The 280,118-nt window shown below is 45.1% G+C and overlaps 21 protein-coding genes, 1 long non-coding RNA gene and 1 other non-coding gene across 41 annotated transcripts in view; 15 read left to right on the forward strand and 8 right to left on the reverse strand.

The window, feature by feature from the left end:
- Nucleotides 1–5,584: 5,584 nt before the first annotated feature.
- Nucleotides 5,585–5,667, forward strand: trnal-cag (transfer RNA leucine (anticodon CAG)). Its single transcript has one exon. It is a non-coding gene; the product is annotated as a tRNA-Leu (tRNA).
- Nucleotides 5,668–7,783: 2,116 nt separating this feature from the next.
- On the forward strand, nucleotides 7,784–15,901 carry pllp (plasmolipin). The gene is made up of 4 exons (XM_040163242.2): nucleotides 7,784–8,437; nucleotides 11,160–11,333; nucleotides 11,884–12,000; nucleotides 14,836–15,901. Exons 1-4 carry the CDS (start codon nucleotides 8,273–8,275, stop codon nucleotides 14,941–14,943), a joined length of 564 nt encoding a protein of 187 aa, XP_040019176.1. The 5' UTR covers nucleotides 7,784–8,272; the 3' UTR covers nucleotides 14,944–15,901.
- Nucleotides 15,902–15,990: 89 nt separating this feature from the next.
- arl2bp (ADP-ribosylation factor-like 2 binding protein) lies at nucleotides 15,991–20,443 on the reverse strand. 2 transcript variants are annotated; one of them, XM_040163241.2, is made up of 7 exons: nucleotides 20,222–20,443; nucleotides 19,762–19,834; nucleotides 19,299–19,360; nucleotides 18,880–18,986; nucleotides 18,560–18,645; nucleotides 18,209–18,305; nucleotides 15,991–16,776 (listed from the first exon to the last, which is right to left on the reverse strand). In XM_040163241.2, exons 1-7 carry the CDS (start codon nucleotides 20,238–20,240, stop codon nucleotides 16,666–16,668), a joined length of 555 nt encoding a protein of 184 aa, XP_040019175.1. In that variant the 5' UTR covers nucleotides 20,241–20,443; the 3' UTR covers nucleotides 15,991–16,665. The 2 variants fall into 2 exon arrangements, with proteins under 2 accessions (XP_040019175.1, XP_040019174.1); XM_040163240.2 differs by having other exon boundaries at nucleotides 19,762–19,837.
- A 225-nt stretch (nucleotides 20,444–20,668) lies between these two features.
- LOC120809402 (RING finger and SPRY domain-containing protein 1) lies at nucleotides 20,669–32,611 on the reverse strand. Its single transcript, XM_040163179.2, has 15 exons — nucleotides 32,083–32,611; nucleotides 31,034–31,648; nucleotides 29,716–29,768; nucleotides 28,392–28,504; nucleotides 27,717–27,843; nucleotides 27,363–27,421; nucleotides 26,816–26,882; nucleotides 25,218–25,349; nucleotides 24,996–25,111; nucleotides 24,645–24,788; nucleotides 24,439–24,550; nucleotides 24,097–24,199; nucleotides 23,803–23,955; nucleotides 22,963–23,067; nucleotides 20,669–22,748 (listed from the first exon to the last, which is right to left on the reverse strand). Exons 2-15 carry the CDS (start codon nucleotides 31,429–31,431, stop codon nucleotides 22,652–22,654), a joined length of 1,779 nt encoding a protein of 592 aa, XP_040019113.1. The 5' UTR covers nucleotides 31,432–31,648; nucleotides 32,083–32,611; the 3' UTR covers nucleotides 20,669–22,651.
- A 625-nt stretch (nucleotides 32,612–33,236) lies between these two features.
- Nucleotides 33,237–34,731, reverse strand: LOC144383663 (uncharacterized). The gene is made up of 2 exons (XR_013451083.1): nucleotides 34,314–34,731; nucleotides 33,237–33,950 (listed from the first exon to the last, which is right to left on the reverse strand). It is a non-coding gene; the product is annotated as an uncharacterized LOC144383663 (long non-coding RNA).
- Nucleotides 34,731–35,980, forward strand: anapc13 (anaphase promoting complex subunit 13). The gene is made up of 2 exons (XM_040163675.2): nucleotides 34,731–35,098; nucleotides 35,632–35,980. The coding sequence occupies exons 1-2, from the start codon at nucleotides 35,000–35,002 to the stop codon at nucleotides 35,755–35,757; spliced, it is 225 nt and encodes a 74-aa protein (XP_040019609.1). The 5' UTR covers nucleotides 34,731–34,999; the 3' UTR covers nucleotides 35,758–35,980.
- Nucleotides 35,809–40,601, reverse strand: LOC120809680 (lathosterol oxidase). Of its 5 annotated transcripts, none has more exons than XM_078082120.1 (6): nucleotides 40,464–40,601; nucleotides 38,363–38,580; nucleotides 38,054–38,207; nucleotides 37,844–37,944; nucleotides 37,064–37,192; nucleotides 35,809–36,810 (listed from the first exon to the last, which is right to left on the reverse strand). In XM_078082120.1, exons 1-6 carry the CDS (start codon nucleotides 40,594–40,596, stop codon nucleotides 36,541–36,543), a joined length of 1,005 nt encoding a protein of 334 aa, XP_077938246.1. In that variant the 5' UTR covers nucleotides 40,597–40,601; the 3' UTR covers nucleotides 35,809–36,540. The 5 variants fall into 5 exon arrangements, with proteins under 5 accessions (XP_077938246.1, XP_040019608.1, XP_077938248.1 ...); XM_040163674.2 differs by having other exon boundaries at nucleotides 38,075–38,207; nucleotides 40,464–40,600; XM_078082122.1 differs by lacking the exon at nucleotides 40,464–40,601 and adding an exon at nucleotides 39,696–39,807 and having other exon boundaries at nucleotides 38,075–38,207.
- Nucleotides 40,602–44,421: 3,820 nt separating this feature from the next.
- LOC120809466 (metallothionein B) lies at nucleotides 44,422–45,157 on the forward strand. Its single transcript, XM_040163286.2, has 3 exons — nucleotides 44,422–44,576; nucleotides 44,679–44,744; nucleotides 44,933–45,157. Exons 1-3 carry the CDS (start codon nucleotides 44,552–44,554, stop codon nucleotides 45,022–45,024), a joined length of 183 nt encoding a protein of 60 aa, XP_040019220.1. The 5' UTR covers nucleotides 44,422–44,551; the 3' UTR covers nucleotides 45,025–45,157.
- Nucleotides 45,158–45,483: 326 nt separating this feature from the next.
- Nucleotides 45,484–46,748, forward strand: steep1 (STING1 ER exit protein 1). Its single transcript, XM_040163285.2, has one exon. The coding sequence runs from the start codon at nucleotides 45,843–45,845 to the stop codon at nucleotides 46,518–46,520; it is 678 nt and encodes a 225-aa protein (XP_040019219.1). The 5' UTR covers nucleotides 45,484–45,842; the 3' UTR covers nucleotides 46,521–46,748.
- A 1,079-nt stretch (nucleotides 46,749–47,827) lies between these two features.
- LOC120809467 (metallothionein B) lies at nucleotides 47,828–49,022 on the forward strand. The gene is made up of 3 exons (XM_040163287.2): nucleotides 47,828–48,197; nucleotides 48,305–48,370; nucleotides 48,795–49,022. The coding sequence occupies exons 1-3, from the start codon at nucleotides 48,173–48,175 to the stop codon at nucleotides 48,884–48,886; spliced, it is 183 nt and encodes a 60-aa protein (XP_040019221.1). The 5' UTR covers nucleotides 47,828–48,172; the 3' UTR covers nucleotides 48,887–49,022.
- Nucleotides 49,023–50,930: 1,908 nt separating this feature from the next.
- On the forward strand, nucleotides 50,931–73,500 carry LOC120809063 (nuclear pore complex protein Nup93). 2 transcript variants are annotated; one of them, XM_040162621.2, is made up of 22 exons: nucleotides 50,931–51,198; nucleotides 52,547–52,729; nucleotides 53,060–53,177; nucleotides 60,400–60,462; nucleotides 61,886–62,014; nucleotides 62,704–62,778; nucleotides 63,590–63,682; nucleotides 63,818–63,957; nucleotides 64,053–64,185; nucleotides 64,432–64,589; nucleotides 64,686–64,851; nucleotides 64,991–65,084; nucleotides 68,948–69,139; nucleotides 69,244–69,370; nucleotides 69,543–69,615; nucleotides 69,935–69,979; nucleotides 71,345–71,461; nucleotides 71,602–71,720; nucleotides 71,801–71,918; nucleotides 72,567–72,650; nucleotides 72,724–72,852; nucleotides 73,115–73,500. In XM_040162621.2, the coding sequence occupies exons 2-22, from the start codon at nucleotides 52,551–52,553 to the stop codon at nucleotides 73,223–73,225; spliced, it is 2,463 nt and encodes an 820-aa protein (XP_040018555.2). In that variant the 5' UTR covers nucleotides 50,931–51,198; nucleotides 52,547–52,550; the 3' UTR covers nucleotides 73,226–73,500. The 2 variants fall into 2 exon arrangements, with proteins under 2 accessions (XP_040018555.2, XP_040018556.2); XM_040162622.2 differs by lacking the exons at nucleotides 50,931–51,198; nucleotides 52,547–52,729; nucleotides 53,060–53,177 and adding an exon at nucleotides 56,594–56,901.
- A 3,874-nt stretch (nucleotides 73,501–77,374) lies between these two features.
- Nucleotides 77,375–80,132, forward strand: LOC120809065 (uromodulin). The gene is made up of 10 exons (XM_040162625.2): nucleotides 77,375–77,525; nucleotides 77,684–77,735; nucleotides 77,843–77,950; nucleotides 78,289–78,497; nucleotides 78,603–78,757; nucleotides 78,952–79,066; nucleotides 79,144–79,271; nucleotides 79,379–79,559; nucleotides 79,718–79,823; nucleotides 79,965–80,132. Exons 1-10 carry the CDS (start codon nucleotides 77,505–77,507, stop codon nucleotides 80,084–80,086), a joined length of 1,197 nt encoding a protein of 398 aa, XP_040018559.2. The 5' UTR covers nucleotides 77,375–77,504; the 3' UTR covers nucleotides 80,087–80,132.
- A 4,902-nt stretch (nucleotides 80,133–85,034) lies between these two features.
- On the forward strand, nucleotides 85,035–97,899 carry LOC120809064 (matrix metalloproteinase-15). Its single transcript, XM_078082125.1, has 10 exons — nucleotides 85,035–85,690; nucleotides 87,488–87,636; nucleotides 89,267–89,389; nucleotides 89,466–89,788; nucleotides 90,420–90,581; nucleotides 92,367–92,782; nucleotides 92,964–93,102; nucleotides 93,974–94,124; nucleotides 94,271–94,386; nucleotides 95,215–97,899. The coding sequence occupies exons 1-10, from the start codon at nucleotides 85,571–85,573 to the stop codon at nucleotides 95,694–95,696; spliced, it is 2,181 nt and encodes a 726-aa protein (XP_077938251.1). The 5' UTR covers nucleotides 85,035–85,570; the 3' UTR covers nucleotides 95,697–97,899.
- Nucleotides 97,900–99,666: 1,767 nt separating this feature from the next.
- Nucleotides 99,667–121,071, forward strand: LOC120809379 (cyclic nucleotide-gated channel beta-1). 6 transcript variants are annotated; one of them, XM_040163127.2, is made up of 36 exons: nucleotides 99,667–100,105; nucleotides 101,485–101,622; nucleotides 101,710–101,815; nucleotides 102,148–102,167; nucleotides 102,245–102,344; nucleotides 102,819–102,843; nucleotides 103,066–103,150; nucleotides 103,370–103,476; nucleotides 103,616–103,679; nucleotides 104,031–104,106; nucleotides 104,265–104,289; nucleotides 106,036–106,300; nucleotides 107,327–107,479; nucleotides 107,595–107,642; nucleotides 109,708–109,745; nucleotides 110,042–110,259; nucleotides 110,757–110,787; nucleotides 112,558–112,741; nucleotides 112,918–112,932; nucleotides 114,142–114,177; nucleotides 114,498–114,596; nucleotides 114,722–114,876; nucleotides 115,147–115,323; nucleotides 115,830–116,038; nucleotides 116,261–116,311; nucleotides 116,428–116,514; nucleotides 116,797–116,861; nucleotides 117,188–117,310; nucleotides 117,418–117,559; nucleotides 117,728–117,887; nucleotides 117,975–118,072; nucleotides 118,205–118,288; nucleotides 118,388–118,506; nucleotides 118,775–118,921; nucleotides 119,084–119,279; nucleotides 119,368–121,071. In XM_040163127.2, exons 2-36 carry the CDS (start codon nucleotides 101,486–101,488, stop codon nucleotides 119,635–119,637), a joined length of 3,915 nt encoding a protein of 1,304 aa, XP_040019061.2. In that variant the 5' UTR covers nucleotides 99,667–100,105; nucleotide 101,485; the 3' UTR covers nucleotides 119,638–121,071. The 6 variants fall into 6 exon arrangements, with proteins under 6 accessions (XP_040019061.2, XP_077938252.1, XP_040019064.2 ...); XM_078082126.1 differs by having other exon boundaries at nucleotides 103,093–103,150; XM_040163130.2 differs by lacking the exon at nucleotides 117,188–117,310.
- A 249-nt stretch (nucleotides 121,072–121,320) lies between these two features.
- On the forward strand, nucleotides 121,321–128,605 carry fbxl9 (F-box and leucine rich repeat protein). Its single transcript, XM_040162352.2, has 11 exons — nucleotides 121,321–121,842; nucleotides 122,114–122,215; nucleotides 122,373–122,507; nucleotides 123,328–123,507; nucleotides 124,799–125,104; nucleotides 125,283–125,499; nucleotides 125,893–126,050; nucleotides 126,150–126,365; nucleotides 126,465–126,677; nucleotides 126,766–126,983; nucleotides 127,084–128,605. Exons 1-11 carry the CDS (start codon nucleotides 121,792–121,794, stop codon nucleotides 127,256–127,258), a joined length of 1,971 nt encoding a protein of 656 aa, XP_040018286.2. The 5' UTR covers nucleotides 121,321–121,791; the 3' UTR covers nucleotides 127,259–128,605.
- Nucleotides 128,606–129,245: 640 nt separating this feature from the next.
- On the reverse strand, nucleotides 129,246–143,797 carry LOC120808964 (engulfment and cell motility protein 3). The gene is made up of 21 exons (XM_040162350.2): nucleotides 143,007–143,797; nucleotides 139,826–139,926; nucleotides 138,557–138,597; nucleotides 138,378–138,450; nucleotides 137,696–137,746; nucleotides 137,426–137,595; nucleotides 137,189–137,288; nucleotides 136,943–137,094; nucleotides 136,415–136,493; nucleotides 135,675–135,725; nucleotides 135,469–135,591; nucleotides 135,033–135,155; nucleotides 134,814–134,918; nucleotides 134,556–134,664; nucleotides 134,328–134,464; nucleotides 131,248–131,411; nucleotides 131,051–131,163; nucleotides 130,853–130,957; nucleotides 130,660–130,739; nucleotides 130,486–130,566; nucleotides 129,246–130,385 (listed from the first exon to the last, which is right to left on the reverse strand). Exons 2-21 carry the CDS (start codon nucleotides 139,901–139,903, stop codon nucleotides 130,173–130,175), a joined length of 2,148 nt encoding a protein of 715 aa, XP_040018284.2. The 5' UTR covers nucleotides 139,904–139,926; nucleotides 143,007–143,797; the 3' UTR covers nucleotides 129,246–130,172.
- Nucleotides 143,798–144,306: 509 nt separating this feature from the next.
- LOC120808966 (transcription factor E2F4) lies at nucleotides 144,307–152,001 on the reverse strand. Its single transcript, XM_040162354.2, has 11 exons — nucleotides 151,525–152,001; nucleotides 150,070–150,179; nucleotides 148,974–149,135; nucleotides 148,328–148,371; nucleotides 148,186–148,250; nucleotides 147,789–147,977; nucleotides 147,551–147,638; nucleotides 147,235–147,381; nucleotides 146,556–146,603; nucleotides 146,429–146,473; nucleotides 144,307–146,289 (listed from the first exon to the last, which is right to left on the reverse strand). The coding sequence occupies exons 1-11, from the start codon at nucleotides 151,687–151,689 to the stop codon at nucleotides 146,174–146,176; spliced, it is 1,179 nt and encodes a 392-aa protein (XP_040018288.2). The 5' UTR covers nucleotides 151,690–152,001; the 3' UTR covers nucleotides 144,307–146,173.
- A 925-nt stretch (nucleotides 152,002–152,926) lies between these two features.
- On the forward strand, nucleotides 152,927–163,730 carry ferry3 (FERRY endosomal RAB5 effector complex subunit 3). Of its 2 annotated transcripts, XM_040163045.2 has the most exons (14): nucleotides 152,927–153,112; nucleotides 153,512–153,700; nucleotides 154,218–154,363; nucleotides 155,117–155,298; nucleotides 155,535–155,634; nucleotides 155,784–155,908; nucleotides 157,616–157,722; nucleotides 157,908–158,105; nucleotides 158,272–158,400; nucleotides 158,898–158,966; nucleotides 159,121–159,323; nucleotides 161,156–161,213; nucleotides 161,518–161,585; nucleotides 162,556–163,730. In XM_040163045.2, exons 2-14 carry the CDS (start codon nucleotides 153,520–153,522, stop codon nucleotides 162,646–162,648), a joined length of 1,659 nt encoding a protein of 552 aa, XP_040018979.2. In that variant the 5' UTR covers nucleotides 152,927–153,112; nucleotides 153,512–153,519; the 3' UTR covers nucleotides 162,649–163,730. The 2 variants fall into 2 exon arrangements, with proteins under 2 accessions (XP_040018979.2, XP_040018980.2); XM_040163046.2 differs by lacking the exon at nucleotides 159,121–159,323 and having other exon boundaries at nucleotides 152,997–153,112.
- Nucleotides 163,731–165,039: 1,309 nt separating this feature from the next.
- On the forward strand, nucleotides 165,040–187,629 carry LOC120809411 (solute carrier family 45 member 3). Of its 3 annotated transcripts, none has more exons than XM_040163198.2 (6): nucleotides 165,040–165,275; nucleotides 178,111–178,433; nucleotides 181,364–181,554; nucleotides 181,638–182,325; nucleotides 184,451–184,716; nucleotides 184,806–187,629. In XM_040163198.2, exons 2-6 carry the CDS (start codon nucleotides 178,286–178,288, stop codon nucleotides 185,220–185,222), a joined length of 1,710 nt encoding a protein of 569 aa, XP_040019132.2. In that variant the 5' UTR covers nucleotides 165,040–165,275; nucleotides 178,111–178,285; the 3' UTR covers nucleotides 185,223–187,629. The 3 variants fall into 3 exon arrangements, with proteins under 3 accessions (XP_040019132.2, XP_040019133.2, XP_040019134.2); XM_040163199.2 differs by having other exon boundaries at nucleotides 165,102–165,229; XM_040163200.2 differs by lacking the exon at nucleotides 165,040–165,275 and adding an exon at nucleotides 172,564–172,762.
- Nucleotides 187,630–190,031: 2,402 nt separating this feature from the next.
- On the forward strand, nucleotides 190,032–198,219 carry LOC120809458 (fibroblast growth factor 6). 2 transcript variants are annotated; one of them, XM_040163276.2, is made up of 3 exons: nucleotides 190,032–190,607; nucleotides 191,174–191,277; nucleotides 194,314–198,219. In XM_040163276.2, exons 1-3 carry the CDS (start codon nucleotides 190,259–190,261, stop codon nucleotides 194,488–194,490), a joined length of 630 nt encoding a protein of 209 aa, XP_040019210.1. In that variant the 5' UTR covers nucleotides 190,032–190,258; the 3' UTR covers nucleotides 194,491–198,219. The 2 variants fall into 2 exon arrangements, with proteins under 2 accessions (XP_040019210.1, XP_040019211.2); XM_040163277.2 differs by lacking the exon at nucleotides 194,314–198,219 and adding an exon at nucleotides 191,669–192,931.
- Nucleotides 198,220–200,876: 2,657 nt separating this feature from the next.
- LOC120809657 (fibroblast growth factor 23) lies at nucleotides 200,877–203,118 on the forward strand. The gene is made up of 3 exons (XM_040163630.2): nucleotides 200,877–201,560; nucleotides 201,941–202,044; nucleotides 202,148–203,118. The coding sequence occupies exons 1-3, from the start codon at nucleotides 201,347–201,349 to the stop codon at nucleotides 202,595–202,597; spliced, it is 768 nt and encodes a 255-aa protein (XP_040019564.2). The 5' UTR covers nucleotides 200,877–201,346; the 3' UTR covers nucleotides 202,598–203,118.
- Nucleotides 203,119–203,480: 362 nt separating this feature from the next.
- On the reverse strand, nucleotides 203,481–207,583 carry tigara (TP53 induced glycolysis regulatory phosphatase a). 2 transcript variants are annotated; one of them, XM_040163628.2, is made up of 6 exons: nucleotides 207,440–207,583; nucleotides 206,733–206,770; nucleotides 206,538–206,659; nucleotides 205,964–206,041; nucleotides 205,711–205,821; nucleotides 203,481–204,618 (listed from the first exon to the last, which is right to left on the reverse strand). In XM_040163628.2, exons 1-6 carry the CDS (start codon nucleotides 207,475–207,477, stop codon nucleotides 204,214–204,216), a joined length of 792 nt encoding a protein of 263 aa, XP_040019562.2. In that variant the 5' UTR covers nucleotides 207,478–207,583; the 3' UTR covers nucleotides 203,481–204,213. The 2 variants fall into 2 exon arrangements, with proteins under 2 accessions (XP_040019562.2, XP_040019563.2); XM_040163629.2 differs by lacking the exon at nucleotides 206,538–206,659 and having other exon boundaries at nucleotides 206,731–206,770.
- A 1,609-nt stretch (nucleotides 207,584–209,192) lies between these two features.
- Nucleotides 209,193–280,118, reverse strand: part of ccnd2a (cyclin D2, a) — a 123,045-nt gene continuing 52,119 nt past the window's right edge. Inside the window, exons 1-6 of one of the 3 annotated variants that reach the window (XM_040162195.2) lie at nucleotides 247,081–247,147; nucleotides 246,641–246,786; nucleotides 227,386–227,601; nucleotides 224,649–224,808; nucleotides 217,823–217,971; nucleotides 209,193–213,325 (exon numbers count right to left, since the gene is read on the reverse strand). In XM_040162195.2, the coding sequence (XP_040018129.2) occupies nucleotides 213,149–213,325; nucleotides 217,823–217,971; nucleotides 224,649–224,808; nucleotides 227,386–227,601; nucleotides 246,641–246,786; nucleotides 247,081–247,132 (900 nt within the window). In that variant the 5' untranslated portion in view covers nucleotides 247,133–247,147 and the 3' untranslated portion in view covers nucleotides 209,193–213,148. Of the gene's footprint in view, nucleotides 213,326–217,822; nucleotides 217,972–224,648; nucleotides 224,809–227,385; nucleotides 227,602–228,977; nucleotides 229,485–246,640; nucleotides 246,787–247,080; nucleotides 247,148–260,259; nucleotides 260,315–280,118 lie in introns of those variants that run through there. The other 2 variants (XM_040162197.2, XM_040162194.2) reach the window with 2 other exon arrangements.

Consider the following 280,118-nt stretch of genomic DNA (forward strand, 5'->3'; position numbering starts at 1 on the left):
ACGCTGACTGACTAAGAACTTCAACTAAAATACAGGGTTTGAAAACATATGAAGAATGAGTCTAAGGACAGACATATTACGCAAAAGCTTTTCGCAATGAATAGAAACATGTAATACTAGAAAATGCATTTCCTGCTGTTAATGCGTTGGAATGCAAAAAGCTGAAAGCTGAACCAAATTGTTTAAAATAGCTGAAAATACAGAAAGTTGAAAGGAATTTGAATACATTTGCTGAAATCATAGATATTAGAAAAGCTGAAATTAATTTGAAATTGCTGAAAATACAGAAATCGGAGAAGCTGAAAGGAATTTATAGATTTGCTGAAAAAGCCGAAATGAAAACAGCTGAAATAAATGTGAAATCTTGCAAAAAAATACAGAAATGAATATTGAAACATTGCTGTTAATAGAGGCATAAGAAAAGCAGAAATTATTTTAAAGAACTGCTGAAAATACAGGAAGTGGGGAAGCTGAATTTCAATAGATTTTCTAAAAACAGGAGCTTGAATGAATTTTAAAAAGTACAGAAATAACAAAAGCTGAGATGAATAAAAAGAGGTTTAAAATTGTTTGTAGTAATATTAGTAGTAGTATTAGTTATAGCTGTAATTGTGGTATTAGTAGTACTAACTGTAGAAGTAGGTTTAGTATCAATAGCAGTAGAAACAGTTGTAATACTAAGTAGAAACAGCTGTACTACTAATACTATTAGCCATAGTAGTATTTGTAATAACATTAGTAGTAGTTGTAGTATTAATAGCAGTAGAAATACTAGTATTATGGTAGTAGAAGTATCAGTTGTAGTACTAGTAATATTCGTGGTGGTTGTAGTAGTATTTGAAAGAGCAATAAGTATTTCAACGAAACCGCTTCATTCTAAGCTTCATGGTCACGGTACAGATAATCATTGAGGCTTTTATTTTGTAATGATGGAATTGGGTGAGGGGGGTTTGGGAGACAGAATGTTTGTTATTCAAACTAAGAAGTTTTTAATTAAAACTGAGTCATGTGACTCCACTAATGAGGTAATAGGAGCAGCTGTGAGTCACAGACAGAGATACTGCAGCCTGTGTGTGCGAGGCGCACCTGTACTCATTAACGAGCTGCTGCAGAGGGTAGAGACAGGACAGCGAGTTACACAGAATCCACACCTCAAACAAGTATTCACCAGCGCAAAACTATAACAGCTATCTAAAAAATACGACGTTTTTACGAGACCCAAGACTCTACCGAACGCAAGGATGCGTTTTTTTATGTCTGTCCGGTCATAAATACGGCTCCTGTCGCAGTTTACAAAACGTGTACCTTCTGGATTTTTTGAGAAATATGTCAGCAGATTTGTATTGGAGCCTATGGGGCTTTTGGCAGAGGTTGTGTCACGCTAACACTCAGGAATCCAAAACTAAAGAAGTCTGGGATTCCATGAACCCATTAATCCAATCAGCACAACCATGCTATCATTAATCCAAAGAAATGAAGCCTCAAAAGTGTATACTTTGGCTGCAAGGACAGAAGTTCCATATTTTTTTAACCAGATTCTGACGCTGCCCCACACTCTAGCCCTCGAGGTCTCACTCTAGCAGACAGAATACACTCATGTAAAAGTCAGAAACGGAGCGAAGAACTAGTGAAACATAATCAGTGATTATGAAAAAAGTATAATACATAACAAGCTGTTTTTTTCGTGAAATAGTTGAGACTTGTGTCAACATTTGAAAGTTTAAATGGTGTCTGTAGCTGAAAGAATGGCGGAGCTGAAAAATCTGAAAGTTGAAGTTTAAGAGGATTTGAAAACTATCTCCATTGGAAAACCATGTTAAAATATTGATTATTGATTTATATAAATTCAAGAGGTAGAAAGCTGAAAAGTCATAGCTGGAAAGCCGGAAAGGAGCTGAATATTTTAATATTTGAACAGTTTTAAAAAATAGGTGTGCCACGCTTGTGGAAACATACCCAAGAAGACTTGAGGCTGTAATTGCTGCCAAAGGTGCTTCAACAAAGTATTGAACAAAGGCTGTGAATACTTATGTACAGGTTATGTTTTTGTTAACAGATTTGGAAAAAAGTTCACCTTGTCATTATGGGTTGTGTGTAGAATGTTGAGGAAAATAATGAATTTAATCCATTTTGGAATAAGGCTGTAACATGTGTTGCGCTATGTGAAGCGCTGTGAATACTTTCCGGATGCACTGTAAATAGACAATTAAAAGACTCACACCATACATAAACTTTTAAACCTCAGGTGATCAACCCAACTTCATGTACTAAACTCCATTAGGATTATTTAAAATTCTAAAATCCATCATTTCTATTCATACATTTATTCCTTGATTATATTGTTTAAAGATCACTTTGTAAATTTACTTTCACTAGTCCCTCTTCTACTGGTAAAGGGGACATCATACCATTTTACTCAGGAACGGTTAGTTTCAGAGGACATCAGCTCTCCAGAGAGTGCGTGGCCCTTAAAAGGACCATTTGGGTTTTGGTAACAGAAGTCGGTGTTTATCCTCCGAAGCCGTACAGGGTGCGTCCCTGTCTCTTCAGGGCATAGACCACATCCATGGCGGTCACCGTCTTCCTCTTGGCGTGCTCGGTGTAGGTGACTGCATCGCGGATCACGTTCTCCAGGAAGACCTTCAGCACACCGCGGGTCTCCTCGTAGATCAGACCGGAGATGCGCTTCACTCCACCGCGGCGAGCCAGACGGCGGATAGCGGGCTTGGTGATTCCCTGGATGTTATCACGGAGGACTTTACGGTGACGCTTGGCGCCTCCTTTGCCGAGTCCTTTTCCTCCCTTTCCTCTTCCGCTCATGTTGCCAAGTTGGAATAATGCAAGATGAAGGAGAAGCGCGAGTTCACAAATATTTAAACCGGGTATGAGGACGTGATAGAGGACACAGGCGGAGCTTGAACATGGTGCTGTAGTGCCCCCTGCTGAACTAGACGGAATGATTGGAGCCCACACTTCTTTGTCACAAAAAACTGAAGAATACTGATGAACTTTGGTTCTTTTCTCATTTTGTATGGGTCTTCTGAAAATGTGACCAAATCTAATGGCTCAAAATGCTAAAGGGACTTGTAACCAAATATTAGCATTGCTTTAAGTATGTTTGAGCACAGCTGTATATACATAAATTAATTGTCTGGAAAGATTAAGAAAAGTAGTTTTATAAAAGCTCAAATATTGACTTTCTAAACATTTAAATGTACAACTTTTCTTACAGAAGAAGTATATTTGTAGAGTAGAAATATTTTCTTTTCATCAGAAGAGCAGTCAGAGATGTCCTGAACACACGTACATCAGTCATTGGAATTATTGAGAAAACAGCTTTGATAGGATTTCAAGGCCTGTCATATTAGCTTTCAGATCATACAAATATAGACTTTTACTTTTGAGAAATCCCTCCAGTAAAACTATTTTCTTTTCTGTACAAGAGTAGTCAGAGAGGTCCTGTTCACACATACTTCAGTCACAGTCTGAAATTTCCACTGAAAATAAAACTGGCTTGGGTCACATAGTTCACATTCTTGTGTGCGTCAGTTCGTGTGCGTGGGATAGAATTGTGCAGAAAGAGGATGTATTGCATTTCCCTTTAACGAACTGTCACTTTGGTGTGATTGGGGGAGGGCTGAGGTCAGTTTCCCCGTTTTCCCGAAACATGACAATCCCACCTTTTACCGGATGAACTTTCTAACAGGCAGATGTTTACTCAACCGAACCTTTGCTACTCTGTTTGATTTCAAAGTCCAATCTGTCACTTTTTGTACAGATAACCCAAATAATAGGTGCCTCCTCTGTGCAATTTGACTTCTTCATTCCTTACTTAAACTGATTTACTCAGTTTCCTTCTATCTTTGTTATCTTCTCCTAATCGACTCAACAACTATTTAGTTCTTCATATTGGAATTACAAATACCAGGGCCCTCAGTGGTACAAAAACAGTGTTCTTCGTGCTTTGTTTATCCATCTTGTTAAAAGGTATCTGATTTCCCCCCCCCAAAAAAAATGTCATGTTATGTTTGTTAATTCATTATTTCCCTATTTTAAGCCTATTATTTGTCAAAATAATATTTGAGGAAAACAATTATTTTAGACAAATTAATTGTAATGATAATTAAATGTATATTAATTGTGGGTTTGAGTTTGTATGACACATGCTTTTACTGGTATTCACTTGATGAGATGTTATTACTCTAACAGTGACGGAACGAGGCGATGGGATGTCTTTTTGCAACATAATTGAAAACTGTACACAGACAGTTAAAGATGGATAAAGTTAAAAATTGTGTAGCTAAATTTGACTTTAGTAGTTCACTCGTTGCGGTTTGAAGAATATGTGTTGCCTTCATCGACAGAGATTGAACGTACTTGTGAGAGAAGTGTCTTCTGCAAGGAACAAGCCTTTGATTGTGTGGTTTGGTTACATCCTCTCACCTCTCATCCAGCTTAACTTTGTCCAACGAACGGATTTCCTGATCCAGCAGAAGCCACCAAGTCTCTGCTGTCACACCGCTGTGACAATTCACACAAGCCAACTAGGCCTGAGGGACACGGGCATCTTCAACCCGTTCTCACATATTGCATATGTGTGTGAAGAGAAAGAGAGAGAGGGAAAGGCTTCTGATGTAATCTCCGATCCCCACATCTATTACTCTCCTAATGACCTTTAAGGATTCTAAAACAAATCTTTATTCATAAGATTCTTGTAGCAGACTCTCATCAAGGAGGTACACCACATAATCTCGTATACACACACACACAAACAGAACAGAAGCATAGACACAAACACACACTTTATATCGACACATTCACAGGAAACAGAACCCTAACTAACCAATCCCATATGAATTTTTCTCACAGCGTTTTAGGGCCTCCATTAGAAACGCATGGAAGTGTTGCTCTATCTTCATCTTTTGGAGATTTGATGATTCTGGTGATGATACATTTTGGGTGAAAACAGGTGGAGCAGATGAATGAAAATCTGTTGTATGGATGTGTTTTATTGAAACAAAGTCCTTGAGATGGAAGCCACAGAAACAACACCAGACAGAGCGGTTTCCACAATGTTGCCTCTGTCTTTGGACTTGACCTCTGTTCATTTAATTAACGTGAAAATAGAATTCAGGAGGTAGACAGCACCCCAGAAGTGGGAATTAAGTAATGCAAGATTCATGCAAAATTACTTAAACAAAATTAGTTATGCCTGAGAATGTATGGAGAGGAGTCTCAGAGTAAAGTAGACTGACAGCCTGTTTGTGTCCATTAAAACCTTGTTGCTTGAACAGACAGCACATAACAGAGATGTAACTACATATTCACTCAAATACAAGCAGGAAGTCTTTGGGTTATAAACTGACTGCGAAAAGAGCTCTGGCATTTTCTCTTTAGCTAAATGTTTTTTTCTAAAATGGCCGGTTGTCGATTTGCCTACAACTAAAGGCAGGAGGTCGAACTAGAGGTAACTACAGCTTTCTACAGCTAAACCACCAGCAGAGCGAGTATCGGAGCCGTTGTACCTAGTAACGTAACGCTTTGTTCTAGTTGTATAGTCGTTATCTATCATAATGATGTATATGTCAGGATGGCCGAGCGGTCTAAGGCGCTGCGTTCAGGTCGCAGTCTCCCCTGGAGGCGTGGGTTCGAATCCCACTTCTGACAATTTATTTTTCTTCATTTTGGTTGAAACAGCCGGTTGTATTTCGTGCGCGCACTAGAACCAAGAGCGTAGCTTTGCACGTGGTCGTAGGGACTAGTCACGACCGACCCTTGAGACCCGTTTTCCCCCACAAGTACGTTTTGTTCAATTTCAATTAGTTTTTAGAAAAAAAGCACAATATATTAGCTTAATCATTCATATTATTGATCTATTATATGTTCGTCAGCCAGGAGAGTAAAACATAAAACATGATTGCCTGAAGCGGCGGAGTCAGAAACGCTGCGTGAATCGTCCCTCGTAGAAAGAGAGCCGGTCTTCTGACCCGGTGAGCTACTCACAATAAAGCCTCATGTTAGTGTTTCGCTTGGTCTCACCATTGATGTTGTTGACCCTTTTGTGCTTTGTAGATGGGGAAACGCCACCAAAAAATAATAAAAGATTTCGGAAGATTATACGTTACGTCAGCCAGGAGAGCACAGGTCGTAGTTACTAATTACCCCACAGTGAGAACCTGCCACCTCATGGATCCACCATGTGGACAGAGCTGCCAACTTTTCAAAAAACCTTGGAGTGAGATTTTGTCGGGGGTGACCAAGATTTTGCCGCGCACGCAGCCACACACGTTGGTGGCTCATATCAGGAAATCGGAATTCATTTGGCGTAGTACCCATGTTGTACGCTGCATTCTGGTGGTTTGTGGGGCCCAACGTCGTTGAGAGGGGCGGCCTGCTGGAGATGGACAACATTGGTTACATTCTGAGAAGCAGAGACGTAGCTGATGGTCCACCCCCAGGACATTCTGGTTTAAGTAGATCTTATTTCATGCATTCTAGTGGATCTTTGGGTCGTATGCCTGAACTTATTCTGATTCATGTTTATCTGCTCATGACTTGTGGGGCCTTCTAGACTTGAGCTGAACATTCATCCAGAAAACTATTGCTGTGCCTCAATGACTGTCTATGTACCACAAAATAGCCTAATTAATAGACCTGTGTTTAAGATTTGACCAATTTAGGTTGATTGACATTTTGATTACAATGGTATTCAACTAACTCTTAACTGAAACCTCACCTATATTGTTAATAATTGTATTATTAAGAGCACTTAATGATTCATGTTCAGCAAAAAATGACAAGTTTAGTTAGGGAAAAATATTTTTCATTATCAAACAAAAAAGTGCAACAAATAAAGTGCTTAAACAGGAGCCTTTCAAAGCAAAACAATTTATACACATAATATAAATACACATAAATAAAATAACAAAAGATGAGGTATTAAGAAGGAGATCAGAAGCTGGTTAGTCATTTTTTATCAAGCATTGTTTATTAAGGCTTAATAAACAATGCTATGATGTTTTGAGCATGCAGTACACCAAGAGGTTAACAAGGTGCTCTCCTGCTGCTTGTTGTGACAGTTTACATTCACCACTCAAAATCACACAAACACAACTAATCAGTTCTTTCAAGATTTAAAGTTTAAGAGAGTGAGTACTTAATTGAACCACATGTCATTAACATACCTTAGTCTTTGCTCCTCCTCAGTTTCTCCCGCGGTTGTGTCTGTTTGAAAACCTTCTTCTGTTGCTAACTCCGGGACTCTTCGGGGTAAACAGGATGTCTATGCAGCGAATAGGTTCACAGATGCGCTCCTTAGCGCCGTCTATCGTCGGGGAGTTTGAAAACGAACGAACGCGCTTCGGCCCAAAATCAGAATTTATTTTTTGCCGTGAGAAATTGGTTGTGTGGCGTGAGTGCGTGTGAAAACATGCAAAAGCGTGTGTCACACGGCGAAACCGTGAGAGTTGGTAGATCTGTGTGGAGCAGAGTGGAGATCAGCATCAGGGCTTCGGGCGAGACGCTGAATCGTCCATTTTGGTAAAGATTTTATTAAATTGCTGTTTTTTTTATGGGTGTTTGGATTCCATTGCTCAGAAATCCATTACAGATGATTTATGTCTAGTACAGCTCCATAAAACCTGGACCAATTACATACACATTTCAGAATAAACAAATGCATTGCATGTACTTCTCATTAGGTTGTTTTGTTAATTAGGACATTATCTTGAAATGTATTCAGGAAACTCAGAAATCCAGTGCAGGTTGAGGAAGCATTAATGAATCATGTTGGCTGGGAGGTGCTAGGAGCAGGTGGAGAGCGAGAAGGAAGTGGAGAGACTAAAGCGGGATGACGAAATACGCACTATGTGTGTTTGTGCGTGTGCATGTGTGTGAGTGAGTCAGCGAGAGAGAGAAAGGTGTCCAGAGCCTCACATACCAGCACCATTAGACACCTGTCCGTGCAGGTGGAGGGAGTAACTGCTGGATATCGGAGCCCGGATGTTTCATTGCAGGACTCCTCTTCAACTCTTTTGACAATTCTTATTTTGACAAAATAAGATTTTGTACATACGTGTTTTTTTTTGTTTGTGTTTTGGACATAACGTTAATCTGAAGTCTTGCTGTTGCCATCAGTGCAATTTAGTCGATGGTTTCTAAATCCCAACGTTTAGGTATTTTTTTGGAGGAGTCACCTGGTCATCGCAGACGCTCATCTGGGGACTGAATCCCATCCATAAGGAGTTTGTTGGGTGCGTTGAGCTGCGTGATCATGGCGGACTTCCCGTCCAAGGTTACCACGGAAACCAGCTCCCCCAACTCCCGGAGCTCTCAGCCGGGGGGCAGCAGCCTCCGGGCGCTGGCCGCCGGCCTCGCCACCCCGCTGCATTCGTCCTTCATCCGAAGCATCCGGGCCGTCCTCATGATGGCTGAAATAGTATGTAACAGGCGCCAAAACTTTAAACTACTGGGTTTAATCAAAGTACAGCCTGTTGATGTTCTTTGTTTTCTTGTTAACCAATTCTTAACCAAACTCAAAAGAAACAATTTAGATGAGATTTCTTTCATAATCTTTAAATAATTTCCTCAAAAGGCTCGGCACTTTCAAGCAAATCTTTCTGTGTGTGTGTGTGGCTAATTGATGTGTTTGTATTGGTTTTTAGGTGATAATAAGGCTGTATGAATATATACTTTGGGTTTACAAGCAATGCGTCAAATGGCTTTAGGTATTGGTTCTTGTTGATTTTAAAGAATATGTACAGGGAATCAGAAGACTTGTCCTTCAACGGGCATTTTATTTTTATAGGTATATAAGTTTAATTTCAACGTCAGCCAACTAAACTCTACCAGTGGGCTTTCTGCTCTCGTATAACGGCAGCACCAATGTGTTGGCAGACCAATGTGTGCATATGGTGGAGGATCTGCAATATTTGTATATAGCTTTTTTTGGGTGTCACAGGAATTTAAATGTGTGCCAACAACCTGCAGTTGGTGAATCATGAATATCCTTGTGTGTCTACGAGCAGTTTAGACGCGTGACTGGGATCGGCCAATGCCTCTGCTGTTTCGCTTGGCGGTGAGCACACAGGGTCCTGTCTGCATAGGGGCATAACAATTGATAAGGCATTTGCCAGATTGGGCGGGACTGTTGTTGTTGTTGTTGTTGTTGCATTTGCTCTAAAGCAACATTTCTCTCCCAAATGACTCGTAAAAGGGACGTTGTTTCAGCCCAACTAGTGAAAATCAACAACCGTCTGGTGTGTGATGTGTTGCCAAATGCCAAAGAAGGAGTGAAGTAAGAAGAGTATTTCCAAAGGTTTCTTTTCACCTGTTTCTTGTTAGACACACAGCCCCCTCAAGCTAACCATGAACAGGTAAAACTAGATGATGATGAAACCAATCCCATAATTATACGATTATTATGACGCATGTGTGAGAGTGGCATGGTGATTTTCCATTTTCCTCTCCCACGATTAGGCAAAAAAAAAGACGAGTAGCAGGAAAAAACAACTCTTTTTATCTGGAGCGTGTGAATTTATAGAGGAGCCGGCTCCCTTTATCAAACTTCCACCTCTTCAATATTGATGAAGTAATATGCCTAATGCACTAAGTGGTATAAAATCCATCTGCATGATAAATATATACTTGAATTAGCTTCAGCATTTAACTTGAATTTTAAACGCACAATGAAAAGATGAAGACACAATTACACAACATTTCAGCTTCATATTAAAAGAGCTATGTCCATAATTAACATTCAGTGTTAAAGTAGTGCAATAAGTGGGACACACATGTTTAATTTAAGTTATTAAGTTGTGTTTTAACGGCCGGGCCGTGTGTTGATATTGATCATGTAATAGATACGCTGGTGATAAAATTGTGAGTTTCAGTCTGGACGTCGGGAACAGATCGCTTTGTAAAGGTCAACACCACAATGTGCGTTGTGTGTATCAGGTATGTAAAAAGGGAAACTTGATCTCTGCATACATAATAGACTCTTTCTTTCTCGTGGGACAGAAGCACACAGAGGCAAACAGCCCCGTGTGGTGTTTTGTCTGTTGGGCGTCTCTGTTGTAAACAACGTGATGCATTTTACGTTTGGAATTCAGATATAAATGTACTGTAAACTTTAAAGGCCGTGATCAACGATGCCGGCGTCATCAATCACACACTATACATCTCCATGAGACTTGGTCATCAGTTCAGCAGCCAAATAAAAAATCAATAATCATGGTCACTGGTGAGTATATCTAATTCATTTCCATTTGCTGCCAGAAAAGAAACATTTGCAAACAACAGTTAGTTTTCTAATATGTCGTAGACAGCGACAAAAGCTTTTCCCATGACATTGGAGGGTTTTTTCCACCAGAAAGCTCCTTCTGACACAGTTAGTGCTTCTATTCCAAAGGCCTCTCCGTTACTCTGGTGACTCTTTATACCCATCGGAACGCAGCAGATATCTTTTCCATTACTCAAGTGATGTTGCGCTTGTGAAGTTAATGCAAGACCGGTCTGCTGGTTACTTTTTGTGCTACCGGCATCAGATATGTTGTAAAGTAACAACAAACCACCTCTTGCTTGTGTGCACATCAAGTGCAGATAAATTATTCTGCACTGTGTTAGATTCTGACACTTTGAAACAATAAAAACTGTTTACAACGAGTAACTTTCCACCAGAGGTGGAAAATAACGAAACCCCAGGTGGGATTTGCTCATCATCGGCGGTTTGGCTATTATACAACCGTCTGATGCACGTTGCACAAAATGTAACCAGCGGATCTGCGTTGCGTAAACTCCCAAGTGTGTAACATTATTCCAGTAAGCGAGCGCAGCAGGAACGGATACCTGCGGCCCTTCAGTTGGCCGTAAAGAGGCCTCGAGTACATTTACTGTCATGGACTCTTAACTGGCCTCCAGCAATCCCGCCGACATTTACTGCTGTTACTGTTCACGTATTCATGCGTTTGCGCTGCATGGGACAATACGGCGTACAAAAAAAAGCCCACTCCTCCTCCTTCCTTTGTTGCCGATCCAGACGTATTACAGACAAACATATCCTGAACGTCTTTTAACGTCGGCACGTTTTGGTTGCCGTCGCACTTCGAAGCCTCTCTTCTCAGTTGTTCTGCCTTGTTTTTCTTTTTTCCTCACCTTTCCAGATCCTGGGGCTCATCCAGTGGTCGCTGATAGCCAGCGCGCCCTACACGCTGGTGGCAGCGTTCGGCTGGGTGATGTTTGTGGCCGTCACCCTGTGGATCCTCACCACCATCCTCTTCCTCTTGATCCTGTTTGGCGCCCAGCAAAAGCTGACCTTCGTCCCCTGGCCCATGACGGTAGGACGGGATGAGGGCAGAATTATAGCCTCGGAGAGTGTTATTCCAAGGAGGGCCTAAACTAAACAGTCTGCCTCATGACATGAAACGGTCATGGCTAAATAATCAACAATCCACATCTATGACAAATATTTGTTAAAGAGTAGACGCTTTCCTACATCAGAACAGTGAGAAGAGCTCCTGTAGAATCAGTCAGATATTAGTCCTTTCCACATGCAGACTGACCGATAAGGAGCTCTCTCTGCTGTCTCCTTGGTCCTGAAATTAGGACGTTTAGTCATGAAATCCATCTGATCCAAACCCTTCAAAAACAAGACGGAGGTGGATGGATTCAGACGGATGCAAACCTGCCAAGGACAATTGGAGGTTTGATCAGAAGAAAGGAAATGCCAGCAGAATTGGACCGTGATAGAGGTTATGAAAAGGAAAGGCCAGAGCAGTGGATTAGGAGGAAAGCTGTCTGGGGGGAAAAGACAGCAAACTGTTTGGGGACAACCAGGGAAAGACGCTTTCAGTAGAAGTGCGGCTCACGTTTCTCCACTTTTGCCAGGTGATGGTGTATCACAGCGCGGCCACGGTCCTCTATCTGAGCGCCTTCCTGGCCAACGCGGCGTCCGTGCAGCCCTGGCGCATCACCTATTTCTACAATCATATGGCAGCTGCCGCGGTAAGATGCCCGACACCGCCAACGCTGACTCTCACACAAAGACCTGATTGAATATGCAAGGGACACGCCTCCAAGATGGGACGGGGGTTTTCTTATTGCTCACGAGACTGCAGCATGTTGCGTGATTAAACACGCTTTTACGGCCAAGCCTTTGTACCAGAGCTGCCGCTGGCTCCTCCCCTCTGCAGTCAATGTTTAATCATCATATGGAGGTGTGTATGTGTGTGTGTGTGTGTGTGTGTGTGCGTGATTACCCGAGTCAGGAAGAATTTGGATATCCTTCATCTTGTGTTACAGTCTGTCAGGGTTGAGGGTGGAAGGCAGGACTCAAACGCAGACTTTTCCAAAACAAAAGACTTTAATAATCAAAAGGTCCAAAATCCAAAAGGCCAAGGGGCAAAAACACACAAGCATGAACCTACGGGGGCGAAAGACAAGAACAGGACATGCGTGGCAAAAGACAATGACGCGACAAGTGACACAGGAGACACACGGCTTAAATACACAAGGGAGGTGCAGGTGATTGGACACAGGTGGAAACTATTAGACAATCACAGGGGACAACGGGACAAGGCAGGAAGTGAAGTTACCCGGGGACACAAGTGGCAGAAAACTACAAAATATAACATGAAGTGAACCACACCGTGACAGTACCCCCCCCTTAAGGGCCGACTTCCAGGCGGCACACACTAGAGCGAAACAAGGGGTGGGGGGGGAGGGAAACCAGAGACAATGGTCGGGCCACCCAGGAAACTCTGGCGGGCGGCCCGGCGGGCGGCCAGGCGACCGGGGAGCCTCTGGGGGTCGGCCTGGCGGATAGGCACACTGCCGGGGAGCCTCCGGTGGTCGGCCCGGCGGACGGTCATTTGGCCGGCTCCGGAACGTCTCTGGCATGGCAGGCTCGGGGACACGGGAACCCTCCGGGGGGGTCGGCAGCGGCTCGAGTTCGGGGACACTGAACACGTCCGCAGCAGTCGGCGGCGGCTCCAGCTCGGGGACACGGAACACGTCCGCAGCAGTCGGCGGCGGCTCCAGCTCGGGGACACGGAACACGTCCGCAGCAGTCGGCGGCGGCTCCAGCTCGGGGACACGGAACACGTCCGCAGCAGTCGGCGGCGGCTCCAGCTCGGGGACACGGAACACGTCCGCAGCAGTCGGCGGCGGCTCCAGCTCGGGGACACGGAACACCTCCGCAGTCGTCGGCGGCTCGGGGACACGGAACACCTCCGCAGTCGTCGGCGGCTCGGGGACACGGAACACCTCCGCAGTCGTCGGCGGCTCGGGGACACGGAACACCTCCGCAGTCGTCGTCAGCTCAGCCCCCCCCATAACCCACCCCATAGCCCCCCCCTTAAGGGCCGGATCCCAGACGGCCCTCAAATTCCCAACGGGAGGGCGGGAGGGAGGGAATCTGAGTCTCGGAGCGGGGACTGGGGGCGTCGGGGCCATGATTCTCGGAGCGGGGACTGGGGGCGTCGGGGCCGAGAGTCTCGGAGCGGGGACTGGGGGCGTCGGGGCCGAGAGTCTCGGAGCGGGGACTGGGGGCGTCGGGGCCGAGAGTCTCGGAGCGGGGACTGGGGGCGTCGGGGCCGAGAGTCTCGGAGCGGGGACTGGCCGAGTCGGGGTCGGAGGACAGAGTCGGGGAACGGGAGAGCGCTGCGGCGGCCCAGCGGGAACGGGAGAGCGCTGCGGCGGCCCAGCGGGAACGGGAGAGCGCTGCGGCGGCCCAGCGGGAACGGGAGAGCGCTGCGGCGGCCCAGCGGGAACGGGAGAGCGCCGCGGCGGCCCAGCGGGAACGGGAGAGCGCTTCTTCCGCTTGCTCCTCCTTGGGTTAAGGAGGTCCCGGAGCTCGAGGCAGGCGAGCTGATAGCTCCTGGGACCAAAAACAAAATTCGTTTTCCGCTGCCAGAAGGGACTTCTTACGTCCAAGTAGTCCGGGCCGTAGTCTGGCAGCGGGTCTGCTGAGTCCCTTGGTCGCGTCATTCTGTCCGGGTTGAGGGTGGAAGGCAGGACTCAAACGCAGACTTTTCCAAAACAAAAGACTTTAATAATCAAAAGGTCCAAAATCCAAAAGGCCAAGGGGCAAAAACACACAAGCATGAACCTACGGGGGCGAAAGACAAGAACAGGACATGCGTGGCAAAAGACAATGACGCGACAAGTGACACAGGAGACACACGGCTTAAATACACAAGGGAGGTGCAGGTGATTGGACACTGGTGGAAACTATTAGACAATCACAGGGGACAACGGGACAAGGCAGGAAGTGAAGTTACCCGGGGACACAAGTGGCAGAAAACTACAAAATATAACATGAAGTGAACCACACCGTGACACAGTCGGCACCGACCCCCTTTTAGGTTTTAAATGCGTAAAAGAACCATTCTGTTTATTGAATCAATGCTTTTTTTACTTTGTCAGGAATCTATATTTTGACAAAACAGAACAAAATTATAAAATGCGCTGGTTCAAACGATGACCTTTGTGTTTTTAGGGTCTGTTGACGTGAGGTCAATTCAGTATAGAGGTGCTGACTTGTCACCAACTAACAAAAAAACAGAACAGAAAGCCAATGCAGAGGAAGGACAAGCTGCTCTATAGTATTTCCCAAAGGCTGAAGTCCATGCTGGTTTACAGCCACGGCAGTAGGCAGTAGTACCTGGCATGTTTGCAGTTAAGAAAACTTAGTCCGCTTTCCTAAATCTTCGGCTGTTGAAGATTTGAGAGACCGCTTCCTTAAGTCTTTTAAAAAGGTATAATTGAATGTCTTCTCCCCATTCAAATTCCCCTGAATGTCTCCCTTGTCTTTGTCTGGCTCTTTTCCCATGTGTTCAGTTCTTTGGTGCTGTGGTGACCATCGCCTACGGTGCAAGTGCTTTATTCTCTTATCTGGACTGGAAGGGAGACGGCGGGAACGCTGCCAACACCACGGTGCCGACCTAGGACTCGCACCTGGCCCGCTGATCTACTTCTGTTTTCCTTCCCTCACGATGCTGTGGTTTAATTTGGATATTCCTGCGTTGATTCGTATTACTGCTGACTGTGGTAACCCTAGTTGTGACCTTTTCTCAACCCCAGTATTAACAATAGCATTAACCTTAGACATCCTTATGAATGTGCAACTACCCCTTTAAGGTTCAGGTTACCAAAGAATATCATACAAGCGTGGATTGCAGAGTACATTCAGCTGTTTGTTCAAACTCGGAATGATACTCTGCCATTCTAACACATGTAAAATACACTGTACAACATATTTTATACAATGGCGTCCGTTATGATGACCTAAAAAAGCTTCAAGCGTGTCCTAGGTCAGTCATCGGTGGAAGGATAAGCAGTGTAAAACTTATTAAACACCCTGGTTAGAAGAATTTGACACCCTGTCCAAACTTTGGTTGTAAACATTTCCTCCCGTTTGTGAGATTTATCAAGGAGAAACATGAAGATCTGTAATCATTGGAGCTGCTGGTTTAGCATTTCTCGTTCACAGACAGCGGCCGTTGTTGCAGTGGTTTGGCTGGCTGAGTACCACAATGTCATAAAATGCTCGACTCCCACCCGGGCGTTCTGTGATGTTCATTTTGGGAAGTTGCTTTGACGTCCTATCGAGGCCGTGCAGACGGTGTGTAGAATATGGACTAAGCCAAAGTACTGATCACAGATAGAAAGACGCAGGACATTCGTTGTTCCATGTTTCAAATACTGTACTGAACGCTGTGGAAGAAAGCTGGTACCACAGTTCCCTTGATTTTATATGTTACACAAAAAGTACTTTTGTTCATGTGCCTTTATGAAATGTGTCGTTTTGTACCAACACTTTGAAACCTTGTAAAATCATGTGTTGACTGTTGGAGCTCAAGTCTGCACTTGTTTAAATAAAGCACTCCGTAATATCAATTTAAAATATCTACTAACAAATGTATTTGTATTTCAACAGTGAGTGTTTACAATTACTGCTGTCATGTTAAAACAAGTAGAAAATTCTTACCATTATACAGAAAACTATACTTTTTATTTTAAACTGCAGGCACACATCACGCAATCCCTTAATACATTCAAAATCACTTTCACAGGCACAAAACTCTATTCAATGAGTTTTCAAACTGAACAAATACTTTAAAACAGATCAGTTTTGCCATATTATTTTCTTATGACAAACAAATACCAGGAAAAGGGAGCAGATTGAAGCGTTCAATCATATAAAATGGTTTCCCCTGCTTACAAGGAGATGCGTTAACCAGTAGGATAAACATAACTACAAACAATCGAGTCCCAGAACTGGGTTTCTTCTCCCCAACGAGGCGGGAGGATCTAATAATAATAAACCTTTTTAAAACGCAAATGTAAATAATATGGTTTGTAATCTAAGAATGTCACCTGTCACCTGCAAATTCCAGTTTAAAAAATGTTCAAGTAGTCGTGTCCAAGGCAGCCAAAACATTCCCTCATCACTCTTCACACACACGCCATCCCAGTTAACACATAAAACACAGAGGAACTCAGAGGATTTTGGTCTTAGGGTGTCATGTTTGCAGAATGTTAATTTTTAGTTATGTGGAACGTATCCGCTCACCAATAGAGCACAAAACTACCGAAACCGTGACGACCAGCTAACCATAACTTCACGGAGGAACAACGTGTTACTAAACACAAAGAGAAGGAGGCAACTTAAATGTCCGGGAGCAGCGGCTCAGCGAGGCCGCTGTGTTTGGAACCAGGGTGGATCAGTGACGTCACCACCAGTCCTTGACTCAGGTCCAGACCTTGACCCTCCTTCATCTACAAACACACAGGTTCACGAAGTTGGTATCGAAGGAAACCATTACAAACAGGAGTTTTCACCAATGCAATAACCTGCAAAAAATAAGTCACGCTTCCAATGCGCTTGGAGAGAACGCGGCAATTCAAGGGCGTAACCATGGTTTAGATATTGGGGGGGGTCCAAATGAATACCACTCCCCATATTGTTTTTTTTGTTAAGTGCATGGTCCACAATTCTATATTTATATATGAAAATCCGCACATTTAAAACATAGTTTCGAGGACTACATTGATCATTTAAATTCACATCTAAAAGGAATAGTGTAATTTCTCTGTGACAGTGACTGCCCCTCCACTTTGTTTTGGTGAGTTGCTTACTATTTACTGAGCTTAAACACACCTACCAATTACAAGTATGCTTTTCCAGTAGTACTGTAGCAAATAGGATAGCTTACAATGGAAAAGGAAAACACACTTACTTAGCTACATACTTAAAATGACTGTCTATGTGCAATACTAAATTGCATTCAATTTCACATTAATTTCTCATCTGAAAAAAAAAAAAAACGCGTTAGCTCTGTTCTGCCGATTTTTGCTGCTTTGTCGAGAATTGCTACCGCCGCATAAATCGATGGCTCTGTCTATCGATTCATGCTACCCTATCACTTTATTGTTGACAAAAAAGAAATAGCTAACTGCCAATCACTCATTAATCTACATGTTATTACTACATGAAAAAAGATTGGGCAGTGTGTTTGCGCGCTGTGAGCCCCTCTGGAATCATGTGCGACACAGTAAGCTACATGCAACTATTCCAAATTTAACTTCAAGAGCTAAACCAATCTAAGCTATATGCTATTTATCTTAAATAAGCCAAAAGCGCGAAGAAAGGGGGTTTTGGTGGATGTTTCTCACTGTGTTTCTGCAAATGGAAAACGGACTACGGATAATACGACACAGTAGACGGAGGCAAGGATACACAGTCCATGTAATTATTTAATATTTAATTTCAAGAGAACGGTCATTGTACAATCTACATGCTCAATGTACTTTTTAACTTGGCCAAAAGAGGAAATAATCGGGATTTTGAGGATGTTACTCGCCGTTAACACGTCGTTCACCGACAGGGAAAATATTATGGGCGTGTCAAGGAAACTTGGAAAATCGACTCGGCGCAATGCGCACGTATGCGCAATACCACAAAGTAGCAGTTCTCGACAAGTAGCAGAAAATGATAGAACACCTATTGTACGGCCAATATATGTACATAGATATATTTTACATATTTTCTGCTGTATATTGGGGGGGACAGATTGGTACTATTTCAATATTGGGGGGGACACGACCCCCCACCCCCCAAAGAATGCGTGGTTACGTCTATGCGGCAATTCATCATATTTCTGTCGTTGAGATCTCGTTGGAGATTCTAAACAGTTGGCAGACAACTCACAGCTCTGTAGTCCAGAAACATCTCCTTAAAAGCCATGAAGTCAGTAAACGTCACTAGCATGTCGAAGATGTCGCCTGGCACCTCCTCTTTGTGTTGCCTACAGGTGGGAGAGAGTAACCGTGGGAATCCGATCACATTTGCTGTGTAAATTTGTTGCTTGCAAAATAATCATTTCTTAGGCGCAACAGGTGCATCAAACAAACTACTGTATGAGCGGCGTGGTTTGCGTTTGCTTTCAATGACACCGTGTGTGTCACCAATAGAACTGAAGTGATTTAGTTTGTTGTAGGAAGCAAACAACCGGAATAAAGAGAGGATATATTGGGGGAGAGCTGTGATGTCACATCTTACATGAGCGTCTCTACGAAAGTGTTCATGTTGAAGGCGGGGATCCTCTCCTTCAGCCGCTGCTCCAGGTTTCTCTCCAGCAATTCAACCTGCACAGCGGCCATGAATGTTAATACGAATACGGTCTTAGTTCACTTTCATGACTACTACACACTGTCTGTAAATCTTATTTTATAGTTATAGATACAGTGAGTATATGTTCACACAACTGAATAGAACTGTGTATAAGACTATGACAGGTTGTACAATTCAGATAATCGTCATATTCCTTGAAAAGAGGCATTGGAGTAACATCAGAAGGTTAGCGATGTTATAAAACTCACATATTCATTGAAGATGGGTGTGTAGCTGAGCTTGTTCTCGTCGGAGTCCTCGAACTCCAGGTAGTTTTGATCCATGAAGCTTTGCTGAAGCTGCTGGAACTTCTCCTCTAAAAGTATTTAAAATGTAAAACAACGCACACCTTCACTGTTAAGATGCGTATGTCCATGGCTGGTTTTGCTTTCTATCTTTTAAAAATCTGAAAATGTATTACCGTACCTAAATGAACAGAAAAAAAGAAGACTGACTGCTAAGTTTTCCTGCATTCAGTAGGTTTTTTCAATGGTTTTCAAAAGACTGCGAAGATGTGTTTTTTTCAACACAAGACTTTGACAATCGCTTCTTATAATGTAAGGTAACTGAAACATGTATCTTTCACAAAAGGTGAGATAGAAAAGTGCACTCTCATCACTTATCCTACCCATGATGATCTCCTCTATGCCGCCAATAACAGCATCAAAAGCTGCAGCTGAAACCGAGGAACTGAAGAAAGAAAACAAAAGATAAATGTCATATAGCTGAAAGGTAGAAGTGGGCATATTTATCTATACTAACTACATGCAGTGTACCACTATATTACAGGTCTGTATTAACGTAAGTCTGCTGTGTCTAGAGGACTATACAGGGCGCACTGCCCTCACACTCCTTTTGAGATTTGGAAATAAATGCTCTTAAGTGAAATAAGTGTAAAGCCCAAAATTAAACAAACGAATCAAATCTAAAGACAGCATATTGGTACACAAATATTCAATTATTGTTTGCCTTTGCATTTCTCTTAAAGCACAAGCATGTCTCTTACGAAGTAAAGTTAACAAAAAACTAACAATGTGAATTTTAAAGCTCTAAATGGAAAACGTTCGCAGAACCGAGATCTGGAAACTCACCAGGAAATAGCAAAGTTTTCTTCATCCGTGTCAAGCATTTCCTCGACGTCGTCTCCGTCTACACAGCGTTGGTCTGCTGAACAAATACAAGCAGGAGGTTACAGCGGGATTCACATTCACACGCCTTTGTGAATTACCGTTGGTTTAAAGCTGTATAAAACCCGCTAACCACGTTAGCAAATACCTTTTTTTATCGTTTTTTTACAACTCACGCGACATGTTGTCCAATAGCACATGTGCTTGTCTGGTTTTGTTCATAACTGAACGGTAACATTAACATTAGCTCCTAGGTGAGCTAGAGGCTAGTCAACGTTAGCTAACGTCACACACAGAACGTCATTAGCCTTGAATGAAAAACAACCAAACCAGTTTGTGTATTTGGCATCCTAGGAGCTAAAAGTATTACTTTACACCCTCAAACGATAAAGTAACAACAGTTAAAGGAATCGCGTGTACTTACTAACTTCCCCGATGTCCATGTGGATAAATATATCGTTTACGTGGTGTAAATAGCGACAGTAACGTTACCAAGGAAACGGCAAACGTAAGTACGCCACTGAGTGTCATCCGGCGGAACGATGCTTGGGCGCGTTGGTTCCTACCAACGGGATTATTGAAATGAGCCTGTTGACCCATTGTAACCATTCATGTTGTACAGGCATTCATTAAAGCTTTTATCAAAGATCTCAAAAATCCCTGTGGTTGTTTTTCTGGAATTATTCTAATATTCAGTGAGTTCATAAGATATTAGAATATCAGTTCAATACCTTCCTTAGTTGCTATTTGTTATTTCAAAAATGAATATCTGTGGCATTTTGTTTAGCCTCAGTTGTGTTGTTGTAACAGCCCTAAATTGGTGATAAACAAATTCTTACTTTGATTTGAGATATTTTGTCAGACAAAAAAGTAAATAACACATGGACACATTTATTACAAATAGCACAATCCAGCAAACAATAATTCTTCAATCACATCATTGGGAACTCTGGGGCCAAGTTCCTTTAAAGAGGTTTTACATACAATCAACAACATATTCTTTACAATCTTGAATTTCATGTTTAGCCAGAGAGACAAACATAGTTTATCTCACCTGCACGTACAGCATTAGACGCTCCAGGAAATACAAGATACCAAAGAGCGGCTGGAACAGTTCTTAGTCTCCTAACGAGAGGTGCGTTACCTTTTAGAGACCATTCCAGTCTGAAAGATTTTCACAGATCCAATTCATGCAATTTGGTGTAGTAGTATCAATTTATATATTATTTGACCAAAAGGAATTGTAGTTTATTCATTTGAAAACACCTGCAAAATACAAACCCCGAAACACTTAAAGTAAATGATGGACAGACAAGAGGTTCTTATAAAGCCCGAAGGAAACCGGTTTAGAAATGTCCAAACGAGAGCAGCAAGATGTAATTGTTATGTGATATAATGCACAAATAGGGTCACCACATTGGACTGGTTTGGACTAATTCTATATGCTGAGTTTGGTAGAAAGTCAAACATACGTGTTTTTTTTTCTGCTCTGAAGTTCAGGTAATTTTACAGTGTTGTGGGAAGTTTCTTTTTGTTAATTCTTGTCATGCATTTCACTGTCAAATCAGACTTAAACTGACAACATCGTGAAAAACGATCATGGGATATTTAAATAACATATTGGAGAAAAACAATTCACTTAAACATTCCACACTGGTTTTAAGCCATTTACTGATCTGCCGATACAACACTGTTAAACAAAACCGGTTATGCTTCTCGACCAAGTTTCCACATCAGCGTTCACCATCATTAAGAAAAAAAAAGAACCACATTGAGGATTGAAAACAATCCTAATAAAACACTATTATATGTCATAAAAAAAGCCCAACTCATGGTGGCACCGCATTAAAGGGTGTTGACAAGTTGTTAACACCAATCAAGTGATCCCAGACGTACTCTCAGTGAGGGAGAAGCATATGATTGAATTTCCTCCATCTTTAATCTTTAAATATTAAGTCTCATAATTGGGTGTCCTAAACATGTCATTTCATTTAGAGATCACATTTCTGTTAATTGCTATCAGTGTATGTATTTGGTGTCTTTGTTGCATACATGACCGAGAGTGAGGAAATTACATCTGAGAAGAGACAAGCACAAAAAGCAGCAGGGTCAAAAAGTCAGTTACTTATCGTACAGAAGAGTTAATTTCTAACATTTGTAAACCCAATCCGAACATTTAAATATTGAAAATTCCTTTCTGCATATCTAAAGATTTGAGATCATTGAGGACATGAGGACATTTTGCAACATGATGTTTGTCTCCCCCAATCAGTACGGACAGTGAAGCGGACCAAAAGGACGGATGCAGGTATGACCTTGAGAAACAAGAATGGAAGACGCTAGCTCAAGAACACCACAATTAGCATATCTACACCACAAAACATGAAAGTGAAAATGATCGCTAACAGTATCTGTACCTTGGGTCTAATAGTGAACGCCAGGCTGTGATCTTTTCGGTTACTCAGCCCTTTCACACCTGCAGATGTGCGCATGATGACGTTGGGATTAAATAGTAGTAGCCAGTGGGCTGAAAGCGCAGTGGGATCCTCGCATCATAGATACGATATGATTTTGCTCCTTATTTCTGAAATATAGAAAGTTAACAACTCTTGGCCCGTTTTCTGCAGTTCCTAGGGATCCAGCTGTGGTTTAAATACCCTTCCGCTCATCTCTTCATTTTCTTTGCTCCAACCCTCCACTGTTGCTTCCTCGTACCAGAAGTCACAGTTCTGGCATCACCACAGCCCGGCGGCACGGTGACCGTGGCCCCGCTGCGAGCGAGCGGATTGGAGAAAGAGGGCGGCGCTGTGGGGCCTCCGTGTCCGTCCTCGTTGGAGAAAGGGCAGGAGGATTGTCAGGAGACATGTGCAATGAGTCTGACGCGGTTCTGGATGTCCTGGCGGCACAGCGGGCACGTCTCTAACTGTAAGGCACACTCCATACACATACCACTGGAAGAGGAGTGGGGGGGGGCACGAAGGGAGATTTTAATAACCAACCATAGAACATCATACAGAAGAAAATGGACTTGGGTTTTCAGTTTAACAAAGACAAACTTCTCTCGTTGATATCGTTCTGACTATCTGTACCTACAATATTGTAATTTCAACAGTTAAAGACAGTGATGACTCAAGCAGCGTTTGCTGGCACCAGATGCACACGTACCCGTGGCCACAGGGCCGCAGCTCCGTGTCAGCCATGACGTCACAACACAGCGTGCAGCAGTTGTCCCGGATGCTAACCTGCTTCAGTAAGGCCAGGCGTCGGTGTCTGTGAAACAAACAAATAAAAACACACACACACACACACACACACACACACACACACACACACACACACACACACACACACACATTTACATTCTTTACACCCTCATCTTGTTACTTATTCCAGTTCTTTATCTAGTTTGTTCTCATTGTAGACGCAAGGAGCTGTTTCTTATATCAGTAATATGTGCGCCGCTTAGATCCAATGACAACAGGACTGTAATATTATAATAATTATCTTCTTTGTCCAAAATAAATGTTTTTACATCCTGTCCAAGTTCTGTGTAGGCATCGGATTGCAACAGAATTGAGTCTCTTTCGGCCAGTCAAATGAAATCAGATCATTTTCAGCTTCACAAAATATATTATTCAAGACAGGCGGGTAGACACTTCAAACGGGAAACACTTTGCCTTGTCAAATCCACGTGTAATAAGTGACATCAACAGTGCATTTAATCTTCGTGTTCCGCTGCCGGTGAGCCGCGGACGCTGGATCCCTGTCGCATTTTGCACATGTGACCGACTCCTGTCTCCTCCTTCAGGTCAACTTTTAAGTAGTTATTACATCTAGACTGAAGAGTCTTAAGAGCTGCTTTGATGGGTGCAACAAACTAGTCTAAAATACTGTCTGTACTCCGGAACAATCCCCAAAAGGTGTTGGACAGTGTGCAAGTGATTCACTAGTCGGGGAGACAGGAAGTTTATTGTAGACACCAAAGATCAGCTCATAATCCGTTACCTCGGTAGGATGATCTTTTCACCGGGCAGCAGTGAAGCGAAATCGTTGAAGGTGCTGAACTTGCCAGGCGGCGGGTGACGGAAAGGCTTTGCCCCAAAGTTGAACTCGCACTGCTGGTAAGACATGAAGCTGGCTGCTGCAAAGAAACCGGACCTGATGGACACAAGACGGGGAACGGTACATACACAGAGGGGGGGAGGGGGGGGCAGAAAGAGTATGAGGACGGACAGCTGGAAGCAGGAACAGGACAAAAAAAAAAAGAAGACAGGTGAAAAGAGGCGACTGTGGACTTACGTGGCTGAGGAGAAGACCTGTTTCTCCGGTGGCAGCTGATGTCCGTTCAGATAGAAAACCATTTGCTTCTTGCTGAGGTCCAACAGGAAGCCGATGGCATCTCCTAAACAGGCCGCACATGCAGAGCGATTAAGTCGCAGCACGCTGCCGTTACTATTATCCGATACTTTGTGTGGGAGAGACAACCACAAAAACACCCCCAGAGACACTAAAGCGACTTATAAAACCCAAAAATGTTATAATGTGTAAATGTGATGTTCCGTCTTTTCTAATATTCATTAACACAAACGTTCTTTGGAGTGAATGATTGAGGTAAAAAGTGTGTATGTGTGTGTTGCTTACCCTCCTTCCAGCAGGGGTGAGAGTGCGGTTTACTGCGAGCGTTGTACCAGATGAGCTGCCTGCAGCCATCATACGCACACGAGTATTCGTCGTCGCCTATCCCATAGCCCTCCTGTGAAAAACACACACAGCACTAATTTAGGCGAGCGCAGACAGGCAGCGGCCGCGGTGGGAGGCCGAGCAGTGCGAACGCTGTCGAGCCGTACGTGGTTGAGGAACTTGCTGTCCTTGGTGGCCCATCCGATTTGCATCACACCGGAAGTGATGACCGTCACCTCGTAGTACCAAACGCCCGAATCCACGCAGAATGTGCAGCGCACGCTCTCAAAGGACGAGGCATCGCACCGCGCCTGAGGAGGGGAGCAAAGGAGAGAACGTTCATGAAATAATTTAGATTTTGAATGAACACGTAAAAACATTCACATCCGGCTAATGGGTGTTAACTGTTAAACAAGGCAACAGTTGAGTGGATCGCTCACACACACACACACACACACACACACACACACACACACACACACACACACACACACACACACACACACACACACACACACCTCTAGTCCAGTGGGGCAGATCTTGAGGTACTCGCTGACATCATTGCTGTTGAGCATGGCGTTGATGTTGGTGAGGTTGACCTTCTCGTAGGTAAACTGACGACCCTCCTTTAGGACTGGACAAAAGAAACGTTCTCACATTTCCTTCTTGAGCGACTCACACACCCAAAACACAAATGGATACTTAAAAAGGCCCCGTCCAGCGTGACCCCTTGTACTCACACAGGTTGTCGAGGCTCCATTGTGAGCAGAATCCGACCTGCCTCTTGAGGTAGTCGGGATGCTCCGCCCACGACTCCAGCACGGCGAGTCGATTGCTGATGCACGACTTGGACACCGTCAGCTTGTTCTCACCTGCAGGGAGAGAAGAGGCAGCGGGTGTGTGTGTGTGTGTGTGTGTGTGTTAAAACCACCTTAAAAAATAATAAAACTTTGTAGAAAATGAGTTGCGATTACTCGATGAGTTGTAATCTAATCCAACAAGCTAACTGGCTACATGGATGTGAAGAGTTGTACCGTATTTTCCGCACAATAAAGGCGTACTTAAAAGCCTTTCATTTTCTCAAAAAACAACCCTGCGCCTTATAATCCGGAGCGCCTTCTATATGGATCAATTGGTTAATCGGTTGATCCATACTGGTTGTACACGGCGCTCAAGGCGCTCCGCCAAACATGCCAAAGCTCGGTCTACGACGGCGAGATGCTGCGCGGGCGCTCAAGCGCGTGAGAGATGGAGCTTGTTTCAGGGCGCGTCGGAGAAACAAAGCTGTCGTTCTTGCCGAGCACTTCATGAGATTAAAGAGCGAGAGACGGTGCCCTTTTCTCTACAGTAGCTGAACCATCTTAACGGGGAAATAAGTTATTCTAAAGGCTGGCGCATGCGTCTGCGTCGACGCACTCGTTTCCATTCATGGTTCTAAAAGTCTTGTGTGTGTTGCAGAGCAATTCACCACCAGAACAACAGGTGGAGTAACTTGTTTTTGTTAAAGACGACCTAGAGAGTTACGTCTTTGTGTGTGGAAGTCGATGGTTTGTTTATTATTTATCATAGACTTTATTGCCCCGTGCATCGCCACTGCTGCTTTTCATCAAGGACACATTTGTCCCGTATTTTCCTCCACAACTCGACCGGCAAACAAACGTTTCCGGAGATCTCCCTCCATGAATCGGGAAGCCGTCCACGCGTCCTTATAATCCGCCAATGACAGCTTGTATAAGTAGTCATATTTACGCATTTATTCAGACAAAAGTTCTTCAATCTGATTCATTCTCTCGTAAACATTCTTCGTTTTAATAATGGCGGTATTGTGCTCTGAACCTCGCAGCATCGATCGGACCCTGAGAGCACCGTCTCCACCTCCCCACATCCCCCCCGACGTCAAACGTTTGACTGCAGGATCTTGTGCACCTTATAATCCGGTGCACCCTATATATGAAAAATGTTCTAAAATAGGTCATTCATTGAAGGTGCGCTTTATAATCCGGTGCGCCGTATAGTGCGGAAAATACGGTAATTAAGAGCGTTAATATGGTTCAGCACACCGATGTTAAATTGACACGAATTAGCAATTTACACATTGGCTCGACTAAAAACTGATTAACAGCACATTCGTGTCTCTCCTGCACTGCGATATCTTTTCACATGCAACAGTGATCACACAGGGAAGCCGTGGAAAGCAGAAGTTGGGACGTGTTAATGTCGTTCCTTTGATAAGGGCACTCTAGTTCATCGGTTTTCTTTTACAAGCCACAAGATTTCAACTGACTCATCACGATTCCTCAACGTGAGCTGGCTCTTAAAATACAGCGGGTGAACTCACTGGTCTGGGAGAACTTCTCCAAAGCGATGAGGGCAAACAGCATGACCGTAGGGTGGGCTTCAGAGCTCTGGAGGAAGATTTACAGAAACGATCAACACGTTGCAACAGTTTCATTCGTGACACACGTCGTGATGACACCACGGTGGTTGAGAGTTTTGCGGCTGACGTGTCACATTGCTTCCAGGGTAAAGTCTACTAAGTCTACTAAGCGCGTAGGCCTGCGTGCATCTGTGAGCTCGTGACTCAGCGGCCGCTGACAGGAATGCATCTACAAAACATTGTCTCCTAACTCACTTTTCCTCCTTCTACCCCCCCCCCCCCCCCCCCCCTCAAATCCCTCTGATGACACTACTTCATGATAAAAGGACAGTGACAAAAAGGCAGAGGTGAAAGGCTTTGTTCTCAGGAGTAGCTGCAGGGTTTTTACAACTGCGTTGTGTTGCTTTTTGTTGGTCTGACTTCAACTCTGACATGGCACATTAGAGTGAGTGGAGGCATCGGCAGGAGTGATGACAAAGTGTGTGTGTGTGTGTACACGCGCACTCACGAGGCTCTCTAGTAGGTATTCAAGGGTTCCAGGGCTCAACAATCCAATACTCGCCGGGCCTGAAGAAGAAACGGAAAGAAATGGTGTTGAGGGTTAAATCTCTCAAGGAGACTCCTTCATGAATGGCTTTATTATTCAAAGATTATTTTGTGACTGAGCAAAGCCGGTCTAATCTGACTTCAAAACAAAACAGGAACTAGGAATACAAAATACACCAAGATATCCTTGATAGCAAAAGTAAAACCTAAATTGCAATCTTTGATTTGCAATGAGCCGGTAAGCAGCCGGGGGAAGCGCCGCTGACTCGAGGGTCTGGTTCTCTCGAAGTGTCCCGTGTGTAAATGTGGGATTTACCAGCCAGTTTCTCCGCCAGGCATCCCAGGACGGCCGTGGTGTTCCTGTGCTTCGCTGGGTTTAGAGCGTCCTGTCGCGCTACGGCCAAACTCAGACTCAACATGTCGGACAGTTTCTGGAGAGCATCCTGAGCAGAGCAGAGGGAGCGGTTACTCTGATGAAAGTCAGACTGACACACACACACACACACACACACACACACACACACACACACACACACACACACACACACACACACACACACACACACACACACACACACACACACACACACACACACACACACAACTGGAGGAGGTTCTTTGGACCAACAGCTGGAGAAAGTAAATCAAATCTACTTTATTAACAGAGACAAAGTGCTGCAGCAGAAAGTACCATCAGACAACATCACCCAACTGCAGAGCTGCAGTGTCAGCGCAGCCAGTGCTGATTATACGCATCCACAAGGACGTGTTTCAGGTTTGTATTTCACGCTCTTTAGAGCTGCTGGGTGTTTGAGGCTTCGCATTTTCAGTTTGACACCGTCAAAACTTGTTTTGTTAGGTGAAGCAGAATCATCTTTGAATACTGGAATGACTACAGTGTTCATGCCGTTTGGCTGACAGGTGACCTTGTGTTCAAAGCTAGCAGCCCAAATGACTCCTTCTGTGTCATACACAGTTATTAGCCACTAACCTTGGTGGGCAGGGGACACTCGTCCAACAGAAGTGTTATCACTGCGGGGCCAAGCGGATCGTCCAATGGGATGACTCGAATCAGCGACTGCACAACCTCCAGCCAGCCATCATCTGAGGGAGAAGAGAGAAAAATCATTAAAATGAGACTCAACGGATTAAAGTGATATGGGCCCTTCAAATTAAATTACATTACGTGGCAGTTAGCTGACGCTTTTATCCAAAGCGACTTACATTTTTAACCAATGTTTTTTTACATTTTGAGCAGTTAGGGGTCAGGTGTCTTGCTCAGGGAGACTTGAGGGACTCCACCATTATAACAGGAATATAACCAAAATTACTCCCCCCCCCCCCCCCCCCCCCCTGAAAAAAGGGGAAAAAAAAAAAAAAGATAAAACATTTTTATTCTAGTTGCTATTTTTCCCCAAAGGTGGAAGCCTCGGGCAAACACTGATAAGAGCACACAACAATCAGTACAGTTGGTCCCAATGACAACAGATTAGCCCCCACGATTATTATCAGCTGCATTATAAAAACTAAAACATCCCTTTCATGTCCGTTAGATCAGTGGTCCCCAACCACCGGTCCGTGGGCCGTTTGGTAGCGGGCCGCACCACGGAAAGCTTATATCTTTTTTTGTTCTGAAAAATCTTTTCTTTTGAAAATTGACCGGATTTTCTCGTAATTATGTGCGCTCGTCCCTCTGACATATTCCCCACGCGTCACCAGGCGTTTTTCTTCACGTTTACACGGTAGTTTCACCCACCAGCGAACACAGACAAGCAAGAGACTACCTTCTCTCGACCGGTCCGAGAAATATTGTCTGACATGAAAACGGTCCGTGAGGTAAAAAAGGATGGGGACCACTGCGTTAGATGACTCAATAGGATACTATGAAAGCCAACTGGGTGATGAATAATGTAGCATCAGGTCAAACAGAACGGGAGCGGCTTGCTGCCTTCAGGGTTTGGTGCCCGACAACCAGACGCCGCCAATCATCAAAATTCCTGGGTTTCTTCACCAGTCAGCTGAAATGATAAATCCCTCGGAAAATTTGAGAAAAAAAACTCAACTGTTCAGCTACAGTCCAGCAGATGGTTTCATTTCAATATGGAGACGACCATGAAATTGTTTAGACAAGTGTGATTATTGATGACAAAGGGAGCCAATGTTCCAACATTTTTCCCCCTTTATAAACCATTGATGCGTCCCGTTGCTTGCCCGTTGTTGTGTGTGTGTGTGTGTGTTAGCCTTTCACCTCCACAAAGTGCTGTCTAAGAAGTCCCTGCCGAGGGAGTAGCTGAGTGTTTGCCTTTGGCCCTTACCTGTTTCTGCCATCTCGTGCAGCGTGATCATGGAGTAGGGGGGCTCTTGGTCACTGAGGGAAAAAAAAAAAAAAAAAACAGTTTGAACAGAATGTGGTAACAGCCCGATTCTCATTCTCCTTCCACATAATTGCTCTCCATCACAATCTCTATTCATGCATGTTTAATACAGGGCTGGAAAAGTATTCAAAAGACAGGGGTTCAACGTACAGTATTTATGTAAGTTCTCTTTACGGACTTAATTATATTTATTTAGCTTAATTTTGCAAACATTTTTCGTGATCGTGTCCAATGTAATGGAACTAGCTCCCAAATGACGTGATTCCATAAGAGATGAAGTACTTGATTTACGGTCAATAAATCTCCCGGTCACTTGATAACCATTTAGGCTACAAAACAGAACAGTCATTGTTTTGCACCAAATTCAACACGGAGCACCTCAACCTTGAAATTCAGTAACTAATTGACCAAGATATCTCTTCCCTGAACACACAAACATTATCCTCCCCAATAGTTGGTTCTCAAAGCCACCCAAAACTGTGCTGATAAAAGAGCTGAAAATCTCAATGGGTCATGCTGAACAGCTTTTCTCTAAGGAGAAGGAAAGCTTATGGGAACAGGAGGATAAGGGGGGGAAAGGGGATTTCAGCACCTGTCCAGGCAACACAAATCTTACATCATTGCAGAGTTATTGCCACATCGAGAGGAAACTGACTTGCACAAAGGGCTTTAAGTAGTTCTACCTATTGAAGCCTCTGGAGGAGGAGCGAGGTGTTTCAGCCTGCTGGCAACAAGTCATCAATATACATAAAGTACACACGGACTGCTGCAGAGCACATTTCAACAGTAATTGAAATAAAAAGATAAGTCCGCAGTTTGGTTAATTTAATTTTCTTTGTTCGAGTGAAAGTTACTTTAGTCAGTTTGATCGAAGGCGTTTTAAGTCAAAGTCGTAGTCTTAAAATAAAAGTGGTTTCACCTCGTTGTAGGGGCCCTGCAGTAAAAGGACTAAAAAGGGGATATGAACTATATATGAAGATATGTTGTGAGACTGAACGACTTCTGTGGAGTCAGTGATGACGGCATTTTACGCCCAGTGCTCGAGTCGGTCATCATGTTCGTACGTCTCAAATCCTGAATATGACAAACCACGATCGAGAAGCTCTGCATGTTCCAAGCAAACGTCTGACAGAAATACGCTGGTTCGCCACGACTTCTTTCACAGAGCACTTATGTCTTACATGCCCATTTCATTATTGCTACTAAAGAATCTATAGAAATGGTTTTAAATGTCATCATTGCTTTTAATGAGACTTACTTGTCCACCAGCGTCCTGATGACAGCCAACGTGTCCAGCACGAGGCTGTCAACATTCTGCTTCTTGCGTCTCGGCTCGTGAGGCCCTCGGCCTCGGCGCGGCGGCCTGACCGGGTCCCTGGGTCTGCTGCTCAGCGCCTCTGCGGCGTCGCCGGCGCCTCCAACGCCCGTACCGTGATCCACCCGCCTTGCTTGTCCTCTGGTTGCCCTCGACGACCGATGGTTGTGGTCTTCCAAGTCGCTGTCCTCGCGGCACACGCAGCTGTTACCCATGGTGCAGGAGACCACACTGGCAAGTGTCTCCCAGAAGGGAGAGCGCGAGCTGGAGGAGGAAAGGAAGAGCAGCACCCTTGCAAGGCCTCTGCAAGCACAGAAAGTGATCCAGGTGGCTACTATCATATCATTTGGCAAGCTTGGTTTTTGGGCACTTCTGTCCCAGCGGGATGGGGCGGGTCAACGTGAATGGTCATACTGTTGCCAAGCACAGATGCGGGATTGGTTTGGGAGTAATATTTTAGCCAGTCAAATAGACGAGGAGGGATCTGATGATGCAGAGGGGAAAGCGTTGAACATCTTTGACAGCCCGAGGCTCAGGCCCGGTGCTCCTCCAGGTCTCCTGAGGCACAAACAAAACAAGGTTCAGTTTGTTAAAGTATACATAATCGTTTAGCAGCTGCTTGTTTTCTTCCAGCCGCAAAGCTTAAACAACTCGCTGAAAACACCGTATAGAACGGAATGGGAATCCTTGAAGAAAGCAAATAGTGGAAACTAGAAACAAAAATCCACATTTTAAGATTAAGAAGTCTCACAAGTGAAGTAGCAACTATCCTGCGTGTACTATTAACATTTCAGTCTATAGTCGTGCCGTGTTACTGAGACCTTTTAGCATTGTTGATATAATAGCTATTTGGAGTTAGCTCGCTAGCCAGCTAGCCACCCACCAAGCAGGCATCGTAACATAGCGGTTCCAAATGAAGACCCATTCTCACAAAGTCAGCATTTAGGTTGGTGACCTATAATGGTTCAATTTGATCCGAAACGCATACTTACGTTGCAACCACTTGAAAACCAGCAGCCTTCAAACTCAAGTCGATCCTGCGCTGTGTGTTGCTAACCAGCTAGCGGCTAGCCGGTGTACCTCCTCTGATCCTACCGTCAAACTACACACGAAGCTAACGCGAGTAGCACCGATCTACGCGTGGTACTCAAACGCCGGTTTGGTATAAAGGCACGTTTGAGTGACTAGTTAGTATTATTAAACACATATTTACTGCGCTCGCTGACAAGCGCCCTCATATGACGACCAGCAAACCCCCCTCACACACATTTTAACGAGCCTACACCGCTAGCGCCTGGCTAAGTTCCGTAGCGGTTGCAGCTAAAAGCTCCATCATCAGCTGTGGCTGCGGGGGAGGGTTTCTGTAGAAGACAACGTCAATGGACCACGGTTTCCCCTTTAGGGCTTTACGGCTGTCTCGGTCTTTCTTCTATTGTGCAAGAAGGGATACTCTAGATGTGGTTGTTTGGATGCGTGCGTGTGTGTGTGTGTGTGTGTGTGTTTTATTCATGTAACATATGTGACGTTATATTTAAAAGGAAAAATTAAAAAAATGACAACAAGTTCTAAATGTGACATCATATAAAAATGTGCAAAAGAAGGTTACACAGTACCGGTAATTACAGTCGACAACAGTAGCAAACAAATCAGCTTCTACATTTGTTTTATGAATGAAAATAAACCATAAATTAATTGAAGGCACCCAAATGGTAGGAGGCGACTTTCCGAGTGTCCCTGAACGCTCCCCAGCAGTCACAAGATCAAAACCCCCTCAGAATAGTACAAGGCATAAATAATAATTCACTTTTAAAGGGCACATGTTTAAATATACATATATGTATATATACCGATCATGCTCAACTGTCCTGTGGTTTAGTAGAAAAGGCCACAACCTGCTGATTTGTTTGATTTTTTTTTGTGCCTTGGTTTTGAGTTGGTCTGGTTTTGGATTGCATCAAGTTTTCTAAATCAAGGTTCATCATCATCAATGAGATGTGCTCGAATAATTCAATACGGAATAAATGTGGTTTTTTTTCTTTCAGTGGGGTTGTTTCTTAACTTTACAAAGAGGAAAGTTAAGGAGAGAACTATGAATTGTTCAAGGTGAAACGAAATTTGAAATGGTTAAAAAATACACGAGAATCTGTTTATCGGTCCTCCAAAAAGTATTTATTTATTTATTATTTATTTATTGAGCTCTCCCATATTTGGATGATGGTATGCTTAGTATTATCAATTCAAAGAAATAACTGGGTAAAGGCATCCACTGCATGCAGTGTCACAAATACAACCAGATACACCAGAATAAAATACAAGCTGTTTTATCTTTACATTCATGGACTAAACACTTAATTCACTAATATCCGTTGAAGAACAGCTGAAGTTAATATTGTCCCTGTCCGAATGAATAATGAATAACTTCATAAGCTCAGGCCTCATAACCTAATGGGGTAATAAAACGATGTTTGTTGTGCATGCATCGAGGCATTCTGTCATTCACTCAGTGACAACAAAACACAACTTTAAGAATCCCGCATTTATATGGTGTGATTCAAAGTGGTGCAGTCATGCACCCGACTGCGGTCCAGGGCGGTATTGAAAGAGTTGTCGCGATACATCCCGAACGTGAAAAGTTCCCTGGAGAACCGTTCGTTCTTGGGGTGGTACGTGCAGGGGCAGCACTCCGCGGTCGGGGGGCGCAGTCCGTACTCCCGGGAGGACGTCCGGTACAGCGGATGCTGCGGCTTCGCCCGCAGCGCCGCTGCACTCATCATGCAGGAGAAAACCGGGTTCCCGGGGTTCACGCACGGGTCTCTGCTCGCCGCCTCCTGCTCTTCAGAGGCCGACATCTTCGCGGTGGCTAAAAAAAGACAGCGGACATCAGAACACATCGACCGCCGCGTCTGTACCAGATTATATGAAGCCAAACGAGGGAAAACATTTAGTCTATAGAAAAACATGTGATGAGGCTTTAATATTTTAGAAGTGATTAGGAAATATTTGGATACAGTTTCCGACGGAATCTCCTTTGGTATACATTTGAAAAGTAGGCCACCTCCAAAGGAAAGCGTTGCCACAATAACCACTACAGGTTTCTCTCGATAAAACTAGACGCTAAACCAAAGTTATCGCTAGCAGATGTACTAATGTAGCATCAAAAGCCCTCCCTCCCTGAATGAAACGCTCAACTTCCCATTCTATTATCGGTTTAATTCATAGTTACCTCCAAATGCTGGTGTGTCCAACGATTATCTGACCGGAGCAAAGCACCAAGGAGACATGGTCGCCATGGAAACCACAAAACAAACTTACAGGTTGTGTTCATGCAACATTGGAAAACTGTTTTCTGACGTAATTAAATGATCGTACCCAGGGTCCGTTTAATAAAACGTCTTAAATCCTAAATTGTTTTACTTAATGTAGAATACAGGATGCTCGAATTAGTCGTAACATTGTTATGAATGTATTATGTTATTTTTTATCAACGTCACTATTTATTATGATAGTTTTATATTAATTGACTGTGACTTAATTGGCACTAACAGGGACTGTAGCGACGTAACGTTAATAGTTAATGGTCTATTTTCCCTCAACACTGAATGTATCATTGTCTACGTCATCACTAAGCGTCCTCCTGTTCATACAATTGCCGGTAACCGCTCTACTCAAACAGCTAACGTTAAGCTAGAAACTGAAATCCGCTTGCCGTTAACCGAAACGTACTCAAACTGACTTGTTTGCCGATTTAGTTGGACTGCGTGTTGTTCACTTATTTTAAGCTTGCTGTTATTTTTGTAAGAGTAGCAGTGGACTGTAACTGCGACCGCGGTTTGAAGCGAGTTGCTGTTAGCTAAAGGCTAACGTTAACGCTGCCAGAGGGGGAGACGCGACCCGGTGGCCCTTCAGAGGATGGATAGTGAAATCCAACGAGACGGGAGAGTCCTGGACCTCACGGATGATGCCTGGAGGGAAGACCGACTGCCGTATGAAGATGTCACCATCCCTCTGGTAAATGCTGGTACAAGCATATTGTCAATAGTTTCCCCACAGTCCCGAGCCGAAAGCGAAACAAATATTTGGTTTTCATTTAGATGACATGTGACTTGAAAAACGGGCACTGTGGTCCCCCTCGTGGAGGTCATGAATGGGCACAAGCAGCCTTAAACCAGATTTTAGGTACAGTATTATCAGGCATATGACACATGTGACATTTAACCTCAGAGGAGATCCAGTCAGAATGGCACCATGTGGCACTTGTTAGTCAGGCCTAACGTATGTTTTTTATAATAGATTGGGATGAGTCTTTGGCTCTGTATGTTTTCAAATGCGGACGTACTAGTTACTAATCAGATTTGTTGAGTACATGTGTCGTATTTCTGTCATTAATGAACAACCAAAAGCTATGTGACGGAAAACTATCCGGTTTCATTGCAAGTTAGGTCCATTTCCGGCTTTCCTCCTGCACCATCCTACAGTTAATATAAAGTAGAGTGTAGTGCTTCTATTTTTCACGGCATCGTTCTCCTCCTGTTCTATTTCAGACTGAATTGCCTGAGGCGGAGCAGGACAACGGAGGCTCCACAGAGTCTGTGAAGGAACAAGAGATGAAGTGGACAGATCTCGCCCTGCAGAGCTTGCACGAGAACACACCGAGCACTGGAAGCTGAAAGACCAATCAGCAATCCGACTACGACAGAAAAAGACACTGGATCCTGAGGCACATGTGACTGCTTTATGCATTGTATTGTGTCATTTGAATGATGTCCCAAGTAAGCTGAAATGAAAATGTACTTTTCTTGGCTATTGGGTTTATATTGTACTCCTCAATGTAAATCATCAATGTAAAATAACAACTTTATAATGACATGAATAGAAAAGAGTTACATTTGATATCCTTCAGTTTTTTCTGATTCTGTGCTAAATTCAGAAAGGTGGGAGGGGGTCAACGTTCAGGCATTTGCACAGGCTGTCTGTGCTCTGTGTAAAAAATGAACACAAATATTTATTAACAATACGTCCGTCAGCTTTCCATCATAAAAACATTGGCTTCATTTTATAAAGTGGTTTTCCTCTATCAGAGCATCAAGTTGGCCGTTTCTCGTTGGCATTCTCGAGAGTCTTTGAAAAGTTAAACTATTTTCTCAATGTTATTTCAGACCCATACAAAGTCATATAATCTCATCAGGGAAAGCGTTTACGTAAATGTTAGTTTGGCACTGTGCTACAGTCTTATTTTCCAGTCTAGTCAGTTCATTTATCCATTCGATGCAAAATGTATTTGAGGAAAATATAATTGCCTCCAAAACTATTTGGCAAATCTCTGATTAGAGTTGCTGGTTGCTGGTGGCTGGTTCTGTATTTGCTAGCGCCGCGTCTTACATCACGACGCAGGCTGAGGAATCTCTGTTGGAGCCTCGGTGTGGACGTTGAATCCCACTGTAGCTCCGTCATCACTGAGCGAGTGCAGCCTCTGCCATGAGCTTGCGGACGTGGTCGTGCGGCCCCTTCCCCAACAGGGCTGACGGGTGCCGGTAGGAGCCCCCCAGGCGATCCCAGAGCGTGAAGTATTGCCCATAGTTGTAGTTGAAGAAGAGGTGATGGTCTACGTGGTGAGCGGCACCGTTGATCAGACATATCAGGGGGCCGGGGATGCGGTAGTCTCCATCGTGTATGGAAATGGTCCAGATGTTGACAAAGACAAAGAGGGAGAGGTAGACCCCCTGTAAATATGTAAATGCAATTGTAAAAATAATTTACAGTTACATTTAGATCATGGTTATGTAGGTTTTGTAATTTAATGCTTTTTATTAACCTCCTTTTCTAAAAATTTGTCATAGAGCTGGACCTGGAATAATTTAAGTAATGTTTTAACATCGTAAATAATGCAGTGGAGCTTGTTTAGTCCTGATTTGGGGTACTGTAACTCTTCAGATGTAACTTGAATGTTTTGTATAGTGTCAGGCAGACCCCCACCTTGTGCAGGGGGAAGATGAAGGCGTAGACGTGATAGGGTAAGCTCTGCAGGAAGCCGTCCACCGGGTGGAAGGCATGGCTGGCAAATGGTGTAGGGATCTTGAATGTATGGTGCTGCTTGTGGAGGTGCTGAGGGATGGAAATACAATACAAAAAGATCCACAGCTAATTAGGGCCAGAATTATGATGGAAAACCAGCCTACTGTTACTTGTATTAACTCCAATCAAATATGTGACCCATCTAACAAGCAAAATTGATTCAGTGACTGATTTCACAAATATTTTGATGTAAAGCAGTTGTCCAAATATACACATTTAAGTAGTTTGGTATATAACATTACTTTAACCTTTACTAACCTTTGACAATGTCTTTTTTGGCGCAGCATTGACATCATTTTATGAAGTGTAACATGTCAGCAAACTGTCTTATGTACTTATGGAGTGTTATTTTCACCCTTCTTTTAGCTGCACCAGCATCTGAGGTAAACATCTGGCTCTTTAGCAGCTGGATTTTATAGAACTTATAGCTTCTAACTTTGATCGTTGGTCGTTAGCAAGTAGCATAATGTGGGGTTTTCACAGTTTTTTTAGCTGGAAACAGCTGCGGAAAACAAGCTGATATGAACAGTGAGACTTAACCAAAACACAAAAGGAAAGAAAAAGTGGAACTGCAGACAGGTTGATCAGTGGTTTCGGCACTTATCATCTTAAAAGTTCACTTTAATGTGGTTCATTGTTTTGGAGCAGCATTGATACGGCCATGATTATGACGGAGCTCACCTTGTAGATGTCCCTATGGTGCATGGAGCGGTGAATCCAGTAGATACACATGTCGGTAAAGAACAAGAAACCAGCAATGCTCAGAAACAACCCAGACCAGCCTGAAACAGAAAGAAAACTGTTTTAAAACCTGTTCCAAAAATACTTGATTGGCAATATCGACTGACCTTTAGTCAGTAAATTGTTGAACGGTGTTTCAATGTGTCTTACTGTGTATTACTGTTGTCTCACCCAGAGAAGATTCACTGATGTTGTCATAAAGTTTGCTGTGTCCGTGGATCTCGAGGAAGAAAAGGGCCACGGTGGGAAAGCTCATCCAGAAGATGGAGGTCGTTGAGAGTTTGATCTCTTTCCTTACCTGGTTCTGTCGATACATGACGCACAAAGTTTGGATCAGGGGAAAGTTTGGAAAAGTCTGATATTTTCTTAAATAATACTAAACAGCCAAAGTCACCAATAGTTAACAAAGCCCAATCCATTCCCCAACCCTTGAACCAGTCCGGCCACAGAACGACCTACCTTGATGAACTGTGGATGCTTCATGAGCTTATGGTCAAACACATAGCAGAAGCTAAGAGCTCCCAAGCCCAGGTAGATCAGCACTGCTCCCAGGTTGGTCAGCAGCCACAGGCTGAGGATCTGACGCAGAGCCCCGTGCTCAGGCCATGAGGCCGGATAAACGTACGGAGTGAAGATATAACTGTCAGCAATGTCCAGCACATGATCCATGGCACGGTCTGCGAAGAGAGCGAATGTGTGGTATAATCGATCGTGCTCTCAACCACCATGACGGCCTAAAACAGACCCTTATGAAAGAGACGTACCATGAAAGTTTTAGGAACAAGGCAAAGCTGAACAGAATTGAACCAAAAAATGTAAAGTGTCCTGAATGATATCAGGTATCGGGGTAAAACGTAAAGTTAGACCAGGAAAACCAAACAACTGATGAAAGAAGGCCGTCTGGGAGCATCGGGTCGGAGAGTTCCCGGTCAGCCATAACGATCCCCTGCTACCAGGTAGATGTGGACAACGTGACGGGCAGCTACGGGAGGCCGGGGTTGACGCAACAAAAAGATGAGTTTCAAGACAACAAAAATAAACCCATCATACTTGTAGAGAAGGCCACAGTCCCAACGCAAGCCACATCCACTCAGATCCTCAGTGTCCCCTTCTTTAAGACCTCTATCTAATGGATACGGCTTCCAACAACAGCACCTCTTCACCTTGGCTGCTTCTCATTGGATCAAAGTCCTGACCTGCAGCTTGTGATGAGACTGTTTAAACGGATCGACAAACTCTACTAAGACCCAATCAGGTCACTCAACAGGGATTTCCCCACATCTCAGATGTTGAATGATCATATGATGCAAATTACTGAGTGAAGCTGTAAAAAAATGAGTTAATAGTTTAGCCACGTACATCCATCTCTCTCCAAAGTAGACTCCCAAATGATGTGGTTCTTATGTCTCCACTTTAACTTTTGTTAAAGTATTTAATGTGTTGTATCCAATCCTATTAACTATGTTTGACCCTTCACCTCATATGTTTAATTTGAATACAAGATGATATAGTTTTGGTCAACCCGATCAGAAATGATCACAATTTACATGCATACATATGTTACCGGAACGAATTGGCAACGAGTACGGCAGCATATCAATGAATGCTGGTCAGCTTCACTCAAAACAAAGTATATCACACTCTCCAAAAGCATTTTCACCTTATCGGCAGCTTTAATAAAGTAAAAATGTTCTGACGTTAATCTCTATGGCCACTCAAGAGCCTCAAGGATTATTTGGTCAGGACTTTCAGAAGAGCACGTTGGCAAATTGGTTACTGCTGCTGAACTGACCTGCTTTAGGACGTCAGGAGTGTGTGAGCCTTCCTGCAATGGGATCCTCCTCACACACACACACACACACATACACACACACACACACTTGTGTGCAGCAGCATTTGATTTGCCACAGAAAGCATGTGATTTAATGTAGCAAATTGTTTACTGGAGAATGAGTTACACACTGCTGATGTGCACTCACCCTGCATTCCAGGAAGATTCTATTTTTTTCCTAGAATCTGGAAGAGATTTCGAGGGACACAGAAATAAGCGCCGGTCCCGGTGAAACAGGATCCCGACGTGCTCAGTGAATAACGAGGAGCTCAGTGCAACAGGACTCGGTCGTCCACTCAGATCTGCTCTTTGACTTTAGATGATCTTTCTAAGGTTGCTTGTAAAAGGTTGCTTTCAATTTGTTTATTTTCACTAGTCAGTGTGATTGCAACTAATGCTGTGTGCAGTTATTCGAATGAAACCAGTAAAACCAACTAATGTGCTTCATCGGGTGCATTTATGTTCACGTCCGTGTCATCAGAAACGGTATTACAGGAAATTCACCTAAATGTCAAACAACCCAGCATTTGCCTTAATGCTTTATGTGAGTCATCTTTGCAGTGCATGCCGCCAGCCCGTGCGGGTTTAGGTATTACATTTTTCCTGAACCGGCACCTGAACTCTGCCCTTTAAACAAGTACACACTCACACTCTGCATAAAAGTCCCACATGCATTCACACAGCAACCGTACGTGTGTCAGTTTGATCAAGAAAAGAAGATTTATTTACCTGTCTTGTAGCTTGTCACTTCCAACCTGTGACCCACTGAGGTACACACTGTCATTGAGCAAAAAATACAGGTGGAAGATGTGATCTCGACGGTTGCACCAGAGAATCTGAACAAGAAGGTGAATGATCTCATGCAAGGAGCTCCTCTTTCCTCTATACGCTTTCTGTTGACAATGTTACTTTTTTAGTTTGTTGACACTTATTTTACTTAACACGCAACCACACAGGTATCTCTATGTGGTATTGCTGTGTGACGTCCTTCACTTTCCCATTCAATAACTTCTAAATATTACAGTGCATTTAAAGGTTGTAATGTATATGCTCACTCTGACTGATTCCATCCATATGGCTTGGCCGAAAGAATTCTGCGGACAAATTAAATGCAGACTGTAGTGGCCATTTGTCCTTGTGACCAATAATCTACTGTGTTAAAGGGCCACTGATGCACCACCGTTTAGTTTATTTTACTGAGAGAAAGAGAGAGAGCGGATTGTCCAAGCAGGCTTTTCATTTTGTTTCGCATTTCTTACAAAAACAAGTCAACAAACACATGAAAAATGTAACCAGGGCTGCCTTTCCTACGCTGTTCACACTGCTCTACCTGCTGTCCTATACCTGGATATAGTACCTGGTTATTAAATAACCTCCAGCTGTCCACAGTATCACCCAAAAAATTAGTCATCCAATTAAACTTGTGTACTTAATAACAAAAAAATGATTAGACTAAATGTACTACAAAAACAGAAAAACTATCTTAATATTTCATTACGTTTAAGAATTAAACAATAATATTTAAGAATAAGTAACTAAATAATAATTGTAAATTAATAGACACAGACGATGCACCTTTTTTTAATTTGTATTGTGCACCTGAAAAAAAAATGGCTCAAACACCTAATGAGGGAATTTCATTCTTCACTGTCTCACAAATAAAACCTGTGTTCTATGAGGCAGCTGTCTCACTGCATCTTCGAGGTCGACACCAGAGATGGCTGCCGTGTCACAGAGGCTTGGCGCTCCCAGCTGGAGGGGAAGCGTACAACGGTTTGCATGACTTACGTTGACGAGATCCAGAGGACCTCAACCCTATGCAGCAGGACGCATTCATAGTGTAACAGTTACTGTAATTAGAGGTTACTATGATTATCAATCGCTATGCTGTTTTATCATTCCTTAACTCCCTGACCTTGGAGTTAAATGGTAAATGGACTGTACTTGTATAGCGCTTTTCTAGTCTTCCGACCACTCACAGCGCTTTTACACTACACGACATCATTCACCCATTCACACACTGATGACAGGAGAACCATACACAGTGACACCTGCCCATCAGTAACTAACATTCATACGCTTTAGTCGCAGCTACAGGAGCAATGTTGGGTTAAGTGTCTTGCCCAAGGACACATGGGACTGGGATCGAACCCACAACCCTCTGATTGGAGGACGACCGTGCTCCCCACGACTGTTAAAGTTAAAGTCGCTGGTTTTGGCTATACCTTCCTGTTTGCAGGGATTCAATCGCTGACCTTCTGCACCACCCAAGTTGGTCGGGATCAAACCTCCACCCCTGCCTGCTTGCCGACAGGGGAGAAAGAACTATCACGTGGCAGTTGCCAGTTTATTAGTGTTCTCTCTCTCTCCCACCATTTTAGTGATGGATACTATAGCCGCCTTTTTGTTTGGGTACACAGATCTTCCGTCATTTTGGTGATCAATACTTCAACCGTCAATCTGTTAGCGCTCTCCCCATCTTATTGACATTTATCATTTTGTTCATTTAAATGATTTAGCTTTAATAATTGTTCATAACAAAACATTTCCTGCCAGAGCCCAACTCTAACTTCATGAGGTAAGATAAGCTGAGGGCCATTGGGTTTGGAGACGGATGTTCTGTAATTAGTAGTCACGGATCACAGGGAAGTAATGCAGAACACCTTGAAAACTACTATATATAGTGTCGTAATGTAGTTGTGAGATTCTGTATTGCTGTAAAAGTTTCAACAAATAATCCAAATAGACGGAAATGTTATAGGCAAATAAACTACATGAACCTTAAATGTTAGGACTGAATATTTCTTTGAGTGTATATGTCTCCCTCTAGAGCTCTCTGATACAAACAGCACCTCTCTGTAAAGTGTGCACATTCCAACCAACATAGGATTCATGAAAAAGGTTTGAATGATACATAATATACCTTTGTGTTCACGTTATTACTAAGTGAGTCTTAACAGACTGAATGAAGGATCAGGGCTCCCTGAGCTTCATGGGCGTTTTTGTTTTGCATTTATTGTACTTCACTAATCACTTAGTCCAACATCCTGTTTAAATAGTTTGTTCTCATCAATCCAGGCAAGTCACTGTGACATCTGTAATTATGCCAGTTCCAACGAAATGACGGACTCACATTATGTTGTTGTATGTTTAAGTATAGTTTTCTCCTTATGCACCCCGGAAGTTACAAAATCACCACATGACATATTTTATATTTCCTTTGAAAATAGATGAATTCTCTCAAGTTGAGAACATGATTAAAACCCAAAAGTACATTTTTTAATGTTTGTGTTATATTTACATAATGTTTTTAAACATTTATCTATTCTTCCAAAGAAGCACGTTTCTCATAAGGCCATGTAGACTATAATTTGTGTGTTGTGGTTATTTTTTATTCATTGGCATGAACGTTGCACTAAGCTCTAAATCTGTGATTCACATCACTTGCTTCATCCCGCATTGTCATCTCATTGCTCACGCGTTCGGTGGAAAATCACAACAGGCGGAAAGTGGCGAGTGCAAAACAAGGGACAACGTTGCCTTCAGGCTCCCACTGCGAGCTCCTACATTCCCGAAAGCATTGAAGGTAACTAGTCACACCTGCGTCAATGTCTGCGAGCAAATCAAATGCAAAGAGTTAATTACGAAATGGTTGTGGTGGTTATTGATACAAACCCCATTGATCTTTTTGCAGTGCCTATAATTTGATGCGCTCTAACACTAAAATCTTGTGAGTGGCATATTTCCCACAGAACGATGTACTTAAACGCAGCATTTCGGCAACTGGTTATTTACACTGGTTTGCTCAGCGACAATGGGTGGAATTGCCGGGTGCAGAGCGGCTAAGGGGAACAGACCGTGTGCACAGACCGACTGAGACACATTGCGGATCCCTCCGACTCCACGGGGTCGATAGGACTGAATGAAACTGATGTGTTCACGTTGGATTGTTGAACGTCACAATGACAATGACAATTTCCAATATCGCGAATAACATCTATGTTCAATAGATTACTCATTTCAAGTAGGAACTGGTGTTGCATGTGCAATCATAAGAGGCACTAAATTCCCTTAAATAAGCCACTGTGTAACTCCTTATCGATTGGTACAAGTAGTTTGAAAAGGATTGTACCTAATAACAATACTTTTAAAAAGACTAACCGACTTGAATCGCGTCTAATTGCATTCCCTTTATCAGTTTTCATTTAATGAGTAAATCCATATTAGATGAGCTCATTTTAAATATATTTATCCGCATTTTTTTCCGGAAGTGCACACGCATGGTCTGTATCGGAAGTCTTGATTGCACCCGGGACGCAAATTCTCTTCTCTTCTTCCATTCCGAACACGCAACTTGGCATTTCATTTTGAAAATCCGTGCGCAAACTTGGAGGATGACTCCGCGTAACGCAACGTCCTTACGTTGATCAACAAGCCTGTAGACCACACACACACCGACCAACACAACTACACTAGTGGGAGACACACGTATTGTATGCCCCTGTGAAGGCTAACAGAAGAAAAATGCAAAAGAATAAATACTTGTTTACGTTTGTGTACTATTGCGTAATGTTCAGACATTACAACACATGGTCGTCTCCTCACGCGCCCCCGGTGGTGAAGAGTCGTGTGCACAACCCTCTTTGTAATTATTTACTACGTGCACGCGCGCGCTGCGTGACGCGCTCGGTCTGCACCCGGTTCTGTTGTCTCGGGACGCTATAAAAGCGCCGCCCGTCCTCTCGATCCACAACACAGACTCGTCTGATCCACCGACACAGCAGCGCGACACGAAGACACGCGACAGCACCTGAAGAATGGACCCGTGCGACTGCTCCAAGAGTGAGTGTCCGCTCAATGTTTCTCATCTTACTGTTCGACTGTTTTCCATCAGCAGACTGATTGATTGATTTGATTGATTGATTGATTTTGTTTGTTTTCCAGGTGGAACCTGCAACTGCGGAGGATCCTGCTCGTGCACAAACTGCTCCTGCACCACCTGCAAGAAAAGTGAGTCAAGCGAGCTCGTTACTTCGAGTACATTATTGGGATCTAACTCCCATCCAGGGTGACTGTATGAAGTGTGTTTTAACGTCCCTCCCCTAAAACAACCCAATTCCGTGTGTAATTGTGTAATTTCCCTGGAACTCATGTTGATCGATGAATTGCCTGATTGAATAATGCGTGACTTGTTCCAGGCTGCTGCCCCTGCTGCCCGACTGGCTGCACAAAATGCGCCTCTGGCTGCGTCTGCAAAGGGAAGACGTGCGACACCAGCTGCTGTCAGTGAGGAGCCTGCAGCATCAGCCCTCTTCTGACATGAGATGGCGGCAGTTTGAACAACATTAACTTGTTAATTGTGAATGTCTACAGATAACTGTTTCGTACTCGTTTTCAATGTTGAAATAAATATCTCTTCCTAACGTGGATGTGCTGTATTTGTTTAGCTTGTGTCGGTTTTAAACTTACAAAATGAACATGGGTATGAGTCCTCCCGTATGACTGAGGTGCTGCTGCAGTGCAAGGATCTGATCAAGGTCACACTGTGAGAAGCAGTAAACCAAGATTCTGTTTTTTTTTTTCATTAAACGAGGGCAAATTCCTTTCGGTTGGAAGGATGAGGCTTTGTTAAACTAAGGTCCTCACTGTGGCGAAATGGTGCTGTAAATTTGTATCAACTTTGTCAAATCTTACACATTGGTGCACGGAGGTTTGCCTGTAAAGCTGTTTTACTAGACATTTTAACCTATAGTATCCCAAGTCAAAGGGCATATTTTGCATAAGACTCGGGTCATTTTAAATTTAATCTTAAAACCCAAGTGAAGTCAACTCCTTTGGAGGCCTTTTTCACGCTTGCATAAATTCAATTCATAACTTACACGTATGTATCATCGTGTAGGTCAGAAATATAACACTGCATTTATATATTGGACTAAACCGCTATCAAGTAACGGCACCGCGGAACGATAAGCTTTTTTGTTGTTTCCGGACGGAACAGTAACGGGGACGGACACCGGAAGTCCTGCCGCAATTTCGACGAAGAAAACATTACAACCGGAGTTTCTTCTCAACACTAGCGACGGGAAAACCCCACTCAATTGAGCGAACATGCCGAAAGTCGTGTCCAGAAGTGTCGTCTGCTCGGACACCAGAGACCGAGAGGAGTACGACGACGGAGAAAAGCCCCTCCACGTCTACTACTGCCTGTGCGGGCAGATGGTGCTGGTGCTGGACTGCCAGCTGGAGAAGCTGCCCATGAGGCCCCGGGACCGAGCCAGGGTGATCGACGCGGGCAAACACGCCCACAAGTTCTGCAACGTGGAGCAGGACGAAAGCGCGTACCTCAAGCGGGCCGAGGGCATCGAGAGGCAGTACCGCAAGAAGTGCGGCAAGTGCGGCCTGCTGCTCTTCTACCAGCACCAGGCGAAGAACAGCCCGGCCACTTTCATCGTGGACGCGGCCGTGGTCAAGTTCGGGCAGGGCTTCGGCAACACCAGCGTGTACAGCCAGAAGCAGCCGGAGGCCCCCAAGAAAGTGCGGGTGATGATGACCAAGCGGACCAAGGACATGGGCAAGTTCAGCTCCGTCACTGTGTCCACCATCGACGAGGAGGAGGAGGAGATCGAGGCCAGGGAGGTGGCGGACTCGTACGCCCAAAACGCCAAGGTGATCGAGAAGCAGCTGGAGAGGAAGGGCATGAGCAAGAGGAGGCTGCAGGAGCTGGCCGAGCTGGAGGCCAAGAAGGCGAAGATGAAGGGCACCCTGATAGATAATCAGTTCAAGTAGAGGAGGCTCAGCAGAGGAGGGGGGGGGAAACACAGAGTTGTCCTCTGGAGACCGGCGTCCACAGTGGATATGATCTGTTAAGTGCTGGCTGGGAGTTTGTCAGCCAGCACTGCAGTTCATGGACAGGACAATATTTGGACATTTTTAATCTGGGACTGTTGATGTGGTTTCAAATGTTATTTTGTACAAAAATTAAAAGACCAGATTAAACCGTTTGGAATTGTTCAAGCATTGGTCCCGTGTGTAATATTTACTATGGTGTTTGGAGGAACAGGTAAAGGTTCAGGTGTTAAGAAATTCTATGTTCAAGGTGGCTGATCTGTAAAAACATTAAATATGCAGTGTTTAGAATGTCTTTAATATAAGTCACTGAATGATAAATACATTAAGGACAAAAACACTTAAGAAAAATTCTTTGAGTAATTCAAGAAGTGGCCAAATCCTCTCTGCATTGAATATCTCAGTGTTTTGAATCATTGGGAGGAGAATGTTATTGTGACACATCTGCAGACTTGTCTGAGGACAGATGTATTTCTGGCACAGAAGAAAAACAATTCTATAATTACACTATTTAAAACACAGAATGTGTTGCAGCCTTGTTGACTGGATTAGAAACTTGCATCACAGCCTTTAGTCACAGGAGACATTTGGGCTTTTCAGAAAGCACAGGTGTAACTATTGAAATGCTTATCCTCTGAATTTCATTCACCTTCAGTTTCCTGATGAACATCATCATGGTTTTTGGGTAATGCCCAAATAGCAAAGAGAAATCCTTAATGTTTTCACATCAACAGTAAAACAGCAGCAACATGTGGGCTATTAGGAAATTGTGAGGCTTCTTAAAGGTTTAGCATCAATTATTTTTTTTTAAAGATCTATACTTTCAGAAATAATCCTGCTAAATGCATATTTTTCTGTCGATATACTGGATTAAATGTACTTTTAATAATGTAATTTTTCTTAAAGTACATTTCATGTTTCCCCATTTGATCTTAAAACACGAATGCTTTGTTTTATATGTATGACGTGTATACATTACGTCATGGGGCCATTGGATGATCAGCGTCCTTCTACAACAACCAAATCATCCCGTAAACGTTTCGTTCTATGAAAGTAAACTGTTTTCTTCTACAAGCCCACATCAAACCATAAATGACCAAAGCAAAGCACCTCATGAATGTTGACTCATGGAGGCGGGCAGCTGATCAGAGGGCCCTAAAGGTGCAATCAGACTGATTGCTTCCAAAATGATCCCTGCAGTCCGCGGCATGGATCACCTGGATATCATTTAAGCGATCGGGTTGACAGGTGACCATAGTTTAGAAATCAAAGTAGTTTATTTTCTCATTAAGAGAAGGAATAATCCCGCTATTTGCTACCGCACATCTGCGGGGCGATTACGTAATGTTCAGACAACACGACACATCGTCGGCTCCTCACGCGCCCCTCAGTGCTATAGAGTCGTGTGCACAACCCGCTTTGTAATCATCTACTGCGTGCACGCGCGCTGCGTGACGCGCTCGGTCTGCACCCGGTTCTGTTGTCTCGGGACGCTATAAAACCGCCGCCCGTCCTCTCGATCCCACAACGCAGACTCGTCTGATCCACCGACACAGCAGCGCGACACGAAGACACGCGACAGCACCTGAAGAATGGACCCGTGCGACTGCTCCAAGAGTGAGTGTCCGCTCAATGTTTCTCATCTTACTGTTCGCTGTGGCTATTTGCCACCAGCAGACTGATTGATTGATTTGATTGATTGATTGATTTTGTTTGTTTTCCAGGTGGAACCTGCAACTGCGGAGGATCCTGCTCGTGCACAAACTGCTCGTGCACCACCTGCAAGAAAAGTGAGTCAAGCGAGCTCGTTACATCGAGTACATGGCGGGAGGTTATTATTGGACTTCACTATTTACTTTATGTACTTGTGTATCCTATCCTGTTGAACATTCTAGCGAATTTTTAAATGTTCTATTGCAACCCTTTTTTTTGTACTGAAGTGCTTATTCCAAATCACAGCCTTTTACTTTTAGTAGCCTGCATTCTGCAGATGTCCTGACAGTCTGCATGCTGGAGGCTTTCAATTGGGACACTATTGCCATGACTGTGCACTACAAAACTAACACTTAATCCATCCTTGTATTTCTAGCATACTGCACTATTTAAACATGCTACATTTCATATATACTTTTTGATTCATGCTTTGATCTGATTGTTATTGAAGATCAGTTGATCTAAAATTTGCCTGATTGAATAATGCATGACTTTTTCCAGGCTGCTGCCCCTGCTGCCCGACTGGCTGCACAAAATGCGCCTCTGGCTGCGTCTGCAAAGGGAAGACGTGTGACACCAGCTGCTGTCAGTGAGGAGACTGCAGCATCAGCCCTCTTCTGACATGAGATGGCGGCAGTTTGAACAACATTAACTTGTTAATTGGGAATGTCTACAGATAACTATGTTTCGTACTTTTCTTCGATGTTGAAATAAATATCTTATAACATGGATGTGCTGTATTTGTTTAGCTTGTGTCGGGGTTTTAAACTTACAAAATGAACATGGGTATGAGTCCTCCCGTATGACTGAGGTGCTGCTGCAGTGCAAAGTAATCTGATCAAGGTCACACTGTGAGAAGCAGTGTGGAAATTCCGATGTGCTGATGCCGTGTAAAGTCATCTGATCAAGTTGAGGTTGATTTCTCCAGTCTGGATTATACATAGCAAAGGTGACATTCCTTCACTTGGTGTAACGTCATGTTGAGGTAACTACGACTTGTTGGTTTTTTATTTATTTTTTTATCAGTGTCCGCAGAATTTATCGCCTTATCGTGAAACAAAGTACAAGCGCTGGTTGGACTATTTGTTCAGGATAGAGAGAACAAAACGGTCTAAAACCTGTAATTCTTAAGTGTGTGTGTGGAATTTTTATAGCAGGGCAAACCTTCATTCTCTATCCGGTTAATATATTGCAGCTGTCCACTTATGTGAACGTAAACCACAGGCTGAAGAACATGTAGGCTCTCTTGGCAAAGAACACTTTCTTAACTTGAAGGTAGATGCAACAATACCTGTACAAAGGTTCTAACTCATTAACATGGAAAAAGCCAGTTTTAATCTTGTGTGGGGCTTTCAAAGGTACAGGGCCTTTAGGACCTTAGGTCAAAGATGTGTTTAAACAAGTGAATATATGCAAGGCTGTGAGTCTTGTGTTTAGCTGAGAAAACGGTTGCATGTCCTTTGTTCTATGAAGTGCAGCACCGGCGCTTTGGCTCCACATGACTGCTGTTCTCACAAAGCAACAGCCTAGAAGCATCATTCGTCAATCATCTGGACTTTGTGATTCATGCTGCAGTCGGTGGATTGCTCTCATTTGACCACAGCAAGGGCTGAAGTAAATTAGTGTTATGAAAAAGCCGTTGTGCACGTGGAGGCCCATCACTTGTTCAGCATTAACATATCACTTTCATTCACAGGAGTGATGTAGCACGTGGAAGGCTGCATTGGGCATGTTTGAGGAAGAGTGACGATTCTTTACATTTGGGCTGCATGGAAGAGTAAATTCACCATTTTGCAGAGCTGTGTTGGTGTAAATCTTTAGCCCTCACAAAACAAGGGTTGGGATGAGGACACAAGAATCTTAATCTTCATATGTTTGCCAGCAGATCAGTTCAACTGAGACAAAGAAAGACTACTGTTGGAAAAACTACAAATAATGTGTGTCATGATATCAATAAGGCTGTACTACTCAAGGTTTTTGCTACCCTCAGCTGGCAGACATCTTGTCAGCTGAGATTAGGGGCGCTGGGACATTCTGTCATTACCCTCGTAAACAATCAGTCCTCTGTACGTACGTAATCATCCCCATGATTTGATGCCATACCTGCAGTATAAGTTCCTGCTCCAAAGATGAAAACCTTTGAGCAGGTTTGGCGCATGAGTTGTATGTGTGTCAACTCTGTCTCCTGTTTCCAAACATTAAATAACCTGTTTTGATGATTTTACACCGGTGTTGACTACTCATTTACCAACTTATATTACATGAAACTCCTATAATACAACGTGTTGTGCTTTAACCTGCATTTATACAAACCTTTTATTTCACATGTTCTGTTCAGCTCAAAGTAGAGGTGCCATGTTGACCTGAATAATTTGCCGTAGCTCTGATAGGTTGGATCCATGAGGAATCTATGTGCCGATTTTAGGGTTGTTAATTTTTCTCACAAAAAGACAGAACATGTACAATGGTTGAACGGTTCACGTGTTCGATTGTATTGCAAAAACACAGTTTGAATATCTCAACTTTGCCAAGTACATGTTTAGATAGTATTGTAATTAACATTAAAAAGGAAACAAACTAATAAAAGATGTTAATTTCAGGAGAAAGTTGTCTTAAACCACTTCACTGTTGAGTGCGCATGCAGTCTGTGGTCGGACTGTTTGTCCTCCCGCCCAGCTGGCAGAGCAACGCGGTTTATCACGTCTCGAAAAATGCAGAAGAAGAACAACATCCGGTCCAACTGTCGTCCAATCAGCATCGGCTCCAGAAGTGCCGGGGCAAATAATGCACTTGCATGCTTGTTGCACGTTAACGTTACTACTTCTGAGCAAAACTGAGTAAACTGTGAACACATTCACTCGAGGGACACAGACAGGACCGTATTTACGTCAGTTCCACACAGCAGGTATGAAGCGTGCCAGCCTGTAACGGCGTACGACCGAATTAAAATATTTTAAAAATCCAACCAGTTGTGAGCGTGCGAGAGAGCATTAGCCATGTAGCCTCTTGCTAGCTAACTATGTAGCGCCATCCGTTCTGACACAAAGCGAACTGGTGTAGCAAACCGTCGGGGCACGACGCTGTCGTCTTAGTTGTGACTACTCTGTGCTGCTGTTGTCAAGGCGAGTTTCTCTAACCGAAGTGTTAGCGAAGTGCTAGCCGAAGTGTTAGCATTGTGCTAACGCTAAACTTCTCAACAACCACCGCAGCGCGCGCAGCAGTTGTGATGTTGTTTATGTCAGCTGTCAAAAGGGGTTGTGGTATCGGTTTGTATCCGGGATAAACGGAGTATCTTCTGTTTGTTTTGGCGTGTCTCTACATCTGTTCTAGATGTTCCACATGTCATGGTTTACAGCAATGGTCAAGTTTGTGTATATGTAACATACTGGTTCAGTCATCGACCAGATTACTACAGGAAACCTTCGTATTGAAATAATCGAGTGTCGAGCAAACGTCATTCAAACTGAAATATTAATGTATTTGCATGACTTCTGTGTGTCAGGTGGTGAAGCACAGAATTGACCACAAGAGTGATGGGGACCAGATATATAGAGCAGCACCAAATAACGTGTCTTAATCAGGGACCCTTGTTGTAATGTGAATCAGTCCTTTTATTTCTGTGTGTCCATCTGCGTTTATATTTATTTTGTCTCAATTTACACAATTTCCTTGTTCACCGTAGGATCTGAAATCCAGCTGTGGTCATGGTTAAAGTGCTACCCTTTTCAGGTTGAACATGAAGCTGATTAGTTACAGTTAGTAACGTCACTTTTTCAGCCAATGAGTCCTTGAAATCTGCAACCAACAAACGGCAGCAGACACTTTGTAGCCTCCTTGCTGATGCTCTGCCAGGCCGTCTTTAGTTATGCCTTATTTTGGTTTAAGGGTTTTCTGCCTTAAGCCGTGTCTTCAGTTTTCCAATTTTAGGGGTCTGTCTGTTGTTGCATCTGTCCTAGCACACAAAATGTTTTTGGTTAATTCAGTATTCATTTAGGTAATTTTTGTTTGTTGTTGTTTTATGAATAGAACATTACGTTGTTTTATGAATAGAACAATAAACAAGGAAGAATATTCCTCCAGTATTCCTGTAAATGTTCAAAGTGTTGCTCAAAGTCAAGTAGTTCATGCCTAATCAAATATGCTGCAGCACAGAATTTAATCAAGAAAGAAAAGCTGAGTCCAACTGTTTTTCTCCCAGATTTATTTTGATTACTATAATGTCTGTCTTTACTCACACACTCTTCTCTCTTTAGAGGAATGGATGCAGAGGGTTTCGGGGAGCTTCTGCAGCAGGCAGAGCAGCTAGCTGCTGAGACAGAAGCAGTATCGGAGCTACCGCATGTCGAGAGGAACCTCCAGGAGATCCAGCAGGCAGGAGAGCGGCTTCGATCCCGCACCCTGACCCGCACCTCGCAAGATGCTGCCGACGTGAAAGCGTAAGGAATATGTCCAATGCACCTATTCATAGTGTTCACAAAACACATAGAGGATGTGATCTAATCCATCTGCTTCTGTAAAATAAAGTCATTTCATTTTACCACTCACCTTTTTTATTCCAATAATGGGTTGTAATTTTTATAAGCGGTGACATACTAAACCATTGGATATAATGCTCTCTTGATTGTGATTTGGAGTACTGCTATAATCCTATCAAAGCTTATTGTGACCTCTAGTGGTTGTCAAGCAAAACTACAGTCAATCTGTTGCTCAGTTTTATCCTTTCATTACATTAATGAATTCTCACCACCTCTCTTTCCTACTCTCAGGTCAATCCTCCTCGGTTCCAGAGGTTTAGACATCTTCCACATCTCTCAAAGGTTGGAAAGTCTTAGTGCAGCCACCACCTTTGAGCCCCTGGAACCCGTAAAAGACACTGACATACAGGTATGAACAGCCTCACAGGCCATGAGTCCAACTGGGTTCTCGCTTTGTGGTCTTATAACACCTGTGCTATAGCTTGTTTCGTCAAAGAGATACTCACCAAGGTGTAGGGCTTTTTGGTAGAATGCTTGGTTCAGATATCACAACAACAGAGAATAAGGAAGGAACCATCTTTGGCTCAGCTTGCATTGTTGGAACATTGGCTTGCGGGGAGATTGCGTTCGCAAGATTAAAAGGGAAGACAACGTGTTTTCAAGTCACGGTATTAATGTCAATTAGTTATAGATGATAAGATATGAAAGTTTGCAAACCTCAATGAGTACATTGTTCCCGGCTGAAAATAAGCTTCAGGGTTTATAGGCTTTTTTTGATTATATTTTTTTATATATTTCATGTAAGGTATTTCTGAGAGGCTTTTCCTTTCCATACGTGACACACGATACATGACTGTCACGGCTACGCTTTGATCGTGTTGATAAAGACTTTTCACATTTCTAGTAAAATGGAGTGGAAGTGTTTAAAGGGAAATAGAGTTGGATATTGGAAAGTAAAAAATATTCACAATGGTGTCACATAGATGGGAATTTACTCATTGCACATTTATCTTGGTCAGCCGGATGTACGCTGGCTTGGGTGGTTTTGACTGACTGATTGGAAGAGCACTTAGCGTCTGGCACCACACACACACACACACACAGACACAGAGACAGACAGACATTTACTCTCTACTCTTGATCTTTTGGCCTCATTGGTTTACAAGGACCGTACATTACCAAGTTTCGTTTTAGAAGAAATGCGTAATGTGTCTTTCAGTAGACTATTGCTCTGCTGTGTTACAGAAGGAAAAAAAAAATATGGCTCCATTCGAGCAAGTTATATATATTTTTTTAGATCGTTACATTGTATCTGAAACTCATCCTCTTCGGCTTCATGTAGCCAATAATACTTTATGGGACTGATTCCGAAACAAACATCGTTGCAGCGAACACCGTAAGAAGATCTAGTTCTGCTAAAACCACGGCCATTGACTAAATGCATAATGAGGCTTTAAAAGAAAAGCCTCGTCACCTTTCATCAGCCTTTCAGTGTCGAAATAAACCTTTTCCCCCTGACAATACGTTTCACCGTGGTTTAAGAGTATTCTGATGTCAAACTTTGTACTGGACTAATGTACACTGATATGTAGTTTCAATATTTTATGTTAAAACAACTTGAAACACCACAAATGACGTCCTAAAAAAAGACAATGGACATCTTATCGGGACAGTGTATAAAAAATATACAAAATGAAGTTCCAGTAGAAATATTTGGAATGTGTTCTGTTACGAACGGTTTCTACTTCGCTGGTCACTCAGCATCTGACTGGAGGACCAAAACAGAGGTGAGTGGACATTTAATAAGCCGGCTACTGATACTTTGGGCATTTGTTTTTCTAATTAAGATCGTAAGGTGATAAGCAAGCAGTCCATGCCTAGTGGCAAATTGTAACCAATTGCGACTCTAATCTCACTAAGTCGCACAACACAAGCAGCTTGTGTTGATTTGTTGTTCTTATCGACACCGAGCAGCAATGCAGCCCACTGTGATTCCTCCTTCACACTTCCACTTTACAGCCCGCTAGGAGAGTTTTAGTCACGTCAAGTAGCCAACTACACAGAGCAGAGATATTACAAGGCAACTCGCTACGGGATTGATGTTTAACTCCTTGGTCAAAACAAGTTCTGATTCTAAATCTGAAAAGGAACAGGCACAACTTTCAGAGACTGTGTTCTAGTGAATGTTAGCCATCCAATAAAATGCAAATGCTGTCTCATTCTAAATAATACCATGTGAAAGGAGGTAACTAGATTAAAGGGAGAAAAAAAAAGATTTGGACGAACGTTCCCAGACATCTATGATCATTACACACCTACATCTCCTACTGCGCCATCGGGGACAAGCAGCACATTACTGTGGGTCATTTATGATTTTGACAAGAAAACATAGAGAAAAAGACACACGTCTCCGGTGTAACCTGTCAGTCCAACAGTGCTATTGGACTTTGGGATCATTTGCATTGACTGTGATTATATTCACAGATTTGTGTTCGTTATGTATGGTTCAAGGCCATGCATGTGTAAACATGGAGTTAGATGGATGCACACTAGGTTCCAGCAGCGGTTGTCTGCACCACCTAGTAAACGGTTTATATCCTTCCTGAAACCTTGTTTGATGCTCTAGCAGGTTTGGCATTCGCGTCGTATGTTCTCCGTGTCTGTCGTCGTCATGGTCGATGTCGTCTTAGATGGAATTTGGCAATCTTGGGTATTTGTTTTATGCGTCATTAAATATTGTGTACAATGTTAAACAAAGCAGGATGACTAACATATGAAGAGGCTGAAACCGAGGGAAAAGAGGAGGTAACCAGGGGTCAAATGAAAAACACATAAACCGTCGAAGTGGAAGGCTCAGCAGAGCTGGTAGAGAAATGGCGGCCGGCTGCATTTTTTTTTTCTGTCTCCGTGTCCTCGTCTCACTTTTCACTGTTTCCATCTTTCTCTGCCAGCTCTCGCTCTCTCTCTCTCTCTCTCTCTCTCTATCAGCCGGTGCACATCACTCTGCTTTTCTCTTTTGCTTTTCCTTCCGTCCTCCGTCTTCCCCTTTCCATTAACATCCTTTTGTCTTTCTTTTCTCCTGCCCTCCCAATGCTATGCGCGCACACACACACCCACACACACCCCTCAGCAGTGATGGCATGCATTCAGCGGGTGCAGTTGGCTAAGCCCAGAGCATCTGCTGGGATAGACGAACAACGCTGACATAGCTTCACTGTGTGTGTGTGTGCGCGTGTGCGTGCGTGCGTGCGTCGGGCTGCATGTGTGCGCTGTATGACGTGGGCTAAGGAGTATGTGTCATGTGCAGAAGTCTGCAAGTAGAGAGCCGTGAATATAAACCATGCGTGCTTTCTGTGTGCTGTAATAGTGGGCCCACATATGGGAATGGCCCCACCATCCACTTCCCCAAATGTGCCTCCCAAAGCCTTCATTAACAAAACATGACCCTTAAAAGCACGATTAGCCTCATTCCACAGACAGGATGTCGGAAGCCATCAACCAAGCGGGTTTGGGAGGGGGTCCATTACTATAATTGCATTGAGCTGAGCAAGGGAGGGAAGAAACAACGGATGCATAGATGGATAAAACAAGAAAATTAGAGGGATTGAGGGAGGAAAATGGGACGCGGAAGGCTGTGAGATGCTGGGATGAAGTGGAGGAGGGATGGAGAAGAGTGGTGGTGGGAGGGGGGGGGATGCCAGCTGATGGTAGGAGTGATATTCTATATGAATCCATAGTTTCTTCTTCGGTGTCCCCCCCCCGCGTCTGAGTGCTCAGTTGGTACGGCCCTCCGACAATAAAACCACCTCCGGTGAGTCTCAATGTGGCACTTTCGCTCGGTGCTCCGGAGTCAGCAGCCCTGCTCTTAAACGGGGGAGGCTACAACATGCCGGCTCGACGGGGGCGCAGAGAACACGCCCCACCATGGCGTCCGCCGCTGCCCTGGCGCAGCAACAGGGAGGGGTGGAGAGACAGAGGAGGGGGGGGGGGGGGCAAGCGGATGTCTCCCATGTTGTCAAAGAGCAGATACCTTGGCACAGACAGAGAAACAAAAAAAAACTACCTTTTCTTTTTTTTGACTCACCTCATCCTGTCTTCTCATTTGCCGCCAGGCTGACAGGAGCTCAGCATGAGTGAGTATTGCCCATCCACATATACATACATGCATGCGCACCCACTCACACACAGGCATGTGCTTTGCCTGTCACAGGCAAAGTACATGCACATCTGTCCGTCTCTTCCCTGGTTCTGCTGCTACGCTGTCAGGCACGGACACGGCAACGATTGTTTCAGTATATAGACGCACACGTGTGTGTATGCGCCGTAGTACTTCGTGTGTAGGTTTTATGTTGCACATAAAGTGAAGGGTGTGGTTTTCTCAGTCACTCAGACACCGTAACACTCAAACACACACACACACACACACACACACACACACACACACACACTATCGTTGTGTCATTGCAAATGAGAGAAAGCCTCCGTCTCGTACGCTCACCATGACTGGCACAGAGAATACGGCTCGCTGGCTCCATTTGCCCTTTAACTGCTCTTTGGCTGTGTCCTCATGTAGCCTTTTGATTCCTCGAGACCATTTAGCGACCAATCATATTTCATAGATCAAGAACGGTGGAAAAAATCGTAGTAGCTGGTTTCTCTTCATGTGGTGAGAGACTATCTTGACCGGGCTGAAGGCCTGTGAGTGCCGGCAGGGAAAATGCGCACATCCACCCATGCATGTGAAGGTGCATATTTGAAGACGCGCTCTCACATGAATTAGCTACTTTACAGGAATGACATGGATGTTCATTAGAGATCCTTTTAAAAAATGGTTTAATTTCCATATTTTATGTTTTCAAATGAAAGGCAGACTAGTCCTCGATTCCACCTTCTTCCCCCCTGGTTATTTAACACAAATGTTGTCCTGATTTATCACTCAATATTGTATTTCTTTTGTGGCTGTGAGACGTGGGCCGTCTGGCCGGCAGGCTGTGGGCGTTCACAGTGGGCTGCAGATCACGATGCAGGGGTGGGGCAACGGGAAAATCCATCTTCAGGTACACCTATCGCACTGAATTGATGCTTGAAACTGATACGCGTGCCGTTGTGCCACATGATGGAATGTAATGTTATTTTTAAATTGGTGTTAACTGAAACCAGAACCAATCATCCATCAAATCGGAGTCAGGGAAATTCTGGGTACCGTGTGTGAGAATAAATAAAGTGCCAATTTCTTTCAACCGTTGCATGTAAATCAAGATCTAAAGGCAGCAGTTTTGACGTTTAACGACGACGATGTTGTGCCTTTTCTGATGGATCCTCTCTTAATTTAGTAAAGTTGACACGATTCATCCAGGTTTGTGACAGTAAGGGGGGGAAAAAAAGTCAATTTATTTGTTTAGTAACGTCTTGTCGTAAAGAGTTCTCCCGTTATTGTTAGAAATATTTCGTGGCAAAAAGGACTTTCTTGTGAAAAGAGAAGATCCTTTACTTTTTTGACATCTGCCACAGCTGTTTATTATTAGTTATTAATTCACATTTAGGACAAAAAATGTTGCAGCATGAACGCTGTTTGCAGTGCAGCTAGAATCTGTCGACTAAATAACAACGATGAAGCAGAACTGTGTCAGTCAGTCGTCACCAAAGACTAATGCCGTCCAATGTGCTCCTGTAGGACACGTATCCCACAAGCCTCTATTCTTCTTCTTCTCTTCCCAGTGCAGCTCCCCAGTGAGCGTTGACCTGAGCTCTCTCGTTGCAGTGGTCAGAAATAGACCTGTCTCCCGGGGAAAGAAAGTGTTGATGAGAGAGAAACTTAATTGATTCAAATAGACTATAATTGTTCGAAGCCTTTGAACCTTTTCAGTTTCACCTATTTAAATAATGAATGATGCCAACTTTAAAGGTGAAATCGCCCTCACAAATTTGAAGTCACCTCTGATTTCTGCAGATTTAATATTGCGTCAGGAAACCAGTAGAACCGATCCCAGTTCAATAAAGCGATCTATCTTTCTCTGTTAGAGCTTCTCTGTGACCGGAGTGCTTTTCCCTTCATTTTAAATACGCATTACCGGTCCGTTTGGAGTCTAGTGAACTGCTGCCCACCGGCACCCGACAAGATGGAGCTCAAGGTCTTCCAGCCTCGTGTATCTGGCATCGATCAGCTTTCAACGAAGTCATTATCGGTTGCTTTGGTATCGACATTGTTTCCAGAAGAAGAGCAGGAGAGGGGAACGCAACGACAGGCTGTTGAAGGAAGGAAATAAAAATATACGCTGAGTGACGAGAGAAAGAACGATCACCAGGCGCGAGCTGAAAGCTTCCAGCGTCCTTAGGACGCTAAAATAATACGGTGCAACAATGTCAGAAGTGAAATAAAATGTCGGAATCTTAGTGAGATAACGATGTTTTCTACGAACTGAAGAGGATCTTTATGTAAATTATGAGAAATAATTGTGTGACTTTCTTGCATATTAAAGAAATGCATATTTATCTACACGCTCAGTATTGTTCAACAGCAGCAATTGATTCTTCTTCTTTTCTTTTAAAAGTACTTTTAGAAGAAGTGAAACATAAAAGTGTACTTGTTAAATTCACTGTCTAACTATTTCAAACCGCTGAAGTAAAAGAAGGTTGTGCTATTTCTTGGTGTTATTATTTTGTTAGATTTTTGTGTGATCGCTGGTGACTCAACAGCAGCACGTCTTGTGAATTTTTGCTCTTCTGAAGAAGTAAAACTTACTGAATGTTTGAGCTCCTCTGTGTTCTTCTGCTATCAAACCAGATGAAGCAATAAATAAAGAAGCAAACGCGTTCCCGTGCCCTCAGCTCGGTGACAGGAAAGGCGTTTTTTTTTTTTGTCGATACCTCTGAATAGAGCGATGACGCCCCGCTCCTTTTTGTTTTCCTCCCGTAGCTTTCTGACTCATCCGCAGCTACGAAGCCGCCGTCCTTCCTGCGTTTAAAAGGCTCCTCACAGGAAAAACACTTCTAAATCGACCCGTGTTGTTGTTTTTGAACAGTGCAACGCTGCCTGTGACCCACTTCAGGGTTCGCCATGAAACAAGATGACTTGCAGCATAGACGACATTTTGGTGCTTTCGCAAGATGTCGGTGACGTGTTCCCTTCTGACCACTCCAGATGTTACGGGAGTACCACTTACTCGCCAAACAGCCTCAGATCATGTGTATAAGAAGTCGTTTCAGTGTGTCTGGTGTAAATCAATACAAACTTCGTAGGATGGGCCAGAGGAAAGCGGTTCATGTGGGTTCAATGGCAGCCATCTTGAGATAACTTCAAAATGGAGGACGACTGCTGTCTGAAAGCAAGTGTGTGTGTGTGTGTGTGTGTGTGTGTGTGTGTGTGTGTGTGTGTGTGTGTGTGTGTGTGTGTGTGTGTGTGTGTGTGTGTGTGTGTGTGTGTGTGTGTGTGTGTTCCTTAATCCTGACTGTGCATGTCGAGGAACGTCGTGGAAAAAAAAACGACTCAAGAAGCAGCTTTGGAAAATAACGGTGCAGCTTAATCCGTCCAACCAGAACTCTGCACAGTTGATCTCCGCCTCATTTTGTCCCTAATTTTGCAGCTAATATTCTCCTGCATTCTGTCCCTCCCGTCTCCGCTTTGTCCACAGGGCTTCCTGAAGAACGAGCGGGACAACGCCTTGCTGTCGGCCATCGAGGAGTCTCGCCGCAGGGTCAGTATCTGCTCTGTGTCGACGGTCTGAATCCTACAGCGCGGAGCAGCAGAGCCCTTTTGTCTTTCTTCACAGGTCAAATTGTATAAATCTGGAAGGATACAATGCCATAATTAGACTCCGCAATCACAAACAGCAGTGGTTCTGTTTTTGCCTCCTATTTAGTTTTAACACAATGGGATGAATTGTCAGCTGTGTGTGTGAACAGCACAATATAAAGACGGTTAAAACCCCTTGTCTAGAAGTCCTTCTGGTGTGGCCCTTGGGGGAATGGTTTGAAATGTCTTCCCTGACGTGCACAGCTAATTGGCCTCCCTTTTAATTAGCTGCTGCTCCCCTTATCGCTCCTCTTCCTGAGAGACGGGAAAAGGAGGCAAGCGAAACTCGAATGCACTTATTATATATAAGAAGAAAGCGGCTGTTCTTGCAGATTTACATCTCGACTTCTGTAGCGTTTCACATTAAATGTTGGCTGGCTGAATGACGTGCTTAGTCAAAGTGTCTCTGAAGCTTGACGTGAATGTGATCTCATTTAAACGGGCATAAATGTTTGACGAATACAAAAAAACTCAACTTACTTGAAGCATATTTTATGAGAATGGCTCAAATGTGATTATAAGGCAGCTGGTAAAAAGAGATATTTACTGAGTGGGCCGTTTAACAATTAAAACGTAGTTTAGTTCTGTGGACCACAAACTATTTGTATAATCTCGTTTTAATTACCTCAAATGTATCTTTTCCTTTCTGCTCTGAAATATGTGGATTCCATCATAGTTTTTGACAGACTTTAGTGAGGCAACTTAAACACTTCGCCCTTCAGGCAGTGAACAAGTGAACCAAGGAGACGCTGCTCTGGTCTACATGTGTCTCCCTGGCTGGAGGTTGGAAAGATTCAATTATCTCACGTTCCCATTTTCTCGTCTTGAGTCTCTGCGGAGAGTTAAAATAGACGACACCGTGTCCTAAAGGAGGATCGCGACGGGTCAGTTGCTGAATCAGGTGTGTGTGTGTGTGTGTGCCATATACACACTGTATTTAATACGGTAAATGTCTCTGAGATTAAAATCTTGTTTTTAAACCAGCAGAGATGGGCCTGCTGAGGTGTGTAATGTCTAGTTTAGACCCTAATCATCCACATGTATGTCGAGCAGAGCAGTTATCTAAAAAGAAAAGGACAAGGAGGGGAAACTATTTATTTGAGAAAAGAAAGCAAATTTATTTTAACATAGTTTGCTGATGTGTGATCAATAATAGTTCTAATCAATACTAATAAAGGTTAAAAGGGACATTAAGCACATGGAAAATTGGTATCATGCTATAATAGCTCCTAGCCTGCAAGTGACGGCATTACGTTGGCTTTACTGTGCGAAACCGTTAATTTACTGCACAAAAGAGTTAATTTACTGCCGTGCTCCCGTTGCAGACGTTCCTGTTGGCTGAGGAGTACCACCGGGAGTCCATGCTGGTGCAGTGGGAGCAGGTGAAGCAGAGAGTGCTGCACACGCTACTGGGAGCAGGAGAGGACGCGCTGGACTTCAGTCAAGATGTGGAGGTACGGGAGACTGAGACTCTGGGACAATGTCTTCGCCGCAGAGAGAGAGACAGAAACTCTGCTTGCTGAGACGTGCTCTCTTTACCTCATGGGGGCGCTGTTTAAGCTGATTCCTAGTTAAAAGAAGATATTTTACTTTTGAAGTTGAATTTATTGAAGATTGAATTTATTACTTTCTTGTATTTTACAATCAAACTACAACATGGTGCAAATATAAGTGACCATGTTTTAGTGACTTAAGTTGTGAACCGTGTGGAAGATTGCTATGTTAGTATATTAATGTGCAGATATTCTGTGCAACAATCATTGAGCGGCAGTGTAATTTTGTTTGAAATTCATTTATTCACATCTATATTAACTTCCTGGGCCAAATATGTGTACTTAAAAGAAAGTTACCCATTCATCTAAACAAACTCGAGCAATGTCGTCTGAGATTCATAGATACTATTTTTATCTTGCTTCTGAATAACGTAACATCCTTTTCATCCCGCTGAAACCAATCCCATCATGCACTGGGGCAACAGGCCCTGAATACGGTCTTTAAAATGCAGAATATTAAGCATGAAGAAAGAGTCAGTTAAGATGCCGACACATTAGATGAGATTAACAGTTTCTTATCAGAGTTCATTAAGAAAGCTTCTTGTGCAGCGTATTTATCAAGCAATCTGCTGCCTCTCTTTTTATTGTAGCCGAGCTTTGTGAGTCAAGTACCAGCTGCAGGAAGAAGCGCTCTGGACAGCGTGGAGGTCGCCTACGGACGGCAGGTGAGTTGATGTCAGAAGGATCTATTTGTTGAACATGGAATAGTCTTTGGATGAAGACTAATGGAGAGAAAAACATCCCAAGAAAACTCAGAGGCACTCTTTTAAATTTTTTTTTTTTTTTTACAATTACAAGGCTATTGTTTGACTAAATATGTGATGCGTTTCAACAAAATGTGTGAATCAACAAAAAAACATGTCACCATTTATATATTAATAGATATGAGCATTCAACTATTAAATCATTTTGCTGTAGAACAGAGAAATGTTCACACGATAAATAAAATAACTTATTTAAATATTTAATCCGCTCTAGTTGAATTGAATACGTGTTTGTGGTTCCCTCTGCTAGTTCAGTTAAAATTGGGTCACAGCCAGAGATCAAACGTATCGATTGATTGGGCGGTCGAAGGGGACTCTGGGTAATTCTCTCCCCCACCCTGTGTCTGTGTGTCTCCCCCGTCCCTCCTCCCTCATCATCCCGTCTGACCTTCTGTCTCTGTCTCTGCTGCATGACGCACTATTTCTTTTCCTCTGACGATGTGTCGACACATTGCATGCGGCGTCATTTGTCTCGTTTTTTTAATACTCTTCGATGACCTTCTGAACATTTTGATTCTTTTCTTCTTGTTTTTTGTCGTGAACCATTTCACTCGATGGCCTTAATATCGTCTTTTACCTTTTGAAGTTACGGATGGAGCTGTACGCCGATTTTTTTTAAAAACATCAAAAAGTGACTTATTTTCTCGTTTAACCGGAAAACCTGTCAATTTTTTTTCCTCTCCATTATTATAACCACGTCTTCCTCCTCCAGATTTACGTTTTCAATGAGAAGATTGTGAATGGTCACATTCAGCCGAATCTGGGAGACTTGTGTGCTTCAGTCGCAGAGAGCCTGGACGACAAGGTAATCTGTGTAAAGTGTTGTTTTTCAGACCTAAATATCTTGTCCTCTACAAAGACACCGCTTACTTCTACTCTGCCAGAGGACATGCCCCCTGTTCCTCAAGTAACCGGCTGCGGGCCCCTCTCTCCCCTGCAGAATGTATCGGACATGTGGCTGATGGTGAAGCAGATGACTGATGTGTTGCTCGTTCCGGCCAAAGACACTCTGAAAAGTCGCACCTCTGTTGAAATGCAGATGGCTTTTGTACGCCAGGCGCTCAGCTTCCTAGAGAACAGGTGACTTGTTTTTGTCGCTGTTTTCCGTAGGTTATCAGTGGTGATACAGTGGTTTAAATTTAGGCTGATAATGATGTTTGTGTCTCCTCTCCTAGTTATAAAAACTACACCTTGGTGACGGTGTTTGGGAACCTCCATCAGGCCCAACTAGGGGGAGTGCCAGGAACGTACCAACTAGTCCGCAGCTTCCTCAACATCAAACTACCGGGGCCTCTGCCTGGCATGCAGGTAACACACATGTATTTGGAATAATAATAATAATATAAGGGCTGAATATCCAGAACGTGCTTGAGCACCTTTCAAGACTAACAGTCAGATTGTGACCTGATCTTCACTGGTGTTTGCAACCAGCAACTCTACACAATAAGTTTTTGGAGAGCGAGCTTAATTAATGTCCAGTTTGCAAACCAACATGGGGACACAGTGGAGTCAGTGGAGTATTTCCAGCCCTGTATTAAACGTGTGTCCTCTCAGGATGGTGAGATAGAGGGCCACCCAGTGTGGGCGGTGATCTACTACTGTCTGCGCTGTGGGGACCTGAACGCAGCCATGCAGGTCGTGAACCGAGTGCAGCATCAGGTGGGAGACTTTAAGACCTGGTTTCAGGAGTACATGAACAGCCCCGACAGACGGTGAGCTCCCCTTGTCTTTGAATGATGAGACTCGAGCGGCGGTCAAAGGAGGTCAAACCGTTTCATTGTTTATCCCTCCGGATCTTCTCCTTTCAGCCTTTCTCCAACTTTAGAGAACAAGCTCCGCCTCCACTACCGCAGGGTGCTGAGGAACAGCGCCGACCCTTACAAGAGAGCCGTCTACTGCCTGATCGGGAAGTGTGACATCAGCGATAACCACGGAGAGGTGGCAGACAAGACTGAAGACTACCTCTGGCTTAAGGTACGGTGCACCTCATTAAGCTCTTCTGGGTTTATTTGAACATGTGTGGCCAGAGGAGAACGCTGGCCCAGATACTGATCGTCACTAAAAGTTCCACGACTTGTTTAACAAAGTCGGTACCGCGTTGTCGTCCCTGCAGTTGAACCAGGTGTGTTTTGATGACGACGGCAGCAGCTCTCCTCAGGACCGACTGACCCTGCCGCAGCTGCAGAAACAGCTGCTGGAGGACTACGGTACGGAGCGACTAAGACTGTATCTGAAGTCATCGTTATCATTTCTCCATTTGCATCCTGTTTTCGTCTTTTTTTTTTAAATTTCTACATTCTAAACCAGTGGTTCGCAACTGGTCTGGCTCCGGGACCCGCCATCACCCCTTAATGACAAGCCGCGACCCAAATCGAGGAACATTCTCAACTTCTCAAATTTATTTAATGAAAATATGGTGCAGTTTGAACCTGAGATAGCATACGTATTCTGTCTCCATACTAACACAAAAACAAAACAGCCAGCTGGTAGCGATGCTAGAGAGGGAACTATTCCCTTTTACAGTCAATTAGCTAAAAAACCCCAAAGTGTATCTTAAGGACACGAGGTATTCCAACATACATAACAATTAAGAATCTTCAGCCATTTCGAACAAACTCAACAGCTTTCATGCACAAACAAAATAGTCGAAAAAAGACACAAATGACGGGGCGTGTGTGGGCGACTGTGGGTGAGTGGGGAGCACGGTCGTCCTCCAATCACTCCGGTGCATTAAAGAAAGTCCCTTCAAAATAAAATCACAGGATGAATTTTTTATTTTTTTATTTTTTTATTCTAATATTAATTTTCCCAGGCAAAGGCCCGCGACCCACCAGTTGAGAATCACTGTTCTAAACTGTGCTCATTAATTCCTGCCGTGGTTTTCTTTGCCTTGTTGTTCTCTTCTCTTTAACCTCTATCCTCCAAAAGATGCCGCAGACAAAAGATCTGTGAATGCACATACATTAACATTACATTAACAACGAAAAAAATGAGCAAACAGATTTGCTCGGCAACTTGAGAGTCTGGAAGCAAAAGTGGTGCATGGATAATTTAACTAGACTAAAGTACACTTCTATGGCTTATCTGTCAAACAGCTTTGAACACTACAATACCCATGAGCCTCAGCAGCCGTTTCTGTGGACAGTATGACTTGTGTTAGAAGGAGCAAAAGTGCATTCGATTCAAACTGGCAAATGTAGAAATAGCAACGCGGTTTCTCATCTTTTGTGCTTATGTTTCTGCACGGGGAGTTCCTTGTTTTAAAGAACTACAGCTGCCAGTCAACTGCTGCCTGTCCAGAGAACTCGACTACGCCCTTATCTCCCTCCGGCTTTATCAAATGCTGCAGCTTAAACTCTCATTCGCCCGCTACTCCCCCCGGCTGCGCCGCACTGTGCAGCCTGACTGCTCTTCAAGAAAACAATTAATTTCACAAGAGAGGACAAGAGGCACACTTTTGGAAATCGTTGTGTTGTGTTAATACAAAATACACAACAATATAATCAGTGACAAAAAAAAAATCTGTCCAGAGACGTAAAATCGGGAAAAGAACTCCTGAACGTCCTCTTTGGTAGTTTCTTGAACAGAAGTGTATCAGGTAACACATTTTGCAGCGATCACCGACGCACCGATTAGCAGAATCACTTATTATAAGGAAATGCATACAACAAGGATTTTGAGACTCTCATATATGACAGTCTTTCATTTTCCGTTTTTATTAATTTCCTTTTGGCTCGGCAAAGAAATAAATCTCCTCACTTCTATGGCGTTATATTTGTGCCACAATCCTGAGCGCGTAATTTTAAGTTTTGAGCACAGAGAACTATGTTGTAGCAAAGAAAAACATCCCGTGCGCGCAGTTTACTCAGGTGCCGTCTCCACAAACTGGTTTTCTGCGCGCAGGCAGCCGTTGCTGCGGTCGCTCCACCTCTTCACGCTGCGCTCGCTCGACGGTTCACTCACGCGCTCGCTCGACTTGCAGCAGCGTTACATTTGTGCCACAAAACCAACCAATCAGAGAATTAAAGAAGGTCCATTGTGATTGGCTGTTGGTCTCCAATCACAACCTAAAGAAGACGAAAACGAGTGATATTAGAAGTCCGGCTAGCGACCATCAGACATGACCGAAGCAAATGATGAGAACAGCAAGTGTTTTAATCCAGGCCATTAGCATTTAGCACAAATGCTGCAAACTTCAACAACTCGCTGAGCTTCCGCGATGCTGTAGGTAGTTCTACTAGCGTTGTGATTGGAGACCAACAGCCAATCACAATTGACCTTCTTTAATTCTCTGATTGGTTGGTTTTGTGGCACAAATGTAACGCTGCTGCAAGTCGAGCGAGCGCGTGAGTGAAACGTCGAGCGAGCGCAGCGTGAAGAGGTGGAGAGAGAGAGCGCAGCAACGGCTGCCTGCGCGCAGAAAACCAGTTTGTGGCGAGGGCACCTGAGTAAACTGCGCGCACGGGATGTTTTTCTTTGCTACAACATAGTTCTCTGTGCTCAAAATTTACAATTACGCGCTCAGGATTGTGGCACAAATATAACGCCATACACTTCTTAATTAATCCAGTATGTCAATTTTGGTAAAAACTGACTTTTGGCCCTTTTTGGTTTGGAAGTTGTTTCAGCTAGCTTGGAGTAAGAGTGTTAAAACGTAACGCACTCAGCGAGGCAAAAAGCTTCACTCTAATCGAAACAATTGTCAGAAGCGGCCCCCCAGCTGCTGAAATGCCCTCTGACTGATGAGGCCCCCAAACAGCCACAAGCCCCGACAGTCCAAGAATAAATCAAAATGGGAGCATGAGGGCACTGGGCCTTTTCCTCCCACAGATTGAGAGGGCACTTTTTTGAGTTGTCTTCAAAACGGGCCGATCTTCTCAATGGGTACCCTCAGCCCCCAACCCCCCCCCCCCCCCCCCGCTCATTGGGAAGTACAGCCCGAGGCCACATTCTGTTCTCTCTCAAGCTGCTCTGCTTCTCCGTTTGTCTGGCTCCGCGTTCCTCGCGGAACTCCATCTTGCTTCACAGCAGGGCGCGAAGCCCCGTCTGTTCCTCTCCTCTGCTCGCTGCGTCCTCTCCTCCTTTCATCCTTTATCCCTGTTTCTCCTCACACCCGCACTGCAGTTTCCTCTCCTTTCCTCCCACCGATTTACATCCCCGTTTCACTCCTTCCATGTGTTCCTGTGTCATGTGTCATTTCTTGTTTGTATAATTTGCTGCAGCCACCACCACCACCCGCTCTTATCTTGCCTTCGTCCTGTTCTTCCTCTTCATCGCTCTCTTCCTCTCTCATACGCTTTCCCTTTTTGAACTGAAGTGCTGTCAGTCTGAGATAAGGCTGAGAAATTGCTGACGTGGTCCACCCTGTTCTCCTCAGCCAGCTAGAGGATTAAGGATTATAATTAAAAAAGTAAACTTGATGACTAAATACCTGCACTTGACGGCCTATTTTCAAATCCCTGCATGTTTGTTGCCATAGCGACTGCCAAAAGTTAACTTGGCACATGTAGAGCACGAGTTCACCTGTCCTCCCAAATGATGATTCTCACTTAATACATTTAAGTACATAACGACCGCAGGTAAGCGCTGAAAAACCCACACAGGACATTCAATCAATTCGTTTCCCTGGATTAGACCGGGATCTTCATTGACAGGTCCTTCCATAACGGATGCACTCTGTCGTCTTATGCCTCACTTCAACTGCTTGGTTCTGCTGGATTTGCTTTTGTTAGCAAGTCATTTTCCTGTTTCCTTTCCTACTGCCCTTGGTTCCTCCTCAGCGGAGGCTTCTCGGCTGAACTGTCACGACAACGTCATCACTGAATCAGACCAATGTCCGCTCTGTCGCCTCACGTTGTCATTTTTCAATGCTGCTATTTCTTTTTTCTTTAAGTTAGTCATCTGAATAAACAAATTGGTTACTACCAGAGTACAAACAGTTACAAACGACTCTCAAGAATAAAATGTGCCGAAACGCATCTGACATTGAAATAATGTGCTGGTTTAATTGAGGCAGAGATACTTTGACTCATCGGAACCAACTGCCTCCCTCTCATCTGCCGTCCTGCAGGAGAGTCCCACTTCTCAGCGAGCCAGCAGCCCTTCCTGTATTTCCAGGTGCTGTTCCTGACGGCTCAGTTTGAGGCGGCGGTGGCGTTCTTGTTTCGCGTGGAGCGACTCCGGAGCCACGCGGTGCACGTGGCGTTGGTCCTGTACGAGCTGCAGCTGTTGCTGAAGTCGTCGGGACAAAGCGCCCAGCTGTGTGAGTGTGACCCCCCCCCCCCCCCCCCCTTTTCTTTTTACTTTGTAGAGCGAATTCGAAAGAGCGCGTGAGTGAAACCAAATGCGTTGACCTGTTGTCCGTAGTGAGCCAGGAGCCCGGCGACCCCCCCATGGTACGCCGCCTCAACTTCATCCGCCTGCTCATGCTCTACACTCGCAAGTTTGAGTCCACCGATCCACGGGAAGCCCTGCAGTACTTCTACTTCCTACGGTGAGTGACCTCAGTCCAACAGTCAGGTGAACGCCGCCTACTGGGAGATTATGGACATTTACCAAACAGTGTGTGAGGGACAGATGTCATGAATTCAGCTTTTGTTCTGGTCCACCGATGTTCACCGCAACGCCTCCGTTTCTAATTCCTCCTCCATTTGTTTGTCCCGCAGCAACGAGAAAGACAGCCAGGGAGAAAACATGTTCATGCGTTGTGTCAGTGAACTCGTGATTGAGAGTCGTGAGGTGAGTGACCCACGTTTACAGAGAGCAGCTCGTCCAATGCGTCTAGACTTGTGAAACGGTTGAATTAAGCCAATGAATAGATTTTTTTATTGATTCATTTTTTTTATATTTCAATATTTTCAAAAAACATACAATAATTCAAATTTTTAACACTGTAGAACCCTGTTTGGACTTTTTTTTTAGATTTGGAGATAATAACATCTATAATAACAGAGGTTTGAAGAGACCTTTTGATCATTTTTTAAGACTGAACAAAACCAAAGTAAGTAAAAATAATGTGATTTCTAAGGTCGGTACTTGGTATGTTTCTTGTTCACAGTTTGACATGCTGTTGGGGAGACTAGAGAAGGACGGCAGTAGGAAGGTACGCAGAGTGTCTTTGGTCTGTGTCTCTCCATCTCGTCTGATCCGTGTTTCTTTCATCATCGACTTCTCTCTGCTCCACGTTCTTTGTCCGTTGCTCCTCTTCTGACTCTTTGACGTTCAGCGGCACTTTGTTCTGCTGTCATGGATCCAAAAGATCTTCACGATGTTTCTTTAAAGCTTTTGCTTTCAAATGTTCTTCACATTGCTCACCATGCCTGCAGAACTCTACAAAGAAATGAGGTGTTTTCACAGTATTTTATTTTGTATGTTTCCTTCCACCCGATGACAAACACACTGGTTAACTTATTTATGAATCTGATAACTACCTATTAATGAATCAGGCAATAGGATGCGAGTGAATTGGATGCTAAATGGAACTTTCTAGTCCTCTACACCAATAGACCTTTTAGGTGACGTTATATTTAACAGCAAGTGATTGTAAGATCGTTGTTTGCTGGATTGAATCATTGTTGAGGCAACGTCCTTAATGTTGTGCATTCCATCGACAGACATCTGACTTGAGACCGTTCCATATGTTTATGCCTTAGAGCGATCTAACGGTCATGTATCGTGTACTTGAAACTACTGTGACGTGTGATCAATCAGATCGATAAGCAGACCAATTAAGTCAGATACCGTGTTTAGCAAAAGAAGCACTTTGATATTAAACATCTCTGAGCTGTGAAGGTTTAACAACAACAATTTGTTTAAAAAAACATGTTGAAATTTTTCTAAGGAATTAGATTTTGCTCATGTTTAAAATTGGTTGAACATTTTAATAGAGCATATTTATGGATGTTCTTTATTACATTACATTACATTACAGGTCATTTAGCAGACGCTTTTATCCAAAGCGACTTACATTACACTTTAACCCCATGGCTTTTTTCACATTTTTGCCTGGGGAGCAATTAGGGGTAGGTGTCTTGCTCAGGGACACTTCGACATGGAACATGGGGCAGCCTGGAATCGAACCAACAACCTTGTGCTTCCCAGCACACCTTCTCTAACCCCTGCGCCACAACGACCCGTATAGTACGACCTTTATAGGTCAAATCTGGTAATTTTCAAAATATCATCACTCAAGAGCAAGTTATCGCGACCGTTAAAGACCTTGATTAGTTATTGAATTTAAACAAGCTGTTCCGGCGCAGCTATCGGATGTCAGATGTAACGAAGAAAAGAATCCTCATCTAAATTGACTTTTATCAGATTGTTCTAAACTGGCTTGCTTTGCTTTAGTTTGATCTCGTGTTCTGGTTGCTGGAAGCAAACCAACCACTCAAGCACGGTTCCATCTGCTTAGCTAGCAGAACCTCAGTACTCCCAGTCTCACTCGGTTCTTCTCTCCTCCTCCCTGCAGCCTGGAGTCATAGATAAGTTCGCCGGGGACACCAGAGCCATCATCAGTAAAGTGGCTCTGGAGGCCGAGAACAAGGGCTTGTTTGAAGAGGCGGTCAAACTCTTCGAACTGGCCAAGGTGAGCGGAGCGGTCCGTGCGTCTCTCCCTGCGTGGACCGAACCAAAAGTTTCTGCAAAGCTGCTGCCGCCACGTGCGGACGTTTCTTTTTTGTTTTCCGAGTCGTCTGACCGTCTGTTTTTCCATTTGTTTCTATCTAGAACCCAGATAAGGTGTTGGAGCTGATGAACAGGCTGCTGAGTCCAGTCGTTGCTCAGGTCAGCGCCCCTCAGTCCAACAAGGAGAGGCTAAAGAACACCGCAGTGGCCATCGCCGAGAGGTAGGACGCACGCGCCGTGCACTCTGAGTCAAATTCGAAGCCAAACAAATGAAACGCATCATTCCCTCTTTCCGCCGCAGGTATCGTTCTCAGGGCGTCGCAGGAGACAAGTCCATCGATAGTACTTTCTACCTGCTGCTGGACCTGACCACCTTCTTTGACGAGTACCACGCAGGTCACGTGGACAGAGCCTACGACGTGAGTACCTTATTTTCCGCACTATAAGGCGCACTTAAAAGCCTTTAATTTTCTCAAAAAACGACAGTGCGTCTTATAATCCGGAGCGCCTTATATATGGATCAATTGGTTGATCCTCACTGGTTGTACACGGCGCTCAAGGCGCTCTGTCAAAATGTTTCAGTATGAAAAACCAATAATAATATGTTTCGGTACGACTGGTAAACTACAAAGCCGCACGGCTTGCAGCATTACGGCTACCATAGTCAGTAACCACCGATACTGTGCTTACTTACAGTTAGGGTGACCAGACGTCCTCTTTTCCCCAGACATGTCCTCTTTGTGAGACCTAAAAAATGCGTCCGGCAGGGATTCCAAAAACGTCTGGGATTTTGCTTCGTCGGATATTTGTGTTTCTCTCTTTCACAAACTAGTTATTCCGCCCTTATGCGTCTTATAATCCGGTGTGACCTATGTATGAAAAATGTTCTAAAATAGGTCATTCATTGAAGGTGCGCCTTTTAGTCCGGTGCGCCGTATAGTGCGGAAAATACGGTACGCTTGTGTGTTCGACGCTATGCTCCTTTTTTATATCGCATCATCTGTCCGTCTCAGCAGTGAATCCAATCGCCTCTGTTCATGACATTCCTCTTTATGCTTCTCCACCAGGTGATGGAGCGTCTGAAGCTCCTTCCTCTCAGTCAGGACAGCGTGGAGGAGAGAGTGGCTGCTTTTAGGAACTTCAGTGACGAGGTGGGAGACTTTGTCTCACAACAAACAGCGTTGTTCTTTCGCTCGGTTCTTAAAGTGCTCTCTGTGTCTCCAGGTGCGCCACAACCTGTCCGAAGTGCTGTTGGCCACCATGAACATCCTCCTCACTCAGCACAAGCGCCTGAAGGCGGCGCCAGCGGGCACGCCGGGACGACCCCAGAGGACCGTAGAGGACAGGGACATGGTGAGAAGAAGGGCTCTGGTCGAGCAGAGGGACAAAGGGAGGCATTGCAAATTGTTGTGGCGGGATGAAACCTTTGGAGACTAAGTCCGTAACGGACACTCGCAAAACCTACTGTCTGTAGGAGAAAATGTCTACTGCCACGTATTTCCATTAATATGCGGACAGCGTCTAATGAGATGTACGGAAGAAGTTTCTTATTACAGTGTTTTAATTTCTTTGTACATTTCTTCTGCTTCCTCTTTTCTTTTTGTTCTGTGAACAGCAACTCCGCAGTCAGGCCAGAGCCCTGATCACCTTTGCTGGTATGATTCCCTACAACATGGCCGGAGACACCAACGCAAGACTGGTGCAAATGGAATTACTGATGAACTGACACACACACGCGCGCACGCACGCACGCACACACGGACAGAGAGCGACAAGCAGAAACCTTTTGGCTATACAAGACTTCCACCAATCGTATTCATACAAACCCTCTTGTCGACCATTTCTGTTTTATAGAATACAATATTTGTCGTTGTTTTATCAGATACATCGTCTTGCGTCATCCATTTGAGTTCCTCTTTGTTGTCAGTAGTCTCTTTTTTCATTTTTGTTTGGTATTTGTCTCTTTTGATGATTTGGAATAAAAAATAAGTATGCTTTTCAGTTGCCTTTATTTTCTACATGTCCATTTCACTTTTTACCCATCTAGCCTCACTTTTTTAAAATCATGATTGCTCTGCACGTGCAACAATTACTGTGAAAACAGTCAGTTTTCTCAATTTTTCGTTTGCAAAATGAGACAAGACAACCAATACTGTTCAATGAATTTACCTTTTTGAACTTGAGTTTATAACAAACAATGATGAATCAAAATTGGGCTTAATTTAACATATACTGCAGACTGACTGAGCCCTCAGAGGAAAGTGGTGATTGTCCAGTTTCAAACATTTCATCTCCCTTTATGAGCAAGTTACCATTCTTGGTCCTAAGTGTCGCAGACAGACGCCGCATTGTCCTCACAGGCTGCGCTGCCGTGTCTCTGTCCCGTCCTCTGGCAGATGGTTGGTTGGCTTGAGGCGGACTGGAGGGATATTTCTGCTTTGTCGCAGTATCAGAAGGGGGGTTTCCGGGGTAACTGGAATAGACATTTTAGACACTGAGTTAATATAATGCTGAAGTTTCTGTTTTGACGCTACATGTTTTTCCTGTTGAAAACTATGCAAATGCTCACACACACACACTCCGATGTGATTGCTTTTTGACTTAATGGTTCAAGTGCTCATCATTGCGCTCCACTTAAATCAGGTCCCTGCTGTTTCAGCAATTTCATCTTTAACCGGGATTTCCCAAAGTATAAAGCCTCATCACGGCGTCTCGGATGGTGTTGCCCACTATAACACTTCAGCAACCACAGGGAGACGCCATAGCAACCATCCGGAACGCCATAGTAACAACGACACAAAAGCATTAGGCGCCGGCCTGCTGGTACGTTTAGCAGAAAAAACTAACTCGTGTTGATGCTTTTAAGCCACATGCAAAAAAAAAAAAAGGATCCCATCACCCGTCATCCCCTCTGTTGAATGGGTGGCCAACACTCTCTGGCCTGAGAGAACGCAGATGGCGGCTCATTCTGTCTTGGCTCCTCTTCATATCCAAGTTGATATGTATGAGACAAAGCTGAGCCAAGTACTACGGGGCCCATGCTGTCCTTCTGCCCGGGGTGGTGAGCGGGGACGCACCGGTGCTGCTCCTGCACTCCGTCCGCCGGACGATCTGGAAATCACCTGCCGTACGGATGACATCAGAGTAGCTGTCCAACCCGTCACGTTTGAGAGCGCAAAGGCTGCTGCATAGAGTCCTGACTTCAGCTCTTCTCTTCTTAGGGTTTTAGTACAACCTGCCATGTGTTTTTGTGTGTTTCCACACATCCAGCAGCAGAAGACCGGCCTCTCAGGTGTGTGTGCTGCAGCTGGTGTTGTGAATCAGGCCGATGACAGACACCTCCTATAACCCGGCTATTTCACAACACCAGGGTGGCACCGCACCGCTACCGACCAGACCAAGAACCACCGCCCGGCGCCGCCAAGGGAGGAGATGCAAGATGAACACACACAGAGCGGAGTCATTTCAGTGGGCTGTAAAACTGGTGTGTTTGTTGTGCAGGTTCTGTCAATCACACCTGATCATAAACTGAAATCTTTTTTTGCCCCGTATAATGATTCAGAGTTATTCACCTTCACTCAGATACGAGAACCACATATGCGTACCGATTTATAACCATTTAAGGATTCACGTGAATATTCTCTGTATTGAGACACGGTTGTCTTTCTTACCCCCTTTGCTCTGTAAATAAATAACATTACCAATATTTCCACTGTTGCTGTTCAATCAGTTGAATTTCTCCATCCTTTGGGCAGTCAATCTTTCCCATCTGGTTATTTGTAGACCAGATTATTACTTGGGCAGGGTTGGGCAGAGAAAGAGGACTTATTACGATTGCAGCCATTGTTAATACTCAAGAAACAAACATTACATTACATTACATGTCATTTAGCTGACGCTTTTATCCAAAGCGACGTACAATAAGTGCATTCAACCATAGGGTACAAACTCAGGAGAACAAGAAACAAGAAAGTGCAATTTCCTCAAATAAGGCAATTTACAATTTGCTATAGATGAGTGACGTTACAAGTACAATTTAAGTGCTACAATTTGTTAGTCTTTAGTCGAGGTAGAGTCTGAAGAGGTGTGTCTTTAGTTTGCGGCGGAAGATGTGAAGGCTCTCTGCGGTCCTGATGTCTTCAGAGAGCTCGTTCCACCATTTCGGCGCAAGGACAGCGAAGAGTCGAGACCTAGTCGAGTGTTTTGCTCTCAGTGAGGGAGGGACGAGTAGTTTTGCAGATGCAGAGCGGAGAACACAACCCGGTGTTGTTGCAGACCAGAGCGGATTCAAACCTGCAGCATCCATCGCGGCTCGTCCCTCTTCAGCAACTTATCCTCTCTGTGATCTTTCCCACCAAAGACAGATGGTCTGCCTGTTGTCTGGGAATATGGAGTGTGGCCTGCGGGTGTGACCCACTTATGTCTTTCCCTCAAGACACCGCTGAGCCGCTCACTGTTTTGACCTGCACACTTTAAAAAACTAATTTATTTTCCTTCTGTTCACACAATATTTCTCTAGTCACCTTTTAGTATTTATATAAGTAAATGTAGAATCGGAAATAAATCGTCTTAGAGATTTCCCACGTGCATTTTAGTTGCTTTTCTTCTTTTTTATTCTAGTGTTGTTTGAAATGGTGCAGGGGAACTTTCTACAGCGCTGAATCATTTTGTGCAGACGATAAGGACATCTAGTGGAGGTACCTGGCATCTAGTTTCTATCCAGTCTCCACATTTCTCAATAGTCTAAAGCAGCGATTCCCAAAGTGTGGGCCGCGAAGGTACGGCAGGTGGGCCGCGAGAGGTCATTTACAATAAATAAATAAAAAGTTTTAAATTTTAAATTTTGAAAAGTTTTAAATTAATATAAAAATATGTATGATGCGGCACATTAGTTATGTGAAACATTAATTTATGAAGCACAAACAATGTAAACGAACAGATTTGTTAATCGGTTGATCCATACTGGTTGTACAAGGCGCTCTGCCAAACATGCCAAAGCTCGGTCTGTGACGGCGAGATGCTGAGCGGGCGCTCAAGCGCGTGAAATATGGAGCTTGTTTCAGGGCGCGTCGGAGAAACAAAGCTGTCGTTCTCGCCGAGCACTTCGTGAGATTAAAGAGCGAGAGACGGTGCCCTTTTCTTTACAGTAGCTGAACCATCTTAACAGGGAAATAAGTTATTCTAAAAGGAGCCCTTGGTATGCGGCGTGGATGGAGAGCAGCCGAAGATTTAAGTCGTGGATGGCGAGGGGGGCGGCGGGAGCGGACGCACCTCGCAGTATCTGCATAACAGTATGAGTGGTTCTATTTTTTAAACTCAAAAATGTCCATTTTCTGTCATTTCACAAGTCAGTTCTTTTACAAATGTTTTCCTCCACTTTTAATGCATCCTTGTTGTTTCTTTCTTCATGCCTTTTGCTGACCTTTAGTCATCCATGGTTTTCCTTTATCCAAAACGTCCTAATAAGACAATGTTATGGATGAAGGCAAAAGGCCTGATTAGAATCATTAACATACAATTTCTACCAGCTGTTCATTGTAAGTTCCATCTTTAATGCCTCAATTCTCTCAAATGTTTTCACCAATTTACAGGAAGGCTTCCTGACCCAACCCAACCTTCAAAGTAAGATTTGAAGATGGTCACTGAAGTCAGCTAAAAACCAAACCACCCGTTTCATGTTATTAATTATGTCATGATCAGAACCAAACACTGATGTTCTTTCAATTCCAACACATCAATATTAAAGTCACATGACGTGGGTGACACTTTCATTATATGCGTGTGTTCTGTTTTACAAATAGAAACCCACCAACTCCACGACATGTTTAATCAATTACCAATAATAAGTGTAACGCGCTGAAGCGCAAAGTGACAGGTGTTTGTGATTGAAGAGCAGCACCTGATAAGAAAACGGGCTCAGCGGAGGAGCGCGTGCGTGTGACGACATCACCTTTAACAAAGAGCAGGATTCTGTTAACTTCGTCCTCACGAAACACTCCACGACCATGATGCCAATCGGCTTAAAGGTGAGTGCCGATGAAATTATCGTTGGTATTGTTGATCCTGCATGTTAGGAAATGAATATGCGTGCGTGCAGTTTAGTGCGCGTTGTTGCACGCTGCTAATGCAGCACAGGCCACCGGTACGATCCGTCACTAACATGAACTCTGCGGCCACTCGTCAGCTGAGCCTGGTCCTCGTCCTCCTCTTTGGCTTCATGCGCCACTGTGTAAGAGGTAAGCGTGTCTACCTTTTTTTTTTAAAAATACAATATACATACAAAAACCCCGTAAACTTGCTGCAGTTTGTCAAAACCATTGATGGTTATTTGTCTGCTGGTTAGGAGTTTGCAGTGTGGAGCATTGCACCAACAGCACCAGGTGTCTTCTGTCTGAAGACCAAAGAAGATGCAAATGTGCCAACGGATATTATTCGGACCAATGTGACAAAAGTGGGCACTTTTTCTTACCTGATCAACAATTTTCCATAAGTGGTCGTTCTGTGTTGGATATCAATTTGTTTTCTTTCCAAGGAGGGGAAAAAAAACCCTGTTCGCTATTGACGATTTAAAAAAAGATGCATCAGTAGTTGTCATCGTGGTTGACACATTTATGTAGTTTGTCTGCAACTGGTTAATATTTGCTTAGTTTGTAAAACGTTATCACATTCTACTTAAGGTGTTTATTTTAAGCTCAAAAAACAAGGAATCTAAGCACTACTTATGCATTTCCATCTTCGTTTACCATGTTTGAATGACTTTATTTTTATTTTATTTTTATTTTTGAACAGATGCACACATCAAAGTCGTGTGTGGCAAGGACTTCATTGCAATCCGAGCGATGGAAGATTACTTCACGTTTCACAGCGTACCGCTCCAGTCGCTGCACTTGCCCAACAAATCTTGCCGTCCTCAGAGGGAGGTCATTGACGGTGTGCCGTACTTCGTGTCCAAGATTTCTAAAGATGAATATCAAATGTGTGGAGGCAAGGCGCTGACGGTATGACTGGAGCACAAATGTCACTATTGGGTGTAAAAAAAAAAAAAAAAAAAAAAAACTTCTCTCTGTCAAAACCCTGAAGTTCTTGTTTTTTGTTTGTTCAAGAGAAAAAATCAAATCTCCTATTCCCTGAGTCTCCAGTCAGAGCCTCAGGTGATTGGAAACATCGTCAGAAATCCAGTTATCAAGATGAACTACACCTGCGTCTATCCGTCCATCAGAACCGTCAGCCTGCCTTTCCCAGTCATCCACTTTTCCAGGTAAGGAGGGACGTTGAATCTAATCAATCTTATTGATACCTTGGCAAAGCCTGGCTTACTTGCAACATTCAACACGGGCATTAAGTATTTCAAGCTAATTTGTCCCAAATCTGGTTGTACTGTGCACTACAATCTGAACATTGGTAATCAAAAGTGCCCTTATTTCTTCCCCTCCCACCTCTACATGCATACAGTGAGCTGGTGATGCATCTTGACGAACTTGACGCCAACATACAGATGATGCTGTACACGGACCAGTCCTATTCTAAAGCCTACAGTAGTGCCCCCACCATTGGACTCCGAGACAAGGTAGCGAACAATCGTCAGCTAACCGCATGTTAAGCCCCATTTCCAGCAACTGTTTTGCAGCGTGTTTCTGTGTCCAGGTGTACGTGGAGGTGAAAGTCACGGAACCTGCGGACTACTTCCTGCTCCGGCTCAATGAGTGCTGGGCCACGCAGTTTCCCCAGCCGAACGCCACGGCGGGATTGGTCTACACTCTGCTTCTGAACGGGTCAGCGGAGCTCTCCGTCCACTGCTCACGTACCTTAAGTCGTCACGGTCTACCAACTATAGTCAAACCCATTTCCTCCCCTACCCGCTTTTCGTCTCATTATGCAGGTGCGTGGATGACGAGACCGTCTCCTTTCTGAAGAGCGCCGGGGAGTCTGGCGGCAACGGAGAAAGTTCCACCATTCACTACAGCTTCGACATGTTTCGTTTCACAGCAGAACCTCACGACCTCTATCTGCACTGCACCGTTGAACTGTGCACGCCAGAAGAGCACAACTCCTGCACGCCGGTCAGTGCGCTCTGCTCGCTTGCTTTGTACTCTTGAATCAGTCATCTGAATCGGCCTTTTTTTTTTTTTTTTTATAGATTAACTTAAAATGACCAAAGGATCAGTGTCTTCAGTGTTCTTGTTCACTTCAGTCATGTCTTTTATTTTGTACTTCACAGAACTGTAATTCAATGAGTAAGAGGGAAGCGATGCGGTCTGACCCCTCTCTGGGCCTCCTATCGTATGGACCCATCCGGATCGAGATGCCGGACAGACATCAATCCAGTAAGTTTCTCGATCACTTGTGTCCTCGTACGACCAGGAGCTCCTTGCTCTGTTCGATGCTCCACCTCCTCTCTCGCTGCAGGAGTCATTTGAAGACAAACTTTCCTTCGGGGATACTGCAATGATCTGTTTTGGTTTCAGGCATACTGGCGACTGTGGTGCTGCCGGTTGCAGGTGTCTGGATTTTGGGCTTCTTCATCATCATCCTCATCACTGTGATCAAGGCAGGCAACAGGAGGTTCAAACTAACTGGGGAACAGTGACAACAATGTTTCTGCTGTTGGCAGCTTGAATAAACCTTAAAACTCACATTTGTATCCATTTTTTTTCTTTGTTCTGATAAGTGTCATCAAGGTTAATAATCGATTTGCAGGTCTTGTGACATTTTTTACTTTCACCTGCAGTGCAGCCAAAACCACTGTTTTCAGGACTGCTACTGCTACAACAGTCTGGATGAGTTCAAAGGCTGTGACTTCTTGCATTGTCCCCAGTTTGAGTCAAACTCTGGTTTACAGCGAAACGCAACTACGACTGCAGAAGAATCGGGCATTTAGGAGTGGGGACAAAGTCTTGTCAAAACACCGGTTTGGCCAGGTGGTGAGAGATGTTAAACGTCTGTACTCTGACCATCAGCCACAGACTCTTTAAAAGACACCACTCACAAAGCAGCTGGTCGGGACTCCGTCTCCACTCGCACCCTGAAGCAATGTCTGGTCAGCGGTCTCTGGTGTTCAGACATCTTCAACACCTCCCTGGAGACATGCCACGTACCAGCCTGCTTCAAGGCCTCCACCATCATCCCTGTTCCTTCTCTTTGAACGGCACTTCCCAGTCCCTGCCGTGGATTCATTCAGTTTTCTGGGCTCCAGGACCTCAAGTGGCAGCTGAACATCGGCAGGAAAGACTGTAGCTGACCCCTCACGCCAGTCAGAATCTTCCCTCTGCAGGAGGTTTCAGTCCAGGAACAAGATCTCCTGCCAGTTTCTTCCCAGTCAGCAGTTGGTCTCTTGAACCAAGAGTCCCCCATTGACTCAAATACTTCACCCTCTGAACATTGCACTGTGGATTCACACCATGGAAAAATAAGTGTTAAAACACTTATGCATGTCCATCTGTTTATATTAATTCTTGCCTTTTTTTATATTATTGTACAAAGTCAAATTCCTCCATGCACGATTATCCTGATGACTGACATCTGGTTCAAACTAATGAGACGGTTTGAGCGCCGATCCGCCTTCGAGGAACTGAAATAGCCTGATGTCAATCATCTCTGTAATTTGACCTGTATAATGGGACATTTGATCGACTTAGTTGAACCACGTACGAGGAACCGGGTGGGTCTTTGTGATCTCTGAGAAGTCTCTCCCTGTAAGACGTTAATCGAACTGAAATTGATCCTTCATCAATGAGGAAGAGCGCTGCCCTTTTTTTACGGGGGAGTGATTAACTATCCAGAAGCTCAAATGAACCTGCACCGGAGCAGGTTCAAGTTTTTCTATGTGTTGCTATGGTGATTTAGACAAACCTGCTTCGGGGAACCGAAAAGCCTGATCTATGTCATCTCATCCTGAAAATGATCCGGCTAACTCAGTTAGCCACGTAAGAGGACCAGGGCCCAGTCTGCTGCATAACAGGATCCTTTATATTTGAGGAATATTTTAGGTTAAAGTATATTTGAGTTTGAGGCAACATTAACAATTGTTATTCAACCCTATTTGCAGTCTGAGGAAACTAAATCCATTCAAATATATAAAATATTTATCGAATGTCAGCGTCCAAACGATCTAATCTTTTAATGGGCTGACCATAAACCAGTGAAGCCTACCAAGGCCTTCATCTTGCATCACAATGAAACCAGAATTTGAAGCGCAAAAACAATCTAAGCTGCCAAAAAAGACATTAACAACCTAAATAAGTTAAATCTGAGCTTTTAGGAAGAATCATCTCATGGTTTGTTCTCATTTCGGTGGTAAATATTGTGAGAATCTTGGTAGTTGGAGTTTTGGGTGAATCTTATTGGTGCAGGATGCACAGGTCGCCTCACCGCAAGAAGGTCCTGGGTTCGACTACCCAGTGGCCTTTCTGTGTGGAGTCTGCATGTTCTCCCCGTGTCTGTGTGGGTTCTCTCCGGGTCCCTCTCACCCCGGACAAAAAATATTTGTGCCCCTTCCATCTGGCAGGAGGCTGAGGTCCATCAGGACTAAGACCTCCCGCCACACGAACAGTTTCTTCCCGTCGGCAGTCGGGCTCATCAACAGAGCCCGGTCCCCCACTGTCTGACTATAACATTCCACCGGTCACTCCCCTTCACACTGCACATGTCACTTTAACTGTAATTTATCACTTTGTCGTCATTCGTCACTTTGTTACTTGTTCGCTAGTGCACTTTATGCTTAATATTTTTTAACTTTTTTAATATTTTAAATTTTTAACTTTATTCCCTTGTTTTATACTAACCCATAGCCTTATTCTACTAACTCATTGCAATAGCATTTCATTTTACTTTATTTTATTACTTGTGCACTGCTGTCTTGTCTATTGTTACACTGTTTACTGTCATGCACCATCCGCCAAGACAAATTCCTTGTATGTTTGACACATTTTGGCAATAAATGTTCCTGATTCCTGATAAAGCTTTGCCTGCATGCTAGATTGCCCTCTTTACAGCTTCCACCATGTATACGTGGTTGTCGGTTGTCAGCAAGTGACCACGGCTGACATGTTGAATTAGATCATCTCCATGACTATGACAAGGCCAGTTAAATTTTTGACCAGATCACTACGGTCTCAATATTGGACATTTAGCTAGCTAACGTTAGGTAGGCTCGCTCGCATGGAACGTTATCTGTGAAGGCCCGAGATCCTCCTCGTGACACTGGCACGCAACGGCAGGTCTTTGGCACCTCGGTGGCACCTTAGTGGCACCTTAGTGGCAGCTGGCTGTAAGTCGCCAGTCGTTTGAGTCTGAGCGAGTTGTGAGAGCAGCGATGAGGATCACGGAGCTTCAAAGCTTCATGGATTAGATTCATGTGATGAAGAGGGGGATGAAAACAATAGGGATCCATTGGAAGATGGTTGAGTGTATTTACATGTACAGTACATAACCTTGTTGTGTAGCATCACAGCAATTGTGCAGAACGTGACGTAAGCTGAATGTGATGTCAGCAGTCGGTGCCTCTGTGGTGTGAAAAACCAAACAGTGAACTAAATAAACTAACTAGTGTGTTTCTTCTGTTTTGCTTGTGGGTAATAGTACATGTGTTATTTGTTCATTTTTCATTTTGAAACATAAAAACATGCACATTGTGTAAATACTCAATGGTCTTTATCTGCTTTGTTTTATATTTAGTAAATATTTGGTTATTAACAGTTTAATGTTAATGTTACACGTCCCATGAAGCTTGATCTGTAGCATGACGTCATTTCTCACATTTTAATTCACATCTAGTGAAAGTACAGCGACAGGTACATTTATTATTTATTCTACATTTCCATCTACCTTATTTCATGAATATATTCCACCACCTTGTTGGTGCTGAACGAGCGTCGCTGTGTGACGCCTGACTGACAGCCTGTGGTCGTCTGTAACTAGTGGTAGAAGAAGAAGAAGTGGTCCATGTGAACATGAAGGACAACGCTGTGTGTATGAGAGTGATGTAATGTCCATGTCTCCATGCTGCTCTGACCCCACCTCTGTCACGGTGTGGTTTTATTTCCTGTCTTATTTTGTAGTTTTCTTGTCTCCCTGGGTAACTTCACTTCCTGCCTTGTCCTGTCATCGTCTGTGATTGTCTGATTGTTTCCACCTGTGTCCAATCACCTGCACCTCCCTAGTGTATTTAAGCTGCGTGTGTCTCTTGTGTCACTTGTCGCGTCATTGTCAATCGCCCTGGACGTCTCTCGTTCCTGCCTGCCTTTGAAAAACAGCAACGTTCCCTAAAAATGAAATAAAACAAGTTCTGCAGCCTGAACAGAAAGAGGAACCACTTTAAATCTCTTAATAACGTTATTTTACCTGAAAGAAATGATTACAATAAAGTACATCCTCATTCTTCTCTAAGCAGTCAGATATTAACAAACATTTCTCTCCATCAGCCCAGTCAGGGTGATATTTTTATTATTATATTATATACATTCAGTCTTCTGAAACCAAATGAACTCATAGCAAAAAAAAAGAAAAGAAAAGAACTAAAAAATACATTTAACGTCTGAACTAAAATAAGGTCCACTCTGGACTCACAAAGACCCGGCTGCCATGTGTCAACCAGAATAGGCCCAATTCTATAATGCCAGATTTGGCCCATGTTCGGCAGCCATCAACGGGCCAGAACCAGCTTCAGAGCTGCTGGCCGATAAACCCGGCTGCCGTGTGTCAACCAGAATAGGCCCAATTCTATAATGATTTGGGAGAATTTGAGAACTGTTTAAAGGATCAGCTGAAGTGCGCTGTGGTGCGAGGCTCTCATACAAGGTGTTACCATCCCCCCGGAGATGGGAAGACGGAACGTTTTTATGAAACCACCCTGTCCATGTTGCGTACCTTGACTGACACAAAGAAAGCTGACTGGAAGAACTCCCTGGAGAAAATGGTGCATGCATACAATTGCACACGCAGTGAGGCAACAGGGTTTTCTACCTACTATCTGCTATTCGGTTGTTCAAGCTCAAATGCCGTTAAGACTGATTGCAGAGCTTTGGAAAGCAGTCATGCTTAATGCTCGGGCCAGAGAGCAAAAAATGAAACTTTTTTTTGTGTGAAGGTATTCAGGTTGTCATGGTTGCTCTGTGTATCTTCAGACTTTACCTTGACTAAAAAACACGAGGCTAAAAAGCACTTTAATTGTACTTATAATGGCTCTTTTCTATCGGCTTATTTGCTGAAATTGCGCTTTCTTGTTTCGTATTCTTCTGGGTTTTGGATGAAAGCGTTAGCTAAATGACACGTAATGTAAAAATCTATTGGACAAATCTCATTATTCCCTCTAGTTTTCCGGTGCATTTATTATTTACACCACATGCTCTCAATGCTGAAGACGTACCTGAACAAATCTCAGTTTTTGACTATTTAGGCACTCATCCATCTTTTCCATGATGTCCATGATGATAGTCTCCCGCGGACCAGCCTGCAGTTTCCTACAACGGCAGCAGATGTCCCAGTGGTCTGCAGCGTTAGGAGGGAGGAGGGCCTTCTCTCCCTCTCTATCTCTCTCTCACTTTAAAACCGCTTCAGATCTTCCATCAGATCGACCACCGCACAGCTGTTAGATGGCGGTCTCTCAAATATTTAGACAACGCGTTTCTGCTGCGAGATGAAAGTCGATGACGTTTGTTGTTGCGGAACGGTGGAGGTTGAAATTTGATCGCTGGCACTGACTTCCAATTTTTTTTTTTTGTTCATGTGCAAGATTCAGCAGCAAGTTCAGAAACCGCTTCATTCCACTTTTCGCATGCGACCTGCGAGGTTGCGCGTCGGGACGTCGGGAAGGGGCCGCGCTCGGGTTTAGCACGGACCTCCTCGGATGAGCCATGAGGCTGCAGCCCCACGTTCATGCCCCTTCATCCGCGCAACGCGTTCCTTCCTTCTGATGAGCGAGCCGCGGGAGCGAGCGGAGAGCACACTTGTTGCGGGGCTTGCGTGATCACACGTGAGAGGAGGAGGAGGAGGAGCAGCTGCACCGCGTCCCTTTACTGCTCTCTTGCTTGTAGGAAGTAGTTCGGCTGTTTTCGGGCTGCGCATCGGGAAGAAGATGGCACCCAAACAACCGTGGACCCGGATCCTGATCACGATCTCGTCCTTGTTCTCCGTGGCCGTGTGCAGCGCGGCGGCGGCGAACGCCCCGCAGGAGGAGGAGGCCCTCAATGCGGAGGTAGGACCACGTTCTCCCGGCAGATGGTCGACATTTTTTCGGTTTTGCTATTTGTCAAGAGTTGATCAATTCATGATGACTGTCACTTTTTTTCCTCCTATTGAGGAAATTCATTAGAGAAATAAATGGTTTCGTCGGTTATTAGTCCAAATATTCGTGTTTGTTTTGGTAAAACATCAAAGCATCAGGTGGGCTGTTGCACTGCGGGGATGTCCTTTGACCTTTTGACCCTTTTCGAAAAAAACATCAGTACATGTGGGACACCTGGGAATAACACAATATTATCTACTTTTGTATTCCCAATATCACATTTAAGTTGGAATCACATTTAAAGCTAATATCATGTCGCAATAACCAAATGTCTCGCTTAAAGATTTTTAGAGTTTGTTCATGTATTCACAAATTATAACATGTAAGAAGCTTACAAAACTGAGCTATAAACTGATGAACGATATGATACAATGTGGGTGAATATGAAATATGTCTTTATTGTTTATATCAATGTGAGTTCTAGTTTTCACTTTTGCAATTGAGATTTGGAAGAAATCTTTGAATTTGTTGAGTTATTGATGTCCTCATGAAAAAACTTTTAAATAAACCTCTAAATATTTCAATGTGTATAACTAGTTAACACATGGTTGGGATATGTTTATGTAAATATCATACAATTTTATTCTATACTGTCCCTTCAATCATTCACAAACTGTTTGTACACCAATAACAGAGGCAGGAACGTTTTGATTGTAGCATTAATACTTTTTATTTATTTATTACTATTCCAAATTACATTTCAGTATTTTATTAAGCGTCTATGCCCAGATGGTAAATGCTTAGAAAAATAGAATAAATCATTATTCTGAGGAAAGATTATTAAATAAACAAACCAAATGATGAGCTTTTCAGTTCCTACATGTAATGGTCGAACACTGTTGGTTTTGGTGAATACCAATTTTATTCTTTTATTTGTAATTTTTCTATATTTGCCATACTGTGATGGATATGATGATGTCTGACGGTCACCATATTGATTTGAAGCTGTCCCCTACCGACGCACTGCTGCTCTTCTTTCACTGTGTTGGTTGGGACTTTCCTTTCTATGCAGAAATGGTCTGGTCTGGATTTTCTCTGCCTTTTATAAGTGCGCACATGTTGGGTCTTGTGTGTGTGTGTTTTTTTCTCCCGGCCTGCGTTCATCCTGTACATGTATGAACATGCGAGTCCCATGATCCAGCTGTGTGAGAGGGGCTGCAGGGTTGTTATTGAGCTCCACCGAGGAGGCTTATTTAAAGGTCAAACCCCCCCCCCCCCCCCCCCCCCCACCCCGGAGTCGTCATCCTGTTTCCCTGGTTACGTTGCTCCGCACGCAACAAACTCGAAACAAAGTGTCACTAGGCTGTTGCCCTTTTACCATCATTTCAATGGTCACACATGTAGGGTTTCGTGTTTATCTCGTGTTGCTACAGTGGTGACACTGGGTTTGATTATTGCCCTTTTTTGTTCTCCTGTTTCCCGTCCTTCCTCTAGTCTCCTCTCCTCAACTTGGCTGTCGGTCAGGAGAAGGCGAGAGGAATGAGAGAGCAGGAATTTGTAATGTTAATGAAAGCCATCTGGTTTCTATCTCTCCTTTCTCTTTCCTTTTAACTCCTCAGATGGTCTCTTTCCCGTCATTATAGGGGGGGGGATATCACAACAGCTGTAACTGTCATTCGTTTTAATACACCATCCAACTCACACACTCAAAATCAGACGCGTGGGACGCACAAGGCGGAGCTGACCCCTGGCTTTTCTTCGTCGCAGGCTTGGCTTCGTCAGTTCGGCTACCTGTCTCAGGCGAGCGGTCAGATGTCCACCATGCAGTCGGCTCAGATTCTGTCCAAAGCCATCAGCGACATGCAGCGCGTCTACGGCCTAGATGTGACTGGGCAGATGGACCCTGCTACTGTTGCGTAAGCATTTTATTGTTTCGGCACACTATCAGCACAAGCTGACTCATTTGCATTTTTATGAATAAAGTTTCTAATTTTCCACGCATTATACTTGTAATCATAGATGACCACACATTTCCATTTGTCCTCTGTGAATTCTGGGCCAACAGACCTCAACTCGACAAACCAAGCTTCGTGAAGCAATTTGTTTCAGAGCACTGGCTTTTTCCCATCACATAATAACATTGTCCGATTAATGTGTTTGTATAACCAGGGCCTTCTGAAACAATGCCAGGTTGAATTGTTTTTCTTTGCCCAGAAGGTTTGGATTACAGTTTAATTTTGCATATATCACGTCTTGACCAATGAGACTATTGTTTCGTATGTTCGCATTCAGCTGAGAACCAGATTCAAGATATTATCAGACCTCTGGGTTAGGGTTAGGGTTATTTGATCTCTGCTCTCAGAGCAGTCACTCAGTCAGCGTGATTACATGGATTCGAATAACTGGCTTAGTCGGACTGAAATCAAATGATCCGTTTCATGTAAACACCTTTGTCCGACTATGTGCGGTCTGACTCCGATCTGACTAACACCCCTGGATACCTCGATCCGATCCAGTTGATAGTTCGACTATTGCGGCATGTAACGGTGAATCGGATAAGGAAGTGGACTTTGCGTCTTTGCGGATGCTTGAGATCCCGACGGCGTCTTCTCTCCGTTATCAAATCAGCCAATAGCGCCATTTGCATTCGCTGTACTCCTATTAACATCATGCAAACATAGTAGAGGGATGTAGCTTCACCTTGCTCTCCGTTCGCCATCTTTCTCGTAATGTTGTTGTTGTTGGTAGTGGTGAAGACGCTGTAAACACACTGAGTGTGTTTACATGATGGTATAATTGGAATCTTTGCTTAGTCGGACTATGCTATCTTTCGGGGGGAGGTGTTATTATCCCAATATACATGGCAGTGAATAAATCGAATCATTGGCCGAAAGCATGTCATATCCGATATGATAGGTGGCGCTGTTTTCATTACAACTAGTTGTGATACAGCCATTTCCGCTTGACCGCTTCACCACTACCAACAACAACATTACGAGAAAGATGGCGAACGCAATAGTCGAACTATCAACTGGATCGGATCGAGTTATCCAGGGGTATTAATCGGATCGTAGTCGGACCGCACATAGTCGGACAAAGGCGTTTACATGAAACGGATAATTCGATTTCTTTCCGACTAAGCCAGTTATTCAAATCCATGTAACCACGCTGACTGTGTGTGAAGAGAGAGTCTTTTTTTAGAGAACTAGATGAGTTACTGTGTAACTGAAACTACAACAGCAGGAGCGGGTTAGCTTAGCTTAGCATAAAGACATTCTTTGATGCTTTTGAAAAATGTTACTAAATCAACACCTCACAAATCAACACATAATATTTCATTGGTTTAATCTGTACAACCTTTATTTTTCCTTTGGCTGTTTCCCTTTCTTTCCAGCCTTCTCACTAAGCTAAGCTAACGCGCTGGAGCCTTATAGCCTACTTTGAATAGGCCGATAGATATGAGACTAATGCTGCAGAGTGGTTTTGCTGCCAGCTGTTTGTAACGTGTGTGTGTGTGTGTGTGTGTGTGTGTGTGTGTGTGTGTAGGGCCATGCGTCGGCCTCGCTGTGGCCTCCCAGACAGAAATCTGGAGAGGATGGATGGTGGCGCGAGGAAAAAACGCTACGCTCTCACTGGACAGCAGTGGGGCAAAGATCACATCACCTACAGGTTCATAGCATTGAGAAACAGCAAAGAAGAACGTTTAACCGACCAACTCTAACGTGCTTTTTCCTTCCGGCTCCAGCATCATGAACCAGCAAATCCCCTCCTCTCTGGGCGAGGAGCGGACCTACAATGCCATCCGCAAGGCCTTTGACGCGTGGAGGCGGGTCACACCGCTCACCTTTGAGGAGTTACCTGCTGAAAACCGCATCAGCATCAACAGCAGCCAGGCAGAGCTCGCTGACGTCCTGTTGTTGTTTGCGTCTGGTTTCCATGGTGACATGTCTTTGTTTGATGGCGAAGGAGGGTCGCTGGCCCACGCCTACTACCCCGGACCAGGGATCGGTGGGGATACGCACTTTGATGCCGATGAGCCTTGGACGCTGGAAAACCAAAACCCACAAGGTCAGTGGGGCGGATTTCTTGTGGGAATTGAACCTGTGGCGTTCTGGTAGCCGCATTGTCTCTCTAGCCGTTATCTTCTCATGTGTGGTCTGGTCCACTGGGCTGGATTTAATGCCATAATAACAACATATAACCACTGACTATTCTGTTAATTTGAATGTTTCTTGGGTTCTAGGTGAACACCATCGTCAAAGCGTTGATATGAAACAATGTGTTGAAACAGCTCATATTGTGAGATTCAGAAATGTAGCAGGTTTAACAGCAACATGCATTAATGATAAGTTATTCCTCTTTGGTTCAGTTCTGTTTATTTATTCTAGTGAGTATCAGTGTTTCCTCTGGGGGCCCTGATATAAGAGGAAACACTGCATAGCGAACGTTTGATCCCCTGTAATGTTTTTCTGAGGAAAGGGGCTTCTTTTTGTTAGTGAATTGATGCTGGTAGTTTCACAAAAGCAACAGATTAATGAAATTTGCACAGTAAGTGACGTTTTTTTTTGCATGTTGTGTGCAACACAACTCCGATCTACATGCATCTTCTATGTTCTATGGGTTGCATTCACTCCTCTGTTGCCTGTTATTTACACACATACCTCTGACAAGTGTGGACCCACTGTGTGTGTGTCTGCAGGTATAGACCTGTTCCTGGTCGCGGTCCATGAGCTCGGCCATGCTTTGGGCCTGGAGCACTCCGATAACCCCAATGCCATAATGGCTCCATTCTACCAGTGGATTCACACACACAACTTCACCCTCCACGACGATGACATCAGAGGAATACAGTACCTATACGGTAAGGAGCACTCACTCTGCTGAAGTTCAAACCCACAATATTTATTTTCTTTAAAGCCAACACCAGCAGAATTTGCACTGAACCACTTGAGACCCAGTGAGTCATTTCATTTAGTGTTCTACACCAGATACTTATTTCATTTCCTAGAGACGTAGCACTGACCCAACCAGCAGGGACACAATACACATGTGTAAAACCACTGTGAGGGTTGAAGTGCAGAATGTCTGTTGTAATTTGTCAGTATATCAGACTATCACATCGAGACACTCAACGTAGTCATCCGCGAAACATGGATGAACAGCATGTAAAGCATGCCGGGATGATGTTCTCATGCGTTTCCTGTGTGAATAGAGGGCATTGTTTATTGACAGATGACATCTTTGTGTGCGTGTGCACATGTTGGTTAGAGAAAGGCCTTGTGTGTAGGTGTCGGTCTCTTTCCGCTTTGGCCTTAAGAGATGTAATTAAAGGCGAAAAACTCAAATTTTTGTCTTACATCGAAGATTTATTACAGACATTGTTTACACTGAATGACTGAAAAACAATCAGCAGAACAAAAAATTGAAAATGAATTGGCGAGTTGAGTTTTTACAAACAGGAAAAATCTTAAATGTTTGGACTGAAATTACATAGTGATCCTTTTATGAAACAGATCTAAATGACTGTTTTAGAGAGAAGAACACAGAATCCACTTTGTTGGCAGGAATAAACATACAAGTTCTTTGTAGAGGTTTCTATGCCTAAACTATTGAGCTGAGAGACATAAAGTCTCAACAGTAAAACACACTTACTTATCTACAAATCAACTTGGGAATAAGTAATAAGTAAGTAATTCCAAGTGTTTAACGGCTTTACATTTTAGGAGAACAATGTTGCTTTAGGTCTGTGTCTTGATGTCCAGCATGAAGCATTTCCCAAAAGGAACATTTGAAATGATCAGCTGTACAACTTTTTTATATCTTTCTTTTTTGGCTTTTTGGCTTCACTCTAATCTCCCATTTTTTGACTGTAGTAAGCAGCTGTTTTAGCTAATCAACTTTAACAACCAACTACCGACGCTACCTGCAGAGCACCAAGCGGGAGACAAGACGATTATCTCCATGTACAGTCTGGTACTCTAGCAACAAAAAAGTCCAAAGACTTGAATTGACAAAATCATTCTTTGTTGACGAAGACTAAAACCACCAATTACTCGGCCGGTAGACTAAGAAGGGACCCGCTCAGAGGCACTGGGCCGACGGGTTGGTAAACACTCCTTCGCCATGTTGAATGCTGCTTTTAAGACACAAAAAAACACTTCACAGATTCTATTGCAGTTTAAAACGCAGCAGGTGGTGTATTTCTGCACGCGCCGCGTCGCTGGCCAACATCGTCCCTCATATATTCCTAGCAGTATTTTTGGCTCTGTGTAATTCAATACGTCTTCAAGTCCATCAGCTGTCCCTACATATTACATAACGCTCTGTATCTGTGTGTTTTCCTCCCTTAGCAACCAGCTGGGTTGATTTTTTTTTTCCAAAGAACAGCAGCACAAGTCGCAGTCAATCGAGTGTGCTCATAGCTGCTCGCCATGATGGAAAATTAGGTTTTCTTTGACATTGTGAGGACAACGGAGGAGGGCGTGAAATATACCACTGTGGTTTATTGCCACACAGACAGGCTGGGGGAATTATGTCATTTCAAAGGGAACTTGTTTTTGCATTTTACTTTAAAGTATGAGGAGGGGGGAAATAGCCTTTTAAATGTTGACGTTTGTTAGCCGCCTCTCCATCTTTTCTTTCCCAGGCCCCCCCTTGCTCGGCGAGGTTCCACCGACTTCTCCTCCGGTCCTCGACGACGAACCCAGACACGACTCCCCCAGCTCCCCTTCTCCTCCTGAAGATGGACCCGACCCAACTCCTCCCAGGCTCCCCCCACCCGATTCCCCCGGCCCGACCGACGGCATTCCGGATCCCCCGGAGCCGAGTCCCAGTTCTACCTCACCCAACGCACCTCCCACGCCCTCCCCCACCGACTCACAGCCCCAACCCGTAACCCCACCTATTAGAAAGGATGTCCCCCTCCCGCCTCCTCCTCCGCCTCCTCCTCGGCCCCCTGCCCCTCCCCGACCCCCCAAGCTGCCGGACAACCAGGCCCCCGACATCTGTGACGGGGACTTTGATACGGTGACCGTGTTGAGAGGGGAGATGTTTGTCTTCAAGGTGAGAAGTGAGGAGTTATTGCTCATGCTTGGTGCCACATGATGTGGATCATGTTGAGTGTCACTGGTGCTTTTAACCCCTCTGACCTGCTGAAACACCACCCTGCTCAGGGTCAAAACAGCGTTCCAGTCATGCAAGCAGAACATTCTGACAAAAAATACGGTTATTTTTGCCTGCACAGGGTCGCTGGTTCTGGCGCGTGCGGAGGAACCGTGTCCTGGATAACTACCCCATGCCGATATCTGTGTTCTGGAACGGCCTGCCTAGTGACATCGACGCGGCCTACGAGCGCCACGATGGCAAATTCGTCTTCTTTAAAGGTATGCGAAAACCGTTAAATCCCAATAAAACGTGTCGCCTTCCAAACACAGCATCAAAACCTTCTTAGAAGACTATGAGTTTTAATAGCTGTTAATAATTAATAACTCAGCACAGCTATAACTCTCGGTATCTGGCAGAACAACCCACTGAAACGGTGGAGGTTATGTTAACAAGAAAACTGTGATTTCCTGTTTAAACATTTGGGAAAAACGGGCCGCAGATGGAGACTGATGAGTCTGCGTGTCTTTGCATCTTTGTTTAACTGCAGAGTTCCGAATCGTATTTTAGTGTTTTGCATCTGTGTTGAATGGGGCTTGTGCAGCGTGGCGGCTGTCGAAAGTCCAGAATGTGTCTCTCACTCCAGCTGAGTGCCAGAAGGCCTCAAGAGAGTGGTGGAGGATTACATCAGCCTTCACAGCTCACTGCTCCAGATGTTCACAGCAGCTGAGCTGAGCCTTCAGAATCAGGTCTAACAGTGATTTGTCCTCCTCGCAGATTATTTTTTTATTCCCCATTAAAGGAGTTTTCGGGGAGTTTATTTTGTAAATTCAATTGAGGGTTGATATAAACTAACCTCTCTCGTGTGTGTTTCCGATGTCGTCCATCCTTTTTTTTTTGTCACGTTCTTGACAGGTTTTAGAGAGCTGCACAAGCTGCTTTTGAGGACACATTTTTGCATCAAAATCCTGCAGAAATATACCCTCATATACATCCAAAATAGGAGAACTACTGTTATAACTTAACACATTAAAAAAGTGTGCTCTGTGCTCCTCCTAGACGAAGCTAGTAGAGTTCACTTGGAAGTGTTATGCCACCCGTTTCTACCGCTTGTGTCCAGGTAAGAAACATTTCATCTTCTTGCCCCTGCAGATGATAGATTCTGGGTGTTCAGGGAGGCCGACGTGCTGCCCGGATACCCGCAGCCATTACACCAGTACGGACAAGGAGTTCCCGCTCATAAGATCGACACAGCAATCTGGTGGGAGCCCAACGAGTACACATACTTCTTCAGCGGAGACAGGTACACTATGCTACACAACGAATGAAAGACAATCGCTAGAGGAATCTCTTTTGTCACCATCACCTCTACAACTTTCTATTGCTCTCTATATCTAAAAAGGGGGTTTGATCAATGTATGAAACTCACATCTCACTGTCTGTCTGCAGATACTGGCGATACAACGAGGAGACCCGCACCACGGACCGGGACTTTCCCAAGCCAATCAACAGATGGGGCAGGATCCCTTCGTCACCCAAGGGGGTGTTCCTCAGCGATGACGGCGGTACATATCGACTTTCGATTAAGCGAATGCGTCCTTCATTTGGAGTAAAAAGGCCGCTTCTGTTTATTTGAATCAAATCAGACGCCAAACGTTTACCGTGTCACATGTCACCGCGTTGACAGCAGGGGAGTAACACCAGTGAGTGAGGAGGGGGGGATCGTTTAGAGCGGGGAAATTGGTGTGTGTAAGATGACTGAGAGGGAAAAGATGACATTTTAGGCTGCAGCAGAGAGAAGGGTGAGGGGATGAAGAGAGGAATGAGAGCTCTGGTTTGAGGGTTGGCACGTCGCTCCTTTGGAAATTAGATTTGTGGCAGAGCTGCTCTGAATGCACTCTGCAACAAGTAACGTCTCCTCTCCACCCTGAATGTCTCTGCAAGTCTGGTTTGCACTACAAAGCTGCACTTACTCCTGCAAATGGACCCAAGAGGAGTGATTTTACTTATTTTTGCACCGTGTTGCCAAATCGTAACGCATGCCATTGATTTAGTTTTCTGATAACACTTTTAGGTGTTACTAAACTAGTCCTTGACAAAACTGACCTTTTATTGAGATCTAGCCTATCAATATGAAGGGTGTTGGAATGAGACAGTACAGTAAATACAAAGGTACAGGCAGGCGACGCCTTAGCATAAAGACTGGAAAGAAAGCGAAGCCGCCAGCTTGGGTCGGCCTGAATCTAAATATCCCATCTAAACCTCCCTATAAGTGGAGAGCCGAGACACCAAATATCAAAACTGTATAAATTCTACAGTATACAACATAATCCATCGTACTTTAGTTTAATAACTTTCATTCTTTCTTTTCTTTGAATCCTCCTCTCATGCAGCTCACACCTACTTCTACAAAGGCACCAATTATTGGAGGTTTGACAACCGCAGGACGGAAGCGGAGAAAGGCTACCCTCGCTCCTTCCTGAGGGATTTTGTGGGATGTGTGGGAGCCGCCCACCCGCAGCCTGATACGGACACCGAGCAGGGACCCAAATACAAACCAGTCGACCCGTCAGACCGAGGCAACGGCGAGCACGGAGAGCCCGACGGGGCCGGAGACAAGGACGAGAACCCGGAGGAAGACCAGTCCTCCCGACCTGACGGCGCGGAGGAAGAGGAGGAGGACAAAGAGCTGAACGTGGTGGTGACGGTGGCTGACGACGGATCGAAGGTCATGACTCTGATCATGGTGATTGTGCCTCTGGTCCTCATCCTGTGCGTCCTCGTCCTGATCTACACCATCCTCAGGACTCTCCAGAACAAAGAGACCCCGCGGGCCTTGGTGCACTGCAAACGTTCGTTGCAGGACTGGGTGTGAAGCGCAGAACGGGGGGGAGAGAGAGAGAGAGAGAGCGCGGTATTAATCATTCGCAGTCGTTACAGGCGTCTAAATTTGTACTAATGGCTCTGACGCGGTAGTTTATGTCTACAAAAGCAGTGGATGAGTCACCGTTTGGGGCCCCGTTTATTGTCAGAGCTTTTATCGCTCATGTGAAAGATAGAGGTGCCTGTGGAGCGGCAGCATACGTTTCCTTCTACTGGCTCTTGAAGTTCTTGTGCTTTGTGCCTTGAAAATGTCTGAAAGGGTACTTATATATTTCTTTAAAGAAAAAAAAAAATCAATCACAGCTTTAAAAAACAAAAGATGTAGCAGCCACCAGATGTTTACTGAAGAAGACTCACGACACTTTTTCTATTCAGAGGGGAGGGACCAGTAATTTAGTCGTTGTATGAATGCAGACCAAGTCAGTAATGCACATATGTTACACAGAAGCACACGCACTGTACATAGACACAAACTTACGGTTAGAGAATGAATTATTGAAATACACTCATTGATATGAACAAGTCTTCCATACGCTCGACTACGGTGCCTCAACAAATTCTAACTTGATTCTTTGTTTGGATCACATCATTTGCTCTTTTGATTCAGTTTTGCTGAGTGTGCGTTATTGCAGATGCGCTTGTGTGTCCGTGTGTTTGAAGCACACTGTGCCCGTGTGTTTGAAGCACACTGACACCAGCAGAAGAAGGCCGGCGCAGGAATGTCAGACAGCTGTGTGCGTCCGTGACCGCCCACCTCCCACTGAGCCCATTATGTCGGACACGCACCAGCATCACATGATCTCAACTCCCAACTCTCCCTGCACATGTGCAGACACACACACACACACGCACACGCACACGCACACACTAAGACATAGAGACCACTTACCCAAACAAAGGCACATAGTTTTTGCACACAGACACAAAGGCTCCAGCCCCCCAAAACCCCCCTCCCACCACAGCCTGATGTGAGCACCACTAAAACAGCATCCCAGTGGAGACGCCCGGGGCCACGGCTTGGATGAAATACAACAGAGGGGCATTTGTACACACTTAACCAGAAGATTTGAAAAGTGCTGTGATGTTTTACAAATGATCTCTCAGCTTTCTTGCTTTGCAGCAGTATCTCCTCCGGTCTTTGCTCTTATCTCCTCTTTTCTGTTTTTTTTTTCGCGTTGAAGCAAAAGAGCGTAGCAGCAAATTAAATGAACTTGGGAGAAGCCTGCAGGCCGTAGAGCAGCGGGTCCGGCTCTGGTTTCCATTAAGCCCACATGCCGCTGATTTATTAGTGTCAGGCATGAGGGGAGAGAGGGGCGTTGTGGAAAATGCAAGAAGAAGGAGGTATAAAATATAACGGTGGGGGGAAAAAGGGGAAATGAGAGAGAATGAGATGACGAGAGAAAGAAAGAAGCCGGTGGAGGCGGTGAGTGAGGAAGGGGAGACGGAGAGCTGTGCCAAAATTTCCTTGCCAGTTTTTTTTTTTTTCTGGAAGAGGAGGAGCAAGGGAAAAAGGGAGGACGGATGTTTGGGAGGAATAGCGCTGGCGTTGCGCCTCTTGACCTAGATTAGGACACTAAATCCACGCCTGCCTTTCAAATGTTCTTGTTTTTGCTGGGTTTGTTTGTCATGAGCTGTAATCAACGTCCTCTGCGACCCCCTTCGCCCTCCATTATCTCTCCTTCTCTCTCATTATTCTCTCGTGTCACCGTTCTGCTTCTGGCTTTGTCTCGTTGCTGTAGCTCTCTGCAGTAATTCACTCAGATGTATCCACTTTATAATGCACAGAAACATCTACAGAAAGGGTTCATTTAGTCTCCCTTTATCAATTTGTTTGTCTTGTTGTAAAGTCACTATTGACATACTAACCATTACCTTTTACTTGTGTCTTCCAATTGTGCCCATGTTTGCTTTTTACCATTATTGTGCCTTTTTTCTGTGAATTATGAGATGGCTTTTTTTTTTTTTTTTTTACTATAAAAATCACGAGGGGACATTTAAAAAAAATGTGTTTCTTTTTCTTTTTTAAATCGTATTACTTGTAGTTTTGTAAATTGTATTTTTGCTCTGGTTTTCTGTATGGACAGTATCTTAGATAATCGCAACGTTGATCCATGCAGTGCATGTTCTGTAAGGCCTGTGCACTCCTGTGTAGAGTACATTCAAGTTTTCCCAATAAAACGTACAAGTAAAAGCAACACAAGTCGTCTTTGCTGCAGTGTTTGGTCTTTTGTTATTGTAACTGTACACCTTCAGTGAGCTGTGTAAACGGCCAGTAAAAGGTGTTAATTCTACTCTTGGCCACAAGAGGGGGTGTCTGCTTCAAACACGTTGAAAACAAAATCGTAATAAAGTTCAGCACAACACAAAAACACAATGATGACTAATTAAAGTTAAAACATGCTGGAATGCAGAATTCACCCAGTCCATGAACTACTAATTACAATTTGGAGGTAATTGTACTTGTTGAGCAATTTCCATTTAATGCTACTTGATACTCCATCTAAATTGTTTTTAAAAGCAGTTCATATATTTTTTTACTTTATGCAATTGGCCCCCCTCCGGCTCGAATGATTGTTGTGGTTTTAATGTTCGACTGGAGCCAAGAACTTTTATTGATGGAAAATAATAAATTGCCTGAAACAGACACGGTGTCTGTAATAGTGTGTTTGTGTATGTGAGAGCACCTTCCTGAATGTCTTTATGTCAAAGGTGATCAGGATTAGCTTCCTTCACAGATCATCCGCTACAGCTTTACCTTCGCTTTCTCTTTTGTCTCTTCTCTGCGTTACGTCCCTGATGGCAATTCTCTCCTTACATTGCAGTTTGTTGTTAGTTTTAATCAGTTGTACAGTAAATTAAACATCAACATATATAGACGAAAAATGAATAGTGCAAATTAAATTGGTTTGCTGAAAGGGTTCCCCATAATTAGAAATCGTTTGCACACATTTAGCTTCACTGTGTCCATTTCCCTGACTGTGTCCCAACTGCCCCGGTCTCCTGTCTCATCCAGATGCTCAATTAGGATTGAGGCCACATTGGTGGCGCCCATAGGTGCTGCCATATTCCAGCCGTGGGTCTGTGTGATCGACCTGCTCTCCCGGCTTAACCCCTGCTGAGCTGATAATGGGATCTGCCCGCTGCATCATCAGCACCATGAATTGTGGTGACCATGAAGGTTCTTTTCTCAAACCCCGGGCCGCAGAGGAGACGAGATGAGATCCGTCCGCCTGTCAAACAGGGTTTCTTTATACCTGTCTGTGGCTTTTTGTTTACCCGTCAAACATATGTCACGTGTATACTTTAGCTTGACTGATGCTTGCACAAGTTGCCTGTTTGGAACGGCACTAACTTTTCCATCACGGCAGCTATTCTTTCACGGTAATGCCTTTGACGTCAAATGTGCCACGTCCTCGTTACCAGACCGTCGGTTAATGAGCAATGACAGGCGTGGATCCTTGTTAATCACCATTAAGTATCATGCAATTTGTCCCCATCCTCTTCCCTCTTTATCTTGATTTGTACTCCTCATTGTGTCACCTTGCGACCTGCATTAAAATTCTTATTTCAATAAAAATAACAAAAAAGTTCAGTTTTTAAAAGTCTTCGAAGGGTAAGGTAGCAGAGTTAATGGTTAATGCCTTTTGACCTGCTGTTAAATGTCTAAAAGCCACATGGGAGATGTGGTTGGCTTCATTTTCAAAAATAGAAGAAAAGCTTTGCTTAGCCTTCAGTCTTCATGGGGCAGACATGCGAGGAAGTCTCTCATCAGGCCCCCGGTCAGACCCTGAGCCTTCCTAATAAGCTTTACCTTCCTTTGAACGACTCCACACCGATACTGAGTGAAAAGGTTTCTAAAGCTTATTGCTGGTCAGTCGGCAAGTGGCCTTGCGTCAGTCGCTCGGGGATAAAACTGTAATCAGGATGCGGTGGGAGATGATAGGGTGCGGAGGTCACCGGGTGGGGGAGGGTGGAGGGGACGCACTGTGCACGCAGTAAAACCAGTGACCTCCCTTTATAAACAGTACGCATCCCAAAAAGTTCCCATCTTTGGTAAAAAAAGGCAACGTGTTGATTACAAATGACAAATCAGGGCCCAGGTTACACGTTGTTGTCTGTGCTCTGTGCTCATAGTCAGCACTTGTTGGTTGGTGGATGTCAGGATGGGGTCAGGGGAGGGTAACGTTTTTATAGGTTAAATGAAAGATGTCCTGGCGATACGTTTCGCTGCCGTTAATCTGCGATGGCTCAGAGTCCAGGATTGTGCCTTGACCTTCAGGCTGTACAGTAATCCCGTTAGCCGCGGGCGGCCGGTGTGGAGATCTCAGCAGACCTGTGCCGGCTGCGCCGCACTCTGGACCTCTACGCCGGCGGCATGCAGAACCCCCTGTAGACACGCAGGTAAGCAAAAACAAAGTCTTTGTTAACCCCGTACAGAGGACGGATGTAAATAAACACAGCGGATTGGAGTTGCTTGTGATGACCCGCGTCTAGGGAAAGAGACGGTGGAGGAAGTTGCTTTAGTGGGTAAATGGCCGTAAATGTTGATGTGATTAGATGTTGTCTTCCAGCTTTGCTTTGCATTGGCGAGAGGCTGACATGCACTCATCACTCAAGTCATTGCTGAACTAAAAACACATAATATCCTAAGGGAGTTGGGGGGGGTCTTCCTCTGATTTATGCTCTGTAGATCACTGAAAATGATCTAGTGAGATGAAGACGTCAGTAGTTGATCCAGCCCTTAAGCAGAGAAGAAAGCTGTAGATTAGTTGGGGGACAGAGCTGCAGTATTTAATCCGATGGGACGGTGAAGAGGCCCCGCTGATCTCTGCTGATTGGGACAGTTTGTCACACACTTTGATCACCACAACAGCTCAAACCGCCTTGTAAGCCGCTGCCTGTATATTTTCTGGTAAAATATTCCAAAACCAGTCGCACGGCTGAAACATGGGATCACTCCTGAGACCCTTGAGATCCTCATTTTCTACCCTCCAAGCTGTAGCTTCACTTTGTCTAGACGGCAACAGATATGTTCAAATCCATGAGCTAAGCTGTGGATTATTGGACAGAATTCACTATGATGTTTTGGGTTCTTTTTTTAAATGAATTTAATATAAAATAAGTTGTATAGTGGACATAGATTATTGTTTAGGCAAACAAACAACAAATGTCTTGGATTGGATTGACGTAGACCTCACTTGTTGCCCTGGGGAAGTAGCTTGTGATGTGAAACGTTACCGGTTCAGCGGCTCATTTGCTGAAGTTGATCATCTCAACAGTTCAATAAACTGCTTTGTAAATCATCTTTGTAATTCAACCCTTATCTTGAATCTGTTTACTGCACCAGTTAGCCCTTTTTCCCCTGAACATTTGTTGACCGTCTGTCACATGTGGACGCTGTTGGTAAAGTATAGTTTGTGCCCCCCCCACTGTCCCTCTGCCTCCTGGTCTCCTTCGACTTGATCTCTGTCTCTTCCCTGATAATTCTCTGACTTTGAAAAAGTCTACATAACAAATTGCAAACTAATTTATTATTCAGTCATATAAAAACCCAGCTTTCCGTGACCGTGGAGAGACACTTCCAGTTGGAAACTATGTTACGTGGGATGAAAGCTTAGGTGATGCCGACAAACGTCCTTCAGCTCTGCTCACTGGGCCTGGTTAAGACATGAGGAAAGAGTTATTATGAATTCATCATCACTACAATCACCATTGACCATGTTTGCTTTGTGAAAGCTGACTGTTTGTGTTTTGTGTGTGTGTGTGTGTGTATTCAACAGGATGTTTAACTGGGTGGTGAAAGTGGTCCCACAACCCCCTGAAGCTCCTGGAACAGACGACGCCGCCAAGACCCCCGCCGGTGGTTCAACAGGGAAGCAACCTCCACAGAAAAACTCGGATGAGAATTCAGAGGACAGGTAAACGCGTCTCTCCGCTGGCTTCTCCGAATGCCTCGATGAGTGTGTGTGTGTAAACATACTGACTTTTCGCTACCTGCTCTGCAGCCAGGCCCAGGCGGGAGTTTTAGGCTGGCTGTCCAATGGGTTCGTCAGCGCCTTGCCTCAACCTTCGGGTTCCCCTCGACTCAGCAGGTCCACCTCTGATGCCAAGGTGAGTGTAAAGGTGTTTGAGTATCCAGTAACACGTATGTTTACTCGTCAAGGCCTACACTGGTAAGCTGATGGGGCCAAAATGGCCGATGTTTAGCTTTTATGATGTATGATGTGTCAGAAAGTCAGGCTCTCCCTAAACATACCTACCTAAAAGGGAAATTTAGACAAAAAAAATGGAGAAAAACACACACAATTGACTTTAAAACATTCAAAATACAACCATGCCTGTTTCATTGGTCATAAAGCCATGTGAATTTCTTTGGAAAAGCCATTTTATTTGCAGTAAATTCAACATTTTTGTCATTCTCTTTCTTTGGATCACAATGGCAGCCAGGAGAGGATGGAGAGAGGTACGGAGGGCGCAGATTACCGTACATATTACCAAATACATTCTGCAAAGGTAAACTACGTTCGTTTATTCTTCCAGGTCTGGAGTGATAGGTTGGGTGACTCAGGGTCTGACCAAGGTGTTGCCTCAGCCTGAGGAAAAGTACAAGGAGGCGGAAAACAATGACGAACCCACCGAGGTGAGACAGAGTTAAATTTCCACCAAATCAATATCTTAACAACATTTGTAATATAAATAGTGCTGTAACATCCAAACATCTACTAATAATCTACATGTAGTACACCAGGACAGAAACCAAGAAATAGAAATATTTATATTAAGGATGGATCGTGGAGACGATCCCGTCAAGGGCCCGTCTGTTTGGCCCTACTTCCCCTCCACATGCTAAAACGAGGTATGCTCATAAAAGGGTGTGTGAGGCTCACAAGCACCACATGTAGTCCACTCTAAAGGCAGTGAGGGAGCACAGCAGACAACCGCCTCACATTCACAATGGATTTAGAGTACAACAGCATTCATCTTCATTATTTATGAATGAAATATATATACGAATTCTGCCACGTACCTCAAGGATAATATAAGAAAGTAAAGAAAACATAACCAGTCTCATTCGGATTGATTTTAACAGAATTTTGTACCTCTTCTGTCCCAGATCTATGAAGTCGAAACGATGCCAGGTAGGTTTCTTGATCATTTATCAAAACATTTTTTCACATTGAACAAAAGCGATGTTTGAAAGTTAAAATAATTATTAGTTAAAAGAAATAATAAAATAATAGAACAAAAGAATAATAGAAAGTTTAAATGATTTTTTAATCCTTTAAAAAAAAATGGAATATTCATAATATTCAATCCCGATTACTGAGTTCTGCTCTCTGATCGGTCTGTCTGCCTTTAAGATTTTGATCCCCTCCCCCACATCCCAGTGGTGGAGATTTTGTCGGAGGACGAGTCGGAGGTGGAGACGCCTCAGTTCCCTCCAAAGTGAGTACAAAACGCCTTTCGCTCCACATGGACCCTCACACACCAACACATATCAAACAGCGCCTGATGTTTGATGGGTTCCTTTGTCCACTGGAGTCCAAAGTACCTCGGCTGGATTTTAATGGACAATCTGAATCAAACACACGAACACACATAAATACAGGTAGTTAAAAAAACGATAAGCATAATAGGCTGACTTTTTTTTTTTTTCTGCGACAGCGTGGTGACGTGGATAAAGCGGATGGTCCCTCAACCAATTTTACTGCCCCCTGGTGCCGTACCCATTGAGCCATCAAGCAGGGCATCCCATTCCTCACTGGACAAAAGTACATACACTCTGTGGCGTTGTGGGTCATACAACACATTACTTAAACACACCGTGATGCACTTCACTGTTTTATTCTAACTTAACTGGAAGGATTATTGCTTTGTGCACTGAAATGTTTGTCCTTCCCCTCTTTCCAGTTTTGTCTCCACCACCCGAGTCCCTCAGTGGAATCTCACTGGATACTGACAGCAAGGCCTCAGCGTAGGTTTCATCCATCACTGTCTTATTTTATCAGACTTCACCCAAGACAACATGCAAGATAAAATAACGCTCGCATGGAGAAAAGAAAATGGTTAATTAGCTTGCAGAGCTCGGCCAGCTGGAGCAAAGGAAGCTTTAGACGCTGAAGGCTTTAATTGGATTAACACGTCATCCATCCATCCATCTTACAACGACGGCACATGGACGGCTGAGATGTCGACTGGCTCTACTGGTCTTTTTCTGGAAAAATATATTGAGATTAAACACTGTGATGTTGGAAAATCCTAAAAGTAACAGTTTGTGTGTAAGTGTGTAAAAGTACATGCCGTAAAGTCGTTGGTCTCTTGACAGTGTGGTTGGCTGGTTTGTGTCAGGACTCGGCCTGAAGATGCCTCAGCCTGCACTTCCATCCAGAGATAATGCTGAGGTAACTTTTGGGGAATAAATAACTTCTTCTATTTTCCTTCTCCTCTTCTTGTCTTTCAAACCCTTCAACCTTTCACCGATCTTTTGTGAGTTGTGCTGCCACTACATTGAAAACAAATCCACTTATACATTATATTTCTTTTACTTTTTTACCCCTAGAGTGCGACTGAAGTTCTACAGAAAGGTACGTCTATTCACTCAATAATACTTTCCCAAAGTCTGCAAAATAAAACGATGATTGCAATTTTATTGTCAGTATCACTGCTCCCAAATGCCACAATTCACAGTTCAATCAGGTAGATCTCACATACTGTTGTCAGGACGATGTGTTTAAGTCTCTGCAGAGCAGCGCTGCAATTAAAAAAAAACATCTCCTCAATAACATGGAGTGGGTTTTTTTTGTCTCCTGTGGATCTGTGTAATATTTGGGACCTTTTGCCGCACCCTGCGGCTTTCCCCCCCATAGCTTTTGAAATAAAGAATAGTAAACAAAGACGGTCGGAGCCTAACTCAGTCCCTCTTCTCCTTCTGTTTCAGGGGGGAAGGCGCTGCGAGCCCCTTAAACAGCAGGAGGAGACGTCTGGGGGACGCTCTGATTCCCACACAGATATATGTTAATATAGATATTGCACTGCTGGGAGAGGTGCAGGTGCTGTGACGCCTGCAGCTCTGCACAGATAGGCAGCTGTAAAATAACACAAGAATATTGAGATATATTCAACTCACCTTACTGTACTTTGTACAGTTTCAAATGAATGTATGATAACTGAAATGCGTGCATTAATGTAAAAAGTATACTTTTATGTAGAAAAATTAGATGAGGTTTTGTCTTTGTGATTGGGATTTTGCACATTTGCCATTTAATTGAAACTACCGCAGGTTTCATTCGCAAAAAATTGCAGAAAGAACATTTTATGTGACTTTATTGTGCTTTAAGCTGTGGCAATGTACACTTTAAATTCATGTTGCCATTTTCATATGTCTCTCTGTCTCTTTACATGATACAGCAACAGGAGATAAAAAAATATAATTTACTGGTTATTGATTTAGATACAAGAATAATTATGAGACGTCCAATCTTCCACATTCCATTAACAGAAATCTGGATTTACTAATAAAATGGCAGCTATGTTCATTTATCATTGTGTTATTTTTTGACAAAGTACAAAATTAATTAATTAAAATTTATATTTGACAATTACTTGAAATTATATTCCTGCTCATTAACAGTCTGCTAATCATTGTGCTCCAGTTTGGTTCTTAATCATGTAGGAGTTTGACTTAGCTTTGTAACAGCTTTGATTGAACAACCAGACACAGACATACAAATAAGCCTATTTGATTGGTTTTCATGTTGAACTTTTTGAACTGTGAAATGTGGCCTGGGGACTTGTTGAGTTGTTGTTTCAAAAGGTTTGACTTCATTTAAATGAACCACATTTGCACACATTGAAATTTGTTGACCGTCTTCAAGACAAGACAGTCAACAAATTTGTGTAATTAGACACTGTAATGTTAGGATACTACAGGACTAATAAAGATGCAATGTTCAATCATATCATGTGGTTGCCTTATCAATAACACCTTTCATTGCCTCATGAATATTCTACATATCAAGTTGAATTCAATAAGAAAATATCTATATAGTTTCTGCCTTTCAAAAAAACCCCAGCATGAACTAAACTCCTTCACAAGTGAGCATTTTGAAATGTGAATGCAGCTTAATGCACCTGTGTTATAAACAGTCCTGCTTGCAATCCGTTTTAGTATATTCAGCAGATGTATAAATCTAAATCTCAAATCCAGCATTGTACTGTGCGCCCATTTCTTTCCACAAGTCCAAACAAAAACCGAATCCATCTATGACATCTACAATGTCACCGGCACGTCCCCTCTTCCTCACACGCCGGTGCTCGTCACCCTCTTGCAGCTTCATCCAAACTCAAACCTGACCTGGTCCTCGAAGACGTGGACTCGGACAACGAGGACCAGCATAAACTCCAAGATCAGTCCAGAGCTGCGGCGCTGACTCGGGAAGCGACACAGCCGGCACAGGCCGACCCGCAGCCAGAATCCCCAGACAGTGCGGGAAGGTCTCAAGAAGACGCCGAGACCCAGACGGGCCGCTGGACGCCCTTCATCGAAAACATCAAGAAGGAGGCCGAAGGTGCTGCTTTTGCTAACATGGAGGAACGGTAAGACGGGTGGAGGTGATCAGACAATTTTCATGTCACTTCCACCGAATGTAAATCCCCTCTTTCTTGCAAATGAAAAAATGAAAATAATAATAAAAGGTAAGTGAGAAGTATTAATCTCTTACCGGGTGGTCACAGTGCTGCACACCCTGTCAAGTCAATAATACCAGTATTTCCAGTTTAGCCGAAATGCAGCCTTTCTGCAAAACATCTTGCAAACCTTCAAAAATGTCAATATCCAACAACCATCGTTTAGGAGCTCATAGCGTGCGTTATTAATGATGTTCACCCTGGTGAGCTCAGAGGAATGAGGAGACCACTGCTCAAGTCTTCTGCAAAACAGAAACAATTAACAACCCAGTCTCACAGCAAAATGTGTAATAGCTATACGTTGTGGAACGTGGTATTCTCATATAGAGAATACCATGTAGAGAATACCACGTTTTATTTGCAACTAGGTCACATGACTATCAACTTCCCCTCAGCTAAAAAAAGAAAATGGCGGACTGTCGGTCTATTATCTGTGAAAAACACAATATTTTAAGAAAGCATCAGCATTTGTATGCATTTCGATGGCTATTCTAGCGTTATATTTTTATAATCTTCTATCAGAGAATGTAGAAGACCTTCCGTTTATTAGTTTCTAGTGACATAGTTACAAGGCAATGTAAATGAATAGGCCAAAATAAAATGTAGTATTGACACGATTTTGGGGAGAAAGCGTGAGAATACCACGTTCCAAAGTGTAGCTATTACACATTTTGCTGTGAGACTGGGTTGCAATAAAACAAGCCGCTACTTTTTAGTGGATTCCTTTGCTTTATGGTCTTATAGTCTTCCTGCCCATATATCTCTTAACCATAAACTAACCTAACCTAAACATAAAATAAATATACACATGGCGATGAACCTCTGTGATTTTTGACTGACTGAGTTTTTGCTGTGTGACCGGAAGTCACTGCAATATGAGAGAAGACAATTTTCCCATTCCCTTTTTTCATTTACCATTTTACATTTATAACACAGTCTGCTGCAGGAGCGCGTGGACGTGGCACGGATTGCTGAGGAGGTGGCCAGAGAGACGGCTGAGACGGCCATCAGACAGATGACCAGTGAGGGGCACTCCATTAATTTATCACTGGGGAGTAAAGAGCTGCTGCAAGAGGAGCCTGAAGTCGAGTGAGAACTTGTGTTCAAATTAGACAGAGAGAAAGAGAAAGTTTGTTTCAGCATTTCTGTATTTTGCCGAGTCGCCCCGTGTAGTGACGTGGCGCTGCGTGTTCACTGTGACCAGGCTGCCAGTGGAACAAGAAGAGGAGAGCGAAGTGGACAAAGTCACAGAGTAAGAATACTTATATGCAGCCTTAAAATCCTTTGTAGGACCCTTGACTTACTTTGTCTTTCCCTTGTAATAGTGCTTTTGTGCCTTGAAATAGTTTTTATATCATTGTAATTATGTATTAACAAAGTTCTAAACTTAAAAACTATCCTGATGACTTTATTGGAAGAGGAAACATCACTGTCTCGAGTAACTTGTTGAGCAGATGATGAAACTTTAGCAAGTGACTCAGTGTTGGATGAAGTATTCAGATCCTATATTTAGGTAAAAGAATCAACTCCCTTGTTGTTTGATGGACAACTGCCGGTAGAGCTGATTTAAATGACTTTGTATACTGTCGGGTAGTTCAAACAATAACAATGCATCTTTTGTTTAAATGTGCATAGCTCAGACTATCAGATGAATTAAGATGAGTGAAGTTGGTGCAAGCATGAGTGCAAGCAGCTGCATGACATGATCCTGAATCGTAAATGGTAATGGTAAATGGACTGTACTTGTATAGCGCTTTTCTAGTCTTCCAACCACTCAAAGCGCTTTAACACTACATGACATCATTCACCCATTCACACCCATTCATACACTGATGACAGGAGAACCATACACAGTGACACCTGCCATCAGTAACTACCATTCATACACTGTAGTCGCAGCTACAGGAGCAATGTTGGGTTAAGTGTCTTGCCCAAGGACACAACGACATGCAGGTTAGCCGGGCCTGGGATTGAACCCACAACCCTCTGATTGGAGGACGACCATGCTCCCCACTCACCCACAGCCGCCCCTAAGGCGTGCAGGTAGACCTGCTGTCTCCGGCTGCCGCATGGATCCTGGTCCCAGTCCGATCCAGCAGTCATTTGCCTGTCAGCGCCCAAATCCCGTGGGTTCTCGTTATGTGATCTTTGCCGCGCTCTGCCTCGGCATCGCACTGCCGTGTCATAGCAACCGCAGCTTCCCTTGGAAACGAAACGGTTACCCCGGTAACAGCGCGCACCTGCTGCTGCTGTTTCACTTCTGGAGACGCACGCAGACAAAACGATGGTCGGAAATGTATTGGGACATTTGTCTACGATGTTGTTTTTCTAAAATGTTCCGAAATCTCCCGGTGAGGTTTTAACGACCTCACAGCCGAGTTTGTGCCGCTTATTGCGTCTCGACGCTCGTGGACATTTTGTGTCTCGGCTGCTAACGATAAACGCGCGTGAATACTGACAGAGAAAGTGAGTATACCTCGCGATGACGTCGTGTTTATGTTTTAGGCTAACATGGGTAATTAAATAAACAACGTTGTTGTTTTACACTAGCTTTGTGATGCAATAAGCGTCACGGGGCCATTTGTAAGTCAGGCCGCGTTGTAGTAACACACACGGTTGGCTAACATTTACTGAACTGAATGCACATTTTGCATGAAATATGAGTCAGGATGTAAGCTGTGCTTTGGGGTATTGGTCTCTTCTACTTTTCACTGCTATTCAGTTAAGAATAAGTGATAAAAAAAAAAATATATATATATATATTGACATTCTGCCTTTTAAAACCATCGTAAGCAGCCATTTGTGTGTCTATAGTTGGACTTATAGACACAGATTCAACATATCACATGGTATTTCAATGTGTGCTAGTGCTGCAGATATGGAAAAAAGAAAGAAAGTCTATCCTAAAGGGAATATAAATAAAGAATAGTAAACAAATACAACAAATTAACAGTAATAATAATAATATAGTATGTTATTTCTGTATTGTGCCTCCACGCAGGTCTAGAACGCCGATTGTATAGTATTGCATTGCTCATGGTTTTAAAAGGAAAGGTCATGTTCCATTTTGATGTTTCCATCTGCAAAACCACAATATTTAACCTCTCAGAATACAGCCAAACATTTTAGCTGCAGACATCAGACTTTATGTTTCATGTTTGCAAAATAGCTAAAAGTGCAACATGTACATTTAGGTTTCATCTTTTTTTAATCTTTTAACACAACCGTCATTTGGACCAAATGACTAAACAGCACTCAATGTGGAAACCTCACTACCAGACACACTGTAACATGATTTGTTTAACTTTGTACTGCAGAACAGAGCAAAGCCCGGCTGTGGAGACGGAGGAACCAGGTAGAGAATCCAAACACGTCTACCTGTACAGTTTTTATTTTATTTTTGTTTGTATTTTTGTTAACAATACCGCCAATAATTGTAGAAAAGAGCAAAGTCAAGTAGCGTGCCACATACATCCAAGTACCGGCTTTCTTATTTAGTAATATTTTAGTAATATCTCTGATTTCTTTAAAAGCAGCTACATCTTATATGTATGTTTCTGTAGTGTTTACATCAGCCAGATGTACTACTGTGACTGCTGTGTATTCCAATGATAGAATATCATGTAATCTATAATTAAAACCAAAATCTAGAGCCAAAAGAGGAAGAAAAGTCGCAGCAGACCACCGCCTCTCCACCTCCAAGTCCTGAACCAGTTCAGATTGCTGCGCCGGAACCAGAACCAGAACCAGAACCAGAGCCAGAGGTCGAGCCCCAGGAAGCGCACTCAGAAGCCGAGCCTGTGACCCAGCAGCCACAGAGAGCAGAGGAAGGCGGTCAAAGCACTGAGGCGGACAAAGCTGGTGAAAAAGTAATGTCCACAGGTTTAACATGCAGGAAGATGATTGTTTCTCCTCTGACTGAAATACACATGTCACATTTCACTCGACCTCCTGCACTGCCTGACCTTATTGAGGAATTTCATTTTCTTTGTAGTGTTTTTGTCCCTCCTGACCTTTTTCTGTTTACTTTCCTTCCCTGTCGATCCTTTCCAGTTTTACTTTACCCTACATCCTTGACCAGCATCAACATGGCAGATAACATCTTCTGCCGTACAACCCTTTCCACCAGTTATACCTATAATCATTATCTTATCTTATCAAATGATCTAGCCATGGGACTCTGACATGTTTAGCCCATGCAGGACCGAAGGGAGAAACCAATTCATGTAATTGAATAGCTTCAGGCTCATTCAAATTCATACGTACGAGTCATTCTTTCAGAGGATATTCACATATCTCACATCCGATCCCAGCTAATCCTCACCCTTCCACTGACATTCATTTCAATGCTTTGTGTTCATTGTAGGAGGAGGAAGCTCCTGGAGACGACTGTGGTGGTGTGTACCTTTCTAATTTGTTGTATTTTTTGTTGATATTCTGTATCTGACTGTAATTAGAGCTGCCATATTCCTGCTCTAATTACCAGCCTCATCCCTGTATTTCATACTGTTGCGTTTAACTCACAAGCTGCTTGACTGACTGCTTTTACACACGCATGTCTGCATGCAGACCACTTGATTTTACTACTGTTGGCCACGGTCATTAATATCTTCTTGTCTAAAAGAAGTCGGACTGCCTTTGCTGCTGAAGACATCTCCTGCCTGCATCCTGCCTGACTGCACATCTGCCTGTCTGCCTGTCTCCTCTGTAGCTCCCATCAGCTGCGATGCATTTAAGAACTGCCTGATGCGCATTCCTCACACCTCTGAGTGCCTCGGCAACATCAACGCGTTCTTCAAAGAGAACGGCATCTCCGCTCCCAAAATACCCTCCATGCCTACGCTTCCCACCCAGCTCTCCGATGTTACCAAGCTCTTGCCCACCCTCCCTCCCGAATTGCGCCAAGAGTTCTCCCAGATCCGACTCACACAGATCCCCCGAAGTATCGTTCAGACTGTGACGGAGCTTTTGCCCAAAACCTCAGACGGTTCAGTAGGCCTCGGTCTTCCCGAGAGCCTTTCAAACATCCCACAGAAACTCTCCCAGTTTCCCAGCCGAACGCAGCAGTACTTCCTCAACGTCCAGAACCGCCTCAACAGCCTTATGCCTCAAGATGCCTAAGAAACAACAACAACAACAACAACAACAGCAAAAACAGAAGCAAGACAAGGACCGGCAACACGTTGAGCTGAACCAGCTCGCCCGACACTCCCCCCTGCCTCACCCTCACCATCCGCAGCTCCGGTCCCGCTCCCCGTCTCCGTCTTCCCAGAATGGTAGCGCCCTCGAACTGCCCAATGTCCCGTCCTACCCACGCCTGCCGCCCATTGTCAGCCCCCCGTCAAAGCAGCTCCTCTCGCCGCCTCACCAGCTGGCGGGTCTCTCAAACCCGGCGTTCTTCATTGAAGACGACTCAGACGTTTCAGCGATAGGAGCCACAGGTGACTCCGCAGGAGTGTGAAGCTCAATGTGTTCATTTGTGGTATTCTTTGCGGATACCTGAACTCAGCCATAACCAGTGATATATGTGGCATCCGGGTAAAATAGCTCTAAAATGAAAAGTACAGCTGATTGCCCTCAAACCCTAACAAAGGAAAGGATCAACTGAGTTTAGATGTCATTGCAAATTCACTGTGAGAGTGTTTCTGATCATGAGCACACTCTAGCTGTTTAGTGTTGTGGTGGAGTTGTTTATGTGTTGCTTATTTGAGGGTTCAGTCAGCCCTCAAATAAGCTGAGGCAGGGTGGGAAACACGCAACGTCCCTAAAACTCTTCCATTGTTTTGTTAAAGTCTGTGACAAAGGGTAAAAAACGGACGAGGCAGCTTACTGGCTGTTGGCGGTGTTGCCACACGAAGACGACAGAACTGTGCCAGTGCACCATGAGCCTGATTAGCTGGACTCACTTCCTCGCCGGAAGAGTAAGCTCGTCCTCTCGGCGCTGAGGAGACTTTTATACGTGGCCTAGTTCACAGGTGGATCCTCTGGCATTAGCCCGATGTAGGCCCTCTCACACTCTCCTGCCCCCCTCTGCTTGTTGTCTGTGACGTGCTTTGCTGCTGGCAGTGCTAACGGTCCTGTTTGTTCTAAATGCAACACACGCTTACTTTGCAACAGTATAGTATAGTATATGATATATCCATCTACAAAATGTGTTTCCTCGCCAGAGAGCTCTAGCCTCAGCCTTCGTCCAGCTGTCAACGTAGAGGATGTTGACTCGGAACATGAGAAAGGAGGAGAAGGAGGGGCAGCGGGGGAGGAACAGAGCAATCTCCCCAAAATCCTCCCCCCTCAGGACCCCAAACTTACAACCCTCACCGTCCCTGTGACCCCGTCCGGAGGTCGTCAAAGGTATGAAATACTTCTTCTGTTTTACCGAGAGGTTTACGTTGTTTATTTAGTGAACACTAGCCGGGGATCATGCTGTAAATACATTCAGGGGCTGAGTTTAAGCATCGACAGTTCATTTAGGCTGTACATTACACCACTTTCAATCTTTTCCTCTCCCCTCATGCGTTCATCTACAGTAAAGGAGATAAAGAGTAAGAAAACTGCATGGATCGGTTGAGTTGTAGTGCGTGTAATCTTCTTTCAACAGTCATTATTGTTTTGCTCCAGTAAAACCACACATAAGCATGTTATTTGAAGTATGTCAAGGTGCAATCTTCTCTGTGGGCAAAGGGGAGAGTTTTCAACCAAAATGAGATTTTATAGAATATTGGTATCTGTGGCATAACGCAAGAATGTCATCGAAATCAACATTCCTTTTGAAATGTAAATGATTCTAGTGACAGAGAATTGTGTCTATCGTTTATGGTATTGAGGAATCATTAAAGGTATCATTTTGGGTTGAGATTCTTCATGTTTTGCCTCTGCTTAGTGCTGTTTATAAAGGATCTACTGCCCTCTGCTGTACAGTCTGGATTTCAGTGTCCTGCAGAAACCTGGTGTGTTCTTTAGGATTATCGGAAAGGTCTTTCTAAGGTTGGGAAATCTGTTTGGACGTAAAAGAAAAACAGTGTGAACTGTCGGATTCACACAAATAAAGCAAACCAGCACACACTGTTGTGTTTATGCAGAACACACTCAGTCATCAGTATCGTTGTGGAGCGTCATTGTTTGTGTTGTATTGTGTTGTGATGTTCTGTTCTGTTCATGTTTGTGTGATTTTAACCGTTTTTTGGTCATTTGATTGGTGTAAGCATGTTGTCAGAAGAAAGTCAATAAATGGATGCATCATAATCTTCCACTTGTATCAACCACTCTGTCACCTGCCTGTCACATGGATGGATTACTGAAAGGGTTTACCAAGTAGGGACCCGAAGGGAGGGGCCCTAACAGAAAAAAAGAGTGTAAAACACCCCAAAAACATGCAAAACAATCAGAGAGATGCAAATCAATCACAGATATGCAGAATTACTCAAATGAAGTGTGGAGTGAAAAGAGTGAAAGTCGACTCTCAGTAGTAGATTGTATGTGTTGTTTCTATGCAGAGAGGGCAGGCGGCCTCTTATATGCTGGTGCCCCCCCTACTCATAATCCATCCATGCCTGTGGAATATTGTAATGTATTATCTTCACTTGTCATCTGTTTCTTGGACTAATATCATGCCTTCCGTTGGCACACACTCGGCACACAATCCCTCTCTCTCTCTCTCTCTCTCTCTCTCTCTCTCTCTCTCTCTCTCTCTTCTGATCCCCTTTTCTTGAACACTTGATGACTTTAATCCCCGCTCCGACCATCCCCGACAGTAGTGGAAGGAATCGTAGGACTATCTGGACAAAGATGTAAGATATCCCACTTGTACTGTACTGTGTTGACCGCTGTAGTTTCCATCCATCTCATGCTGCCCTGTCATAGATGTATAGTGGTATGAACTCCATAGTCTCTCATTAATCAAGTCTTTGCTCATTCACTCGTTTACTAATCCTTTTAAGTTCGCATTGTTCCGTTTACCTCACAATCATCAGTACAGAATATTTAGCTAATAATTAGATTCTGTGTGTTAAAATGCACGCGTGCGGCTTCAGAGAATGAGCAGTGAAGCCACATCGCAGTGGGTTTCACTTTGTCTCGTCCCAACGCTGTCTCCACTTGACTTAATCAGTAGGACCCTTCACTCTCAAAGTGAAGATGATGATGATGAAGGAAGAATGCCTGTCAGAGCCTGGCCCAGCCAGTCCAGCCTGCCCTATTCAGATGAAATGTGAGCGCTGTGCACACACACACACACACACACACACACACACACACACTAAATACTGCTGATGTGTGGCAATATGGACATTTCGTGATCTTGCAAATGATCATTTAACTTGATTTTTTTCCCAGACTGAGAGAGCGGCCAGCGTCTGCAGCCAGTCAGACCAGTACGGTGGTCAACGACCGCCTTCAGGAGCTGGTCCGCATGTTTAAGGAGAGAACAGAGAAGGCGAAGGAGAAACTCATTGACCCCGACAGCTCAGACGAAGACAGCATCATCCCCTGTGAGTTAGAATCTTTTTCCTTCTCTGTCTTTTCCATCTACAAACACATAAATAAACATAAATGATGCAGTTTGTCTCTTCAGATGTTTCTGCGGTGTAATTCATTTGTGGCATTGAAAAGCCCTTTAGAGGACCTACATCACATGATGCATTTTAGGCCCTTCAATGGATTTAAAGCACTGTGATCCGGTTTGAGATGGTAAACCTTCTTCTTTGGATCCTTTCAAAAAAAACGTTTTGCTCCTTCCCCTCCCGCCTGTCTCCCTCCAGCTCCTCCTCAGCCTCCTCAGCCACAGGCAGGTCCATCAGGAGGAGCAGGAGGTGGAGGAGGAGTGGAGAGCGGGGTGGTCGAGGAGCAGGCCGGCCGTTGCTGCAAGGTGAAAACTCCTCGGTGGATACGAGCTTGTATGCACTACCGCTTCCCTGCCAGCATCGACCCTTTCACCAGTGAGAACCCAGCCGAACGCCACGCGCTGCCCCTTTTCAGTAGCTTCTCCTTTACTCTTCACCTTCAGTTTGATCTGGCAAACCCTAATTCCTATGCCTCACAGATGATCAACACATTGATTGAAATGCACTGAGCTGCTTGATGCTCGTCCAAAATGCAACTGAGTTAAATGATTAAACATTATGGGTTTGGGGTAAAGGAGAATGAGCTGCACTCTCTTCTTGCTATGAGGGCACCTCACCATTTGTGAAAGTCAGTTTCATTTCACCACTCTGTCTCCTTTTGACAAAGACAACTTCCAAACTGTAACGTTTGGTTACAGATTAGCTCCTTTAGCTTATTTGTGCTTCTTTTTGTCTCGCTCTTATTGTAATTAACAGCAATTAAAGGTAATCGCTGCTTGCATAGCAAGAGTGTTTCCAGTCTTTCCTCACTCTCAATTCTCCTGCTGTCTGTTTTTCCTTCAACTTCTCCTTCACCATCTCATCTTTTGCCGCGTCCTCAGACCTAATGTACGTGCTGTGGATGCTTTTGGTTTCTCTGGCGTGGAACTGGAACGCGTGGTTCATCCCGGTGCGCTGCTCTTTCCCCTACCAAACCCCAGACAACATTTACTACTGGCTGCTGACCGACTACCTGTGCGACCTCATTTACATCCTGGACATCACCGTCTTCCAGCCGCGCCTACAGTTTGTTCGCGGAGGTGACATAGTGGTCAGTGGGGACACACGCAGCCAGAATCACAGGAAACACTGTTTCACAGCAAAATAATCTCTGTTGTTATCGTCATATTTATTCACGAGTGTACATGATATTTATACATTATCAAGGTTAGTGAAAAATCTCAAGGTTATGTGTGTTTCGATAATTAAATAATGTAATTGTCTTCTTACAAGAATCATAATTAAATCTGCAGTTCTTATGTTTTTGTTACAGTGTGAGAAAAAAGACATGAGAAAGAATTACATGACAACCAGGCGATTCAAAGTAAGTTACCAGAGCTGAATTAACCGACTCTATTCGCCTTTGCTTCTCGTATTATGTGTTGACTCAATCATCAATGCGATTCAGTGAGCCAAGTGGTACCTTCTCTTTTTTTTTAGTTTGATGTTGCCAGTCTTGTTCCCCTGGAGCTCTTCTATTTTAAAACTGGCATCAACCCTCTCCTTCGCTTGCCCAGGCTGCTCAAGGTGAAATTTAACACGCTTTATTGTGTTTTCTAAACAAACCAGTGTGTTCCAGTTCCCACATTCTGGCAAACTCTGAGAATCTTTCCACATAAATCCAAAATGCTGCTGCACACAGAAACTTTACACAGATTCCCCCTCTTACAAAGGAAAGGGTTATTTCACCATATATATCCGTTTTGAGAATTGTAATTAGTCACATTTGACTGTTTAAAATGTTTGATTGCCATTTTTTAAGCCAAACTCCTTAAATGTTTTTTTTCTTCTCAATCAATGCCTCCTTAGATCAACTCCTTCTTTGAGTTCAATGAGCGTTTAGAGGCCATCTTGACCAAAGCCTACATCTACAGGTCAGCTGCCGCCCGATGGTATCTTATAATATCTCTGACTGCATTCACACCCAATCAGCCTTTGCGCTGATTATCACTGCGCCAAATAAATCAGCTTTTATCAACGACTTCATCATCAGGTAGACGAACGATTAGCTCACGTTCCCTCGGATGCAGCGACCCAAAATTGTCCTGATTAGGAGTGAATGCAGCCTTACCGTACTGGCGGTTCCATCTCTGCATCCCCACATTGTCGGCCTTCATTTAGAAGGACTCAGATGAACAGATTCCCTGGTTTCCGGTGTTCCGTTGCGTATGTGTTGGCTCTCTCGCTTTCTGTCTCTCAGAGTGATCCGCACCACCACCTATCTCCTTTACTGTCTCCACTGTAATGCCTGTCTCTACTACTGGAGCTCTGCCTTCACGGGAATAGGCTCCACCATATGGGTGTACAATGGCGAAGGCAACAGGTTGGCGGTATTATAATTTGACATCTCATTCATTTGAAAACCCGTCCTGTTCATTTTAAACATTTTCCTTCTCTGTCTCTTTCTAATATCTCTTTTTCTCTGCTCAGTTACATTCGCTGTTACTACTTTGCGGTGAAGACCCTGATCACCATCGGTGGTCTGCCGGACCCCACCACCCTGTTTGAGATCATCTTCCAACTCATCAACTACTTTGTTGGAGTCTTTGCCTTCTCTATCATGATTGGACAGGTAGGCATACGAGTGTAATTGAGATATTAGTGCCCTCCGCCTTCCACATATTTAACCTTAAACGCTCCAGTGTCTTTATTACACCCTTCAGGCAGCAAAGACTCATACTTCATAAATGTCTTTGTGGAAGGATGAAGTTAAATCGGCAAGCGTGTTTTTGTCTCTCAGATGCGTGACGTGGTGGGTGCAGCTACAGCAGGTCAGACCTACTACCGCACATGTATGGACAACACGATCAAATATATGTCCTCCTATCGCATACCCAAAGACGTGCAGAACCGCGTCAAAACCTGGTACAACTACACCTGGCAATCACAAGGCATGCTGGGTAAGGAAAACACTGTCATGCACAGTCATATGCATGTCATACGTCTGACCTTTAAGCCGTACAGTTCTTTCACTGTCCTCCTACCAGATGAGCAGGAACTGCTGACTCAGTTGCCAGATAAGATGCGCCTGGACATTGCTATAGACGTCAACTACTCCATTGTCAGCAAAGTCCCTCTTTTTCAGGTAGAAATTCCTAAAAGACACCCGAACAAATTGCACAGTGTAAGAGACAAAGCAGGACATCTGTTGCGTTGTCATAGAGATCAAATGAGATCACTGTTTGGTCTTCGGTTTTCTGTCCTTTCCCCTGAACAGGGTTGTGACCGTCAGATGATCTTTGACATGCTGAAAAGCCTCCGCTCCGTTGTCTACCTGCCCGGGGATTACGTCTGCAGAAAGGTAAAAAACCCGACTGGCTTTGGTTTTGTTTGTAGAAGACAACTGTATGTAGCAGTTTTTTTTGTATTGCTCTCTGCCTCCCTCTTTTCTTCTGCTCAGGGCGAAGTGGGTCGGGAGATGTACATCATAAAGGCTGGCGAGGTGCAGGTGGTCGGGGGACCGGACGGCAGGACAGTGTTTGTCACTCTCAGGGCGGGATCGGTCTTTGGAGAAATCAGGTGAAGACATTTTCAAAGATGCCGATCAATGAAAACTTTGTCTTTGAAGATGCTCACAAATGGCAAACAATGGAAAGGTTTATTATATACGTATCTAAGCTGCCGTTCTGACAAATACCTTAGAACAGGACGTGGGGTTTTCAGTCTTTTTGTGTGAAGTACCATAAACCTTGTATAGAAAAGTCTAGCAGACCAGAGCTTTTCTCATGCTAATAGGTCCAACGAGGTAGAACATAACCTTTCGCACCATAATGTGTGTGATTTGCAGTTTGCTTGCGGTAGGCGGCGGTAACAGGCGAACAGCAAATGTAATCGCCCACGGATTTGCCAACCTCTTCATCCTCGACAAGAAAGACCTGAACGAGATCCTGGTCCACTACCCCGAGTCCAAGAAACTGCTCCGCAAGAAGGCCAGGTCAAACATCAATGCATCCACAACAACAGTTACCTGTTACACTGTAACTCTCTGCTTTGTAGACGTCCTGTGCAGATGAAGTGGGGCCACCAGATCAAAAATCAGCTCTCGTGAATCTTGTGTAATTGTTCAGTTACAGTAACTACAGTTACTGTCTTACAGGAAGATGCTCAACAAGGGAAAGAAACCTGAACCCAAAGAAGAGGTGAACCCGGCTCACGTCCCGGCAGCCCCTCTCAGACCAGAAACTCCCAAACTGCTGAGAGCAGCCTTGGAGATGGCAGAGAAATCCTCTGGACTGAAAGGAGCTCTGTCTAAATTCAAAGAGAAGTACAGCAAGTCCAGCGTCTCCCTACAGGTACCGCAAATACAGTATGGACGCGTGACAGCGACAAGGAAGAGAATGTCCACTGTGTGGTGGATTAACGTCTTCCTTTCTCCTCCAGCCCTCCCTCTCCTCCTCCCTGCCTCCTCCGTCCCCCACCTTCAGTTCCGGATCCGACAGAGATGTCGACTCGCCATCGCCCGTCTCCACCTGCTCTGCAGCGCTCCGCTCCGCCTCCCATCGCCCCGACAACAGCGACTCCGCGGTGCCTCCCTCTGCATCCAGGGGCTGCGGTGACGCAGACCAGGAGCGTGACGTGGACCGAAGAGAGGCGGGCGTCGGCGAGGTCGAAGGGAGCGAGGGTGGAAAGAGGAAAGAAAAGAAGTTGTGATAGTTCATTAGAGGATAAGGACAAAAGATATTTAAGGAGAAGGGAAATAGGAGGGATCACTGGGGAATGAAGAAATGCTCTTTTTGAAAGGAATGTGGAGGAATAAACAACGGAAGAGAAGGCCGGCTGAATTTTGCAACGCAGAAGTGACGAGGTGTTGCTGATGAACACGTACAAAACTGCTATACCTGATCTGCAAGTGGGCGTTTTGTAGGACAGCATCATTGCAAAAATATAAAGGCAGTACTGTAATCCTCACTGACCGATGTCCACTAACCAAATATCACTACCATGACATTAGCTGTTGTAGGATGAGCTGAGTTAACCATTAGACTAAATATAGGTAAAAAGCAAGATAAAAGCAAGCCATTCAACTCTCCACTATTCAACCACATCATCATCTACACCGAGGTGACAATGTCAGGCCATAACTGTGAACTTGGACGAGTCCTTTCAACGGAACCGAACTTCTTATCTTTCCAAATCACACCAAAAGGTTTTTGCTGTTGTTGTCTGCTGACAGTAGGTTTCTTTTGTAACTTGAATTAACAATTTGCCTTACACGTTGTGTAATTTAGGGTGTGAGTAGTTTGCAGTGCTGATGTATTTAAAAGTGGTTCTGAAGAACAGCACCGACCTAGAAAACCTGTTTTTAATGTTAATGTTTAATGTAATAAAATGATCTTCTGTACCTCCATCATGAGAAATGTTACCAAAAATGTTGACATTGTCAGGTCATTGTAACGTCATCCCAGATTATTCTGCATGGATTTCCAGGCTCTCTTTGGCAATGATAGCTTTATGAATTGCGAGTTAAAACATCACCTTTTTAACTGATTTAACATGCTAATCTAAGCAGTATATATTATATACATATTAATAATCAATCATGTATATATATAGCCATCAACACATGTAATAGCATTGATTTACATATTTTATAACTATAGTCAACATTTTAATTGTCATGTTTTCTTATGTACAGTAATGTAAATACATTTATATTTTGAAAGTTAGATGAATTTCACTCTCCTGTTCATGTAAGATCACTTTCCTGCTTGTAGTGCTGTGACATGTACATACTGTACATTCTAATAGTGCTTAATATATAAAGTGTGCTGTAAAATGTTATAGTTATAGTTATATGTTATAATGTTACAGACACAGCATGATGTTTTTCTATAGATGGTTTTATCGATACAGCCTCTGAAAAAGGGCCGTAGACCAGCTAACCACACTGCCAGACCATCTATAGAGAAGATCTGCAATGTTTTTCTCCTTTATGGTTATATGTTTGTGTGTGTGTTTGTGTGTCTGTGTATATGTGTTAGTGTGTGGTGAGAGGGGAGGGATTTTCGCATAATGAACACAGTGAATGTGTATGTAATATAGTGCCCTTAAAACTTGTGAGTGAATAAATGATCTGTATCAGCATAAGCAGTCGTGAGTTGTTTATCTCCCAGGGGTCGTCGTGGAAGAAGGTGTGCTGGGAAAAATGTGAAAAAGCCATGGGTTTAAAGTGTAATGTAAGTCGCTTTGGATAAAAGCGTCTGCTAAATGACCTGTAATGTAATGTAATGTAATGTATCTGTCCTCTGCCGACCCAACATGGCCGCAAGTTAACAAACAACAACAACAACAACAGCAACAACAACTAAAGGAAGGAAGTTATTTGCAACCGTTGTTGTTGAAGAGGTAATGTCATAACGACCTCGCTGTCGTTGCTTTAAGTGACGTCAGAGTGCGCTAACTGACTCGTTGGAGGTGATGAACCACTATGAGGGAGACGCAGTGGGGAAACTACATTTCCCACAATGCTCCGCGCCGTGACGTCGGTGTTTTCGCAGGCGTCAGCTGATCCAACCGAAGTCAGACGGAAACGTACAGGCTGCGTGCTTGCGGTGAAGTGTGCGCAGCGAAGTCGCTCGGTGAGTTGACAGCAGTCGACGAGCCCCCTCGCGGGCTTCCATCGATCTGGTATCGGTTTTCGCATCGATTGGTTCACCGTAAATAATGGAACTTACCAGCGGCCTCCCCTCACGCACAAGCTATTAGCTGTGAGGCTAACGGCAGCTAGCTGCATCTTTTAACGAGCCAGCGAGCCGCTGGGGATGAAGGTCCGGAGGTCTTCATCGTGACGAAGGAGAAGCTGCGATGGAGGACTGCGATGGGGAGGACACGGAGACACCTGATCTTCCCCTGGAGGTGAGTTTGTCCATAACTAGAGACTAAAGTTATTTAGAGTAACTTTTATGTAATACGAAATAATTTAACACACTGGGATGTAAGAGACACATCACAAATGTACAGTATATGTATTTTATCAAAAGTATTTTCTGAAAAAAAAATTGTAATATGATCTAATTGAGTATATTAAAAATAAAATAAACTACATTGTTTTTACAATATGATACACAGGTACAGGTTGTTTACACTTTCATGTAACCTAATGCTGTATTTTGATCCCTTGCCGCAGATCCTAGTTTACATCCTTCGCTTTCTTCACACATCGGACAGGAAGGAAGCTTCGCTGGTCAGCCGCAGTTGGTACTATGCCAGCCAGGACCTTAGCTTTCAGGTGATTGCCTCGCATCATGATTTCGAGGTGCTTCATTGGCTGTAGACCCACAGTGCCGAAAGGCGACCGTGGAAGGATCTGCTTTAAGGATCTGCTTTATATGCTATGGGGTCAATTCAACCGCATGCCACCTCTTTCTTTGTTCCTGTTTGTGCAGAAAAATGTCACCTTCTGCTTCCCGGCTTCAGCCTCGTCGCTGGAGCTGATCAAGGGTCTGAGCAGAAAGTCACGCTGCAGTCTTATTATCAGCCAGCTCGATGGGTTCAGTATGTCCAGATCACTGCTTCTGGAGGTGCAGTATGCTGTTATGATTCAAACGTATACCAACTTGGGTTAACATGATTTCAGATGCCTTGTACATATCAATATTCTCCGGTGTTTTCACATCCGAAGAGACTACGCGATTATTATATGATTATTATAAGTTGTTTTATTTGTCCAAGCTGCAACTTAAGAATATTTCAAACTGAATATTTATCACACAAATTTGTGAAGAGCCCCTGAAGCTCCCCCTCGAACCCCAAATGAATCCTGCTTTACGAGGCCAAACAAGACAAATTGGATGTAGAGGTGAATGGGGGAAAAATCTAAATGGGGAGCATTATTGATCGTCTGTGTGTCCATATGTTTCCACTCTGGACTGAAACGGTAGCATTTATTGTGAGAACGAAATTGATCGCTGCTGTCATGTGAACTGTGATTTAAATTAGCGTTGTAATCTCCCCTTAGATGATCTCCCTGTTCCTCCAGGGAATTTCCCCAGCTGACGGGCTTCTGACAGCCTTTAAAAAACAAAACAATCGGAGTAACCAAGTCAAGGGACACATTGTCTTCAGGTCTCCCCTCCTGAAAGGCCGTCATTGTAGTCAACCAGGAACAAGGATAGTTCAGGGCGTTGAGTATTTGCATGGCAGCACTCTTATCATTTTGGATTTCCGTCAAACTGACCAGGATACAGTCACAGACGTGTTGCGGTCCAAAGTTCAGAGCAGCTGCAGGTGTTTCTGCGAAATTCAAACCCTTATCACTCAACTCAACAATAGCGTGTGTATGCGCTTCATTGAATTTCCTGCTCAAAATTAAGCAGATTGCTCTCCCTTGTCTTCTTTTAGGTGGGTCTGTGCCTGGGCTCCAAGTTGGAGAGCTTGTCCCTTCCTGGCAGCAGTATCACCGAAGCCTCTCTGCTTGCACTCCTCCCCCGTCTCACCTCCCTCCGCAGGCTGGACCTCAGGGGCCTGGACAGCCTCTTCATGTCCGGCGCTTTCCTCTCGAGGGAGGAGCACAGACAGCAGGTTTTATACGTCGCGTTATGCGTCAAGGAGTGTTTGAACACTGGAGTGAAGTGCTAATAAATGCAACAAAATCAGGAATCAGGAAACATTTATTACCAAAATATGTCAAACATACAAGGAATGGTTGAATGCACTTATTGTACGTCGCTTTGGATAAAAGCGTCAGCTAAATGACATGTAATGTAATGTAATTTGTCTTGGCGGTTGGTGCGTGACAGTAGACAGTGTGACAATAGACAACAAGACAGCAGTGCACAAGTAATAAAATAAAGTAAATTGAAATGCTAATGCAATGGGTTAGTATAAAACAAGGGAATAAAGTTAAAGTTCAAAATTTAAAATATTAAAAAAGTAAAACAAATATTAAGCATAAAGTGCACTAGCGAACAAGTAACAAAGTGACGAGTGACGACAAAGTGATAAATTACAGTTAAAGTGACTAATGTAAAAGTTGACCAGAATTTGGGGAGATTGTGCCGTGCATTTTTTGAGGGGACACAAACATTTTATGTAATGGTAAGATTATGAAGTAATAAAGTAATAATGATTTCCTAGGCAAGGCACGTTTATTTGTATAGCACATCTAAAAAAGACAAGGCAATTTAAAGTGCTTCACATAAAACCATCAAAGAAACAAGGAAAAAGAAAATAGATTAAGAAGATTTATTAAAAACAGACAAACAAGCTTAAAATTCCTTCACTGGACTGTTTTCATGTCCCCAGTCTCTACGTCTTTAGTGCAGCTTTCTGGGAGTTTGTTCCCGATATGCGGCACAGAAAAGCTAAACGCTGCTTCTCCATGTTTGGTTCGGAATGTTGGCCCTAAACCTTTTAGTGCTTTATGAACCAACAGCAGGATTTTAAAGGCAATTAACGACCCCACATTCTTGGTCTTAGCGAGGGGTCGAGCTGCAGTTTACAGAGACCTGTGAACCTGTGTTACCGTAGCTGTGCCTACTAGTAATCAATCGTGCCAATGAAACACTGTTACCAATCTTTTTGTTTTTAAAGGGGAGGTAATTGGTGATTTGGCACAGATTTATTCATGTTTTATGCAGCAGTCTGTCTTTAAGAACTGTAACTTATTTTCGGACCTTTTCCCGAGTAAATCTTGAGAACCTTTTGTGTCCTACTGTCAAGTGTCACGCTTATGTTCACTACACTATTACGACAGTTAAATGTAGCCTCACCGCTCATATTGATCCCCCTCAATAAATGTTTATGTATATATATATATAGTTTTTCCACCTGTGGCTCCAGATTCAGCTCAAACTCCATCTTGCGGTTGCAGGTCCGGTCGGCTCTGTCTGGGCTGGAGGAGCTGGACCTGTCCGACCTGCGGTACCTCTCCGACGTCACCTTCAACCGGCTCACCGGGTGCACCCCTCGCCTCCGCCGCCTCTCGCTGGCCGGCTGCCACATCGCCTTCGAGTTTGACCCGTACCGAGGCTGCCCGGTGGGGGACGTTAAGGATTCCTCGGCATTGCTGTCGCTGAGGAACGTACGGAGGCTGTTGACGGAGCAGAAATCCTCCCTTGTTGCTCTGGACCTCAGCAGGACTTCTATTACCCCCGAGTCACTACGCACGATAGCACAGGTCAGGTTTCCTTCAGTCCCCCGGTACCTACGCGCTGGTTTATTCAGTGACAAAATAACTGCATTCTGCTCATGATTTCAGTGCGGCCTTTAACTTTTCCTAAAGATAAGAGTTTTGCTTTCCTGTGATCATACAAAACACATATTCCCCTTTACGTTGCATTTTTACTGTGTGTCAGGTTCAGGATTTGGTCTTGGAGGAACTGAGTCTGCACGGCTGTAAGGAGCTCACTGATTACTCGGTGGAGGTTCTGGTGCAGCACCAGCCGAGCATCCAGCGGCTGGACATCAGCGCCTGCACGGAGCTGACCAGCAGGTCCGTGGAGGCCACAGCGCGCGGCCTCAAGTCAATGACTCACCTCTCTTTGTCGCGCAATTGGAGGATCACTGAAAAAGGTACAGATGATGTAATCCGGTTTTCCTGTGTATCATACACGTAAATAATTATTTGTAAATAACAATATACAGCCTTGTCAGAACTAAATCACAAAGCAGATGTTGTATTCCATTGGGATCAAATAAGTGAAATTGTTAGCAATAATGTGAGTCGGATGATTAATAAATAGATCAGGATTCATGGAGGATTCTGGTGACCATCAATATCCACAACATGAGTATTTGAATGTAATTTGATTAAATTTGACAACCCTCATGTGTCTTAAAGAGGTAATTGTTGGGACTCATCTACGTCCTGGAATGTATATCGTTAAACAATCAGTCGAGCCTGGCCTCTTTCTCTGGCCGGGACGATGCAACTCGCGCCCTCACGCATCCACGTGCCGTCCACAGGCCTCGCCGAGCTGCTGTCCGTGTCGTCCCTAAGGAGGCTCGATCTGTCCGAGTGTCTGCATGTCAGCGGGACAGAGGTCGTGAAAGGCTTGACGGGATCGTGTGCTGCCAGAGCACAGCTGGAGACACTCAGCCTCAAGGGCTGCACCTACATCAGGGTCCGTCAGCTAATGTGGTTTTGCATGTGTTTGCATGTTTGTGTGTGTGCGCGTGGAACAACACGTAGGAAAAGACATTCTTCTCCGTCCTCTCTTCAGGATCTTGCAGTTTTCTCTCTCACCCAGCTTCTGGGGTATTCCCTCCGCGAGCTCGACCTGACGTCATGTGTCAACGTGACTGACCTGTCCGTGCGCGCCATAGCCACGTACCTGCCGAAGCTGGTGGTCCTGCGGCTCGGCTGGTGTAAAGAAGTCACAGACTGGGGTCTGCTGGGGATCGTGGAAACGACCAAATGTGATCCCGACCAGGAGACGGTGAGCTCAACGGACCTGTGAGGACGTGTGAGGGCTGGTCGGAGGAGTTCACAGGGCCTGTGCTTTTCGTAGCGGTGTACTGACGGTGTCATTTAACAGGGAGACAAGGGTCCGAGGTTCACCCGGACCTTTGGCAACATGGGCTTCTTCAAGCCCCCTCGTTTGCCGTTTGAGGAGCGGCCCAAGCTGGTGACCCAGACCGACCTGCAGCAGTTCAAACAGCAGGCCGGAGCTTCACTCTTGGCTCTGTGCAGGCTGCAGGAGCTGGACCTCTCGGCCTGCCCCAAGCTCACCGACAGCAGCATCACGCAGGTAGGGGGAGACGAAAGAGTTAACGTATCCGCCGCCGTGTGGAACAACAAGGTGACAGCGTATCGCTTCTCTCTCTCTCTCTCTCCAGGTGGTGCGTTACCCGGACCTTCGCCGCCTGTCGCTCTCCATGCTGCCGGAGATCTCCGACGCCAGCTTGGCCTCTGTGGCTCGGCACTGCCGCAGCCTCACCAGCCTGGCTCTCAGCCACTGCCCGGGCATCAGTGACTGCGGCGTGGCACAAGCCGCGCCGCACCTGCACAGGCTGCAGCACCTCTACCTCTCCTGCTGCAATAACATCACTGACAGGTGAGTGGCGTGCGGCTCCATACGTCTGCAGCCCCAGACTGGAAGGATGGAACTGTTGACCTTTTGCACCCCCCCCCCCTCCCCTCCAAACCCCTTGCAGGTCTTTGTTCCTCCTGGTGCAGCACTGTGGCCGCCTGCGAACACTCGACATCTCGAGGTGCAAAAACATATCGGTAACGGCTGTTGACGTCCTTCAGTCTCAGCTGCCTTTCTTCGAAAATGTCCACTGCAAATATATAGGTGGCGCTGATCCGTCCCTTGCGCTGACTGATTGAATGTCCTCTGCTGGATGACCGCCGGCAGCCGCCTGTCACCCACATGTCTGTGAGGCCGAGGCCACGTGTGTGGCACTAATGTGGAAGGTGCTTCTGCTGCCCGCGCGGTCAAGGTTGCACACGTTTGCGTATGCTTGGATTCAAACGAAAAGACTGCACAGACAAATTATATAACCCCAAAAAAGCTTTGACCGGAATGGTTATATTTTATGTGGCGCATCATCACAGAGGGCTTTCATATAGTTTTCATATGAGTACGTGCACAATTACCTTGAAACCAAAACAAAACCATGGAAGTAAATAAGTAAATACCACAACATCTCAGTACAGTGAGAATGGAATTTGTTTTAATGAGACAGATTTGCTCATTGTTTTAATTTAAATGAAATAACAAGCTGCTTCAAGGTAAACGGTAAGAGAAAAATGAAAGACCCTCTTCCTTACCAAATAATTATGTTGGGATGAAAAGTTCGTTTTTTTAAATATATATGATCATGTAATTTATTTAATTATTTCTGACTAATCTTTTTCTGACCACATTTGCTAAATGAGCTGCTGACTTTGTTCTTGCTTTTCCTTTTTTTAGTGCTTAACATGAGTAAATGTCTGGTTTTCAGCGATAAAGGAAGGTAAGACTTAGTAGTACAAGTGAAGATGGATATGAAGTCAACAATCAACCTTTAGACCAAGCTGCATATCTCGTAGTTCTTAACCTTTTGATTGGGTTAGTTCTTTGCTCTACTTGAAAGCAATTTCAAAATCGATTTTAAATACAATGCTAATACAGGCAACCTTTTGAAATAAACTACTTCATAGATTTAGGGAGATTTATTGGAGGAAATCGAATATAATATTCAGAATTCTGTTTTCAGTATTTTATAATGACTTGAAAGTAAGAATTGTGATGTTTTTGTTACCTTTTTTATGTACATTGTGGAGCAGGTTCACATGTGTCCAAGGCAGCCAGCACGGTTCAAGAAGCCTTGCGATGATGATGATGACATGTATGATGTTATGTCAGCACTGATCCCATTCATTAAGAAAAGGAATTTTTAAAGTTAATATATCTTCTGTAGCAGATACCATCACCACTTTTAAAGACTTTCAACAGAATGTAGGTCCTTTTGTGGTTTTCAAATGTTTCTATTCAATCTATTATTTGTTTAATTTCCTGAAACTTCTAGAACTTGAACTTTGAAAATAAAATCAAAAGTATTTATTGGGCAAGAGTGACTCCATCCAAAGACATTTCATGTTTGTTTTTTTTAATCCTGTGATTGCAATTTTTCCAATTTTCTGTCCGCCTGGTCTCCTTTTTTAATAATAAATGTATAAACTCAACACTAATGCACAATCATGTTCATGACCTTTTATTTTCCCGGGACAAACTGTATGCTACAACTAATTATATCAACATAAACACAAAAGGAAAACAGAAACAGAATCTGAATCTTCGATATTTATTTAAATCACATAGAACAGATTGGGCTTTTGAAATTTCTTCTTCCTTGATGGTAATTGATAAAATAAACTTATGTATTACAATACATACAACTCTTGCAGTGGTCATATCAAAAGTAAAAACAAAAATAACAAGCTATAAATATCTAACTACATAAAGGTATAAAAGGGAGCATGGTTATGTAGAGCTGCGCTGACCAAATAATGATCAACAGCTGCTTTTCATCTGGATCAAACCCTGACGTCCACAGACACCACCACTCTGCGGTATTTCAAAAATAAAAGTATAGTATTTTTTAAAAAGTCATGTCAAAGCATGTTGCAAACCAATTATATAACATGTAGTTCTAAAATGTAAGGTAATGTCAAAAGTACAGTCATGGCATTTCATGGAATTACATGTTAAGTTATAACAATGTTAGAAAAAGGAGGTTGCTTGAATGGTCATTACAGGCCGATGCCTCAAATGGCTTCATCTCTTTGATGAGTTGGTTCACGTGCCATAAGAAAAACCCACACGTTCTAGTTTTTCGGTATATTCAAACTGTTTATTATTGAAAAGTCATCAAAAGTGCGTGATTCAGAGTGGATAATATCGCGTATCGAGTTGTGTGTCAGGGAAGCACTGCAGAGAACACTTTACACTGGGAATCAATGAAATAACCTTGTGCCAAAAGCCCAGCGCGTGATACAGCGCAGACCGTTGGGTCAGTTAGTCACTACTTGCTTTGAGAGTCAGAGTGTAGCAAACTGTGCCGCAGCGCGCTGCCTCATATCATCATCATCATCATCATATTATTGTCCATTTAGTAAAATCAATCAGTTTCAGATCCAACAGTTGAGGAAAAAACGTTGATTGCATTCTGCGTCATACAGAGATACGCAGATGATTGCTGGCTGGATGCACAATTTGTCACAAATTCTGCTCATTAGAAAACTGTTGATCACAGCAAAGGTACCGTTCTCCTGTTGATAATAACTAAAAAAAAAACCAAAAAGGTTGGCTTGTTTAAGAGTGTAGCTGTGCATCACTGTAATATAACCAGACGTTAAACAGAGCTTAACTTCATAGTAACCATATTGAGCCACTGGGATCCATACCAAGGCCAGTACCTGTATTAGGTATATTTAAGTAAAACACTGCCCAACATGAAAATAAAACCCACTGTATTTGTCCTTCATATGTTGGAAATGAATGACATGTACCGTGTGTTGAGAAAGCACCGGCTTCTATGTTCTGCCCATTGAAAAGAAAAAAAAGACACGGTTTACTTAAGATGTATTGAGAATTATTGATTGATCATTACAAAACGAAATAAACCGGTGTTATAGGAATAAGTGCATGGAGGCACAGGGCGGAGCTCAACACACGTGCACCATTTTTTCACACACACACAATTTTTTTTTTACACTTTCACACGTCTTGGTTGCACTACAGCCAAATGCACACACTCTACTGCTCCGTCTGGCTGAAGTCGTAGCAGAAGTTGTAGTTGCTCGGCGGTTTGGGGACGGCCGGCGCGCTCTCGGGGATGGTAACGTTCTCCAGGTCCAGGAGGCGGAGCTTAATCTCCATAGAGAGCAGGATCTCCAGCTCGCTGCGCATTGACTCGCTGGTCATGTCCCGGCCCAGCAGAACGCTCAGTCCATCTGTCCACAGGCAGAACTGACCCCGAAAAGAGGAAGCCAGCGAGCACACGATGGGTTCACGTTCTTATGAAACGAGCACAAACTTTGATAAGAGAGGAGAATGTCCGGAGACTCACGTCTGTTCTGGAGGGGGCGATGAAGTTCAGGCTGTCCTCCTCTACGTCATATGTGATGCTAAATGCCAGGTCAAGTATCTCCTGCAGTAGGGGGAGGGACATATCAAGGAACACACGTACAAACACGGTGGAGTATTGTGAGCATGCGGAGCACATCAGATGGGTGCTGCTGACCTTGTTCTGTTTGCCTTTGTGCTCCTTCATGTGGGGACAGTCTTTCCCCGTCAGCAGGCCTTTGATATCGGCTACTGGAACTGAGAGAAGAGAAAAAGAGTGATGCAACCTCGAGACCTCGAGGCGGATTTGTCTTGAATAAATAAGCCAGGGCTCAGACTCATTTTCACATCCCAGAGCAGCTTCTACTCACTCTTCTTCTGCAGCGCTTCGATTGTGGGACTGTCGGTCTCTTCCTCCGCATCACCGTAGTGAAGCATTTTGTGATTAGGGGACAAGCGGCAGTACCACAGTTTATCTGGAGAAGCAGGGAGACAATCAGAGACGTGGGAGGAACCAGACGCAGACGGCTGTTTTAGGGTGTGTGTGTGTGTGTGTGTGTGTGTCTCACCCTGTCTGCGTCGGCTGCTGATCTTCCTGAACATGGTCCCTTGACACAGCCGGTTGAGTCTCTGCTGGCGGATCAACTCCAGCAGCTCCGGCTTCAGGCGCTCTTTGAGCTCACTGGGGAGAAAGTCCCGCGCGTTACGCCTCGTCACACACGTTTGAGAGCGGCATGAACGCTCTTTGGGACGTCCTGCTACTCACACTACGGGCAGCGCCAACGTCTCTTCTTGGTGCAGCCGCTCCGTCTGCCGCAGTTTGAGGATCTCGCTGTAGTTCAGGGCATTGACTTTGTTCTTGAAGAGCTCCAGGGAGGTCGGCTTACTGGACAGCGTCCTGGTGATCTGCTCCCTCACCACCTGCATCACCTGGAGACGGAGCGAGGTTAGACGCAGGGCGGGTCACATGGTGACATGGCGGGGTGTGGGATGTGTGTGTTCCAGTAAGAAACAAAAACTAACGTTATTAGAAGTCCGCAGTAAAAAAAAAAGAAATGTATGAATTCAAATCCGGGGAGGGACGATCTATTTCTTCCTCTTTTCTATCTCCAATTTGTTTTTTATTCACCCTGTTTGTGGTGGTTTTCACTCACTCCACCCTGAGGTTTGCAGAGGTTCTAGTGAAATCCAAACACAGCAAACGCCTAACACCCATTTCAAAAGTAAAAGCCCGTAACTATTACCCTTTTACCTTTAAAAGCCACATAATGGAGCTTCCAGAACACGGCCCCCGGATTGATTGATTGATTGATTGAGTGATGAAGAGTGAAGCCTGTAGGGAACTTCCCCTTCCTCTCCTCCTGCCTTTCATTAATTATTAGGGTTGGCTGCATTCACATATTTACTTTAATTATCAGCTCAAAGTGAACGAGTCTCTCCTGCTGCGCACTGTTCAATCACATGACCCCGTCTGACCCGTGACGGGGCCGGGCATCGATCAGGGCGCTCTTTATTAACCCAAATGTCTGCAACATCCGCCCAACAGCCTCATTCCAACCATGCAAATTTAGTGAATCAATATGGTAAATACGGTCGACCGGGTTCACCCTCATTTTAAAATCATTTCATTTGGAAGCAGCGACTAAGAATACAAGTTAGTAAACTCCCCCACATTAAAATGCTGTAGCTCTGACTCAGCGTTTGCTTTATTTGTGTGTGTGTGTTTGTGCTGCATGACTTCACACAGAGGGGCAGGGGGGGGCGCCCCCCCCCGGCGCCCTAAAACAGGAGCTCAACGCAGTCGGTGAAATGTGGAAGAAATACATCCACCTTGAGAATACGTGAGTCGGTTGTGAATGGAGGGGATTCTATAGAGGTGCAGAGAGTAAACGGACTCGCTCTATCTGACCCACACTCTGCTGACCTCGAAATCAAAAACCAAAAAGCAGAGCTCTCAATCAGAGATCAAACCCCCCCTCGGGGTTAGAACGTGAGCCGCTTATGAGCACACGAGAGTCCATCCGTCCGGCCGCAGCGCCAGCGCAGATGGTCATTTCATATTGTGTGAACACGCAGGACGACAAAACAAGCGGCTAGAGTTTCGCCCTGTGGCTTCTGGCCCAGACCCCCCCACCTCCTCATCCCCCCCGAGCCAAAATGCACTCACGGTGCTCCAACTTTCACATGACACAAACCTGGGACAGCTGCTGCACACCTGTCACCTGACCTCTCGTGCTAAACGTCATTTCTGCTGGTTGCGGCTCCCCTGTTTACGGGTTCAGCCTTGGAGTCTGATGGAAAATGTGGAGTGGAAACCTTTGATTGGCCTTCCCAATTCGAATCCTCATACTTCTCAAGCAGGAAACAGGGAAGAAGAAGAAAAAAAGCCTTACCTCCATCTTTCCTCCTTCTGCACCGTCTATATATTTCAATCCCGGCTATGAAACTGCAGCTGGTTGTCAACAGTGACGGGATGACAGGCGGTGGAAGTGAGGCAGAGATCTCCCCTACATGACAGGAGGGGGGTGCGGGCCTGTGGGTGTTTTGTAAACAGACACCCTGACACACACCCCCTCTCGCCCTCATGCCCCGCCCAGCCCTTATGTCATTTAGCTGAACCAGCCAATGGGAGCGTCTCTGTACCCTGGAACCCTGCAGCATGTACACGTACATGTGCCCGATGTGTGTGTGGAGGGTGACCGTTACGGCACTAACTCACGAGGTGTCTCTCTCTCCCTCCCTCCCACCCTCTCCCCCCTCCATGTTGTTGAGTAATCACTGCTTGTGCCCCGAGCGCTTTGTTTTTCTCCTTTCCTTCTCCCCTTCGTTTCTGCCGTCCACCACGCTTCTCTTTGTCCACCCAATGACCCTTTGTCCTTGCCCCAAAGCACCCTGGGTAGGCGGCTGCGGTCGACAACAAAAGGCCGGCCCGCCGGGTTGGCGCTCAGCACGCCGTGCCTCTCCTGAATAGGTCAAAGGGTCACAGGGTTTTATGGCGGTAGAGTTTTATCGGTGGAGCGCCGCTGCCGCCTTCTGTTGAGTGTGATGCTGAAATGCGGCTGATCAAGTACCACGTTGGGGTTGTAAGGTCACCGTGCGCTCCTGAGGGCGACTGTGGGTGAGTGGGGAGCACGATCGTCCTCCAATCAGAGGGTTGTCGGTTCGATCCCAGACTCGGCTAACCCGCATATCGTTGTGTCCTTGGGCAAGACACTTAACCCAACATTGCTCCTGTAGCTGCGACTACAGTGTGTGAATGTTAGTTACTGATGGCAGGTGTCACTGTGTATGGTTCTCCTGTCATCAGTGTATGAATGGGTGTGAATGGGTGAATGATGTCATGTAGTGTTAAAGCGCTTTGAGTGGTCATAAGACTAGAAAAGCGCTATACAAGTACAGGCCATTTACCATTTACCGTTCCTGAATGCAGGGGCAGGATTCGGGTACGGTCATCATAAGAATAACACATTACAAAGTCACAGTGGTAAGCGGAGCCTGTGAGAGGTTCTACTATAAGCCAGACTGTGACTGGAAAAGCTCTGGATCTTTTAATCTTTCTGTATCGTACCTCAAAATTATACAGATTCTTTCAAGAATCTAAGGAGTTCCCTTTTGGGGGTAGCAGCATCACTTGTTAGCACAAAGACTGAAGAAAGGGAAAGAGGCAGTCGGGCTTTGAGGACAGTATTGATCTATTAATCAAACTCTGAAGGAGTCTCCTAGTCACAACCACTGTTGTAAAGTGAAAAGAAAGCCGGTTGGGTTTAAAGATAGAACCTCCAGGTCAAAGTCATCCTGCATGTTGCTGGACCTTCAAAGACATTTCGCGCCACGCTATTGTCCTACCTTGTCAAAGTCCTCCTGCGTGGCCCTCATCTCCTTCCATGTCTTGTTGATCAGCTGAATGCAGACACAGAACAGCTCCTCCATCAGCCGATCCTGACTGAAGAAGACAGGATGGTAGTCGCTGCCCGTCTCCGAGGCTGCGAACGGAGGAAGGAACCGATGAGAGGGAGGACTGAAGAGAGCAAAGTGACAGACAGCCGACGCCACGAGGACCCGAGGACAACTCACGGGGCTCGCCGATACGAAGGATCTCACACAGGATGAGGGTGAGCTGGATGCTGCTGCGTCCAAACGGACACTCGTGTTTGTCTTCCCTGCTGCTGTTCTCCAGGACGAACTGGGGGGGGGGGGACAGAAACAATTGTCCATTGTAAAAGGTCATCATTACAAATGAAGCTGCTCGGAACAGTTACGCAACATTTGCTCTTTGCATTTTGCAAAGAGCAAAATGAGCTGCTTTGACACAAGCAGCTCGATGACACTCACCCTGCTGTAGGCATCAGTGTAGCGTGCAGCAAAATAACACATGGTGTCCAGAGCGAGAAGACCGGGAGGCGTCCGCACCAGGTCCTGACCGGGGTTACTATTGTTCTGAAGTGATCAAAGAAAACATCAATATGAAATCACAGCGATGTGAATAGTGGAAATAAGAAGAACTCAGAGATTTAATGATTCTTTTTTTTTTTTTTTAAAGCAGTCGCTCACAGAGAAGCCCAACTTCTTGAACTCTTTGGCGCAGAGCGAGCGGCGTCTCTCGTGGTTCAGACTGTTTTCCGTCTCCGTCTCAAATGCCGCGAGCCGCAGGTTGTGGAGGATATCTCTCTGCTCCTGCGGATGAAAACGAGGAGGTTCACTGGCAGGTTAGTGGTGCACATCTCTGTGTGGTCGCTGTGGCGCATCTCATAATTACCACCGAGTCACTATTATGATGAAAGCTTTATTAGATTTTTCGGTAAAATGTAGAAACTGGAACAGCTCGATCAAACCGCTGATTTAACTTCCGTTGAGATAAAAGAACAAAGGGCTAAAGGAGGGAAGTACTTTAAACATTAACAATTTGAGGCCAACCAGCTGAGAAATCCAACCAGAGAAAATGTGCAAGGCGGGTCAGACAGAGCAGCAAATGATTTCAGCGCCTCACCTGGCTGTAACAGTCCATAGGAGTCCTCATGCGGGCCTCCATGTGATTTAAGGTGACGGACTGTAGGACATAGAGGTAGTGGGCCATCTTGTCCTGGACTGAACCAGAACTATGGATAATGTTCTACAACAAAAACACACAAATGAACTCAATGGGCCAGAGATGTTGCTTTTATTTGAGACAATGTTAATAAAGAGATCACTTACTTTATGAATGTACTGCCGGAGATTCTTCTTATTCAGGAACGCTAAAATATCCTGGAAAAACAGAAGGAAGAGGGGAAAAAAAAAGTGAGCGCGACTAAAACGTGTAATGACATGTTTCCAGCAGGAGGTGGTGACATATAGTCAGTTGCAGATTAGTGGGGGGGGGGGGCAAGGGTCAGCGTGTTGGACTCTGACCCTCTGGGACAAAACCCTCACTTACTGGTACATGCATCTCTAGCCCCGCCTCCTCGTTTGGTTTCAGGGCCCATGTGCTGATAAGAAGGGCGGGTTTGTTGACTGACTGTTAAAGTGAGGAAGTGCGAGTCCGTGCGTCAGTGACAAAGAGAGTCTGACTGAGAGGGAGACGCAGGGCTGAATGAGGAGACTGTTTCCGTACAATAGGAGAAGACCAGGGACTGAACAGTGGGAGTGAAAGCCTCGACTTTCCAGCGGTCTGCAGCAAGTGACGCCTGCAGGATCCCGACTCGCATGCACAAAAAACGGCCTTTCTCTGCCTGGGATACAAAAGCTCCCTATCACTACACAAATGCACGGTAGCAAAAAGAGTCACGATGGCTGAACACGACAGAAGTATCAGCTGGTTTTCAGTCAGTCAGACATTGAAGGAGGCCCTGAAACTAGTAGCTAGACGCGCGCACGCTTGTTGGTTTTAATAGCCATGAGAACAGGAAGTTGATGTGCGATCTGATTAGAAAGTAAGAAGCGGGCTGCGGCGGCACCTGTCTTTCTGTGTCCCCGGCTGTTTGTAGCAGCGCCATAAGTAGCGCCATGGCTTTGGTCTGTATCTGCTGGTTCGTCCTGAAGACAAAAACAGAAGTGACATCATGGTGATACGGTGCATTTAGGGAGAAAAACAGACTGAGATTAAAATGATCCTCACATCTGCACATTCAGTCCAGATGAACAATGCTATTGTCTGCACTAGTTTTTCTTTTACATATTTAAAAACTTCCTGTTTCAGAGTCTGGGCTGCTGTTTTTATCTGCACCGCCCAGAGATTTGTATCACTGGCAAAGTTACTTTCTCATTGCTGAACAATAGATTTTTTTTAAATCAATTTTATCTGCAACATTTACCACAGTCTCTGGTGTGTTCCACTGCGCTCCACCGAAAGCAGTTTGCCTGCATGTGGTTTACCTTCAAATATCGGTACATCTAGCTGCTGTGGCTGCATTCATTAAAGATTTCAACTAACTACTAAAAAGGATCGGCTTCTAGGAGCTGGACCACATGTATTGGTTTCTTACACCTGGAGGTGAGCGATGAGCCGCTCCATAGTGATCTCCTGTTTGACCTCCAGGAAGAGGCTGTGGCTGCTCAGCACCATGCTCTCCAGGATGTCCAAGGACACCTGCTGTATAGACGCATCGGTCAGCTTGGCGTTGACAAAGCTTGCAATCTGAAGGGAAGGGAAGGAGAGAAGGAGGAGGACTCTTGAGACAAGGGGTGCAACTGAAGCCACGGCAACAGACGCTGAGCACGAGATGCAGCACCTTCTTGATGAAGACAGACGACAGGTTCTCCCATGACACTATCCCATGATCCATCAGCTCCATGAAGCCACTCAGCGTGTGGGTCATTATCACATTGCTCCTGAATGACAGACAAACATACAAAGAAATATGAAGCGCTTTCGGATTGATCAAAAAAAATGAACGAATACTGTCAATACATGTTCAGGTCACCGCTCTGCACCCCTGGCACCCACCAGCCATGGAGGATCAACTCACTCGTTAGCGTCCTCTACTATTTTCACCAATAAGAGGTGTCCGTCTCGACTGATGAACTCCTGAGCGAAGGTCACGTCGGTGGAAACCTTTGCCAGCTCCTTCAGCGAATCGCAGCGCACCCCCGAGTCGGAGCTCTGGATGCCCTTGTACAGGTCCTCTGCACAGCGGCCCTGCGTTCAACAACACCGCGCTGCTTGTTCATATCATGGGGTAACGAAAGGAGCCAGAGCGCTGGGAGGAGTGCGAGAAGCCCGGTCCATGCAGACTCACCGGTGCCTTGGTCAGACGCAGAATGCAGCCGTTCTTAATGTCCAGACGGTTCTACAAACAAACAAACAGTCAGGAATGCAGGGAATTAAAACAGCCCAAAAGCCCGTCACACACAGTAATCTATGAAAAATCCCACACTTGGATGAATATAGTCGGCTAAAATCTGCAGTAAAATGGTGTGTAATTAATTACTAGTGACTCGACTTGTTCAGATAAGAACAAATCTATGTGCGAGCTGCAGAAAGACAAACAGCTTTTTCTTTTCTATCAAGTATTATTAGGGAGACTGATGTGACCGGCCTGCTGATCCAACACTGAAATACAACTATACATCTGCTTTATTCGTTGTGACGCCATTGCAAAGAGGGGGAGGGGGGAGAGACGACCTTTTCACAAAGGTCACGTAACACCAAGAGGACCAGCTGCTTTTCTGCGTATCCGTCTCTTCCTGTCCTGCGCCGATGACCTTGTGCGATGGTGTCTTTCCGTTTATGCGTTTCTGGACTCACACAATTGGAATTCCCAGATTCTTTGTTGTACATTCGTTGACGTGTTCGTCTTCAACTTAGAGACGGTTTTCAGATGTGCTGCTCAGGGTGTCGTCCAGGGGAGTCCAAACTTTTTTCCAGGTGTAGATCACCTTTTTGTGTTTCATTCGCCACATGCGGCCGACGTGACTCACCGACTCAGTGATGTACGTCTGCACTCCGTCAGCGTACTGCAGGGCGTAGTTATCAGGACCCGGGAGGTTCCAGCTACACACACACACACACACACACACACACACACGCTGACATCAATCACAATATACAGACATATATACGGTTCAACGACATCACCACAAAGACGGCGCCAACTTACCCATCACACACTTCCTTTATCACAGCAGACAGAGGCTTTTTCTGTACACAACAAAACAGCGTGTGGTCAGAAACCAAAGCAAATAGAACATAAAGAAAAAAAAAGTAAACCCCTTTGGACACGCGTGGGTCACGACAGCAGCAATGACGTTTTGGGATCACGGTACCACGACTATTACTTTTGGCTGCAAACCTCGATTGCAGAGAAGCGGAAGTGACAGCGTTTCTAGAATAGGAGCTGCTGCCTGTCTGGCCCTCAGCTAGCCTGCCATTAGCGGTCCACCAGTCAGAATGTCTGTGGGATCCGCGGTGGACCCAAACGGGCGCAGGGGGTCATTAGTGGCGGCTGAGAATGCCAACCAATGAAATGGGTTTAGTCGAGACGCCCGGGCTGGTGGGAAGGTGTCGGGGGGGGGATTCTTCCGGGCCGGCACGATTGGTTGTGAGCAATGTTTTTTTTTTTTTCTGCTGTTACGGATCAGAAACACAAACAAAATCAAAATGTTGTTTAAGGCATCGGGACTTGAAAAAGGGTGTCGACCGGTGATACGTGTTCTTTCCCGTTTCAGTGAAACCTTCTCAAGTGATGGGTGGAATGTAATTGTGCTGCACGGGATTCGGTTCAAACCACTCACGCTTATCATTAGTGTCTTCGGTAAGGAAGTGCAACTTCCTCATGGTTTCTGAGAAACATGGAAAACTCCCTCACAACCTCATGCTGTGAAATGTGATGAATCTACATATATATATATATATATATGTTAGAGAGAGTGGATTGCTGCAAAATAATTGAATAAATTATCTAAATGAAATGTATTTAGGTCTGAGCATAACAAGGCTGCGGCTGTACAAGGAGCTGAGGGGTTAAATGGGGTCGCGTTCTCGAGCTGGACGTTCAAGAGGAAGGAGGCCTGGTGACACCACCAAAAATAAAAAAGGAAGTCCAGGCGACACTTCAGCTAAAGGCAATTTATTCATATTTGAACTTGTTTATGAAACATTGAAAATGTTGGTGCGCCGTAGATTGTTATGTCAAAAATAGAAGAAAAGAATGAATGTTAAAAGACTGACTGGTCTCGATCAATCGACCAATCAATGACATCACCGGTGATGCCAACACATTCAACCAACTGCGCTGCCACGGGCGTCTTTAAACTCTGGTGCCTCTGGAGGCTGAAAGATGCTGCAAGCATAACGTACAGCTGTGGTTTGAAAAGGACGACATGTGTCATCTTTTGGTTGTGCGTGTGTGTGTGTGTGCGCGCTTCACCTGGTCCAGTTGTATGAGCTGGGGGTAGGCCCCTGGCATCTGGATGGCAATCTTCACTATGTCCTTCTGTTGAGGCATGTTGGCACCTCGTAGCTCCGCCGCTGTTAGTAACAAAAGGGAAGGGAACCATCACACTTTATACACTACATTCCTGAATCAGACTGTAATGATCATCGCTACCGGCAACCAGAGAAACAGTCCAGTGACTCTGTTGTGTCCCAGAACAAAGAGTAGATGCTGAAATAGTCCTGTAAAGGAGGACCACGTGTTGAAGTGGCGGCTCAGCAGTCTCGTCAACTCATCACGGCCGGTGAACTTAACTATCGTTTTCATTACGAGGCCGCGCAGAGACGTGTTCCTCTTTCTCACACACACACACACACACACACACGTGTTGCAGTGAGTAATTCTGAGAGCGCTGAAACACTGTCTGAACACGCAGCTCCCCAAACCAACTCTCACACACCACGCACGCACATAAACATGGTACAAACATCCCCTCCGGCCTTCAGACGCCGCGTCCCAGAGGAGGATACAGAGGATACCAACCAAACCCCCCCTCCTCCCTCGTCGGTCTCTCATTGAAACATTACGACCGGAATCGAAGTTCTTCTGTACGTTCTTCATAGAAGCAAATAAGTCGAGCTTGTGATCGGCTCGGGTTAATGCCCCCCCCGGCCTCCCCGTTCCTCCGGCTCTCGGATAGCTCACATACCTTTGACCAGTCTACAGGAGAAATCTCTCACAGGTTTATAGCCGGTTTCAAAGCAAATCTTCTGACGAAAACAACCTGACGTCTCCTCCGCTCGCCCGCCTCGAGGCAGCGTCTCTCCCCCGACGAATTGGCCTTTGAAGGCAGAAGGGGGAAAAAGGTGGAGGACGACCACAGCAAGGCGGACGCGGGTTTTTGAATCGTTGGGGAACGGAGGTCAACTTGCCATTGAAGAATTTGCAGACGTAATCTTTGAGAGATTTGGGTGTGGGGGGAGGGGGGGGGGGGGGGGGCGTGGAGTTCTGTTGAGCACAGCTTAGAAATCAGCTAATTCAAGGGCAAACTCCGGGTAACAGGCACGTCGTGTTTCTGTAACAGCAAAGACCGCCCGAGGTCTTTGCTGGGGGGTGTCAGCTGCACATCTGTCTGGACTAAACGTGAATTCACGGAATCCCAAAGTATTGCCTGGTTGCATGAAAACACCCCCCCCCCCCGCCTCCCCACAGGAGCGTAGGATGGATGTTGTGGCTTCCCATTGGGAACGTCTGAGACCAGCGGATGATTCTACGGTTCGGTCCATAATAAACTGGCTTTAGTTAAGAGTTTTACTGAGCTGATACATTAGTTTTTAATTTAAATCATACATGTTTAATGTTACTGTATTATTTTTAACTGAATGAGGCAAGTCTGCAATAAATATCTTTGAGTGTGACTATTGGTTCTTTCAGATACATTATGTTATCAAGCAGGTAGAGACAATCAGTTTCTCTCCAGTCTGAGAATTTAAGAATTTTCTTTTTAAAAACAGGAAGGAACCATATGATATTAACAATCACAATCAAGATCATTCCTCGTCGCAGATTGTGCGCGATGTCACAATATGTGGGTTTTCCTGAACCGCTGGTGTATCCACAGCAGCAAACAGACGTTGTGTTGCGTCACGTCATGATGTGTTCAAGCTCAGTAAAAACGAGTTTTCGCAAGGCACTTGAATAAATACAGTGATTTAAAGGAAATGTCGACACAGCTAATGTACAATAGATATTAGAGGGACCCGGTTCCCTTCTTAACATAATGCCATAACTAAAACTACTAACTATTAACACACACACACATAGGGAAGGTGCTGCAGCAGCACTGTGAGTCGACACCCTCGACCTGTCCGTACACGCTGCTGAACACTGCTCAGCCCGCACTGACATTCCCCCGCCATCACCACGCCGAGGGCCATGCCGCCCTCAAGTTCGTCTCACCACCACCAAGAGCAGCAATATTTAAATAAAGTAAATGGATCCCATTTATGTGGTGCTGTTCAAGTCTGAGAGAATTACCCTAAAAAGGTTTTTACAACAAAAGCCGGCATTCACCGATTCATCAACACGTGATCATCTGTAATAAACACACACACACACAAACACACACACACTTCAGGGGCCGGGAATCGAACCACGGCTTTTAGTTTGTTGCACACCTCTGCTCATGAATTCAAAACGGTTTCCCCTTTTTAACCTGAGCAAGGGAGACACAGCGTGTGTGTGTGTGTGTGTGTGTGTGTGTGTATGTGTGTGTGTGTGTGGAGGAGAAGCTGAAACAGCTCAGTTTTTTTCAACTGGTTTTAAACAGAAGCGAAATTAAGAGGTATTAGTACACAAGTACACTACTCATCTCAACAAATGAATGAGTTACATGAACATCAAATGCAATATACTTGGTTTCAGTGCTGGCTTTTGGACATGGCTACTTACATTGAAGACATTACAAAAGGAGTCATCACTACTGGGCATTTTTATGCATTTTCGAAAATATTGATTAATAAATAAAACAGTTGGCTGATACATTTACTAAATAAATCTGACAACTGCCAGTTTTATTAGGTGTCATGTCACTATTGCAATGTGGAGCTATAACGGTCACAGCAGAAGAAAATAAGAAACTCCAGAAGAAACAGCGAGATTATAAAAGAGTTTTTAGGTTTTTTCAGATTAAAAGCTCCACCATGTTCAGCAGCTGTCAAAGCCTGACTCACTGACACACACACACACACACACACACACACACACACACACACACACACACACACACACACACACACACACACACACACACACACACACACACCCTAAAGGGTAGACCACAGACAAAGACTGACTTGGGGTGTAATGGCTTGCTTGCTTTGTATTTATTAAAGTGTAAAGAATATTAAAGTGTCGTGCGTCCTGTTAATGAGGTTGATGCAGCTCCACACAGATGAATGTCTCCATGTGCAGATAAACACTGGAAGCTCAATTAAGTGACATTAGTTCAATAACTGTGTTTAAAGATAAGTAACTTAGTTAGAAGTGAATCCGCCAGGGCAAATAAACGTGAACGTAACTTAACGGTGAGTCCTTCAAACTGATGCGAATGCGGCCGATGCTTTTTGCAGAAAGATGACGCGACGAGGAGAGAGAGAGAGAGAGAGAATCCTACCTGGTTCGAGGAGTCGAGGACTAACTTCACTAACTGTGATAAACTTCACTGTCCCACAGGAACCGCCGCGGCTGGAGCGAGAGGCATCTGCGAGGGTCTACTTTCCCCCGCGGAAGGAACTTCTTCGGCCCGCAGCAGCGACTTCGCTCGGAGAAATACTTCAACTTGTTCAACGGAATAAAACAAGGGCTGAACTCCCTGCGATGGTTTGTTAGGAATGGTTAGTGGACCCAAAGGTTCCGGGTTGGTTCGAGTCTCTCTGCGAGAGTTTTTTTTAGCGAGGGTTTTAGGCCACGAGTTTCCGGTTGCGCTTTCAAAATAAAACCCATCCGGTTGAGCGCATTGGGGTTAAAACTCCAATGTGTCATGGTACAAAATGTGCAAACAATGCACGAACTGAACAACCAATGTTGACTTATTCCATCAAGTGTGATTGCTCCTCAACTTTGTGGATGCGAGATGTTACCTTCCTAAATGTCAGTGTTACTTTGAAAGTACAATTGCAGGAAGCAGTGAAATGCCGCTAGTGCTTGTGAACCTGAACAATTTCTGCTTTCAAATTTCTAAGAAGTAGGTTAATTAAATCCAAGTTCCGGATCGGATGCAGCAGGTTACAGCTGCCCTCTGCTGTCCTTTCCCCCCCAATAACAGCTGTATGTCCTTTATGTAGATGAATGACGTCACTGCTGCAGGTCGACACGTTGACTTTGAATCGGTATTTTTCATGTTACATTACGTTATTACACGTCATGTAGCTCACGCGTGTTGTAACCAAACCTCAACTCCGTTTCAAATGATCAAATTGTGGGCGTAATGATGACATCACAATTATATGACGCTTTTAATGCTCATAAACAGTAGAAGGGCATCCGAATTCCAGAATATTATTTTATGTTACGATTCTATTATTATGAGGTCGCACAATTGTCTATGAGAGATGACTTGATGTGTCAGGATCAATGGAAACACACGGGTTGATCGGCTGCATACTCCCATGCAACCGTAACCTCCAGTAAGGACATAAAGTATCAAATAGTATTACATTGGTCACTGTTATGATCAAAGTACAATATTTCAATATAGCTTATGGTTGTTCATCAAAAAAAATTGAGTTGAACGGTTTACCTAACATCACAACCATATTCCTTTTCTTTTTTTAATCAGTTTTCATTAAAAATAAAATGTAAGCACCTCATGAAATAATCTACTAAATAAACAGCTTTTAAAGAACTACAGTCTGTGTGTGTACCATGACACACGGAAACCACTTGCCACATTACTTTAAGAAAACAGACAATACTTCAGGAATGCCAAAGCGTTTATTTTATTTCATTTGATGCAACTATAGCTTAGCATATAGAGAATCTGGTAAAAAAAAAAAAAAAAAAAAAAAAAACTGTGTGTAGAACGACTCTCAAGCCGTCCCACAATGTCTTGATTCATTCCAAACATTGCTGCCGGGCTTCTCTACTGAAAAAACTCATGACGCCGCCCAAACATGATGACTCGTTACTAATCGGCTGAAAAACAACCAATCGGTCCACAGTGATGTAAAGTGCAACAAGGAGACAAGACGCTTTGACGAAGCAGTGGAGGAATTCAAAACACCATTAAGTGAAGCCCCAAATACGTAGCAGTAGTAATAGATCTATCGGGTATAAAAAAATAAAGGCTATCCTATACAAGCGGTAGCGATGGATATAAACAGCACATACTTTACATAGACTTAATCCGGGGCAAAACGGGACATTATCACACCACATGGAGGAGCCATGTAGAAACATGATTGATGTTGATATCGGACGAACTTTAACAGTTTGACACGCAACGACTCATCCTGAGCTGCTACTCACCTGCTCCCTGCAGAGGGAGACGGATCAGAGTCAAATAACTCATTACACGCGAAACAGAAAGGACATGGAATAAACTACTGAATAGGGATCTTTACCAAATATACAAACAAGCAAACACACGTGCGTCGTCAGTGACATCGTGACCATATTCGCTCAGTAAAAATACATAAAAGTCCCTTTCCATAAACATGAACGGAGTATGGTGGTATGGGATCATATACATACATAATTAAAAGACAAAAGAAACAGAAGTCTTTTTAGAGAGTGAGGGGGGGGGGGTCCTTTGATGTGCCCCAGTTATGTTTTATAATAATCAGAGGCAATAAAAATAGCAAGGTCCGAAAGTACAGAGGCAAAATAAAACGGAAAGCTGGGCTATAATTCATGATCAGTGGAGACGTGGCAGACACATTTAATTTTTTTTTTCATTTTTATGAGCACCACGTTGACCTCGACAGTGTTCACATAAATAAAATCAAAAAGAATAAAACGAGTAGCACGGTAAAATTCTCCAACTAGACCTCTAGTTTTGGTCTGTGCCTCTTTGTTACATATATTTTATTGGCTTTCCGCTTTCTGTAAATGGTTCACAAACACACCTCCGACACTGGAGGGTTTGAGACGAAATGCCCCGGACTGAACACGGCGCGCCATACAGACAGCACGAGCGTTAGCGTATCGGGACCTTTGTTCATTTACAGACCAATGATCTGCCTTAGTTACAAATGAAGTTCATTATTACACACTCGCGTGCTGGTAATTCAAAATATATATTCTCTATGTACATAAGGGCAGTGCATATTTAACCAGCTGTGTGTGGACTCGTTGCAGCCATGCATAAGCAGCTGCCGTGTGACGAGGGCTGTGCTCCGTTAGTCTGCCGGGACTAGTTACCTGATAAAAAAAAAGGGGTTCTCCATTTGTACCCCCTCTAGAGACATCGGACTCAAGTTAAGAGAGCTTTCAATACGAAACTCACACGCACACGCACACACACATGCCGCCGTTACCCAAACACACTGCTTTGACATACATAGCCATTTAAAAATATAATTATTTGTCACTTTGCTTTGACTCGGCTTCCTTGGAAAAGCAGGAAGTAAGATGTTTTCGGTCATGCCGGTACGTGTTCACAGGGCTGCCCTCGGAGCAACGGTCTGAGCTCAGGTGTCCTCAAGACGCTCGTCGGATCAAATCGGCGTTCCTGCGCCGCCACTCACCTTCGCCGTCAGTGAGCGGGGGAGACGCTTGGGAGAGAAAAGGGAATTAGCATGTTTGGGGAGCCGTTTCCCACTCCGACATCGACCTCAGGGGTCAGAGATTGAGGATGGGCACGTCGAAGAGGTCACAAAGGCCCTCTGTCTCATCCAGGTTGTATATGTAGTCGTGGTCGCTGGGCGGGGGGGACAGACGGAGGAGAGGCGAGAACACTAGAGAGGAGACGGACAAATGAGACATCCAGGACGCGTTACAAGGGGAGGCCATGAATAAAAGAATTTCTTGGTTCTATACAATATATGTTAACATTCATAAATCAACTTTTATTAGGCACGGTCAGGTCAAACTCACCTTCTGATGACATCAGGTCCTCCAGAAGGTCTCCGCTGATGATCTCTGCCAGATACAGAAAAGAGCCATCAGTCCACATCACAGCAGATCAAACATGTCATTCCTGTTCTACGCGGGGGCAGTTTACCTTTTGTTGGATCAAACATGTCAGAAAGCTCTTTGGGAAAGTCCAGCACTGGAAGAAAACCACAGCAAACATTTCAGCTCTAGAGTTGCTCACTATATTAAACCGCATCTAAAAAGATACTCTGATGTCAAAATGGAAGATGCACAAACTGCCACATCAAATTCCTTGTATGTCTAACATAATTTGGTAATAAATGTTTCCTGATGTCAAAAATGGTGGCATAACAAAATATATATTAATATCCCCCCCCCCCCCTCTCACTTCTACAGAGTTTATTTCTGTGACCGTGATGTCACGGGATAAACATGGTAGTTTTGATGGATTCCAACGAGGACATTTTTGTTCTGATCTGAGTGTCACATTGTGTATTACGTGAGTTTAGACTTCCAAAATGTGAAAAAAAAAATATAATATGAAAAGGACAGAAATGTCTTTACGTATAAAAATAATGAAAATGTCCTCTTCATATGGCGCAGTCCTGAATAGAAAGTTGTAAAAGAAAGTTTACAACCAATATGTGCACGATATTATCAGTGTAACGGTAAAATATTAGCTTTATCCCTTTAACCTTTGCAAACCTCCATTTTAGTGAGTGTGAGAGAAAAAGATTGTGAGTAAGAGACAATGCGAGTGCGAAAGAGAGAAGCTGTAAAGAGATCAACAACTTGCAAATACTCACATTCAGACGGATCCGACTTAATTGGTTGAAACCCTGCGGACGCAGAAGAGGACGCAGATCCATCCAGCGAGGCAGAAGACTGCAGCTGCTGAGTAGCAGCAGCAGGCGTGTTTGTCGTAGGGGGGAGCGGCGCGGCGCTCTTCGCTTCTGAAATAAAACAAGAGCATCTTGGGATTATAGCAACAGAAACTTCCAGAAGGGTTCAGTGTAAAACAAATCGCTAAAGTAGATGAGATGGAAATATTTGAGATACGTCCGTCTTGTATCCTCCACAAGTTGCTGTATTTCAGCTCGGAGTGCTGGTGTACCCTGGTACCTGATACTGGGGTTGTCGCGGTGGCTGCTACAGCTGTTATTGCGGCCAGGCCGGGTTTTGCAATCATTGCTCGAGCAGTTTTGGAGAACTGAAGGGCGGAAAGATGAAGTAAAAGAAGATAAAAGTCACATTTATTTTTTTATATGAAAAAATAAATAAAATGTATACTTCAAAGAAAGAGAGAGACAAAAGCAGAATTGAAAACGTTGCATTCAGTAATTGCTGGACCTGCACGGACCTGTGGGACAGCCGTGGGCGGCTGAGAGGTAGGCGTCGGTACGGGGAGGCTTTGAAGGATGTCGTCTGGAGGAGGCACGGGCAGCACAACAGGTGAGGAACTGGACGGGTCTTTATTGACCAGCAAAACCTCGATGGCACCAGATGAGCTCTTGAGACGGATCTGGTATTTCCTCTGCCCGTTGAGGACCTGGATGAGAACACATTGGCCCAGTGTGAAACATGACATCGAACAGCAGCTGGACATGCATGACTCCCTCCTCTGACGTTCTCCCTAAGGTTTCTTTTTTCTTTTAATTTCCTGTGCAGATGTCGCATGTGTACAGACTGTAAAGCTCTCAGAGGCAAATTTGTAATTTGCGATTTTGGGCTATACAAAATAAAATGAATTGACTCACAGACTCGGGTATGGGGACCTCTAGTTGTGTGCCGATGGGAGCCCGGATTGCTAGCAGAGTCTCACCTGAAGAAGAAGGAAAGACAATTGATGGTAGCTGTATAAATAAATGTCACAAACCATCAAGCATCTGAAACAATTACCTTTGAAAGCCCCACAGAGGTCTTCATGTCTGATATATGCCATAGTGGGAATTTGTTAAGGGTCCATTTCCACGATGATCAAACTGAAATTCAACTTGACTGATGGGCTGTGCAAGTCTTTAAAATACGTTTTCTGTTCAGGGTGAACCGAGGACAAGACGGTTTACTGAATACTTAAGATCCGTTAGTCGGGAGCTTCCTAAACATAGTGCTGTACTTCTTCAAAATAGGACTCAAAAGACACAGAATAAAACAAATGGATATCAACCAGGAGACATTTTCTTTTGTAGCTGGAGTCAAATTACAAAATTGGTGGACGGAGGAATTAAGAAACTAATTGGCTGCTGCATGTCGTATACGGATGTAAATATGGACCAGAAACTGTCACACGAAGGCTAGTTTATATTCATTAATGGTTATTACTCAACTAATGAATGTATTCTGGGCAGACAAAAATACCACACGTACTCCAACATGCATTACATCACCGTGGCCGGGAGAAGCACCGCTAACAAACCAATATTTTTAGGAGCGGTCCTCTCTAGGATTTGGAAAGCGACTGAATGAAATCCCGGCGACCATGGGATGCATCTATGGAGCACTATTCCATTCACAATAAACACATAAACACTGCAGGGAAGGATATGGGCTGTTGTTAGAGTCATCCGTTACATTCTTGATGCTCTGCTGGACCCAAACTCTCTGCTGGTCCAGCTCGTTCTCCCTAAGAGCCAGGTCATCCAGCTCGGCCTTCAGATCAATTAGCTTATCGGCGATCTCCCTGGTGTTACATCCTGGACCTACACCCCTGAAGCACAAAGACAAATGCACAACAGGGTCATTCAAGGTCTGCATGCAAACACAGCTGCACACGCATGCGAGCACGCATGCTGTTTTTTCAGTAACATCCTGCTTGGTATTTATTCAGCTCTACGGATTCACTTTTCTCCTGATCAATCTGCCTTGTATTAGTGGACAAAAAAATAAATGAATACAGCTGCATTGGCAGGGGACATTGCCTGTAAAAGATGTGGTAATCACCACACAGCTTGACTAATGTTTGTGGTTCAACAAAGTAACACATTTCATACAGTCAGGCGGGTTGGAGTCATGTGCTTTCTTATGCTTAAGGACATTTTGTCATTCCATCGTTGTAACATTAGAATTAGAAAAGGAAATGGACGAATTGGTCAGCTCTTTAACTGAGATGCAAAGATTTCATGCAAACGGAGATCTTATTAAGCGTCATGTGGCCTCACACTCTCCTCCCCAACCAGCATTACATACGAGATGCAGTCATCGAGTCATCAGCATGTTTGTACCACGGAATAACACACTAAAAGTCATGAGAGGAGGATAACGCGACTAAATCAACAATTAGTGCTTGATCCTCAAGATTTTGGCAATAAATGTTTCCTGATAGCTAGAATTTGAATGTTTTGAATGGAAAGTGGTGGTGGGGGTCGGGGGGGGGGGGATTGGTGCAAGCGCTTGCAAGAAACATTTTCAGTAGTAGTGTTTGCTACAGTTACCCTCTCTCATTATCTAAGCATCACATTTCTGTAATGTCAGTTATGGACTAAACTAAAATATTGATCCAATTAGCTCATTAAATACAAATAGTGGCAGTCTTTTGAAAATTAGGATTCAATTTAACATTTTGACTTCTCATGAACGCACCATGCAGAAAAATTTGGTTATTTCTTTGGGAATAAAAAAAAAAAAAAGAAAACTGTGCTTACTTCCATTGGATGCTGTTCTTGGATTTCTTCTCTATCAGCCCAATTCCCTCCAACACGTTGGTGATGTCGTAGATTCGCCGTTTCTGCCGCACTGCCAAGGTGTCTGCGGCCTGAATTTTCAGGACCAACGAAATGAAAAACATGGTCAAGATTAACTGGCGGCATCTCCTCCTTTACAGGGTCCATGACTAAAACCCAGACAAACACATCTGTGCCAACGGGCTCAATGCCCTGCAGCCGCCCATTGTACGGTATGACAGGAGCATTTCAACTTCCTTCCCAGCTAACTTCTCGGCGTTAAACGACCTCAGATAACCACATGGCTGGTGCTGATAACTTGGGGCTGCGTGTCGGCACTGTGGTCACAGACTTGCTCAATGACAGCTAACAAAACCGTGACAGTTCACACACACACAATAATTTCCCTTTTCATTTTCGCATTAGAAAAAAAACGCAAGGATTTAGTTAGCCGAACAATTGCTGCAGCTTTGGTTTCGGTATTAATACATGCATTACATTTAATAAACATTTAACAGGGATTGAGATAATGAAAGACAAAGTATGCATTACTGTTACAATCCAGCTTGCCCGGCAAATCAATGAAGGTTATGTGAGAAGACAATACAAAAGGGATGCTTGGCTGGTCAAGCTGCCATCTGGTTCACTGATTTTGGTGGAGAGAAGGAAAAAAACGTGGCTGGTACTTGTGTATGTTTCTATTTATATTCCAATTTGGGTGTGTAGTGAAACTGCTTTTCTTAAGTCTGGGCTTCAGGGTTACTCCCTTTGGGAGGATTATTAATGTTAGTGACACTGGCTAAACAGTTTCCCGGAAATCAAAATATCTTTATCATAATATGAGTTTACACAAAATAAATAACTTGCTGTTCGAGCAACTTTTGTCACCGAAACTGTGGCTGCTCAGCAAGCAGCACGATGGTTTACCTGAAATATAATACAGCATCTATGTATGGCGGCTTCGACGCGGCTAACTTTAGTTTACGTGACGTTAAACGCAACGTTGGTCTAGAAGCTAAACCATAGGACCACTTCCTATTGGACACTAATGGAGGGAATGCATGAGGGTAATTGACAAAGACGTTTCAATCAATCAGAAAAGGATTGCTCATGTGTTAAGATGCAGCAGCGTTAGCTTTAATGGGAACCACAAAAGCTGACCCACTTTTTAAACTTTGAATCCGCGGGGGGGCGGAGGCAGAAAAGTTGACCCGTGTTCTTGGGAGTTCACTTTGAAGCCCGACTTCGCGACACGCCAGATACCACGACCCAATCATGAATACCCCAATGGCAAATAAGTGTCCCAAAGAATTAGCCTGTTACACAGCTAGGCTATGCTAACTGGCATGCTAGCGAAAGTGCATGCAACCCAACGACAGCGGGCAGGCTCAAAATGACATGTGCTAGCTAACAACAAAGAGCCGGCTGCATGCTCACCGCTTTCAGATCCAGCACTCCGTCCTTCGCCTCCTGTAGTAAAGTCACAAACTTGGTCGTGAGCAGCCCCAGGCTCTTTTCGTGCCTGCTGGGAGTCTGTGGCTGCAGAGAGTCCCCCACAGCTCCCAGTTCGCCTCTGTTACTGGCCGACTCTAGCTCCATCATCACTCGGGACCAGCTCCGCGAGCGTTAACTCCCCGCTGCCTGTCCGAGCAAACCCAGCCAGCGAACCCAGGAAAAGCACGCCCCGCCGCCGCAGTCAGACAAACGGGAGGCCGGGGAAGTGTGTCTGCGGTAACCGGCGTTTAATGGGGAAGTCCGGCCTGGTTTTTATTCCGTATTTTCTCCCCAAAGTGAGGCGAACGGGCTGAGTCGAGTGATTCAACGGGCGACGCGAGCAGTCGGCGGAGAGCCGTTGGCCACGCGAGGTATGACGCGACGGTTGATTCGTCGCAGGGAGCGTCTGCCAGTTCTCACGCCAAATCAAAAGCGTAGTACAAATCAACAGTGCGATCAGCACAACGTGTCAAGCCAATCAATGTACTATCTTCGAAATATGTATTTTTCTAAAGGTTGATGGATGTCAAGGATTAGGTGATGTCCTTCTAAAAACGTTAAAGAGGCTAATTTGGATATGTATGGTACAGATACTTTTACACGCTCCCTTACTCACTCAAACTTGAAGAAAACACGCACGCGCGTTTTGACGTGCGTGCACACTAGCACGTCACACGCACCCCTTGTACACGCAAACTGTCAAGAAAACGTTAGAAATATCACAAACAATTCAGAACTTAAATTCAATTCAAAACTTTAAAAATCCTGTGAGTTTGAGGTCCGCACCAGATTGTATGATCTTCACATAATTTTGACTGAATGTCACTTTTAAAACATATATACCAGGTGAATTAACACATTATGTGATAGACTAGTGTTTGCATGTTCAAATATTATTGGATTGTGTGGAGTTTTTGGCTAAAGACTAAAACCGTCTAAACCAAGTATCCAGTACATATTTCTTCAAATTAGACTTTCAGTCGTGTATTTATTAACTCATTAGTACGAGGTAACAAAATATGATTGATTTGATATTAATCAACTGTATTATCTATCATAATTATTCATTATCAGGTAATTCACAACGCTATAAGTTCCACAGTTTGTTAGTACAAAAGTGCATTGTTTAAAAGTTTCGGATTTGCCTGCATTTCCTATGTAATTTGAATCAAGAGCATGCGTGGTTGTATGATAATCTTCCAGCAGGGGGCGATAATGCCAAAGGAATAAAACTCTCCCTGATTAAGTTTCAGGATCATTCATTAGATTCGTGGCTTTGTAAATCTACTTTGTAGGTGAAAAAAATAATCCATATAAAATGTCTACGATTTAACAAACAAATAAACTTTAGAGAGATATCACAACAGGTTTGATAAACACCATTAAATATTTTACATCAACAACCATCTAAAGTTGCGAAAGTGCTTTTTCTGTCATGGCGCTGAAGACACGAACAACTGAAGCGGTCAGCTGACTGAATCTGACAGCAGGGCCACTAAAGCAGACAAACGCCACATTTATTCGTTCTCAGGTAAAACCTTCGCTTATAACATATTTAAATCAAAGGACGATGCTCAGCTAGACGTGTTCACCCAGAGGTGGCCTCTTTTTATTTAGTCGTTCATGTTTAGCTTTAGCTACGCTGCTAGCTAGCCTGCAGCAGTAACAACATGGGACCGTCGGGTGACATTTGACAGTCATTACACATGATGGAAAAACTGCGAAACCCACATCCTTTGCTAGTAACAGTTTAAACATGTATTTATTAAAAAAAACCAATCCCGTAATCAGTGTGTTTCCTGCTCTGTTCGGGAACACCGTTTTGCCTTCTGGTTTCCTTACTTATTCCACATGACAGTGAGAATGACGGTCGATGACGTTCTTCCCTTCCCATGAGACTCTCACGATTCATCTATTCACCTTTTCTCAGACGCAAGAATGAAGAAGAACAAATGCAAAGCGAGCAGCACAGCGGAGAAGGAGTTCGTGTTTGAGTTCAAGGCGGGGAAACACAATTGTGTCCTCAAAGTGCCTCTGCAGTTTCCTGCTCAAGAGAACATCTCTGACCTCCACGGACGCCTGATCCTGCTGCATAAAATACCCTGCTACATAGAGAACGGCGAGTGACCCCCCTCCTGCCCCCAGCTGGACCTTTGGCATTTCTCAGGCAAACCCTGAATTGGCTTCTTAAGCTGGATCATTGCAATTCTGATGTTGATATTAGCCGAGCGCGAGCATTTGATTGTGGAAACTTGTCAGAAAATGTTTGCGTCTTTCAGAAAGGTCCCCGGCCGTTGTTGCAACATCTCTTTATTTCTCACAACCTTCTCTGACAAAACCGACTAGCATTGGACAGAACTGTCACAAAATGACCACAAATGGTATTTCAAGTGTTGATTTAAATTCTCTAAAGCTAAACAGTGGAATTCTGGTTATTAAAGATTAATCTATTTAAGCAATATCTTCCTGCATGTCTTCATGGGGATTAAGTGTTATTGTCAAAATGCAAGCTGTTATTTGAATCAATCTAATGCAATGGGGCCAGTCTGTTGATTTTGAAATATAACATTTTGCTTGCACAGTAACTAGAACATTGAAATTATGTTTTTTCGCTGTGTTTTCACCTCTTCCTTTAGAGCTAAAAACTTCCCTTTTCAACTTTGTTGAGAGTGAGACCATCCTGGATTATGACAGAGGGGCAGAGCTGGCCCTGCAAAGACTCACAGTGGGGGATGTAGATGTGAACCTGCTCACCAACGCGTGGACCAGGTCTTATGTGGAGGTAACTACATATTTCAGTATGTTTATTGTGCATAACAACTAAAATGCATTGATTTCTTATCCTATCAGTATTTGCTGGACTGGCTGTTGACAGATTCACAGTCATGGTGCATTTTCTTGGATTGATTTTGATTTCATAAAGCCACTCATCACCACTTTCTTTTACTTTTATGAGCTGATATATATATATATATATATATACACAATATGTTTTTTTATATACTGAGTGAAATAGATGCACTACTTTTTAGTCATTTCAAAAGAAGTAGTGCCGTTCATCTGCATCGATTATTCATCGAGTTTTTGACAAAAAAACATAATCTTATTCCATAAGCCGGCATGTGAATGTAATGTCTCTCCCATGCACTTGGCTAAACTTTGATTATATTGCATCGGGTTGCACATCCTTGAGAGAATGATCGTCACTTTATGTCAACGATCAATAGCAAACCGTCGGGTGACACGCAGAAGTAGACTTTGTAGTTCCAATGAGTACACTAAGAACAAACTTCTCACCCACACGTTTCTTATATGATGAACGTCTCTTATTACTTAAGTCTTGGGTATTTGTAGAAAGACGAGGGCCGCCTCAGCGCCTGCATCTATCAGTTTACCAGGGCCCGTCATGTGTGAGTCTGTATAAATAAGGGAGTTTCACATTCTGATACTGTTCGGTCTCTGCTTCTCACTGGCCACTTTTAAGTGCAGCAGATTTGTTTCTAAAGGGCAACTCTCTTTGTGCGCTCTGTCTCAGACGACGCTGGAGCACGCTCGGCCCGAAGAGCCCAGCTGGGACGAGGACTTTGCCGACGTCTACCACGAGCTGATCCACTCGCCCGCCTCGGATACGCTTCTTAATCTGGAGCACAACTACTTTGTCAGCATCTCCGAGCTCATCAGCGAGAGGGACATGGAGATTAAGAAGCTCCAAGAGAGGTGGGTGTTTGTCTTTGTGAATTAGACCCTCGTAGGTGCTGAAGCTCTTCTCACCTTCTGGATGTTCAGCTTGCTAATTAAATACATGAATAAATCCATTCAAATTCAAGGTTGCATTGCTTGAAAATAGGTATAACTTGATGGGGTGAATATCTCAGAGGGCTCTGTAGATAAAGATGTATTTCCCGATCACTCTAATCAAATAAGGGAAATGTATATTTTTCCTTGTCTGACAGGCAAGCCGTTGAAATGGACAAAGTGATGCACGAGCTGGGAAATACTTTGAGTGACCACGATGTAAACACAGTCGCCTCTCAACACTTTGATGCACAGCAGGTAAAAAAGTGTTAATAGCAGGTGCCCTTTGATCCAAGTACCCAGTTATCATTTGACCGCAGACATTTCAGGGGGTTCAGGTGGTGAATTATCCGATTGGCTCTGGCCTGCTCAGTTCCTCGGTGGATGACTTTGACTCCTTTGAGCAGGTGTTGGAGAACAAGTGGGCCAGTGAGCTGAAGCAAGTTACTGGCATTCAAAAGCATGAGTATCAACAGTGGGTCATCAGTCTGCACCAGGACCTGCAGAAGTCCAACAACAGCAACCAAATCAAGTGAGTGCGTGCGCGTGTGTGCGTGTGCGTGTGCGTGTGCGTGTGTGTGTGTGTGTGTGTGTGCACTCAGACAACAGACTATGTCAGCCTGTTGGAGTCGTGGAAAAACTGAGGAATGATGTTTGTGTGGCATTGTCGGATTTAAATTCAGTTTAAATTCATATGTGATTCAGCATTGAGTCGATACTAACACTTAACACTTACATTAAGAAAAATAAGGTGATAAAAAGAGGGATCTAAATGATTAAAGTAACTTGTTAAGTTCTAAAACAGCCTGATTCTGACTAAATGGCTTTAGATTTGCTGCAGAAAAAGTCTTGACTCGAGGTCAAACTGACCCTTAACTGACAGGTATGGAATGCCATTTTAGTCAAAATTAAATAAATGAATAAATACGTAAATACATAAAATATGCATTTGAAATACATCATGAAATAAATAAATGAGGCAATAAATACATACATATTAAATGCATTTAATTATTTCATGGTACTTTTATTTCATAATGCCACTTTTCATTTCATGGTACTTTTATTTCATAATGCCACTTTTCATTCACTTTTCATGCGTGTGGAAGAGGTCCAAGTTGAAGAAGTCAACATTAGCGCTGGTACTACAAGCACAGGTGCTGGACGCCCGCCTCTGGATATTCCTGGCGACAAGCTGGCTAACTTTGTGTTGTCCGGTCTATCAACCCAAGAAATCCAATATCCAGGAATATCCAGAGGCGGGCGTCCAGCACCTGTGCTTGTAGTACCAGCGCTAATCTCACTGTTGTCTGTTCTGAATGTTAGATGTAGCCACGCCCCCTGATTTGCATATAAGAGCGTGAAATGTAAAACGGCATTATGAAATAAGTCTCTGGAAATGAAAAACGGCATTATGAAATAAAAGACTCCGGAAATGAAAAGTGGCATTATGAAATAAAGTACCATGAAATAATTAAATGTATTTAATATTTATGTATTTATTGCCTCATTTATTTATTTCATGATGTATTTCAAATCCATATTTCATGTATTTACGTATTTATTCATTTATTTAATTTTGACTAAAACGGCATTCCATAGACAGGATCTTACTTATTACTCACCTACTAATCCAAAACGTGGTATGTCGACTGGCCCTTTTTATGTACATATAAACTGGTGTTGCATCGAAGTTGCACCAATGCTGAGCTTTATAACATCAGTTCGGTCCGGCATTGTTGGATAAGAAGTGCAGAAAGAATCGAATGACGGTTTGCGGTAATGTGGTCTGTTTTAAAGAGAGTGTTTAAATTCAGGTCCTAGGTCCCTCTTCCATCAAAACACCACTGCCTCGAAGGATGAATGCTAAGAGCTGCTCGGACAATGTGCTGACCCTGCATCAGTCCTCTCTCTTAATGATGAATATCATTATTTTGTTATGTGTTGGTGGAACTTCCAACTTCCAGATCAGCACTTTGTAATCAAGCATTGTAAAAGAATTCAGGCTGCAAATTTGATTCCAATTGAAGTGCTGAAAGCAAAAGTAAAATCCTTACCACATTTACAGATACATTGTTTAATATTTTTGAGTCGCCACGGGAAACTGCTGCTGAATGAGTGCGATAGTCTTCAAAAAAGAAATGTGCCTTATCCCTTTTAATAATGTGTTTTCCAGGCCGCGTAGAGGAAATCTTGCAAATCATTTCAAAGCAGTAAAAATAGATCTCTTTATTTCCAGTGAGGAGATTAAGGTGCAGCACAGCCAGCAGTCGGAGCAGGCAGATTCCGGAGCCAGGATGTTTGAGGAGCAGCCTCCGCTGGAGGAGAGTTTCACCATCCACTTAGGTGCTCCACTTCTAACACGCTCTCCGAGTCCTCGCACAGAAACCTCATCGACAGTCTCCCGAAACACTCATATCTGTTTTGCTTTTCGGTTTTGCTCACTAAAATTCGTTAAAAAAAAAAGAAAATTTTTAAAAAGCTGTATTGACTGGTGCTACGGTTCAACACGTGATCACTTTCCCGACCAGGAGCTCAACTGAAGACGATGCACAACCTGCGGCTGGTCCGGGCCGACGTGCTGGACTTCTGTAAGCACCGGCGGCACGGCAGCGGCGGCGCCAAGCTGAGGCGGCTGCAGACGGCCCTCTCGCTCTACTCCTCCTCCCTCTGTGGTCTGGTGCTGTTGGTCGACAACAGGGTCAACTCCTACAGCGGCATCAAAAGAGGTAGGGAGGGGGGGGGGGGGGGGGGTTAGTTTGCTCATTTAAAGTGTTTAAAGAAGGGGGTAGCACTCCTTTAATGGTATGCTTATAGACCAGGCGGTCCATTCTCCTTTTTAATTGTGGCTGTGTACCAACCTTATCTCCCCCCCCCCCCCCCCTCCCCCCTCAGACTTTGCGACTGTCGCGAAGGAGTGTACAGACTTCCACTTCCCCTTCCTGGAGGCGCAGCTGGACGAGGTGCAGCAGGTGTTGCTCTACGCCAGAGCCCAGCGGAGCAGCAAGCAGAAAGAGCAGCCCGGTCCGACTTTTGCTTGCTCCATGACATCTGTAATCGAGACAGAACATTTAGAGAAGATCAGAATCCAGACTGAGGAATGTAGTTGATCATTCATTTGTTTTTGTTTTTTATTTAGCCCGCCGTGCCTCACACAAGGGTTAACTGACGTTGTACGTTGTGGCCATGATACACGTGGTCGTACCGTCTTGGTTTGGCTGAATTCCTCTCAACATGGGGAGTGAGTCTGTGTAAATGTCTGCCTTGCAGCGCAGAATTTTATATAGGAAACAGTTTTTTTTTGTTTTTTTTTACAAAGCTGGAACATTGGATTCAGCATAATGCCGGCGGTGTGAGCCGGGGATTCAAACAGTCAGAATGCAGAAGAAGACACTTTCCCGGGCTGCTGTGTATAGAAACATCCTTCCCAAAGAGCAGCCGCCTCAGCCGTCAATGGCATCATCATTTGACAAAATTTTCGTACCAATTTTTATTGTATTTCTCAACCTATTTCCTCACAGAGACTCTGAGGAACGGAGGCGACGATAAGAGCAAAAACCTCGAAAGAAACCCATCCAACATCCTACCAGGTAGTAATGCTTGTTGATGTTGTCCGTCCAAACAAAGAGAGCACAGGATCCCCCCCGCTGCATTGATTTGAATCCACATGATTCTGCACACCGCCCTCTCGATGTGTCACACGCTGTATCTGCTGCATCCCCTCCCCTCCCCCTCTTCCCAAAGGTGAGTTCTACATCTCGCGGCACTCCAACCTGTCCGAGGTCCACGCGGTGTTCCACCTGTGCGTGGACGACAACGTGCGCTCGGGGAACATCACGGCCCGGGACCCGGCCATCATGGGCCTGAGAAATATCCTGAAGGTCTGCTGCACGCATGACGTCACCACCATCACCGTCCCCCTGCTGCTGGTCCACGACATGTCCGAGGTGAGAGAGGCCGACGCTTGTTTGTGTGGACGAGGGCCGTTCTCCACCAAGCTGGGATGTCCTGGCCAACACCATCTTTGTTTGGTTCAAATTCCAACAAAAATAACACCATAATAATTTCGTGGTTTTGTTTTTTACACTAATTATTATCTCTTCTAGATGGAAAGTCCTACGTCATATCAAAATAATATGATTAAATGTTTTTTTTTCTAGTTTTTTACATGTAGTCCTGAGGTTTTCAACTACAGGTTTTCTGCAGGTTCAGGAGCTCCACACAGATTTTGTACATATTGATAGTACGGCAAATATGCACCGACCTGTTACACCTGAGCAATACGCCAACGAGCGAGCAGAGAAGTTCGACCCTTTAGACGAAATTAACGGGTAGAAAGTTTCAAATCCGAGAGTAAAAGAAATAAAGAATTGAACCGGCTTAATGAAATAAATAACTGACTCGTCGTTGGCCGCTCCATGTGGCTGGAGTACGAAGGCGTAAACAACGAGAGTCCAGAGCTTAGGTTGATGGAGTCCCACGAGGTCAGGGGTCACGCTCAGGCCCTGATATCGGCCTGTTGTTGCCCGGCAGAAAACCTCCCCGGCTGCACGGGTTTGCGTGGCCCTCAGCGCCGGCCCTGAAGCGCCGCGTCCTCGGCTGTGACCTGGCTCATCAGCCAACAGCTTATTACCCCGGTTCTAATCCAGGAGGCCAAAGTAGAGGGTCATGAACTCTAGTGTTTACCGAGGACCTCGGTGTGTGTGTGTGTGTGTGTGTGCAGCCACACAAGCTCTCAGCGTCGGATCAAGCAGAGTTCAGCAGAAGATCCCATCACAAATAGGGGAAATTATATGTGGGGGAATTAGAAAAACATTTTTTTAATTTATTCGTATTATTTGGCCAGCTGAAAAATGAATAAAGGCGCACATTCTTCCTCGTTCCTTAACTGAATTAAGATTGAAATATATTAAACTGAGAGTCTCACACGACGGAAGGTACGTTTCATGAAGCCTCTACCTGGATCCCAATCATGCCACAATATTTCCATCCTTCTCCGGTCCAATCAAGAGTCTTTGTTTACGTAACCAAAAGGCTTCTAACTTTTTAAAGCCCCCGGAGGAACTTTGATTAATAGCTTCTGGTTCCACATCAGAACTTTCTATTTGTCATCTTCCTTTCAGTCTTGTTTGCTGCTTAGCTGTGATTTAGGCCTGTCGGCACAAGCCTGCTCTTGTGTTTGGCATTGAAAACCCCACAGTTTGTTTTGAAGAACTGTGGAATGCAAAAATAAGCCAACCTGACAACGCTTTTGTTCATCTTCCTGGTTGTAATTTACCAGCCTCAATAACTTGTGCGAGCACACCTGCCTTTGTAAAACTCTGGCCAAACGGTTGATTAGTTGTGTCAGATCGCCGCTGCTCGAGTCTGATGCGATTGATGGAGGGCAAACCGCTCAGTGGGTGACGGGCATTCACACCGGTGCAATCGTGGGCCAGTTTGTTGACAAAGGAATAGCTGCAACACAGCGGATAACGAGAGTGTGCGCCTGTGAGTGAGTGAGTGAGTGTGTGTGATTGTGTTTGTGACTCTGCCTGTCTGATGTTGTGAGCAAAGGTCGGATGCAGCGATGACTCCCTGCTGAGGTCACTGTGTGAGAACCAGCAGTCTGCAAACAAAAGTGACTTCACTTAAACATTATTTGTGTGGATCCACTTTGTGTTTGACTTAGATACTGTACGGACTACATATTAACTAATGTGTACTCGACTCAGACGAGGTGGGATTTTGTTTGATCCTCCAGCACATCTTTTGTGTGTCTCCCCTCGCCTCTCTGCAGGAGATGACCATCCCGTGGTGTCTAAAGAGAGCAGAGCTGGTATTCAAATGTGTCAAAGGTGAGATGGACATCCAACAACATTTTCACCTGGGAAATCATTTTCCTGAGCTTGTACGCTCCCTCAAATATGATCACAGTTAAAGCGGCAAGTGACATTGCCACTTGGACTCGTTGGTCCTTAGCCTGCTGTGTGTTGGTGCCGCTACGGCAGCATTTTACATGGCAAGAAATAACCAAAAATATATATAAAAACGCACAATTTATAATAAATTGTTGTCAGATTGAGATAAGCAGAGAGCTCCTACATACAAACGTACTGCGAATAACTGCGAATAACTGCTTCAATCTGCTTCTGTCCGCAGGGTTCATGATGGAGATGGCCTCATGGGATGGAGGAATATCACGCACAGTCCAGTTTCTAGTGCCAAAGGTGAGAGGCGAACGTCTCCTTCCTCCCCGCCGTGTTTTCTGTCTCAAAACTCTTTGCCGAGACGACGCGCTATCGTCCTTCCGAGCACTAAACCTCAGTTAATGCGAGAGAAATGTATAGTGAAGGACTCGCGTGTACACGACATGACAAAAGGAGCACCTGGCCCGGCTGTGCGGGGCTTAGAGGAGAGACTGTTTGAGGAGCGTGTCGTAAATCACGGATTATGGCGCCGTAGTTTCTCTTGACCGGTGTTTACAGAGAGCTGAGAGACGTCATCCATGTAATTATGTGATAAGCAACAGGATTAGTTTTCCACTCCGCACTCCGGCGTGATCTTGGAGCAGAAGTAGAAACAAAAGGCAATAAAACTTCCAGGTCACGGTTTCTGTCTCTCTGCTCGGGCAGTCGTGTCTTTCACCTCTGGATGAAGCCTGGCTGTGATCTTCTCACGGTCCCATTTGGATGCCGTGCACCTAATAGCGCTCGCGGTTCGTCTGGAACGCAGTGGCGCACACGGCGCCTTCTCGTGTTGACAGGTTGAGATGATAGAAAGAAAAAAAACACCCAGCGGCATCAAAGGACTCCCGATAGCATCCGGGCCTCCTGTCGGCGACATGCTCAGACACCGTTTAAAATTAGCAGCTCCGAAAGCGACATTGTTTTCTACGCCTCAAAGAGACACACCGGGCGTAGAGATGAACACTTCACCACGTTCTTGTCTCCCCCCCCGTTAAAAAGCCTTCAGCCGCCGGGGTCCACATTATCCCAGCATCTCAAAAAGACCTTGTGATGTTGAACTTAAGGGCACCGTCGGGCCCGTTAATGTTCTCTCTGCGATGAGGTGTCATTAGTTTTCCGTTTTCCACTGGCGAAGTGACTGGACTGAAAACGCATACAAGCTGTTGCACCCCCCCCACCCCACCCATGCTGCTCGCTAACCCCGTCTGCGCTTCTCTTTTTGTGTTGACAGAGTATCTCCGAGGAGATGTTCTACCAGTTGAGCACCATGCTGCCTCAGATCTTCCGCGTCTCCTCCACCCTGACACTCACCTCAAAGCACTGAAGGGAGCGCGTTGCCCTTTTTTCAGGAGCTGTTGACTTAAGTAGTGACGATTTCCTGGCAAAGTAGCACACGTGCCAAAAAAGAAAAAGAAAAAAAAGAGATTTTAAAAGTAGACAAGCAACGTCTGGTGAGCCTTGTTATTTTTGCACCTTCCAAAGCCACCAACGCTGTAAATCCTTCTCATTCCAGTCAGTCAGTGGCTCATCTCCAAAGCAGCTGTCGCAGTTTTCATTTTGAGCCTGCGGGGTGCCGTTCTGGTGACATCACGACGTCAGTGAGGGTACCAGTTTCCTGTAGCTTTCTGCACGTTGGAGCCGCAGCATTCGGGGGAGAAAGGTGTGCTGGTGACTTTGTCGTAAACTCGGTGGGTAGAATTAAGTGTTCGCTGAAACAACAATGAAGCTGAACAATAGCAGCAATTGGACAAGTGTGATCGAACTGTAGTAGCACACGCGCTAAATGTGTCTTTTGTAGTGTTTTTAACCGCACGTTACCACGCAGATGTAAGGACAGTATGTTAATTATAAAGAAAACTGTGAATTATTTTAAAAGGGCCACAGATCTCCATCTTTAAATGTGTTTATTTTAAAGTTTCGATAGACAATATGAGGTCGCTGTCGCCGACACATTTAATCCGTTCGGTGTTCATCAAGAAGTCCCCCGTGTTTGCCACAGTTTGACCATCATGTGAGATTTCAGACCCTCAACCGATGTTTGGGACATGAACGTCGACTCCTCCAGCTCAATGGATGGGTGTCGTTGATGCTGAGAGGAGCAACGTGTAAAGGGTTTTTTTATGCTGCATTGCAGTAACTTGTAGTGAGGATCACTCTGTTTGTGTATTTGTGTCTGTGTGAGTGAGTGTGTGTGTACATATGTAACAGCAGATGGCAGTGTTCCTGAAGACAAAGATGCTACTCACACACTTTAAAGATTTAAAGATGTTAAGTTTAAAAAGAATGTCGTCCGACCCTTGAATTTCATGTTCGTCCTCATGAGCCGCTTGTATTTTCTGTACATTCACTCTATATGTTTACATTTTTAATGTTTGAATAATAAAACGCTCTCCACACGGATTTGATGTAAATTCTTCATGAAAGCCACTAAAAGCTCACGACAGACTTTCCCATTTTGGCTAGTGAGCTTTTTTCTCCCCCTCTGCCAGCCACATACAGCTAGTGGCGTTTGATGAGTTATCCACAGGCACACAATCCCTCTGAAGTTAATAATCCACGTCATTCATTGGAATTACATCGCTCCCGCATATAATGGTCTTGGCCTTTAAGCCATTTCAGATGGACGGAAATCAATTCAGCTTGACAGAAAGTTTGCCACAGCTCTGCTCAGAAGGGCAGTATCAGGGAGATGAGTCCAGTGTTGCCTTCTCCTCTTTCCGGGATAAACAAGAAGGCCATTCGCTTGTATTGAATCGCCTCATGTCAATTGTAAGTGTTTATATCGCGCTGAGATTGTATTGCTGAGTGTTTTCCATTCTTGGGGTGGGTATCGGTGGCCTGCAGGTCCAACTCTTCCTCCCTCTCTCGGTTAGATGATTGAAAAAGATCAGAGCAACGTTCATGGACTACAGCACGCTAAGTTCTGAACATGCACGCACCTGTTCTGTCAGTGATGAATCTACAACCAGTATTTCAAAGTGAGGTACACTTGAGAAGAACATTAATTCCATAACTTAATTTAAATTGCTCAGTAATTACAAGTTGTCTGAGGACATGCCGTGCCAGTGCTCGCTTGACGACCAAATGGTAATAAACAACAATTAAAGGTTAGGGTAATAAGGATAATTAAAGGTCACTAGGGGATAATACAACCTTGATGTGCTTTAAACATGCATCTATATTCTCAGCTTTTTTTAAATACACATTAAAACACATTTCACGTTGAGCAAATTGTAGCTACATACACATTCTATATATATATATATATTTTTTTTTAATAGGCATTAGCCTCATTGGAAGCCTGTCAGTGGATGTCTGCTAAATCACTGCACTGCTTAATGAATCAAAGCCATGATATTTAATAAACAAGCAAACTGAATTTATGTTAGAAATCTCACCCGCCACAAAAAGTTAAATGAGGACAAATGAATTATTCCAGGTGATGACTCATACCCAGAACGAGTGGAATAGTCATTTTAATGATAGTTGCCGATAATTTATTGACTATTTGTTTTTCTTTTATGCAACGACGTCACAGGTATCACTACCGGACGTAGCAAGGTTTTGCTTCATGAAAATAAAAGTCGTGTGTGATCATCATGGCGTACTTTGAAAACAACACAAAAATGATATGCGTGTCTCCGTTTGGTCAAGCGTGTACATATATTACAGCATTCGTCTGTTTGGGGGTCCCGTGAGTTACTAAGATGCTACTAAGTCAGTCTGATCGCGGGGCCTATTTTATTTTGAAAAACGGAAACCGGAAGCTGCGGCTGTGATCGGCGCTCGCTTGACAGAGGTTGTCACAGCTGGGTATCTGGCGCTCCGCAAGTTGAGCAACAAGCGTTACGTCGAGAGCGGAGCGACTTGCCGCGCGGATCTGCCGGAGCTGCGCTCAACTTGAGGTGAAGTTGGATTCAGGAGAGCTCTCCAACGACGCGTCGTCCACCGGTATGAACTTGACCGACACGGCCTCTCGTTTAGCATCGTTTCGTGTGAGTGACGAATCCGACGCGCTACTTTTGTAACCGTAAGCGTCGCTGCGTGGGTTGAAACGTATTCATCGTAATGTGGCTGGCTGCCTCTTGACCGCGTCGAAACCTCAGCAAACCCCCGAGACGCCTGCGTGTGTCCCCGGTGCCGCTGCGCACTGATCCGTGCGACGCCAAAAAAAACTGTGATTTAAAAAAACAAAAACATTTTATGGGTAGATTTTTTTTCATGAAAGCGTGCGGTTGTGTCGGTCTGAAAGGTGCAGCCTGTGGTCCAGCGGCGTGGTGCTTTCTGGAAGTCCCCCCCCCCCGCAGCCCCCTTACCGTGCGCTGTTCGCCGGACTCCGTGCGCGCACTGAACCGGTGCCAGGTGCCATGGTGGCAGAATAACTCTGCACCGTCGCAACGGTCCCTGCGAATCGCCGCCCGCCGCTGTGACACAAGGATGTATGTTTTGTTTTATTTGGGATAAGCGGGTTTCATGGTACCCGGTTTGGAAAGTTGCTGCAGAACTCCTCCTCCTCCTCCTCCTCGCTGTTTGCATCCCCTGGTTGGGTTGTTGTGGGTTCTGGGAACCAGCAAAGCTTTGCTGCTTGCAGCTGCGAACACTATCAGGTATTGTATTGTACTGAATTTGAGAAAACATTTTTATTGTGTTAGCCTTCACATTTCTGCTGTGGATAAGCAGACGGGGATCTCTTTGGTTTGGAAGCAGTCCTCTCTTGTTGTAATCCTCAATGCAAAACGGGAATATATTCCATCTGTTCAGTCCCAGTAGAGTAACAGGTAACATTTCTATTTAAACTCTTGGATCGATCGTTGCCTGAAACGATCCACTTAGTGGCTTACTGTCCATACGTCACTTTATTATTGTTTATTATAGTATTGCTTCTGGTGCCTTGATGTTGCTACACTTACTTTTGGGTTTGTCTACTTTTACCAGCCTCTCATCTGAGTCTCTAAAGGATACAGTGGGTTACATTTTCAAGTAGCCTAAACTTCTCTCGAAAGCTGCAGTTAAGAGCTTACGTTTCCGTGTGTGTGTGTGTGTGTGTGTGTGTGTGTGTGTGCGTGTGTGAGAATCTGTTTTTTTTTGTACCACACCCTCCATGATTGAAGACCACATTAAAGGGGAAGAGGATCAAAAGGTTAAACAGCTCTAACCCACGACAGAGGGACTTTTATTGTCACCATGGCCGTGACTCGGCCGTAACACACAAAGACCTCGCGCCCCCCCCCAATCCAGAGCCCACTCGAGTGTTATTCATTCCACCAGGGGAAATAGACTCTCCTCCCTGAACCCTGTTGGGCACCTCCTCCTCATCTTTTGTCTTCGCCTCTCTTGACTTAATTCAGTTTACTCAACAACCGACCGTCCTCGGTCTCCTCCTCCTCCTCCACAAACGGGTACGGCGTCCTCTTTTTGTCTCCCCAGGGGAGACGCACGAATGAAATCAACAGCAAACGGAGCCGCCGCCGCCGACCAGCGATGCTCATTATGACGACGGAGGGCTGATCTCCTTCGCCCCCCCCCCTCCCCCCTCCCAGAGCGGCTTCTGATGGATGCTGCGTGGCTAGACCTCTGGTGCCCCCCCCCCTGGAGAGGACACCAAGCTACTTAAGCCGACCGAAGGCTTTGCGGGTTTTAATCGGTCCTGCTCCCAGTGCGTCCTGCTTATTACAAAACTTCTTCTTTTTATGCGTCCTTCTGTGTGAAATCAGCCCGAATGAAACCAAAACCGCGGTCCGAGCTGCAGGGCCTCACGCTGCCGGCTGCTCGCTCTGATGCCGGCCAATGTTTCGGTGTTTTGGTTGGGATCTTTACGCAAACACTCAAACCACTCGGGGCCCCGAGTGCGTCCCTCACGCGCTAATCGCTGCGAAAACACTGAGCTCATTTGTTGAAACGGGAGGAGGGAGAGAAATGTAATGGGGGGGAGTTAATGGGAGGGAGGTGAAAAAAGTGTTTCCCCCTCCCACCAGGAAAAAGAAGGAACAACCACCACTAATCAAAAACAACACACTTGCTCAGTGCTGGAATGCACATTATTGGACCACCGTAACTAGCTGGGGGGGGTTAAATATTAAGTCCGGTTCCGGGATCATTGAGGGGAAGCAGAGGTGCGCACACGTTAACAACTGCGCGTGGCGTCGCCAACGTAAATGGCCGAGCCTCCGAGGGGACGAATCTTTGGAATCTGTTTTGACGTCAAAAGTTTGGACGCACGTTGAACGAGGACGGCGGCGGGTGGGCGGGGGGGGGCTCGCTCGGGTTGTCACTCAATCAAGCCAGAAGGCGCGTCCAAACTCTCGACTGGTACCGTTTGTCCTCTCCGGTTTGGCCTGTGAATCGCTCCTTGCAGAATGTGTGTGGGAGCGTTTTGGGCTTTTTTTTTTTTTTCTTGAGCAATCATATCGTAATTAACACCTGAATGCGCATTAACGCAATGATGCGATGCGTGCCAAAGAGCTTCCGCACGCAGTCACACAGTGAGTTATGGGCTGATGTGAGTGGCGTTCATTCGGTGTGGCGGGTGATCATCTCTCCCCCGTTATGACCCGAATGAGGCATCGCACCCACCGCTGTGCTGCAGCAGTCTGTAACCACAGCGCTGTCATTAGATCGGTCAGAGATCACAAGGCATTTCCTGACAGACTGTGAAAGACGGTTTCGTCTGGTTTATTCACCCTGAGTTGGTTTCATATTTTGGTTGTTGCTCCGCCTGATCTAAGAGCTGATAAGGGGTTCTTCATGTCGCCCTGTAGTCCTTGTGGTTTTATAAAAACAGGATATGAAGGCTTGCGTTCAACAGGTTCCCAGCGAGAAAGAGTCCGCACTCGATTCCTTCCTAGCGGGAGAAACGAGCAGCGCCGTCGGTCTGACCCTCTGCCGGCCTCGTTCAGGCCGCTGACCTCACTCGGTTTCCGCCCACACAAGTGCTGACGCGGCCTCGGGCCGGGCTTCTGTGGAACAGACGGCGTGAGAGCTGGACATGGCTGCTAAACCGCAGCTGAAATCCACATGAGATGAGAGGACGGGGGGTTGGGGGGGGGGGGGACACAGGCTTGTCCTCCGACGGTTTCCCATGGTGATAAGGACTTGGCCAGATGTGTGCCGTACATAACCACACTTCCCTCTCCTTGACTGCAGTCAGAACCCCCCCAGCGAGGGTGTAAAGTGGCACGTCTAGAAAGGGGCAAACCCGGTATGGCGTTCAGTGCCCCAAATGTTGAATGCCCCCCTCCAACCACCCCCCCACCATGACTATTTCTTACTTAAACGTCCAGAAACTACCGCGGCTCTCGGCGCTCTTTGAAGTGTGGGCCCTGTGAGTGGGGGGGGGGACGGCATATTCTAAAAGACGCCGCCGCGCTGGCTTTCATGTAAGCGAGCTGGAAGAGATGCTGTTAACTGTCGGAAGGGCGACCTTTTGATATGCGAGACGCTCCCGCGCCTCGGGGAGAGGATCCAGCCTGCGATTTCAGTCGATACCTGTGCGAGCGCTTTGAAGCCCGCTGCCGCCGCTTCAGTGTTCGTGTGATTGGACGTTTGCACGCTGGGTCAACGGCAAACGCCGTCCCGTTTGTGGACTCCATTGCCATGGAGCGGCCTGTCGGAGGGCCGGAGGAAGCGAGAAGACAGACTCCTGATTGCACGCCTCTTTTGCCGACGATTGACATTTCTTATTTAGGCGCAGGGTAGACGTCTGCCTTTTTTGCCGCCGTTTGTGGGTTGGGCCACGCACGGGGATAGAAACTTCCCATTGTGTGGATTTGAATGTTTTTAAAGGGAAGGCTTCATTAAATTGGAATGCGTCTGCCGAGCACTCCGTGGCCGTGGGCAGGATGTTTACTAAAATGTTTTTTCGCGTTGTGCGCTCTTGTACGTGGAGGGTCACGGCGGGTCACGTGTGTGTGGGTGTGTGTTAGTGTGTGGTTTCGTGCCTTCCTGTCCGTGCTGCTGGTTGCAGAGAGAGAGGGAGGACTTTGCCCTTCTCTTCCATCTTCGCCATCTGGTTTGTGTAGCGTTTGACTGGGACGTTAATCATTGTGCCTTTTTAGGGCCGCTACCGCTTCGACAACAGCTGGAAAATGGACCCGTCGATGTCCATCCGTCGGTATTTCTGTCAGTCCCGCTCGGTAAACTGTATCCGTGCAGCAGCAGGGTTCATGACCTCGGTGATGGAGGTTTCTTGAAAACAGCCTGGAAAGGCCTCGCCGGCTCCATTTCCGCTTTCCGAAATGTCTTTCTGCCCTCAGCTTCCCTAGAAGTTCGCTGACTCGCCTTTTTATTTTGAGAAACTAAGTGCTAGTTCATGCCTGCCACTCCCCAGTGCGCTCCCCCCCGTCCTCACCCCCCCAAAACTGTTGTGTGTGTGTGTGTGTTTTTTTACGAGAGTGGCTGTTCATGTTCGGCCCCCTTGTCGAGTGATCCTGTACCTACAGACTTTAGAAGAAGAAGAAGTTCTGCGTTTTGAGTGAACTGTATGTTTTTTTTGTTTTAATTTACTGAAGTGTTCGATCAAATGTAAAGTTGTATTTCTTATTATGTGGAATGCTGTAATATCAACAGCTTTTGCATCTGCAAATGCAGTCGATACAGACCTTGTGGTTCCGATCGCCGTCGAAATCATGGCTTAAAGTCCATCGACCTTTCCAAGCTTGTTCCTGTCGCACATTTCCCCTCCGGTGAATAACGCGTGTCCTGCAGTGAGGCTCCTCTTCGGGAAGCAAGCGAGTGCTGCTCTGCACGTTAACAATGGAGGTGTAATGCTACATGATTACTTTAGTGAATTCATATTTTCCTCTCAATATATGAACTGAAAAATGCAGTTTTGCTCCTTTTTTCTCTTTTTTTAAATGGCGGCTTTCCATTTATTTCGGAGGTTTTATTTCATCCAAATCTGGTGATTCTTCATCTCAGTGCTGTTCTGGGAAAAGAACATTTGCATGATCGACATAATGTTGCAGGCATTGCTGTTTAGACTTTTGGATAAGATCGTAAATTAGAGGGAGGATTGCTGCGTCATTATTTGACAGCGCTTCTGTTGTGGACTTTCCTTTTTAATCCATTATTAACTGATAATATCACAATGGAAACTGCATTCTGTGTGGAAAACCCTGCGTTTCACGCCAATACATGTCAAATTTCCACTTAAAAAAAACATATCGGACCTGGCATTTGTTTCTTGACTCAACTCTTTTGGTTTGAGCTTATCTTATCAGACCAAACATTTGTAAAGCAGTTCTCAGCCAGCTGAGTAATCTCAGCGGGGATGTAGTATGCCGTGGGCCTCTTGGCGCGGCTTTATCAACGGCCCCATCACTTCATCACCGCGTTATCGGATAAGAAAAGTGATGGCATTCTTAAAACTCAAGGGACCGACTAGAAGAGGCCTGGACAGTCCATGCTCTGTCAGAGGACAGAGGACTTCGTTAAACGCCCGGTCCTCTCGTCGGGTATGTAGGGTACCTCCGCGTTTAGGCATCGGCGTCACGTATTTACTCAAAGGTTAATTTGGCATAGGCGCGCACACAGTGAGTGATTGATCTTTTCCGTCCCACCGTCCGCGCCGCGGGTAATGTGGTTGGCATTTAGGCTCTCTGCTGGATCCCAGGGCGCGATGTCCGAGAGCAGCGGCCCTCGAGTTCTATTTCTGACACACCGTTTTGGCTTCATCGAGGCAGAGAGAGGTGTGTCGTAGCTTATTATGGGCACGCAGGGGTTTGGCCGGCCCTCGCAGGAGCCGGGCCATGTGGGAAAAAAAAAAAGGCCTACCGTGGAATCACAACCCTCTGCTCGCTGGCTCTTTAGCCAAAGCTCGTGCGCCATGTGAACAATAGAGACTTTGGAGCCCGGAAGGTGGGCGACGCGTGCGGTTTCGGTGTCGTATCAGTTCATGGTAGAAAGAGCTGTCGGGCAAAGCGACAACCGACCGATCCTTTGTTTTTTGTTGTTGACTGCATACTTCATTGTGCGGACTTCAATCCGGTTATCTTGGTGCCGAGACAATGCAAACCTTCTCTTTCCCTCTTCCCCCCCCCCCCCCCCCCCTCGCAAGCGGGGTGCTTGTTGGAGATATGCGTATTTGCTCTCGAGGCGGGCGGCGGCGCTCTGTCCAGATAACGCACACTTGCCAACTCTTTCAAAGGAAGGGCAATGTTAGTTTTGCGTGAGCTTATCCAGATTTATCAGAAACAGGCGCGGTGTCGGGGCGTGAGACGTCATTTGGCGAGTTAGGACTCCGAAGTCCGAGGCGAGTTTGAGATGCTCTGGCTTTTTCCACAATGGCATTTTCCAAATTTCCTCCATTTCAAGTGCTGCCAGCAGCCATTCCCAGCACTCCGTCTCCATATTGATCTGCCTCTGGGCTCCAGAAATGGGGATTCCTTTAAGCCGGGCCGTAGTCTAATGACATTACTCCACCCCCCCCACCGCTACCACTGCCATTAACCACCCTTTCCCATTTTAGAGCTCCCTTCGCTCCACTTTTTCTTTTCTACCTCTCACTGTTATCTAATTAAAAGCTTTTCTATAGAGGGCTAGTCTTGGCCCCCAGGCGTGGGGTACAGAAATGGCAGCCTGCCGGGGGTTGAGTGATTGTGTGTGTGTGTGTGTGTGTGTGTGTGTGTGTGTGTGTGTGTGTGTGTGTGTGTGTGTGTGTGTGTGTGTGTGTGTGTGTGTGTGTGTGTGTGTGTGTGTGTGTGTGTGTGTGTGTGTGTGTGTGCGCGCGCACGCATTCGCACTTGTGAGAAATTGTGTATGTGTGCATGTACGGGTCTACTGGCTTATTGTCGGGCGGAATAGTGAACCAGCAAGAGGGTTAAAGCGGTCCATGGACAAGCGCTCATGCGGTACCGTGAGTCGGACTGAGACTGGGCCGCGGGGGGGGGGGCAGAGGGGGGGTAATGAGAGAGGGGGGGGGGGGGGGGGGGTTGCCACTGGCCTGAGACAGCTGAACATGATACTGGGTCAGGGGGTACAAAGCAGAACCTCTAGGGAGTTGTTACAGATGGAGAGGAGGACGGGTCGGGGAATGGTGTTGCTGTTTGACGATGTCTGTTAATTCTTTGTTTCCAAGTATAATATTCCAGGTCAGGGTTTTAATTTTTTGGGAGATGGATACGGACAGAAGGTGACAGAATTCCTCTAGTGCTTTGGGATTTCCCCAGTTCCCACCTTAGAGGCTGAGGCACACGGGGGAGGGAGGGAGGGATGCAGAGGAGGTGGGCTAAATGAGAGAGGAGGGAACAGGGGAGACGCAACGAGGCAGCAGGATGAGAAAGAGTCTGACTCCGGGAGCATCGAGTCAAAGCAGGTGGTCAAAGGAGCCGTGTGCAGATGTGCTTTGCAAGTGGAGGGTGTCGATCGGAGGAAAAGTACGAGACGCTCCAGATGTGCGTGTGTCTAGTTGGACCTTTTTTTGAGCTTCGCTTCAGTGGCGGGTGAGTCTCATTTAGCCAAATAGCTTCACTCCTTCGGTACTCCTTCTGTTCTTTTGCACTCATCGTACTTTCATACCATTGTCTTCCCTCAATGTGGAAATAAGGATAGACATAATTAATACAGGGCTTTGAAATGGTGAAGATTTTTAGTCCTGCATTTTGGATTTTATCATTTAGTCAAGACCAATGTTTTTACTCTTAACGTGACGAAATGAAATAACTCCTGTGTTTTAATATTAGTAAAGTTCCATTCTTTCCTTTTTTTCTTTTGGAGAAGCCACGTTTTTACATCAAAAGAACTGACCTGAGCTGGCATCCTCACAAGAACGCTTTCTTTTTATTGATCAAAAGGCAATTTCCAACAGACTGATTCAACACCCAGATGAATATTACATGACGTCTTATCACATTAATGATTTAACTTGAATACGATTTCCACAGTTACTGAGTTAGTTTGACTGCTAAACTCCTTCAAATTATTTCATTTCATAACGGTTTGTTGGTTAAACCTGATTAAGACGCCGTCTGCGCTGTTAACTGAATGTAAACACACCTGATCGCTGTTGAATGAGAACTCATTAGCGTTTGCATTCGCCCCCATTAGTCCTTTCACCTCGCCACAATAGGTTTTCAGGGCCTGTGAAGCTGCGGCCCGCGGGGATACGCCGCTCAACTCTGCTGCACTCCATTGTCGCGCTATTTGCATGAGGCCGGTATGATAACGGTCACCCTCCCTGAGCCCGAGCTTCCCTCAGTTCGCCCTCTCAAACACACACACACACACACACACACACTCGGCCTAATTATCCCACGCCAGCCCATCGCACACTGCATTCCTCACATGTTCACCTGATAAGAGCAATTTGCACGCGTGTGTGTTAAGTTGTTCCGTGTGGATCAGCTGCAGTCTCTTTCAGATAAGCACCAACGCTTTACCCTCCCGTTGGTGTGGAGGTGCTTTTTAAAATACGGCACTGGGGACTTCTGGTGTAGTGAATGATTTCTTTGAGAGTTTTCGACTTCTTTCACTTTAAAACGGAATGACCTATCTCTTCAGCCAAGTGTTACTTGGAAACCACCCGGCGACCGCTTGACTCTTCATTTAACTAGACTGCTCGTTACGGGAGGTGAAAATCAGCGGCAGACAGTCCCGCGCCTGCTGGCGCTGTCTTTGACATGCCACGACGGTCACGTGATTTGCGGTGAGAGGCGAGTTCGGGGGTCACGGTGACGGATGTGGGTTTAAGATTACAGGCAATGGGGGTTCGGGTCAGCGCGGTCAGGGCTGTCGGGGGCAGAACACAAATCAAACGGTGCACTTTCTTTTAATTGTGGAATAAGTTCCATGTTGCCATCCAGGTGTGAGGAGCTGAAGGAGACTGTTTGGTGGTCTAAAGGTCGTGTGGGGGGAGCGTGTTACAGGCTGCACAGAACTGAGAGAAACATCCCTGAATAATCACAGGTTAAAGAAATGAAGACTCAAAACCACGTGAAATGTAAGCATTACAATTGGCTATTGTGTCATTTCAGCCGTTACAGAGAAGATGAGATAGTAACACTAGTCTTGGATATTAAAAATTCGATGCAAATGTGGTCAAAGGCGGGTTTGAGACAACGACTGGAAGATCAGAACGTCTGATCGGCACACTGGCCGCTTGGAGATGACACTCCAACTGTCCAGAGGCCGAGCGTGCGACGGATGCAAAGGCGGAACCCTGAGGTCCAGATAGGGACCGAACGTGCATCACATCGATGGGCGGGGCACCGATGGGGCGGGGACCGGGAGGGAGGAAGGCCTCAGAGCCGGAGCCCTTCAGCTGGAGCCCAACTCCCTCCTGCTGAGGTTTCTGCAACCACAGCCTCGATGCGCTTGTGGCTCTGATGTCATCGCAGAGCAATTCCTTCCTCTCTTTTCTTCCATGCCCAGCTGAGACCCCCCAAAATCCTTGCCCACCCAACTCTTTATATGCACACAGACACACATCCTACCATCTATATGAACGCTGCGTTAATAAAAGACTTGGAAGTGGACTTTGTAGCCCACTATATCAAATGACTCTCCCTGGCACAATGTATACAAAGGCTGTTTTGTATCGTTAGAATACGTCATTTAGAACCTTTTTTTGTGGGGGGGGGGGGGGCTGCAGCTGAATAGGGCATAGTAATGGGGCAATGGCAAAGCCGACAAAAGCCCCCCCCCGACCCAAACACACACACAGACCCCACCCTCCCACCAGCAGCCCGGCGCAGCTCGTTTTGTTTGAACACGTAAGGTGAATGAGGAGAGTACGGCGGCCGGATGCAAGTAAAGGAACAGAACAAAAATTGTATCATGATCATTGATACTTTCCCAATGTGGTAATTGTGCTGTTTGATACCCTAATAACAATTGGACAATTGAAGAGGGAGCTCTTTGTCTAACCGCGTGTGCGTGCGTTTGTGCACCGGAGCGATAGGAGCGCGATGAAGGGCATGACTGGAATACATTGTAGAGTCAGAGGTGTCATTAAGTGTGTGTGTGTGTGTGTGTGTGTGTGTGTGTGTGTGTGTGTGTGTGTGTGTGTGTGTGTGTGTGTGTGTGTGTGTGTGTGTGTGTGTGTGTGTGTGTGTGTGTGTGTGTGTGTGTGTGTGTGTGTGTGTTTCTCTGCTCCGCCCTGAGAGCTCCGTGCTGCTCTGTGCACACGCCACAAACATCGAATTGGCCTAATGGCCCCCATATTCGCACAAATGGGTTTTATTGTTTGACTTTGAGGTGGATGAATGCAGTGATGAATGCTTCAGGACACCACTACTGCTTTCTCTCAGTCCGGCCTTCCCTCTGCCCTGACTCTGACTCTCCCCGCCGGCACTCGGGTCGGGACTCACGCAACCGCTCCATTTTTAAAAACCCTGGAATCTGACTCTCATGCGGGCCGGCTTCCAGACACGCCGCAGACGCTCGGGTAGACAAATCAGATTTCTCTATTCTTGCCACCGGGGGGGGGGGGGGGCTTCTGTCTTCAGTGAGAACATCTGACGCAGCGTCAGCTGGGGCCACAATTGAAAGCATTTCAGAACGCGATTCAGAACCGAAAGGCGCAGCCAGTCGTGTCAAAGGGGTGCTGTTAGAATGCAGGTCAGAGACTAAGCTGACCTCAGGGGTGGAGCAAGGATGAGGACGAAATGCAGTGCTGGGGGGCGGGGGTGGGGAGGGGGATGTGTGCACACACACAAACACACACACAGAGACAGAGAATCGGCGGGTAGGGGGTTGTTGTGGGGCAGAGGCCGGTCCCCCGATGGGTGTCTTTCAGCGTGGCCGGGCGGTGGGAATGGGATCTGACGGGTGTGAAATGGTTCTCTCTCTCTCTCTCTCTCTCTCTGTGACCAAGGGCCCCGCTCGCTCTGGCCGGCCGACACTGTCGCTTTGTCCTCCAGGTTCTCAAAGAGCCTGTATATCAATGCGGCCCACAATGCCCGGGCCGGGAACCCGTAGGAACTCTGACGGCATCATGGACAGCATTCGGTTAACATGGCTGATTCTAAGGTGGTGAAAGGCGCCGGTGGGGGGAGGTGGGGGAGGGGGGTTTAGATGCAAGGAGACGTGCTAGTGGGGCTTAAATACAGACGTTTAGGGACACCTGAGTTGATACGACTAGATACTTTCAACAAGTCACTCAGTGTGTTTACATGATGGTATAATTGGAATCTTTGCTTAGTCGGACTATGCTATCTTTCGGGGGGAGGTGTTATTATCCCAATATTCATGGCAGTGAATAAATCGAATCGTTGTCCGAAAGCAGGTCATATCCGATATGATAGGTGGCGCTGTTTTCATTACAACTAGTTGTGATACAGCCATTTCTGCTTGACCGCTTCACCACTACCAACAACAACAGCATCAACATTACGAGAAAGATGGCGAACGGAGAGCAAGGTGAAGCTACATCCCTCTACTATGTTTGCATGATGTTAATAGGAGTACAGCGAATGCGAATGGCGCTATTGGCTGATTTGATAACGGAGAGAAGACGCCGTCGGGATCTCAAGCATGCGCAAGACGCAAAGTCCAGTTCCTTATCCGATTCACCGTTACATGCCGCAATAGTCGAACTATCAACTGGATCGGATCGAGTTATCCAGGGGTGTTAGTCGGATCGTAGTTGGACCGCACATAGTCGGACAAAGGTGTTTACATGAAACGGATCATTCGATTTCAGTCCGACTAAGCCAGTTATTCGAATCCATGTAACCACGCTGACTGTAGTTGTTTTTGAAAAAGCGTCCTTGGAACGCTGAATTGGATGAAATCACCTTCCGATCAGAGCAGGTTTCCTGTTATTCGCCGCATCTTGTTGGAGATAAGGAGAGAACAGATGGGTGCCATTGGCAGAAAGTGATCTCACCAAATGCAAATATAGCACCTTGTTGTGTCTGTTTGCGGCGGGTCTGACTGTTCCTGCTCTCTCCCTCTGCTTTAAACCAACGCACGCCTCATCGGTGGATGATGGTTATCGTTTTTTTTGTTGGTCATGGACTGTTATCTAAGCGCACACAGATTGCAAGCAGCCTGATATTCTTGCTTTTCTTTTTGTAATGAAAGTAACACCTCATTTCTTCAGACGAATCAAATGTAAAACCGTAATCTCTTCAGAACGGCAGGACTTGGTTTGGTTGAACATACGGTATCGTCACCATGGGGCCTGTGAGGGAATATCAGCTATTCTCCCTGGGGGGGGGCAGGCAGGCAGGCAATCATTAAATGAGTGGTCGGGTCGTCTGTCAGCACGGGACGGCGTGCTTCACATTTCAGAGGAGACATTGCCGCGAGGTGTCCTCCCTCTCAGATGTCCTCTTCTACCTGCCGTCTGTTTCTAGTGGCGCCGAAGACCTTTTCTCGTCCACATTCGGCTGAACAATGGAATATTCTTTAAATGGAAATCCGGAGAGCACTGCGGCGCTTAATAACACTGATAATGACGGGGTCAGTCAGGGGAAGGCTCCCTTCTAATACCAGTTATTACAGACGGGAAATTAGGACTTGGACTTCTTCATTTAAGGTTTATCTTTCAAAACTCTACCACGCAGTTCTTTTGAAGACTTAAATAAAGGCGAGCAATGCAGCAGCAGGTGGGAGGGGGGGGGGCGTTATTTTATTTTTTGTCTCTCCAAGTGATTCTGTGCGTTCACGTCGCTGCAGTTGACTCATCCCCTCCGTCCGCCTGTTGTTGTTACTGCTGTCCCCAGCCTGTTTCACCATCATACATCATTTTCCTCAACTGTCACTCACACTTTTTTCAAAGTTTCCTTCAAAGCTTCCTCCCGTGTCTCACAGCTCTCCTCCTCCATCTTTCCCCCTGCTCCTGCAGATCCACGATGCTGAGAAGAGGATGAGTCCCCCAGGTCACCTGAGACACCCACGCGTCCTTGCTGCCGTCCATCCCTGGCGTCCCACCCGGGACGGATCATCATCCGCCTGCCTGCGCTCCCCCTCTTGCCCGCCCGCCTCTCGCCGGTCCCGAAGGCGAGCCCGCCCGTGTAAATATGCCCGGATGGAGGTCTCAGTGGCGCCTGGTCCTGCTGAACTCCCTGGCTTGCGGGCTGGAGATCTGCGTGGCAGCCGGGATCACCTACGTGCCCCCCTTGCTGCTGGAAGCGGGGGTCCAGGAGCGCTACATGACCATGGTGCTGGGTAAGGGCTCGGGATCTGGTTACCAGGCCGCTTTGCGTTGTCATGAGGCCGGAGGGAAACTGGATTTCATTTTAATCAGTCTAATCGCTTGTGGGCAGCGGTTCCGTTAAAGTGCAACACAGATGGGATCTGATGAGTTTCGGGGTGTAATCGCGGGGGTCATGCACAGACTGTGCCTCCGGGCTCCTCTCCTCCTCTCGTCTGTCCCGTTCAGGTCATAAAGACGTAATGGAGGACGTGACAGAAAGCACGTGGACTTCTCCTCTGTTGTTTTGGGGAGGTGGTAATTGTAAGGCAGCAGGAGAGCAAAGCGCCCGGAGCAGCAGCCACAGTTTCCAGACCGACTGAGACACGTGTTGCCTATTGAAGTTCAGTGAATTCGCTTGACGGTGAACTTTGGAAAACAAGGAGCATCTGTGATTCACATCCACTTTCTCTACTGGTCAGTTCACACCAGCATAAACATCTGATTCGTTTGTTTTCAAAGAACTGATGCAGAAATCACATCAAGACGGTGTCCATTGCTTTGTGGCCTGTCAGTCTGGGGATTTCTTCTATTACGTCATCTTGACTTTGTGTGACCCGTAAACTTAAGCGACCTTCTCTGGAATGCGGACGAGTGACGCAGAGACGCCTAATAGGGCGCTGCCAGCAACCTGTCAATCACAATAAGCCCGCCCCTCCTCTGTAGTAACCTCTGTAGGTTATTTCCCGTTGCTGCACCCCGGGCCTAATGGCACCCGAGATGATCGTGATCCGCATGAAGAAAGCCAGAAAGTGACGAGTTCTGGATCCCGGCCTTTCTTTAGCAGGCTGGTCTGTGACCATAGCAGGCAGAAGGATCTGGGACAGGTCGGGTGCTGAAGCGCCAAAGCAGTTCCCACTGGCCTTGTAAACATCACTTGTTGGTTGATATCAGAAGAAGTTTGAATTAAATGTAATGAGAAGGCGCGCCTGTGAATCCCGATGCTCGTCTTCCGTCTTGTTCTCAGGGAAACGTTTTAAACGACGCTCTCTTCGCGAAAAAAGGGAAAAGGGAAGCAGGAACATGTTTGTTACCTGAAGCTAGTCGTCTGGGTTTGAAAGTGGTTGAATTTTCAGCCATACATGCGGCAAACGAGACCGACCACGCCGCTGATGGTCACTTACTGGTTGTGAACCGGTGGCTTTAGTTGCATTAATCCTTTCGATCGGACCTCTTTCCTAACTCTTTTTTTTCCCCAAAAGTCTCACTAATGAAAACGTTAATACAGACAGATTGTTTCCTTTGGAAAAGCTGCTCCCAAATTAGCAGCGTGTGTGTGTGTGTCTGAAAACCCAGCTGGCATCATATGGTATATATTTGCACACTGTAATTGCGTTGTGAATAGTGGTATTATCCTCTCCCAAATAGCCTTCACATGGTGTTCACTGAGGGCGTCTATTTGAGACGTTTCCTTGTGACTATGCAGATGATGAGCACAATTCCACTGAAAACCAAAAGGCTGCGGATGACAGAAGTGGCTATTCAAGTACGGAGAACAATGTACACTTCTCCTCCGTTTCTGTTACAGCTGCTGGTGATATGAAGAAAAGTGGAGTTCCCTCCCAAACACCCGGGCGTTGTGACACTCTGATTCTTACCGGAGTGATATCTGAACGAAGCTAGATATCGTTTCTCGGGAGGGTTAGAGTCTATTTCCTTCGAGCTGTCGTGTCGGGTTCACAGATGGCTGCTCTCGACTTTATCTGACAGCCGTTTGTTGGCTGCTTCATCCTCCAGTTGTTACTTCCTTTCTCTCGTTTCCCCCAGTGGACGAGCTCATGCGTGACTTTAAAAACTGAGGTGTCTGTTGCTCTGCTATATTAAGCACTTTAAGGTCCGTTTTTCACAGGTCACATGTTAATGTGTGTGTGAGTAAGTAGATAGAGCTGTAAAACAGAGAGAACCCTGAGGGACGATCAGGTCTACAGTCTATGAAACATTCAACAGTTTAAAGTAACACGAATACTTCTGTGTTTCTAACCATGTACAATCATCTTACGCTTCGACCACCTTTCAGGGCAATAACTCATTTATATGCTAATTATGAGAATGGACGTTATGTTGGTGGTACTTTTACTTGTTGTGTGTCTCTTGTTGCTGTCGGTACCGACTCTCTGTACCGGCGCGTAGGTCCATATTGCCGCTGTAATGCCGTCGTGTGCGCGCTGGCAGGTCTGCTTCTCCGGTGCACTGCGAAGTTGCCAAAGCCCGCTGTATTTCCGTGGTGAGGATCGCCATGACGAGCCTCCACAGCTGAAGAAATGTGCTGCAGGTGCTCGCCTGGCTCACTCGGCGTACTCGACTTGCCCCTCGCCCACCCGGTCTCTGGGCCTCAGACAACGAAAATGTTGTGTTTTTCCATTTGTTTTGTCTGCATTATATGAATATACACACACGCACAACATAACCCTGTTCTACCGTCGGGTTCCTTTTCGCTGTAGATTGTGTTTCATTTATTCATTTTCATTTTTTTTTTTATGTCAGAGATGAATTTGCACAAAGGGCCCTCTTCATCCGAATCAGGGAAGTAAGAATTTGCAAGTCTCTAACGAAAACTCCACGGGGTTCCTTTTTCTTAAATGTCAAACCCCCAGCATAATCCACGTGTGTCAGACCGTGGGCGCCGCATGTAGCGCGGTGTGCTCCAATTAGCCGGACCCGACCACGCGTGGCGGCTGAGCTGGGCGAGGCTCGGCCCTCAGGCAGCAGGCCATCTGCAGGAACCTCACCAGCCGTCAGCAGCAGCGACCTCATCGACGCTTTCCTGCTCGGAAAGTGCAATTTGTGATTTCAGGCTATCATACGAAATTTGATTCAGAGTGCGTCCTTTGTCCAAGTCTTCTGCTGTTTGTCCTCTACACATTCTGTCCCTAAATGCTTCCGTACCGTGCTGCTCTGTCCGCAGGTATCGGCCCCGTGCTCGGCCTCCTGTTCATCCCTCTGATTGGCTCTGCCAGTGACCAGTGCCACAGCAGCTACGGCCGCCGCCGACCTTTCATCTGGCTGCTGTCTTTAGGGGTCCTCCTGGCGCTATTCATCATTCCCAACGCCGACGTACTGGCGGCGCGTTTCGCCTGGGGAGGCCGCACCTTCCAGGTAGGACACCCGTTAATTGTCTTTGACCGTCCATCCGACCCGAAAAGGAAGAAATTGACGCGCGTTCTACCATCCTGCTTCAGGTGGGCTTCCTCATCTTCGGGGTGGGCCTCCTGGACTTCTGCGGACAGGTGTGCTTCACGCCGCTGGAGGCTCTTTTGTCGGACCTGTACAAGGACGAGGAGGACTACGGCCAGGCCTTCGCCATGTTCTCCTGCATGGTCAGCCTGGGCGGCTGCGTGGGCTACCTGCTGCCCGCGCTGGACTGGAGTCGCGGCGTGCTCTCTGCCTACCTCGGAGGCCAGGCCGGGTGCCTCTTCTCCCTCCTCGCCGGCATCTTCGTCTGCAGCGTGCTCACCACCATGAGGGTGTCCGTGGAACCCTCGCGCGCCATCGGCGGCAGCTCTGGGGCGGCGGCGGCATCGCCGTTGTCGTCCGGGTCTCTGCTGGAGCCGGGGGCCGGCGCCATGGAGGCCGGCCAGTGCGGCGTGCCGCGCTCGTGCTGCTACCTGCTGAAGGGCAAACTGAGGTGGCTGAAGTCCGGGCCTTTGCTCTGCCTGCTGAGGACATGCTGGTCCATGACCCCGGTCATCTACAGGAGCTACTGCCACGTCCCGCGCGTCATGAGGCGGCTGTGCGCGGCGCAACTGTGCAGCTGGATCGCCGTCATGTCCTTCATGCTTTTCTACACAGACTTTGTGGGGGAAGGGCTGTACGATGGCGTGCCCAGCGCATTGCCAGGAAGTGTGTCCAAGCAGAGATACGCCGAAGGTCAGATCTCCTCTTAATAATACGGATACCGCCGTCATGTGTTGTGCGACCTCATTTCATCGGTCTTCAACAAAAAGACACTTTCCTCCTCGGCTAATTGAGGCTGCACACTCTTGATAATATGTTTCTTCCTCTGTTAATCTTTTCATCTAAAGAAAAAGAAAGAAAATATAAACCAATTCACGGTCCACGAGAAGCGGCGTAGGGTCCATGGTGGAGGAGGGAGACTTCTGTCTTTTTCGATATTGTACCAAACAACCCTTGAGAAAAGAAGAGGTTAAAGTAAAGACTTTCACTGAGGGAAACATCTGCTCCATGTCGAGAAGTTGCACATGTCCTAATAATAGAGGCTGGTGTCACGGGGAAAGGTTTTAAGTCTCTTTGTTTACGGTCCAGCCAGACTGACCATCGTCCGCCATGTGTCTGTCTTTGGGCTTCTACATAACCTCAAACTAATGAACTGAACTTTTCTGCTTCACTTTAGAGTTGATTAATCTTTCCTTACTGCTTTCTCATAATCCTCACGCTCGACCTCTCGCACCCGCTCTTTCATTTGACATTTTCTATCCCCTCCATCCACATTCTTCTCTCCTCCCTCCTTTTCCAACTCATTCTCCCTCGGCGCTCTGTTTACATTTTTACTTTTCCTCCGTCTCTCCTCCCTGTGCTTGCTGGACCACGAGGAATGTCGCACTCACAAAGAATTAATGTCAAGGAATCGGCACACAAAGAACTTTCATTGAAGTCCGGTGGAATCCTGAGGTCCGTCTGCACTGCATTTTGTTTAATCTGAAACTCTGCGGATGTTATTAAACCACGTCTCTCAACCTGCAGATGTTGAGCCGCAACAAGGTCCTCTGCTGTGTCTGGAGTTGCATTCACAGTTTCCTTTTATGTGATCATCTCTCCTACTAGGAATGTTTGCCATGCAAACATGTGTGAAGCTCGTGCTACAGATACGATGCCCTTTCCCAAAAATGCAGCAGTCCTCCAGCGCACACATTCGGTAGCGTTCTGACTCCGTCCCGTATCTCGGAGGGCTTGAATTTCTGTCCTTATCGTCCGCGGTGTTTGCAAAGTGGGCTCGCCAGCTTTGCTTCCCGAGGGTAATGTGATCCACGCACTCCTTTCACAGAAGCGTTTCTCTGCCCCGCGGCTGAACTTTTGACACACTTCTGACACACTGTTCACTGGGAGCAAGCCGGGAGATCAGGCCGATAGCAGCAGAAATACGCAACAGTGCAGACGTGTCGTCACCCCGGCTTCCAGGGAAAAATAAATGTGCTTTATCTGGTAACATTATTAAAATTGAACAATTTTCCAGTAGCTTACAAAATCACTGGTTCACTTTTTTTCCTTCAAATGTTTTTATGGAAACTCTTTCTTGAAACAGCCAATGGAAACGCTTGTATAATTGCACTCTACTTTAAAAGCACACTAATGTTTAGTTTTTTTTCTTTAAGGGTCAGTTTGATATTCACAGCATCGATGTAGCAGCAAACACTGAACTGTAGTTTCTTTTCCTTCCTTCCGTGTCTAATGCAAACTGAACTTCTCAAAGGACCAGCACTGCGTACTGCGAGCCGCTACCAATATCGCCACTGGTAAATGTTCATTGAGCCCGCTGGCCGTTAATCCATTTATTTAAAAATAGAAAACATTTTGACGCCATGCAGCAGGCAATTGAGCGTAATCGTGTTTTTCCTAATCTAAGTATGCCACTCTTTGAACTTCCATCTCGGTCAGAGGCCAGAGGCCACACCTGAGGCCAAGGTGCCCGTTGTCACCAACAAAGAGTGGCCTTTATGTGTTTAATATTATTTATTACGGGTTAATTGCTAAAGTGTCCCACTTTGCTAACGGGCTAAACGGTAAAGTTTGGGCTCATGTGAGTGGACCAGCTAGGAGTTGTCATAAGAACGACTGTGCACGCTGCATGTTTTTTTTATTCCCTTATTCGTGGGCAAATGATCGGAGATGATGCAGATGTCTTATTTTACGTCTGTCCTGACAATGGTTTGCAACAAGGAATCCACAGTTAAAGCTTTTTCCCCGAACGAGGCTGTCCGACCAGCTACGAGTTTAATGTGGCTAAACGGTTTTCTCCTCCCTCCTTTTCTTTCAGGTATCCGTATGGGCAGCATGGGCCTGTTCCTGCAATGTGCTACCTCAACCTTCTTCTCGCTGATCATGAGTCGTTTGGTTCGCCACTTTGGCTTCCGCTGGGTCTACATGAGCAGCATGGTGAGCTTCACAGTCTCTGCTCTGGTCATCTGCCTGTCCAAAAGCGTGCTCCTGGTCACTATCATGACGTCCCTCACTGGCTACGCGTACGCCACGCTGCAGTCTCTGCCCTACACGCTCACCTGTATGTACCACAAGGAGAAGGAGGTGGGTTAAGAGCTAACAACTTTCACGCAACGTTGCGTTGACAAAACCTGTGTGAGTGATGAGCTGAGCCCTCTGTTGTCTCATTTCAGGTCTATATGCCGAAAAGGAAAACCCAAAGCTTGCATAAAAACGGTGTCACAAGCAAGCGGGACCCTGCGTATTTGACCCCTGGCAAGGAGGAGGGCAGATTGACCCACATGGCAGGGTCTCCCTACGAGCATGCCTTCTTCGGCCAGCCGCACGGCCCGAACGGCTCAACTAACAGCTGCGGCGGCAAACAGGAGGAGGTTGACTCGGGTCGTGAGAAACGCGGCGTGGGTTTGGACTTTGCCATCTTGGACAGCACCTTCCTCCTCTCTCAGGTTTTCCCCACCCTGTTCATGGGCACGATCGTTCAGTTCGCGCAGTCCGTCACCGCCTACATCGCCTGCTCCGCCGTCTTCGGCACCGTCGCCATCTACCTGGCCAGTCGGATCGTCTTTGAGCAGAAGGACCTCAAAAACTGAGACTCAAACTGAGACTCGTGACGCAAAAACCATCTGGAGAGCGACGGTGTCGCAGGAAGGACGTAATGGATCAGTCGGGCTCCATGAGGCGGAAACCCAACGGTGCACCACGATGCCTCGCTTGCTCAAGCACAGTGTGTCTGCACTTGTGAGCGCGCTGTGTTGGGGAAGTGCCTGTCGGGTTATGATGGAAAGGGGTTTCCGTGATGTGGTGTCAGGAATTGACCCCAACATACAAAACATTTTTGTTTTGATATCTGTTTTAATTTGTATCCATACACATCTCTTTCCTCAGGTACAACAAATAGGTTTACTGTCGAATTCGTCATCATCTTATATGCGCCTTCTGAGCATCCATTGGGTTTTTTAATGATTTTATCCTGTTAACTTCACATGTGGGTAGTACAGTCTTTTTTTAACACCCGTCAACATATTAAACACAGCGTTGTCTTGGAAGAGGAGCGAGCGAGCGAGCGACCAGGTACCTCACCACTAGATTCCGCCAAATCCTACTACACGACCCTTTTAAGTGCCAACCCCTTTTAAACACTGCCCTCAGTTTTAATGGCAGTTTTCCTTTCCACTGAGTGAATACCAAGCATACCTCAAGGTAAGGCAAGGACCTTCATGGATACCCCTTTAAAGATTCAGTTGTACCCCCTCCTCCCCCATCTAGTGCCATCTATAAATTAATGTTTACAGTTTAACTGTAAATGTTTTGTTATACAAATTTACAGTATATCCCTATGGGAGTTCTGTTATGCAACCTTTTGAGGTGAGATTATATGGGGATGTAAAAATGAAACCGTTTACTGGAAACATTCAAATCAAGGGACTTCTGTCTCACCAAGAATAATCTATTCTAGTTGTCCAACTATGCTCCTGATCAGGACAGTCGTCTCAGGTTAGTACATTGTTTGTGTTTCATCCTGTCCTTTTTAAGCCACTGGTAAAAAAAATAATACTTTTTTCTTTTTTTAATTGTTCCCTGCTGCCTTCATGTTTTATAGTATTCTCAAATGACAATCCACCACATCCGGGCGGGCTTTTTGCATAATGCTGTCATGTAAACATGTCGGGGGATGTTTGAGGGAAGCTTGCTTCATTGAACCTATTCATGGAAGACCAAAAGTAAAGTGAAGTAAATATTGGGTTACTGAAAAATGGTGTGAGTTGACACTGTATATTGATGGTAGCAGATTTGGAGTGTGTGCTTGCGTGTGTGTGTCTGTGTAGGGGGGGGGGTTGATGGTGTGGGAAAGCGGAAAGAGGGACAGTGAGGAAATGGTATATTTTTAAAAGTGGTGACGTGAGGGTGTGAATGTGTTGATTCTTTTCCCCCCACACCAGTCCGTATGAGCTGTGTGGACGTCACCACGGCCCGTGTTAACTATGCGTCATATTGCAACGTGGCCTTCAGTTTTTCAACTTTTAAAAGCGGTCGAATTGGTCGAACCACCGCGCTCGTTTCCTAACGCAAAGGGAATTCATCCGAGCATCTTCTGTCCTGCTCGAGATGAATTGCTTAAAACCGTCCTGCAGGACCTCGCTGCCTGAGGAGTGCTCCGCACGAGAGAAGTGAACGCGGCGCAGGGTTTGTTTGTCAGGTCGACGCCGCGGCAGCACAAGACACTCGAGCCATGCGTTCTCCTTTTCCCCCAAAAAACGTGGCTCCCCAAGTTTGGTCGAGTAGCTGAAATGTCCTAAAGAAGGTTGTTTTACAAGTGCCTGTACATTTTTCAAACTTTTTTTGTACATACGGATTTATTTATTATGCTTTTATTACTAAATTTGCACCTATTAAACTATTGGGCTCGTCTCTTTGGTGCGAGAACGAAGGCTGTTTCTGTGAATAAGAAAAATGATTTGCATAGATGTGCTATAGAAGCATCAGCAAGCATAATTTATTTTATCATTACCTGCTTTATCCTGTAACTTTGTTAGCATCTCTGGGTGAATGCCGCTATAACTCAATTCCTTTCACACTACTTCTTTCTGATTTGTCTTTACTACCTGGTGTAGTTGACAATACTGCCTCATCTGGGTCACATGTAACCGTGTATTTCTTCTCATCCAGGAGCTGTGGTTGAGTTAAACTTAAACATATAAACACACAACAAATATTTCACTGATCGGAGGGAATTGTTTTCAGACCCTGTTGCGCTAAACCAAATGTCTTTTTTAATTTCACACAAAACAAGTGCCAATGGTCCGACTATGTTGAGGCCACAAGTCGATGTGATCGATCAGGTTTTTTTCAAATCCGTTTTTCGGTCACGTGTGTTATCGTCATGAATGCGGTGAATTAAAAGGGTGTGTGACATTTTCATTATACATCCATCGAATGCTGTATGAATATGCAGTTAGCAAATAGATTTCATACAAAATAAAAGAACTGCATTGTTAACTAGGTGTCTGTGAGTAAATTTATGAAACGCATTCTCCTTCATATGAAATACAGATGAAATATTGGTCAATTCTGCATACAGTACACAACTTTAAAATATTTTAATAAATCGAATGTGAAAATCCTTTTGATCATAGTTATCATACGTCTACATCAGTTGGGGGGATGTGATTTTTCTACTCTGCTTACTACAAATAAGTAACCTGATAACCTCATTATGACGCCACAGTTATAGGTTTTTTATTTATTTTCATAACACTAACATTTAAAGTGGAAAAAAAATGTTACATGAAGCTCCACACCTACAAATACACTGACTGATGGTACATGAATACACGCATGACCAGATGTAATTAACTCGGTGACACGAGCAAACTCACAAGAACCAGACACAATTCATTTAGAACAAAGCATGACGAAACAATATCAACAATAAATTATTAACTTTATAATCAAAACGACAGACAAAGTAACACATTACTGAAGACACAAAAGCAGTTATTTTACCGAATGCTGTTCACTATTTACAGACAAAGCTCAACTTGAACTCTAAATACACTGATACCCGCTGACCAATCACAGCGCACAGATTGATTTATGAGGCGACCTCTGTGCCACTGGCACGTCAGAGAACACGCCCAGCATGACAAACTAAAGATCTGATTGGCTGAGGACTTCAGACGATCAACAATATCGTCCCAATACACGTTGATGTGAGAAGCTACCTAGAGCAGGGGTCTTTAACGTTTTTCAGGCAGAGGTCCCCCAAACTGATGGCGAGATGGAGCAGGGACCCCCTATTCTACGGAGTTTGCCCAGCTTGAGAGAGCTGCTGTGGGAAGCTGAATGTGTGTGTTGTTCTCCATCAATTTATCCGTTCGCTACAATCTGTTCATGTTATTCATGTTAATGTGTATTTAAAGACAATAAATACGATTCTGATTCTGAAGACATTTAAATTTGTGGGGGGGGGGGGAATTGTTGAAAAAATATATTGTCTTATCAACCAAAAATTGCAGTACCTCAGCGGACCTCCTGGGGGTCGAGGACCCCCTGTTGAAGACCTCTGAGGAGTTCTGGGGCTGAATCTGATTGGATAAAAGCTCTCTTTAAAACAAGCCGCCGGATAATAATAATAATGATATATATAAACTAGATTCTGTTTAGGCCAGCAGAGAACACCCGCCACTGGATACATATACGTATAGGTGTTATGACGCGTAAAGAATCGGGCTCTTTGGAGTTGGATCTACTGACAGCTAAGAGTGCTAAAAATTGGATTTGGAAATGGTGCCCTCCTTTGGAGATCCCGGGGAACTGACGCGTGCACGAGAGACCGCTGCTGCGCAACTGCGCTGGCCTCAGTGACGCATGGGCACGCTGCTGGTGCCATTCTCTGTTACATGGAAAAGACGACAGGCTTTCACGTCGCAGGGCAATGGCACGCTGACAATGTGCACCATTTCATGACGGGCCTCTCCGGTGTGCTCCTCGGTTCTCACCAGTGCGCCATGGAAGATGCATTGGGGTTGTGATGTACTGTTACAAATACATATATTTAATGTATGCACACTTTACAAAGACGTATAGAGCCTAGGGGAGGCGGGGGTGTATGTATGTCTTATGTCGCCCCGACACGCAGGTCTGATCTCTGATCCCTGATCTCAGCCCGGCCATGGCCTGGTGGGCCCCCCCGCTGGCTCTCTGGTCCAGCATCGTGTTCCCACAAAAACACAGATTTATAGAGAGTGAGAGACGGAGAGAGAGAGGGAGGGGGGGTGAGAGAGAGAGTTCTTGAACGGCACAGCAGAAGAAGTGGGATCACAAGAGCCCTGTCATTGCTCTCCGGTGACAAGCGGGCCTGTTTTTACACCTTCCTTCTAAATAAGGAAGCGGCCTGACAGACATATGACCATCGACCCAATTTGGGAGCAGCCCGCGTGCCCCGTCGCGTCTCACGGCCCTACTGAACGCCACCAATGAGCTTTCTCCTCGCCTCAAGTCCCAACAGTGACAGTGGGGTGTTTCTCCCTCGCCAGTATGTTCCCCTGCTGTCAGCACCCTCCCTCTACCCTCGTATTGTCCCCGCGGCGAAGTCAGCACGATTCCATCTATAGGGATGCAGGGATGCGCCTGATGAGGCTGAACCGGGGGTTTCAGTGAGTGGTACAGAAGATTTATCCTGAACTATTACCGCGAGGAAGACAGGCGGGGGAGGCGGGGAGGGGGGGGGGGGGGGGGGGGGTGGAAAGGGAGAGAGAGGAGAGAGTGTGTGTGCATGTGTGTGTGTGTGTGTGTGTGTGTGTGTGTGTGTGTGTGTGTGTGTGTGTGAAGGAGAGAGAGGGGGGGGGGGGGGGGGGGGGAAGAGAGAGAGGGAGAGAGATGCGCTGCAAAACATGGTAATCACCACCACCAACCTCACCATCACCATCACCATCACCTCCAGCTCTGCCGCGCACTCTCCCGACTCCTCTCCTCCTCTGCACCGGGTCCTGCGTTTCATGCCCAAAGCCCCGATCCGCGCTCCAGAAATAACCCCCCCTAGGCCAGCATGCCGAAGGAAGCAAAACAAGAAGAGCGGTATTTTTAGGGTCATTAATATCGACCACGTGGGCCGAAGGTAAACCGGATGGCCGTTGCGCAAAGGCTCCTCGTCAGTATGTCCTGCGAGGCCGGCACGCCGCACTGGACGCTGACCGCGGTGGTCCTCCTGGGCTTTCTGCTGGGGGTCGTGTCAGCGTACCCGTTACCGAGCAGCAGCAGGACAAACGCAACTTTACTGGAGAGACGATGGGAGACGCTTTTCTCGCGCTCCGTACTGGGGATCTCCGGGGAGAAACCGGAGCTCAACTGGGAGAGTGACTATCTGCTGGGCATCAAGAGAGTGCGGAGGCTCTACTGCAACGTGGGCATCGGGTTTCACCTCCAGGTCCTCCCCGACGGCAGGATAAACGGTGTACATAATGAAAACCAGTACAGTGAGTTATACCTCCACCGATGTAATGCAATGGACGTGAACGAGAGGGCGAGTCAGTGCGCATGGATCTATGATGAGCGGGGTAGTCTATACCCCCTCTTTCAACGTGCATGATCATATGTCATAAAGTATCTATTAGGGCTGAGCCCCTTCATTTCCTCCCCCTCCTCCCGGAGCTCAACCATGACATGAATGTATCGACGCTTTTAGACACAACTTATTTTTACGCAGCCCCGTGAGGGCGGTCCGGAGACTAATGGCACAGTGCACGTCCATGCAATTACTGCGGTAACCGCGAGAATGCGCTTAATTGGCACGCGCCTGGGTGCAAATTTAAGATGGGGTGAAGGATGCAGAACAAAGGCTCCGTATGCTGCGCAGCAATCTGCAAGGTTACACCCATAGACGCAGAGAGGGAGAGAGAGAGAGAGAGAGAGAGAGAGAGAGAGAGAGAGAGAGAGAGAGAGAGAGAGAGAGAGAGAGAGAGAGAGAGAGCACAATGTCACGATCGGTTGGTGTTTCGTTTGGTTTTCACTCTAAATGCTGTAACGCTTTGTCTTGCTTCAGGTCTATTAGAGATTTCTACGGTGGACAGAGGAGTGGTGAGCCTGTGTGGGGTGAGCAGCGAGATGTTTGTCGCAATGAACAGCCGTGGAAGGTTGTACGGAACGGTAGGTGCGCACTATATTTCATACTGTCCAGCAATGTTAGTTTACGGGATATTCAGCTCGATCCACCTTCTTTTTGATTGCCAGTCGTGTTTTGGGGATGCTATCCTTCCAGCAGAAGAGCTGCTGCGAAATCCCCATATTTTAATTTCATTAGGAATTTATTAAGCTCCATTTAAAGCAAGTGTGCTAGGCCCGGTCCCCTAGGGGTAAATAATGATGAGGTTAACCGATGCAAGGTTCAGTCCACGCGCCTGTAATGTGGTCGTGTGTGAGGAGGAGGAAGAGGAGGAGGAGGAGGATGAGGAGGAGGAGGAGGGAAAACCCCCTGACGCAATGAAACTTGTCAGCAGAGCTGGAAATCGATTTAAACGGCAAAGCGTTTATTCTGCAGGGCGAGTGCACATCACACCATCCTTGGGAGGACCAGGCCAACTCACCACCGCAGCTCCTCCCACCTCCAACATGGCACACAAAAAAAAAGATTTCTACTTGATTTTAGCAGTGGTGATTTGGCAATGTATTCACCGTGGAAGATTTAAATGATACGATCCAAACATCCCATCGATATATCACACCCAAGCCGCAGCCCCCATCAGCAGAAATGGGAACAGGAATAATACAAAATCAAACAATGAAGACCTGAGGACATGTGTTTTTACCGTAATGACACAGGGGACCTTCAAAAGACCAAGTTAGAGTTCCTCAACATCAAATCAGCCCACGAGCAGCACTGAACAGTGCATTTGTCATCTGTTGATCAACCTCATCTATGTAAACGTTGTACATGTAATCCAAAAGTCAGTTTTTAATAATTGCTGCTTGAGCTGGAGCCTCAATTAGTCTCAAATATGCATCTTGACAGGCCGGCAGACTGTTCAAGACAACGAGCCTTCCGCAGTGTTTTGTTAGAATTCTGCCAAGAACAATCCTGTTTTCTTCAGTTTGACGATTGTATTGTTCAATCCCAGATTTCCACGCGCCCTTGAGCTGAGAGGAAACGTCCGTTGTTGCCACTAAACCCATTTTATCTGCTTGTTAGTTTAAAATCCTACCTGCCTTTCTGACAGATCTTTGTCTGTACAGCCACTTGCTGTCCAGACAGTTTACGCTACAAAATAAGACATGAGAATCAAAACAGGCCTTTTAAAAACATATTTCTATATAGTATATGTTCACGTAACCAAGTTTTCGTTTGACACATGGTTGAATGATCTATTTTGATAATTTCCTGCTTGAAATATGAATACGTTGTTGGGTCCATGTGTCCCAAACATTTTATTTCCAATTCTTTGATCCAGGGGTACGAATCAGTATTGCTGTTCTTACATTAACTTAAGTTCAATATCAGTCCCTCGTTAGCTAGCTAGAAAGACATGGACCATTAAAGTCCCCCACTGGGATCCCGATAGCCCATCAGGCCCCACTCGCAATCTAAAAGGTCACATTCAACGCAAACAATGAAGTGGCTTTGACATATTTTAGGTCAGTGAGGATGTCGCATATTTCTTTCGTTAATGCCCTCTATGTTATTTTTTCTTCACATTTTAAAATGGCTGATACAGAAACCTTGTTCTTGATCTTTCACAGGCTGAAGAGAAAGTGTGCCACTAATTACCTTCTACTATGTATTAATTAAACTTTACAAAAACCCTCATTTGTTCTCCTGATGATTGCGGTGAGTGTTTGGAAATATGAAATGCTGGTGGCAGTTTACTTTGTGTAATCACATATGCACCTTATTGAAATATATATATATATTTATTGCATCGCCGACAAAGAAACAGCGTTTTATTGATTGAATGTAAATGTAATTGTAACTTGAACTTTTTAATCCATTAGAATGAATGTAGTTTGTCTGCTTCTGGAGCACGGGCAGCTATTAATATATGAGTGTGGCTGGTGCAGGGGGAGGAAAGCGTTTAGTAGAGCCCTGCTGACACATGGCCGCTGCCTCGCACTCTGTGGTCAACATGTTTGACAGACCCGATGCGAGTCGGTTATCTGGTCTCGAGTGATGAAGCATCAGCTTGTGAATTGGCTGATGATCCGATAAGAGATTGAATTATGCCCCATGGCTTCCCGAGGGAGAGTATTTGCTCTGCTGCTGCACGCTGCACACGTCATACACTGTTAGCAGTGGTATTGTTCAGTGACAGATTTGTCTGTTTAGAGAATATCTTATGTAGCAGGGCTCTATGTTTAGAATAGTGATCAGGACTCTTGTACTTAAAATCCTCATATTGTCTATTTTATGATAGATATCAAAGGTAAATACGGTGCTTAATTGTATTGTTTGAAAATTCCAGAAACATTTTTTTTCTTTTTAAAGGAATAGTTTGTAAAAATAGATTGATGTGCTTTCCTACCAATTGATCTTGGAGCCAGCGGAGCATTATTTTTAGCTTTGCATGAAGAGTGGAAAAAGGGAGCAAACTGGGAAGTTAAAAAAACTCTTTAAATTATTGAAGAACAATCTGAAAAAAACTGTTCCGTTTTTTGGATTCATTAGCAGGATGACAGATATAATGTGTTATACTGTGGTATGGGGAGCATTAGAGGTGGTAGTAGGCGTACTTTGTTACCTTTGGACTCAACCCCCCTGCTGCAAGTCTTTAAGCTAAGCTGAACTCTCCTGGTACAGCCTTTTACCCTACAGACAGCAAATCTCAAATAATGTAAATCTATTTATTTAAGTTCTGCAGTTCAGTCAAATTGAAAATAAATCAGTTAATATACTAACCCTCCAAAGAGCTTCCTTTAATGTTGAACATTAGCACATTTATTAGTGGATGTGGCTCACTGTGTTTCTTTTAATTAATACTTTTAGGAGCAAACTACATACGCCTCATATTAAGAGCTGTTAGCATTGCTGGAAGATTGCACAAAGATAACGGTAACAAGGCTGTGTGTGATCTCATCTTTGAGCTTTATTCAATATTTCATCTTCCGTCTGCCCCCATCCCTCCAAACTACAAAGTGCCCGTTTCTTGAGCGGTCCATTAAAAGACACTCCGTCTGTCTCTTTGTCCTCTCCAGACAGTCTTCCATGACGAGTGCAAGTTCAAGGAGAGCTTGCTCGCGAACAACTACAACGCCTATGAGTCTCTGGTCCACAGAGGCTCCTACATAGCGCTCAGCAAGCATGGCCGCGTGAAGAGAGGGAACAAGGCCACGACCGCCATGACTGTAACGCACTTCCTACCCCGGATATGATGAGCGGAAAACGGGCAATAACAAACTTATTTGCACATGTGGATTATTTCCCAGGTAACATAGATGCCGTATACGTAGGTACAAACACAGAAGACGACACAGACTGTAAAAGAAAGAAACACCACTATATCTGATAGTATTTATTCAAACTTTATATGTATATTTGGGTAGCTTCCTTTGTATTAGAAATGATGGAGATGCCATTCTTTGCTGCTTTTTTGATTTTGATCATTTTGTGACATGATGGGGATGGACAGGTGCCCTTCATCTCCTCAGTTTCTCTGGGTGCTTGCCGGAATTGGTGGACCTCTTGCCCTGTCAGTGGATGACAGTCCACCAAATGGATACATTATTACCTCAAAGCACCGTTTCCTGAGAAGTAGAAGGGGAAGAAGAAAAAGAAAAAATGTGTGCATGAAATTTCTACAGAGAAGAACGCCTGTTTACTGAAAACGCCTTTTCGATGTCATCCATCGAGGATTTGAGCGCTTCCCATTGTCTAAGTTCAACTGTCTCTGTCACTGTCAGGGCAACTAGGGCACTTGCGAATATGGCGGTGTGTTTTTTATGTTCATGCCTCGTCATGAGGTGGCGGTGCCTTGAGTTCCTACTTGCGCCCCCCCCCCTTGCCCTTGCCCTTGCATGCGAGAAACACGGAGCTCAAGTCAGAAATAGGAATGAAACACAAGTGGTTGCCTCCTCAGACACCACCAGGAGGCCTGAGCCCAATTCCTAGAGGGCCGGAGGTTTCTCCACTTTATTTGCTTTCCATAATTAGACCAATTAGGGAATCAAGACTATGCTGCACAGGCACCCAGTGGAGGCCGTTGTTAATATGGGAAGCTAGATTTAGAGTCGGCACCCATCCGCCCCCTATCATTTCCAAGGGAGCTTTGACAATCCCAGGTTTTATTTACACAAATGTGACCGGATCGTCAGGCCAGATTGAATGTGCGACTTTTTAGTAAATATGTCGGCATGCGTTACTTTCAAGTCTAAATGTGGACTTTCTCAGTTTAAGAGCTCCTCGATTTGAAAGGCTTTCTTTTTTTTTCATCGTCCGAGGTCAAGGGTGCTTCTGTAACAGAATATACAGAATATACCAGACCTATGAAACGAAATGCCCTCCTGTATATTTCCCTTGAGTTCGGTTTCATTGTCAGAATCTGTCGCTTCTGGTCTGGAACCTTGACTTCATATTTAAAAGTGAAGATGGGAGTTGTGTGACTTTCACACGGGTTTGATGATGTTTGGAGCTTAAAGTCTGGTGTTGGTGTTTCAGTGAACATCATTGAGTGCTCAATTACCTGTAAAAATGATGGTTCACTGCATTCATTTGAAATAGTGTAGATTCTCTGGTTTGGTTTGGATGGAACTTGAATTACTTCTGAGTTAATGATTCTGGGATATGTGAACAATACTTCAGGTAACTTAGTCCGTCGGACATTTAGAAGATGTCGATCGCGCTCACAGGTCCCAGATCTTTTAGCGCATTATTGAGATTGGCCGCTGAGTCACAGGATGGCTTCTTGCAAACAAAGAAAGACGAGCAATTTTGCCAAACGCAGCGAACCAAAGGGTTATAAAGGCAACGTTCCTCCGGGCTTTGTGTATGCAGCATACCATACTTGAATTCAACAACTGCTCGGGCTCCTCTTTCAGAGACGAAGGGGGCGAGGAGGACAAAGAGCGAGCAAAGTTGAAGATAGCAATGATGTGCGGATGACTTAGATGGCACTCGGCATGTGGCACTGGTTGTTTGCTTAACTTGGCGAGGATGTGAATAATGTGGGGTAAAATACCTGAGCATCACACTTAGCGGGCCCCTCGTCGGTCGAGGGCCCTGGGATTCTTGTCCCGCTCATCTGAGCCATTTTTGTACCAAGGTCGAAGACCTGTGCTTCCTGGCCTTTGTGTTACTGACCGAGGCACGTTTTCTGGTCCATCTCGACGGCTTTGGTCGGTCACAGAGCTCTGCGCCTGCTATTTCAAGACGTGAATGGTTGTCTTGTACTGTATAACAAAGACGTGAAGGATTCTGCACTTTTCTTGTTCTCCCGAGCAGAGTCTTTTTAATGTGGAAATGTGGTGTGAGAGAGCTAGATTTTATCTTTATGATTTTGAGACACGTTTTGCTATTTCGGCACTTGATCGGCAATATCCTGTCAGTAGCGAACCAGCACTCAGGCCAGTTTGGTGTCATATGATGAAAGAAACGTAGCATGGCTATTAGAGTTGTATAGTTATCATATTTCACCTCATGCCCTTTCGAACATCACTGCAACGCGTTGACAAAATGTCTGTGAGCAATGGTTTACGTGCCCTTTAAGCTCCAGCTTTTATGTCTAGTGGCAGAGACGACAGAGCGCTATCTGGAGTCTTTGTAAGCATGTGTGTATGTGTGTGTGTGTGTGTCTCTACATGCATGTGTCCCGATGTCCTGTTTCTGCCAAAGCGACAGCAGAGATGGTATCAGATCTCTGCTGTCAGGAATAACGGGGCAGAGTCTGTGCGAGCTGATGTGCTGTACTCTCTTCACAGGAGGAGAACGAGGCGGGAGGGACGTGTGAAAGAAAAGAAAGCACTGCCTGTGATTTGAGCGTGTCGTTATGTAGCAAAAAGTCTACTTATAGAGAATCAAATGCTTCCAGGAAAGGGACACTTGAGGTCAACAAGTTGTGCGGTAAATGCTGTGATCCAGGAGAATGACTTTCTTTTTCTTCCCTTTAGCATCACATTACTCATTGTGATTTTATTTATTGCTTCACTATGATCAGATTTTTCTTCTGAACTGATTTTGTGGCAGTGAGGATTTGGCTGGAGAAGTATTTTTGCTAATTTGTCAAAATATTAAATATTATAATATTTATTTTATATAATATTTACTGAACATGGGGTACATGCTGTTTCCCCGTGCTCAGCTTCCATCAAAACAAGCTCTCAGAAACACTTGTTTTTGATGATAACATTGTCATTATTACGTGATGTAATTTCTGATTTATTATGGTATGTTTCAGAGGACGCTACCGGCACAAGAAGCGATGAATCAAGTGGGAATTGTAAAGTTACAATGGCTCCCTTCACTAGTAAGGGACACCTGATACGTTTCGAGAGGCAGAAAGAGGTTGTACGATACAGTGGAAACTGAGAGCGTGGTTGTCACTGGTACACCATCCGTTAACACTGACGCCTCCTTAATGCAGACGGAGAATGGATTACGTGTGCGTTCCGCCCTTTGATTAAGGATCCAGTGTCTGGATTTTGCCATTGTGCTTCTCATACCTTCAGCTGGTTTTAAAATGTGTTTCAGGCTCACAGGGAACCGGGGGTCTATGGAAGGATCTGGGTTCAAACGTGTGTGTGTGTGTGTGTGTGTGTGTGTGTACACGTGAGAGAGCTCCTGAGTGTGTGTGTGTGTGTGTCCCTGTGTGCCAGCAGCCTTTGTGTTTCTCTCTCAGTTTTCTATTCCTGCACTGAGGGTAGAGTGCTTCCTCTGAGTCCCCCTCCTCTTTTTTAACATATACCTCACCTTCTGCCTTAGTTCCGATTATTGAAATGATTGTAAATTAGTGTGAGACAACAGACTTCTCCAATCATTTGTTTCTGAAAAATACGATGAGTAACTAAAATACTATATAGCAAATGGTTTTCTTCTTATTTTTGTACGTATGTGCTGTGCACAGCAGTCAACTGTATTCCTGAGATGATAATAAAAGACCTTTTGTAAAAGCTGTTGTGATTCAGTGCGTTAAAGTTGTGTTTGCTTGAGGCTTGAACACAGATGACAGGAGGAGCCAAAGTCACTGAGGGAGTATCATGAGTGGATATTATGAGTGGGTATTATGGGTGGGTATTATGAGTGGGCATATGAGAGGGTATTATGGGTGGGTATTATGAGTTGGTATATGAGAGGGTATTATGGGTGGGTATTATGAGTTGGTATATGAGTGGGCATATGAGAGGGTATTATGGGTGGGTATTATGAGTGTGTATCATGAGTGGGTATTATGGGAGGGTATTATGAGTGGTACACTGTAAAACCACCGTAAATTAACGGTATTTTACAGGCAGCAAGGACGCCAGGAATTTACCGTTATTTTACGGTATAATACCGTAAATGTTTTTTACACTGTTACCGTAAAATGGATTACTGTATGTTACCAGAAACTTAAAACCAATTTTACTGTGAATTAACTGCAATTTACCGGCAGTCGACGCTAGTAACTTACGGTTTTATTTACCGTAATATACGGTATGTTGTCGTATATTGGATTACAGTTTGTTACCATACGATTACTGTTTTTTGTGTTATAAATACCAATGTTACCGTTTACTTATAACCGTATACTTTTGCATTTAATTCCCCACAAATTAAAGAAAGACAAACAATATTATTTCGGTCATAGTGGTTAGATGCCTTTAAGACAAAAATGTTAGGCATTTGTAACCAAGAACAAAACATAAAACATGCCGCATGTATACAATAATAAGAAAATGAATCATAAAATCATTAGGAACAAGGTAAACCAACTGCAACAATACGCTATGGAACACTTTCAATTGACCACAGCAAACGGCTGGCGTCCTTAATCCAGTGCCTCTGTAAAACAAACCAAAATCAAATATTTAGAAACACTGTCATTGGTAAAATATTAAAATTATAAAGTTGAGGAAGACAACAAGATGTAAGGAAGGAGAATGTTAATCATGCTAGGCAAACAACACTTACCAACGTTACTTGGGGAGACGAGGCAATGAGAAATTCTTCGATGTTGAACTGCACAGGTGTTCTGGATGAACTGAGATTACGTGTCTGATGTCACGTTCAGGAGCAGTCGGTCACGATTAACACTCAAATCCCTTTTAGGCAATGAACACTTTGAATAAAACAAATATTTATAATCTTTACATTCCAGGTACTGAAATGACAGTGAAGGTGGCGCATGGGATAGGGAGGGTGTGCTGTGCAGCATAAGGTCGGCGGTTCAAATCCTGGCTGCTCCCTATGCCAAGTCGAAGTGTCCCTGAGCAAGACACCTAACCCCCAATTACTCCACATACAATTATGTCAAACCATGGGCGTTTTGGATAAAAGTGACAGCTACATGTATAGTAATGTCCTGTAAGTCAAAGTCATAATCGTATCTCATGAGATACTATCTCATTATGATGACTTACAGGACCTGTTTTTCAGTGGCTGACATGGGCTTCCATACATTAACCTACAACAGATGTAGATGGATTGTGATTCACTGCACTTGTATGTGTATTTCCACCACTTATATAAAATATATGTAACATGCAGTTGAATTACGGTAGTCTGCTATTATTGTAAATTGACAGGTTTAACTGTTTATTCATGACATTGGCCGTTAATTTACAAGCAAGGGATTGAAATTTAACTGTATGTTACAGTTATTATGACATACTGTAAGATACCGTTAGAAATGCATCGTAAATTTACAGCAATTTGTTACAGTGTATATGAATGGGTATTATGAGTGGGTATATGAGTGGGTATTATGAGTGGGTATTATGAGTGGGTATGCGGCGCCCTCTCCTGGTGAAGGGACACGCTTGGAGGGACGTTTAAGCAGATGTATGAAAATGAAACGACTGCACTTTCTTTAATTGCGCTATTTCCTGGAGTTTAAAAGTAAGTTTCGAGGACACAATTAAGTGTTTAATTGGTATAACATCTGAATTGATTTGAATGAAACGATAAATTGACATAATGTAAAATATTTAAGGCAGTGCTCACCAGATCAGCTGAATGTACAAAAATGGCCTAATTGTTCAAGAACGCATACATGTCAACAACAACATGAATAAAGTTTCAGATCATGAACTTATGTTTTTTTTTAGATTTACTTGGGATAAACAGAGCAGTTCTTTTAAGGTAGTTTCTCTGAAAATGAACTCAACACGGCAAACTAAAAATAACTCAGTCAGACCTTCGTCTCTGTTTCACCTATTATTAGTACTCAGCTCCTTCCAGGAAAACTTCAAGACATAATTTATGAACAAGAAACCTGAATAAAAAAGTGATACTCAGTGCCGCCGTTCCTGTTTGTTCCCCTCATCAATAAGCAAAAGGTTTGTTTTTCTTTTTTAAGTTCAACCTTCTGGAAAAGAAAACTACTATATCAAAAACTATCGCCTATCAGTCAATCAAGGTCAGGAGTGAAGAGCCTTATTTTCCATGGGGCAATAGAATAGTTTAAAAAAATCTATAAATGGAGCAAAGCTTTTGGAAATGTACACTGGTGAAAGGAAAAGAGAGGCAGCATGTAACTATTAAGCAAGGTAGCAGAATATAATAGTTATCGTGAGGTGCATCACTCATAGTTGCTATAACGTGCTCTTCTTGGCCTGGGGTCATTATTAGAGTTGTACTTCATACTAATAGTAATGTTACTCTGACCAACGAGATATTCAAAGTACTAAACCAAACAAACGCCAAGTCAAACAATGAGTATACGATTAGTTTGGAAAGTTCTTACCTTCTTCCTCTTGATCAGATACACGGGTTTAGTTGATTCTTTGTCCTCTCTCTTCTGCTTCCTTTGGAGTTTTCAAGCTTGATCTTTATTTTTGAAGTTTTCAAAGGTTTGCATTCCTCTCACACAGTTAAAATAGTTCAGATGCTCCACCAGTGCAGCCTGCAGGCATTCCAGAAGACTCTTATCCCAGGAAAAGGTAGCCTTTGGGTCATTTTGGTAAATGAGTCCACCAGTTCATTGACCCTCTGTCTAAACAGACCTGTTGGACTTTCTCCTCCTTCAGTAGCTGCTCACACGCCAACCTGAACGTTCGTGCTGTTGGGAGCAAAGAGAGCGCGGCCTCGCTATCGACCATGCAGCCGGCTTTCTTCTCACTCGTCCTGATTGCCGTACACGCGTCTCTGTCGGTGGATTGTGCACCGAGGCTCCGGGGGCCAACGTGCCTGGTGCGACATCAGCCGAGGAGCTTCCAGACGGGCGCACACGCCGATACGTCGGCTGGTACCAGTCCTTTCTACTGGGAGCCCAGTGGATCAACGAGAAAAGGCCTTTACAGAAACTCTTTTGGTAAGTCTGTCCACGTCCTGAAGAAAAAACACAGCTCGTTTCAATGCAGATCATTTGGTTGATTGTAGAAAGTAAATTCCTTTTGAGCAATAATTGCTAGGCTTACTTCATTTCTTTTACTAACAGGGTAATTGCATGCTTTTTATATATATGTGTAAATGTAAAACAAAATGCACAAGAAATGTATGTGTGCCTGATCAAAGTTTGGAAGTACATGAATACTGTATAAAAGAACAAATATATGTTGTGATGTTGACAAACAACGCATATTTTGCATGTTTATGTCAGAAATGTTCAACATACTCTTAACATTGCAATACGTACAATGTTGCTTTGTCGTTCGTAACTGATGTTTGCATCTTTAAACCTTCTTCTTACAGTAATTCTGCCAGTAAGAACAGCTACCAGCAACCTAGTGTCAATATTTGATTTGCGCAGAAAAAGGTTCCTCTGTATGGACTCAACGGGAGATCCGTACAGCTCTGTGAGTATTGCATTTCATTTGACTGAAATCAGGAAATGACTGCAGGGGGGGAAAAAAGTCACATTTTGTATTTTCTTTCTTTTTTTCTTTCTTTTCCCAACAGAGACAAGCGGACGCAGACGATTGTCTCTTCCAGCCCGTTTGGTTGGACGCGGCGGACCCCCATGACGTGTTTAACTCCATAAGCGTGGGCCGGCGGCCGTTTGGACCACTGGGGTCAGAGCTGGGAGTCGCTTACCGGCAGCCCCCCAAACTCTCCTCCTCCTCCTCCCCCTCCTCCTCCCTGGTGGAGCGCTTCCTCGGCCCCTCGGTGAAGAGACGGAGGAGGAGCGATGCGGTGAACCCCTCCGATCCATTAAGGTCACATTCACACCCCTCGCATTCTGCCCAGGACCACAAGGATGTAGACCACCGGCAGCCCGATCAGGACCAGGCCGGCGCTGTGTCCAAGGAGACCATCACCTCCTGCGATGACCCCCTGCGGGTCCTCCAGCCCAACGGGCCGGTCAGCCCCGTCAAGACTAATATTGCAGACCGAGCAGAACAGGAATAAGAGACTGAGCTTTGGTTTATAAGCAAAAAGTCACTTTATTAAATCATCGCATGTTCAGATTGTTTGAATGGTGGTATCTTGCTCCGTGATGTAACACGTTACGTCACAGCAGTTTGTTCACATCTGGTCTTTGAAAAAGTTTGGGCCGGCGTCCTGCTGACCTCTTCCGTCAAGTTAAATTTTAAACCCTCGGGTTGGATGTTGCAATGTTTGTTTTGCAAATGTGAAAATGTGTAATCTGTAAGTAATTGTGAATATTTATACACGCATTTGTTGGGGCAGTAAAGCTCCACACTTTTACTGCTGAAGAAAAGAATCTGCCGTTTCCTTAGATCACACAGTCATGAACAGAATCAAATCACGTCAGGTGCCGGACACCAATAATCACAGAGAGGAAAAGGTATTTATTTATTGAAATGTGTAAAAAGACTTCCTTCTTAGCCTCTATTATTATTTATACAGTTCATGTTGTGTTACTTCTTATGTGAAACAATAAACGTTAACCACTTGGTGCACAATGTCTGAACTCGGTTTATCCAATTGTCGGTTTTTAGGTTCAAATTATTTATGAGGTCAATTCTAATTCTAACTACACTTAGGCTTTAGTTGAACATTTCCAATGTTCATGATCTATTCACGCAACAAACAGACGCATTGCTGCAAAGTCTTTTCTCCCATCAACCAATCATCTGACATGGAAAGGCCACACAAATCACATGGTTGTTATGCACACAGCCAATTGGTTACGTAACTGGCAAATAGAGAAATAATGCATGTTAAAGGAACGTAGACAATGATGCAAGTGAAGGAGCATTCACACTCAATGGAACCAGTGTAGGCGACGATGTGTTTCTGGATCTTGAACAAATGAGAACCAATTTAGACTTAATGTTTTATTTAAATTTATATTTAAATTATCTTTTTTTCCCAAGTTTCCACAGATACCTGACCATAATACAGAACATTTTCTTGTTTTGGAAATATATTGACGCGCTGAAGTTGAGACAGCGTACCTTGTTTTTTTCTTCAATTTCAGGGTTACAGAGAACAGAACAGCTGAGAGTGGAATAAAGCACAGAAACCACCTGCTTGCACTTTTTCTTTTGACCCAAGTGTTAATTCCCAACAATGACAAAGTCACTGATTCCCCAAAAGTCAACACTGTTGCAGTTCCGCTCCTTATTCCTACGTAGGATTTTTGAACTTCCGGAGAATATATATAGAAACATGGACTCATTAGAGCACAAAGCTGCCCACACTTACAGTAATGAACAGCCAGAGACGTGATGACGCGAGCACTGCTACACAAACGCTCTACGAGTGGAAATAAAAGCTCACAACAGCATTAAATGGAAATTAAATAAATCATTCTTTTTTCAGGCCGCAGTATGAAATATTGGTGAATTTAAACTAGATTGCTGCATTCGATTACTTTTAGTTTACCATGATGTACTGCATCTGGTAAACTATGAACACCTCAATACATGACCTTAGATTTTTCTCTTGATTATATTTTTAAAATAAGCTGGTTTTCAACAGCTAGGAAACTTCTCACTTTTTTTCGGCACGTCTCACTTTTAACTCAGCTTGAAAAAAAAATGCTGTTCATTTAGCTCCTACTTTTGAACGTCCCCCCCCTTCCTGTGGACAAACACACAGCGGATGGCTGACAGTGCGAACCTGCCCTCCGCTCTTCTCACGGTGAGGAGAAACCGACTCAGACCCGTGTTTGGACTCAAAGCGAAGACGTGCTCTTTGTCGGTGCCCGGCGGCAAGGAGCAGCCCAACTCCTCCACCAAGAACCGCACCGCCACGCACATGTAGGCCCCGTGGGTGACGACCAGAGCGTGGACAGGGACACCTCTGACCCCCTCGTCTGCTCGTCCCTCCGCAAGAGATGTTGACAACGGATCGGAGGAGGAGGAGGAAGAGGTCTCGTCCTCCTCCCCTCTGTCACGCCAGTGCTCGGCCCCGATCTGCTGGAGGGTTTTCTCCAAGAACTCTTTGACCCGCTGTGTCACCTGAACGGAGCAGACGTTCAGGAACTGCGTCATGCTTCTCTCTTGCATTGTATTTCTTTACAAACACGACATGTCAGGCAAACGTGTCTAGCTGCTTCTGTGAGGGCAACAAGGGGAAGGGTTGTTGTAATGAACACAAGATGGATACAAACTTTTCCATAACAAAAAAACAACCACACACACACACACAAGCTGGTTTTTGAGTTTTAACCGGATCCGACAAGCAGTGACCGGTCAGAGCTGGGAGGGATTCATGGAGCCGGCACCGATTGGGGCGCCTGTTGCTTACGTCAACTCCATCTTTCAGCATTATCATCATCATCATCGCCGCCACGTGCCGGTCACGTGCCGGTCACGTACTGGGATGCACCGGAGTTAACGTCCAAACCGAGATCTAATGGATGAAGGTCTTTCGGGAATAGAACATCCCTCCTTCCGACGCCCCCTCACACACGCGCCCACGCAGCCTCTGACACAAACAACACAGCTAAGTGGTGACTTTTTAATCAGGAGCAGTGACGAACTCGCTGCGGGTGTTTGGGGGGGTGGAAGGGCGTGTACTTTGGTCCTCCTGCCTCACAGGTGCTTCGGCACAAAATGATGACGAAATGATATACGGATCGTGTGGGTGCAAAGAGGCCCTGCGACCTCTGTTGCATCCATGCAGAGGAAGGGATTTGACTGAGAAAATGACATGAGATGTTTTCCTTCCACTTAGAGGGGGATTCAGGTTGGATCCACAGCCGCAGTTAAATATGGAGGCTATTTCCTTTTTTCAGACCAATTGTTAGTATTTCTTGCCAAACCAGATGATTGTGTGTGTCAAAGAAACACATTCAATCTGTTTTATGTTTAATTTAAGTTGCCTATGTTGGAAGGAGTATTTCAAAGTGGGGGAATCATATATTTTGCAATGGAAGTAATGAAATGAAGGGAGGTGGTGATTTGTATCCGGACACACGTGTTATCTGATGTGTGGGGTAACTACATGCTGAACAAAAGGGAGATAAATAATGCCTGCATGATGGATGATATGACAGACAAACAGCTACTCAACCCGTCTTCAACAGCCACAGGCCGTCGCCGCCTCACCTGCTCCTGAGTCTCCCCCTTCGGAGGGGTGAAGCCCGGAAACGACTGGCCCGCTGCCTCGGCCATCTCCCTCACGTCCTGCACCGGCCTCCCCTCCGCTATCCCGAAGCTCTGGGAAACAACAAGATCGTGACTGGATTACTCATGCGTATCTATTAATGAGTAAATGTATTTTAGGAAAATGTTTTTCGTGAAAAAAACTAAAAACAACACACTTTTTGCTGTAAAATCACACAGAGGAAATGCCACTCACTTTCTCCTTAAGCAAAGCGTCACACACCAATTGCAAGCCAGAACAACTGCGGTTGTGTTTCATTATTGTTTCAGCCGTCTGGAATAGATAATACACGTTGACGTCATCTAGTCAGCACATGCTAACATACATCAGTTGGGTGTTTTTTTCATGGTTCTTGCCACAATTAATATTGCTCACAGGAACAAATGTCACAAACTGACACGCTCGGTCCAATGAGGTGTGACAGTGCGTTTCTATTAAATCTAATCAGCCAAGAGTGTGGTACGTAAAATGAGATATTTGGGTCACGTTATCCGGTTTGATTAAAGTGATGGTGACGATGTGCAGCTGTATGCACAAGCCAACTAATAGCCTTGACTAATCCAGACACAGAGTAATAGTAAATGTTTTATCGTAAAAATTTGAATAAATGTCAGTGTGTCTTTTATCGTATAAAGTTTTGTTGTATTTGTTTTTGATGCTTTCATATGGACTCATGTGCGACTCAATAAAGTTGAATGATCAAACAGTAAAATAACTACGCCCTGCAGTGTCTTGATTCATTTTACAAATGAAGGTTGAAGCGTTGCACCTGCTGCGCCCGCAGCATGTTACTGGAAAACACGTTGCTGAACTCAACATCTTTAAGGTAACAGCCGGCTGCCTCAGCCTGCTGCAGCCCGCTCTCAGACAAGGGCGAATCTATGGCCTGGCCTGTATGGAGGGAGACGAAAGGATGAGGGTAAGACTGTAAACGTCTTACTGTACATATTCAGTCGTACTACACCTTGCAGCAGGCCGTCTTTGTTGTACTGCGTTTCCCCACTGCAGAAAATAAACGACTAATCAATATCAAAGTAAAGGAGCAAACAGATTAGTTAAAATGATTTTTTTTTAAACATACATACACGTGAACATGTTTACTCTGCATAATGTTTTGCTGACGGGACCTTTAAGGAGGGCAGATGATCAAACATGGCTCCTGTTAACCATTAATCTATCAATAATCTTTGGTTCGGTTATTAAATGTCAATTATTCAGATATCAGAAAATAGTGAAATGCCTTTTCGAAATAGAAAATATTATTACTATTTCGATAGTAGAGGGTGACTTTGCTAATATGAGAATTGCAGAAAGACAAACTGCGTTTCTATAAAAGTAGCTGCTGTTCCTAATCGCTCCACTGGGGGTCGCGCTCTATGACGAACTCTTTTCAATGACGTCACCGCAGGCAGATGCGCTCGCTTAAAACTGAAATATGACGGTGAAAGTAATAAACCGACTTCTTGTGCAACACGAAGGGGGCTTAACATGTTCGCTACAAATACCCCTCAGGCATGTTACACATGTATTAACGCATGCAGGGTGACTGTATCACATGTAACGTGTGCTGCGTGCGCAGGTCGAAGCAGCCTCACAGTCTATTTTTAGGGGAAACAAACACGAGACATTTATCATAAAAACTATATGAATATGAACGTCAACCGCACTTACTGTCGAATAAGGCTCAGCGCAAATGTCAGCGTCTTCATGCTGTACAATAAAGCACGTGTATATAATATCGCCTTGACGTGTGGCAGCTTCAAGAAGACTGACGTACCGTCGCGTACTCGCGTCGCGCGCGGAGGTAAAGTGTGTTTACTGCAGTTTACACTAATACACGTAAAACTACCGCTGGAAAGTATTAGAACAAAGACTGATGTAAGACCACGTTGTAACTTCGTGTTTTATAAAATGCAGCTTTAACATTAGCGTAATTGTTGTTGTCAATAAAAAAAACTAAATTTATTGAAAAAATTATCAGTGCCAATGTGCACTTAAATTTGGTTGAATATGTGTTACATTTTTAACTTGAAAAGGTTACAAATCAATCTTTTCATTTTATTTTCATTTGAAAGACACGGTACTCAGTCCGCGGGAACTATGAAAGATTCTTCAGGTTAAGTCCAAATGTTTGACCATTCATTAATTCATGACCATCACGCCATCCACTGTCCAGTGCCAACTTAATTTTCTTATTTGCATTTTTTGGTTAGATCTGGTTAGTCTGGTTGACACAAACTAAAAGCAACAGTGTATTAGGGTGTTCACTTTCTCTGTCGATAGTGTTGCATGTAGGCAGAAGTGTTTATTTGTCACCTCACAAGGAGTTTTGCAGAGAGAATATTTTCAATGGGCTCAAGTATACACATGATATTCTCGCCTCATTACCAACCGCGTTGTTCATTGTTGTTGAAAATTAAAAGCACCGTTCAGTGGCCTCTTTATTCTAAGATTATTATGAAATTGTATGGCAGCCATAAAAATGACAGAAAATGTCATAATAACCTTCATATTAAGATAATACTGTAATAATCACAAGGTTCAGGGGCTGGAGTCCGTCCCAGCGAGTGTTGGGTACACCCTGTACTGGTCACCAGTCATATCACTGACAGACACCCCCATTCCGCAAATCTGAGCTAAATCCAAGCATTTGCACCTGTGATCAATAGAAGTAATACAGAAATCACCGCTGTTAGCCTGTTTACAAAAGGCCAACTTTTAATCTAAAACCTATTACGGTCTTATTAGTTTAGTATATTGAACTCATACTTACAAGTCTGTGGCTGATTGTAACGTCTAAGCATCAGATACGTTAATAAATGTCACCACTAGAGAGCACAAACAGCACACTTTATTTGTGACATTTCGCCAGTCAGCCGTACTTGGGAGATTAAAGTTTCAACCCTCCTTCATTATCACTGCTACACACATTAATGCATGTGTCACCCAAACCGTGCAACCGATTCTAACGTGCCACAGAGAACGTGAGGTAAAGCAGGAGGTTAACGGTCTGCCTTTTTATTTCTAGTTTTTTACTTCAATGATTATGCACAATTTAGTTTTATATAAATTAAGTCCCTTCACGTCTATAATGCTCAGTTTCCTGCTGCGCTCACAGGTGAAGAGCCCTTTTTGTTACCAGTAAATTTCCTTCACTTTTGGTTGCATGCAGATTTATTGGACGCGGTTGAAACATTCTTGTGTGTACACATTTGCAGGGTGTGTTTATAAGTGGTCGTCCTCATTCTCTGGCATGCAGGGGAACCGTTGTTATTCTCCCACATTCGTCATCGGTGCTTTGTGTACCTTTCAACCCTTAAAGTGCAGCTAAACTTGCTGTTTCATTGCCGACTCCCACACAAACCAGTCCATTGATTATGAAACAATCAGACGCACCGCTTAAAAGGAGCACAGGCGTGGGAAATAGTGAGCTGATGTGGTGTCACACCCTTTAAAGCAGAAGTTTATTGAACAGAGGTTGTGCAACAGACATTTGAGGTACATGATATGAGTTATAGTGGAGGCGGGGCAGCTAGAAGGGAAATCTGCACCATTGAAACTTCCAGATATCAGAGTATTTATGGTCGGACATGACAGGTGTAGCTCAAACTGTTCTCACGTGGCAGTTATAATGGTGCACAAACAATGTTTCAGACCAAAACGTTTCTTTTCTTACATACAGAATCCATATTTACTGACATTCAGGGTGATTGTGCTTGTATAAAGCAAGAACTGTACTTTGGCCATTGTAGGAATGCTGTTTCCCCATCTCGTGCACAACAAGTCAGATGTTAGCACCAAGATGAACAGAAAAATGAACATGCTTGCACTATCCACAAAATAACCCCCCATACAGGAGATGTTGCTGCGCCCGCCCTCCAATAGGTTAAGTCCATCTCACTGAGCAAGTTGTTTCTCCACTAAAATAGTGGGAATCATCCACAAAAAGAATAACCTGTCGTTCCTCGCTCTCCCTCCACCCCCCGTCGCACGCGTTTCCCCCTGCGCTCCGGGCGACTAACCGCAGAGGCATCGGTATAAGATTTGCTTGTGTTTTGTTTTGTCCAGTAATCCTGAGGTATGCGAAATACCACTGAAGAAGAATGTGACCGAAGGAGAGCAAAATAGATAAAAGAAGAGGGAAAGGAGACATGCTATCTAAGCAAACTGTACAAAGAACATTTCCAGTCGAATAGTCATTTCATGTTCTTCTATCACCATCTACTTCTGTTTTTTCTGAATGTATCTCTTAAGCAGTAAAATAATTATATTATAATACACGTTTATAAAATAGCAGCACACTCAAGTGACACATCACAACTAAGTAATGTTATTTTTTTTTGTATAAATGACACAAATTCATAGCTTTTAGCAGCGCAAAAAGACAACAATAACTCAATAAAAATATTGACACTTTTTTCTTGTCTTCACACCTCCTCTTCTGTCCTCTCTTCACTTTGGAATACAGTATCTCTAAATCTTAGAAAACCCCTTGTGTGGGTCTGGTCACCCCATAAAATATATCAAACACAAATTGAAAAGATGGTTTCAATATATAACACATGCAACAATCATTTGCAGGAAAGAAAATCACAACTATTACGTTTGGGAGAGAGCAAAATGAAGAGGTTATATCAAATATCCAAACGGGGATGTTTTGGCAAATACGTCATAAAATTGCCCAGTTTTACTGAAAAACATCACTTAAAACACGTGATTCCCCACATTTATCTTCAGTTTGACGGACATACACTCGGCGAAGGCACATGCCGTCGAGGAACGACTCAAACATTGAGTCAAAGACACCTTTCTGTGTTTCATTAAAACAATACAAAGCAAAAAAAAGAAAAAGAAAATCGGTCTCTTGTTTGGTGCGGACGTCTGTTTGGCTGATGAACCCCCTCGCCAATGATTTGAAGCAGCAAAGCTCACAGGGGACGGACGTGTTCACTGACAGACGATCGGCCCGAAATGCACAAGCCAGCACCACGGAGAACGGAGCAGCCCCGGAAGCACACATCAGTTAAGATGGTCTCCGACCAAAGGCCCTGCTGTCTTAAAAATTCAAACCTCACGGCCCTCTGAAGAACATGTGCAAATATCAGATGTTACGACCACCTCCTCTGGTAGCTCGGTGCTGCCCTGTTGTGATCATCCGAGGCTGGGATGCAGATAAATATGAAGAAAAAAAAAAAATTCAAGTAGAAACAAATATTTAATTTTTTTTCTTTTAAAAAAGTGAAATAAAATCAAACAGGACCCGTGGATCAGTGAACTCTGCCTGTTGGCATTTTCCAAATCAGTTCGGCCTTTAATATTTGCTCAAATTCTCTGAGTGATCAGACTCCCCACCGACTCGCCGTTTGCTTCAAAAGGAATGTGTTTTTTTTTGTGTTTTTTGTTTTTTGATCGGAATGTCCTCTCGTCGCAAGTTGTGGAAAAGCCTTTTATTAATTGGACTCTTGCTTGACGAGGGTGTGTCTGACGTTTGGGAAACCAGCCCTACAAAGTAAACCAAAGAAAAGGCTAACAAGGACAACAAAAAAAAAAGAAAAGAAAAAAAAATCCATTCACCTCCAATCACGACCCGACACATTTACTTATCTCCTGGGGAGCATGGTCTCAAAGTGCTTTGCCATTGAAATCATATAGGGGAGCTTAAACAGCCCTATGTGGGACTCCAGATGCATTGACAGTAAATTATCATCCTGTACTCCTCCACCCCCACCCACCCACCCGAACCAAACCCCCTACATAAAAGTTCATCCACACATGATCCGGCATTGCTTGTTTTATCCATTTACAAACCCAGAATGTTTTTGTTCACTCGGCTCTGTCATTGTGGACATCCATCATGACGGATGAATGTTGGTTCCAGCCAAATATGAAGATATCAAAGTTTTTTTTTTAATCATAAAGGCCTTCGGGCATCTTTAGTTTGTTGTCATCTTCAGGCCGCTGGCTGCAAATCCTCCTCACAGCAGCACAACCAGAACCCTTTCTGTCCTACAAGCCCTGTGCTCGGCAGTCACGTGCCTCACACAGCTCAACGGGGACTTTTATTAGTTGCAAAAACTGTCCCTCTCTTTCTAATTCTTTCCACACCCCACCTGGTGGAGTCCAATGTCCTCCGCATTCGCATTGGTCATTACGACTGTCTGTCCGCGCTCGAAGCAGCCTCTCGCAACTCGGGAAACACCATCTCGTAACAACGTGACTAGAAAGTATCTGCATCATTATTATAAGAATGGAAGTAATAAACAAACACCTCAAATGACCTCCAAGTCTGAGGTTTACCACCTCAGGGAAAATGCTCTCGGAAAGATAAGGGGGCTCTAAGTGAAAGTCCCTTCGCCCCCACATTCTTCCTCGCTATATCTCTATCCGTCTGTGCATGCACACAAGTTTATTGTTGGCCAACAATGAACCATGATGCATCGGTAATGCATGAAGGCAGTGATCTAGCATCGATGCCCTGCTACTACGTGTAGCTTCCTCCAGCTCGTACGTAGTCCTCTAAGTGTAGACTCGACTTTGCTCCACAGAACGCACGTGGTTACCATAGATACAGGTTCACACGACGCATTCATACCACACACACACACGCATGCTCGTTATCTGCCGTGCTCGCACATGAACACACACACCTAACTGACACACAAGCAGCCAGACAAAGAGGAGCTTATTGATCTCTACTACTCAGTTCCAAAAACATATCCAATGATATTATCTATAATAACCATAACAATTACTAATACTATCAATAATTATTATGATCCCGCCTCTTCCATGGAATCGCGACCCACCAACTTTTAACATAATGTTCTCACGGCTTCGTCCGTCTCTCTCGCATGGACCTCCTGATGGTTGAGGAGCTTGTGTCCTCTCTCGCATCAGCCACGAATGTTAGTGATTCTACTAATGTAAAAAAAAAACGGAGAAAGAAAAAAATAAAAAAACTAAGCCCCACCGTGATCCCATGACATCTTTTGAATGGTTTCCACAACTTCTAGCATGGGTTCATATAAGTTAACGATCGTACTACACAATCAAAGGCAGAATGCAGATATGATTGGCTTCCCTTCTGTATATCCAAGGCACCGCAGAGCTCATCTTCAATCAAATTTGTTTGCTTTTGGACAAGAACATTGTAGGAAATCTGATTTTGTGGGCAGGTGTTTTTGATTTGAAGAAAAATCTACAAACAAAAAAACAACAACTAGCAAGCATTGTTCTTTTTCTTTTAAAGGGCTTGTGTCTTTTTTTGTCATTTTTTCTTCTTTTGTTCTTTTTTTCTGCATTAAAAAAAAAATAAAAATTTTTTTTTCATGATGCTTTTTTTGTTGTTGTAAATCCTGTGCAGTATCGCCCTCTGGTGGTTCACAAGTTGACATCGCGCACGTCTGTGGGGGTGGAGGACTGATCCAGCTCGTCCAGGCCTTTCCCGCTGGGGCCTCTTTGCGTCTGCTGCTGCTGCTGCTGCTGCTGCTGGCGGCCCTCACGCAGGCTGCTCACCAACACGCGCTCAATCTGCTCCTGGCACTCTTTGAGGACGTCCTGCAAGGCCACAAGAGAGGGAGGACAAGCCGTAAATATTAGTTGTCGTTTTCAACGAGGTCGAAGGTTATTTAACGCAACCAGAAGGTCACTCAGTGAGCCTCCCGTCCAGCGGGCCAGCCCGCGGCGACGGATTTGGTATCACAGTTGCTCACTATCAGGAGAAAACTAAAGGCCGAAGTCGGTGCGTGAACGCAGGGGCCCCGGTGGGGCGGTGGAGGGGGGCCACCGCGTACCGAACACCCCCACAGTCAGCACGTGCACGCCGTTGCCTCTCCCATCCACCCACCCACCCCGACCCCTCCCTGTTCCTAAACACACACAGAAGTAGCCTTGACAACGGCAGCTGCAAACACAGGTAGTACTAAAGCTATGTTAATTACATCCACCTCCTGTGGGAACACAAAGGTGGTGCTTTTTTAACGAGAGCCAGTCTGCGGGCCTGCCTGCCTGCAGGGGATCCATCTAAGACCTGGCCGGCTCGCCTTTCACCATCAAAGGCCGCGGCGGCAACCTGAGAATCCGCCTGGGAGAGGAGCCTCTCAGCAGCACTGAGCCCTCATATCCTTCCCTGACGGAGGGTTGACGGAGGGGACAGCACAGCGCATGAAGAGGGTGGGCGGGGGTTAAAGGGGAGAGTGGTGCTCGATGAGTTGTCGGCTCGAGGCCGAAATGCTTCTGGAAGAGGCAGAGGACGAGCCGATGGGAAAGTTCTGAATCAGACTCCACAGCGCCCCCTGGTGGCAAAACACCGCCACAACGCCAGGCGCCTGCTTTTCAGCTTTTCCACCACACGCCTTAGACTGGCCCAAAGCACCGGGCGTCTGTGCGGAAGATGACTGAGAGGCCCCCGCGGCCGCAGGAAAGTGCGCGGCTGCTGGAGCGAGGAGACATTCTTTTTGAAATTTGGAGCTAATTAAAAGCTGATGGGCCACAGTCCCGGTGCCGCTGGGCCTTGATGAAATGAGAACAGAGGCCTCACTCACGTCTGGATTGCTCTTCGGGAGCTGCACGCGGGTGAGTGGCAAAGAGGTCGCGGTGTCAGAGGTCAAACAGCACGACATGTGCACCGTTTTGTTGAAGGGAAACTAGAGTTTACTTTCGAGACGGGTGATTTGTTGCATTTCTGTACACGGGGACCATTCGATGGAGAATGCTTGTACGAGTGGATTCTTCTTATAACGTCTAATAAGTTAAGAATAAAATAAGACATTACACAACCATCATGCAGGGTTTTGCATGAGGTAATTCCCGTCATGACGTCTCTCTTATTTTCAGTGCTCCAGACGCTACAGATGATTAGCTTGAGAGAGTTTTTGGGTCACAAACCACGAAGGCTGATTTGACGTTGAGGAGGTTGGACTGATCTGAGCTGCGTAGCGACGGCTCCGACGTGGAGGAAACCCGACCGCGTCTGTCCCTTAATCTCCTCCAGAAGTTGGCTGCTAACATGGACGCGCACACACACACACACACACACACACATCTTCCCAACCAACATGTGCCCCACAGCTTGTAAGATCTCAATTCCTATGAGAAAATTAAGTTAAGCGAACAAACATATAAAGGAACTGCCTGTGTCTTACCACAAGAATGCACGCCTTCCCTTCTTGAAAGACATTCTCCACAGTTTCGTTGGGATCTCATGCCAAGCGCCATCGGCTTTATTCAAAATACTTTAATGGCTTCAATGTGGGACTACCGAAAACACCAATTCTGTTTTCAGCAAAGCTCTTGGTATTTGGATACTGAGCGGACCAACAGCGCAGAATAGGTTGGCGGCAGCGGAGCTACACCCGAAGCATCTTATTTTGCAGCCTCAACCCGAAAAAAAAAAAAAATGAAAACACGACCAACCTCTGATCCTCCTTAGTCGTTACGGCCTCCATCTGCCCCACCTCAAGCATACGTTACTTACTGACGCGTTAACCCCTGGGCGGCCTTTGCGACATGCACGGAATGTGTTTTAACTGCTGACTGCACCGCACAGGACAGCGCAAGCTACTCTGGGAGGACTTGGTGGTCGGACAGCTGAAACAAACACGCAGTAAGAATCTCAGCGGATCCGGAGGCTCACGCCGGACTGCATGACTTGAATTTCCGCAAGTTACGATAAAGAAATGTGACCGCTCTTTGTCTCGACGCCACAGGCTGTCGATAGAGATCATGCTTCTTAATAGATGTGTCTTCGTTGCGAACATCGGCGCTCCAGCACACTGCCGTTGAATTTCTCTCGCAGAAATATAATCACATTTCATCCATCACCCAAATTGTGCGAGGCCAATAAATGTGAAAAGCGCTCACCTCAATAACAAAAGGACACACTTTTCTGCACCTGTGCGCTTTAGGGTCGCAACTCCTCAGCCTTCTTGGAAACTCACAGCATTCTTTACAGATGTGACATTTTCCTCTGAGCACATTGTGAGTCGCACACAGCCCCCCCCCCCCCCCCCCCGCCGCCGCCGCCGCCGGCTGTCCCGAGCAGGGAAGCCTGCTCATGGCCGCACCAGGTGTTTGTGAGGCTAAACACACATTCTTCTAACATGGTGACTTGGCCCTATCGCATTTCCACTGGAAAACCACAGCTTCTGGATACCACAGATGCCAGCGGCGTGCATGGAGGGGGAGGTGGGAGGTGGGAGGAGGGTGGGGGGGGGGGGGGGTTTGGCGATGGCCGGGATGCGGTTGGCAGCAGCTGCAGACGTTTGGCCAAACTTGCTTGCGCCTTCATACTCTGCCAGGCCCATCGGCCCGGGGCTGGTTGCGACATTCTGCTCCACCCCAAATACAGTGTGTCGAGTGTGCTCGTTCCAGACCCGGGTTCGAACCACCTCACTGAGGTGTTGAATTGACCAACACACACACGGTGGTTCAGAATGGGAAAAGAAGTATCAAAATGACAGTTTCAATGCTCCCCGTTTCCTCCCCTTGTACAGTGTAAATGCCGATAACTCCTCCGTGGTTCTGAAGCCCAAAAACCCGGATGCTCTCTCCGCGTCGGCTCCTTTGCAGGTCACACCAAAGCCACCGGTACATATGTTGAATCGGGGAGCTTTTCCGCCCGTGTTCCCCTGCGAGCCGCGGCTTGTCTGGAACCCGGAATGTGAGGAGCCGATGGTGGAGACACACGGCGGCGGCGGCTTAATTCCCGCGAGTCGGAGACCTCGCAGCCTAAACACACTGACGCCCTGTTGCTGCTGAGGTCAGCTATTTGTTTTTCCTCAGCTGCCGAGCGAGACTTCACACAACTCGCACCAGAGGGAGCCATGCTATCCAGCAGGGCCGCATTATGGACCATAGGACGAGGCGAGAGAGGGCCCGATTGTAAAAGAGAGAGAGGCGCGAGGGAGGGCCCCCCCCCCCCTTTTTTTCCACTCCCAGTGTCCTTTTCACACTTCAACAGCTTTCTTCCACCTCCTCCTCCTCCTCCTCCAACTTTTCCTCCTTTGGGGAAAGAATTAAACGGGCCAGGGGATGAAGCTCGGGACTCAGTGTCACATCCTTTGATCGGCTCCCCGCGCAGCGAGCACACGTGATCCGAAATATGTTTAAATAATAAGCTAACCGAAAGCCATTTTTATCACCGGCCTCCGACCCGGTGCCGGCGTTCGGCCCCACTGCTCCTTACTAGAGAGAAGACGCACGTTCTGCAAGCAGACTCATAAAAAGAATAACATAACGCATCGACTCCCAGTCTCACTCATCTTCCCCCCCCCCTGCAGATTGGCCCACCTACTCACTCTCACAGTGAGCTGAAGTCCTCGCTCATCTGCGTGATGAAAGCCAGGCATCTCAGAGTCAGCGGAGGCCCTGCCTGTGTTTGGACTCAACACACCCGCCACCGCAACATTCACTGTACCCAGACAGCCGCACGACGGCCCGAGCCAGCATTCCTGTCAGCGACAGAGCACACTGTATATGCTCTCAACCGGGCTGGATTTAGAGGATTCTTTATATGAGCGGGGGGGGGGGGGGGGGCTCAAAGCAACCTGATGCGACGGATGGAGAGGAAAAGAAACCTACCACAAGTCCAGTCAATTGCACGCCAGGTACGGCTGCATAACATAAACGGAAGCAGTTGAGGAAGTATTTGAATGAAGGCATTGGTGGTCTTAGCATGGTGCTAATTTGTATTTAAAACACAACAAATATTGACACCAAAAAAATCACCAGATGGATTTGTAGAGAGCTGAATCGCAGTAACAAAAAAAAAAAAAGTGTCTGACTGCTGCGCGCACACACACACACACACACACACACACACACACACACACACACACACACACACACGCACACGCACACGCACACGCACACGCACACACACACGCACACACACACGCACGCACAAGGCACTTCCTGACCTTTGACCTGAATAATGTGGTGTTTTCCCATCGGAGGGATTGCAAGATAATAATTCAGTGTTCTAGAAGTCAGTTTTCTGGTTCTGGAGGAAAACATTTCATGAAATCTGCAACGAGTGTCCCAAAACAAACTCACCACTTCTGTGTTTGTGATTTTGGCCAGCAGGTCTGTCAGACTGTCGCCCCACTGCGACTGGTCAGCTGAATCCAGCTGCAGGCCGCAGATGGCTGCCCCCACACTTCCTGTGGCGATCATGGAGGGAGGATGCATGGCGAATCCGAAATCTGTCGGCGGAAGAAAGCAACAACTGAGTTAAATGTATCTCCAGTTATTTTGGTCCAGAGGGGTATTCATCGTCACATGAAGCGAGGAGCTAAAATATGAAGATCAGCAAAAATATGTTGTTCACTGGACTTTATTCACCTGGTGCAGTTTCTAAAATGCACTTTTCAATTCAGTTGCTCCTCAAAAAAAGGGTACACATATGTCCCCCCCGAGAGACAATATGATCTAGTAATCTAGCAGTCGGCTAATAAATAATCCTTCTATTGCAGCGGGCCTGAACGCGGCGCTCACTAATGACCAAAGGGGCCCGGGTAATGAGGGTTCACTTGGCTTGTAAAGGGAGCTGAAAAGCAAACCACCCTCACCCGCTCTCCCACCCCAGTCCCCTCACCCCCCCTTCCCCCAGCCTGGCCCCTTTTCTTCCATCTCCTGAGTAAATCGTGTGCTCGCTGAAAAAAAAAAAAAAAAAAAGCCCCATAGCGCTTGGAAAGGGAGGAATAAAGAGGCTCAGTGCTCTGCCAATGCTCACTGCTGTAGGTCCTTTTTCCACGTGTGGTCACAGGCGTGCGTCTCAAAGACCAATAACCTTGTTAGCTCCCCTCACTGTCATTCATAATGCAAATGAGACAGCTTGTGAACGGGGCCAGAAGCCCGAAAAGGCAAGGCAACTGGCACACAGGGAGAGGGAGACAGACAGACAGTGAGGGAGACGGTTTTTCTCCTCACAAACACACACACACACACACGCACGCACGAAACGCACACACTCTATTCTCTCTTTATGTCTTGCTCAACTTCTACCTTTCTTTTTGGACAACACATGGCCCGCTTAGACGGAGGGGGGGGGGGGGGGGGTTGGGGGGCGTGAGGGGGGTGGGGGGGGGGCAGTGAATGGCACACATGCCTCGGTCTTTGTTGCTACAACAGGCAGCGGTTTGCGTTGGCGGCCCTCCTATCTCTTAGCATATTAATAGAGTGGCGGGCCGGCGAGAGGGGAAGGCACAAGAGTGTGACTCCATTGTCCAGAGTCATCACCTCATTTCACCCAATTGAGAGACACGGGGGGACAGGAGGTCGGCGGGGCGGGGGTGGGGGGGTGTTGAAGAAGAAGGGATGGACAGAATGGCGACGAGGCCACGGGGAGAAAAGAAGGGTAGGTGGTGGGCTCAGTGGGGGGGCGGGGCGGGGCGGGGGGGGGGCAGACGACTCCGATGCACATCACTCTTAAGTCGGTGTCCGGACTCTTGTGAGGTTTCTGGGAGAAGAAAAGAGTCGCCCTCCATCGACCCTCACCTCCTACCTCCCATCAACCCCCCCCCACAAGTATCCCTCTGTTCCTCGGCCACCTATGGGCTAGAGGAGTGGGCAGCGGGGGCAGAGAAACAGCCTGCACATTAACATATTGCCATATTCAATTGCAAAGCTAACTGTGTGCGATGGCCATGAAGGACATTTTTCTTCCTTCTTTTTTTTTTTTTTTTTTAATCTGGAATCAAAGAGGTGGGTCCTTTGATAGCTGTAAAGGCCGCCCCCTCGCTGCCTTTTTAACATGCACGGCCAGGCGCATTCTCATCTTGTGGGCTCAGTGTTGACAAATAAATGAACTTATTATACACCCCCGCTGGGCCTCTGCCAAGGGGCGAATTTATTAAAGGCCACCTCGAGCCAAGAGGAAAGAGCACACAAAGCCCCCTGCGCATTACATCACTGCTGTAAGAGGAGGGGTGAGGTGACAAAGGCACACACGGATTTACTGTACGTGTGCGGTGAGCGCAGGCAAGGAACAATGCACTGATGCCTGCATGCATTAAGACGCGCACGCACACACACACACACACACACACACACACACACACACACACACACACACACACACACACACACACACACACACACACACAGCACACACACAGCACACACACAGCACACACACAGCACAAACGCTGGTTTGTGAGGCCGCTGAGTGGCAGACAGTGGGCAGCAAGCTGATTCTTCGCACTCAAGACAAGACAGGTCTGTGGCAGAACAAGGACGCGCGCGTGCAGCCGATGCAAGCCGACACGCCGGCCTGGTGGCTGCTGCATGTGTGGGGGGGGGGGGGGAAGAATGGCCGTATTTTAGGAGGCCCTCATTGATATTCATGTTGAGGATAAACAGTGTATGTAGCTGAGTGGGGACGCCTGCGATGGAAAGCTCCCTGTGAGCAGCGGCTGGCTGGCCTGGCCTGCACGCCTCTCACCCCCTCAATGGCCCTTTCTCCTCCGTGTGCCTCCTCATCTCCATTCCTCCATGTTCCCAACCCCCCCACCTTGAAACTTTATCCTCGGGCTTCTGGTCACACAGTCTGTTGCCCTACATGGCCCACTCCTCCTGGGTGGCTGCAATGCATAGCATGCACATTAAACTTGTAAATTCATTAAAGTTGGAAAGTTGAACAACAGCCAAAAGAAGAGAGAGGGAAAAAAATCTTTCCTCCTCACCAGGACTATAAATCAGGGTCTTGTATTCTATACATGTAGCGCTTATTGACCTTGTTTATTAAAGGAGCAGCATTACCGGGACCCGGGGCCTGTTGACTGATTAAGGCCAAACACAAACATCATTTTGGGATTGGCATAACAGTGTGTTTCACCGCTAACGCAACACGGCCCTGTAGTCAAAACAAGGTCTGTGGGGAGCTTCTGGGACGGTACGACGACTTTAGGAGTTCTTCCCCGTGCACCGAGGGGAGAAATCTCTGATCGGGTAACAAAACCTCGATCGCTGTCGGGAGAGTCTGAGTCACTTGCTCAAACTGTGATTTCTTCTCGTTTGCCAGAAAACAGAACTCCTTAAATTGTTGCACCCCGTGAGAGCTTCCTTCTGCACCGATTATCTCCACTGACTCAGCCGCAACTTTGAGGCGTTGGTGAGAGTCGGTGTTACAGACAGATTCGGATCGGATTAAAAGGTGAAATAATACAAAAAACCCGTAAAATTCTCTCTCGTTGTAGCCGATATGATTTGAGAAAAAAAAAAAAAAAAAAAAAAAGTTGGAAGAGAAAGCAAAGAAAGACTGATGTCATGACATAAATGTTCAGGTCAAACTTGCTGCCACTAACATTTACTTTACTTCAGATCACAAATATTAGTCTTTGTGGTCAACATGACCTCCAAGGAAAACATGTAACCTCAGAAACATTTTGATTTCTAAACCTTGTGGGATGATTGGAGCCTCTGAAGCCAAAACCTCTTTCTTTGTGTTTCTGGTGTGACTCAGCTGGCCACAGTATTTACGGTATGATACCGATTACACCAGCAGAATGAAGGTGAAACGGGGGGGGTCAGGACGTGCCACTTGATGACCCGCTCTGCGGTTCGCTTCATGTGATGACGCAGCAAACGGACCGGACACGATTGCTCAGATCGGCGGCGCGTGCACAGAGATGATAATTTGTTGGGAGGACGTAGTTAATTTGTCTGGGTTCTGAGTCATCGAGCATGGAAGGCGGCCCCATGTATACAAACACCAGTAAAGACCATCCCGTTGACCACATCTGAGGGGAATCATTCGGAGCAGAGTCTGGAGGCGGTTCTCCTCGCAGGGAACACTCGCACAGGCAGCTACAGGAAGCGTGATGCGGCCTGTGGACAAGTGAGTCTTCACAGCAAAAATGAAAGGTGGTCTTATGAATCATCTTAGAATTACTGTTGGATTTAAAGAATTCCCGTTTACTTCATTCTGTTCAAAAAAAAAACTATGAGTTCATCCCCTGAACATATTTTCATTAATTGAGAATGAAATACCACACAGGTGGTGTATGCAATTATGTCGTCCTTCTTTCTTTAAGGTTAGAGGCTATTTAGAAAACGCTGCATATAGTGTGCAGGTTTGATGAATGCGGCAACGCTGGTGAATACCTCTCATTCTTTAAATCGGGCAGACTAAGAGGTTAATAATCATTGAGTTACTTCACACAGCCCAAAAGACAAAACCCAAGAAGTGGTCAAATACTATCCGGAGATAAAAGAGCGACTACCCACTTTCTTAAATCGCTTGTTATTTACATCCCGACTTGTAGCGAAATCTTCTTTGTGTCCTACGGGACAATTGACTCTCCCTTGGACAGCAGTGATGGCCCTCGTCCAGAAATTTCTTTTGATCAAGGTCTACAACTATTGTCACCATTCCATGCATTGCACTACAGAGAGGGCCATAATCCCTGCCAATATGGCAAGAAGACGGGGCTCAATAACCGCAGCAGACAGGTTGGGGTGCATCTGTCTGCCCTCTGCACCCCGTCCATTCTCCCACTTTACCTCCATTGAATAAGAATGGAAGAGGAAGCTCAGAGTGCTCGGTGTCTGTGTGTAGGAATGGAGGCTCATAATCTCCCTTAATGAGCTTGTTTCTGGGCCATTATCCGGCGGCCTGCCTGAGGGAAACGCTGGTGTTTCCTATCAAGTGGCCCCGCAGCGCTGACCCCTCGCATGGCTCTGCATATGAAATGTGAGGGCCGAGCCTTTTGTCTCTTTTCTCCCAGCCTCTAGCTGAGCTCCCGGGCCATTTGCATAGTCCTGAATGGACCAGCCAATGTTATTAATTAATACAGAGCCAGCCTGCGCCACCTGACCAAATCCCACCGAGTGGCCCGAACGGAACTGTTTCATCAAAAGAGAGGAGCCATTAGGAATGAGAGGCCTTACTCTCCACTTCTCCTCTTTTCTCTCTTGTTCCCCTGAAAACACAGGGCCACGGTTTTATGCATGTTTTCTTTTTCAGCATTGGGGCAGCGGTGGTGGGAGAAGTGGGCGGGTGGTACGAAATAGGAAGGCCACAGGTGACCTGTTGTCTTGCGAATGTAAATCCTCCTGAGAGATCTCCTCCTTCTGCTGCGCCTTCACCTTCTCAGCTACGCTCCGAGACGTCTTCCAGGAGGATTCTCTGCCGATAACCCGGAGATTTACGGCTGGGAACGTTCCACAAATGGGGTTTCAAATTCCCAGAGATCTTCAGATCCACCAAATGGTTGCCTCATGTGCTCGCTCTCTCTCTCTCTCACTCGGTCTTGCCCTCAGTCTGTGTTGGCGTGGATACAAGTCTGAGGAGAGCATACACAGATAAATGGCCTGTTTCTAATCTGGAGCTATCTCCAGAAAGATTCTCTCCTAAAACACAATATCAGGAGGACGACTCGACGAGGCTCGTAAATTTATTTCCACTGCCTCATTGCCGCAATTAAGGACAAAGTGCACGCTGAGCCTTTCACAATGTTGCTCTGCGGAATAGGTCTGATCACTGACGCGCTGTCGTTCCACTCGTTAACCCGCTGGCACCAAATGAGGGGTGAGAGACGTGGGGTCAGACCGGGAGACGTGGTAGGAAAGAGCGAAGGAGAAAGAGAGGAAACAGGCGCTTCAAGTTATTTTTGCTGGGAACTCCTCTTGCCCTTGATTGTGAGCCAATACACGTCCCTGCAGGTGGTTCCATCCCTTTTTTTTTGTTGCAAATACCTGTCCCCTCCCTTGTATATCCATCTAACTATACACACTATCTGAATGATGTCAGCACAAGGCGCTGTTTCCCATGAGGGGGTGTAGTTAGCATTCCTGTTTGAGGCCTGCAGAAAAGGAAGCTGCACTGGTGGTGGGGGGTTACCCAGAAAGCCAGTAACAAAGGGTGGCCAAACAGACGTATTGTGAGGGCACTTTGCAAATTTTCCACATTATTGTCAGACATAAATTCCTGTTAAAGACGAGCAAATGCACTATTTTCCAATCTCTAGTTATGGCTTCTTGGTAGCTTTCAACTTGGAGGTGACGCAAACAGGAGAAAGCTGCCCCGTAGTGAATCTCAACATGTCAACAAGCTATCATGTCCTCCAGCTGTAGGGCGGTTAGGGTCAGAAGTTTGGGGGGGGGGAGGGGGGGAAACGGGGAAGGAAGGTGGCAGAGGAAAGAGATATGAAAACATAACATGCCTTAGAATTGGCTATGCGAAAACAATACACTCCTCTGGCTTTCCCCAACTCCCCCGTCCCCGCTTGCATCTTCACGCCTCTTCGGATCATGTTCTGGGCTCTCTGTCCCTCCCACGTCTCGCTGGATGTTTGATCCTGAGAGAACAATTCACCTCCAGAGCAGAAAGACAATGGCCTGCCCGCCTCCACCCTGTCCATTCCTCTTCTCGACAGCGTGCTACATGGGAATGCCCCTCAACCGGGCTTAATCTGCTTTGAAGTGTCACTGGATGCTCTGAAAGCCACTGATATGCTTCTAAAACACATGACCACATACCGGCTCCGGGAGAAGACAGATGATGGACGTCAGACCTGGGAGACTCACCCTGAGATGTCTTCCATGACACATGCTTTTCTAAAGGCCGAATATTTTCCCATTGGAGTTAATACATCTCACTTAAGTCACGGCGGGCCGGGACTGGCCCGCGGCACACCCCTGAACGGAGCTGTTACCGCACGTTGTCGAGAGAAGCGCGCTTTGACGACCTGCCGCCGGTAGAAGAATGTGGAGATAAAGACATTTTACGGCGTGATAAAGTATGTCGATTGCGAGCCATCACTGCCGGGCTTCATCAGCGGCACCCTTTTGGTTCTTTGACATGGACACCACTGGTTTGGACAAACACCCGCGAGTGACACAGGACATTGAGCGCGTGAGCGTGCCCGCCGCGTCCTACCTGTGGCACAGAGGGCGATGAAGGTCTGGACATGTTTGCGTATAAGTGCCAGCTTATCCTCGGGCAGCGGCAGCCTCCTCACAATGTGCTCGATGAAGTCGTTGGGTGTCACTGCCGCCAGGTTCCACTTCAACTTCCCCAACACCACCAGTTCCCACTCCTGGAGAGAGAGCGAGAGGGGGAGACAGAGGGAGACAGAGGGACAGACACAGATGAGACCCAGGAGAGGTCAGGACGAGATCTAGGAAAATGAGGAAGATTCATGTGAGCCAACGTACAATTACATATTTACATTTTAGACAGGTTAGACGGCACGTTACTGAAGTCACAGCTGGCTGCACTGCGGCCTAAAGAAGGCCGCGTGCCGTTACTGCGTGTGGAGGTTTAGCATTATTGTTATTACGTTGGACTCGCCATGGCCGAGAAACTCCAGCAGCGCCACCAACCCAGGTGACCTCACAACACTGTCTCCCTCCCCATCTGTCTGTCTGGCATCTGGGGACTTTCCATAAGAGGCCCACCAGAGGTTGTACAGTGTGTGTGTGTGTGTGTGTGTGTGTGTGTGTGTGTGTGTGTGTGTGTGTGTGCACGCGCGTGTCCCATTATTTTTCTATATTGCATCTTTCTGCCAATTCTGTTCTGTAAATAAATTCACCCCTTTCGGAGTAAACGGAGCGGCACGTATAGTAAGATACCTCACAGGAAACACCGTGGGCAGCGTTTGAAGTGCAGTTTTGAATCACACGTAACTCTACACCTATTCTGTGTCATCGGACTCGGAAGAATTCAATTCTCTGTACTTCACAAATCACTTTTAACGCGGCTCTCGTGGCAAATTGTGGAGGGACAACGGGCGTGGTGTTCTGCTCTGTAAAGGGTGAATCATTACTTTCACTTCCTTGAGGAGGAAGTGATTAACGGAAGAGGTGGTGACTAATTCGGGAAAAATTTTCGTGGTTTGGTTCCGGACTGCAGCCTTGTGACCGGGACCAAGGATGCTCTTTATTTTCCCTTTCAGTGAGAGAGAGAGAGAGAGAGACCACATGGACTCAGTCATGAGACAAGTCAACATGGCTACCACTGACCCGGCATGCTTATCCAAGGGCCATTTCTCAGCTGTTTCCTCAGCTCTGTGATGCTACGAACACGGATAGAAGTGGTGCAGAGGGTTTTAAACAAAACATCAACAAAAACAAAGATTGTGTTTGTACCCACTGATACCCATGAGGGAGGAAGCGAGAATTGGAAAGCACCTCCGACTGAAAAAAGGTTAAAAATATCTTCATCTGCTTGCTTGAAGGTGTGTAACCACGATGTGAGAGATTCAACAATTTGATCATATGCAAATCATGGCCCAACAGTGGCCTGTTGATTGCGTCAGCCCGAATGTCTGCAACGAGGCTGCCCCCTGCTCTCAAAAGCCTCTTTCCACCGGAGACGGCAAGCCGGATTCAGGCCTACAGCGAGGGCCGTGAAGAACCTTGCAACACAGGCTCGGTACTGACGAGAGTGGCAGGCATGCAGGCACCCACTTCCTTCTGCTATAGTGCCTTCCTCTGGTCACACCATCTTTGTAACATTGCGGTTCTCTTTACAAGAAATTGTTACCAAAGACAAGGACAAAAAGAGAAAAAAAAACGATCACATGCCCCGAGCAGCTGATCTCCGTTTCCTGTATCTGCATGTCAGCCAAAATACTGCCTTATACAGAAACAGAGCGAAGAGGCCCCGGCAAACCAGTTGGGACTGAGGGCTGGGTCTTCAGACTGATCATAAAAAGTAGGACGTTTTTTGTTTTTTTTGTTGTCAAGTGCAGCAAAAAGATTACCGTTTTATTACACGAGTCCGCCCCGTCTAACACCACTTTCCCATTTGAACGCATGTCACCCCTACAACCACGATACGCTGACCATTGCACCTTTCCCTGAGTCAGAGTATGTGGCCTCTTTCACAACATGGGTGGGATTGGCTGTTGTTTACTAAGGAATGTTTATGAAGCACCACAGAGCGGTGGGGAAACACTTATCTGATGTGAAACTGAGTCAATTAGGTGGTAAGAGCCGGTACCATCAGGCCTCAGGGAACATAGCACAGTCTAATGGCATTTTGCCGACTCTAAAAGACACCTGCAAGCCCCACTCACTTATGTGCTTCGCTGTGACTGGGACCTACATTTCATCGCTGAAAAATGTGTGAGGAGCAAAAATAGCGCCGCATGACATAACATCAGAAATGCTTGCATCAATGGTTATTTTTGGACAGAGGCTGAACTGTAAAAGGCAAACTTGTATTTCTCTGTGTCTCTCCCTCTAAGGCTGACAGGAACAGAGTCAGAACTTTGGCCGAGGTTCAAGCTGACCTCGTTGCTCTGTGAAAATATCTGCCAGTAGATGGCGATGGAGACCATTGCACGGCCGCGATGGTTACTGTAAAGCCCAGTGGGTCTGGTACAGTGAAGAGATTCATTGTGGAACAATTCAGTGTGAGGCTTTCGCTTTTCGTGCACCTCTTGATGATGGCGCGACACGACAGAGCCGGTAAAAAGAGAACAACCCTGCAGGTACATTTATAAAACAAACGCACTTGAATACCATAAAACCAACTAAACACCCCCCCCCACCCCGCTTTTCAAGACAAAACGTACATACATCATGGTGTCTTGCTTATGTCAACAACATGAATCGTCATAGGAACGACAGTGAATTTTGTGAAAAGTGTTAAACCAACGTTTGCTTACCAGCAGTTCTTGTGGTCTGATGGAGTTATCTGTGTAGATGCAAAGCTTCTCTGCGGTTAATGGACGGGTCTCTTTCAATTTGGATGCAAGAAACATGCACACTGCTCCCAGCAGCTGCAGGTTGCACTTTTTGGTGGGTACCACAGCTAAAAATCTATCTAAGTAGTTCATGGCCAGGGGAAAAACCTCTTCCTCGCACTTCTCCTCCTCACAAACCTGAAGAACGAGACAGCAGACAATGCAGCAATGTTCAACGTTTGGAATCAGTAACCCACCCTGGAGTGAGCGGACTTATTTTCCAGCACTTTAGAATGTGTATAAAACTTTTATGAGAAAACGAAACAAAACTCTAATCACATAAAGAGCACATATAAATTCAATGACACGCATAGTTGGGGCCGGGCCAAGAATTTGCGCCCAGCCCCAATCGGTTGCGACATCAGAAATTAATTCGGAATAGATTGTTTCATAAAGAAGGAAATAAGTCCCAAAGGCATATTGTCAATAGAGTGGCTTTCATGTAGTCCAAAAAGAAATGAATTCAAGTCACAATTACACGAGCCAAAAAACGATCCCGACAGAGCAGCACACGGAAACACATTTTTTTTCTTCATTCGTCATATTTTCATAAAATAATTAAAAATACAGATAAATTATCTAGACTAATTTCCTTCATACCATAATGTTCAGAAAGGTCTTCTGTATCATACCCGACAATACATCACCAAATCCATGCGCGGTAAATAAGAATAAAACGTCAAAATAAAGAACGAGTACCAAGAGGTTGGTCTGATGTGCGTCACTGGCGACACGATATATTTATTTCAAAAATTAATTAAAAATCTTCAGTGCGTCGGACCGTCACGATATTTACATGAAAATAAAGAGCACAGCCTTGGCATTGTTTATGGGTACGCGTCGATCAAAAATATTACACGGAGTGTCAAAATTCGAACATAATTCCACAGAGAGGCAACGCGTCGGGGGGAAGATCCAAAGGACAAATAAGGCCCTCGCCCTCTCCGACGTTTCGAACAGATACATAAATGTTTGCAACGCTTCTTGACATCATTCATACATTCAGTGCACACAAAAGACCGTCTTCTGTCATTGCCGACGGGTTTGTGTCGCTGTTATCGCGTTTACGACACTGTAAAGTCCTCTTAAAAAACACGAGCGCGAGAAGCCAACATGGCGGTAGAGCACCACAGGCACACAGCATCGGGGAGTGCATACGTGTGCACGGAAATAATCCGTGTATCTACAATATTAACGTGACAGAATCGACATGCAGCTCGTGCAAGCGACACGTGAAGTACGGCGGGTAAAACCCTTCAGGTGTCACCGATATCACCGCTGCGAGTTTCACGGACAAACGTCTTCGCGACGGTAAAAAAAAAACAAAAAAGAAAATGGCAAGAAGTTACAGAAAGCGACGCAATCGGTTAATATGAGGTATACGCGTTAAGTCCCGTCTGCTGTCCGACTGGTGCAAACAGCGGTCGGTAAAGCAGAAACTAAACAAACCGGGCGGCTTTTTAGATCGAGCACGGAAATAACACGACTCGCAGGCACTCGGCGGTTCGGTGTACCTCCAACATCCAAGTGGCGACCATCCTCCTCATAAAGGGCTGAATATCTTTCTGGACGCTTTTGAAATAGGAATGTTGGGGTAGAAACCTCTCCTCTATGGTCAACAAGCTCTGCAAGACTCTGTCATCGCACAGGAGGTTCGGATCGGGACGAGCTCGGATGGTGTCCATTTCGAGGCAGAGCAGCTCCATGGTGCTTTCACTTAAGTGGAAAAAAAGGTAGTATTTCTCTCACGGAAGCGAAGATGCGGCGTTACACAGCGCGAAAAATGCGAAAAGGATGGCAGTGGAAGTGTTGAAGAGGCATAAAAAGCGAGACTGCAGGAGCTCCGTAAGAGTAGTCCTGCCTCTCCTCGTCGAGAACTTTTTCCTCTCTCCCCACAGTGCGCCTCTACTTTCATCCGCCTGGCCAGATTAGGCGCATTTCATGCATGCGCCACTGACGCAATTCACTTCACTACCTCCGCATAGACCAGAAGCAACACACACACACACACACACACACACGCACGCACGCACGCACGCACGCACACACACACACACACACACACCGTCCCTCTTTCTTCTTCTTTGGCAGCCACGAACTCCTTCAGCAAACGTGTTTCATTTAAGCGTGAATAAAGGTTGACTTTTTGTGCTCAGAGGTAGATCCGCCAAGTTTGTATCGATACGTGCATAATAAATAAATGCACTAAAGTTGACATTAAACCGACTCCTTTACATTTACACATAAACCGCTTCTGTAAATGAGGCGGACACATTGAAGTATGCGGCTGATGGATGTTACATTAAAGCATATGGTAGAACACGTGCTTTTCTGCTTTTTCATGCATATTTCCTTCAGGTGGTGGTTTGATTTTCTTGGGATGGTAATTACAGAATGGGGAGAACAACCGCAGTGTCACCTAACATGATACATGAGTGAATGCATTATGATTATTATTATTATTATTATTGTCATTATTTTCAGGATAAGAAAGCTGTCAAGAGAGAAACTTCATGAGCTTCTAACAGGTGCTAGAAGTGACTCCTCGGGAGAACAGGTTTGAATACAGAGGAAGAAAAAACTCGACTCATTATTATCGCTATCTTCTCAAAATGTCAGCTTTTTCAAACGGACCCATTGAACCACAGCGCGCAGCGTATCTATGTGACCATAAACACTACATACAGCTGCGGGCGCGCACACACACGAGCACAATCTCACGCAGACCCACACACACGAGCGCATTCTCACGCAGACCCACACACACACACACACACACACTCACGCTCACACACAGGGCGTTATGAACTATTTAATTCATTGCAGCCAAACTGCTTGTGGTTGATGAGATGGCTTTCTAGGAAATGTGAAGCAGACCTTATTTTTTTCTGTGTTCCGTCAAAGATAACAAGACCTTTGTCGGTGGACCAAAGACACTTGACTTCGCTCAACCCAAATATTATCAACCAACTCAACAAGTCCTGCTGTAAAGCACTTTATTTTTTAATTTTCGGACTTCCTTGATAATTCACGTACAAGAAGCAGGTGGAATCGAAGCGGAGAGCGCAAGTCATTTAATTAAAAAAAAAAGACTGCCAAATGATTTAGCCTCACATGAAGCCACAAAGGGAATCTGCATGGGTAAATATGGTAATCCCCCTCCTATTCTTAGTCAACTTCAAAGACCGAGCCTTGAATGAAACGAGACTTCAGTGCATCGGGGACAAGACTGGAGACTGTAAGTCCACAGAGCTTTAGAGTTGTTAATTTCCACCCAGCGCTTGTTGGCTATATCGCAATGCTAGTGAGAAAAGTGGGGGAAATGTCTCTTTAAAGTTTTTTTTTTCTTCCAGTCCAAGTTGTTTCCTCCTCCCTGTGTGTCTATTTGCATAGCCAATAGTTCCTCAGCGCTCGACCGAGGGTGTGTGATTGTTACTGGGCAGACTTCTTCTTTACCCCCCCCCCCCCCACCTCCCCTCCTCTCCTCCCCCCCTCCCTCTCTCTGCACTGCTGTGGAAGGCTATCAGTCTCACCCAATAAAAGATGTCACTGCCGAACTTAAGTGCGCACACCGGAGTGTCTCGCGTGGCATTTTGGGTTTGAGAATTCATAAGTTCACGTTTGGTGTCGGTTCTCTTCGTGCTGATGTGGTTTCGCCATTCAGACGTCAGACGTGAGGAGAAACCCTGTGCCTGCGCGACACATCTGCATCTGCAGTGCATCCTGGGTAGTTGATGACATTTACAGAAACAAGTGGCCGCATCTTGAAACGAGGAAGAATGCATTCACTTCAGAACATTGTAAGAAAAGGGTTGTGCCACTTCGAAATAATAGGAAAAGAATGATCGAAATGATTGCGTTCTTTTAAAGGGGCATTTCTACTCTGCATAAGGAATTCAATTCATTTTCAAAATAGGACGTTTTTTTTAATTAATTCGCGCAACTTTGTTTGAAATTATCCTCTGAGGAGTGCACACCTCAAACCATCCCGTTTCTTCTTTGATGCAAAGAATAAATCATTGGTAATTGATCGAAAACAAAGAGACAAATCCAGTCAAATGTGTCTGGACGGGGTAGTGAGGTGGAGAGACAGGTGCACCGAATCCTCCTCCTCCTCATCCAGCACCAGCAGCTGCTTTGCTCCAGCTCTCCAAACTGCGCATTTGCGCCTCTCAGAGTCATCACCTCCAGCATTTCACCACAGGCGGATTTCAGTCACGTTTGCTTCGTCACAAGCGCGTCATGTCATGTCGTGTCAAAAAGAAAGAACATGGCTGATAACAGGCAGCGGGTCTGTTAATAAAGATCCTCCTCGCCGGCATGCACCGCAAAACGCCAGAGTTGTTTTGGACACTACAAATTCAGTGTTTTCCATCCTGTGAAATATTAAAACAAGACTGGTAATATAACGCCCCCCCCCCCCCCTCCAAAAAAAAACTTTCTGAAACAATATTAAACAAAGTTCATTCACCATTTTGAAAGATTTTTTTTAATGAAATAACTTCTAAAGACGCACTTGTTGTCTCAAACTTCTTTTTCTCCTTTCCGGCAGCTCCTGCAGCAGAACAGTGACGCCAGCGGCTCCTCTGAGGCGGATCTCAGGCAGCAGCGGCGCGTTTCGTCCCCGGAAGCTTTCAATTACCGTATCAGAATAAAATCGAAACGCAGCGCCGCCGTTTAGAAACATTACACGTTATGAGGAAAAACATTAAATACATTCATGTCAAAACCATGAGCGGATCAGTCATCGCAACCCGAAGTTTGAAAAGCCCCCCCCCCCCCCCAACACACACACACACACACACACACACACACTGCAAGAAATATCCTTTGGATCTAATGATTTGATACAGTTTCGCGGTTTGAAACGGTATTTCTCGCTATTAAAAAGTTTAATCAAATCAATCAGACAAGAAGCGGAGTCATGCCCGCTTCCTGGCAGCTTTATCAAATGCGGCTGTTTCCTCAACACCATGAAATATTCTGCCTTCATGCTTCATGTTTCAGCTGCAGAGGATTCCGGAAAATTGCCGAAATTATTTTCTAATTAAAAAAATATGAATAACTATTAACCTCAACTCTTTTCCTTTTTTTCTGTTGTGTTTTCATTCAAAATGAGACTGTGCACAAGTGGACAACGAGTGAGGGTGACTTTTTGCAGTGATGTTAAAGCAGTGACTCATCACCGCCGCACATGTCTCCGTTTAAATCCGTTACCGCTTCGCTCTGCGTTATGTTTCTTTTCCTATTCTTTTTTTTTTTGCCGACTTCAAAATGAGAACTATGACGCTTAGAAAAATGTCCCATGAGACTAAAATAGGTGTCGGAGGGGAATTTGGCTCCTAGAGTTGTGAAATGACAGCAGCAGGTCTGAGTGTGTTTGTTTGGAAGCAAAACACACCGAGTGACAAATTAAACAGCTCTGCCTTTTCAAACAAGTATGAAGGGTTTATTATCTTTGAATTCGTCAGGCACCTCACAGGCTAAACCCCCAGAGCAATGTGAAACAGAGAGGGGACAAGGGGGCATTTCACAGTATTTTTATTTATTTTTATTGCAGATAATGATGGACAAAAAATTGCATTTTATTTTGTTGTTTACACATACTATATGTTACACTCCTAATATCAAAATAACAAACATCATAGGTGGGTTTTCTCAAGCTTCACAATGAGGCTGCATGTCCATCAATGTGATAGTGAAACTAAAATGAACAAGAATAGTCTGTGAAGATAAAGTTATCGACCAAAAGCACACTGCAGCAAATAGATCAAATCTGTTTAGTTGTGTAAATAAAATACCTCAAACACAATCTAAAAACAACACACCTGCATCAGCAGGTCAGCAGCTGCCATACAACTCTCTGTGAAGTTAAATATAAAGATTACTTGTATCTTATTATAATCTGCCATGATCTGACTAATCACCACTCTTCTTTTGATCTTTTGAATAAACAAAAAATATTAAATTAATCTGCTATAATATAAAGAAACTGGTAGCTTCATGTGGAATTCCCCTAAAGTGTCCTTCACTTAGAATTCTGTAATTATTCTTTAATTATCTTTGTTTAAACTGTTCATATAAGACCTTTCTTTTATCATGATTCCCTTAAGGTTAATTGTTGGACAATTTTTAACGAAGGTATTACTAAGCCAACTACAATAGATTGTTTTTCATTGGAGAACTGGCTGATTATTTAAAAGACAATTTAATTCAGAGATTTAATTATTTGTGAGAAAACCATGTGAATAAAATGAAACATTTTATGTTTACAATTCAAGTGTGGGCATCTTTGTATTTTCTGGATAATAAATCTGCTGGATTTCCATTTTGTTTAGATTCTATGAACATATAAAATGTATTGCGAATAAAAAAAAAACAGGGAGTATTGTTTACAAAGGCTAAAACCGGAGGAGAAAAAAATAATTTAGGGTATTATTTGTTGGAATTATTACGTTAGAAATTTGTTATCACGTATTTACATTAGAGGTGTTGGAACTTTTTTTTTAAATGCAGCAGTTTAACAAGAAAACCGTTTTAAACAAACCAAGCAGCAGGTGAGAAGCCCTGAAATAAACATTCAGCAGCATCCTCTCTCTTTTTGCTTCAATTTACAATTTAACGAGGAATAAATCTGCCAGCTGAACCTTTCCGGTCGCCTCCTCCTTGTCAGAGAGAAACATGGAGACATTTCGGAGAGCAACAAGAACAACAAGCTCTGACGATTTCTTTATGCAGTGTGAGGACATGTATTCAAAATTCAAACGTTTTGAAACTGAGCGGCATTGCACGGTGGCTATCACACTCGCCATGTGATTCACATGAAAACATCACTATCACTTATATAAAATTTGTTTATCGTGCCCACATTTCCTCATTTTGTATGTATTTTTCTGTGGTTGAGTAACTGCAGATGTGTTCGCCAAACAACAACAATGCAAAGAAAACCTGATCATCCTTGATAAAAACACCAGACCTAAAAAAATAATAATCTCCAACCGGATAGATTGAAACACCACAAACGTATGTGTTCATGTAAAACCCCTTTGTGCAAGTTTGAATGCTTCATTTCCTTCAGCTGCATCCCACTGATCCATGAAATAACAAAGTGTTTATGTGGTTAAACACAAAACCAGTAGGTGTTGGCCGCTTCCTAACCAGATACGCTCACCCATCCTGGATTAATCTGAACCCAATTACATGCACAAACAAGTGAAACGCTGGACATCGTGTTTGTGATGCTGTTTAGATGTAGCACCACGAAGATCGATCGAACTGAATGTCCCTTCACCAAAGACAAATATCTGGTCAGCAATTGGCCGTCATGATGAGAGGCCCCCAAATGAGCTATAATTGATCGTTGGTTTTTGGGAGCATACAGCTGATGCAAGTGTTTCCAGCAGCGGTGTCAAGCTCGTCCCTGACATCTCCGCTGACCACCTGTGGGATTCTCTGATTCCCCCTCCATGACTGATGTTACAACAATGCAGCTTTGGCAGCGAGGGCTCTCGCCCCGCAGACGTCCCTCAGACTCCTTTAGAGATGATCTATGCAAACATGTCCTCCCAAGTTCTTTGAGACGTTCCCCTTATCTCATTAACTGGAAACGAAACCAAGGGAAGCAAAACACGTAAAGGACCAAGGACCAAAGAACCATCCCGATTGTTGACTTCTTTCGGGACACGATGTGGACTGCATGATGCAGGGGAGGTAGGCGGAGGGGGAGGGTGAAGGTCCTCTCTGTTTGTTGAAACAAGACATCTAACTCAGGTAAAATGCCTTTCAGAGCCTCTGGTCAAAATGCAACTGCCACACAGGTGCTGTCAACGGGCGTTGAAGTGACTTCATTGGCAGCAAGGATTTCAACCACATTGTTAATATTTGTGTGATGTACACGCCTGTGGATCCGTATTCATTTAGCCGAGGGCATTGGATTGATGGAAGACCAGCAACGCATTGCTCGACACAACACAGCTTCGCTCACGCCAAAGCTAAATGCATTTCTGCACAAGTACCCGAGTTCATGGTGGTGGCATCGCCAATTTATTTGACGGACGGCTCTTTAAAAGATATGAGAGAGAATAGGTCATGCCACGGGACAACAAAGAATTAGTACAAAATTAAGTTGAAGTGATACTCGTGACCTAAACAGTTTCAGACAAACTGCTGCACCTCATGGTCAGAGCTGTATCCTTCTCCGTTAAAAGGACTTTACATTCAGAAGTACATACATTTGTGTGGGATCTTCTTCCCGTTAACAGATGAAAAGAAAAATGCTCACACAAAATTGTAGTTTGCAGATCGTTTTTCCAAAGCCTAACTTGACTGAACCATCAAAAAGGTACCGAGCGCCACAGTCGTGGGACAATAGTAGTAACCTTGTGTTAACGCAGGAGCGAACTCTCTGGTGTTCACCTCCTATCTACCTTCCCCATCCTGTAATGCCTGCCTTCCTCCCTGCATCCGCCCCTCCACCCTCCCGCATGCTTGACGCGGCCTTTTGAACTTTTCATGCGGTCATCAAACCCAATGGGCCCGATACAGAGGTGGGTTTGGAGCACCGGCTGCTCAATAACGTCAAAGTGTCCTTGCTCTAACTGCTTTCTCACACTTTTTCCTCCCCACATGGCAGCAACAGTGACGGCTGCCTCGCTCCACACACACAGATGCACAGCGGCTCAGCTGCTGTCGCTGTCTCTTCCCCTCCTGCTTCTCCCGGATTTTCCCATGTTCATATCGCTGGCCCTTGACTTTGTCACTCATGCAACAGCTGCTTGCTGATACCACGCCACAGTTCCAGCCTCTCGCTCTCCCTTCTTTCACTGTGCACACCAACAACAAAGGCATTGTTAATCCAGTGGAGACCTTGGTGCAGAATGCAAGGACTTCTACAAGAGAGGTAGTGTACGTCGAGACAATAACTACATTTTTGCAACAAATCTTTTTTTCCGGATTGTTTGAAAATTGTGTCTCTCGGAGCTTTGGGAGGATCAACATCCTGAGGACTTCCACCTGGAATCACAACAAGCTCAGACTAAAACACGCTGAGCTTGAGGTCAAAGAGATCTCACGCTGTGGGCTTTTAAAAAAAAAAAAAAGAAGCTTACTTGGGACTTGAATAACGACTCGAATCAAAGAATCATCACACATAATTTGTTAGAAGGTGTATACGCCTACGCAAAAGGGATGCTGAATGACGTGAGGAACGTAGCTGCGGGGTGAACGGCACGCAGAGCGATTTGAGCAGCAGGATAACCCGCGTTAAGTCAAGCCGTCCCTACAAATCCTGTTTAATCTATGAATCACTCGCCGCTCCCAATAACGAACAAAAGGAAAGCTGCCTATTTGCATTGAGTGTGTCAAACACACGGAGAGGAAACGGCAACATTAAGGTTAACCATACGGCTCCCAACATAACGGAAGTCCCTAAAATTAAACCCAAACACCAAATATAGCGAACACCTGAGCATGAAGCAGCCCTCACATGAGACACATGCACGCAGCAAGTGGTGCTACTGTTGCCCTTGTTTCCTTATCGCTCCTGCAGATGGTACAGATGGTGCAGATGGTACATGGCAGACAACAAGATTTCAACCATTATTGAGGGTTTTCCTCCTGTTACAACGGCATCCGGTCGCAGCGATCTGGTGTCGCTAATAATAAACACACTGAAAAAAGAGAAAGGAGACACAGACGCAGGAACACCTGATGACAAAATATGGCACACAAAATAAAACGGGCTCACACATACAGACTTTCTGATCTTCTTAGTGATTAGTGACAAATGAGGGTTTGCCACCACGGCGGCTCCCCACGTGCAGCTTCAGTACAGCACCGCACGAGAATGTGCGTCCGTCCCGCCAAACACGCCGGGTCGGCCCACAACGATCGCATCTTTTCGGGAAAGCCGAGGCGTTGGACTGTAATTTATAGGCCGTATCTTTCATGTCTCCCCCCCCTCCCGGCTCGGCTGGTGGCGTCAGCCCGCTGAGCCACTGTGTGTTTAACCGCTACATGTGTCGCTCCCTATCTCGCTCTCCGAGTGGCACAAAGGTAAAAGGAAGCTTAACAGCCTGGGAAAAAGTTGAACAGTGTGAAATTACCTTGATCCAAAGATTCCTGCCACATACCAGCCCAATGAACCCATAACAGAGCAGGCACTCTGCCTGCAGGGAACAGCTGAGACATTACAGAGGGAGAGGGAAGGGAGGTGTGTGGGGGGGGGAGTATAGGGAGGTGAGAGAAAGAGAGAAAGATAAATGGGAGCAGGAAAGAGGCCCACCTCCAGTAATCTCCAGTCTCCAGTCCGTGGTCGGGCTCAGAGTATCAGAGTATATCTAATGCACATCCTATGATCACGCTGGACAACTGGTAGGTGGGGAACCGCTGACTCGATTCAGTCAGATTTCACACTCTGAGGCCCTTTTGGGGAGCAGCTGTAGGGCTGCGTGACGTTGACAAAATATCGCGGAGGAATGAGACGACAACGCGGAGAATTGATTCTGTTTCTTTTGACAATGCATTTTCAAGGAGTTCAGAGGCTTTTTTTTGTTCAGCTCAGAATGAAAGAATGCTGGAGAGAAGCTAATCGAAACGGACGTCCCGTAGAATTCAAGGATGCTTCTATTCAAAACTAAATCGTTTTTTCATTAAAGACGACAATATTCCGCAGACAAACAAGGCAGGGCTCAGTGATGGGAAAGCATTTAGGTTATTTAGATGGATTAAGGTGCTTGTTGACCTACTTTCCTTGGTCAGACAGCCATGCTTTGATGCCCTGGTAAAGGCACGCGGGGCAAAATGTGATGGTAAATCATCGACAGTAAATAGATGCTTTGAAAGCGTTTCGCTTCAAAAACTCGAGACTTGATGCGTAAGAACGACTCTTACTTTCTACTTTCTTTACTGATTTTCTTAAATTAGTTATCTTTAATCTACTGCACGGAAGAAGACAATTATTATAATGCATTTTTACTCACAGGCTGATCTTTTATTCAAAACTTGTGAAAAACCTGTGATGCACTTTCGTCATTCTCTTTAAAATTTCCATGTATCCAATGTGCTTTATTTGAATTAAAATCACACAATCTTGTAACCATCACAAAATAATTAGCGCTTAATTTTACAGGACAATTCGATTGACTAATATAGATTGAACTCAAATGTTGGATCAATACTGTCAAAGAATAAAATGTTTCAATTAGAACTGAACTACAGACTACAGGCAGTTCTATGACATAACCAATCAATATAAATCTTAGTCCAAGAGCAGCATCAAGCGATAGAGCCCAAAATGAAAGAACCAAATGGCTTTTAATTACAGTATGAGGCTTTAACACAATGGTCTTGGTAAGTAAGTTGGTTTTATCCTCCACACGAAACCAAGAACCGATGTTCGAGCGCAAACAAGACAATAAACACTTCTGCTGGACATGAAATTGCATAAAAGATCACAAAAAACGCCTGCACCATAATTGCTCCCGAGAACATTTAACACATTACAGTGAGATTTTAAATCTTCATTACAGAAAACCTGTTAATGGGCCAATAAAAAGCAAACACTGAAATCAACTGGAATTCCTGTCTTGAGACACTGTTTGGGAAATAAAGGCCCTGACAGGCCTGAATACATTCGTGTGAATGATTGGAGAGGGAGGTCGGTGTGTATTTTATTTTTCCTATCTCAGACACAACAACGGACGAATGCATTTTGTGTTGGCGGAAGACACAAACACCCCCTTCACCGCATTTCAATCTGTCTTCATAGGTTCTGTCCAAATAAAGCTAATCAAGTGCTGTGCATGTGACATTGCAGACAAATACCAGACGGACTTCTTAGGCCCTAATCAGCAAAAAGAAAAAACAAAACCTATTTGTTCTTATTTAGTGGTAAAAGAAACACTGTGCTTTGACGATTCATAGAGGCACATCCATTACTAATGAGTAACAGTTACTATTAGAAGTATTTATAAGTAATCTATGGGAGAATGACATACCGTAGGTACGTAACTGCAACTCAACACAGCGGCACACTGAAGGAGGTTAAACGGTTTCAAGGTAATTCAGAATTCGGCTCTTCCTGCGTTTGTTGTTTGCACCTGTTTATTGTGTGGCAGCTTGCGACGAGTTTACTCTTATCAGAATATCTGCAGTGCCTCAGCAGTTGGGCGCTCTCTGGGCTTGGAAGTCTGACAATGTTTTGTAGCCAATTAGAGTCTGCTGGAGGTTCTGATTTCGATGGCGCCGGAAATGAGCAACAGTGCACTTTGTGCCACATCTAGAGCAATGTAACCTGAAAGCCGATGGGAGTGTGCCATCGGGTCAATCAGGTGCAAAATGCTTGTGCTGCACAATTGAAAGGCTCAGAGAACTTTCTTTTTGACTGCTGTTGCAAACACATGAGCAGGTCTGAAACCAACCCAGAGATAAACAATTCTCAACTATGGCTCAGTTTTTACACCATTTATTGAAATCTGTCAGCTAGAAAATACTACAGGACAACATATTAAAGACAACATGTATAGTATTTGTATTCCAGGGAATTGAGTTACATTTAGTTCATAGGTCCACATTGGGTTATTTTCTTTTTCCCAGCTCATTGTAAACAAATACTGCTTTGTTAACTTTCATATTTTCCCACCCAAAATGCATTGCGTGCATCCATGTGGGCAAACAAACACGATGAATATATGTGTTAGAATCTGCACATCATTTTCTTCCTCAACATGCTCTAGACAGGTTATATTGCCCATAAATGACCATTATGATTTTAAGTTGAAGTACTAAACCAATTACTTTCATCCTGTAGACTTACTGAGGTTAGTGATGAATGCAGCACATTTCATCTACTCTACCTGAATGTAGATACTTGTACAGCAAGTAAGTGCGTTTTAAGGTTATGTACGTTTTCCGCTTTAAAGCGTGGAGTAAGCCTTTTATCGTATCATCTTACAAGTACAAACTGAAAGCGAAAGTGTCTGCGTCTCAGAGATGCAGCAGAGCAGGATGAGTGAAATGTTCTTTTATCAGAAATGGCAATGGGGGATTTGGTGTAGCGGAGAAGCAAAACCTTTATGACAATCTGCCCATACGGTTATCAGACCGACGAGACCCCTAATGAGTGATGAGGAGCCTTTCCAGCACATTAGACCTGGACTGAATGGTTGGAAACTTTGATCTGAGGTCGGCTCAGGGTCACTGGCTACTGGGACGGTCGCAGACCTCTATTTGTAGGGACTGAGCTAAGTAATGTAATTTTTGCAGTATCCGATTGCTTCCTTGGGAACCGAGAAGAAGGACGCACAGATAGCAAACTCAACCTTAAGTGATTCCCCATCGGAATCAAGGAGCTGGACTCATTCGTGTTCCATTACCTCAGGAATGTCTACTGGGGAACAAGGGAGCAGCCACACATCACAGGCCGCCATTTACCTTGCAACCCCCCCCTGCCTCACGCCTTTAATCATGTTAGCTCATACATAATCACATTTCAATTACAGGAGTGTGACCCTTGCCTCCCAACATGCCTAATCGAATACATATGTTTCCTAAAAGACAGAGGGATGCCTTGTTTTGGTGGAAGGTGGGGGGAGAGAGAAGCATGCAGAAGCTGTAAAAAGGGGATGCGGCAGCTTACGTCTGATTTGGCCTCAGAAGCCGGCAGCTATTTTTAGCAGGACGTATGGGCCGTTTAAGGAAGTGATGTAAACACTGCTGGAACTGGATCTGCGACGCTGTGAGAAAAGTTGGGAAGAGAGAAGCAGCAAGAAAAACAGTCCCACGGGGCCGAGTGTGCCTCCATCAAGTCTGATTGTGTGTGTTTTTGTGTATCAGGGCCCCTCTGAGCCTTTCTGCAGTCCCATCGTTCAGGAGAGTGGAGCAAAGATGCACTCAGTCATAAATTTACTTCTTCCCTCTCCCTCCCCGTCGGCCCCCCTGGGTAAGGTAATTCCTTCTTTCAAGACTTTTTCACCATGCCCCGGTTTCCCTCCATCGCTCTCACGACTCCTTCTCCTCCCTCTCTTTCTGTCCGCCTGCTCTTTCACTCTGTAATTCCCACTCTGTGCCTGTGTGCTTAGCGGCCTTGTGTCATTATTATGGGCCAATTTGTGTCAATGCTAACATCCAATTCATCATGGGGGTGGGGGAAGGGGGGCGGTGGTTTCCGCCAGGGCTCGGAGGGGCTTGCATACCTCACCTCTCACATTTTCACCATGGTGGCATCCGCTCCACCGTGGGGTCGGAGGTCAGAGTTCCAGACCTCCTGAGTGATCACTGACTTTTTCTGCTAACCCCTTCGCTGAACTCCCATTCCTGCTCCCAGCCAGCTCGCTTACATTTCCAGGTCTTCACCCCCCCCCCCCCGGCCCCCTAGTTTTTCTCTTTTTCTCTTCATTGACTCCCAAATCACCCGTTCTTCCTGTGCTTTAAATCTCCTTGTACTGCCTTACCTGCTGTCTTTTTTTATTCTTGACAAGACGAACCCCAACTTTTCCGCACTAAAATGTTTGACTCTGACTCTGTTTCATTTTCATGAGGCTGATGTTTCTGCATCACGCTCCATAAATTATGCTCCTTTTCCCAAGCCTTATTCCACCAGCACGCTCCCTCCAATACTCCACAACCCCCCCCCCCAACACATCAATGGCTCACATCCTATACTCTCACTAAAGCCCCCGTATGCGGGTCGATGGTTTTCTTATGAATGAAGGGCCCAAACGAAAGTGCATTCCTGTCTCAGCTCTGAGAGGAAGCAGCTGGCTGTTTGGTGAGTTCATGTCAGATGTTTGGTGTTTTATGTCCACATTCTACACAGGAGAATAAGATCACGCATCGACTTTTGCGAGAAGGAGAATGAAGAAATGCACTTCAATGGGAAACAGGGCCCAGGAGGACTACGTGCAGAGAATTGTTGTGGAAAGGCCTCCACACCACCTGAGGCTTCTCCTCCTGTGAACCGTTGGCTGGGACAAAGGAGGAATTGAAGCTGATGTGAAGGTGAGAGGTCGAAACACAGAGCTGATATCTGCTGTGATGGTCTAGACTTACTGTTTCACGTGTCTGTGTCAAAGCTTCACATGGAAGGTTTCGCTCACGCGAAGAAGCGTTGCAAACTAATCACGACCTCTGCGGCTGACCCTCTGGATTACACAATGCAGACAGCAAAGATTTCAGATAAATGGTCTGCAATCGCTTGAAAATAAGCAGCTGAGCTGAAAGGATCCTTGTTGTTGTGAAGTTACCATTGTTTGTTTAGAGACGGTATTTGCTGGGAATCTGTGCAGCGAGAGTTCGGCTCCCCAGGCATGGGTTAGGAAGGCAACGCGGGGCACGAAAGTCCGTCTCCATTTTGTCCTCTGCCAGCTCCTAATTATGCTCAATTACACCTTCAACACAAGTGGGCCGCTGTGGACATTTCTCAAGGTGTGAGGTCAAGCATTTCCTGTGTCTGTGAATGGCCCAACGTCAGGGGAATTGTCTTGCATGGGCCTCCCTCCCTCCATCATTCCCCCTCTCCGTCTATTTGACCCCTCCTCTACTAAGCCCCGATCCCAGACCTCCACCATTCACCACTGAGTCAGATAGTTGGGGCTTAACCTCTGATGCTTGCGAGGGCTCTCTTCCCTCTAACACAAACAAACAGGAAAAGCACGTACACCCCGACTCCCCCTCACGTACGTTCAAATAGAACAAATGCAAACACGTTAGCAGGATGAGCCAAACCATATATACGAACTAAAAACTCAACAAAGATCTTTAAAAAAAAAAAATAACCACATTTTAAATATGCTTCTGTGCATCCAGTTTTACCCCCACCCCTCTCCATCTAGAGAGGGTTACTATGTTCCGATGGTCTAGACAATCTTTTATCCTTCAAAAACATCTTAATGGCTTTTTTAAACTACAGATCCGATCAAATCTAATCTTATCTAATCTCTTTGACAGCGTGTTTTCGTGCGTCAAATTGTGTGAGTCACAGCTCGAGAAGAATCGGAAAACCCGCCGCATAAATGGTAGTGTACCAACAGGTTGAGTTCCCACACCCAGTAGGAAAATAAATACTCCATAATCACTGCCTATCAAAACAGGGAAAACCGAAAACGGCACATTCCATGGGAAATCCATAGCGAGCAAGTACATGCTCGCTCCTCTGCACTGACATTTCGGAGACACAAGGGAGAGATTAGAGGCACATGTGGAAGGGCCACAAAACCAGGATGAAAGATGGTTGGATATGGGGGTTAGGCCCCCTATTTTTATAAGACGAATTGTCGGTCGGAGCAACCCCATGCTGATTGAAGAGACCGAAGGTAAAATCTGGAAGTGACTCAACTGGATTTAGTGATTAAATGAACATGAACAGGTTCAGGATTAGAACAGTATATTTACGTCAACGTTGTATGACGTTCTTCTCAGGGGGCGAGCTTGCACAATCCAAAGAAATTAATGAAAAAACAAGGACTTGTGTTTTGAAGATCTCCGAAACAACCCATTTGCCCACCCACCCGCCCCACAGAGTCCTGCAAGCCACCACGCAGCGGATACAGTTACTGCAGTGACCTGGCATTTCCCCCTGCCAAGAAGACAGGAGTGGAAACAAATATGAGAAGGAAAAAAAAAATGTCCTCCTGAGAAAAATGGAAGGATTCTTTTTCTTAAATGCTGAGTCGAGGACTTTGGTTATTATTGGAGGTGGGGAAAAATGAAAGAGGTCATTCATGACAAAGTGCCAAGATATGAGGAAACCAAACTTGTGTCTGCAACAGGCACTGGGAAGGCTGAGCCAAGTCTTGGTCTCAGCTGTTGTTCCAAGCCACACATTTATCACACAGGCACTTCCCCGGGCAAGAAAAGACCCCCACAGGCGGCTCGCGGAGGGGTGCGGACTTGCTCAAGTGACTGTAGATGACCCTGAATGCTGGGGAGCGACAGGTCTGTGGGATGAAAGGAAGACTTGTCTTGTGACTCAAAGCGCTGTCCCGCGTTAAGGTAGAGTGACCCTTTAGAGAGAGACAAACTACCTGGACCAGATCTGTGTGTCCCGGACTCACATTGTGAGCCATGTGAAGAGGAGGAAAGCTGAACTGGGTGGAATATGGCCCATAGCTATTAAACACACACCGTTCTCCTCCTTCACATTCTTCACCTTGGAAAAAATGAACAGGATAGAGAAGGTGGAAGGAGTGGGTGAGAGAGAGAGAGAGTGGGAACAGAGTCCAACCTCCACTATACTAAAGAGCATTGTATGTAGCACTTCAGTGGACTAATGATTATAGGAAAGCTTTTCCAGCTTTTGGCCATCTGTCACTTTTATGAACAGTGCGGTAGGAAATTGGGTCTTTTGGGTTGTTTGGCCTCAGAATAATGAGCCACTGAAAATGAGTATTATAGATGACCTCCCGGCACTGTGCTCATATGGAGCCAATCGAGATGGAGCTTCACAGGCCTCTTAACAATCAGGGATAAATCAAATGGATGTTACGGGTCAGGGGATGTGGGTGCTGCCGGAGGTGGGCCTGGGAACAAGGTGACGGAGGAGGGCTCGACTATGGAGTGCTTCAGAGGCCTTGTTCCAATCAAAGAACCGTCAAAATCTTTTAATGCTACACTTGAAGTCTTGAAGGGCGATTCATAAACCCCCTCCCCCCAAAAAAACAAGGAGGCACTTTGGGTATTACTTACTCCAATTAACCTCAAGAGCGGGGAAATCCTTTTCTTTAAAATCTGGTGTGAGTAATTCAAAATGCAAACAAGTGAGAGATGTGGGAAAGACAAAGAGGATGAGAGACGTGTAAGAAAAGAGGTGTGAGGTGTGTATTCCAAAAAGCCTATCAGTCGTAACGCCGAGCCCTCTTCGGATGCCCCTCAGTCAAAACAGACAAAACACCCGATAACGGTTGATTGTGAGAGACATTCCTCAGCTGAATGGATGTGTGCCGATGAGGGCACGTTGTGTGGTCAACAGTGTTCACACAACTGATATCAAAAATCACAGAGAGTTTGCGGCGAAACGTCACACCAGGTATGTAGCAACAAAGATAGCGTCGACGCCGCCTCCTCGTGTGATAACAACAGATGGTTTGACTGCAATACTGATTTGTTAGCTGGCTTGCTAATGTTAGCCACTCGTTAGCCTACATCCAGGGGTCCCCTGAATTTAACGCACAGCTTCACTGTGAGGACCGGGCCTACTGGGTCAGTAAATACCTCTGCAGGAAGGGTGCTGGTGAAACTAAAAGGACGTGGGAATCACTGGCCACGATGCGGACATGGTTTCAGTATGAATAACATATGTGAAAATAAACATACGTCACAGTACAAAAACAAAAAACATGTGTATGCGAATGTACACACACAAAAATACTCACTCATACACACAGCTGGTCATGTTTCAATGAGAGTTGAAAATGTAATAGAACTGCGGTTAATGGGGAATCAAGATGTGTTCAAAGGTCATGTTGATGAACCTCAGTTGAGTAACATAAGTAAGTAGTATTTAATTATTCGGATAATCAGTTATTAGAGAGTTATTTTTCAAAAGATATAGTAGGAAATACAGCAGAATTGTATTTTATTACTGATTTCGCACTGCAAATTTTAACTAATGTTTTAACTAATGTACAAAAGCCTTTTGAGCTTCAACGATAAAGTAAAAACAACTAAAGATGATGCTGCAAATGTTGAAATATGTGATCACTCAGAGGGGCATTGATAGCAGTAAGAACATTCCAGACATCCTCGTGCTACTCCAGTTTCCAACAGCAGACATCTGGTTGATTCAGTTTCAACGGTAAATTTGGCACGGTTAAAACCCCTCTGTGAACTTCCGGACGATTTCTTTCCCCGGGCTGTTTGCATGCACATTAGAAATGCTAGTATGTCCTCAGGTAATGCAGAGTGTAATAACTGGGTTAAGTGTGAGCGCTGCACGTTGTAGCCGCCCCTTGTGAGGACAGAGGCAGCTTCTTTATTTCCATCTCTCTCCTTCTGTGATCCCATGACTCCTCACAGCCTCCACTGCGTGTGCACGGCTTGGTCTACCGTGGCGAAATGTCACCGTACTCGCATCAGTGTAACTGTTATAAAGAAGGCCGGGGATGAGAAAAGTTACATGAACAGACATCTGGAAAAACATACGAGGGGACCAAATGTCTTCATATTTCTTTTCCTTCTTCACCTCATTCTCTCTGGGGACAAGCGACCTTATGGAACATTTTCTTTCTGTCTCCGGCCTTGGCGTTGAGAGTGTGTGCGTGTGTTGCAGGTAATCTCCAAAGTGCATCCAAGGTGTAATAAGGCCTTCAGAGCCCAGCCGTCTTTGACCTTAAGAAATATTAAAGCAGGTTGAGAAAATGAAAAGGAAACAAATTGAAAATTAGCAGGAAAATATTGGATGTTTTGAAAATTAAAAACGGTTTAATAAATAAGCCAGCTCAGTTCCCGTCGCTCTTGCTACATTGTCGTGGCCATTAAAGCCAAAGTGGAACAATCCAAGCCGCAGCCGCTGTCCGGCACATGCGTTGATGTATTGTATTAAAATACGCTTGCTACGTGGTTGTCGTGTGTTTAGAAAAGGCAGGAGCCAATCATTAACAGGCAGCCACGTGAGGGGCAAACCTTTGGTTTGCACAATGGCAAAGGCAACGCTCTCGTGTGACACAAGAACCATGCAGAGAGCTCCAGGCTGTCCACGGCCACCGGTGCGCTGACTTCCACTCTGTGTTGCCTGCCGTTGCTGGTTAAATATCAATTATAATGAATTGATTGATTTCATCCTGAGAAAAAGCCCCCCCACCCGCCAAAAAAAAAAACGAAAGTGAAACTGACGTGATGATTTGACATACCTTGTGGTCGAAACCACGCCCCCAGAGCAGCTCTGGTTACGAGGCACAGAGTGAGGGACAGAAAGAGCGAGACAGAAAAAATGGTTTGAAAAACTTCCGGTTAAAGGTGGAAATCTATGTTCCCTGCTTCAGTTTCAATATTTGAAATCAATTTAAATTGTTGGGAGGTTTCACAATGTCTTTATGCTCAATCAGGATACCACTGGTTTAGATGGTTGTACACTGACAAACTGTAAAATCCCAACTGTGGATTCATCTATTTAAGTACTTACGTTACACGGTTGGCACGGTGTTTATTTTGGGGGTGTCTTTTTTTGAACATACATGTTCCCTGGGTGTGTTTCTGATATTAAATATATATCACCATTTTTTGGGAGGGGATTCGTTTGTTATTCACAAACATCATGCAAGAGCAGTATTCAGTGCTTGCAAGACTGGGGTGACACCAAGCAACACATTTACCAACTAAATTGAATTTACACTCCTATTCGTGACATTGTAAAAGCAACAGAAGAAGGACAAATGGATAAATAAGTAGAGGAGGGAGATAGGAGGCGACAGAAAATGAAAGACGACGAGGGGAACGGCGCTCTGCACAAAGGAGAAGCCTGGATTAAGTCAAGAGTAGCAAGCGACATAGGTTGGATTTTTAACTAGTGAGATCACATCCTCTTCCCTAAACAGAGGAGGAACTCATCCTCGGGTGGACAGGATGGCCAAGCTGTCTGTCTGTCGGTCTGTCCGCCTGTCTGTGTGTGTGTGTGTGTGCGCGCGGGACATCTAAGCTGAGATAGTGGCTTGCAGCCCTCTGTCTCCACACACATGTCAGCAAGCTGCACATTGAGGGACACATAGTTGTGTGTGTTTTGGGTGATCCATGTGGGAAGTACTTTGAGTCCATTACTAGTATCTGCGTGCAAGTCTTTGTGAGAATGCTTCTGCAAAGATGAAAGCGTGTAGTAACACTATAAAATTGTGTTAACGAGTGTGTGAATGTGTAAACATGCATTCAAATGGGATGAGATCACCAATATTATTGGGCTAAAGAGCGATCCTCCTCACATTTATTCACTGTATAATCTTGTATTACCAATTTTTTGTCTGTCTCTCAGTCTCAACTGTGTGAAGTCTATAATTCATAAGAGGGATACAAAGTCATACAGAATAAGAGCGGACATGTTATGTTACATGTTAAGGAAAACATAAAACATTATATTAGTGCTTTCAGGTAAAAAACCTGAAAGCACTAATATAATGCACGTCTTAGGTCCAGTACTTCTCCATAGAGACACCTGGAAGGGTTGTATTTGCACTATAACAGACAAAGTAAGGGTGCTTAAAGGACGTTGTCGTGACTCTACTGAGATCTGGACATTTTAGGACGACAGAAGGAAAAAGGAGCTCAGTGTTCGCAATCCTCAATGTCTATAAATCTTCGTCCTTGAGGGCGCTGTCGCAAGATCAGCCACATGGATGCACATTTCTTCTTGGATTTATGTGACAAATGCAGCCTTACTTTTTCTTATTGAAAAAGAAACCAACGTGCAGGCACCGGAACACACCAGGAATGCAGGTCTAATCTCAATCCCTATCACACATGTTGGGCACCTATCCATTTCAAGACTGTGAATCATGCTCGTAGCGCGGAGGAAGGGATACGCACAGCCCCCGTACTTCTGTAATCCCAATTCCTCTCCCACGTTCAATTTGTATGTAAAGTGATACAATTAATGAAGCCAATCCAGGTTTCTCCTCCACCCACACTCCCCGTGCCCCCCCCCCCCCCCCCCCCCTCCCCGACCAGACGTGACCCTGTGTGAAGACTGCAGGGTTGAGTAGTAAAAGTCTGGGTTTTGGTGAGCTGAGTGGAGATGGTGCACAGATGGAGAGGTTCTCCCCTTACAGCCTCAACTCAAGTTTGCTGGATAGATGGTTAAAACTGAAGGAAGGGATGAGGGGGCTGAATCCAAAAGAGAAGTGAAAACATGCAGCTTGTTATGGGAATTTTCCTCCCTCCGAGAAGCCTCTCTCTCTCTCTCTCTCTCTCTCTCTCTCTCTCTCTCTCTCTCTCTCTCTCTCTCTCTCTCTCTCTCTCTCTCTCTCTCTCTCTCTCTCTCTCTCTCTCTCTCTCTCTCTCCACCCACCATTCTACTGTCCCTCCGCCCCTCCATCACCCCCCCACCCCCCTCTCCAGACTGGGCTTTCACTTTGGGGGGCCCTCAGCTTCCCCTCTCGGCTGACCAGGGAGCTTTCAAGGTACCCTGATGGATGCTAATGCCGGACTCTTTCAGATCGTTTTACAGCCGGAGCCTTTGATCTGCCAGCAGGCTTCTCTCCACGGGCCGCCTGTCCTGAGAAAATGTAAATCCCGCCTTACAGACACCTGTAAAAAGAAAAAAAATGAGAAAAAGGGGGACAGAAAAAGAAGTTACTCGAAAGAAAAGGGGGAAGAAAAGATACAGTATTGTGACATTTGGGGGGGGGGGGGTTGGATTGCGACAAAGAATGAGATGGAAATTGTGCGGAAATAAGAGCGAGTGGCAAACGAAAAAAAAAAAAGTGGAGAGAAAGGAGCGGAGAAACTGAGACATGGTAACCAACAAAGAAGGAAAAAGAGGAATGGGTACCACAAAACACAGAGACAGAAGGGACATGGATGGAAGCAATATAAAAGAGGGAAGGTTTATCTAAAGACCCGGCACGGAAGACTGGGCGAGAGAGAAAGCGAGGTGGAAATTAGCGGAGGAAAAAGTTGGTAAAAGCGGAGACAGATGGACAATTTGACTCGGGGGGAAGAAAGCGACTGGGAGACGGCCCAGACAGACATACGAGGCCTGTCGCAAGGCTCAAGGGCGGGTGTGTCAGTACGGTTGAAAACCTTGGAAGGAAGAAGGGGGTAAAAAGTACGGTGAAAGGGGACTCGGCAGCGGCAGTGACGGCAGTAAAGGAGGCCTCGCTCCACCGGCAGCAGCGGCTGCCGCTCTGAATGGCGGCGCGCTGCTGCCGGACAGCTGGCTGCAGCTGATCGGGGGACAGACTCCCGTGGAAGAGCGCTTGTCTTCCTGCAGCCAGCTGCCGTGTCCAGAGGCCAGCATAGACAGCACAAGGCTCAGAATTGATTGCCAGCGCTGGCGGCTCAATGGGGCGGATGGAGTGCAGTGAGGTTGACTTCTCTGAAGTAGCGTGCACTGTACAACAGCAGCAGCAGCAGAGCCCAGCTGGCACTCTGTATCCTCTTCTGAGAAAAGAAAGGGGAGAGAAGAGAGATTGCTATTATTGTGATTCCCCCCCCCCCCCCCCTCCTTTCTTTCAGTCTGTGTTTCCTTCCCTTCTTTCTCCTGCCCTTCCAAACACTTGGTGTCATTTGTCTCTTCTTCCCCCCACAGAGAATGGTGAAGGAAATTAATGTCATACATTGAGAAGAAGTGCTCTGAAACCTACAAAGCATCGCGTGAGTCATGTTGTACCGAACGGGGTGGAAGGCGAAGAGCTGAACGCAAAGACTAGAGGTCGCTTTCTGCCGCCGGGCCTCCGGCCTGCAAACCAACTTTTTTTTCCCGCTGGATGAGATACGGAGGGAGGAGGGGCGCCGGGCGCCGGTGTAACATCAGGTCAAAGTGCATCAAAGTTCTTGCCGACCATTAATCCATCATCATCGTTGATTATCATCATGAACCGAACGATCTTAGTGCTTCATTGTCTTTCACGGTCACATCCGCCCACGCCGCTGCCCTCCGACTCACTCCACCTTCCTGTTGTCATATCGAAACTGGAATGATGTCATTCTCCTTGTAGCTCTAGGATGGGAAGCCCCAAAGTCCACGGTAGCAGCAGCATCCTCCAGTCTGTTCCCCGTCAGTCCGTCTGTGTCTCGGATCGGCGCACATCCGGCCATCCTGACTCCCCTTGCGACTCCCCCAGACCTCTGTGTCAGGAGGAAGGAAGGAAGGAAGGAAGGAAGGAAAGCACCGCGGTCACACAGGAGGGAGGGTTTGGAGAAAGGGAGGGAGGAAGTGTGAAAGGGTGTCTTAGCTGGAGCTGATCCACTCCAATGGAGCCTCTCACTATAGAAGGGCTGTTTGCACAGGGTCAAGGCCAAACGCAAGTGTGCGCGTGCGTAGTGTGGGTGTGTGTGTGTGTGTGTGTGTGTGTGTGTTATGGCTGGGAACCAAGATCATCACAGAGAGGGAGAGATTTGTGTTCTGTTGTTTTTATTGATGGCTTAATTGAAAATATTCAGCGTATAACTAGCGGGCTCGTAAGGTAGTCATGGACATTAGATGGTATGTGTGTGTATGTGTGTGTGTGTGTGTGTGTGTGTGTGTGTGTTTGACTCAATGCCTCTGGGAGTTCGCTGTCAAAACAGAGTGACGGCTTACCGTCACTCTGTTTTGAAGCGACGGTTGGAAATTCAACTGAGTCATCAAGTTCAGTGACTGCGCTCACTTCTTTTCCTCACAACACACGTACATATAAGCCCATGCACACGCACACACACACACGCACACACACAAATACTGCAACCTAGACTGCTTTCATCCATTTTTGTGTGGGAAAAGTGCGTGACCTCCGATCAGTTGAGAAAACAACACCTCATCTATGCAGCGTGAGAACGTGCGCAAGCGTCACCTCGCAGATTTTGCTGAGCAGTCTGTCGTGCGGTAGAAAGTGGCGGCCCGGGGGGAGACGAAGTCAGTGCGCTCGGCGGCGCGTGGGGAGAAAAGACGTTTCCTTGGCGTGAGGAGGGGGCAGCCGGTAGGGCGACTGCCCACAGTCCACCAATTAGCTTCGTCGGCGCTGCAGGTGCAGACTGCGCTCTAACAGGCTGGTGTTTGATCCCTGGAAGTTAAGGAAAGGTGGCAGCACGAGGGATCCAGGAATGGCTGCAGTGAGGAGTGAACGCTGTGGAAGTGCGTTTGTTGGCTGGACACAAAACCTAATATAACTAATCTGCCTTTTAAAAGGTGTCACTGCGAGTGAAAATCCAGGTGATAGAACCTTGAAAACTAAGATTGCATCAATACGTATAATGTACTTAACTTTAACAAGCTAGAAGGACGACACACCTTGAATGCGTGAGCAGACCATCAGAGAGAAAAGGAGAAAAGCAGAGTCAGCGAGACAACATTCCTCCCCCAGGTTTAAAAAGCTGCTCCAGTATTGTGTTACTGGCCAGGTAAGGGCAAACTGCTTGTGTGTGTGTGGGTGTTTTTTTTTCGCTTCTTTCTTTTCTCCTTCCTGGTTTTCTTTCCTGTGCTAATAACATTATTGGTTTCCACCTGTTTTGCTGCTCATTGGTTCCCTCGGCCTTCAAGCTAATCCATCTTCATTTGGGGCCCTGAACAAGGGGAGCAAGCCTTACGAGTTAACGCCCCCCCTTTGCTGTCTGCCAACCCAGTCCCCTAAAAAAAAAAGAGAAGCTTTCCCGTGCAACTAAAATCCATTTTCGATAACGTTTCCAGCCAAACATATCGTCTCTCAGATTGACGTTTCAGTTTAACGTGGTTAAAACTGTGAATTGAAAGAAATCAAAACAGGATTAAAAATACTTGGTTAAGGTTGATCAATGATTAAGGTACTTATTCTATAAGAATATAATACCTATTATAGGTGTGAATTATGGGAACTAAAATGAATTAATTAATAACTACGGTGGACCACGATTACAAAGACAAGCTGTGGTTCCACTGCCACCTCTGTACTCGTTTTGGCAAAGTATGTTTCTTTGTGATCATTCTTATGTGGATTCAGTAGTATTTAGCATGACTACTTTGTACCGACAGGGCGGCACGGTGGTCAGCACTGTTTGTTCACAGCAGGAAGCTCCTGGGTTCAAACCCACCCAGCGAGTGACGCCGAGTGCGGAAAGTGGTCGGCACCTTCCGCCTACAGATCATGCGACCTGCCGTTCGGATGATGGGAACATGGCAATATTGGGACATATAATAATATAATAATATAATATAATATAATAATGTTATAATAATAACAAAGAGCCCATTTTCTGGTGACGGCGCCTAGTCGGGCGAGTGGTTTGGCCGGACAGGAGGGACCCACGGTCATGAAGATACTCATTTATACCGCTACATGGACTCTGCATGAGGAGGGTCCAAGTCGCTAAATACCCAGCTGAGATCGGCTTGTGCCGTTCTGAAAAAGGAACCTACCACCGACCAGCGGAGGAACCGACCACCCAACCTGCCGTTCTGAAAAGGGAACCTTCCACCGCCCACCTTTCCCACCCAGCGGCCTGTCTGTGTGGAGTCTGCATGTCCTCCCCGTGTCTGCGTGGGTTCTCTGCGGGGACTCCGGCGTCCTCCCACACTCCAAAGACATGCTCTGGGGATCAGGTTAATTGGTGGCTCTAAAGGGCCCGTGGGTGTGTAAATGTGAGAGTGAACGGCTGTTTGTCTCTGCGTCAGTCCTGCGATTGGCTGGCGACCAGGCGTAGCCCGTCTCACGCCCGACGTTGGCTGAGATTGACTCAGAAGAGAATATTCGTTACGTATCCAGAGAGGCAGCATATCAATCACTTTCATTTTCACCCGTCTTCTCTTTTAGAATTTCTTTGGTCGCCTCGTTTTTGTCGTAACAATCGTCTGCGATTTATTTTAAACTTAACTTTGAATCGACTCGTCACTTCCTGCAGAGTGTCATCATTGTTTTGTTTGATATATGATTTCTCTCGCTTTTTTCGGTGTATTCAACTGATAAGACTTCCAGTCGGGGCTCGAAGAGGCACACCCTTGCCTGCTCTTGTTCAGCCACTAAAAATACGCAATGAAGTAATGTGAAAAAGACTGCTGTATTTACATAATGTTAAGTCACGGCCTCCTCACTGCCTGCCTGCTCGACAGCAGTGTTGAATCTGGGCTAAATGACTGAGAGGAAGTTTTACAGCTTTTCTTTTTGAGAAAGTGGAAAGAGAGAAGACCCAGGAAACTAACTGTAGGAGGAAAAAAAAAAAAGATATGAGAAAGTATTGATTTAAAAAGAGTAAACCAGTTAAGCAGAAACAAACCGAATGTTGAACATTAAAAAAAAAAAATCAGAGAGAGAGTAAAAGATGCCAAAGATGAGAAGAGGAGGCGGTATCGGACATGTGAGGGTGTTTGTCACATCTCATTCCTTCCTAATAGCCAAAGGGAGGTGGGGGACAGAAATAACAGACACGGCAGGGCGGATGGCGGATACAAATCTCTCTGGCTGGATTTATGAATGATTGGGATCAGAGGGGCACGTGGACGGATGTGTGCACTCTGCTCGGACCCTGCCGTCGTGCTTCCCCTCAGACAACAGCGCTGTCCTCTAAAAAAGAGAGAGAGAGGACGCCAGCAGGATCCACAACCACACGCGCTGTGGTCAGCTGACACTGTGACAGAGATTCTTGAAGCAGGATGCACATTTTGTTGCCGGCTGTTCTTCCGTTTTGGTAAAAACTAACAAAATGCTACATGATGAATAAATAATGAATAGTACACTTGTGTGCATTTAATGCAACCAATGCGGTTATGTGACTGGAAGAGGCGACTTGTCACTGAGGCACCAGACAGCTTCCGAGCTGCTCTGGTAATGTCAGGTCTAATCGTCAGCTCATCACATTTATCATGAGGCTGCGAAAACTACATTAAGATTGAGATTCATAATAAAAATAACAATGAATTCCAACATTAATCATTTGTGTTAATCTTCTATGCACGATACATGCTGCGCCGGTCAAGTGCGTGAATTTATGTGGATTCATGAAATGAATGAGAGGAAATGACGCCATCTCTTTTGTCTCTGAAATAAATATATACAAAGATACAGCTGAGAAAAGTACAATGGGGTTTGTGCAATATTTGTAGGGTCTGATAAAAACCCTTTTTTCTGTCGGATTCGTGATGGATAAATGTTTCTCCTGAACCTTTTCAGCCAAAGCTTGTTACAGCTAATGCCTTGCTCAAAATAGGGCAAACACTGTTTCATTTGTTTTAAAATGAATCTCAAATTGTGCGCTTGTCTGTCAAAACAGGTCATTTAGCCTTTAGCTAACAGTAATTGGCAGAAGGTTAAATTATGCTGGAGCGAACACACAATGTAATGGAGCATTTAGAACATTTCATAGCAGTAGTCAAGGACAGTTAAGCGAATCATTGGATTTTTCAGAACAGAAATTTAAGTAATATGTTATTGCTGAAAAAAAAATTGCTGTTCAAAGATTGCAGACTGAGGAATAACGCTAATAAATCCCCTGTTTCAAACAAAGTTACAAAGTAATAATTATCTTTGTTTGCTAACTAATATCCGGAGGTTGAATGTCTCTCCATATTTGTGTTTGGTTTCATGATGGATAATATGAATTCCTTTCTGTAGTTCTATCTATTAAGAATCCAAATAATAACCACATCATTACATGCCTCTTTCTTTATGTTTGTGATCTATTTTTCTATTTTTTGACAGGAAACGTTTTAATCAGGTGTCTTAAAGAGCGATAATATGTGACCATGGCGCAACAAAATCGGATGCGAGTTCCACACCGTGAATATCTCCAACCATCTCCACTTTGGCTGGAAACCATTTAGAAGGTCTTGGGTGAGTAAAAGAATCCCGTATCCAGGCCTCGATTAAGCCACTTAGGTACTGATGGAGGGCAAAATGGTTTGATATGGATAACTACATGTGGTTCTGTGCACATTAAGTGGCCAATCTTTATTTCATTCCACTGATTCCATTTCATTAATGAGCTCTCTGACATTCCAAAATGAATGTGACAGCAGCCGCGGCGGCTACAGCGGACCGATATCCAACTAGCTGATGATGAAACAAAGCGCGGACCACCGCTCACCCGCCCCTCCCAATTCTCTGATGAAGAAGAAGAAGAAGAAGTAAAAAGGAGCTCGTTTGCATCTTATCTGCAGGAAATAGCATTAGCCAAAATTGTCCTCCTGGGTTTTCGGCATGAAAGGGATGGCATGGTCGCGACCATAATTTGCCTTGTCCCCTGACGTGCGGCCTACCTCTGATCCAGAGCCAAGGCTGGGCAGGAAAAGGCAGAAGGTGGGCCGGCGAGGGTCGGCAGCCCTGGGTGGGCTGCACCACTTGGGCCTCGCTAATGGGTCGGCAGCTATCAGCCTGGTATGTCGGTATGCAGGCCGCCACTGCTCATGCCGACACCAGGGGATTTAAAACCGTCTGGAGCAGACGGCTGTGGAACCGGAGCGCTCCGCCGTGCACCGCCTCACCGCGCTCACCGCCACCGACCGTTCAGCGCCCGTCTCCTCAATGAAAGCCAAGCCAACGGAGCGCGAACTGCAGCCGGCCGGCTCTGCGCGGTCCGGACTGATCTCGTTTCCACGTTCGCTCCTTCTCATAGGGAGCAGAAAAGTTTTTTCTCAGCTCACTTACATCCCACAATGCAACCAATGAGAACACACAGCTTTTTCCCAAGCAGTTTCCACAACGGCAGCTATTTTTTCCCATGCTCTCCTTTCAGAGGACCTATTTGGGGCACTGAGGCTATCAAACCAGCGGAGAATGAAAAAATAACTCTTTGAGAAGTCAAGAAACACACAAAAAGTCTATTCAATAGGCACAAATCTCGTCCCGATTTAACCACTCCATTGTTTCTAAACATGTCTTTGTATCAGTCTGTAAAAACTCTGTTTTTAAAAACAACTCTCTCCCAGCACAACTCCTTTTCTTATGTAGCGAAGTGTTACATGACGTTTCCTGAGCTTTCAGAAACAATGACCTAATCGAAAGGCTGAGCGGCTGTATTCACAGCAGCTTTTGTGTCCATCGCGTCGGGGTGAATGGCTTTTCTGCCCCCCCACCCCCCCTCGAGGCAAACACACAACCTGCCATTCGGGATAACGTCCACGTCAAAGAGAGAAGCGCATCGTACCGCGGCTCCCAGTGTTTGACAACCAAAACGCTCCAAAAAGCTCCACAGCTGTGGGGCAGCGGGCAGCAATACAGCTCCAACGGAAAGCTGAGGAGACGACGGTCCGGAGTACGCATTGACTTAGTATCCACTGACGGGACGCTCAAGTGTCCACCAACAGTAGAAAAGGTTGTGATGCACAGTGAGTGAAACAGAATGTATGAGAGGTCTTTGATGCTGTAACAAGAGGTTCTCACAACGAGACCAAAGGCTGTGGCGCTTATCAGAGGACGACTATTAATACCAGGGAGTAGTTGTCACCCTGTCCCCTGAGGGGGAAAGATGGAGGAAGTCATTGATTCTTCCCACCATAATGTCTGGGAAGGACCGACCTTGCCTTTTCCCTTTTGGGTGATGACGGTTATTATTCTACGTTTTTTTAAAGGGCCCAAACAAGAGCTATTTCTGTGTCTCGGTGATAGCGAGACATCAACGAGTCGGATCGTCTGAAGCACCAGCAAATAGACGTTTTTTGCCGCCCCCCACTTCCCTTCGCAAGCGCTGTGATCCATCTAAATATTTTTTGGGGTGACTAGCCTCGCACAGAAATAACAGCAGTCATTTCTTCAAATACTGGAAGTAGGAAGTTGTGTCTCTGCAGCAAAAGCAACATGTTGTTGTTATAGTACCGTAAGCACGCAAATAGCTACCTTTTAATAGATGGCGTTGGTTTATTTTAATTAAAATTAAAAAAAAATCCGATACAAGGCATTTTTTTGTTTTTTTTAAAATCGTACCCAAATCATTGCCATTAAGCCAGTAGTCTGTGTTCATAACCCCGACCAGGAAGCTGTGGAGGCAGATCAGAAAACACAAACACGGCTGAGTTTGGCAAAGGAGGACGATTGCTGTTTGCTTGTGTAGGTAATTTCAAAAAGGAACTTACAATCAATGTATTATGTCTTTTATTTTGGAGGTACCGACCTGCCAAAACACAGCTACAGTACCAGTTATGTACATATATTATATTCAAAACATCAATGCTCAGAAAGAAACAGTAAAACTAACCACCATGGCGTCTGATCTATACGATTTTGAGAATTGCCTTCTTGCTATTTTAGCAAGATGTTTATTTCCTGTTGCAGATTGGGAAGCTTTGACCATTTGTGTTTCTTTTTACTTTTTTGCATTTTGTTTTGTATTCGTCTGTTCCGCTTATATGTAACTGTACCTATACAGACGCCATTATGCTCGCTCGACCGAGCACAGCGCGAGAACACACCCACCAATATGAGGACAGACAGAAGATGGAAGCGATAGATTTAGATGCCAGAGCAGCTGTCGGAGAAGGTTCTTAGTGCAGAGATGGTGGAGGACAAAGTGCACAGTGGTGGAGACAGGATGAGGATGGGAGGAAGACAGACAGCATCTGTGTGTGTGTGTGTGTGTGTGTGTGTGTGTGTGTGTGTGTGTGTGTGTGTGTGTTTGTGTGTGCATAAGCATCATTGCATGTGTGCTTTGTGGAGTAACACTCTTCCTCTGGCAAGCGCAACCACTAGGCCCTCCTGTGTGTATATGTGTGTATATGTGTGTGTGTGTGTGTGTGTGTGTGTGCGCGGATCTGGAGCAGTTAGAACAGCAGTAAAGCAGATGTTTCCTCTGTTCGCTCCAGAGCATGAACATGAAGAAAAACAAGGGCCAAACCCATGAAGTCAGGATCTCATCGATTGCACCTTCAATAACGGAGTCAAAGCAGCGAGAGACAAACAGTTAAAGATCTATTTAATTTAGTTAACATTAAACATTAAAAGCCTTCTCACATGGCATTTGCTGGCAGCCGATGATGTAAAGCAGAATATTTTCCTCTGAGGCGAGGTGGAGGAGACTTATAAAGTTGGTAAACTAAGTTTACAAAATAACTAAATTGTTATGCTGAAGTAAAGTACAAGTACCTTGCATTTGCACAGTACAGTACTTAAGATAATGTAGTCAGTGAAATTCCATCACAGTAATTTGTGCAAAACCCCCTTGTGTTACTTACCGATAACAACATGTCACCTCATTTGTTGGAAATGCGCGTGCGCACGAGACGCAGCCGAGCAGCTGCGCACGCTCATCCTAACGGGCGACCTCTGAGAACACAAGTGTTCCGCTGCTAAGAAGCCGACCACATGTCAAAAGTGTCGAGTCACCCCCGAGAGCAGCCCTTGACCCGGGAACGCCGGCGTCACGCTGGACTACACGCCGTGCGTTTTCCAGAGAGCCAATTAGGATCGAGAAGGTGTAAAGGGATTTCCACCAGGCTGAGAGACGTTAATGGTTTGTTTTTCGCACGTTTTCTGTATTCGTGTGCTTTTGTGGATTTCCGTAAATTATCGCCAGTTCGAATTAAAAATAGTCGTTTTACACAAGCGCTTCTTATCTTCAGGAAGTAAAAAGCTGTTGAATAATAAGAGGACGAGATAATCAGGGTCAGAATATGAAAAAAAAACCACACTCTCACTCAGCTTTTCACAAATTGATTAGCAATATAACTTCAATAAAAATTCGGGTCATTGCGTGCCGCATGACAGAAGCAGAGAAACCACCTTTTACATTTACAGGAATCCACGCGTGTGGGGTTTCAGTGGCAGAGAAAGACACAGCAGTGGTATCGTATTATAATGACATGGTCAAAAGACAGATCCTCTGCTGACCTTTCCCTCACCGACCATAACCGGACTCATTACCTGGGATTTGCACACCTGCAGCGAGTCTGCAGAAGAGCCACGAACCGGGTCACCCGGACCAATGTGACAAGTACCTGCTCAAACATGTGGTTGTGCAACAAATGTCAACATCAGCACAACTGCAGGCAAACTAATCCCAGCTACATTAAGTTTCATTTCTAAAGCAAGATGAGCAAGAGTGCAATGAGCAAAATGTTCCACTATCTCCTCATGAAGGTTCTTTCTCTTTTCAGAAACAACAGTAGACGACGACGACATGCGGAACAGAAGAAAGCTTCTCAGACTCCTACACAAGACAGGCGGGCCAGTGAGGATGGTTTCAATAAAAACAAAAGTAGGAGCCCATCCATTGTCTTACCTCACCAGAGATCCTCCTCCAGTCTTGTGTTCACCCCAGTGACGGCAGCCCATACCTATAGGACACAATATGCAAGTACGCAGTCAGAATGGTGGTTATGAATGATTTTATTAATTATCATTTCAAGGGTGACACACAAAAGTGATGCTTGTGACGGGCTGAGACTTAATTCTTTGAAAAGTAAGTAAATTGTCATACAACTACACATTGGAATCCCCCCCCCCACACACACACACCCAGAAAAGTAATAAAATCTTCTCTGACACCTTCTGAAATCTTTGATGTGTCGTACTCTCCAGTGTGCTGCCTCATTTCCAGCAGTGGGCTGTGCACATTTTGTTTTCAGAATTCCCTAATTGAACATGTGCCTCATCACGTGGAACTCAATCGCACCATTGGTTACATGTAACTCGAGAACAGGCTTTATGCATTACTTCATGTTTTTGTTTTTTTGTCCTCCTCTCATACGCACTTGAGTCCTTATCACTCATCACAATGACTTGGATGAGAAGAGCGGATTATTCCACAAAGGAGCCAATTGACATAAAGCTAAGTCCCCGTCCTATCAGGTGTAATCTCCTGCTTTCCACACAGAGATCATCTCACGAGAGCGATGCAGCGGCGCCCGAGGGCCTTTCCCCAGCGCAGGCCGGAGAGCGAAGCTGTACGTGAAGTTTCTCAAAACACACATTTGCTTCGTCTTTCTTTTTTTGTTTTGTTTTGTTCAAACAGACGGAATATAGTGGGGATACAAAGCAGCTGAAAAGCAGTGAGGTTTGAATTAGATGCCCCCTACCCCCCAGTCATTAGAAGTCCGGAAATGGGATCAGATGAATAAGAGCAAGACATCCAGGACTTAAGATCCTGCATTGTCTGAGATGGCTTTTTAACCGTCTTCCATTATCCAGCCCCCGTCTTTGAAACTTGAGCTCCTGGCGGAGCGCATCAGCGGCTCGGCTCCTGATAAACAAACGCACCTCAGTGGGACCTGACTTGCCTGCGTAGCTTGGTGCGGTTTCAATTTAAAAAAAAAAGAATAAAACATTATTTACACTTGATGAATGACAAATCTCTGCTGCAACTTCTCCATTCGCTCTGCAAGTGATACTTCCATTGCTCTGGTTGTGGATGTGGTGACAGTGTGCTACCAGATGACAGCAGCTGCTGGGACGGGGCCACGCCGAGTGCAGTCGGGTCGCCTCAGTGGAAGGGGGGAATCTCCCAGGAACAATGCTAGACTCATTAGTGCTTCTAACTGCATTTACTGGGCATCTTCACTTCTGAAGCAGAAGAGTAACAGCTGCCTTTTATCAGGCTGTTAGAAAGTTTCTCTTTTCTCCGTTGTGTGTGTGTGTGTGTGTGTGTGTTTGCGCACATGTTACCAACAGTTCATCCAGGTGGGTGATAACAAAGAGAAAAGGGTGCAGGTAGGATCCCAGACCCATTCTGGCTGCCTAATCTCTCCATTCTGACACACACTTTGATTTGTGAGTCAGTCAAAAGCTTCGGCAAACAGCCGGTCGCGTCGCCACCCAAAGTGAAAACGGACAGAAACTTTCCTGTCTCCTCTGCGTTTGTTCAAGGAAGGCCACCTATCTTTTCAAACCGCCCCCCCCCCGCTCGGAAGGAAAAAGAGTTGATTGGCAGATTTCAGTGTCCTTCCTCCGCTCCCTTTTGTAAAGTGGCTTATTTGAGGCCCCCTCCCTTGCCGTAGCATGACCAGGCAGATGTTCCTTCACAGCGGTCAGCGCTGTGAATGCAGGAGGACACACCACGTTGACAGAGATGTCTCAGATCATCACACATGCAAGATAAAGTAGAAATAATAGATAACTCAGAAGAAAAGACAGGAGAGGGAATGAAAAGGGAAAGAAGGCGACAGAGGAGCTGGAGGCATTTGACGGAACAAAGCTGTGAATTCCTTTCCTGTTTTAGCAAGTTGGTATCATTTATTGTGAAAGGAAAGAGACGCGGTGTCTTCTTCTGATTTCACACCCAAACCAACAAACAGATGGCTGTGATAAAGCTGTTAGCACACAACACTGGGAGTACCTCAAATGATTCTTTGTTTTTGTTTTATAAATCCCGAATGAATGACTTGAAGAAAACACAGACAATGACACAAACGTTGCATCACAGGGTTTTCTCTCAGAAAGGTCAGGCGCGTGGGCGGGATTTGACGGAAACGCATGTTCTACCTGTAACTATCAAAGATGGAAGGAGACTGATGGATTGATAATGGGATGGAACAGAGATGGAGAATAAGGGATTATGCAGTTAAGTGCAGAGGTCAAAGTAGCTCAATTCATTATTGAAATGAATCCTATTTATTATTCAATAATGAGGAAGAAATGGTTGCATAACAGGACCAGCATATGTGTAAGGGATAAAAAGCCAAAGCAGACTAGTGAAATGTGCGTTAACAGTGATAATAGTAATAAATTAGATGTGCTGTCACCCCACACAGTGACACACAGTCTCTGCCTTTTTCAACCCCACATGCCCCACTTAAGAGGTGAAACCTGCTCTGACAGCTCAACCTGCTAACCCTTCGTGACCCCCCCCCCCCTCCCTCCTCCGGGAGCAGGACACACCGCAGGAGAGAGGAAGTGACACGGCGGCACGGGGTCAAAGGTCGACACAGACGATGCTTTTCAAATGCGAGGGGAGGAAGATGGATGGTGGCGGCTGCGGTGGAAGCAGCGTGTTTTTACTAGTAAAATAATCTCAGGGTTTCTTCTCAGCAAGTACAAAAAATGTGTTTTGTAACTATGGTTCAGCCGGGGGGGGGTTGGGGTGGGCGTCCCACATAGGAGCAAAAGAAACAAGTAGACAAAGAGGAGGACTTCACACTGCCAGGCTGATTTTTTTCTATTGTGTCGGCCTTGATCTTGTGAATACTGGTCTCATCATCTTTTCTTTTTTTTTAAAACATTTTTTTAAGTCTGCTTCACCAGTCCGCCCCCAGCTGTCAGGATTTTGGCAATAAGCACTAACGGGAGTAAACAAAGTAGCAGACGATGCCAGCCCGAAGACGGTTACCTGGAGGAAACAAGAAAGTCCCGTTCTCCCCACGTTTTGCCGTGTCTTTTAATAAGAGGGGAACAATGTTTTTGAGATGCCGTCATGTGGAGCTCAACATACATTTACTGCCTGTTAAAATTTAAGGAGAGACACTTAAGCGCCTGTCAAAAGTTTGGACACCCTTTCTCATTAAACTGAATGATAAAATGTGTCTGGTGCTGTGAACCGTTTTCAAATTAGGAGGTGTTACAGATCAATGATCCAACATGCCCAAGAATGAAACTCAAAGTCAAAGCGCTCGGTGGCGCATTGTTCTCCAGCACGCCAGAGGCCGCAGAACAAAACTGTGAAGAAAGAGTGTGACCCATAGACATGCATGACCTCCACAATGCAAAGGAGATTGTAATTATCACAAAGACGGCATCTTCTGTTCATGAACTGCTTTATTGCCTTTGCACGAGCCTTGTAAAGTAAAGAAGTCACTTACTAAATGCTTTTAGCCCTAGTTTACACTATTAGGGTCTGCTAGCTGCACACCGCCGTCGAGAGAGAGACCCTTTATTTAAAGATAATAGCATGTGTGGCATCTCTTGATTGCGAAGCACTTTACCTGAACAATTTGCTGAATGATTAACTGTAACACACTTTGTTTTACCGAGAGATGAAGCTCCACTGAGTAGATTGTCGGATCAGGTGGAAGAGAGGCAGACAGAGAGAAGGAGGGAGAGGAGACACATCTTACTCAGCGCCTCCATGGGTTAAAATCTGCTTGCTCCCAGTCGGCCCGCTCAACGTCACTCGGAGGAAATGAGTGAGAATGTGACAGTAGACTTTAAGAAGTCCAAATCTCTGGAATAATGAAAGAGGATTTGTTGGGCACGCTGGTAATAATATACTATAAAGAACACACACAGACATCTTCCCATACAAACACCAATGAGTAAAGACAAACATCCACACATATACACATTTATCCACACTCACACACACACACACACACACACACACACACAGGCATGCACACACACATGGATATGTCCAACAGCTGCATGGGTCGGCCTGGAGCGAGACCAGCCACCTCTTGGCCACAAAGGGCTGCTTGTGCCCCCGGCTCGCTAGGAACATAAAACACAAGAGATAAGACCAGACACTGTTTGCCAGAACCAGTGGACCTCCCCAAACAGGAACTGCAAGTGCAAGTGTTTGACACACACGCGCACACACACACACACACACACACACACACACACACACACACACACACACACACACACACACACACACACACACACACAGGAAATAACACACATGCATGTGAATTACACACAAACACAGGGCATGTTTCAATGTGTATATAGGGAGAAGACTGTTAAATGACATACAAAAAGGTCAACTTGGTTAAAAGGCCATCTCTGCTGAGGTACTTTCCCCACAATTCGAGGCTCATCTGGCCCCTTAACAGCTCTGCAGGAGGTCGGCTTACTCTTAACAGGCTTTATTTGATAGTTGGAATCAGCTGCTGGTCCTGTTTACTTGAAAAGTCTATTTTCAAAATAAATTACAATGCTGAAAAAAAGGTTGTCAATAGATGAATAGATTCATTTCATAAAAACTCCCTACTCTCTATTAGGAACCCTTTAATCGCAATATTTCACTCGGTCTGGTATGACCAATAACGTTTGGTTGCTAATATAAAATAATAAATGGATATAAAAATAAAATGAGATATAACATGTATATTATTCAGTAATGACTGAAACACTTTGTTGACTTTTGGTCGCCTCTATACTTATTACATGTTTTAGCTTGTATTAGCATATGTGTTGTGACTGCACTGACTGGCTGTTTATCCACTTTCAAGGTTCTGTAGGATGCAATGGCAGTCATGTGTTACAGTCACCACAAGTTAACAGGGCATTTTCATCCCGTGTGGATTTGTGGACGAAGGCGGTGGGGTTTCGCGCGGGGGGGGGGGGTGGGATCCGACCCCGTGACAAGCGGCTAATGTGAGACCTCCTCTAACAATGAAGCTCTGCTCTATTCTTCTCTATGTTGCTCTATTTCTGCTGAGTCACGATCCGTCCAGTCACCACTTGCAGGCCCACACAGACACAGGGCCACACACACCATGACACAGTTGAGTCTGTGTGGCTTGGATCAAGGTCCACTTGCAAAGAGGAGGGTGTGGGGGGGAAAGTAAACCCTAAACGTGACTGATGTCTTTGTCCTTATCGCTGCCCTTCTTCTTCCCCTCTCTCTCCGTCCGTCTATCCATCACCGGCCTCGTCTTTCTCACTCTGTCACCTCCCCGTCTCTCCGTCCATCTGTTGCTATCACCGCTCCCCTTCCATTGCTCGCATATCTGTTCTCACGAGGAGCTCGTTTCATTTAAAATCGCGCAAAAAAAAAAATTGCATCGATTCACAATCTCGCGGGAGTTCCTGCTAAAGCGCACAAACAAACTTGATGACCTTTTTGTGTTTTAAATATTTGTGTCCCGCTGCATCAACAGGGTGTGCATTTTTGTAAAGCCAGATGTGTGAGGAAGATATCGATGGGGAGATATGGAGGCCAGACGCATGAATGTTGCTGTAACACCCAGCAGTTTATTTGAATAATTTCCTTCTCATTCATCAGCTGTCTATACTGACCAGTGGGCCATGCAGCTGTAGCTCATTCATAACCTCCACTGGTCACCGAGCACACACACACACAAGCGTGTGTCCAGATATGCTCCGTAGACTAAATGAGTCAGCACGTCCGTCAAAAAAACAACAACTAAAAAACAAAATGCACAAACACACTTTAGGGTGAAAAGTCAGTGTGTCTGGTTTAAAAGGAGACTGGGGGGATTTTACAGAACTGCAGTGTGTATACAGAAGGTGGAAGTTTTAACATCTGTGTACGCAAATAAGACTGAGAGGGCTCTATGGTGCCTGAAACACCTGGGACTTCTCCCCTTCAGGGAACACGAGTTTAATCCACAGAATCATGAAGTCTCTCGGCGATACAAAAGGCGAGGAGATATGAATGGAAACATAAGCGTGCATACAGTTATGCAAGCATTTACACATGACGGTTTGGCTCTTTAAGTACAACCTCAGGCGTGTATCCGACAGCGCTTTCTAATCTAAGAGATTATTTCATCCTTGGTTCATTTGAGGTCAAAAAATGGAGAAAAAATAAACTTGGGCAGATTAAAACCAAAATGGACATAATCAGTTGATGTTGCAGGAACTGGTTCATGAAAAATGTGAGACATTTAAAGACAAACATCGGAATGTATTTTACATGTATGGAACTATTCATCTAAAGATTGTTGGTTGTGTTTTTTGCCGCCACCTCTCAGATAGTTGTGTGCAGCAAGTAGCACATCCAATAAATGCAACAGCTCAGGTTAACAAAACAGCCATCTTAGTTTTAATAAAAAAACAGGAGCTAACAGCATTGAAAATAATTTGTATTAACAAATCTGCTAGCTCATTATAATTTATTTCCAAATGCACATCTCTCTCTCTTGGATACTGTTGCTATTCCCAAAGCAATATTTTCAGTGGGATAATTTTAATATTGCCTGTTCTACGTTCTACTTTTATATTTGATCATACTAAACGAACACTTTCAGTTGCTCCATTTTTATCCACTAAAATACCTCGACCCAACACCATTCGTAAATATACATCATGTTAAATTGGGTAACCTCTATAGCTCTTTGCCACCGTGTTGCGGCTCTGATGGCTGCTCCACGCTGGCCCCGCCCACCGTGGTCTGTAAACACTGTGAAAGAGGTCACAGAGCATGTCAATACAGGTGCAGAGACACAGGTGTGACATCTTTTTTGTATTGCTATTTTCATGAGAGGGCTTTTAATGACAGATTGACTCTCACAGTATGGTCGGCCATTTGTGTTATTGGAGCAGTGATCAACTCTCTCGCACAGAGCAGCAGCATTCTCCAAGTTTTTCTCTGATTACAGCTAATTCCTGCGTCACCTCCCCGTGCCCCGGCACATTCCACTGGCTGTTTCAATTTTGGATTGAGGTATTTGCCTTCTTTTCTCTTCATTTAGCAACTTGAAAAAGGTCCTGTGATCGAGCTCTTTGCAAATAAATCTCATTCCCTCCCAAAGGGATGTGACTAAGGTTTAACTGTTTTTGGACAAAAGTCCACATGACATGAGTGGGACGGACTCCTGTGTGATTGGTTGATAATTACCATGTTTGGAATGATGGAAAGCTTCTTGGAAATCTGTGTCTCAACTCTTCATGGGCAGTTTATTGCACATGAAAGGAGAAAGGCGCCGTCACTGATTAACAGAAGCCAATATGTCAACTACAACAACTACCTCTGGTGAACCCTGATTCAGTAACAATACATCAACTAGCTATCTAGAGGTAGAGTTCACTCGCTCTCTCCAAATACACACACCTTAGAGGTACATGTAGATTTATTAAGAAAGATGATATTTTTTGCATTTTTTGCAACATTTGGACAGTAACGCCCATAACGTTTATTAAAAGAATATTGATTTTTTCAATTTAGTCACACCTTCTGTGACTCATAATCAAATGGGTGGGCCTGTAGAGATATTGTGAATAGGCTGTGCAGCTCACCGCCTGGATCAAAACGAAGCTACGCTGACATAACGGTACGTTGGTCGCCTCAGATCGACAGCAAACAGGATGTTTCTTTGGATCCGCTAGCGATGGATGTGAAACAAAAAGGTGAAGTTGCGAGCTGCAGGCTTCAGGTCTGTAACAGCTGAGAGCTCTCGCTTTGACTCAGCGTAATGAAAGATCGCTTTTCTGCTCCATCATGAGCCGAACCACTGGTTGCTAGAAGTTCATACAAAAAATGGGGATGACAATCTCCACTAAAAGACCAATAACTCACAAGGTTTGGAATCGGATTCATATTTTTTGCCAAAGTGGAATAAGTTAATTAAGTTTTTTCTTTATATTCCTGGGAAATCATTTCTTGAGGTTGATCGCATAATCTTCTTCCTTCCTAGATGTTCTCAAGAGATTTGAGGCAAGCAAGGGAACAAAGAACAAATAAATCCTAATAATAATGCAGTAACATTTTTGAGAGAGTGTTGCATTCAAAGTGAAGCTAACCCCAGTCCTTCTGGACAGTGTGGTTTGAGGTGCTGAACCGCATTGAATTTGTGTTTCCCTCATTTTGTCCACCGTAATCTGATGCGGTGAATCTGGGCTGAATAACTTCTATCGGGACGAATGTGCGCGTGAAGGCACCGTACGTCCTGTTTGCCTCTCCGGCTCTCAGCACAGCGGTGGCGGCGGGTTCTCACTCGCCCTTTCCTCTGTGCCTTCCAGCAGCTGCAGTCAGCCGGTCTGACTAGCGCCCTCTGTGAGCGGCAGGCACTAAATGTTTCTGCAGAACACTAACCGGCGGAGCAGGGCAGGCAGCTGGACAGGCAGCATGGCCACCGGGAGCCCTCATGGCAGAGACAGTGGTGCAACCCCACCCCGAGGAACAGCTGCTCCGCCATCAATCACACTTACACCACCGACATGGGATGAGCAACTTATGTTACTTATGTTTCCGGAACCATTCGCTATGAGGCTTCGACAACGTCTTTCATTTTCTTAAAATAACAACAATAAGTGAATTTGAATTTGTCGGCGCTACAAACATACAAAATGTGAATACAATGTTCTTGCTTGCACCTAATGTAAATTTAAGCTTTTGTCACAAAAAGATCCCACTGCTCACACTGATATTGCTTCTGTTTGCGTGTGTGTGTGTGTTAACCAAATCAAGCAGCCAACCAAACAAAGCAGAGGGCAGGATGTGTTCCTTTAGACTCGGGGGCCAATCGCCAAGGCGGTGTCGGTAGATTTCACGTCAAGTCACGTCACGCATGCACGGTCGACCGCGGGAGAGCTAACGGAAAGCTAATGATAATTAGCGATATTTGCTCACTAACTCACACATTTAACCCTGGCTTAATCCAACCCGTGCAAGTCATCAAGTAAGGTCATGACCGAGAATGCGTGGGTTGATTGTGACGGTTCCCCGAGGGGCTCGTTGTTTAAAAAAAATATTGATTCGTTTTCCGCAAACGGTATGCAGCGCTGTCCTGTTTGGGTCCTGCTACTACACGTTCGCTGGGGGGGTGGGTGGATTGCCATTACTTGCTAATACTTGGCAATCTACCCACCATTGGTCTAAACCAGGGGTCCCCCGACCAATGGTAGATGAGGTTTGGATAAAGTGTGAAAATTGTCAAATTCATTTGTGGAAAAAAGCTACGGCTTACACCACAGGCCATAGAGAGTGGTTTAACGTGGAGAAATCTATTTAATCATGTGAAAAATACCTCCTGTCTTTTCACGCACAACACATTCCTGCTACTCGACACTCGACTGTGGCGTTTCATTTGAACTGTAGCTTTGGTTTCTTTCTTTCTCTTTCTTCCTGTCAGTTCTTTCACTATTACATTACTGAACATACTCTCATGTCTTGGTTACTGTCAGCTTGCACCTCGTGATTTCATTTTCTGGACATTTAAGAGCAAAACTCCAGTCTCCCTAACCTTTTATTGTTTCAATAAAAGGACATCATCTTCTGTTTACATAGCTTGAATACAGTGAGACGTTTTTTGTCTTTATTGGACGGATAAAGAGTGAGGTGGCAGACAGGGGAGAAAGAGAGCCTTGCAACAAAAGATCAGGCGGTTGGAGAATTGGTTGGCATGTGTATGGGATATGAGTAACAATTTGGCTACCAAAAACTCCGCCTTCCTCAATTCTGAAAAGTTTTTATGATTTCTATCAATGGCTCCTTCTACCGATAAAAATATTGGGGACTCAGGCAAAGTAGCCGGGTAAATGTCCTACCGTTTTATTCTGTAGGAAATTACTCAAAATGAAATCTGATTTTCATTTATTTTAATTTTTTCTATGCATGATAGGCTCTAACATTTGTAAAGGGAATTTGTCTGTTTCTGGCTCTTTAGAAAACTAAACCTCACAAGAGACAATCATACCCGTTCTAAAGTCTAGTAATAGGGCGTAGTTTTTGGCAGTCGTGACATTTTAAAATTAACAAGAGAAAAATCCCACCGGCATAGAAACAGGGCATGAGTCATCTCAAACTTCAGTCATGTCTGTACAAAATCCACCATCCTTCTCATTTGTTAAATAAAAAAAAATGAACTCATAATTATTCCTCGAAAACATTAAACGGGAGCTTAAAATTTAAGCCAGGATCGAAACGGGCACAATCCTGTCATCTGGGGGGGAGAAAAGAGGGACAGATAGTGTTATTTCCGTTGCCGCTCCATCACCACCATCATCCGCGGCCGCAGTGACATGATAACTTCATATCACCATGGCAACGACAGGTGGCCACTTACCAGTGAGAGTAAAGCGCTTGAAATAAAAATTGAGACGCCATCAAAGTGGAAACTAGCAGAGTAAAAAAAAGAATTGGTATTGGCAACGGTTTCTGTAACTCAAACACACAAGTTGAGATATAACTCATCATTTGTTAGGACATCACCTGTGAGTAATCTATGTCTGTAAGAAGAATCTGTGAAACCTTCCAGCCTCATGCACCGAAGCTTGTAAAAGGAAAATGTGACTTTTTTTTTAAAAGCAAAAACAACCAGTCATCGGATAACAACAATTCTTAACCGATGACTAGTTGTCTCTTTTCCCGCTCTTGGAAGTAATATCAAGGGAACAAGTGGAGAGATGGGTTGAATACAGCAGGGTTTCATATCCAGTGTCCCCCAAAGCCTGGTGGTCTCCTCCATCTTCATGCACACACAGTCACACCTGTCCAATACCACATCCTTTTTTTCCCTTTCCACACACACACACACAAGCATGCACGCATTGACAAAAATAGTGAGCCATTACCTCTATTTTTCACATGGGACTCCGCATCTGGAATGACACAAGTGCGGCGCACAGCGGAATCAGAAACAGCGTTGCGGTGGGGCAGTGGGGGCAGAAAGGGGCCACGAGAAGCTAATAGCGAACGTGGACGTGTGCGCATCTCTTACAATGTGAAACACACCCACAAACACCCAAGCAATGTCTGGTCTTGGTGTTGTTTGTGTTTGGAAAGTTTAAACTACTGTGTCTAAAACGAATGTGTTGTTTGCTATCAGTTCAACGAACTCACCCTTCTTAAAACCATTTGGATGAGGGGACGCTTCAGGTATGTGCATGTCCTGATGAATCACACCATAAAGCACCAGTTCCCAGCGTGATTGAGCTCTTGAAGTAAAAGCTTGTCAAACAGTTTAACCGGCAATGAAAATGTTCTAATTAAGTACTTTTTAGGGGCCCGATGATGTTACTTTAATAACGAAGTCCCCATGCAGCTATCGTAGGAATGTCTGTCTGGGTTTTCTCCTTCATTCAGCAGTGAAGCCTGGAAATCTCAAGACACACCAGGTCAGGGGGTTTCAGAACATGCAAACCCAAATCAATTAAAAAACGTTTTAGATGTCTAAATATTCCATGAGGAGCTCTTTCTTCAAAAGAGCCAATTACAGATCATGAGTCAACATATTATCCATCACATGCTTAGTGTCTTTTTGAAAGAATCCTCTTCCCAAGAAGTTAGTTTCAGGCAGTAAAACCTCTTTGTTCGGTTCAGGAAAAGAGCATATTTGACATTAATGTGGCTAAAAACTCACGCAACTAACGACTGACGTGATTTACCTTTTGGTTTTGTATGGGATTGGTATAAAAAAAAAGTTACTTGCAGGTTGACCCATTTTTACCAGCACTCTAAAAAAAACAACACAAAAGATTAAATAATGGTCTTCTTAAAGTGGTGTCTTCAATGCATGCAAAAAATAGTGTGTCCGTATGTGAAAGTGAGAGAAAAGGTAAACTTGATGTGTCCACTGCACCACCTTTATCTCCCAGCCATGCGTCTAGGTGACACTGCTGTATGGAGGACGTCCTGGACAGAACCGACAACACATTCCATTTCCTTTACCCACAATGCATCTGGGTCGGTCGATAATTAAGTTTGAGCACCAGCAGTTAGGTCAGCCTGTGAGTCCTCACTGCTGAAAATCCTCACTGTGTGATAGCAGTAAATAAAAGTGGCACAGTTTTCTGGATTAAACGATGCAAAAACAGAAACAAGTGTGTCCCCTGTTTTTTGAATTTACAGGAAAGCACCTCCAAGCAAATGTCCCATTATACGGTGAGGTAATAATACAAATTACATTTTTAGATAGAATGTGTCATAATTGCATCATGTGACACAATAACCTCAGGAATTGAATTTGTAAGATTCAATTTTGAGATTTAAATTGTGGCTTAATTTCATAACCAAAAGCTAAACGTATAGGGCGCTGAAGAAACTACTAATGTTGCCACTGCCTTCATTAACAGGGCGCTGCAAGTCATGGAACATTAACTTATAAAGAACAACAGGGATATTGAAGAAACAGGAAGGGATTCTTATGTTCTTTTGGCAAGGTAAGTGTGATTCACTCAGTAAAGAGCACGCAACACAAACAGACAAAATTCCTTAGACATTAGTGAATAACCCCCACTGTTTTCTGCAGAAGTGGCGCAATAGAATATCAATAGTAGTTCTCATATCTCAAAGATTTACATATGTAATACAGTGGATCTTCTATGTTGAAGGGCATAATAAGCTTTATGAGCTACATTACATACCAAGCTCATCTGTCAGCGTGAAATGCTGAAACATCTTTTCCGTGATGTGAACTTCTCACCCAGTGAAGTTGACTCTCTGTGCTCGGCCCCTAATGTGATAATGTCATTTGCAATTTGTTACTTGCATTTTTTTGCTTTTGCGTGGGGAGTTGGACAGTAGAAGACTGTTCTTAGATGGATCTGCTAAAAAAGGGAAATCAAGATTATTTTGTGACATCAGAACTGGTTGAAAGGCAATCGTGGTCCAACATGAAACTCACGGGATTATGATGTGGAAACTCAAAGCTTCCAAACTACACACGCCAACAGTGGACATTTCAATAAAATAGCAAATTTGTGTAAAGCAGGTAAAGTTAAAATGAAAAATGGTTGCTCTTGCGGGGGGAAATAACATAAGACATAAGCTATTATATTGTCTAAGCGGAATATTTCTTAAAACACAAAGGGGATTTTTAGTTATACAGTTTTACTTCTTACCCATTTGCACATGGCTGCAGACCTGCAGTTTGCCTGCCAGCGACTACAAACACAGAATCCTGTCGACACTCAACAACAACAACCTCTTTTAGGACCACTGCAACTTATGACTGAAACAGCATAACAACAGGAGAGAGACAGAGACAGATAGGAAATTCTAACATGAATGCATGTAGTGATTAATCATAGTTACAAATTTGTAGGTACAAATTAGAACCACTGCAACTATTCTTGAATAGACTGACTGACTGCAGACTGTACTACGGAAACGAGTGACAAGGGGGGCGAGGGAGGGGGGGTGTCTTTCATTAGGAGGCCAGATCGCTTCTCTCCAAAGGTTTGGAGAGAAACTGCCGCTGTTGGCTCTGAAAGAAGAAGCCCAGCCAGGGTGGCAGAGGATGATTCCTCCTTTGTTCCATCTCTGTCACCTAATCAATTTTCTTTGGCAAGTCCTAAATAAAGTCATACAGTGGTACTAATGTTTTCATCTAACGCCATGTGTCTGCGGCACAGTTATGGCCCCAGACCTCCCGATCCCCCCCTTCTGGATGTTGATTCATTAGCAGGCTAGAGGGGCGGCATTTGTTCAGTGGCCGAGCACGAATAACGAGAGAGAAGATGAGCAAAGACACAACAGAGAGTAAGTGGGGGGGGCACGGGGAGGGATGGGGAGCATAGAATAGAGGAGTATAGAAAGAAAGAAAGACATAAAGAGACAAAGGAAGTGGAAGAAAGACACGGTGGTCCGTCCATTTTACGCACCGTGCCGAAGAAAAGCATCATCATCAAAAGTGTGGGACTTGGGGGGAGTCTCAGAAGAAGAACAGGGAAACAAAACAGAGCTTAGGGGAAGACAAAAACGTAGAAATTGAGGAAGGAAAGGAAGAAGATGAAGAGTTGAAAAGCAGCCTGTCTGAACGGGACTGCTGGGCTCAGCAAGTTAGTGATTACTGATTAGCCAGCTCTGTCCTGTGGGGAGGCCTGTCTGTCCTTGGCTTGGGAAAACAACATAAAAGGGTGCCGGCTGTTTTGTGACGGGACTTGAAAGCTTGGTAGCTATCGGGAGACATTAGCCTTATCAATAGCCGGTCACTAGAGCCGAGCTATATGAAGCAACAAGGGCACCGCATTTCCAGAAAGAGATAACCGACACATACCTCGGCCAACATTTGCATGCGCCGGGTCGACAGACACATCATGACAAAAAGAGAAATGGACATGAAAAAGACGCTTTGCAGAACAGAGATATTAATGAGTCACTGTGTCCTGTCCAGCGCCCAGATGGGTTTGGCCACGTGGAAAACAAGTGAAGTGCTGTACTGTATGTACAGAGCCCCGTCTGATGCTTCTCAAACCTCGCCGTCCGGTATTGGGTTCCTCCATACCTTTGAGGGGAAGGGTTAACAAGTTCAATGGCACCTTTCAATCATTGAAAAGAACACCTTGACAATTGGTGCGGGTGTGTGTTTGGCTGTTTGAGTTTTCCATTGGGTCGAGTCCACTAGTCTAATCTTTTGAACTTGGGTCAGTGGAAAAATCTGCTTAGAAAGGAACAGAATAACTACAGTTAAGTATGACAATATGAGAAAACATCAGAAGACCTTTGTGGAAAGGTCCCAGTTTCCCTGCATCGTCATTGTACATAACACATTGGACCAACCTGCACGCAAACCTGTGCACAGAAAGACCAACACACACCTATACCCCCCCAGTATGTTTGTGCTGATTGATTTTTGTGGGGTAAGGTCATTCGGAACAGCTGCTGATAGACTCGCAATTCGTCGTGGAGATCAAACAGTCCTTGGGTCGGTCAGTGTCGTTCCCGTTTGTACTTTACCAAACGACAACGTCACCAGGCGCCCTGCCTTGTCAACAGCGTGGGCGGCAGGACGGTCAGTCCATCTGTCAGTCACTTTTATCTGCAATCACAGCCATCTCGGCAATTGCAGCAGAGCCCCAGAATGAGACACAAGGTGGATTAAAGAGAAGGTGAAGGAAAGTGTGCGTAAAGCACCTGCCGTTAACTAAATGCTAGGCTAATCCTGCTTCTTTCCTCCATATTGTTTGCGATGCACAAACAACTGGAGCAGGGTTCATTTTACCTTGTTTTTTCTCTCTCTGTATTTGTCCCACTTCTAACGAGGCCGCCTGCTTCAGATCTTGTTTTCCTCTCTCTCAGCTGACAGGCTGGCACACCTTCCAAAGGGCAAAGTCCCCAGAACCAGAGAACGGGAAAAAAAGGCATGCGTGCGCTCACATCGGCGACACAAGCGCGCCCGTGTAATCATGTGCAAACACAGGCATGCGCACTGGGCCGCAGGCTCATCCTCCGCTCCATCCCGTTCTCAGGAATCGGTGCACAAAGAGGCAAACCTGCTGTACAGACACACAGACACACACACAAAAGCACACACTTCCAAAGTCCTCCAGCTTCATGCCTTCCCACCCTACACTTGATAAAACCCTTGTGTGAGCCTGACAAAGCAGGAGAGGGCACTCAGCAGCCTTTGAACACTGGAGCAGGTTGCATAAGACGGCTCAGCATTCCAGTGGACTGTTCACACACTGGGTACTGTACCCAGTACTGTATGACTTAAACAAAACTTTCCAGCAACGAGATCTTAAACTGTCCAAATCTCAAAGCTGACCGAGCGGATGAAACAAACAGCATTTGACGTATGGCTCTTCTCGTCATGAGGCGTAGTCTTCAGACGGTGAAAATAGTTGTATCATGTCTTCTATGAGCTAGACAAATCCTGGGGACGTCATCAGTTCAGAATATCTTCAGAATCAGAATTTGTTTAATGGCACGCATGTTACACATACAATAATTTCTCTTGGTGGATGGTGCATAAAAAGGAGACAAAAGAATACAATAAGTTACCGTGAAATATGTGGGCTAAGACACGTATTGAGGTGAAGTATCCAGATGACAATCTCTGGGTCAGTGAGGACGCAAACCTAGTTTATGAGACCAACTGGTGAGGGAAAGAGGTCTTGGTCCTGATGGTCTGTATCCTCCTGCCGGAGGGAAGGGGCTCAAAAAGCTTGGGGTGGGAGGGTACACGGCTTCAAGCCCATCACCTTCTAAGTAGAGGCAATGATACGCTTGTCCCTCACGTGGCTGCAGCGTACCAGACGGTGATGGAGGAGCAGAGGATCGACTTGTGATGGTGGTGTAGAATTAATTGCACCATCATTGCCTTTGGCAGGTTGAACCTCTTCAGCTGCCTCAGGAAGTACGTCCTCTGCTGAGCTTTCCTGGTAATGGAGCTGATGTCCAGCCCCCACTTGATATCTTGGGATATGATGGCAACCAGGAAGCGGAAGGCCTCCACGGTAATGACAAAGCAAATCACCAAGGACGATAGGGGAAGGTGGGGGCTGCGTTCCTTCCAACAACCATCTCCACCGTTGTCACCCAAGACGATAGGGGAAGGGTGGGGCTGTGCTCCTCCGGAAACCAACAACCATCTCCACTGTCGTCACCCAGGACGATAGGGGAAAGTGGGGCTGCGCTCCTTTGGAAACCAACAACCATCTCCACGGTCGTCACCCAGGACGATAGGGGAAAGTGGGGCTGCGCTCCTTTGGAAACCAACAACCATCTCCACCGTCGTCACCCAGGACGATAGGGGAAGGTGGGGCTGCGTTCCTTCAGAAACCAACAACCATCTCCACTGTCGTCACCCAGGACGATAGGGGAAGGTGGGGCTGCGTTCCTTCAGAAACCAACAACCATCTCCACCATCGTCAGAGCTGTTTGTTACAGGTTGTTACATCCGCACCACGTCACCAGTTGGTCAATCTCGCAACTGTAGGCGAACTCGTCCCCACCAGAGATGAATCCAATGAGCTTGGGCTCTGACGACACAATTTAGACGATTTTTTTTTTACCTGTGTCTTTGGTGATCACAATTTAACTGATGTTCAATACTAAATCATCAGAATACCCCCCTTTAGTAGTCATTTCCTTCTTCCATTTCCGGCAACAATTGCAATAAACTGGCTACAAAGACTAATGTGGTCGAGCACAAGAGTCTTGGTTAAATTGGACTGACAAGGTTAAAAATTAAAAACTCCAAGTTCCCTTTTACAGGGACTATCCCAATGTATCCCAACACAACCAAAAAAAACCACAACATTTGTATTTTGAATAGTTTGATGCATTGATGGGAGTATTCTGGCTTCAACACTTGCAGGACTAAATCCTTCCTAAAGTCTAAATCCATAAGGAATGAATGGCTCGGCTGTTGAAGTTCAAAGCAGCGGTCTCCATGCCTGAAGAGGAAACCAGAGTGCCCTGTTTGTCATTGATGTCATCGCCAGAAAACTACACTTCAAAATGGTTATAAGGCAGCAGGGGAATTTACTACAAAACACAGAGGGCCTTATTTGTTCAAGCTGCACACTCCATACTCCTACCGACAGCGTGCGCTAATGGTTCCCACAGCATTCTCTCCCAGTGGCCTCGGTCACATATGACTGCCATGCGCCGCCATCTCCATCTCCGTCCACCTCGCCTCCAACGGGCTCGGCCAATTAGTACGCAGCATGCAGAGTGCAAAGCAGGCTTCTGAAGGGGCCTCCCGGTGGGGGATGTGAACAGGAAACAGGGCTGTGTTTACTGAAAAGCACATTTGGGATGCACGGATAGTAATCTGACTTTAATTTAACGGGTAAAATGGGGATGTGAGTGTATGCATGTGTGCTCGTATGTGTGTATAAAACTCAGTGTTTGAGGGAGCCCTGCACTGAGTAATTGAGACCTTATTTCAAACAGCCCAGACCAGATCTTGACTCAATCACAACTGGCCCCATAGACGGCGTAGACCGGGATCTACATCATTGTTTGACAATGTGTATGCTGCAGATTGATTTTCTGGTTCCAATGGAAGGGGGCAAACGGATGTGAAAGGGAGGTACAAGGGGAGGTATACATCATGAGGACGGAAGTACGGAGAAGCATAGCATTTGGACCATGTGCTGCAAACGGAACGGAATACCGAACGAAGCCCAAACAATACCGCACGTGTGTCTCGGCTCACATTTTGAGTAACAAAGCTGTCACTCACAAACTCGACAGAAAGAAAGAGTGTCTGCCAAAACTGGGGCTGCTGTCTGTTACAGCATCTTCGAAAAGAAAAATAAACAATAAATCCCACTTTGCTAATAATTTCTAACTTTTGTCATGATGTGAAACAGCCGCTCACTTTGTTCATCTGCCTCTGTCATGCCGTGCGTTTCGTCTCCTATGGTGCACTTGTGAAATGACAGGCTTTATTTTAAAAAGACCATTCAATGTCAATGTTTTGCCTTGAGTTTTATGGAAATAGACGTATCTATGGAAACAGACATGGCCATGCAGCCAGCTGTTACACAGAGCCGATTTAGGAATAACGTAAGTACGTTCAATTGACGGATCTAATTTCATATGTGGCTATATGTTAAATAACTGTACATTCATTTATTCTTAACTTTCTAGCACAATACAAAAAACACCCTTTTTTAAATAAGCCCACATTGTATTACAACGCATTTGTCCTCAAAACTGTAAACTGTCACTGCATTCTGCACCAAGGCATTTAGGTGTGGCTGCTTTACCTCAGCTTCAATATTCTATATTAATAATCATCCTCACTTCCTGTGCTCCAGCGTCCACACACAGATTGCAGCTCAATGAAAGGAGTCTCTCTTATTTTGGCAGACACTACAACAAAAGTTGCGTCCTCTGAGGCTAGTTTTTAGCTTTGTTTAAAGGTTAATACATCTCAAAAACATGAAGGGATTTGAATAAAACCATCGGCCAGGGGATTCGTTTTGATCTGCATTTGGATTCAAGAATCTTTCAACGCTGCCTGCCCCCTTTTTGCAATTTTTTCTCACGAACTACTGTACTTTGAGAAAAGTGCAGTACATGAATTCAGATCCGGATGCCAATGTATTAAAACCATATCTATTATTATAATACATTTAAGAGATTGTTCAGTCTGTGTGAGATTACAGTATACACACTCTCGTTCACAGTAATTTCTAGTTGCATCTGTTTTTGTTTTGTTTTGTTCTGATCTTTTCCATCGCCACAGCGAAGCAATGTTGGGCTTTTAAAGGAAGTCAAGCACTTACCAGCTTGCAGTCAAACTGCAGTGACTTTCTGGAATGACTGACGTAAGCACAAAAAGAATTAGTTGAACAGACAACAGTATTAGCTTGTTGCATTTTGTTCCCAGATAAACACTAGTTCAGTTTTGTTTCCTCTGCACTTCTCTATCCATTACCTGTCACACACGTACATCATCAAAACCAGTTGTAAGCGAAAGATTTACCATAGTCAGACTTGATTAAACATTCCCCACCAAAAATTATTCTTGCAATTTTCTCAAAGAACAATTTATTTAGAAGAGGATAATGTCTAGAGTCACATCAAAATAAATCCACGCACAGTATCAGATTTCGGCTGCTGGCTTGGAAATGGTGAATTATGCACTGCAGGAATGCAACACAGATGCAGGATAATGTATACAATATGGAACAAAAATAATTTATTATACAAACCGTTTTCTAGAGTTCATAAAAAAAGATTATACGCGATAACAAAGATAAGATGGAAATGAATGTATGAATACCTGACCTAACAACATATGAAAACAGTTTTCTTATGCTGTGACGTCAGACAAT

The sequence above is a fragment of the Gasterosteus aculeatus genome, chromosome X, assembly GCF_964276395.1.
Source record: "Gasterosteus aculeatus chromosome X, fGasAcu3.hap1.1, whole genome shotgun sequence".
In the NCBI taxonomy this organism is placed as follows: domain Eukaryota; kingdom Metazoa; phylum Chordata; class Actinopteri; order Perciformes; family Gasterosteidae; genus Gasterosteus; species Gasterosteus aculeatus.

Coding starts and splice junctions, on each gene's coding strand:
- pllp (XM_040163242.2), top strand. CDS start 8,273: ATGGCGGACTTCCCGTCCAAGGTTACCACGGAAACCAGCTCCCCCAAC. Junction 11,334..11,883: donor TCGTCCCCTGGCCCATGACG/GTAGGACGGGAT, acceptor CACTTTTGCCAG/GTGATGGTGTATCACAGCGC. Junction 12,001..14,835: donor ATCATATGGCAGCTGCCGCG/GTAAGATGCCCG, acceptor CCATGTGTTCAG/TTCTTTGGTGCTGTGGTGAC.
- arl2bp (XM_040163240.2), bottom strand. Junction 19,361..19,761: donor GAAAACTTTGCTATTTCCTG/GTGAGTTTCCAG, acceptor TTCTTTCTTCAG/TTCCTCGGTTTCAGCTGCAG. Junction 18,306..18,559: donor ACTTTCGTAGAGACGCTCAT/GTAAGATGTGAC, acceptor TCCCACCTGTAG/GCAACACAAAGAGGAGGTGC.
- LOC120809402 (XM_040163179.2), bottom strand. CDS start 31,431: ATGATAGTAGCCACCTGGATCACTTTCTGTGCTTGCAGAGGCCTTGCA. Junction 24,789..24,995: donor TCTGCCCCACTGGACTAGAG/GTGTGTGTGTGT, acceptor TCCCCTCCTCAG/GCGCGGTGCGATGCCTCGTC. Junction 23,068..23,802: donor GAAAAGATCATCCTACCGAG/GTAACGGATTAT, acceptor TTTGTTTCACAG/ACACCGACGCCTGGCCTTAC.
- anapc13 (XM_040163675.2), top strand. CDS start 35,000: ATGGATAGTGAAATCCAACGAGACGGGAGAGTCCTGGACCTCACGGAT. Junction 35,099..35,631: donor AAGATGTCACCATCCCTCTG/GTAAATGCTGGT, acceptor GTTCTATTTCAG/ACTGAATTGCCTGAGGCGGA.
- LOC120809680 (XM_078082120.1), bottom strand. CDS start 40,596: ATGAGATCATTCACCTTCTTGTTCAGATTCTCTGGTGCAACCGTCGAG. Junction 38,581..40,463: donor AGTGACAAGCTACAAGACAG/GTAAATAAATCT, acceptor CTCTCTTCGCAG/ACCGTGCCATGGATCATGTG. Junction 38,208..38,362: donor AGCATCCACAGTTCATCAAG/GTAGGTCGTTCT, acceptor ATGTATCGACAG/AACCAGGTAAGGAAAGAGAT.
- LOC120809466 (XM_040163286.2), top strand. CDS start 44,552: ATGGACCCGTGCGACTGCTCCAAGA. Junction 44,577..44,678: donor CCCGTGCGACTGCTCCAAGA/GTGAGTGTCCGC, acceptor TTTGTTTTCCAG/GTGGAACCTGCAACTGCGGA. Junction 44,745..44,932: donor CTGCACCACCTGCAAGAAAA/GTGAGTCAAGCG, acceptor GACTTGTTCCAG/GCTGCTGCCCCTGCTGCCCG.
- steep1 (XM_040163285.2), top strand. CDS start 45,843: ATGCCGAAAGTCGTGTCCAGAAGTGTCGTCTGCTCGGACACCAGAGAC.
- LOC120809467 (XM_040163287.2), top strand. CDS start 48,173: ATGGACCCGTGCGACTGCTCCAAGA. Junction 48,198..48,304: donor CCCGTGCGACTGCTCCAAGA/GTGAGTGTCCGC, acceptor TTTGTTTTCCAG/GTGGAACCTGCAACTGCGGA. Junction 48,371..48,794: donor GTGCACCACCTGCAAGAAAA/GTGAGTCAAGCG, acceptor GACTTTTTCCAG/GCTGCTGCCCCTGCTGCCCG.
- LOC120809063 (XM_040162621.2), top strand. CDS start 52,551: ATGGATGCAGAGGGTTTCGGGGAGCTTCTGCAGCAGGCAGAGCAGCTA. Junction 71,919..72,566: donor ACGTGGACAGAGCCTACGAC/GTGAGTACCTTA, acceptor CTTCTCCACCAG/GTGATGGAGCGTCTGAAGCT. Junction 72,853..73,114: donor CCGTAGAGGACAGGGACATG/GTGAGAAGAAGG, acceptor TTCTGTGAACAG/CAACTCCGCAGTCAGGCCAG.
- LOC120809065 (XM_040162625.2), top strand. CDS start 77,505: ATGATGCCAATCGGCTTAAAG. Junction 77,736..77,842: donor CATGCGCCACTGTGTAAGAG/GTAAGCGTGTCT, acceptor TCTGCTGGTTAG/GAGTTTGCAGTGTGGAGCAT. Junction 79,560..79,717: donor AGCACAACTCCTGCACGCCG/GTCAGTGCGCTC, acceptor TGTACTTCACAG/AACTGTAATTCAATGAGTAA.
- LOC120809064 (XM_078082125.1), top strand. CDS start 85,571: ATGGCACCCAAACAACCGTGGACCCGGATCCTGATCACGATCTCGTCC. Junction 90,582..92,366: donor AGGAATACAGTACCTATACG/GTAAGGAGCACT, acceptor TTTCTTTCCCAG/GCCCCCCCTTGCTCGGCGAG. Junction 93,103..93,973: donor CAAATTCGTCTTCTTTAAAG/GTATGCGAAAAC, acceptor TTGCCCCTGCAG/ATGATAGATTCTGGGTGTTC.
- LOC120809379 (XM_040163127.2), top strand. CDS start 101,486: ATGTTTAACTGGGTGGTGAAAGTGGTCCCACAACCCCCTGAAGCTCCT. Junction 116,312..116,427: donor TGACAACCAGGCGATTCAAA/GTAAGTTACCAG, acceptor CTTTTTTTTTAG/TTTGATGTTGCCAGTCTTGT. Junction 116,515..116,796: donor GCTTGCCCAGGCTGCTCAAG/GTGAAATTTAAC, acceptor ATGCCTCCTTAG/ATCAACTCCTTCTTTGAGTT.
- fbxl9 (XM_040162352.2), top strand. CDS start 121,792: ATGGAGGACTGCGATGGGGAGGACACGGAGACACCTGATCTTCCCCTG. Junction 121,843..122,113: donor CACCTGATCTTCCCCTGGAG/GTGAGTTTGTCC, acceptor CCCTTGCCGCAG/ATCCTAGTTTACATCCTTCG. Junction 122,508..123,327: donor CCAGATCACTGCTTCTGGAG/GTGCAGTATGCT, acceptor GTCTTCTTTTAG/GTGGGTCTGTGCCTGGGCTC.
- LOC120808964 (XM_040162350.2), bottom strand. CDS start 139,903: ATGCCTCAACAGAAGGACATAGTGAAGATTGCCATCCAGATGCCAGGG. Junction 138,451..138,556: donor ATAAAGGAAGTGTGTGATGG/GTAAGTTGGCGC, acceptor GTGTGTGTGTAG/CTGGAACCTCCCGGGTCCTG. Junction 136,494..136,942: donor CTCATCGCTCACCTCCAGGT/GTAAGAAACCAA, acceptor TTTTGTCTTCAG/GACGAACCAGCAGATACAGA.
- LOC120808966 (XM_040162354.2), bottom strand. CDS start 151,689: ATGATGGAGCTAGAGTCGGCCAGTAACAGAGGCGAACTGGGAGCTGTG. Junction 148,251..148,327: donor CCTCTGTGGGGCTTTCAAAG/GTAATTGTTTCA, acceptor CTTCTTCTTCAG/GTGAGACTCTGCTAGCAATC. Junction 147,382..147,550: donor CGCGACAACCCCAGTATCAG/GTACCAGGGTAC, acceptor GTTTTATTTCAG/AAGCGAAGAGCGCCGCGCCG.
- ferry3 (XM_040163045.2), top strand. CDS start 153,520: ATGAAGAAGAACAAATGCAAAGCGAGCAGCACAGCGGAGAAGGAGTTC. Junction 155,299..155,534: donor ATTAAGAAGCTCCAAGAGAG/GTGGGTGTTTGT, acceptor CTTGTCTGACAG/GCAAGCCGTTGAAATGGACA. Junction 161,214..161,517: donor GGTATTCAAATGTGTCAAAG/GTGAGATGGACA, acceptor TTCTGTCCGCAG/GGTTCATGATGGAGATGGCC.
- LOC120809411 (XM_040163198.2), top strand. CDS start 178,286: ATGCCCGGATGGAGGTCTCAGTGGCGCCTGGTCCTGCTGAACTCCCTG. Junction 181,555..181,637: donor GGGGAGGCCGCACCTTCCAG/GTAGGACACCCG, acceptor ATCCTGCTTCAG/GTGGGCTTCCTCATCTTCGG. Junction 182,326..184,450: donor CAAGCAGAGATACGCCGAAG/GTCAGATCTCCT, acceptor CTTTTCTTTCAG/GTATCCGTATGGGCAGCATG.
- LOC120809458 (XM_040163276.2), top strand. CDS start 190,259: ATGGCCGTTGCGCAAAGGCTCCTCGTCAGTATGTCCTGCGAGGCCGGC. Junction 190,608..191,173: donor ACATAATGAAAACCAGTACA/GTGAGTTATACC, acceptor GTCTTGCTTCAG/GTCTATTAGAGATTTCTACG. Junction 191,278..194,313: donor GTGGAAGGTTGTACGGAACG/GTAGGTGCGCAC, acceptor TGTCCTCTCCAG/ACAGTCTTCCATGACGAGTG.
- LOC120809657 (XM_040163630.2), top strand. CDS start 201,347: ATGCAGCCGGCTTTCTTCTCACTCGTCCTGATTGCCGTACACGCGTCT. Junction 201,561..201,940: donor CCTTTACAGAAACTCTTTTG/GTAAGTCTGTCC, acceptor TTCTTCTTACAG/TAATTCTGCCAGTAAGAACA. Junction 202,045..202,147: donor CGGGAGATCCGTACAGCTCT/GTGAGTATTGCA, acceptor TTTTCCCAACAG/AGACAAGCGGACGCAGACGA.
- tigara (XM_040163628.2), bottom strand. CDS start 207,477: ATGAAGACGCTGACATTTGCGCTGAGCCTTATTCGACA. Junction 205,822..205,963: donor ACGCTTTGCTTAAGGAGAAA/GTGAGTGGCATT, acceptor GTTGTTTCCCAG/AGCTTCGGGATAGCGGAGGG. Junction 204,619..205,710: donor AGGGGGAGACTCAGGAGCAG/GTGAGGCGGCGA, acceptor TGCTCCGTTCAG/GTGACACAGCGGGTCAAAGA.